This window comes from Theropithecus gelada, chromosome 1 (genome assembly GCF_003255815.1).
Source record: "Theropithecus gelada isolate Dixy chromosome 1, Tgel_1.0, whole genome shotgun sequence".
Taxonomy (NCBI): domain Eukaryota; kingdom Metazoa; phylum Chordata; class Mammalia; order Primates; family Cercopithecidae; genus Theropithecus; species Theropithecus gelada.
The window spans coordinates 1558792-1824633 of NC_037668.1; the positions used below are offsets into that span (position 1 = coordinate 1558792).

General features: G+C 45.4%; 9 protein-coding genes across 27 annotated transcripts in view; 4 read left to right on the forward strand and 5 right to left on the reverse strand.

Annotated features, from left to right (window-relative positions):
• The window catches only part of CELSR2 (cadherin EGF LAG seven-pass G-type receptor 2), a 17884-nt gene extending 13439 nt beyond the window's left edge, over nt 1-4445 (forward strand). The window contains exons 27-34 of the mRNA XM_025389392.1: nt 83-209; nt 297-419; nt 975-1102; nt 1335-1423; nt 1529-1723; nt 1862-2032; nt 2132-2366; nt 2856-4445. Coding sequence (XP_025245177.1) covers nt 83-209; nt 297-419; nt 975-1102; nt 1335-1423; nt 1529-1723; nt 1862-2032; nt 2132-2366; nt 2856-2877 — 1090 coding nt within the window. The 3' untranslated portion in view covers nt 2878-4445. The remainder of the gene's footprint in view (nt 1-82; nt 210-296; nt 420-974; nt 1103-1334; nt 1424-1528; nt 1724-1861; nt 2033-2131; nt 2367-2855) is intronic.
• Nucleotides 4446-8827: 4382 nt separating this feature from the next.
• Nucleotides 8828-12455, reverse strand: PSRC1 (proline and serine rich coiled-coil 1). Of its 3 annotated transcripts, none has more exons than XM_025389396.1 (8): nt 12350-12455; nt 11967-12018; nt 11805-11862; nt 10898-11339; nt 10409-10523; nt 10049-10318; nt 9668-9761; nt 8828-9428 (listed from the first exon to the last, which is right to left on the reverse strand). In XM_025389396.1, the coding sequence occupies exons 2-8, from the start codon at nt 11983-11985 to the stop codon at nt 9425-9427; spliced, it is 1002 nt and encodes a 333-aa protein (XP_025245181.1). In that variant the 5' UTR covers nt 11986-12018; nt 12350-12455; the 3' UTR covers nt 8828-9424. The 3 variants fall into 3 exon arrangements, with proteins under 3 accessions (XP_025245181.1, XP_025245178.1, XP_025245183.1); XM_025389393.1 differs by having other exon boundaries at nt 11967-12023; XM_025389398.1 differs by having other exon boundaries at nt 11967-12023; nt 12314-12432.
• A 9149-nt stretch (nt 12456-21604) lies between these two features.
• Nucleotides 21605-35788, reverse strand: MYBPHL (myosin binding protein H like). Of its 2 annotated transcripts, none has more exons than XM_025353847.1 (9): nt 35594-35788; nt 27093-27181; nt 26414-26540; nt 25966-26105; nt 25699-25858; nt 25135-25271; nt 24033-24219; nt 23121-23164; nt 21605-21825 (listed from the first exon to the last, which is right to left on the reverse strand). In XM_025353847.1, exons 1-8 carry the CDS (start codon nt 35736-35738, stop codon nt 23154-23156), a joined length of 996 nt encoding a protein of 331 aa, XP_025209632.1. In that variant the 5' UTR covers nt 35739-35788; the 3' UTR covers nt 21605-21825; nt 23121-23153. The 2 variants fall into 2 exon arrangements, with proteins under 2 accessions (XP_025209632.1, XP_025209621.1); XM_025353836.1 differs by having other exon boundaries at nt 26345-26540.
• Nucleotides 35789-38561: 2773 nt separating this feature from the next.
• SORT1 (sortilin 1) lies at nt 38562-130129 on the reverse strand. Of its 2 annotated transcripts, none has more exons than XM_025384594.1 (20): nt 129777-130129; nt 101483-101542; nt 99362-99435; nt 85950-86052; nt 84617-84781; nt 80880-80953; nt 77141-77190; nt 76005-76132; nt 71913-72057; nt 70634-70789; nt 66435-66541; nt 57410-57512; nt 56904-57072; nt 54702-54892; nt 52399-52588; nt 46891-47007; nt 45880-45988; nt 43702-43808; nt 43295-43418; nt 38562-43079 (listed from the first exon to the last, which is right to left on the reverse strand). In XM_025384594.1, the coding sequence occupies exons 1-20, from the start codon at nt 130080-130082 to the stop codon at nt 43065-43067; spliced, it is 2493 nt and encodes an 830-aa protein (XP_025240379.1). In that variant the 5' UTR covers nt 130083-130129; the 3' UTR covers nt 38562-43064. The 2 variants fall into 2 exon arrangements, with proteins under 2 accessions (XP_025240379.1, XP_025240374.1); XM_025384589.1 differs by having other exon boundaries at nt 76005-76135; nt 129777-130125.
• Nucleotides 130130-134063: 3934 nt separating this feature from the next.
• PSMA5 (proteasome subunit alpha 5) lies at nt 134064-159728 on the reverse strand. 4 transcript variants are annotated; one of them, XM_025390573.1, is made up of 9 exons: nt 159645-159728; nt 154784-154850; nt 147775-147901; nt 145477-145544; nt 144470-144577; nt 144271-144329; nt 143106-143208; nt 142035-142121; nt 134064-134307 (listed from the first exon to the last, which is right to left on the reverse strand). In XM_025390573.1, exons 3-9 carry the CDS (start codon nt 147821-147823, stop codon nt 134230-134232), a joined length of 552 nt encoding a protein of 183 aa, XP_025246358.1. In that variant the 5' UTR covers nt 147824-147901; nt 154784-154850; nt 159645-159728; the 3' UTR covers nt 134064-134229. The 4 variants fall into 4 exon arrangements, with proteins under 4 accessions (XP_025246358.1, XP_025246366.1, XP_025246350.1 ...); XM_025390581.1 differs by having other exon boundaries at nt 159660-159726; XM_025390565.1 differs by having other exon boundaries at nt 159557-159705.
• Nucleotides 159729-200001: 40273 nt separating this feature from the next.
• Nucleotides 200002-216205, forward strand: SYPL2 (synaptophysin like 2). Of its 2 annotated transcripts, XM_025400819.1 has the most exons (6): nt 200002-200580; nt 200744-200818; nt 209656-209780; nt 210848-211049; nt 211897-212088; nt 213456-216205. In XM_025400819.1, exons 1-6 carry the CDS (start codon nt 200527-200529, stop codon nt 213618-213620), a joined length of 813 nt encoding a protein of 270 aa, XP_025256604.1. In that variant the 5' UTR covers nt 200002-200526; the 3' UTR covers nt 213621-216205. The 2 variants fall into 2 exon arrangements, with proteins under 2 accessions (XP_025256604.1, XP_025256610.1); XM_025400825.1 differs by lacking the exon at nt 211897-212088.
• A 1720-nt stretch (nt 216206-217925) lies between these two features.
• On the forward strand, nt 217926-226803 carry ATXN7L2 (ataxin 7 like 2). 4 transcript variants are annotated; one of them, XM_025399166.1, is made up of 12 exons: nt 217926-218101; nt 219362-219548; nt 220083-220148; nt 220533-220637; nt 221031-221241; nt 221537-221823; nt 222391-222473; nt 222855-223108; nt 223962-224160; nt 224305-224426; nt 224957-225752; nt 226587-226803. In XM_025399166.1, exons 3-12 carry the CDS (start codon nt 220112-220114, stop codon nt 226599-226601), a joined length of 2109 nt encoding a protein of 702 aa, XP_025254951.1. In that variant the 5' UTR covers nt 217926-218101; nt 219362-219548; nt 220083-220111; the 3' UTR covers nt 226602-226803. The 4 variants fall into 4 exon arrangements, with proteins under 4 accessions (XP_025254951.1, XP_025254927.1, XP_025254937.1 ...); XM_025399142.1 differs by lacking the exon at nt 219362-219548 and adding an exon at nt 226063-226140 and having other exon boundaries at nt 217932-218101; XM_025399152.1 differs by lacking the exon at nt 219362-219548 and having other exon boundaries at nt 217932-218101.
• Nucleotides 226804-228067: 1264 nt separating this feature from the next.
• On the forward strand, nt 228068-234417 carry LOC112613982 (cytochrome b561 domain-containing protein 1). Of its 7 annotated transcripts, none has more exons than XM_025370032.1 (4): nt 228111-228313; nt 228546-228649; nt 229144-229181; nt 229674-234417. In XM_025370032.1, exons 1-4 carry the CDS (start codon nt 228166-228168, stop codon nt 229768-229770), a joined length of 387 nt encoding a protein of 128 aa, XP_025225817.1. In that variant the 5' UTR covers nt 228111-228165; the 3' UTR covers nt 229771-234417. The 7 variants fall into 7 exon arrangements, with proteins under 7 accessions (XP_025225798.1, XP_025225788.1, XP_025225771.1 ...); XM_025370022.1 differs by having other exon boundaries at nt 229751-234417; XM_025370013.1 differs by lacking the exon at nt 228546-228649 and having other exon boundaries at nt 228068-228180; nt 229751-234411.
• A 3730-nt stretch (nt 234418-238147) lies between these two features.
• AMIGO1 (adhesion molecule with Ig like domain 1) lies at nt 238148-243746 on the reverse strand. Of its 2 annotated transcripts, none has more exons than XM_025370728.1 (2): nt 243410-243746; nt 238148-242992 (listed from the first exon to the last, which is right to left on the reverse strand). In XM_025370728.1, the coding sequence occupies exon 2, from the start codon at nt 242903-242905 to the stop codon at nt 241424-241426; it is 1482 nt and encodes a 493-aa protein (XP_025226513.1). In that variant the 5' UTR covers nt 242906-242992; nt 243410-243746; the 3' UTR covers nt 238148-241423. The 2 variants fall into 2 exon arrangements, with proteins under 2 accessions (XP_025226513.1, XP_025226520.1); XM_025370735.1 differs by having other exon boundaries at nt 238151-242992; nt 243580-243700.
• Between the last annotated feature and the right edge of the window lie 22096 nt (nt 243747-265842).

Consider the following 265842-nt stretch of genomic DNA (forward strand, 5'->3'; position numbering starts at 1 on the left):
TAGGGTTGGGGTGCCTGGGCCATGGGCAAGCACCAGCATGGGAGGCCTTATGGCCAGACTCATGGCCTGTCCCTATCCTTAGCTCGGGTCTGCAGCCCTCCTTCGCCGTCCTCCTGCTGCTGAGTGCCACATGGCTGCTGGCACTGCTCTCTGTCAACAGCGACACCCTCCTCTTCCACTACCTCTTTGCTGCCTGCAATTGCATCCAGGTAACTGGCCCAGCCTGTGGAGAAGGGAGGTACCTGGGCTGTGGGTACCTGAATATGCACAGACCGTTGCTGCCTCTTGCCTGCCAGGGCCCCTTCATCTTCCTCTCCTATGTGGTGCTTAGCAAGGAGGTCCGGAAAGCACTCAAGCTTGCCTGCAGCCGCAAGCCCAGCCCTGACCCTGCTCTGACCACCAAGTCCACCCTGACCTCGGTGAGGGAGCCAGGGGTCTTAGGCGGGTGGTGAAGGGAGGGAGAGGTAGGAGGCCCAGTGAGCCTGTACTTTTGGCCCACTCCCCTTTCCCTTTTCTCCATCCGTTCCTGGAAGGTGGAAGAGGGGGTGAAATGGTATGTTTGGCCTGGGGAGGAGATGTTGGAAAGGGTGTGTAGGATTTTGACTTGAGGGAGATGGGTCTGAGACAGATAATCAGGTAATAAGTGCCTTGCACCTGAGAATCTCTCATGAATTTTAGTAAATTTTCTGTCTCCCAAGGTGCTCTCAGGAGACAATTTCTGGTCCTATCTTTTACAGAGCCATTATATAGTGAGTCCAGGATCCCTGGGGGCATGCAGGGGTGGCACAGCTGTGGCAGAGCTATGACCACTGCCAGGCCTCAATACGGGGGCAGCAGAGAAGCAGGGCCCCCTCTTTCAGACCTGAGCATGTGGAAGGTGAAACTTAGGGCAAGTTCCCTCCACCCTCCTACTTCCCAGCCTGGGGCCAGCCATCCCACTCCCCTACTTACTGACCTCTCTGTTCCCTACCTAGTCCTACAACTGCCCCAGCCCCTACACAGATGGGCGGCTGTACCAGCCCTACGGAGACTCAGCTGGCTCTCTGCACAGCGCCAGCCGCTCGGGCAAGAGTCAGCCCAGCTACATCCCCTTCTTGCTGAGGTGAATCCTGGAAATGGGAGGGTGGAGGAGGGGAGGAGGGGCCCATGCATGCTGGACCCGGGCCAGCCAGCCGTTGGGAGTTGAGGAGCACACACTGTGGCTGACCTGTGGGCCAGCTTGGATTAGAAGCTGTAAGGGACCCACAGCTGGAACCAGGATCCCAGGGGAGAGGAGAGACGGGGACCCTGGGCAAGGGGCCAGGCTGACCCCCAGCATGGTCTCGTCTTCCTAGGGAGGAGTCCACACTGAACCCTGGCCAAGGGCCCCCTGGCCTGGGGGATCCAGGCAGCCTGTTCCTGGAGGGTCAAGACCAGCAGCATGGTGAGGATGGCAAGACTCCGGCCGCCCAGCGGGGCAGTTGGCTGGCTTTTACTGAAGGTGGGTGGAGGTGGCTGGGCTGGCTGTGATCTCTCCCTGGCCTCCTAGATCCTGACACAGACTCCGACAGTGACCTGTCCTTAGAAGATGACCAGAGTGGCTCCTATGCCTCTACCCACTCATCAGACAGTGAGGAGGAAGAAGAGGAGGAGGAAGAGGAGGCTGCCTTCCCTGGAGAGCAGGGCTGGGATAGCCTGCTGGGGCCTGGAGCCGAGAGACTGCCCCTGCACAGTACTCCCAAGGGTGGGCCGACACCAGGGCTGTAGCCTTTGGGGCCGGTGGGAGGAGAATGGGCCTGGAGTTCTTGGGAAGCAGGACTAGGGTGGTGGCCTCCTGGCTATCTGCCCTCTGTGGGCCTCATCTACTTCCTTTCCCCACCAGATGGGGGCCCAGGGCCTGGGAAGGCCCCCTGGCCAGGAGACTTTGGGACCACAGCAAAGGAGAGTAGTGGCAGTGGGGCCCCTGAGGAGCGGCTGCGGGAGAATGGAGATGCCCTGTCTCGAGAGGGGTCCCTGGGCCCCCTTCCAGGCTCTTCTGCCCAGCCTCACAAAGGTGAGTGGGGCACCCCCAGCTGCCGCGCTCCCCTCGTCAGCAGCCTCACACCTCACATTCTCCTGTGGCTGCACCTCACAGCCCCGCCCCGGCCCGCAGGCATCCTTAAGAAGAAGTGTCTGCCCACCATCAGCGAGAAGAGCAGCCTTCTGCGGCTCCCCCTGGAGCAATGCACTGGGTCTTCCCGGGGCTCCTCTGCCAGTGAGGGCAGCCGGGGCGGCCCCCCTCCCCGCCCACCGCCCCGGCAGAGCCTCCAGGAGCAGCTGAACGGGGTCATGCCCATCGCCATGAGCATCAAGGCAGGCACGGTGGATGAGGACTCATCAGGCTCCGAGTGAGTGTGGCCGGGTGGGCGGGACGGGGTGCAGCCCTGCGGAGGCCCCACCTGGGCCCAGAGCTGCCTCCGGGCCTCCCCAGACGACTCTGGTTGGCTTTAGGAGGACAAATGGGTGAACTGGCCCAGCTCCCTTACTATGCCGTGCCCACAAACCATGGTGTCTTGCGGGGCGGGCCACCCCTCCTGGGCGCTACGCGGTGTAGCCCAGCCTAGGGCAGAGTGCGGGAGGATGGGGAGCTGGGGGTGCTTTCCTGTTTCCTTCGTCTGGTGAAAGCTGTCACTCTCTCCTCTGTTTCAACTAACCCTCTGTCTGCCTTTTCTGCCACTTTCCTTTCCTGCCTCTCCAGATTTCTCTTCTTTAACTTCCTGCATTAACCCTGGGCTGTGGCTCCTACGCCCGAGGCTCCCTTCCCTTCCCCAGCCGCACTCATGCCCTGCTCCTGTCTTGTGCTTTATCCTGCCCCGCTCCCCATCGCCTGCCCGCAGCAGCGACGAAACGTCCATCTGAGGAGCCTGGGCCTTGCCAGGAGGGGTACCCACCCCACCCAAGGCCATCTAGTGCCAACTCCCCCCCCACCATTCCCCTCACTGCACTTTGGACCCCTGGGGCCAACATCTCCAAGACAAAGTTTTTCAGAAAAGAGGAAAAAAAGAATTTAAAAAAGGATCTCCACTCTTCATGACTTCAGGGATTCATTTTTTTTATACGCTGGAAATTGACTCCCCTTTCCCTTCCCAAAGAGGATAGGACCTCCCAGGATGCTTCCCAGCCTCCCCTCAGTTTCCCATCTGCTGTGCCTCTGGGAGGAGAGGGACTCCTGGGGGGCCTGCCCCTCGTTCGCCATCACCAAAAGGAAAGGACAAAGCCACATGCACCCAGGGCGTCACACCCTTCGGGCTGCACCCGGGCAGGCCTCAGAACGGTGAGGGGCCAGGGCAAAGGGTGCGCCTCGCCCTGCCCGCGCTGCCTCTCCCAGGAACTGGAAAAGCCCTGTCTGGCGAGGGGGCAGAAGGACTCAGTGCCCCCGGACCCCCAAATGCTGCATGAACACATTTTCAGGGGAGCCTGTGCCCCCAGGCGGGGGTCGGGCAGCCCCAGCCCCTCTCCTTTTCCTGGACTCTGGCCGTGCACGGCAGCCCAGGTGTTTGCTCAGTTGCTGACCCAAAAGTGCTTCATTTTTCCTGCCCGCCCCGCACCTGGGGCAGGCCAGTCATGTGTTAAGTTGCGCTTCTTTGCTGTGGTGTGGGTGGGGGAGGAAGAGTAAACACAGTGCTGGCTCGGCTGCCCTGAGGGTGCTCAAGCACAGGTTTCAAGTCTGGGTTCTGGTGTCCACTCACCCACCCGCCCCCAAAATCAGACAAATGCTACTTTGTCTAACCTGCTGTGGCCTCTGAGACATGTTCTATTTTTAACCCCTTCTTGGAATTGGCTCTCTTCTTCAAAGGACTAGGTCCTGTTCCTCTTTCTCCCCGACTCCACCCCAACTCCCTGTGAAGAGAGAGTTAATATATTTGTTTTATTTATTTGCTTTTTGTGTTGGGATGGGTTCGTGTCTAGTCCCGGGGGTCTGATATGGCCATCACAGGCTGGGTGTGTTCCCAGCAGCCCTGGCTTGGGGGCTCGGCGCCCTTCCCCCTGGCCCCAGGCCGCCATCTCCCCACTTCTCCTCCCCTCTCCTCAGTTTTGCCGACTGCTTTTCATCTGAGTCACCATTTACTCCAAGCATGTATTCCAGACTTGTCACTGACTTTCCTTCTGGAGCAGGTGGCTAGAAAAAGAGGCTGTGGGCAGGAAAGAAAGGCTCCTGTTTCTCATTTGTGAGGCCGGCCTCTGGCTTTTCTGCCATGGATTCTCCCCCTGTCTTCTCCCCTCAGCAATTCCTGTAAAGGGTTAAAAATTTAACTGGTTTTTACTACTGATGACTTGATTTAAAAAAATACAAAGATGCTGGATGCTAACTTGATACTAACCATCAGATTGTACAGTTTGGTTGTTGCTGTAAATATGGTAGCATTTTGTTGTTGTTGTTTTTTCATGCCCCATACTACTGAATAAACTAGTTCTGTGCGGGTACAGCACTGTCACTGTCTGCTTCTGTGTGGCACCCTGTCCTCCCACAGGGAGGAAGGCCTGGTCTCTGGAAAACAAAAGAGCTGGCAGGGCCCAGAAGTCCCCACTGGGAGGTCAGGAGACTCAGACACCACTGGTTGATAAGCCTGTCCCTCGGTCTATGTCCATGACACTGCTCCCAAGTAGCCGGATCAGCGCAGAGCCCATTTCCTGGCATTTCCAAGGAAGACCTGGCGGGCAGGCAGGAAAGTGTCCTTTTCACCAGGACAGAAAGGACTTCTGTGGTGGGAGAGGCTGCACAGGGCCGGCAGCCTTCTAGCCCAGCCCCTCAGGGCTGATTCCTAGACAGGGCTGAGTTTTCTGGGGCAGCATTCAAGAGGCAGGGAGGGCTGCATTGAGAGGCTGGTGGGAATTGAATGGTGCTCAGTGACTCAGTGCCTCCTAGCTACACTGCTCAGGGTTGTTTTTTGTTTTTTTCCCCATTGGAAAATGAAGCAGCTACTCTACTGAAGCCAAGTGTGTGCTCTGCAACATTACTTCTCGTCCTAAGTTTCATATATATATATATATGAGAGATATATTTAAAAATACATACTTTTTAAATTTAATAGAGACAGGGGTCTCACTGTGTTGATCAGGCTGGTCTCGAATTCCTAGGCTCAAGTGATCCTCCCGCCTTGGCCTCCCAAGGTGCTGGGGTCACAGATGTGAGTTGCCGCATCCGGCCTAGTTCCAGGTTTTGTGTTTGCCAAAGTTCCAGTCAATAAACTAGAAAGACGGCGGGGAGTGGTGGTTTACGCCTGTAATCCCAGCACTATGGGAGGCCGAGGCAGACAGATCACCTGAGAGATCAGGAGTTTGAGACCAGCCTGGCCAACATGGTGAAACTCCGTCTCTACTAAAAATACAAAAGAATTAGCTGGGCGTGGTGGCGGGCGCCTGTAATCCCAGCTACTCCAGAGGCTGAGGCAGGAGAATGGCGTGAACCTGGGAGGCGGAGCTTGCAGTGAGCCGAGATCGCGCCACTGCACTCCAGCCTGGGTAACAGAGCGAGACTCCGTCTAAAAAAAAAAAAAAAAAAAAAAAAAACACAAACCCTAGCTGGGCGCACTGGCTCACGCCTGTAATCCCAATACTTCGGGAGGCCAAGGCAGGGGATCACTTGAGGCCAGGACTTAAGAGACCAGCCTGGCCAACATGGTGAAACCCATATCTACAAAAAATACAAAAAAAGCCAGCTGTGGTGGTGCGTGCCTGTAGTCCCAACTACTAGGGAGGCTGAGGTGGGAGGTGGCTTGAACCCAGGAGGCAGAGGCTGCAGTGAGCCAAGATCGCACCACCGCACTCCAGCCTGGGTAACAGAGCCAGACCTTGTCTCAAAAAAAAAAAAGACACAAACCCTGGAACCAGACTGAGTGACTTAATCTTTCTGAGCCTTAAGTTTCTCTGCCCACAAAATGAGGATGATGATAAAAGCATCCACCTAATTGAGCTTTTGTGAGGATTAAGTGAGTTAACACATGTAGAGTGCTTGGAACAGTTCATAGTACAAAGTAAGAGGCCAGTAAACACTGGCTTTCTGTGTTGTTGCTACTGGGTGCAGTGGAAGAGTGCATAGACAGAAAAAGTCGAAAGCCAGGCCCAAAGGGAAGGAGACAGGCAGGTGGCTGAGCAAGAAGGGCAGCCGTGGCAGGAGGGCCTCCTCCCTGACTGGCACTGCCTACTGAAAGTGCTGCTGAAGCAGGTTTGGAGTGGGAGGAGGTGGGGTGGGGACAAAACTCAAGGCTGACCAAGAGGGCGAACAGGATGTGCCATGCCCTCTCCAGCCGCCAGGTGGCAACAACACATGGGTCTGCAGCTTGTTTTGCCTCTAAAGACCTACCCCGGACATGGCTCACACCCAACCCACACAAACATGTCACCTTCCAGCCTTACCCAGGTGTGTACCTAAGCCTGCTGACCTTCCAGTGCTTCCATTGGCCTGGGAGCCACCAACAGGCCCTGCTCACTAGACACCAGTGCAGGGCGCAGCTGGGAAGCACACTTGAGGTTTCTTGCCTTACACCAAATTTCTCCAGAGCCGAATACTCCGAATACTCCGTGTCTGTCTGCATACCCCTTCCCTCCCACCGATTCCTGGAATCCCAGAGGCTGCAGGAGTTGCTGCAGAGCTCAGGGAAAGGTGCATGTCTAGGCACTGTCACTGAAGTAGGTGAATGTGCCAGGTGAACCTTGGAATCAGCCGCAAAAAGGGGAAAGCAGTGGTGGGCCCCTGGCTCCAGGGACAGGGCAAGGACACTTTGGTGCCTAAGTCAGGCATTTATGGCCAAAGAGGCATCGGTCAGGGCACCAGCTGGCAGTCCCACTTCTCTTGCCCACTTACCACTTCTCAAGTCATGGCCTGGCCTTCAGGGAGGGAAGTTTTCTCAAAACTCAGAAGGAATTGAATTGGTTCTGATTACCAGAGTTAAAGACTGCAAAAAAAAGGGAGGCCTTACACCAAATCTGTTAAATGTGTTTTTGTTATTCCTTCAATGAACACCATCTTGCACCCAAATATCTTCGGAATAAATAAACTAAATGCTGTGCTACACACAGGTCACAACACTAGGGTACTGCAGAGGTTTACCGGATCCTGACGCTCGCCCCCAAGTCTAATGGGAGATGAGGAGAGCACAGACAACCCCAGTGATGTAAGTCGGAGTGTGACTAGGTGTTCCAGCAGCTCTGGCTGAGGTGACTAGGGGAGATGAACACCACCAAAGGGCCTTCACGTCTCACAGGGAGAGCAAACAAGAAGCTGGTGTGTTTCCAGGAGGCTCCATTCTTTTGCCAGTAAAGGACATTCAAGTTTAGGATATAAATAAGAATCTGCCTAGATCCTAGCTTAATAGCCTCACTTACTGTGAATTAAGCTACACTTAACTTTCATCTGGACCTTCCAATGATACATGAGACCTGGGGAAAGGCAGCCTGTCCTTGTTTAATGCCATCAAGGGGAGCAGTCACAGCCTGATGAGCCAGAATCTCAAGGCCCTAGGGCCTATTCAGGCCCCTGCCTAGGAGGCCCATCCTGGCTACCTGCCTGGAATTAGAGATTTACTCCAAATTTGTTAGAAATTGGAGCAGGGCGGCCGGGCGCGGTGGCTCAAGCCTGTAATCCTAGCACTTTGGGAGGCCGAGACGGGTGGATCACGAGGTCAGGAGATCGAGACCATCCTGGTGAACATGGTGAAACCCCGTCTCTACTAAAAAATACAAAAAAAAAACTAGCCGGGCGAGGTGGCAGCGCCTGTAATCCCAGCTACTCCGGAGGCTGAGGCAGGAGAATGGCGTGAACCCGGGAGGCGGAGCTTGCAGTGAGCTGAGGTCCGGCCACTGCAACTCCAGCCTGGGAGACAGAGCAAGACTCCGTCTCAAAAAAAAAAAAAAAAAAAGAAATTGGAGCAGGGGGCCGGGCGTGGTGGCTCACACCTGTAATCCCAGCACTTTGGGAGGCCGAGGCGGGTGGATCACCAGAGGTCAAGAGTTCAAGACCAACCTGACCAACATGGAGAAACCCTATCTCTACTAAAAATACAAAATTAGCCAGACATAGTGGTGCATGCCTGTAATCCCAGCTACTCGGGAGGCTGTGGCAGGAGAATCCCTTGAACCTGGGAGGCGGAGGTTGTGGTGAGCTGAGATTGCACCATTGTGCTCCAGCCTGGTCACCAAGAGCAAAACTCTGTCTCAAAAAAAAAAAAAAAAGAAAAGGTCGGGCGCGGTGGCTCACGCCTATAATCCCAGCACTTTTGGGAGGCCGAGGCGGGCGGATCATGAGGTCAGGAGATTAAGACCATGGTGAAACCCCATCTCTACTAAAAATACAAAAAATTAGACGGGCGTGGTGGCGGGCACCTGTAGTCCCAGCTACTCGGGAGGCTGAGGCAGGAGAATGGCGTGAACCCAGGAGGCGGAGCTTGCAGTGAGCTGAGATCATGCCACTGCACTCCAGCCTGGGTGACACAGCGAGACTCTGTCTCAAAAAACAAAAAAGGGAAAAAGAAATTGGAGCAGGGGCTGGGTGCAGTGGCTCACACCTGTAATCCCGGCACTTTGGGAGGCCGAAGCGGGGGTGGATCACCTGCGGTCAGGAGTTCGAGACCAGCTTGGCCAACATGGTGAAACCCCATCTCTACTAGAAATACAAAAAAATTAGCCGGACGTGGGTGGTGGGCACCTGTAATTTCAGCTACTCGGGAGGCTGAGGCAGGAGAATTGCTTGAATCCAGGAGGTGGAAGTTGCGCTGAGCCCAGATTGTGCCATTAAACTCCAGCCTGGGTGACAGAGTGAGATTCTGTCTAAAAAAAAGGAAGAAACAGGAGCAGGATCCACTTCTAGATATACAGAGAATATAAAAATACGTTCACTTTATTTTAGAAAAATGAAGACTCATAGAGTAAGCTTATCACAAACTGGCCTATTAGGAGTCACAGAATTCACAGGGAACAATTTCTGAAGTCCAGGTGCCTGCTGCCACCTCTCCAAGCAGGCCGGAGTCCACTAGAGAATGCAATTCAGGAAGACGGCTCCTCAGAGGGCAGGGAGGTTAGCGACGGAGGCCACTCATATGGAAATGTCCAGTGAACCAATGCCGGGGAAGAAGATCAAATTCTCTGGGGCTGACCACAACTGTGGGGGTGGATAAAGACAAACCACTGGCCTGTACTTCTCATTTTCTGTTTGTTCATTTCACTGCTGGAAGGTGACCTCTTTTCCCCTAATCTTCTTTCAACCCAGAGAGTTTAAGACTTCTCCAGCTCAATCCTAATCCACCCCATTTCCCATGGTCTCTCCTCCTGGGAGACCAGCCCTGGTGGCATCTCTTCCTCCTGTCCCTGGGCCAGAATCTGCTGGCGTCAGGGTCTGCCGGGTAGAGGCAAGTCCAGGTACTGACTGTAGTGGTTTGCTACTGAAGTCTTGCTTGCTGTCCTGATCTCTTTACCTAAAGAGATAGAATGAATAACTGCTTTAAAATGCCCTTCTTCCTCAAGCCCGTTTGTCACCCAGCAGAGTTCAAGCTCCTCAGGGTGGGAAAAAATGGGATCCCCCTTCCCCTGCCCCAGGCTCCCCTCCTCTCTCCATTTTGCCATATAAAATTCAAGGCTGATGTGCATAAGAGCTTGGAATCCCAGATGATGGCAGGGTAGGGAGACAGGATGGCCAAGGGAGGACCAGACTGACCTGGTAGGTCCTGGGACTGCCACTTTCCTGGGGGGCTGCAGATTGCTGCGAGTGGCACCCGTGACAGGAAGATTTGGTCGCTGGGAAACAGGAACTTCACGGGGTTAACAAAAGAAATGAGTTAGCAGCAAATTTAACTGACCTCGAAAAGAAATACTGGATGAAGGAAGCGAGTGTGGGATTAGTACTCTCCCCCGTGACCATGAGGTATTTGAAAACTAAGACTCAGACTCTGTCCAGCCCCATGTCCTCTCTGTAACTCAGTCTCCCCATCTTCCAATCGAATTGCAATGAGGATGGCAAAAGTGGCCACTGTTGCCAGCTCTGGGAGGGTGAGGACATGCTGGGCAAGGGCAGGAATTCTTCCCCCTGATCTCTTACCCTTGTGTCCACTTTCCCGCACTCTGTGTCCTGCAGCGCTTGGTCTTGGAAGCCCTTTTCGAGTTGACACAGAATCCGGAGGTAGGGCACCTCTGCCAGGTGGCACACTCCGGCTGGTGAGTGGCATTTGGCTGGCAGGCCTGGGGATGGCTGAGGGAATGGGCAGTTGACTGGAAGATTTAGCAGCTGCTCCCTGTGGCCGGGGCAGGCGTTGAGAGTTGCTGGCAGAAGGCTGTGGGGCCAGGACTGATCTGACGGGGGCGGGTGGGCCTGGTGGAGAGGTGTGGAGAAATTTCAGAGTCAGTCCCACCAACTCTCCACTCCCACTCACCCACAACTTGGCTGCTCAGGTGTCCTCACTGGCTGCTGCTCTCCCACTGGGCCCGGCTCTCCCCCGGACTGGGGGAGTCGATCGGGTAAGAGGAGAAGATGCTGGGCTTTTGGATGCAGGGAACAGATTGCAAGTGGGTGACTCCTGAAACACAAAGAGAGAGAGAAAAAAAAGATTAGAGTGGAAAAAATATCTGTTCTGTGGCTTAAGGAATTAAGAAATAGAGGTGGAGAGTTGTCTACATCCCAGTAAGGAAGGGTAGAAGTTAGCTGCTAATATCACCATAACCATCACTATTGCCCATACCATTTATTGAGTTTATTATAGACATTACAGAGCTCATACTCAGACACTGTGGTAAGAGTTTTGGTTCTCTTTTTTCATGGTTCTCATTTAATTCCAACGATTCTAGATGTAGAAATATTATCCCCGTTTTACCAATAAGGAAACCACTCCCTGCCTGCATCATGGCACGCACGAGTCTGGGGCACACCTCCAACTCAACCCTCTCCACTCACCCTCTTCATGTTGGAGGGCCTCTTTCCAGATGTTGTCCGGAGAGCCCTGACTGACCCCTTCCTATCACTGCTCCGGAGTCGAGGCGTCAGGCTGCTTGGGGAGGGGGTACTCCGAGCCAAAGAGTTCACAGTTGGCAGCAGGTCTCTGACAGGACTGTCCTTCAGCACAAAGGTCTCCCGCCGAGGACTGGGCTTCACTCGGCGAGGCCCCAGGCCCTCGCTTGCGCTCTCCCGCTCCTGCAGGGCACACTGCTCCAGCTGGGCGGCCAGCCGGTTGGCCTCATCGAGGATCTCCTCCAGTTTCTCTGGGCTGAGGGGGCCTAGGCTGAGCCTCACACCCTGGGGGGCAGGAGCCACGGCATTTGGGTCACTTCGGTGGGAGAGGCCCCGTCGAAGTGGTTTCTCTGGAGTCACCAACACTGTTATGTCTTCCTCCTCGCGGCTGAGGCAGGAAACAAACCAGGCATCATGCCCGTGCAAAAGAGAACAGGAGATTATGCAAGGGAGACTGCACAAAAGCCCCACAACAGAGCCAGGGACATGACCCTAGGCCCTGATGCCCATGCCGGCTGTGAGCTGTGGCCTCTGGGTGATGAGAAACCAGGTTCTATGGGGCCTAATAGGCCTTTAGCATTTACGGACATCAGAAATGATGCCAGGATGGAGATGCAGCAAATCCACTTACCCTTTTTCTTAACACCCTGAAATCTAACTCCAGCTTCTCCCTTCTCTCCCCACTACCAGTAGTGTCATAGAGGCCCAAGTCAGCCAGCCGCCCAGCAGCCCCAAGTGCGCCAAACCTTGCTAAATTACCAACCCAAGCCCCAGAGGCCAGTAATTCAGCAGTAAGGGGTTAGAGACAAAGAGGTACTGTTAGAGGAAAATAAGTGGGATAAAGAGGTGGTACCTGTCAGATGGTGACAGCCCCCCAAAGTCCAAGGTCTCATCCACAATAAACCTTACATCTGAAGGGGAAAGAAGAATGAAGGCCAGTCATGGGTTCCTGATGCAGCTCTCCATCGCTGGGTCTCACTCCTCCCTCTCATTCTTCCCTCCCTCCTTTCCTTACCTTCCTCCAAATCCTCCATGTCCAGCCAGCAGGAGCGAGAGTCCAGTTAGATCTGAGCTGGAGAGAAACAATACCTTTCCTCAGTATCCTTTCTGCCCAAGTCTCGCAGCTAGATTCAGGGTGCAAGCCAGGGGCGGGGGTCATGCTGGAGGCAAAGCAAGCACCTAGGAGTGGCACCTCCCGCATAACTACTCCTGCTACCTCCAGGAAAGATACGGAGGGCTCCCCCAACTGCCCAGATTGCCCTGGAGCCGCCCCGCATCCTGGCCTCTCCTCACTGGGAGCGGTCTGCACGCCTCATCTTCCTCCCCGCCACTAGCCTCAGGGTTCTGCACTCCCCAAGCCACCTTTCTACTCCCCTGGATATCACACGCAAAGCACACCTTCAGCCCACCCTGTTTCCACTTCCCGCGCCGCCTTATCTTCCACGCAACAGGCTTTCTCCCGCAACCTAGTCCCGGGAATCAGCTCCGAGGGGGCGGGGCTCCTTTCGAATCTCTCAGGCCCCACCCACTCAAGCCATACGCGCACTGTGATTGGTGAATCTTCAGGGGGCGGGGCAGCGGAGCTGCCGGCCGGAAGTCAGTCGATGGGGGCGGTGGGAGAACCGTTCCCAGAAGACTCCGTCCCGGGCGGCCAACGCGGAGCCGAGGGTTGAGGCCACGAGTGCGCGTGCTCGCGTGCCCGGAGATTCTCTTTCCCACAGGCAGATGGGAGCGGAGCGCGGCTGGCCGGGAGGGAAGGAAGGGACACACGAGTATGGAGCTCGCGCCCCACCCCGCTCTCGCTGCTGGGCCGCCGAGCCCCCAGTCTCCAGAACGGTTGTGCTGCCTAACGCGGCCGCTAACCGATGCTCTACGGGAGGAAATTCGTTTTCTTGGGCGCACTCAATATGCAGGCGCCGCTTTGGCCAGGGTTCCTCAGTTGAGGGTTTCTTCCAAGTTAAGGAAGCACCTAAACACTTACATTGTAGTTATATTGAGGTTCTCTAAGAAGTACATCATCCATCGCCTCTTCAAGAACCTGAGACAGCTGAGGTGTAAAGAAAGCAACGGGCTTTTCACCCAGGCAGGCTGGGGTTCAAATTCAACCCAAGTTTGACCTCAAAACCCAAGTTTCGGTTTAGAGGCGGCTGCCTTGAGTATATTTGCCCTCTTTTCACCTCTCTTCGCTGATCTGTGAAAGGAAGATGGTGGTCCTCGCAGTTATGGTGTTAGGAGGATAATTATGAGGGCGTTTTCTACTGTGTGCCCTTAGGGGACTTAGACGGGGTGTTTATAAGTAGCCCTCTCTGAACTAAAAGCAGTATTCGTAAAATGCTTAAGCCAACTTGTTAGGAGTGTTGTCTCTGTTGTTTCTAGATGTTGCCCGGGCCACCAGTGAACTTGTCAGAGGCTTCAGAGAAGAGCGACTCCATCTTGAATAGAGGCTGGGTAAAAGAAGGCTGAGACCTGGGCTGTATTCCTAGGAGGTTAGGCATTCTAAGTCACAGAATGAGATAGGAGGTTGGCACAAGATACAGGTCACAAAGACCCTGATGATAAAACAGCATGTGGTAAAGAAACCAGCCAAAACCTGCTGGAACCAAGATGGCGGTGAAACTGACCTCTGGTGGTTCTCACTGCTCATTATATGCTCATTAGAATGTATTAGCATGCTGAAAGGCGCTTCAGACAGCGCTACCACACTTTACAAAACGCCATGGCCACATCAGGAAATTACCCTATGTAGTCTAAAAAGGGGAGGAATTCTTAGTTCCAGGGAATTGCCTACCCCTTTCCCAGAAAACTCGTGAATAATTCATCCCTTGTTTAGCATATCATCAAGAAATAACCATAAAAATGGCCAACCAGCAGCCCTTGGGGCTGCTTTGCCTCTGGAGTAGACATTCTTTATCCCTTTTCTTTCTTAATAAACTTGCTTTCACTTTATGGACTTGCCCTGAATTGTTTCCTGTGCAAGGGCCAAGAACCCACTCTTGGGGTCTGGATCCGGACCCCTTTCTGGTGACAACAGGAAGAGATAGCAAGTCCGCACAAGATACAGGTCACAAAGATCCCTCTTATAAAACAGGCTGTAGTAAAGAAGCCGGCCAAAATCTGCCAGAAACCAAGATCGTAAAGAAAGTGACCACTGGTATCCTCACTGCTTGTTATATGCTAGTTATAATTCATTAGCATGCTAAAAGACACTCCTGGCAGCGCCATGACAGTTTACAAATGCTATGGCAACATCTATATGGTATAAAAGGAAGAGGAGCCTTCAGTTCAAGGAAATCATGCTCCTTTCGCAGAAAACCTATGAATAATCCACCCCTTGTTTAGCACATAATCAAGAAATAACCATAAAAATAGCCTACCAGCAGCTCTTGGTGCTGCTCTATGGAGTAGCCATTCTTTCATTCCTTTACTTTCTTAATAAATTCACTTTCACTTTACTCTGTGGACCCACCCTGAATTCTTCTTTCCAAAGATCAAAGAATCCTCACTTGGGGTCTGGATGGATCAGGACCCCTTTCCAGCAATAAACTGAGCTCCTACAAATGTTCTGAATATTTAAAGTGAAAAAGCCCTAAGGGAATGGTTGAGAAGCTTTCTGGTAAACAGAACCTGAGCTTTAGTCCCCAGGGTTCATGCCCATTATTTTGGCCATTTATAGGCTTTCTTGTTTACTTCCCAGTTTTTGGCTGTGACATTGAGGTGGTGAGGTCTGCAGGAGTGAGATGTCACTGTAATAAATACCATCAGAGACCAAGGAGCTGGAAACCAAAAATAAAATTCTAGGCCCCCCAACCAACTGAATGGACCCCTTCTCTCCAACAAGGGCATTCCAGATTTAACCTGGAAAACTAGTTCAGGCCATAATGGAAAGTTGGGGGTGGACATGCCTCATTATACTCTCTGCCCTTTGGGATTCAGACACAGCTGACCAACATTAACATTAAAACAGAGATCTTGCTGGGCGTGGTGGCTCACGCCTGTAATCCCAGCACTTTGGGAGGCCGAGGCAGGCAGATCATCTGAGGTTGGGAATTTGAGATCAGCCTGACCAACATGGAGAAACACCATCTCTACTAAAAATCCAAAAAAAAAAATACAAAAAAATTAGCCGGGATCATGCCACTGCAGTCCAGCCTGGGCGTCAGAACAAGACGCTGTCTCAAAAACAAACAAAAAAACAAACAACAACACCACCACCACAAAGATCTTAAGGCTAAGGAAACAGACTTTTTTTTTTTTATACGGAGTCTCACTTTATTGCCCAGGCTGGAGTACAGTGGTGCAATCTCAGCTCATTGCAACCTCTACCTCCTGGGTTCAAGCGATTCTCCTGTCTCAGCCTCCCAAGTAGCTGGAATTACAGGCACCGGCCACCATGCCCAGCTAATTTTTGTATTTTTAGTAGAGACGGGGTTTTGCCATGTTGGCCAGGCTGGTCTTGAAACCTTGACCTCAGGTGATCTGCCCACCTTGGCCTCCCCAAGTGCTAGGATTACAGGGATGAACCACCATGCTTGGCCAGAAACAGACTTTTTGTAGCAATAATATTACTGGAGAAGGGTCCTCATCCAGACCCCAAGTGAGGGTTCTTGGATCTCACACAAGAAAGAATTCAAGGCGAGTTCATAAAGTGAAAGCAAGTGATTAAGAAAGTAAAGGAATAAAGAATGGCTACTCCATAGGCAGAGCAGCCCTGAGGGCTGGCGGTTGCCCATTTTTATGGTTATATCTTGATAATATGCCAAACAAGGGGTAGATTATTCATGCCTCCTTTTTTCAGACCATATAGGGTAACTTCCAGATGTTGCCATGGCATTTGTAAACTGTCATGGCGCTAGTGGGAGTGTAGCAGTGAGGTCACTCTCATCATCGTCTTGGTTTTGGTGGGTTTTAGCCGGCTTCTTTACTGCAACCTGTTTCATCAGCAAGGTCTTTATGACGTGTATCTTGTGCTGACCTCCTTAGGATCTCATCTTGTTACTTAGAATTCCTAACTGTCTGGTAATGCAGCCCAGTAGGTCTCAGCCTTATTTTACCCAGCCCCTATTCAAGATGGAATTGCCCTGGTCCAAACGCCTCTGACAATAAGATGCCAAATTCCAGCCTGATTCTAGTATAGTATCACATGACAGACAGTAGACCCGGAAAGAAATTATTTTACCCCAAAATATATTTTTCTTTTCTTTTTCTTTTTTCTTTTTTTTTAAGAAGCAAATGAAGCACAAAATTTATTGTGTGTTTTTTGTTGTTGTTGTTGTTGTTGAGACGGAGTCTCACTCTGTTGCCCAGGCTGGAGTCCAGTGTTGCAATCTCGGCTCACTGTAAGCTCCATCTCCCAGGTTCACGTCATTCTCCTGCCTCAAGTAGCTGGGACTACAGGTGCCTGCTATCATGCCAGGCTACTTTTTTGTATTTTTAGTGGAGATGGGGTTTCACCGTGTTAGCCAGGATGGTCTTGATCTCCTGACTTTGTGATCTGCCCGCCTCGGCCTCCCAAAGTGCTGGCATTACAGGCGTGAACCACCGCGCCTGGCCCACAAAATTTATTTTAAAAGATGCTGCAAATTCACTCATCTGCTCTAAATAACTCCTGTCCTTTGGGATCCCGTTATAGGCAATGTACACAAGACTTTACCAGTGCAATATATATATTTTCAGTAGCTCTTTGGGAAACAGGTGGTGTTTGGTTACATGAATAAGTTCTTTATGGTGATTTCTGAGATTCTGGTACACCCATCATGCAAGCAGTGTACATTGCACCCAATTTATAGTCTTTTATCCCTCACCCCACCCCACCCTTTCCCCTGAGTCCCCAAAGTCCATTGTATCACTCTTACGCCTTTGTGTCCTCATAACTTAGCTCTCACCAAAATCTATTTCTTTGACATATTTTGAAATGGCCCTGCAGAGCTGTCTCTTGTGGGGAAGATCTACATTCTGTAGAGAATTCCCATTCCTTCCCAGGTCTCTTCCCTGATCCGGGAGAGAACTAGGAGTCCAGTACCTTTTTAGGTCTGATAAGAGCTCTGGGCCGGGCGCGGTGGCTCAAGCCTGTAATCCCAGCACTTTGGGAGGCCGAGGCGGGTGGATCACGAGGTCAGGAGATCGAGACTATCCTGGCTAACATGGTGAAACCCCGTCTCTACTAAAAATACAAAAAACTAGCCGGGCGTGGTGGCGGGTGCCTGTAGTCTCAGCTACTTGGGAGGCTGAGGCGGGAGAATGGCGTGAACCTGGGAGGCGGAGCTTGCAGTGAGCCGAGATCACGCCACTGCACTCCAGCCTGGGAGCACAGCGAGACTCCGTCTCAAAAAAAAAAAAAAAAAAAAAAAGAGCTCTGAAGTCTGCTACCTGGAGGCTTCACCTGCATAATAAAACCTTGATCTCCATAGCTTTTTATCTTAACCCAGATAGATCTTTCAATTGGTTCCAGGTCTTAGATAATAACTCTTTTAACCAATTGCCAATCAGAAAACCTTTGAATCTGCCTATGACCTGGAAGCCCCTCCACCCCCACTTCAAGTTGCCCGGCATTTCAGCTGAACCAATGTTCATCTCACATGTATTGATTGATGTCTGATGTCTCCCTGAAATGATTAAAACCAAGCCATAGCCCAACCACTTTGGGCACATGTTGTCAGGATCTTCTGGGGCTGTGTCAGGGGACCTTGGTCACTCATATTTGGCTCAGAAGAAATCTCTTCAAATATTTTATAGAGTTTAACTCTTTTCATTGACAGACCCTTAGAATTTAGGGTGGGAAGACCCAGAACTTGCAAGTTTATGTGAGGAAGAGCAGAGAGAAGAGGATTGCCTCTTCTGCTAATGAAGATGGAATGCCAGTTGCTTGCAGGATGTAGGGTACATGGAGGGTGGGGAAACCAGAGCCAAGTAGGGCTTCCCTCTCTCCAGGCAAGTAGTAGCAAAGTGGAGATCAGAGGGGAAGAAGGGAAGAAGCTGTTAATGAACTGCGTTTCTTCTTCCCCTTGGAGCAGCCCGAGTAGAGAAACTCTACACTTCATGTATCCTTGGATGAGTAGAGGAGGAAGTTTTAGCAAACTGGAAGTTAATTTCTCCTAAGGAAACTCCACCAATTTATGATTTATTTTTATTATTATTATTATTATTTTTTTTGAGAGACAGAGTTTTGCTCTGTTACCCCAGGCTGGAGTGCAATGGTGCGATCTCATCTCACTGTAACCTCCACCTCCTAGGTTCAAGTGATTCTCCTCCCTCAGCCTCCTGAGTAGCTGGAATTACAGGCATGTGCCACCACACCTGGCTAGTTTTATATTTTTAGAAGAGACACGGTTTCACCATGTTGGTCAGGCTGGTCTTGAACTCCTGACCTCGGATGATCCGCCTGCTTTGGCCTCCCAAAGTGTTAGGATTACAGGTGTGAGCCACTGTGCCCAGCTCACATTATGATTTTGAAAGCTGTTGCAGTACCAGGAAAAAAAAAAACAAGGCAACAGAACTTTCATCTCCATTAGAAAGACAGCAAAACCAGAAAGTATAGCTTTCAGGCACAAAAATTCCTCGCCCAGCCAGTAATCTGGGAAATATTGATATTTGTTTTCCTCACCTCAACCTCAAAATGACATGTAGGAACAGGTGTTTAAGTTTTTAGATAAATAAAGAATTAGTGAAGAAATTCTGGTTGGTCACGGTGGCTCATGCCTATAATTCCAGCACTTTGGGAGGCCGAGGCAGGCGGATCACAAGATCAGGAGATCGAGACCATCCTGGCTAACATGGTGAAACCCGATTTCTATTAAAAATACAAAAAATTAGCCGGGCGCGGTGGTGGGCACCTGTAGTCTCAGCTACTCGGGAGCCTGAGGCAGGAGAATCGCTTGAACCCAGGAGTTTGAGGTTGCAGTGAGCCAAGATCATGCCACTGCACTCCAGCCTGGGTGACAGAGCGAGACTCTGTCTCAAAAAAAAAAAAAAAAAAAAGAGAAGAAAGAAAAAAAGAAAGAAAGAAATTCCACCTCTCCCAGCCACATAGTAGGCCTGAACTCAGAAGTCCTCCTTAAGTGTCAGATGCCTAAATGAGAACAGTAAGGACTCCAGCGTGCTTCTCCTTTGATGCAGAATGTGGCTGGAGGTCTTGGGCAGTGTGATTTTATTTCTTCACCGTGAAGTTTGGGAATATATAATCTTTAAGGGATGACCCTTGAGTAATTCAGGGAACAGCAGAGGCATGGGGCTGTGGGCTGAGGCCAAAGGTCTGACTTATCCTTAGGGCATCGTAGCTGGGGATATTTCACCCCTTCCTGACCTAGGTCCTGCTTCCACTGGAGGGAGGCCTCTTTGCCATTGTGTACATGGCTGGCTGTCACTGGACTCACTCTGGTCCCTCCCCCGACATTCTCAAGCAGGGGTTCCCTACAAATGATTCGCATGACTATTTTCTCAATTTTCAAAGGGATAGTATATAACTAGTAACATTCTAATTGCATAGAAATAAGTTAATTTATGACACAAAGGATACCTTATGGCATGGAGGCTTAATTCTTGTGGAACTTCAGTTGAGGACTGGAATAGATACTTTGCCTCAACTGAAAATAGACCTTTGGTCTGAACAAAAAAGCCCTTCACATTCTGCTCAACCAAATTGCTTCCCCAACCTCCTCAAAACCTTTCCTAATATGTATTGCCTCCTGGAAATATTTTCTTTCTTAAACACATGATTCCAACCTAGACCCTCTGCAGTGGGGATCGCCGGATGAAAGGGATGAGAGAAAACAGGAAAGCCTTGGAGTCAGACAGACCTGGTTCAAATCCTAGCTCTGTCGCTTACCAGCTGCATGACTTGGGACAACTTGTGAACTTCAACTTCCTCATTTGTAAAATGAAGATTAAAAGAGATAAGGCACTGAGTTCAGTGCCTGTTGCATAGAAGGCTGTTTTAGTAATCTATGATTATATAGCAAACCACTTCAAAATTTAGTGGCTTGAAACAACAGCCACTATTTATTTGCTCATGAGTTTACAATGTGGGCAGGGCTCTCCAGGGGTGATTTGTCTCTACAAGGTGCTCGACTGGGGCTCTGGGGTCCAAGGTGGCCACATGTGTCTGGGGCCAGGGTGCTGGCTGTCAGTGGGGATGCTTGGTTGTCCTCCACGTGGCCTCTCATCATTCAGTAATGTAGCCTGAGATCCTTTACATGGGAGCTGACTTCTAAGAGGAAAAGTAGAAACTATGGTACCTCTTAAGGCCCAGGCCTGGACTGGCACCTCTTCACTGCTGCTACATTCTTTCGGTCAAAGCAAGTCACATGATTCAACGGAAGGGGAAACAGACTCCAACTCCTGATGAGAGGAGCAGCATGCTCATACAAAGACAGGAGGAACTGTTATCATCTTCTGTAGATTCTATCACAGAACACCTTCCATATCTTATTTGTCATCAGAATGAAAACAAAGATAATCAAGGGAACCTCACCTTTATTCTTTCCGGGTTTAATGAGACTCTGCTCCAATTTCTTTTTTCTTTTTTTTTTTTTTTGAGGCTGAGTCTCGCTCTGTTGCCCAGGCTGGAGTGCAGTGGCATGATCTCGGCTCACTGCAAGCTCCAGCTCCTGGGTTCAAGCGATTCTCCTCCCTCAGCCTCCTGAGTAGCTAGGATGAGAGGCGCCCACCACCACACCTGTCCAATTTTTTTGTATTTTTAGTAGAGACAGGTTTCCACCGTGTTGGCCAGGCTGGTTTTGAACTCTTAACCTTGAATGATCCGCCTGCCTCGGCCTCACAAAGTAGGATTATGGGCGTGAGCCACAATGCCCAGCCTAATTTTTGTATTTTTGTTTTTTTTTTGTTTTTTTTTTTTTTTGAGACAGAGTCTCGCTCTGTCGCCTAGGCTGGAGTGCAGTGGCGTGATCTCGGCTCACTGCAAGCCCCGCCTCCCGGGTTCACGCCATTCTCCCGGCTCAGCCTCCTGAGTAGCTGGGACTACAGGCACCCGCCACCACACCCGGCTAGTTTTTTTTGTATTTTTAGTAGAGAAGGGGTTTCACCGTGTTAGCCAGGATGGTCTCGATCTCCTGACCTCATGACCCACCCGCCTCGGCCTCCCAAAGTGCTGGGATTACAGGCGTGAGCCACCGCGCCCGGCCTAATTTTTGTATTTTTATAGAGATGGGGTTTCACCATATTGGCCGGGCTGGTCTCGAACTCCTGACCTCAAGTGATCCATCTGCCTCAGCCTCCCACAGTTCTAGGATTACAGGTATGAGCCACAGTGCCCAACCCTCCAATTTCTTGAGTATCATTCCAGCCCTCAGGTCTTGGGGCTCTGTCTATAATTAGCTATGTTCATACTTGTGTTCTGCTGTTTGCCTCTTTTTGGTAGATGTGTGCCCTGTTATCCCAACTTAAATTGGAAAGCCCATAGAGGCAGAGAGCAAGTCACCTTCGGCATCTCTTTCCAGCACTTAGTACTGTAGAGAGTTGAATTCAGTTGTGTCGTAGACGTCTAGGGAAAAGAACAGCGTTAAAAACCTCTGTGGAAGAGAATGTGGATATGGGAAGAGAAAGGGGAGTCTTAAGGCCCTGTGATTCCTTACAGCATGGCTAAAGGATGGCAACTTTCCATATGTTTCATAGAAAGTCTCAAATACAGGAACATTTAGGCACTGGGGAGCCACACATTTATTTAGATGAATCCAAACCAGACATGGTGCCGAAGCTCCTTGACACAATCTCACCACTGGCGGGCTTCCTGGAGGCACTGAAAAGAGATAGCACTTTGTAGCCGTGACAGCAAATGGCCAGAGGACACCAGGCTGCTGAGGGCACCATTCTCACGGACCCTGGCTCCTGTGCCATGAATTCACTTCATTGCCGGGCACTGGCTGTGAGAGAGGGAAAGGGGCAACTAACACGAATGCAAGTATCATTAACACAGAGAGGGAGGGGAGAGAGGGAGAGCTGTCTCTGCAAGCCGACTGTCGGAGAGCGCTTTCCTGAGAAGCCTGTACTTGTAATGCATCCCTTTGGGCTTTCATTTGCTACATACCAGTGAGAGCCTTAAATAAATGTCTTATGGGATCAAATTCATTTCCAATTTCCATCAGCCAGCAGCTACAAGTCAGAGAGGACACTGGGAACTTGTTCTCTTTAGCTCTGTCTCAAGCTTCTTTTTCACCTTATGCATCAATTTGTACACAGCATACCTACTGTGAATGACAGAAAATCTAAAGGAGCTGTCAAGTTCTAAATGATGAGCTGAGTTGCCTTTTGCCAATAATGTGCTGCTTGGGACCACACACCTAAAGGTTAAATTATAATTGACATAAATGAGAAGGAGGATTTTCTTCTCTTGGAAGGGAAGGAATCTATAAGCTTCAAAGTAAAAAAAAAAAACATATTAATCCGTTTTTTACCATGCTTATGATCCTGAAGTGTTTACTCACTCAGCAGGAGCAGCCTCCCCTGTCCTTATGTACCCCACAGGCATAAGGTGCTGTGACTCTTGTGGGTTCCTGCACTCCGAATTGTTCCCTTGACATCTTTTCCTACAATACCTGCCCAGCTCCCTCCCCTAGAACCTCCTTATGATTAGGTGGATGCTGTCACTCTTCCTCAGAGGACCATTAGGTGTAATTTCTACCATCAACTTGAGAAGTTCAGATGGAGAGAGGATATGACAAAAGCAGACTGCATCTAGTATACATTCTCTCCACAGGGATGACAGTATTCGCTTTTAAAAACAGGCCGAGTGAGGTGGCTCATGTCTGTAATCTCAGCACTTTGGGAGGCCAAGGCGGGCGGATCGTGGTCAGGAGATTGAGACCATCCTGGCTAACATGGTGAAATCCCGTCTCTACTAAAAAAAAAAAAAATAGCTGGGTGTGGTGGCAGGCACCTGTAGTCCCAGCTACTCAGGAGACTGAAGCACAAGAATCGTCTGAACCCAAGAGGCAGAGGTTGCAGTGAGCCGAGATGGCCCCACTGCACTCCAGCCTGGGCAACAGAGCAAGACCTCATCTCAAAAAAAAAAAAAAAAAAAAAAAAATGGTTACAACAAAAGTGGTCACTAGTGGATACATGACTGGAAGGCTCAGGAATGCACCTCTGTCCCTGACTCAACAACACTAGCCATAAACAGGAACTAATCCACTGACACATCTTGCCTCTCTTTACTTACCTTTGTCAGAGTACCACGTCTTCTTAGGTGTCCTCAATTAGGAACTGCAATAATTCGGACATTTATCAGTGTTAACATCTCAGAAATCTCTGAGAAACCTTCTTTCAGAGCATTAGCATTAGAAATAGAAATATTCTATTTCAGGTTTTTGGGGAGTCAATGGTGCTAATTAGGTAGTCTATACATAGAGAAGAACAGGACATGTAAGGGCTCATTCATTCTCGATTCATGCAACAAACATTTAGAGTGCCTACTGTGTGTCAGAAATTGGGCTAGACACTGTGGGGACAAACGCAAATAAGACACTGTCCCTGCCCTCAAAATGCTTATAATTTAATAGGAAAACATCTATAAATAGAAAATTATGAAACAGTATGTTAAACACAATGATAGAGATCTGAACAAGGTGACAGGTATAGATAAGTGATTAAATACTTTAAGGAAGTAGAGAGGATATGCAATATTACCTGTAAACAAACAAGAGGGGAAAGTGAAATAAAGCCCGACAAACAGCTGCAGCTTTCCTAGGCTGAGTCAGAAGATTGCACAGCATAAAGAAAAATGAGCTGAGTGAGGACCGGGAGACCTGGGCTCTTTCCACCAGTGCCAGGTGGTCAATTAACTGACACTGGAAATCATGGGCAAACCAGTTCCCCCCCTGTACTTTCGTCTTCTCTTTTGCAAAATGGAAATAACAATTCTTCCTGTATTATTGAATTGCGATGGAGAGAAATGAGATTGTAGATAATTAAAATGTCTCCTCCAAGACATCCTGATGATGACAGTGATGAGAGGGTCCAATCAAGGAGCCCCTTCTCCACCTCGGCTTGAGTCTCTGGCCCCTGACTCTTCCACCGGTGGAGAGAGGAGGTGGCTGGCAACCTAAGGCACTAATTCTCCTCTTGCCCTTACCTTTCACATCCACCCGACAGTCCACAGATGCCTCCCCTAGGGGGTTCACCGCCTTGCAGGTATAGATGCCTCCATCAAAGGGACCAGGCTTGCGGATCTCTAGGGAGCAGATTCCCAGGTGAGTCAGGGCTCTGTACTTAGGGTTGCCTTGGATATCCATCTTGTTCTTCAGCCAGATGATCTTGGGCTGAAAGACAAAGATGAGGGAGGCAGCAAGGAGGGGTGGGGGTAAGAACCAATAGTCTTTCTGTGCTCAGTTTCTGGGACTCTGTCTACATAGAGATAATGGCTTTCTGGAAGGCTCCCTGTTCCTTATGTTGTGGGAAGGGGTTCCCCTTCCAGTACCTTCAGTAGTCGCCCAAGCTCCTTCTCTTGGTTGAAAATAGCACCTGAAACTTCCCTTTCTTCGCCAATATTTCTGACTGGAAGAAAACTGCTAACTTCTGTACCGTGCTCTCAGGATCAGAAGCACTGAGCATCAGGCTCACCTGCTATGACCCATTCGTATTCTGTTCCCACTGCTGACTTGTGAGTTGCCTCTGTTCCCTCTGGTTAGAGAGTAGCTTCTAGAGTGGGCTCTTGATATCCCCCTTCTGAGATGTTATCTCCATGTAGTCTGGCCCAGACTCAAAACCCAAAAGGTTCTTGGTACAGGTTATTAATGGTGTTTTATGCTGTGTGTGGAGCACGATGACTAGATTGTAAATAGAGAGCCTTGTTCAGGATTGTGGCCAAAGGCTGAACTCTAGGCAGCTTGCATGTGCACAGCCCTGATGGGATGAGGTATGGATGGGAAGGAGAAACCACCAGGACTCCGTCACTCCTACCAGAGACACAACTTGAAGCGCATGTCTAATTGCCAGCAGGTCAGTAAGCAGCATTTTCATATATGAGAAACAAACACTTAAAAGGAAATGTCATTCTCATTAGTCTGTCTTAGACTCCAAGCACCCCGACTGTTCCTAAATACCGCGCTGTTGAAGAGGCAAATGGCGGTGATGGTAACAGATGTTATGTTACAATGCTCTGCAACTCAGCTTAGGTTAGAAGAGGCAGGAACAGAAAGCAGCTCAGCACAGCACCCCCAAGAGCCCCCACTCACCCGGGGAGAGGCACGGACACAGCAGAAGAGCTGGGTGTTATAGCCGGTGACTGTAGTGCAGTCGGCCAGAGGCTGGGTAAACTTTGGGGCTTCAGAGAAATCTCGTTGGGCAAACCCCTTGATCTTGTAAACAGTAGCTGAGGGTACCAAGAGGGGCTGGGATATAGCTTCTGAGACCCCAGCCCTCATCGACTCGTTATCCTTAGCCTTTTCTTTCTTTCTTTCTTTCTTTTTTTTTTAGATGGAGTTTCACTCTGTTGCCCAGGCTGGAGTGCAGTGGCTCTATCTCGGCTCACTGCAACCTCCACCTCCCGAATTCAAGCAATTCTCCTGCCTCAGCCTCCTGAGTAGCTGGGATTACAGGAGTGCGCCACCATGCCTTGCTAATTTTTGTATTTTTAGTAGAGACGAGGTTTCACCATGTTGGCCAGGATGGTCTCGAACTCCTGACCTCAAGTGATCTGCCTGCCTTGGCCTCCCAAAGTGCTGGAGTTACAGGCGTGAGCCACCGCACCCAGCCTATCCTTAAGTCTTCCCAGCTCATGGTCCCTGTGCCTCCCTTACCTGCTTTCTGGATGTGGGCGAGGTCCGTGGTGATGGGGGCTGTTTCACTGAGTCCGCATTGGTTTTCAGCAAAGACACGGAAGGCATAGGAGTTGCCGATGATGAGGTCGGAGACGATGCAGCTGGTGCGGTGATAGTGCTCCAGCACTGTGAACCACAGCTGCGGGGCCGAACATGATGCCGGAAATCAGCCACTCCATGTGAAACTACCAGAGGCCTGTCCCAGCATGCCCTCTTCCACCCTCCTTCCTCCCCAGCTGGCCTCACCCCAGATTTTGTGTCAGCCTTCTGCACCGTGTATCCCAGGAGTGCTGTATTCCCCGTATCTTGGGGAGGTGTCCATTCCAGGGTCGCGTTGAAGCCCCAGACGTCCACCAGCTTAATACTCTGAGGAGGGCCTGGCCTCTCTGAAAGGGCAAAGCCATGGCAGTGGGCGCGGCACAGCCCACATGCATTGAAGTCACTTCAGGAGTGCCCCAGCCCCTTTTCCTGCTCAGCTACCCTTCCTGTGCCCACCCTGTGTCCCAGACATGACGTGGGGGCCTTGCCCCAGCTTCCTCAGCTCTCTGAGCTGGCTCCTCTTCAGCCTGGAGAGGGAGTTCCTGAGGAACCCCCATCTCCCACTCCCCGTCCCCCCCCGCCGTACCAATCACCAGGATGTCAATGGTGGCGGTGGCCTCCAGCCCGCCCAGCTGCACACGGAGTTGGTAGCGACCTGAGTCAGCACGTTGGGCTTCTCGGATGAAGAGGATGGAGTCTCGCTCCCCATTCCGCACACTCACACGGCTGGTGTCCAAGGCACAGCCATCGTGTGTCCAGATGGCTTGAGGTTTGGGCTTGCCCTGAGGAATGAGGGTAATGCTTTGAGCAGCCCTGAGAGGCTTCCTGACTCTCCCTGCTGCTGTAGGGGTCCCGTCCACCCCAGGTCCACAGGGAGGCTTGACTTGGAGCTGCACATTCCTTGAGTTAGAAGTTGGTCGACCCTCCCGGGGGCCTCCTCCTTTCAGCAACAACCTAAGGATCTTGGGAAAGGGGGATGGCTTTGAGTCTCCCAACCTCTGAGAGCTTAGGTCATGAACACCCGGGGCAGCTGTGACCCAACTGAATAGCCACTCAAACTGCCAAGAACCCTTCTAACTGCAAGCTCCGCGGCCTCTGCAGACTGAATGGTATGGATTAGCCTCACACCATCTCATGGGTGCACATCCAGTCCTATCCACACCCACCCTCAGGAGTGCAGAGGTCTTTTGGCCTCAGACTTCTGGTGATGTGACCCCTTCTATCCAAGGCCGGGAAGATTGCCCCTCTGCTAGCAGGACTCTTGGCATCTGTTTCCAAATCCGAAGCCTGGGCTGGCCCCAGACATGGACCCAGTATGGTTCTCGCGTGATCACCTGGAATGGGATTAGTAGGTTCACTGTGTCCCCAACCTTCCGGATGTAGGTCTGCCTCAGGGCCCGAGGTAGCCAGATCTTGGGGTGCTCTGAGTGATGGAAAGAGAGAAAATAGGAGATGGATACTCAGAGAAAGTAAATCCTGCCTCCAGCTGCCTGCTGTGGGTGGGTGGCCCAGGAATCAGTCACCAAATTAAGCCTTTCTTAGAGGGAAGGGGAAGAGTGCTCCCGTCATCCTGCTGGGATTTGGGGATGAGGGGTTGGCTTAAGGAACACCCTGGGAATGTTAAAGTCTCAGCAGAAAGAACACTGGAGCGCGAGTCTGACAGTTCTCTTAATTTGTAACTCTCAAATGCTGACTTTCCGTCATCTCGAGGCATTCCGTCCTGATGGAGGCATTTTTATTCTTCTGTTTATGTACAGACCAGCCTAGTCTGTGTGGTTTGTCTTTCCACCCTTTTCTACATTTGTCCTTAATACCATTCCTTTTATCAAGTCCACTTTCCATGTCAACCCTGACCTCCCAGTTAAGTCTGAGTCTGAGGAGAATGCTCTCCATTCTGCAGGCAGAGTCAACACCCTGGCCTCTCCAGCCGCCCACGGAGACAGCACTGATGTCACTGCAGAGGGAGCGCATGTCTGGGTCCCTTCCTCTGCATGGCCACTCTGCTCCTGGGCTTCTTCCAGTTTGCAGAGGATCATTTTGTACAGATTCTGGGACAGATGAGGTCCACCGCTCATTTCCCCTTGATCTCCCCGGCCTGCCCCAGTGAGAAGTGGAGATTAGATGATGTGTTTGAGCTTCCAGGATGAAGACAGGAGAGGCCTGGAAAAGTGCTGAGTGTAGGTTTGGAGAATGACCAGGTGTCATTTCTCTCCTCCTGGGATGCCTCACACTGTCTCGGCTGCCAAAGCACAAATATTCTACCTGGGCTCCCTCGGGGGCCTGGCTGAGACGCACACCATTTTCTGGCCTTTTCCTGGCTGCTGTCTCTTCCTTTCTCAGGCACAGGCGTTCGCCTGGCTGATGTTATCTTCAGTAGAATGTGATAGTGCTTCAGTTCCCAACAACCCAGGATTCCTGCCGCAGTTCATTCTTGGCAGTTGGAAGAACTTCACCCCTGGTACATTCCTGTGGCAAACAGCATGACTGCTTGATAGTGGATTCTAGACTCTTTGCTAACGCACACTTCTGTGAAAATACTTTCCTGAGCATTCACTATGACATATGTCTGTTTACTTATAGATGAACTGTTGAAATATGTACATTACATAACACAAACATGTAAGTGACGCAACTGAAACAGAGCTTCTACTGTGTCCTTCCTCCAGCTCAATCGGCGAGCACTGTCCAGAGAACTTCACTCCCGGAGTCTCCCCATGATAATCTCAAGGTCGCGAGACCTTTGCAAATGAAGATCAATAGCAATGTACAGTGCACACAGTCCGTTTGATTTCTGCAGTTTCCTTTTGTGCTGTGTGGCTTATGTTTTCACCCGGGCTGTGCCTGTCTTAGACTGCACCTCAGGAATACGTGATGAGGGGACTTGATGGGTCTGCGTGCCCGTCCTCCCTGCCCTGCTCAGGGCTTGACGGCCTCAGCACAGATGCAGCAGTCCCAGGTGGCTGAGCGACCCTGCTGTGGCTGCCCTCGGCTGGGCTCTGGTGGCTTGGGAGGGGCGGGGCATGAAGAACAGAAGAAGCATTTGTGTGATGGGCTCCTCTCCTGTGGCCATCTTGGCAAGCAACCAAGGAGTTGAAAACGGGTGGATATGACTTAAGGGTGCTTTGAAAAAGAGGGCTGTACTTGGAAAGGAGGGTCAAAACCTCATCTTGTTGGGCTCGGTTTCCAACTGTTGGGGGAGGAAATAACCCTTCTTACATTTGCTGGAGAGAAGGTGGCTCTGCTGTCCCTGTGCTGCCTCCCTATAGAATGTCGGCGTTGGGAAGGGGCTGTAAGCATCAGAACAAGGAAGCTGGGAGGAGGAGGGCTCCGAGAAAGAAGCCGGTATTCTGGAGACCTCCCGGCTAGCGGTGACGATGTGCCTGGCACCTGAGACTCCTGCCTCCCCATCTAAGATTGTGTGTCTGCAGGACCCATTCTCAGAGCACTAACTGTGTCCTGCCTGCCAGTGTCCACCTGGCACTGAGCACCAGTCAGGGCTCAGAGAGTGGCCTGCCCCTGGAGGGAGGAGGCCCAGAGGGAAAGCAGGGGCTAGACACACCCAAGAACTGCAAAGGGTTGAGGTGGGGAGAGGAACCCAGGTCTTCACGCCTGGCAGAAGTGCCCGCTGTGGCCCGCCCTGCCGAGACCTCAGGTAGGGAATGGGCTGTCATGGGTGGCTGTGAGCTCATGTATGTGTTTCCACCTAGTGTTTCTTAGAAAAACACCTTGGAAAATGTTAGCGTTCTTACATCTGAACCAAAGAGAAAAATGAAAGAAATGGGTTTATGTGGAACATAAGCTAAGGTGGGGGATTTAGGGGAAGAGGAGCAGACTGGCCCTTGAGATCTAGAGAGGGTCCCAGCTGGGCAGAGAGAGCAAGGAAGGAGGCTGCCCGCAAGGACGGTGGTCTCTCCCGTCCTGGACGGCTCCGTTGCCGGTTCTCTGCTTATCAGTGGGTTTCCTGACAATGGACTCTGAGGATGAGCAGGTGAGGCCTCTGCTCACAGCAGGCTCCTGGCTCCCTGTGGGAGGGCAGAGGAGGGGCGTGAGGCTCACACAGCTGACTATGTGCAGAGGTGGCAGGAGACAGTGTGACAGCTTCAGACGCCCGGTCAACAGGTCAGCAGCATGCGCTCCAATCGCCTCCCAACCCAACCCGGGTGCAATCTGACTCTTTGCTAAGAATGTGAATGCCGGGCTCATTTGAGGCATTTCTTTTCACACATCTGCAGTCAAGCGAGGTGTAAATTGTACTGACCTTGGGGAGGCATGGCCTTCCCTGATGCCCAAGGTCTTTCTCCTCCTCAGATGCCAGGAGGGATGTGAACCAAAGCCTAGAGCCTTTAAGAGCCTAGGTTTTCTAAGAGCAGGTCTGTGAGAGTCACAGTTTGGTTTTCTCCCTTCATGGGGTCTTAGAGAAAAGGCATCTTGAAAAGTCCTTTAAGGGCCTTTGGTTCTGAGCTGGGCTGCTCTCAGTCCGACATTTCTCTCAGACAGAATGCTGTCTAATTCTTTCTCAAAGATTCTTAGAGAAGACTACTTTATTCCTGGCACAGTGGCTCACGCCTGTAATCCCAGCACTTTGGGAGGCTGAGGAAGGTGGATCACCTGAGGTCAGAAGTTCAAGACTAGCCTGGTCAACATGGTGAAACCCCGTCTGTACTAAATATACAAAAATTAGCTGGGCATGGTGGCGGGCGCCTGTAATCCCAGCTACTTGGGAGACTGAGGCAGGAGAATCACTTGAACCCGGGAGGCAGAGGTTGCAGTGAGCCGAGGTCACACCATTGCGCTCCAGCCTGGGCTACAAGAGCAAAACTTCATCTCAAAAAGAAAAAAAAAAAGAAAAGAAAAGAGAAAACTACTTCAAGTCCAAAGATCTTGAGTTCTGATTAGAAAATTCCTCCTAATGCCTACCCTACTTTTATCCTGCTAAAGTTTATGCCTGGTTTACTATTCTATAATTGTTCCTATCCTCTCGTAATTCCCTTTTATGGGATCAGTCTTTCTCCAGCGGCTCCCTAGGGGCCGTATAGTTCAGACCAATGTTACTAACTATGACCTGGAGAGACAAGAATCAAGATGGAAGCACTGGAGAAGTGGAGAGGGGGTGTGTGTGTGTGTGTTTGTATGAGGGTGTATGTATGTGTGTGTGAATGTATGTGCATGAATGTGTGTGTTTGTGTACGTGCACGAATGTATGGGTGTGTTTACGTGTGTGTGTGAATGGTGTGTGTGTGTACGTGTGTGTATGAGAGTGTGTGTGTGAGAGAGCCTGCATACACACGTGCCTATGTGGGTGAAGGGTCACCAAAAGAGGGGGAATGCAGGAGGCTAGCTACGGCTTTGAAACTATCCAGAGGTTTCCAGAAATCCAAGAAGTACCAGGATTTCTTAGAGAAACATTACCAGATGCCTAGGATGTGGCCTTGGTCTACTCAGAAACCTGTCTCGAGGAGTGCAATGGGAAAGGAGTGGAGCAAGAGTGTCACTTTCTTGAAGACCATGAAACTAAGGTCAGAAAAAATAAAAGGACATAGGAACAGGCAACACTTCTTTGAGGAAAAGACTCCACCCCACCCCGTCCCTGTGTTACAGTCGTCCCCCTAGTGCTTGATGGTTTTAGCCCTGGCTCACTGTCTCTCCAACACTGCTCCAGGCATAATTCCTGCTGGTCCCAACACCCATGTTTCCAGTCCCTGTAGGGTCTCTCACATCCAGCCCACCACTCCTCCAATAACTTTGTCCTCTCCTAATTCAGCCACTGGTCCCTGTGGCTATTTCTAGACCAACAGCTACAATCCTTCTATGATCAGAATTACAAGCATCCCACTGTCTCATCACCAGAGATGGCTGTCTAACAAAATGTATGTTATCCCTTCTGTAGTGTAGCTATCTCTGAGAAGTGGCTACCTGGCCACCTTTTGCTGGATGGCCATGAGACTAGTTCTTGCCAATGAGACCTAAGTGGCAATGGTGAGAATCACTTCTGGTCCCAGGCTTTGAAGAAGTTAGATTTCTATTTTCTCCTTCTGCTAGCTGTACGCAAATGATCACGGGGCCCTAAGGAATGGCAGAGCCCCAAGATGAAAGAGGCCTGGGTCCCTGAATTACCACATGGAGGAGAACTATCTGCAGAATACAGTTGTTTTCAGTTCTTACGCTAGTGAGAAAGAGATGTCTGTCATTCCTGAGACCAATTTGTTTCATTCACTAGTATATCTAACTAATATAATCTTTATCCCTTTAGCTCACTTCCTCTAATGCTCCAACACCAGCAATTCTTTGGCACCACTGAGATCTGTGATCCATTGTCCTACCACCCTCTCACTACCTAGCACCCCTTTCATGTCAGCACTTTCTTCACTGCCCAACTTAGATTACATGGTCATTATTATACTCTCTCTCTTGCACTCACTCAAATCCCTGAGTCCTCTTTGACTTCATTGCACTCTCCTGGCAATACCTAACCCTGGTTAAATAAACTTCCCACCCACTCAGTGCCTGTATCTGCACAGAGTAACAGGACTAGGGGAAAATACAAAATTATGTGGAGTTTAACTTGAGGGCCATTAATAGTGACCACCACCTCCAAGTGGACCCTGGCAATTCTACTAGACTTCCCAAGTTCCCTCGGTCTCCCATTCTCCTGGATGACTATTGCACACCTTCCCCTTCTAAAATCTCCCTACCTTCTCCCTCATTCTCATTCCTAGTTGTTGATCTTGCTAGTGTCTAAGGCCCACCTACAGTCTATTCTTAACATGGCCAGCTGGAAAAATCCTTAAAATCTACAGTTGGTCCTGTCAGTCCTTACTCCCAGTCCCTGCACTGGCTGTCTCTCTGTCTCGTAGACAAACCAAAGTCTTCACAGCGACCCTGCTACCTCTCAGACTGAAATACTGCCACTGTCTCCCTCTCTGTGCTACAGCCACAATTGCCCCAACCCATAAAGCGCACTCCTGCCTCAGGGCCTTTGCAGTTGTTCTCTCTGCGTGGAAAATATTCCCCCAAATATCTGCATGCATTGCTTTCTCACATCCTTTAAGTTGCTGCTCAAATGTCACCTTATTAGTGAGGCCCTCACTGAATATTCCATTTGAAGCAGGAAGCCTGCATGCTTCCTACCCGCAGCACGTGTTATCCCCGTCCCTGCATTAGTTTTGGCATAGCATTTCTCACCAGCTGACATATTAGATATTTTACTTGTTTATTTATTATCTAGCTCCCTCTGTGAGAATATAACTTCCATAAGGGCAGTTATTTTACCTATTTTGTTCATTTCTGTAATTCTGGCACCTACCCGGCCACCTTTTGCTGGACGGCCATGAGACTAGTTCTTGCCAATGAGACCTAAGTGGCAATGGTGAGAATCACTTCTGGTCCCAGGCTTTGAAGAAGTTAGATTTCTATTTTCTGGCACCTATGATGAGCACCTGGCACATCATAGGCACAACCTAAATATTTGTGGAAGGAAGGAGGAGGAAAGGAATGATGGAAGGAAGGGCGGGAAGAAAGGTCACTCCTAGGCATGAGATTCAGTTTCCCATGTCTGGAAGACACAGAACAGTTCAGACTGAAAGAGCACACACAGTCAGTTGGAGCGATGTTGCTGAAGTCAGCAGATGGGCTCTCCCTCCTCCACCTCAGCGTCTCACCTTCTCTATGGGAGGGATGCAGCTTGTTATCCAGCCTCTCCCTGTTTTGGAAGCTCTCCTCTCGCCCCTGCCAAGCTTTGTCTCCAGGACACAGTGCTCAGTGTAGTGCTGAGGACAGACATAGAACTGTTTACCAATGCCGGCCACCTACTCCTGCTTATTTAGCCACGTAGCAGGCTTGCCAAACTAAAAGCTCATTGTTGGCCATTTGCAGTTGGTTTTGATCTTGCAAATTAATTTCTATTTCTGATGCTTGCTCTAGTTCCCATGTTTTCACATGCTTACTGTGATACTCAGTCCCAGAGCTCTCTGTAAGGAGGAGGAGTTAGGAGGAAGAAAGGCTTTGGAGCTCTCAGGTGGCTTAGGGGTCATCTAGTCCAGGCCCATGGCACCCTGAAGGATCTTTAGTGGGGGTTTGTGTGTTTTTTTGTGTATTTTTCCTGGGGCAAGAGTCCACAGCTGTCATTAGATTTTCCTAGGGGTCCATATCCACCAAAAGGTTAAGACCCTGATTTAGTTCAACTCCTCAATTTACAGATGAGAAAATGGGAGTGGATTGACTTGCCTCGGGCCACAGAAGGGAGCCAAGATTTGAACTCTTGGAACTTCTTTGTTCCAAGTAGTTAACAGATGCACATATATTTTGGAAAGTATTCAAAGGTATTCTTATTGCCAGTGACTTCTAGGGTACCACTGGGTTGAGCCACTGGGTGCTAGTGGCCCTGAGGCCTGCAGTGTACAGAGCTGCCGCACACAAGAGGGTTTGGGCTGCATTTGCGGGCCCGTGACTGGGGGCTGTCAGGAGCTGGCTGCAGCCAGAGGGGAGAAGCATGGGGCAGATGAGCGCCCTCCCTTGGGGTTTTGGGGAGACCAGTAGAGACAGCCAAGTTGTCAGCAGTCTCAGCTCTCATTCTCCTGCTGCCTGTCACTTATTCTCTGGGCCTGTTAAGGGAAGAAACTGGTTTTCTGCCTCAATCACCCCAGCTTAATATATTAACACTAACTTCTGCTCCCATCTTCAATGGGACAAACTTGGCCAGCTCTCTACCCTTGACATTCAAACAGTTTCTGGAAACCTGGCCTCTCCCATGAGGATAAGAAGCAGAGAGTATCTGCTGCACAACCCTATGGAGGCAGAACGCAGCCTTCACCTCTCACTTGGAAATATTTGATCATTTATTTACGTCTAGTTTGACCTCTTCCAAGGCACTCTGGATCATCTCAGCAATCCTTTCAACTACCCTGATAGGTAGATGTTACGAATCACCATTTTACAGAGCGAAAATGGAAACTCAGCAGTTCAGTGACTTGTCCAAGGTCACAGGGCTATTAGAGGCAGCACTAGGAATTGAGCCTACAGCTTTGCCTCCAAGTCTAGTACATCTTTTCCCCTGCCTCTTCCTGCCCTGGGAGTCCACGTGTTTCTTGTTTGTGGTCTTTTCATCCTCTTCACTCAAGAATTCCAGGTGAGCGCCACGAAGTGGTTAGCTCAGTCAGGGCATTCGGGGATGGGTGGCAGGAAGCTGGGGGTTGGAATTCGTGCCAACCACCTCCTCACTTGGGAACGCCTCTTTGCTGAGAGGCGCACAGAGACCATCGTGAAGGGGAAATCGAATGCTTCTCCCAGACGAGCTCCACCTCTGTGGAGCTCAGACTCTGAGGGGTCAGGATCTCCCATGGGAGCATCTGGAGGTTGGAGGAGGTCCTGACCCCGTGGCACTGCCCAGCAGAAGGCCGAGTGTCACTGTGCTGCCCCACTCTTAGCCTCCCCATTGCCATAGTTTTGATTTCCCTGTTCCTTCTGCAGACAGCCACTCTCTCTCACCACTCAGTCCCTTCCTGACTGGCCATTAGTATATCAGGTCCTCCCGTCCTTATGACAATTTTTTAAAAGGTAAAAATATAAACAGATCATTTTTAGTCACTGTAAAGTGCCACCAACATCATCACTGACTTCTCAGCTAAAACACAAAAACTTAGCAGAGACATTTGAGCAGCAAGTCAGACTCCATCAAGGACAGGGGCTGGGAGCTCCCACAAATTATCTCCGGCCTAAGCACCAATCCTATAAAGTCTTTATCTCAGCAAAAAACCTGAGGTGCCGCCAGGAAAGTGGCAATGTCCTCCCCAACTCCCACCACCCGGCCTCGCCCGCCTCCCCACCCGCCATGGGTCACCTTCTATAGGGGGCAGGAGCTGGGGAGTGGGGCTGCCAGCCCCCTGTCCAGGTGAAGCCTGGGGTGGTTCAGCATCCGCTGGGCTGACTTCTTTCACCTTCAGCTTGGATCCTACGGCCACCTCCGGAGCTGTGGCTGCCTCCATGCTGGGCCTTCCCAGAGGCTGAGCTCCAGCTCTAGATTTTCACTGCTGGTGATGAGGGAGGGGCTGAGCACCTGCTCCCAGGCTGGCCTCCCGGGTCCCAGCCACAGGGTTACGTAACTGGGCTGGCCTTCCCCACTCAGCTACGCCCTGCAGAAGGGCTGAAGTAGGGGTTGGGGGAGAGAGGAGGATCAAAGAGCAGCCAAGAATAGCCCCAGGAGGAGGACTGAGGTGGCCCGGTTATCTCGAGAGAGAGATGACACCCCCCACAGCACCGGGGGGGGGGGGAGGGAGAGCTTGAACACAGACCATCCACAAGGGACCTCTGATTTCTGTCGGGAGGGTTGAGTGACATCTCTGCTCCTGACCTCCAGTTCATCCCGCAGGGCATTCAGGTCCCAAAGAAGGGGCCCAGGATCAGCTGACTCACAGCAATACCTGAACTGCTCTTTCTCCCTCTGCTCCCACATTCAATGAGTTGTAAAGTCTTATCAACTCGACCTTTACAGGGCCTGTCCCATCCTCCCCCGCTCCCCAGGGGGCAGCGGGCACAGTGCAGTGGTAGGTGGAGACTGCACTCACACTGGCTGCCCGGGCACCACTTGGGGCTCTGTCACCAACTAGCTGTGTGACTCACAACACATCACAGTCTCTCTTCAGTCTGTTTCCTCATCTGTAAAATGGAGATAATTATAACCGTAGGGTCGTTGTGAGGATTAAAGAGGTAATCTCTGTAAAGTGCTTAGCAGAGTGTACCCGACTAAGTGCTTGATAAATGTAAGCTATTTTTAGGTCAGGCCAGCACTTCCCCCTTTGAGAGCTGTCAATGGCTGCCTTGCCTATGAGATGAAGTACAAATAAAGGGAGAGGCAGCAGTGGTAGAGGGAGGCGAGCTCAGAGGACCTGCGTGTGACTTCTGGCTGTACCACTCACTCACCAGCTGGGACTCTGGGCAAATCACCAACTTGGAGTCTCAGGTCCCAGCCTGTGAAACAAGGGATGATGCCATGATTGTGTTGAGGATAAAATGATACAATCTATAGGAAAGTGGCCAGCTCACAGCAGGTACTAGTCACATTAGTAGGATTTCCAGACTTAGCAAACCATCTTCCTTTTTTTTTTTTTTGAGACGGAGTCTCGCTGTGCTCCCAGGCTGGAGTGCAGTGGCGTGATCTCGGCTCACTGCAAGCTCCGCCTCCCAGGTTCACGCCATTCTCCCGCCTCAGCCTCCCAAGTAGCTGAGACTACAGGCACCCGCCACCACGCCCGGCTAGTTTTTTGTATTTTTAGTAGAGACGGGGTTTCACCATGTTAGCCAGGATAGTCTCGATCTCCTGACCTCGTGATCCACCCGCCTCGGCCTCCCAAAGTGCTGGGATTACAGGCTTGAGCCACCGCGCCCGGCCAGCAAACCATCTTTCTATACGTGTTGTACACGCCATGGCCACTGCTGCTTTCCTGTCATACTCCCACCTTATCTCCAGAAGCCAGCATCCCTCTGCATTTTAAAATGCCTTAATTTTAGAGCAGTTTTAAAGTCACAGCAAAGTTGAGTGGAAAGTACAGGGTTCCCGCAGCCCCTACTCGCCCCTGTTATTTTTTTCATGAAAAAAAAAATGGGTGCAGTTGAATGAATGGACTGACTTCTTACTCATTTTGCCCTCAATTTTGGGGTAAATGGTAAGATCCCAGGAGCCTGTGTTATCTTGGGGTGACAGAAGCTCACCCTCTTTGTAACTGGTATAGGGGCTGAGGTCCAGGACAATCTGTTTATTGGGGCCTTGGATGGCCTATGGGGCTGGTTTGGTTGGCAGAAGACTGGGTTTTTGCCATATCAGAAGAACTATTTTTCTTGCCTGACCCAGCCAAGGCCCCGTTAAGTGTGGACAGTCCCCTAGCCAGGAGACCCCAAATACACCCCCTTTTACGCAACACGTAACCCATCTTTTGGTGAGGAAATTGGCCCAGGCTGAATCTTAGCCCTTTGTTGGAACGAAGGTGTAAATAATCAACTTTAAGATGCAGGTTCCTAAGCTTTGCCCATCAGAAAGTCTAATTCAGTAAGTCTGGGGTGGTATCCAGAAATCTGCACCTAAAAAAACCAACCTAGTGATTCCGGCACAGGAAATCTTAGAATACCATATTAGATAGAATTCCTTCAAATAAAACGACCTTAGATAATGTCCTAGTATAGAAACTCTCCCATCAGATGGTGGCCTCAGAAACAAGGGCTTTGCCCTGTCATCTTCAGACCAAGATGCTGGAGTATTACATGGAATATTGCCCCAGGCTAGCAGGGTAGGATGGCTAATGGTTCCAGACGGGTGGGCAGGAACCTCTCTTAAACGCTTTGCAAGGTCCTTAAATGAAATGGACAAGAAAGGGCCAGTACGAACAGCAAGAGAAATGTAAGAGGGGCAGATGGGAAGTTATAAAGCTGAACTTCTCAGTGCCGCCAGGTGTCAAACCTGCTGAAAATAACACAGAATTCAAGGAGTAATTATCTGTTGCTGTGTCCAGAAGGAAGAGTGTAGCAACTGAAACCTGTGAAGGTATGTGGGGTGGGTGCCTAGACTTTCTAGGCACTGGTCATACACACACCCACAGGAGGAAGATCTGTATGAGCACAAAGAGCAAGAAAATGAGGTAATTTACGGCTCACATTTTGTGAGCCGTTTTCCTCATAGATGACCGAATACATTTCATGCTATAAATGTACAGTCCTGGCTCTTTAACTGGCCTGTTCTCTGATTGCTAGAGTCTGATTCTGAAGCTAGAAAACTGGAAAATGTATCATATTAACAAACTGTAACTTAGTCGTTTCAGTAGGTTAGGTAACAAAGTCCAGTCTGTTTTATTTTTAACCCAAATATTCCAAATATACAGAAAATTACCAGTACAAAGTTAAACACATTCAGATTTATTTACACAATGCTAAAGAAATTTGAGTTTTATTTCCATTTTGTGGAATTTTATTATGGGGCCTGGCTTTAATGTGTAACTGATGTGGGTCACTGAAACTTGATTATCCCACCTCACATGCAATTTTCTGTCCCAAGGGAATAGAAAACTTGGGTTTTTAGGGCACATGCAGTAATGATCTTAATACTGCTTTACACTTTCGTAGGAAGGCAGCTGTCCCACAGCTTGGGGAAGGACCACATGCTCAGAAAGGGAACAAGAGAGAGAGTTGAACAACAGGCACATGGGGACCCTGAGCATTTCTGTGCACGAGGAAAGGGAGAATATAACCAAAACCTCCTCCCTAGAGGTCCAAACACAGGAGGTGGGCCAAATCATCAGGGAACAGTCAGTCACCCAACTTGTGGCTGAGGGCATGCGGAGGATGAGAACTACATTAAGGATCTGGGGCATAGCAATAAATCATTACCATGTACACTATACAGTTTATATATGTATATATGTACACACACATATATATAAAGGTACAGATTAGTTTGTTATTCCTTATAAACAAGTACACTTAAGAATGTACTGGTGTGAAGAAATGCATACTGCAAGTTGTTTCGAATTAATTTTCTGACTCTTGTTATTGTAATGCAATCTAACCAAGAAATTAACATGCTCCTGCTATTTCAATGATGCTTCATGAAGGGGAGGCCTGGGCTCTGCTAGGGCAGGATGGTGCTCCTAGAGCTACCTGAGCTGGACAAACCCGTGGCAGATGGAACAGAAAGTCTGGCACCTGCTGACTCTGGCCCTCCCTGTCACTTCATCACACAGCAAATCTTAAAACTTTGGTTTTTTTCAAAGGACATTTAAGTCCATGTTCATTTTCCTGCTTCAGGGAAGATGGCAGCAAAGTTGAAAGCCGAACCCCTTCCTATTTTAGCAGTTCCAAGTATCCTGGACGAATATAGGGGCGAGGGGCTACACTGACAGTGAGCAGGATGCACTCTAGGTCATTGTGGACAGGCACGGAGCTCTTGAGAGCGCTGCTCAAAGGAAAGGGAATCTCTACCTGGATGGTTGGCCTGGAAACTAAATAATGACTAATGCCAGGCCAGTCCTGTTACCCTAGGGTGGGTGTGGATGGCCCTGGGCTCCTCTCCGTATCCTGGTATCGTGACGAAGGTCATGAGAGAACCAGCTCTGGTTTACAGACTCGAGGCAGGAGCTGGAGGCGGTCAGCACATTACCAGCCTGTCAGGGATGAAAGGCAGCTTGGGCATGGACAGGCCCAGAGGCAAGCCTCAGAGCAAGAGAAAGGAGGTGGGAAGTCCATTCAGAGGCAGACACCGATTCCAAGTTCCAGTTACAGCTGATCTATGGACCCTCCCGAGCCCACCCCCAGAACTGCCGCAACTCTCCAAAGGCTTTTATTCTTTGAAATAGAGTTGCCGTTGAATTAACAGCCTACAGGAGAGACCAGCCTGGGCTGTGGTCTCACTAAAGCCCAATGCCCCCTTAGGCCCAGAGCAGAAAGAAGAGTGAGTTCCCTACCTGGATTTAAGAACTCGGACCACTTTGGACTGGTATGTTCAATCTCTCTTATAATGCTAAATTCCATTGCTGAAGCCTCCAGAAATGATCTCTTCTGCTACATCAAGCCTGGGAGTTTACACAATGATACACTATGTTTTACCTTCAAAGACAATGTTCCTAACATGAGTAGGGCAAATTAGAAATCTGTTTTTTTTTTTTTTTAAAGCTGTAACGGATTTGGGCTGTCTTACTCTCTGGCTGAGGACATACATTTGTGAGTGAGCAGGTTGATAAAGAAAGCTAACTAGCCAATAATGAGAATGAGTCAGGCTGGCTGTCAGTCTTCAAACCAATGGAGCTAGCCAGCCTGGGGTGGAAACCAGGGTGGGGAGGTAGACCCCTCAGTGGAGAGTCCACTTCTGCACTCTTGAGCAGTGACCCTCAGTGAGGGGAAGGGCAGTTTCTGCAAACACATAATTCCCATTACTTTTGTTTTCAGCCATGAAAGACAGGAAAATACAATTTTCTGTTCACCAAGGTGGCAAAAAGGTGCTAAATACTGCTCGGAAACAAATGCCACTGATCCCTGTCATAAAGAACAGCAAGTCATCTACATGAAGGCTGCCCTGCTCAAAGTGGTCAGCACTCAAATGCATAAAGATTTCCAAGAGTCCTGAAGACAGCCAGCCAGCACTGCTTATCACACACACGGGAACCCTGAACAACTGACTCCATCCCAAGAACATTGTGAGGTTCAAATGACATTATGTGAGTGAAGGTGCTCTGAAAATTTGCTAAGTTCCACAGAAATCCCAGATATCATTATAAGCGAAGAGCTTATAATAGCCATTACCAATGGCTAGCTCCACTGGTAATCGTATATGGGTTAGAGAAGAATATTAAGTTTCTTACGTCTTAAAATGAGTAAGAGGATTACCATGTATTGGTGCATCTACCCACAGTGAGTACATGCTGGGAGAAAGGTAAGTGGTGTAAACAGTTCTTTTATGGGCACCAAATCCACTTTGGGCAGGAGGGAGGGTAGGACAGAGGGTGACGCTTTCATTTGTGAGCTGGCGTATCTTTGGAATCATTTTTAATTTTAAAACCATGCAAAATGAATGAGCAAAAAGACCAGTGCACTCCAGCCCTAACCATATTAATTATCTTCGCAACAACTGCCTTAACTTTATTTTCTAACGGAAGTTCCCTGACTCATTTAATTCTACTGCAGTTTCAATGTCTCTGAAAGTCTCCATCCACTCTCTCCCCCACTTTCCACGCAGCTGTTAATCCATTCTGGGGAGGAGAGAACTTAGCCATCTGCTCACATTCTGACGAAAGTTAATTTGGCACTTAAAAAAAAAAAAACAAAAAAACCTGACTTTCTAGCCACAAAATAAACTAGTAGCAAATGGTATCTACCAAAGAATGTCCCAATCATAATCGCTGGGAGAAACTGTGACCCGCACAGTAGCTACAGTAAGACCAAAAACTTTCCATACTATATTCCTATATAGCAAATATTCAAGCTGTATTAAAACGAATTATTGCAGCTTTCCATTACTATATGGGCACCCCAAAATTCACCCAACAACATTCTATAATTTATTTAATTTAGAGAAGTATCAAATGGAAAACTTTTTTCAATTCAAAATAAGAAATTAATGTATCACACAAAGCATCATCTAGACTGGAAGTGTGTTTTCAACTGGTTCCTCCAAAATTTTCGTATCAACAAATTACTTGGTGAGGCCAGAAAAAAGTGGTGAGAAGGAGAGCCTGGTAATGAAATTCTAATTTTTTAAGTCTATACATCTGAAAAAATCTCTAGTCCTGGTTCCATGTACAACAGCAACCTAAGAAGCAGCAGACAGGCAGCCATTGACATGATTCAGCAATGAGCCACATGACAGTTAAAAAGGGAACATGGAAGACTGTGAGGTTCCGTCTTCGGGGGGGCCACACTGTGTACCCGACAATCAACTCTAGGGAAGAGATCATTCAGCCTGGGCAGACTTCCAGCTAAGTCTGTACCCTGTCCTTGAGTAAGTCCACTGGCACACACACAAAGCACAGCTTGAAAGATCTCAGAAGAAGCAAGAGTTTCTCTTTTAATAGGTGCTAAATCTAGTCAATTCTCTGCTGCTCCCTTCTTCCTGCCCCAAGTTAAAAATCTTGCTCTGTAAGTTTTCCTGATTTACTGTGTGGGAAGCACATGTTTAACTTAGTTGTCAAAGGGCAATTAACAAGGGTATTGCCTAATTAAACAGGGGAAAAAAAATCACTGTGGTCTGTGGTCTCTGAAAAACACAAAAAAAGGAAGTGGGATCTGTGTGAGGAGCTGGTGTGCAGTGTTCTTGGAGTAGGACTGTCCCCAGATGGAGAAAAGCCGGCCAGGCTGTGCCAGCCTCTGCAGCCTGTTTTCATCTCTACAGCTGCTTCGTCTCGCCAGCAGAGCCCAGGGATGGTACCAAATACACTGTGAGAGCTGATGCTGGAGTTGGCAGATGCCCTGGGGCAGGCGCCATGCAGAACACACAGAAGTGAGGTTAGTGAAAAGGTCCCTTCGAATTCCATTTCATTTCCCTTAAAAAACAAAAACAAAAGCCCATACTTTGCAAAGAGACAGGACAAGAAATAAGAAGTTAAAGAATTTAAAATGTCCCCCTTCTTCTCAGAGCCAATTGTAAAAAAGTGCTCAGGGTTCCCCACCCCCACCCTGCATTTCTTTAATGTAGGTCCTTTTGGCTTTGATGGAAGCAGCAGAAACAGAGCTGGGTCCCTCGCAATGGGAAATTTATTTCCCGAAGTTGGAGCCACAGGGAGTGTAAGAGGTACTGTGGTTCCACCATTCACGCTGGGTCCAGCTCCTCTGAAGAGCTATTCCAAGAGGTCCTGAAAAAGACATGCACCATATTACCAACAGACCACAACACTCCTATTTCAAAAGCAATCACCTAGTTTTTGGGCTTGCCAAATATTATAGTCATTAAGTTGCCTTGGCCCTGGCATATCTTGATCACGAACAGAAGACAAATTTTTTTTTCTTGTATTTTTTTTTTGCGGGGGGGTGGGGTAGGGTACTACCATTCAAGAAGAAATAGCCTCACCTCATCTGAGTCGTCATGATAACCACTTTTATTAGTGTGGGAGGCTGTGTCCAAAGCATCCACACCATCCATGCCATTGGCCTCTGCATGCTGCTGCAGCACAGAGTATCGATGCACCAGGAACCTGTGAACAGAAACCTCCTTAACACTCGGGTGGCACACAGGGGTGCGTTTCTTACAGGACTGTGGACTTTCTCAGTTTTATACACTCAGGAACACATCAGACACAGAAAACACAGTCCATGGTTGACACAGGAAAAATGTAAGACATGAGAAGATTTGGGCCTGATTTTTCAGGAACAGTACTACAAGTACCTAGTTTTTGCCAAGAGCAGACTCAGCCACATGCCCTAGACTAGCCTTCTGGCTTGAACTCAGTACCTTGGATTGACTTCTGTGTTCCTTACCTTCCCCCACAGACATATTTCTTCACAATGAGCACTCCTGCTATGACTGTGACCAGCATCAATCCCACGATGGCCAGGATAATTGGAACAGAATTTGACTTGGAATTCTTGAGAAATTAAAACACAAACACAAAAGTTTTAGGCACGCATATCCTAGGACTGAGGTCAAAGCAGCCACTCATTCCCCTCATCTCTTTGTGAATGATCTGCAGTCCTGATGTGCTTAAGGATGCTCTTTTCCAGCTCCCCAAGATGAACCATCTCAGTGTTACCAGGAGAATATTATAGCTGGCAGAGGGTCATCTTAGCTCCAACTGCCTTGAACCTTCAAATTCAGTGCCTTAAACGTCAAAGTTACCCTGGAAGCCTTGGCAACTGCCTAGATCAAGTATGACTGCTCCACAGCACCACTGTTCACAAGTCTTGGGGCTTAAGGGTGGAGCAGGAAAGGGAGACTACTATAACAGTGGGCCGAATGCCTAGAGAACAGAGTCATTATCTGGGAAGAAGCTGTGTCAGAAGAACCAGGCAGGCCATTATATGACACTAAGATTTATTTTTTTACTTAATTTTGATATCTTGTTACAAATAAGCCTTATTATATCATTGTTTGCGTGTGACCTACCTGCTTCTGGGTGGGAAATAGGGAGTGTGTGTTTTCAATGTATCCCAGAGGAGGCGGAGCTGGATTCTGGGACAAGCTGTGTCCCTGTGGGCGGGAGTCCTGTGCAATCACACACACGAACACTGAGGAAAGTCACCAGGAGCCCAGGACAAGGGTGCACAGAGGGAGGAACTCGCCCCCTTACCAATACACGCACCCACACACTCCTCTCCCATCATGTCCTTAATCCCACCCCTTGTCAGTCCTTCATCCCTTAGAACAACAGAGAGGAGGAACTGCAGGTGGTCCAGCTTGACCTCCCCTATTACGAATTGGGAAACAGGCCTGCTGTTTAGCATCTGAAGTCATGCTGTTGGTCTAGTGCTTCATTATCAAGAGGTTTCCTCTTTACACATCTCCACTTCTACAGGTAGTTCAGTGCTACAGATTTGGACGCAGCCTCATGACTTTTTTTTTTTTTTTTTTAAATTGAGACAGGATCTCACTCTGTCACCCAGGCTGGAGTGCAGCGGTATAATCACGGCTCACTGAAGCCTTGACCTCCCAGGCTCAGGCGATTCTCTCGCCTCAGCCTCCTGAGTAGCTGGGACTACAGGCATGCACCACCACATCTGGCTAATTTTTGTTTTTTTTTGTTTTTTGTAAAGATGAGAGTTTCTCCATGTTGTCCAGGCTGGTCTCAAACTTCTAGCCTCAACTGATCTGCCCAACTCAGCCTCCCAAAGTGCTGGGACTATACAGCTGTGAGCCACCACGCCCAACAGATAACTTGCTTCTAAATCAAAACCTGCTCATTACCATAGCTCAAATTTTCACTTTGAACATACTTAACATGACTTGGGCAAAGATCCACCCTACCTATTGCCCAGTGCTCTTCTCTTCCACACATGCACAACTCCAGGTCATGGCCCTTCACAGACAACCTTTTCTTTTTTTGTTACAGAGTCTTGCTCTGTTGCCCAGGCTGGAGTGTAGTGGCACGATCTCGGCTCACTGCAACCTCCACCTCCCAGGTTCACACGATTCTCCTGCCTCAGCCTCCGGAGTAACTGGGACTACAGGTGCACACCACCACCCCCAGCTAATTTTTGTAATTTTAATTTTTGTATTTTTAGTAGAGACAGGGTTTCACCATGTTTGACAGGCTGGTCTTGAACTCCTGACTTTAGTGATCCACCTGCCTTGGACTTCCAAAGTGCTAGGATTACAGGTGTGAACCACTGTACCCGGCCCATAGACAACCTTTTTGAATTTTCCTAAATGACTCTCAGCCTCAGAAATTTCCACAACTGTATGATTTTAAGAATTTTACAGCTTTACAGAATATCATCCCCCCATCCTCAATAAAAAAGGAGCTTTCAGTAGGGTGAGCTTATCACTGGGTTACGTGACCCATCCTTCATGCTAACAGCTTCCTGTGCAAAGGGAAGCCTGACAGAAGTAGTTTGACCACTTTGTATCAGTAACAAAACTCTTGATGTTTTAACTTTGATATTTCTTGGCAGAACACAAAATCCCATTTGTACCTGAAAACTAGACCTATTTTAACATACCTGTTTTTCCGGACTCAAAAAGTTGCTTGTGCATTTCTTTTTCAAATCTTTTACTTCTCTAACTGGATTCACCCCACCCTGGCATTTGTCCCCTGGAATTTTCCGGTACCTACCAGGCAGAGAAGATTATTTGGTAACAGAAGATAAGGATGTATTCCTGGGTCCCTGCCTATTTCTTGGAAACAAGATTTGAAAAGCTGCCAAAAAGCTTCCCATCCTTACGTCATCTTTCAGGTCTGGGGGGATGTCCAGAGGGATGTTTTGGGGGTATTTTGTGTAGTTTCAGGCCTCTTAAGCAAACTAAGCATCTCAGTCCCCTGCTGTCAGAAACATGCCTGTTCTTTCTACCTAAGAGACTGTGCCAAAGAAATGTGACCTGGAAAAAGGTCATTAACAAGTGGTCCAAAATGGGAGAGGGGAATTATCAGGGGAGGGAGGTAATGAGGCCCCTCTAGAGCAGCACTGTCCAATATGGTGGCTACTTAAATTAAAATTGATTACAATGAAAATTTCAGTTCCTCCGTTACACTAGTGTCCACAGCTACGTGTGGCTAGTGACTATCATATTGGGCACAGCAAATTACAGAACACTTCCATCACCAAAGAAAGTCCTATCAGACAGAGCTCTGCCTGACCGTGCCTAAACTGTGGCAGGCGAGAGATGGACATTCATGGTGGATGCGACGCTTCTATCGTTCTGCCTGGGGGTCCCTCGCCTCTCCTCCCTTCCTGGGGGCGGTGGGTGGGAGGCAGGGGTGCAGGATCTGGCCGAGCTTGTTCTCCTGCCCTCTGCCTCGTGGTGTTGGTGGGGTTGAGTCCTCTGACACCAAGCACCCATGGCTCACCTCCTGTAGTTGACCCTCGAGGGAGGCCTTCACATCCTGCCCCTCCCCAACCACTCCAAAAATAGTGCTCTAAAGTAGGGCTTGGATCTCAGTGTGGAGAGAAGCAGCTTTCACTCTGAACAAGAACACCTCATCCATCATGACAAGGGAGAAAAGGCCACCTCACCCATTTGTTGTTAGGTGTTCTTCCCTTCCGTACAGACAAAACTCCAGGTCATGGCCCTTCAGTTCTGGCTGCTCCACACACTTGGAGTCATTTTCTGGACGGTAGTAGCCAAAATCACTGCAAGAGTCAGCAAATAAAGTACCTTTCAAAGCAGCTGGAAGACAGTAAGTGACTAGCAATGAAGGGTTATGTGGGGCAGTGGATGGTTAACATTCCAGTCTTGGGTTGTTAGAAAGTAGCTCAGGAAGGCCTGTGACACCTCTGAAGGAGGTCGATTTAGGAAAACAGATATGGAGAAGGCTTTTTTTTTTTTTGAGATGGAGTCTTGCTCTCTTGCCTAGGCTGGAGTGTAGTGGTGTGTTCTTCGCTCACTGCAACCTCTGCCTCTGGGGTTCAAGTGACTCTCCTGCCTCAGCCTTCTGAGTAGCTGGGATTACAGGTGTGTGCCACCATGCCTGGCTAATTTTTTAATTTTTAGTAGAGATAGGGTTTCACCATGTTGGTTAGGCTGGTCTCGAACTCCTGACCTTGTGACACGCCCGCCTTGGCCTCCCAAAGAGCTGGGATTACAGGCCTGAGCCACTGTGCCCGGCCAGAGAGGGCTTTATTGAGGAAAAGCAGCTTATGGGTCAGGCCTGGTGGGGTAGGACTAGCAAGGGCCCCGAGGCTGTGCACTGCAGGCTGCTCAGGCGCAGGGAGGGGACTAATGCAGTCTGCAGAAGGGTGGGACTCACAAAGAAACCTCAGCATCAGCAGCAGCTCTCAACTCAGGGATACTTGGCAATTCTTTTCTTTTCTTCCCCCCCGCTCTTTTTTTTTGAGACATGGTCTTGCTCTGTTACCCAGGTTGGAGTACAGCGGCATGAACACGGTAGCTTCAACCACCTGGGTTCAAGTGATCTTTCCGCTTCAGCCTCCCAAGTAGCTGGAACCACATGCATACACCACCATGCTCATCTAATTTTTTGTGAAGATGAGGTCTTGATGCATTGCTCAGGCTTGTTTTGAACTACGGGGCTCAAGTGATCGGTCCACCTCGGCCTCCCAAAGTGCTGGCATTACAGGTGTGAACCACTGTGCCTGGCTAATTTTTGTATTTTCTGTAGAGTCAGGGTTTTGCCATATTGCCCAGCCTGATCTCAAACTCCTGAGCTCAAGAGATCCACCTGCCTCAGCCTCCCGAAGTATTGCAATTACAGGCATGAGTCACTGTGCCCAGCCAGTAATTCTTTTCTTTACCTCCAAATGTCATTATTATGTTGCCCTTGTGGTACACGGCAAATTTTTCTGTCTTCCCCACTTCTGTTCCTTTAGCTTCTTAGATAGTCTTTGCCTTCCATGTGAACACCTTTTTCTGTCCTCCATTCCACCCTGTCTCTCCAGAGTGCCACCCACTGCTCTCCTTTTCCTGCTTTCCCCAAAGAAACAACGTCTGCTGACAATCTCCAGGGCTGACTCCATGAGCATCCTTGGTTCCCCTCCTCCGACCTGCCCTGGGGCCTTGCTTCCCTGAGTATGAGGAGAACAATCAATCTCTCCCACTCAGCTGGCAGCGTCTCCTTAGCCTGCATGTCTTGACCTTAGAAATTACTTCCTTAACCCACCTCTCCCTTACTACCCACATTTCTTGAAAGAGTATTTCTTTACTTGTCCTATTTTACTCATTTATTTTTTCTTCCATGCATTTTGGCTTCGACCCCTTCTGCAACTTTGAAAATAAGTGTCTGGTCCAGGTATGGTGGCTCATGCCTATAATCCTAGCACTTAGGAGGCCGAGGCAGGCAGATTACCTGAAGTCAGGAGTTCAAGACCAGCCTGGCCAACATGGTGAAACCCCGTCTCTACTAGAAATACAAAAAATTAGCTGGGTGCAGTGGTGTGCGCCTGCAATCTCAGTTACTTGGGAGGCTGAGGCAGGAGAATTGCTTGAACCTGGGAGGAGGAGGTTGCGGTGAGCCGAGAATATGCTACTGCACTCCAGCCTGGGCGACAGCACGAGACTCCATCTCAAAAAAAAAAAAAAAAGAAAAAAAGAAAAAAAAGAAAAAAGAAAGTAAGTGTTTGCAATGTCCCCAAAGCTCAGTAATCATCAAATTCAGTGGAGCCCTCTCTGGTCTCATTCCCCCAGACCACCCATTCTGCAGCATCGAACACACTGTTGTGCCCCTGCCCACCTTGGCACTGGCAAAGCTGCACTCATCTGTTTCTCTGCCCTCTGCTGCCCCTGCCACTGCCTGCTCTTCTTTCTTCCTAACCCATAAATGTAGTCTTCTGCCGGGGGCGGGGGGAGGTATAATGCATTCTCTTACTTTTTCTCTACCTGCTCTCCCTTAGTGATCACAACTATTTTTGGTTGCAACTAAAACTTCCAGGTTTTACCTCTCTTTAGTTCTAATCCTGTATTTCGAATACATGCTGGATATTACCACCTAAATATGCTGACAAAACCTCAAAGAAATAAGACGTTCAAAATACATCATGTTTTCTCCTTTGTGACAGACTCTCCTTATCATTTCCATATTTGTCCATGACATTACCCTCCTCCCCTCAGTAGAAAATTTAGCCTGAGGATCCTCCTTCTGGACCCTACTTACTTCTTTATCATGACTACTATGACTTCCTCAATGGCCTATCTTCCAGAACACCCTTCCTTGATCATGCTGTCGGTGTCTCTGCTTGCAGTAGTCCACTGGCATTGAAGACCTGCTTCTTCCCAGATGCTCATGGACAAATCCTACCGTTTGTCAATGCTCAGCTCTCATACCACCTCCTCAACAAGGCCTTCTTTGACCCACTTCCTTTCAGCTCTACATGAAATATTCTCTTCCTTTTCTAAATCCCCATGGCACTTGCCACCTTCTGTTTTGCAACAAATTTTCCATTATCGCTTTTCATTGCCTGCACACAGCTGGTATTCAATGCGTATTTGGGGAATATATAGATGCTGCTTGTATTTCAAGGTTTTTCTGGTAAGTATTTAGGAGAGAGAGTATGGAGAACAAAATATGCTGAAGATATCACCCTTCAAATAACAGGAGGAAATTCGGGTAAGAGTTTTAGGTATTCAATCAGAAATTTCTGGATTTTTGTGAGTACCCTTCTCACTCATAAAAGACCCACTTCCCAAACATGTGGGCTCTGGAGTTGGGATGCCAGTTTCACATCCCAGCTCTGCCACTTCCCACGGGCATGACAGTCATATCCTCTCTGTTGTGAGGTTAAATGTAAATTGCTTAGGACAGTGCCTAGTATAGAGTTAGTGCTCAATAAATGTTAGCTGCTATCATGATTACTATATTATTATCGAATAGAATATGCTTCCAAGGAATTTGGGGCTTAATGGTGGAAGCAAACCTGTAAATAGTAGTTAAAACACAGTAAGTGCTGTAATAGGGGAACTCTGGGGAAAGCCCATCTAGTGGTGATACCTGAGCTAAGTATGAAAGGCTAAGTGGGAAGTCGCCAGACTTGGGGGTGAAACAGGGACTGTGGAAAGACTTTTCAGGCAGAGGAAGCATCATGTGCAGTGGCATGGAGGTCTGAAGAACCACGGCATTGCTGGAGAAGAGCAGAAGCACAGGTGAAGAGCCTGGCATATGTGGAGTCAAGGATAGGAGAGAACCCTTTAGAGTGTTACAGGTTCATCAATGACCTCCAACCCTACAGGAACACCAAAGGTGATCCTTACGGAAACAGAGAAGGGAGGACCCTTGATCATGCCACACACAGGTGTGAGCCATGCAGGAGGAACCACACTGGGTCAGATCTGCATTTTGGTCAGAACTATATTCTACAGTCACCTGCGATTTGAGAGAACATGACATGCAGGGCCATGGCTGCTATCTGCCTCCCTTCTTTGTGCAAATCCTTTAGGATCTACTTTTATCTTGTGTCAGTATCTTTTACAGGTAACAAGTTTCATAAGATCATCATCTGTGATGTGAAGCAGTTCCTCTTATTTGCCCCAAAATTACCTCATTTAAGCTATCCAGGGACTCATGCCCTTATATAATCAACTAACCCGATGCCAGCCAAGTAACTAATGCTTAAGTCTGGATGGTCCTGAACTCTAGGGAGTCCACTTTGATGGCCTCTAAACCTTAATGGGACCATGACTATACTGACGTCACCTCTAGTCTCAGGACCAACCACCATCTCTCTGCCTTGATTCTTGCAGAGGATCCAAAGCCTAGTGTCCGCCTGCTGAGCTCATGCTGTCAGGGAGTTTTCTTACTCTTTGTTTTCGTTTGAGACGGGGTCTTGTCATATTGCCCAAGCTGGTCTCAAACTCCTGAGTTTAAGCAATCCACCATCCTTGGCCTCCCAAAGTGCTGGGATTACAGGCATGAGCCACCGTGCCGGGCCTCAGGCTATTTTCTAAAGTCCAATTTCCTCTTTGCTCCTCTACCACTTCTTTTGGTGTTTTTGTCTTTATTTCCTACAGATTTTTGTTTTATTCTCTTCTTTTTTTTTGAGACAGAGTCTCACTCTGTCCCCTAGGCTGGAGTGCAGTGGCGTGATCTCGGCTCACTGCAAGCTCTGCCTCCCGGGTTCATGCCATTCTCCTGCCTCAGGCTCCCAAGCAGCTGGGACTACAGGAGCCCCCCACCACGCCCGGCTAGTTTTTTGTATTTTTTAGTAGAGACGGGGTTTCACCATGTTAGCCAGGATGGTCTCGATCTCTTGACCTCATGATCCGCCTGCTGCGGCCTCCCACAGTGCTGGGATTACAAGCGTGAGCCACCGCGCCTGGCTTCTCTTCTTTCTTATATCACTTCTCTCCTTCCCACCACTGTCAACTCAGGATTTCTGGGGTTCGTTGCTGGTTCTGCCCATTAACTGTCTAATATGATTATATTATCTAATTATTAACAATTTTGGTTTCCTTTCTCTGTGCCTCAGTTTCCTTGATAAGAAGCAGCAGTTCTCCACTCTTGGAGAAAAGGGTTTCAATTTTTTTTGGGACAAGAGTCTCGCTCTGTCGCCCCGGCTGGAGTGCAATGGCGCAATCTCGGCTCACTGCAACCTCTGCTTCCCAAGTTCAAGTGATTCTTGTGTCTCAGCCACCTGAGCAGCTGGGATTACAGGCACGTGCCACCACACCCAGCTAATTTTTTTTTTTTTTTTTTTTTTTTGAGACGGAGTCTCGCTGTGTCTCCCAGGCTGGAGTGCGGTGGCGCGATCTCGGCTCACTGCAAGCTCCGCCTCCTGGGTTCACGCCATTCTCCCGCCTCAGCCTCCGAGTAGCTGGGACTACAGGCGCCCGCCACCACGCCCGGCTAATTTTTTGTATTTTTAGTAGAGACGGGGTTTCACCGTGTTAGCCAGGATGGTCTCGAATTCCTGGCCTGAAGTGATCCACCTGCCTCGACCTCCCAAAGTGTTGGGATTACAGGTGTGAGCCATGGTGCCCGGCTGGATTTCAATATTTGTTAGCCTATAAGAAAACTGTCTTTCACCTCCTCCAACAGGGAAGGTGAGATAGAGAAATCTGAGGAATGCCGATACCAGAGAAAGTCCTCCAGGGAACAGAGGCAGATGGAGGGCTGCTTGGTCACAACATAGTCTCGACCATTCTGACACACGGATGACTTGCGTAGCCGCAGAAACTGTTCTTTATAGCCCAAAATGCAGCCATCTTCATAATCTTCAGGGTCTGTGGAGTGTGCCAGCCATATGGTATAGTCCTTCTCTTCACCTAAATGAGAGACAGACTGTTCAGGAAAGTGCACAGCACAGAACCCACCCACGGGAGGCAGCTGCCAGGCTATAGGAAGAACAAGGAGAGGGAAAGTGGGAATGTCTGACTCAACCTATTCCTTCATTTTGGAATTGCAAACAGAAAGCTACACTAGTCTAGAGCCTACTAGCAATTGCATTTCCTCATGCCAAAAGAGTATTCTTTCCATCTCAACATCCATCTGAGGATTAGGAAAAACCCTACTTGTTTTGAAGTGGGAGCTGGATAGAAAATCTCTCAAGTTCCTTCCAAACTAAGAGGCTGCTGTCTGTGTGTCTTGCACACCTACGCCCTCAGTCAAGGAGCTGTCAGAGGTAAGCAACCAGATATTTTCCACTCAGGGCCAGGGAGCTCTTTGTTTAGGACAAGATACTAATTAGCCAAGAGCACAGGTTCAATTTCACCATGTGTTCATTGGCTTAAGGCAGAAGGGAAAACATCCTCTTCCTAGACTTCTAGCTCCAGTTGACCGGCTCTCAAATGCAGATTGCTGATAAACCTAGTTTCTGGCTTAGTATGTCATATCATCTACTGGAAAAATGACTCAAAGGTTGTGACCTAAAGACAGTGGATTAGGTTTTATCCTTTGGGAAATGAAGACCAGCATAGAGCCTGCTAAAGAGCAGGTGCTTAACAAATCTTTTAATGACATTAAACTTTAGGGGTAACTGGAAAACTGCCTGCTGAGGGGAGAACTCCCAAGCCAGCTTCTGTACAGACTACTGAATGGATTTAAATGACAGCGACCCTCAGGCATTAAATCTATTTGAACGTCTTATGGAAAAGTAAGGTCCAAACCAAGGGTCTGCTCCCTCAGGAGTCACTAAATCAACACACTGAGGAAATGAGCTCATGACAGTCTCAAAGAACCAAATTCAACTAAAGTGTCTGGAAACGTTAAGTCTTTTATTGTATCATACTAACACTTAACTACAGGTCATCCTTTTTCCAGTGTTTTCCTTTATCCCCCTTCTTCTTTTTTTTTTTGAGATGGAGTCTTGCTCTTGTCACCCAGGCTGGAGTGCAATGGCACAATCTTGGCTCACTACAACCTCTTCCTCCTGGGTTCAAACGATTCTCCTGCCCCAGCCTCCCGACTAGCTGGGATTACAGGCACCCGCCACCTCACCTGGCTAATTTTTGTATTTTTAGTAGAGACGGGGTTTCGCCCTGTTGGCCAGTCTGGTCTCGAACTCCTGACCTCGTGATCTGCCCATCTTGGCCTCCCAAGGTGCTAGGATTACAGGCATGAGCCACTGCGCCCGGCCATTCCCCTTATTTCTTAGTATAACGCCAGCACCTTTGTTTGGCACTGAGATCAGGGTTTGCTTGTGACACTTCGGGAACACTGTGTAATGAACATTATGAATCTTTTTCTGAAGCTATTTTCTGGGCCTTTAATATTGCTTAATGTTGAAATAATATTTTGGATATATTAAGTTTATTTTATTAATATCACCTTTCTTTTTACTTTTATAATGTAACTGACAGAATAATTTATTTTTTTTTTTTTTTTTTTTTTTTTTTTTTTTTTTTTTTTTTTTTTTTGAGAGGGAGTCTGGCTCTGTCGCCCGGGCTGGAGTGCTGTGGCCGGATCTCAGCTCACTGCAAGCTCCGCCTCCCGGGTTTACGCCATTCTCCTGCCTCAGCCTCCCAAGTAGCTGGGACCACAGGCGCCCGCCACTTCGCCCGGCTAGTTTTTTGTATTTTTTAGTAGAGACGGGGTTTCACCGTGTTAGCGAGGATGGTCTCGATCTCCTGACCTCGTGATCCGCCCGTCTCGGCCTCCCAAAGTGCTGGGATTACAGGCTTGAGCCACCGCGCCCGGCGACAGAATAATTTAAATGACATATGTGGCCCTCATATTTCTCCTGGACAGTGCTAGCACCAAGGAGGAGGCTGTTTTTCTGATGCCATTCCATTACTTAATCACCCGCACAGAACATCTGTCAATCCTCTTTCATGTGCATATGCATCTGCTGATTCCAGCTAACAGAAATCAAACCATATTGATTATTTAGGAAAATGGGCTTACAAGTTGCTGGTAGAAAAGGTCAAAGGAGACACTCACAGTTCCTTTCAAGGATATCTTTAAAATCAATGGTGTAGGAGACCCACTGGCTGGTCAGGAAAGATTCTGTGAAGCCCCAAATGCTGATATTCATGGACCTCGCTCCAGGTTCTGAAGCTAGGCCAGTGAAATAGATGGGGTCCCTGGTGAATGTGTACGTTTGCCAGCACTGACCTTCGTCTGTGGAGAACCTGAAACCACGATTAGAGAAAGATCATGACAGAGGATCCACATATACTGGGAATTCAGAAAACCACTCTGGCTTTTTGACCCCAAACCAGACAAAACCCCTTACACATTTAGGTGATGGCTTATTGGCTGACAACTATTTTAATCTTTTTTTTTTTTTTTTCCTGAGATGGAGTGTCACTCTGTCACCAGGCTGGAGTGCAGTGGCACAATCTCGGCTCACTGCAACCTTTGCCTCGTGGGTTCAAGAGATTCTCATGCCTTAGCCTCCCGAGTAGCTGGGATTACAGGCACGTGCCACCACACCCAGCTAATTTTTGTATTTTTAGTAGAAATGGAGTTTCACATGTTGCGCAGGCTGGTCTCGAACTCTTGACCTCAGGTAATCTTCCCGCCTTGGCCTCCCAAGATCATCGGCGTGAGCCACCGCACCCGGCCAACTATTTTTACTTTTAATGTCTGTGGTTAACAGGATAAGCAAAAGAGATTTGTTCAGAGAGAGGATGAAAGTAAATATCTTTGCAGAAATTATTTCAAAGGAAAGACAGGAGAGTGACCCGGGTAAGAAGTGGCTTTTAAATTAATAAATGTAAGGCTGGCTGTGGTGGTGCACGCCTGTAATCCCAGCATTTTGGGAGGCTGAGGCAGGTGAATCACCTGAGGTCAGGAGTTCAAGAATAGCCTGACCAACATGACAAAACCCCGTCTCTACCAAAAAATAAAAAAAAAAACTCACAAAATTTAGCTGGGTGTGGTGGTGCATGCCTGTAATCTCAGCTGCTCAGGTGACTGAGACACAAGAATCACTTGAACCTGGGCGGCGGGAGGTTGCAGTGAGCCAAGATTGCACCACTGCACTCCAGCTTGGGTGAGAACAGCGAAACTCCATCTCAATGAATAAATAAATAAATAACACTCAAATTATTTTATAAGAACTTATACTTCTTTTTTTCTTTGAGACAGGATCTCACTCTGTCACCCAGGCTGGAGTGCAGTGGTATGATCTCGGCTCACTGTGGCCTCGACCTCCTCAGTTGATCCTCCCACCTCGGCCTCCCAAGTAGCTGGAACCAAAGGCATGCACCACCACGTCCAGCTAATTTTTCTTTTTTTTATGGAGACAGCAGTTTGTCACATTGCCCAGGCTAGTCTTGAACTCCTGGCTCAAGTGATCCACCCACCTTGGCCTCTCAAAGTGCTGGGATTACAGGTGTGTGCCACCATACCCGGCTCAGAACTTATACTTAAGAAGTCATTTTCAATCTAGAGTGCTTGAACACTTCCATAATAATTTTGTAGACAGAAAGAATATATATGTATATATATATTTTTTTTAATTGAAATAATATTAGAGACAGGGTCTCCCTATGTTGCCCAGGCTGGTCTTGAACTCCTGGGCTCAAGTGATCCTCCTGCTTTGGCCTCCCAAAGTGCTGGGATTAAAGGCATGAGCCACTGCGCCCAACCCAGAAAGAATGTTTTTAAGAAGTGACAAATATCGGCCGGGCGCGGTGGCTCAAGCCTGTAATCCCAGCACTTTGGGAGGCCAAGACGGGCAGATCACGAGGTCAGGAGATCGAGACCATCCTGGCTAACACGGTGAAACCCCGTCTCTATTAAGAAATACAAAAAACTAGCCGGGCGAGGTGGCTGGCGCCTATAGTCCCAGCTACTCGGGAGGCTGAGGCCGGAGAATGGTGTGAACCCGGGAGGCGGAGCTTGCAGTGAGCTGAGATCCGGCCACTGCACTCCAGCCCGGGCGACAGAGCGAGACTCCGTCTCAAAAAAAAAAAAAAAAAAAAAAAAAAAAAGAAGTGACAAATATCTTAGCTAGAGGCAGTGAGACGAAAACACAACGCCATTTTAAAAGCAATCCTTTCTAGAATCTTATCTATACTTCTGTCAAATGCAAAAATTTGAATTATAGTCTGTAACATCCCCCTAATAAACTGAAGACCATCCCCCCAGGTGCCCTCTATGCAGACAGTGTGTGTGAGATGAGTTCATGCATACTTAATCACATTGATAGGACGGCTGCTGTGCTCAATGGCCACAATGATGCCTCCAGAATCCAGGATGGTGTAATAGTGGGGTCCTTCCAGCATCTTTGTCCAGGAGTAACCCCCATCATCTGAGATGTACACATCTGGAACCATCACTGAGATGGCGTCCCCCACGCTACCTGCAACATAATTCGCCATCTCATCAGCACAAATAGGCAATGAAACAGAGAGCATTTACTCAAGAGAGAATAATTTTGAATGAATTTATTCTGATTATTTCCCATCAAGTCTCTTTTAGTAGGAAAGAAAACCACCAAAAACTTGGGAGAAGTTGTGTTGCTCTCTCTGATAAAGGTTGATGAAAAACCCAAAGTGTTGTTGTAATGTAAGAAATTCTACCAAAGGAATGTGAAAGTATCCACAGTGTTTTTTCTCAGAGCGTTCAAAGCCTGCGGCTGAGTTTCAGTGTGCTCAGCCACTGTTCCAGTTGGAGGCAGTGAGTGGGAGGTTTCTTACCATGAGCAATGACAATGCCTACGGCATTTGGCTCTGAGAGTGGGGCCATTGGAACATTCAGTTTCTGGGAGATGCTGTAGGAAGCATGAATATGAAGGCTGCACTGTGAAAAGAAACAAAAGCTTAGATTAGAACCAAAGATACAATTTCTTTAATCATTTCACGGAGCCCTTCCAATAAAGCTTTAAGTTAACCCAGACCTAGGTAAATGTACCATCTTAACCTTTTATTTACTATTTAGGTGTATAGTTCAGTAGTGTTAAGTATATTCACACTGTTGTACAATTACATCTCTAAACCTTTTCATCTTATAAAATTCAGTCACCAAATAAGCAACAGTTCCCTACTTTTTCCTCCTCCCAGCTCCCAGAAACTACCATTTTACTTTGTGTTTTCTATGAATTTGGCTACTCTAGGAAGCTCATATAAGTAGAATCATATAATATTTTTCATTTTATGTCTGACTTATTTCACTTGACATAATGTCCTCAAGGCTCATCCATGTTGTATTAATAGCGTATGTCAGAATTTCCTCCCTTTTAAAGGCTAAATATTATTTGTGTGTGTGTGTATGTGTATCCACACACACCCCACACTCTATTTACTCATGTATCTGTCAATAGACACAAGTTGCTTCCACCTTTTGGCTATCATGAATAATGTTGCTATGTACATGGTTGTACAAATATCTTTTTGAGAACCTGCTTTCAATTCTTTTGGATGTATACCCCAGAAGTGGAATTGCTGGATATGATAATCCTATTTTTAAATTTTTTTAGGAACTACTATGCTGTTTTCTGTAGCAGCTGCACCATTTTACATTTTTACCAAAAGTGCACCAGGGCTCCAATTTCTCCATATCCTTGCCAACACTTTTTAAAATAGTACACCCTAATCTGTGTGAGGAGATATCTCATTGGGGTTTTGACTTGCATTTTCCTAATGATTAGTGATGTTGAGCCTCTTTTTATATGCTTGTTAGTCACTTCTATATTGTTTTGGAGAAATGTCTATTTAAGTTCTTTGCCTATTTTTTATTCAAGCTATTTGTTTGTTGTTGAGTTGTAGCTCAGTGGCATACTCTTGATTCTGAAATGTACTACAATATCTGGAAGCAAATATACAATTATTTCCTCATGGGTAACCTGCCTCAGTTTATTTTATTTTTGCATTACATCAAAGCCTCTGACCAATGTTTAAAGGCGGACTCCACACAAATAAACTTGATAAGCACCTGATATACTTCAGACACTGTACAAGATGTGATGGTAGTTGGAAATAAGATCCAGTCTTGTCTTTAAGAAACTGGTGTCTTAGGCTCCACGCCCACTCTCACAGACCCAGCCAAGTGGACCACTGCATCAGGCCAGCCCCTGAAGGCTAAGGGTAGCCTGCACCAGGTAGGCTCCTGCAGATCCACTTACCAGGCTCCAGGTGTTTCACCTGAAGACCCACTTACAAGGTCCATGGATTCCACTGCCAGGCCTGCTGCAGAGGACCCAGCCTCCAAGCTACTCCCAAAGCCCAAGGCACCAGGCCCACCTACCTGCAGAACCTGTCAGTTGCCCTGCAAGAATCTCTGGATGAGCTACCTGGTAAGAGATTCCCCTGCTGAAGCCATCTGTAAAGGACTATGTGTGTAAGGGGACACATAGGCTGAAAGTAGAGATCAAAAAAAGATATTCCACACAAATGGTAGCCAAAAGAGAGCAGGGGCGGCTATATTTATTTATTATTATTTTTTTTGAGACCGAGTCTCACTTTGTTGCCCAGGGTGGAGTACAGTGGCGCGATCTTGGCTCACTGCAAGCTCTGCCTCCTGGGTTCATGTCATTCTCCTGCCTCAGCCTCCCGAGTAGCTGGGACTACAGGTGCCCACCACCAGGCCCGGCTAATTTTTTGTATTTTTAGTAGAGATGGGGTTTCACCATGTTAGCGAGGATGGTATCGATCTCCTGACCTTGTGATCTGCCCACCTTGGTCTCCCAAAGTGCTGGGATTACAGGCGTGAGCCACTGTGCCCAGCCAGGGGTGGCTATATTTATATCAGACAAAATAGACATTAAGTAAAAAACTATCACAAGGGATAAAGAAAGTTACCACACAATGATAAAGGTGTCAATTCATCAAGAGCCTATAACATTGGTAAATATAAATGCACTCAACATTAGAGCACCTAAATGTATAAAGCAAACATTAACAAAACTGAAGGAAGAGGTAGACAACAATACAATAATAGTAAGGGACTTCAATACTGTACTTTCAATGATGGATCATCCAGACAGAAAACCAGTAAGGAAAGAGCAAACTTGAACACCATCATACAAATGGACCTAACAGACATATACAGAACACTTAATCCAACAGCAGCAGAATACACATTCTTTTCAAGTGCACAGAGAATATTCTCCAGGATAGGCCACAAAACAAACCTTAACACATATAAGACTGAAATCACCTCAAGTATCTTTTCTTTTTTTTTTTTTTTGAGACGGTGTCTCACTCTGTCACCCAGGCTGGAGTGCAGTGGTGTGATCTCAGCTCGCTGCAAGCTCTGACTCCTGGGTTCAAGCAATGCTCTGCTTTAGATTCCTGAGTAGCTGGGATTACAGGCACTCACTGCCACGCCTGGCTAATTTTTTTGTATTTTCAGTAGAGACCAAGTTGGTCAGGCTGGTCTTGAACTCCTGACCTTGTGATCCACCCACCTTGGCCTCCCAAAGTGCTGGGATTATAGGCGTGAGCCACCATGCCCGGCCTCAAGTATCTTTTCAACTATGACATAATGAAACTAGAAATCAGTAAAAGGAGGAAAATTGGAAAATTCACATGAATGTGGAAATTGAACAACATATTCTTGAACAACCAACGAGTCAAAGAAAAGGGAAATCAAAAAATATCTTGAGACAAATGAAAAGGGAAACACAACATACCAAAACTTAAGGGATGCAGCAGAAGCAGTTCTAAGAAGAAAGTTTTTGGTGATACATGTCCACATTAAGAAAAAAGAAAAATCTCAAAAATCTTAACTTTATACTTCAAGGAAATAGAAAAAGAACAAACTAAGCCCAAAGTTAGCAGAAGGGAGGAAATAATAACAGAGCAGAAATAAGTGAAATAGAAGTTAGAAAAAAATATGAACGATCAATGAAACTTAGATTTGTCTTTTTTTTTTGACAAGATTAAAAAGTGGCAAACTTTTAATTAGAATAAAAAAAAAAAGAAGACTCAACTAAAATCAGAAATGTAACAGGAGACATTACAACTAATACTACAGAAAAAACAAAGGATCCTAAGAGACTACTATGAACAATTATACTTCAACAAATTGGATAATCTAGAAAAAATGGATGAATTTCTAGACACATACAGCTTACCAAGACTGTATCATGAAGAAGAAATAGAATATCTGAACATACTAATAAGAGTAAGGAGGCTCAATCAGTAATCAAAAACCTCCCAACAAGAAAAGTTTAGGACCTGATGGATTCAATGGTGAATTCTAGCAAACATTCTTCAAAGAAAAATTAAGACTGATCCTTCTCAAACTATTCCAAAAATTGAAGAGAATGGAACACTTCCAAACTCATTTTATAAGGGTGGTATTACCCTGCTACCAAAACCAGACAAGGACGCTAGAAGAAAACAAAATTACAGATCAATATCTCTGATGAACATAGATGCAAAAATCCTCAACAAAATACTAACAAACTGAATTCAACAGCATGTTAAACAGATTATATACCATGATCAAGTAGGATGTATCCGTGGAATGCAAGGATGGTTCAACATATGCAAATCAATAAATGGGGTATGCCACATTAACAGAATGAAGGACAGAAATCATATCATCTTGATAGATCCAGAAAAAGCACTTAACAAATTTCAACACTCTTTCATGATAAAAGCTCTCAATAAATTAGGTATAAAAGGGATATACCGCAACATAATAAAGGCTATATGTGACAAGCCCACAGCTAACATCATACTCAAACATTCAAAAGCTAAACCTTTTCCTCCAAGATCAGGAATAAGACAAAGATGCCCATTCTCACCACTTCTGTTCATTATAGTAATGGAAGTCCTAGCCAGAGTAATTAGGCAAGAAAAAGAAATAAAAATAAAAAGCATCCAAACCAGAAAGAGGTAAAATTGTCTGTCTCCAGGTGACATGAGCTTATATATAAAAATCCTTAATCTTTAAAGACTCTACCAAAAATCTGTTAAAATAAACAAATTCAAAAAAGTTACAGAATATAAAATCAACATATAAAAATACAATATACACTAACAACAAACTATCCAAAAAAGAAATCAAGAAAATTCCATTTATAGTAGCACAAGAAAAAAACTTAAAAAAAAAAAAAAAAAAAGAAACTTAGGGACAAATTTAACCAAGGAGGTGAAAGACTAAAAAACTACAAAACATTGATGAAAGAAATTTGGGCCGGGCGCGGTGGCTCAAGCCTGTAATCCCAGCACTTTGGGAGGCCGAGACGGGAGGATCACGAGATCAGGAGATCAAGACCATCCTGGCTAACACAGTGAAACCCTGTCTCTACTAAAAAATACAAAAAAACTAGCTGGGCGTGGTGGTGGGCGCCTGTAGTCCCAGCTACTCGGGAGGCTGAGGCAGGAGAATGGCGCAAACCCGGGAGGTGGAGCTTGCAGTGAGCTGAGATCCGGCCACTGCACTCCAGCCTGGGCGACAGCGTGAGACTCCCTCTCAAAAAAAAAAAGAAATTTGACCAAAAAAAAAAAAAAAAAAGAAAGGAAAAAAACCCTATGTTCCTGGATTGGAATAATTAATATTGTTAAAATGTCCATACTACCCAAAGTGATCTACAGATTAAACATAATGCCTATTATTTTGACTGTCTTTTTTTACTATTATATGGTTATAAATAACCCTCTTTCTGTGACAACACAGAACAATCCAAATACATATTAATTAATTCATCAGATGTTTACTGAGTACCTGCTACATTTCAGGCACTGTTTTAGGTACTTAAGGTACATCAAGAACAAAACCACCAGTTGTGGTGGCTCACATCTGTAATCCCAGCTGAGAGGCTGAGGTGGTAGGATCACTTGAGGCCAGGAGTTTGAGACTAGCTTGGGCAACATGGTGAAACCCCATCTCTACCAGAAAGTACCAAAGTTAGACAGGTGTGGTGGTACACACCTGTAGTCCTAGCTACTTGGGAGGCGGGAGGATTGTGTGAGCTCAGGAATTTGAGGCTGCAGTGAGCTATGATTATTCCACTGGACCCCAGCCAGGGTGACAGAGTAAGACTCTGCCTCTTAAAAAAAAATTCCAATGGTATTTTTCACAGAAATAGAAAAAATCCTAAAATTTATATGGAACCACAAAAGACCCTGAATAACCAAAGTAATTGCAAGCAAAAAGAACAAAGCTGGGGGTATCATGCTACCTAATTTCAAAATATACTATAGAGCTATAGTAATCAAAACAGCATGGTACTGGCATTAAAAACACATATAGACCAATGGAACAGAATAGAGAGCACAGAAATAAATCTATGCATTTATTGTTGACTTATCTTTGACAAAGGTGTCAAGAACATACAATGTGAAAAAGTCAGCCTCTTAAATAAATGGTGCTGGGAAAACTGAATATCTATATGCAGAAGAAATGTGAAAAAGTCAGTCTCTTAAATAAATGGTGCTGGGAAAACTGAAGAAGAAAAATGCAGAAGAATGACTTTCAACCCTTTTCTTTTTTTTTTTTTTTTGAGATGGAGTCTTGCTCTGTCGCCAGGCTGGAGTGCAGTGGTGCAGTCTCGGCTCACTGCAACCTCCGCCTCCCAGGTTCCAGCAAGTCTCCTGCCTCAGTCTCCCCAGTAGCTGGGGCTACAGGCGCACACCACCACACCCAGCTAATTTTTGTATTTTTAGTAGAAACGGGATTTCACCATGTTGGCCAGGATGGTCTCGATCTCTTGACCTCATGATCCACCTGTCCTGGACTCCCAAAGTGTTGGGATTACAGGCGTGAGCCACCACACCTGGCCTCAATCCTTATTTCATGTCATGTACAAAAATCAACTCAAAATGGATTAGAGACATAAATGTAAGACTTGAAACTGTAAAACTACTAGAAGGATATATAGGGAAAAAAGCTTGACAGTCATCTGGGCAATGGCTTTTTGGATATGACCCTAAAAGCACAGGCAACAAAAAACAAAAACAGACAAATGAGACTGCATCAAACTAAAAAGCTTCTGCAGAGCAAAGGAAACCACCAAAAGACAGAAGAGAGACAATACACGGAATGGAAGAAAATATTTGCAAACCATACATCTTATAAGGGGTTAATATCCAAACAAATCAGTATCAAGAAAACAAATAATCCAACTAAAAAATGGGCAAAGGACCCGTATAGCCATTTATCAAAAGAAGACATTTAAATGGCTAACAGGTATATGAAAAAATGTCCAACATCACTAATGGTAAGGGAAATACAAATAAAAACCACAATGAGATATTATCTCCCCCAAGTTAGAATGGCTATTATCAAAGAGATAAAAGGTAAGTATTGGCAAGGACATGGAAAAAAGGGAACCCTGTACATTGTTGGTGGGAATGTAAACTGGTACAGCCACTATGCAATACAGTAAGAAATTTTCCTAGAAAATGAATAACAGCAGGGCCGGGCATGGTGGTTCAAGCCTGTAATCCCAGTACTTTGGGAGGCGGAGGCAGGTGGATCACGAGGTCAGGAGTTCGAGACCAGCCTGGCCAACATGGTGAAACCCCATCTCTACTAAAGATACAAAAAATTAGCTGGGCATGGTGGCACACGTCTGTAATCTGTCACTCAGGACGCTGAGGTAGGACAATCACCTGAACCCGGGAGGCGGAGGCTGAAGTGAGCCAAGATCATGCCATTGCACTCCAGCCTCAGTGACAGGACAAGACTCTATCTTAAGCAAAAAAAAAAAAAAAAAAAGAAAATGAAGGACAGAATTACCAGCAATCCCATTTCTATTCAAGAGAAACAAAATCAGTATGTCCAAAAGATATCTGTGCTCCCATGTCCACTGCAGTATTATTCACAATAGCCAAGATACAGAATCAACCTAAGTGTCCACTGAATGATAAATGGATAAAGAAAACGGAATATTATTCGGCCTTAAAAAAGAAGGAAATCCTGTCATCTGTTGAAAACATGATGAACCTGGGAGGCATTACGTTAAGTAAAATAAGCCCAGCACAGACAGACAAATACTGCATGATCTCACTTGTAGGTGGAATGTAAAAATGTCAAGCTCACAGAAGCAGGGAGTAGAATGGTGGCTTTCGGGGGCTTGGGGTATGGGGTGATGAAGGCCAAAGGGTACACAGTTTCAGTTATTCAGGATGAATAAGCTTTAGAGGGAAAATATACATGGTGACTATAGTCTAGAATACTGTATCGTTACTTGAAGTTTGCTAAGAGAATAGATCCTAAGTGTTCTCACCACACACACAAAAGATAATTCTGAGGTGATGCATATGTTAGTTAGCATGACCGTGGTAATCATTTCACAATGTATACATATATCAAAACATCACAGTGTACATTGTAAATATATATACAATTTTTATTTGTCAATTATGCCTCCAGAAAGCTGGGGAAAAAAGAAGTGTATTGTCAGAAACTAGTTGAGGTATGCAGCCGAAAGAAAGTTAGTGCTCTAAAAAAGGTTCAAAATGGTTAAAATGATAATAAATATTATATTATGTATATTTTACTATGTTTTAAAAAAGAAGAGGTTCAAGCAAACTATTAATGAAATGAAGAGGAATGATTAGTTCTAACCGGATGGTCACCAAGGGTGGTTAGGATTTCCACTAATCCTAGTCAACTGGGGTTGGGGGAGACAGGCCCAACTTCCCCCAGGAATAGTGTGGGTGTTCAGGGAATGGCAGGGGGTTACAAGGGTGTGTCAGGGATAAGGTGAGCAATGACAATGAAAAGGCGGCAGAGGGCCCACCAGGAGAGAACCTTCACTCACCAGGTCAGGGACAGAGGCCATTCATAGGCCAAGAGAGCCACAATGAGCGCTGGGCAGGCAGAGGCATGGGGAGCCTGCAGGCAGCAAGGCAAACACACAGGCCACTGAACCTGCCCAGGCTTAAGGCGAGGAGGGCAGTGGCTGGGCAGGGCCAAGGCAGACAGATGGGAAACAGGGGTCAGAAGGTCGGGTAGATGCAACAGTGCTTGCGAGTGTAAAGGAGGAGAGTGTGTTGAGGTGGTGTAGGCAGGCACACTTTCTCTCACCATTTAAGGCTCTTAAAACAGAAAACCCCACCTAGAAAAGCAAAGTGTATGTCAGTGATAGGGATACTAAGGAGGGTTTGGGAACTACTGGTACTTGAATTTCTGAAGGAAACTCCAGCTGTCCCCCAAGCTCTCATTCTGTGAGAGTCAGATAAAAACTTATTTTTTTTCCCCTTTTTCCTTGCCTGCCTCTCACTCCTGGCTTTGGATCTCCTGGAGTGACACGTGTGTAGTTCCGGTTCCCAATCTCTCTGCAAGGAGGCCTGCCTTGCGTCCCTATGCACTAAGCAGGTCACCACCCACTGGCCATGGGAGCCTAGGGAGAGGGAAAAGAAGGCCAGATCCTCTTCCTCTTGTTTCCAACGAGCAAGACTGTGCACTGCTTATGAGTGGCGGAGCTGTGGCTTCTTGCAGAATCTCTAAAGTCTCCCAGCTGCCATGTTGAGCCCTAACTAATTACCAGCCCCTCTGGCCGTTGTTTTAATTCAGCAGTTTAGCGAACCACAAATTGTTAGCCCTCAGTTTTGTTCTTTAAAAGACAAATAATCCATAGTATTTTGACCTTTCCTCAGTTCTTACTTCCCAAATTCTAAGTTAATTTCATTACTCTCATCTCAAACTTTCCATCTTATTCTGAGGACCCTAATCAAGTATGAAACTTCATCATCCAAAAGCCTGGCATGGATCAGAGCAAAACGGAAAGGCTGCTGTGCTCTGCACACATTAGAGTAAACAAACCTCATTCTTGTTTTTTGCTGTAGCATCACATTCACTGTTTTCAGGCTTCCTCAGGTGCTTCCACCTTCCTCCTTGGTCAAAAGTGATCATGGTCTGGATAGAATTATCTGAATGGGAAGAGAACGACATTAAGCCTGATACACTGGAAGTACCTAATTAGATTCAGTTTATCATTGCATAACTCTCTCCTGAGACCATATAGCCCCTGGAGTACGACAAGCTTGTAACACCTCACAAAACAGCTCATTGTTGGTGAGTAATGAAGCAGCACTTTAAATATGATATTTGAGGCCAGGTGCAGTGGCTCACACCTGTAATCCCAGCACTTTGGGATCACCTGAGGTCTGGAGTTTGTGATCAGCCTGGCCAACATGGTGAAACCCCGACTCTACCAAAAATACAAAAAGTTAGCCAGGCATGGTGGCGGGGGCCTGTAATCCCACCTACTCGGGAGGCTGGGACAGGAGAATCACTTGAACCTGGGAGGTGGAGGTTGCAGAGAGCCAAAATCACGCCATTGCACTCCAGCCTGAGCAATGAGAGTGAAACTCTGTTTCAAAAAAATAAAAAAAAAAAAACATATTTGAAGAAGGTGTCCCACCTGAACAGGACCCAACTAATTCCACAAATTATCTAGGACTGATATTCTTTGAAAAAGATACCTTTTAACTCCTTACCAACATGAACAGGCTGATGTCCATTCTCCTTCCCTGTTTGCTTGCCTGGGAAGTAAAGTCTACCATAGGAAGGCATCCTAACGTTTATTCAGACAAGGCCATGACACTAGGCTTGTTTCAGGGACTCTTGAGATTCAATAAGTGCGCATAGTTCCAGGTTAATAACTCTGAATTATTGTCTCTCTACTACTCCATATCCTATTTTTCTTATACCTTTCTTTTTTCCCTTGTCTCTTCCCCATTCTTATTTTCAATGATATAAACTGTTGCAGGTTTTAAATTCAGAGATAATATCCTTTGAGTTTTCCTTTATTTTTATTTATTTATTTATTTATTCATTTATATATCTACTTATTTATTGAGACAGAGTTTCGCTCTTGTTGCCCAGGCTGGAGTGCAATGGCGGGATCTCAGCTCATTGCAACCTCCACCTCCTGGGTTCAAGCAATTCTCCTGCTTCAGCCTCTCGAGTAGCTGGGATTACAGGCACCTGCCACCCGGCTAATGTTTGGTATTTTTAGTAGAGACGGGATTTCACCATGTTGGTCAGGCTGGTCTCCAACTTCCGACCTCAGGTGATCCACCCGCCTTGGCCTCCCAAAGTGTTGGGATTACAGGTGTGAGCCACCGCGCCTGGGCTCCTTTGAGTTTTCTAAGAAAAAGCAAATGAGAAAGCAAATGAAGGAGAATTAGTTTATTCAACAAACATTTACTGAGTGCCTACTATGTGAAAATTCTTTTTTTTCTGAGACAGAGTCTTGCTCTATCACTCAGGCTGGAGTGCAGTGGCATCATCTCGGCTCACTGCAACCTCCGCCTCCGGATTCAAGCAATTCTCCTGCCTTAGCCTCCCGATTAGCTGGGACTACAGGTGCGTGCCACCAGGCCCGGCTAATTTGTATTTTTAGTACAGATGGGGTTTCACCATATTGGCCAGGCTGGTCTCAAATTCCTGACCTCAAGTGATCCACTCACTTTGCTCTCCCAAAGTGCTAGGATTACAGGCATGAGCCACTGTGCCCAGTGTGAAAACTTTTGTAAGCCTTTGGGAATATATCAGTGAACAAAATAGACAAAAAAGATATTGTGAAAAATACATTCCAGTAGGGCCAGACAAGCACCAGACATAGTAAATAAGTAAATTATGTAGTATGCTAGAAAATAAGCACTATGGAAAAAACTTGCGCAGCTAAAGGTGGATTGATAGTGTGTGTGTGAGGAGGGGAGGGCAAACTGGAATTTAAAATAGGATAGTCAGGGAAGGTCTCATTCAAAAAGTAATACATGAGTACAGACATATCAGCCTTGCAGGTACCTGGAGAAACAGAGGGAACTGTCTGTGCAAACTCTAATTCGTGCATGTGCATGTGTACCTGGTGTGTTAAGAACTGGCAGGTGGACAGTGTGATGAGGGTAGGGCAGATAGAAAGAGAAGAGCTGGAGGTGAGTCAGGGAGGAAACCAGGAGCCACATCTCCAGGACCTTGTAGGCCACTGCCAGGACTTTACAAAATAAAAACAGCCCCTACCTCCTACTGAAAAATAAATACATAAATAAAATGACACTTTAAGAGTCTTTGTACTTGAGACTAATGTGTTTATTTGTATAACTGGCCTAAGGAAAGGTGAGCTCTGTAGAGCCAATGAGTAGAACACAAGAAGAACCCTGGTTGGCTATCGCTATGCACCCTTAACAAGAGGAAGAGCAGGAAGTGGGTCAAATTCAGGCTTATTCTCGTAGGCCTACATCTCCCAATACAGAAGACTCATTTTATAACCTAAGCAACACAGACTCAAAACATCTTCTTTTCTACTTGCCATTGCTCTTCTCACTCCTAGTTCTATTTACCATAACTTATTTAAAACAGGGAGCCAGAATTTGCATGGGCTTGGTCTGTCCCTGCTAGACTCTCCTCCTGATCCCTCCTCCCCTGGCATCACCCAATGTCTCACCACCACCACCTGGCCAAACCCTCCTGCGACTCTGATACTTTGCATGTGTAGCTCCTTCAGCTGAAAATGCCCTTCCCTCCCCATTCCTGCCTATCATACTTCAGGCTCAGTCTTAAATGTTTTTAAAGTGTGTTCATTGTATGGTTTTGAGTGCAAGGCTGTCCAGTCGTTTATTCATAGGCTCATTCAGCAAGTATTACTGAACATCTACTATGTGCAAAAATTGTCATAAGCACCAGAGGAGCATCAGTGAACACAACTTTAAAAATCACTGCCATTCATAGGACTCAAACAGAAGCTTCTTCAAAGAAGATATTCACACGGCCAACAAGCACATAAAAAGTTGTTCAACATCATCAGTCATTAGAGAAATGCAAAAAGAAACTATAAACGAGATACTACCTCACTCCCATTAGGATTGCTTTTACAAAAATAACAGAATATAATGTTTGCAATGAAGTAGAGAAATTGGAATACTTTTGTATTGCATGTAAAATGGTACAACCACATGGAAAACCCATTGGTATTTCCTCCGAAAGAGAAACATGGAATTATCATGTGATCTTGCTATTTCACTCCTACATATATCCCCAAAGGAATTGAAAGCATTGACTTAAACAGTTACATGTATAACAATGTTCATGGCAGCATTCAGTATTCATAAGAGCTGAAAATGGAAATAGCCTAAGTGTCCATCAATGGAGGAATGAAAAATAGGCTGGGCATAGTGGTTCATGCCTGGAATCCCAGCACTTTGGGAGGCCAAGGCGGGCAGATCACCTGAGGTCAGGAGTTCGAGGCCAGCCTGGCTAACATGGTGAAACCCCATCTCTACTAAAAATACAACAATTAGCTGGGTGTGGTGGCACACACCTGTAATCCCAGCTACTCGGGAGGCTGAGGCATGAGAATTGCTTGAACTTGGGAGACTGAGGTTGCAATGAGCTGAGATCAAGCCACTGCATTCTGGTCTGGGCAATAGAGCAAGACTCCATCTCCAAAACAAAAACAAAAACAAAAACAAAACAAAAGGTGCTATATTCAAACAAAGGAATATATCTATTCTAGCCTTAAAAAGCAATAAGTGAAATTCTAAAACATGCTGCAATATGGCTGAACTTTGACACAATATGCAAAGTGAAAGAAGCCAGACATACAACCAATAGTGTATGATTCTGCTTACATGAGCTACCTAGAATAGGCAAATTCATTGAGACATAAAATAGAATGTTGGTTACCAGAGCTGGACGACTGGGTGGGGACGAGGAATGGTTGTGCACCTGGTGCAATTTCTATTTGGGATGATGAAAAAGCTCTGGAAATAGGGGTGATGGTTGTACAACATTGTGACTATGCTTAATGCTACTGAACTGTACCCTATACAATGTTAAAAACTGCAAATTTTGTTATACATATGTTGCCACAATAAAAAAAAAGGAAACAAAAAAATGTACATGGGTAGGCTTGTTGGCTTGGCAAGCAACACTACTAGAGGACAGGTTCCCCGAAGCCTCAAGTCCTACCACATGCAACTGAAGGCACGGCGCACCACCAGGATGCTGAGACTCACCTTCAGAGAGCACGCTTGTTATGTAGACGCCGCGGAGGGAGGTCACATTGGTAAAGTCTGTCTCTCCGCCTGTGGTAGTGTAGAGATGTCGGTCCAAAGACTTGGAATAGACAATGCCTCGATCATCTGAGGTAAAGATTGTGCCAAACCCAGTGTCTGAAATAGGCAAACAAACAAAAATACTAAGTCTTGGGTGGAACCAAAGAGAAAAACAATAGTCTAACCACACACATGATTGTCTGCCTGACCAAACACAGTAGCCAACTGTGTCTCTTCACAATGAAGACTCAGACCTGAGAATTAATCAAGGTTTGATACTCAAGATTTTTATGCCCATCTTTAATTCTAGTACCCAGCTTAGTGCCTGGAATATGGCAGATGCTAAGTTTGTTGAATAAATTAATCAGATGCTACAGAAAAACTCTTCCCAGATATATTTTGGTGGGAGAGGCCGTGTGTTTAGTTTACACTTTTTAAATCTTTACACTCTAGAACAATGCTTCTCAAACTATCTGTAGTGAAGGATCAATTTGTAAGATTTCCAATATGTCACAAACTGATGCTTTTGTAAAACATAATAAAAACTAATCAGTAGATATAAGCCCCTAATTTTCTTTTTTTGAGACAGAGTCTCACTCTGTTGCCCAGGCTGGAGTGCAGTGGCATGATCTCCGCTCACTGCAACCTCCGCCTCCCGGGTTCACGGCATTCTCCCGCCTTAGCCTCCTGAGTAGCTGGGACTATAGGAGCCCACCACCATTCCCGGTTAATTTCTGGTATTTTTTAAAGTAGAGATGGGGTTTCACCGTGTTAGCCAGAATGGTCTCGATCTCCTGACTCGCAATCTGCATGCCTCAGCCTCCCAAAGTGCTGGGATTGCAGGCGTGAGCCACCACACCCAGCCATAAGCCCCTAATTTTTTATCATTAGATCCAACAGACATAAAATTGCTTTGTCAAAAGGCTAGAAGAGTTTCCAAACTCTTGCTCTCAATTTCTGTACTTACCTGGTAACAGAGAGTTTGTAAATCAGTACCAGTCTGGCTGACCATTCTTTGAGCAGCTCTGCTCTAGAACACCTAAACATACACACAAGCTACCTTAGAGTACGAAAACAAGTGGCATTTTTAACAGGGGCTACAGATTATCTCTAGGACAGAATAATCAGTAAGGCACTAATAAATTTCTAGGGGTAAGAGGAAACTCGACATGTAAAAAGAAAAGCTGCTCAAAGCTTACATCTCTATGCTTTTAAGGGTAAGCCACTAAAAAGGTCTCACCTCCAGGTTCATCTACATGCATGAATACCATGTCATCATTTGCTGCCAGAATAGAATAGAACTGTTCCTGTCCCACAGAGGGGAGCTGGGCCATGCTCCACGTGTCCCCTTGATCTGTTGAAACGTGGATCCTTCTTGTTGTATCCTAGAACAGATGTCAGTATTTATCTTTCTAATTTTCAGCCAAGATGCCATGTGCAGGGACATGAACAAGAATGTTTTAAATAATTACTATTATCCATTTCTCCACTGGGTACAATTGCTATGAATGAAAGGTCACAGTACCAATTACCAAAGCAATTTCTAGCCTCTAGCAAAGTTCTAGGTAAAGGAACAATCCATTCTATTTTAAGTAAGGCTATCTTGGCTTTCTCTTTGAATTCTTCATTCTGATGAGGCCCTGTAAGACAGTATAGTCTTTGTCTCTGATAGTCCATCTCCTTCAGTAGAGCTAAGGATTTGATGGGAACATCTTTAGGTTGGCTTTATAGCCATTTGCATACACTCACTCAGATAATTCATTTTTTTCTTTTTTTTTTTTTTTTTGAGACGGAGTCTCGCTCTATCGCCCAGGCTGGAGTGCAGTGGTGCGATCTTGCCTCACTGCAAGCTCTGCTTCCTGGGTTCATGCCATTCTCCTGCCTCAGCCTCCCGAGTAGCTGGGACTACAGGTGCCTGCCACCACACCCGGCTAATTTTCTGTATTTTTAGTAGAGACTGGGTTTCACCGTGTTAGCCAGGATGGTCTCGATCTCCTGATCTCGTGATCTACCTGCCTCGGCCTTCCAAAGTGTGGGGATTACAGGCGTGAGCCACAGCGCCCAGCCGGATAATTCTTAAAATGATGACTACTGCATAAAAGTTTGGTCCCTTTCATACAGTCCTTGCATAATTCAAAGAATTATATAATTAAGGGTCTAGAAAATAGAGATGAAACCCATATTTGGGAGATCACAAGGGAAGTCAAGATGTAACACGCCTTCTCTCTAAGGAAGTCTCTCAGAATAGCCAGGATGAAGGAACAGGCATGGGCTGGAAAGAGGCCAAGGAGAGTCAAAAATTACTATAAGGAAACTGATCAGGGAGTATTTGGCTGGCAAAAGGAGTCTATTAAGAAAGCAATTAAAACTTAACTCTCTGATAAATAGCTTAAAATCGCTACTAGATACAGTTAGCCTGGACATAAGAATTAATGTCAGTGTTTCCTTAGGTTAAATACTCTGTAAAGTTCAGTGATAAGTACATTTAACTTATTCAACTTATACCAAGATGTCTCATTACGTTGAATCTTATTCTCATTGCTGTAGGTAGAAACCAGAGTTCAAAAGTACATCGCAAAATTTTAATTGTGTAGACAGAATTATACCATATATGCAGTACAGCATAGGAGGCTACCTCTGGAATTTGAGTCTGATTTCCAGCAGGATTCCACTATTGTTGACCCTAGGTAAGTTACTCAATTTCCTCACCTATAAAACTGAGATAATACTATTAGCTCACAGGGTTGTTGGGAGGATATTACAAAATGGCTCGGGAGAGTTATCTGTACTTATTGCCTACTTCTTCATCTCTAGTTCTCACTGAAGTCACTCCAATCAGCCTTTTAAATTCCAATGAAGTGCTTTTGTGAAAGTCACTAACAACCTCCACTTCGCCAACTCCAGTGGATTGTTCTCAGAATGCGCCTAACCCAATGGTCCTGATTTCCCTTTCCCTCCCTTGCTCCTCCCTTTCAGTCTTCTCTGCTGGATTCTTCTCTTTCCAACTTTCTGTTGTGGGTGCTTCAGGGCTTGCTCAGTCCTCTCACCTCTTTGCTACCTACTTACTCCTCCAGAAGATATCATCTAGTCACATGGCTTCAAATATCATAGCAATTAGGGAGATTCATATACCCAGATGTTCACTTGACAGCTGCATTCAGATATCTAATAGGTGTCTCATATGCAGAACTGAATGCTTTTTTTGTTTTTTTGAGCCAGAGTCTCACTCTGTTGCCCAGGCTGGAGTGCAGTGGCATGATCCTGGCTCACTGCAACCTCTGCCTCCAGAGTTCAAGTGATTCTCATGCCTCAGCCTCCCGAGTACGTGGGATTACAGGCACGCGCCACCACACCTGGCTAGTTTTTTGTATTTTTCAGTAGAGACAGGGTTTCACCATGTTGGCCAGGCTGCTCTCAAACTCCTGACTTCAAGTGATCTGCCCGCCTTGGCCTCCTAAAGGGCTGGGATTACAGGCATGAGCCACCGTGCCTGGCCCAAAACTGAATTCTTGATTTTTCTCCCACAACCTACTCCTCCTGCAGTCTTTGCCATCCTAGAAAATGGCACCACCACTCAGGTGCTCAGGATAAAAACTCTTAAAGGTACCCTTAATTTTGCTAATTCTCTCACAACCCACATCAAATCCATCAGCAAGTCCTACTAGCAATATGTTTAAAAATATATCCACAGTCTCACCACCTGCCCTCTCACCCACTGCCAAGAGCCTGGCCAAGCTACCACCTCCCCAGCTTGGACTCCTGAGAGAGCTCCCGGCACTCCTGCTGCTTCCACGCATGCCCCTGTCAGGCTGTTCTGCTCACACCTATTCTTCAAAAGAGAAGACAAATCCCAGTATTCCCCTGCTCACAACCCTCTCATAGTTCCCAACACAGGAAGAGTAAGGCCCACATCCTAATTGTGACCTACGAAGGCTGCATAAGGTCTGGTCAGGCCCCCTCTGGCCCCACTTTGGACTGTTATTCTCTGTGCTTCCTCCATACTGCCCTTCTCCCCTTTGCTTGGATTGACTGGGCATGCTCCAGCCTGAGGGTCTCTGCATTGGCTGTGCCTCATCCTACTCTCCTCCGAGATGGCCACATGGTCATGTCCTTGTTTTACTTAGGTCTCAGAGAGCCCATCCTAAACACCCTGTCTAAAAGAGCACTGACTCTTGATACTTTCTGTTTTCTTACTGTTTTAGATTTCTTCACGGCTTTAATTACCTGATACACACACACACCCACACACACACACAGACTCATACTCATTTATGAGACAGGGTCTTGTACTGTCACCCAGGCTGGAGTGCAGTGGCATGATCACAGCTCACTGCAGCCTCAATCTCCCCAGGCTCAGGCGATCCTCCCGCCTCAGCTTCCCAAGTAGCTGAGACTACAGGCACACGCCACCATTCCCGGCTAATTTTCCTATATTTTGTAGAGACAGGGTTTTGTCATGTTGCCCAGGCTGGTCTTGAACTCCTGGCCTCAAGGGATCCACCTGCCTCAGCCTCCCAAAGTCCTGAGATTACAGGCATGAGCCACCACCCCCAGCCTTCATATTTATTTTTTGAGTATTTATTTTCCCCCTTAAATATAAGTTCTGAGAGCAGGAAATTTATCTGTTTTGTTCACTGCCATATTCCTGGGACTTAGAATAGTACCTAGCATATAGTAGGCACTCAATAAATTAATGTTATCTAATTGTATCTTTATTTTTGGATAATGAGCAAGAGATTGCTTTCTACAGATGTCCATGTCTGAGTAATGCCCAAACCCTGGATCAAAATATCCTGGCCAGGCGCGGTGGCTCACGCCTATAATCCCAGCACTTTGGGAGGCCAAGGCAGGGGGAATCACCTGAGCTCAGGAGTTCAAGACCAGCCTGGCCAACATGGCGAAATCCCATCTCTACTAAAAATACAAAAATTATCCCGGTGTGGTGGCGCACACTTTTAGTCCCGCTTACTTGGGAGGTTGAGGCAAGTGAATTGCTTTAATCTGGGAGGTGGAGGTTGCAGTGAGCCGAGATCGCATCACTGCACTCCAGTCTGGGCAACAGAGCAAGACTCTGCTTCAAGAAGAAAAAAAAAAAAAAAAAAGAAAATTCCCAGAAAAGATACCAGAATTCACGTGGTGACTGAAGGCCAAAGTGCAGAGTAGCCTATCAGATTCAATCAGCCTCTGCAAAAAGAATCACCCCTAACACTTACAGTGGCACTAAATATAGCAAAAAGACAAGAAACTCTGTCAGTGCCAAGTAATAAGGAGAATCTATAGGAGAGATATTTGCAGAAATATCAGACCCCAAAGGGAACAAGGCAATACCTACCTTATCAGCCATCACAGAGGCAAAAAGGAAACGTCCCCCAAGACCAAATGAGTAGATTTTCACGCCAATAGTTTTGAAGCTTTTTCCCAAGTCTAAAGTTCTCCATAATTCCAGAGCCCCGAGGTCAGCTTCTTAAACAAGACAAAATATTAATTAAAATTTCACTTACTGGTGAGCCTAGTTCAAAGCAGTTGTTTTAGAATCAGTCTTAATTTTATAGCTAAAGCATTTTAAATACTATGCATGTTAATCAAGTGACAACATAAAATGTGATACAGCATTAGATTTAGGAAATTCATATTTGTGTTTTATTTTATACATTTCAGATTTTTGCTCGATGGGAAGGTAAGAGATTACTTAATTCCAATACAGTGTTTCATGAAAACATCAAAGCCACAGCATGCTGCTTTACTTTCTTCATGGCACAGTTTAGAATTATCTTATCCCATTTTAAATTGTCTTGAGTTTTCTTTTCTTTTAAGAGCTGGGGGTCTTGCCACATTGCCCAAGCTGTCCTTGAACTTCTGGGCTCAAGCAAGCCTGCTGTCTCAGCCTCCCAAGTAGCTGGGACTACAGGCATGCAACCATCATGCCCAGCTTGAGTTTTGGTTTTCTTGTTTATCATCCAACACCCCTACTTGAATTTACATTCCATGGGGGCAGGCCTTGGGTGTTTTGTTCTCTCCATCCTTAGAATAGTGTTTAGCATATGAGCAGGTGCTCAAATATCTGTTGAAATATGAGTAAATGAAAGATTTTGCTTTCTGTTTTGAAATTGTGTCATCATTTGGGAAGCCAGTTGCTTCTACAAGCAAACACAAACACAACCCATGCTTTCCTGTAGAAATAACTATGCATTTCAATTTGCTGTTGTCTGTAGCATAATATTTGCTTTACATAAATACATGGCTAAGATTAAATATTGCCTCTACGTATAGCCTATATTTTTACTTGATCTGGATAGTGTAGTAATTTGGTTTTATTTTTAAGATTTTAATAATCACTAACAGCTTTCTTTAGCTATTACAATTTCAGGAGAATAGAAGGATCTTTTATGTTTCTACCTTGCACAATCCAGAAAATTCTACCACGAATGGACAACAGGACACTATTTTCTGGGACTAAAATATACTTACTGCAGGAGCCATTTGCATAGGTGGTAAAGAAGATGGTGTTGTCTGATCCCCTACAATGAGGCAAAAACGGGGAAAAGAAATGGTTTAAGACTGCTGAAGGACTGTGTTGACCTTACTCACAAACTTCCTAGCAGGTCTAACAAGCTTCATTCACAGGTACCAACAAGCACCGCTTCTCAGGTGCTGAGCCCTAGTCCTTCACAGCTCTGCCCATCAAGCTCTCCACTGCCCAGCCCACGTGTTCTCTATAGTCTACCACTTCTTTAAGTGAACTCTTTCAGGCAGTCATGCTCGTCTATTCACCCTCTCCACATCTGCCTCTGACATTTTTGATCGTCACAACTGGGCGGTGGGTTGGGGAGTTGTTACTGGCATCTAGCGGGTAGAGGCCAGGGATGCTGTTACATATTTATGATGCACAGGATGGTCCTACATGATAAGGAATTCTTTGATCCAAAATGTCATTAGTGCTGAGGTTGAGAAACTCTGTTTTAGAGCAGCTGGCATGCATTTGCCTACTGTTTCTTATTTTACTTGCATAGTATGTGCCTTACCTTTCCTACTATATAAATTAGCTTCTTCAGGGCAGGTACTATGCTTTGCTGTTTCCCTTCAGAATCAAGTTCAATGCTTTGTATGAGCTAAATAATTTAGTTCTTCCATCTCAAATAGACAACTAGGTCAGTGGTTGAATTATTTAAAATGTAACCTGGAAAGAGAGTTTGCAGGGAACTAGATTCAGACCCTCCCGGCACTTACTGGATTACAACCAAAAAAAGGTGTTGGTTTTGAGAATGTTCTTTCAGAACTTTAGGTTGTAAATTCCTAGAAACTAGAGATCTAAAAAGGTGAGTAAACAGCAGCAGCCTGGTTATTCATATTTAGACACTAAACAAAAAAAAAGTTACAAAAGTAAAAATCTTACATAGGATACAAAACAAAATACTCTTTTAAAATAACTTTTTAGTTTTAAAGATAAGGTTGTGCTTGTTTATTTAAGTGATGGAGTCTTGCTCTGTCACCTAGTTTGGAGTGCAGTGGGGCAATCACAGCTCACTGCAGCCTCAAACTCCTCAGCTCAAGTGATCCTCCCACCTCATTCTTTTGAGTAACGAGAACTACAGGAGTGCACCACCATGCTTGGCTTTTTTTTTTTCTTTTTATTAATTTTTTGCAGAGATGGGGTCTCACTATGTTGCCCAGGCGGGTCTTGAATTCCTGGTCTCAAGCGATCCTTCCATCTCAGCCTCCCAAAGTGCTTGGATTATGGGTATGAGCTACTGCATGTGGCTAAATATGAGTTTTAATGATTAAAATTTAACAAAAATTAGCCAGGTGTATGCCTGTAGTTCCAGCTGCTGGGAAGGCTGAAGTGCGAGGATCACCTGAGCCCAGGAGGCAGAGGCTGCAGGAAGCAGAGATCGTGCCACTACATCCCAGCCTGGGTGACAGAGCAAGGCCTTATCTAAAAAAAAAAAAAAATCACTGAAGTCTTACTTACACATGACCTACATGTTTTAGTTCCATCAGGAGTGAAACAATTTAACTTAGTTATCTTAAAAATTACTTCCGCCTGGTGCAGTGGCTCACGCCCTGTAATCCCAGCACTTTGGGAGGCTGAGGTGAGCAGATCATGAGGTCAGGAGTTTGAGACCAGCTTGGCCAACATGGTGAAACCCCATCTCTACTGCAGGGTGTGGTGGCGCACGCCAGTAATCCCAGCTACTCAGGAGGCTGAGGCAGGAGAATCACTTGAACCTGGGAGGTGGAGACTGCAGTGGGCCGAGACTGCACCACTGCACCCCAACCTGGGCAACAGAGTAAGACACTGTCTCAAAAAAAAAAAAAAAATTACTTCCTTCCTGATAAAACTGTATAAGGTACAAGTACAATTCATTAGAATACATAAAATGAAAGCAAATGTGGCATGTGTACCAGAGTGGTGCTATAAAAACCTCATTAAAAAAACATTTCTGGGCCGGGCGCGGTGGCTCAAGCCTGTAATCCCAGCACTTTGGGAGGCCGAGATGGGCGGATCACGAGGTCAGGAGATCGAGACCATGCTGGCTAACACGGTGAAACCCCGTCTCTACTAAAAAATACAAAAAATTAGCCGGGCGAGGTGGCGGGCGCCTGTGGTCCCAGCTACTCGGGAGGCTGAGGCGGGAGAATGGCGTGAACCCAGGAGGCAGAGCTTGCAGTGAGCTGAGATCCGGCCACTGCACTCCAGCCTGGGCGACAGAGCCAGACTCCGTCTCAAAAAAAAAAAACATTTCTGGGGCTAGGCATGGTGGCCTATAGCTATAATCCCAGTACTCTGGGAGGTTCTGAGGAGGAAGGATTGCTTGAACACAGAAGTTTGAGACCAGCCTGGGCAACACAGTGAGACCCCCCCCACATCTCCACAAAATAAAAATACAAAAATTAGCTAGGCATGGTGGCACATGCCTGTAGTCCCAACTACTTGGGAGCCTGAGGGAGAAGGATCACTTAAGTCCAGGAGGTGAAGGCTGTGGTAAGCCATGACTGTGCCACTGTACTCTAGCCTGGACAGAAGAGCAATACCCTATATCTCAAGAACAAGGAACATTTCTAGAAAAGGCCTACTTTATTTAAGCAATATATTTAATACTTTAATTAATCTTGGTAGACGCATTTCAAATCTGTATTCTACACTTTCCTGCTTCCTCCAGTACAGGAAACTCTTGGTATTGTGGCTCCTGATCATGAACATCAATTGTATCAAACTATAACACAGTGTTCCCATTAGAAGTTACCAACGCAGGTGTACTTTCTTGATCTAGCACTAAAGAATTTCATACTGTTTATTCTCTAAGTTTTTGTCTGTTCTTTTGGAGTAATTCCACCTCCTTCCAGCTCTCAGGCTGTAATTCTAATGCTGTTACGTGCTTATTGCAGCAGTTATATATCCCACCTCTGGAACCAATCTGCTATAAACTGGGATTCACAAATTAGCTGAAATTAGTCAAAGGGAAAGGAGAAAGAGGCTCTAAACAACATTCTGAGCCTAATCAGATTTTGGAGGCATGAAGCCTCTTAATTCAATTCTTGCTTAGCCATCCCCACATTCTCCAAATAAGCCTCCTTTTACAAAAGGAAAAAAACTAAAGCCCAGAAAGGTTGAGCCCCTGACTAGCAGCAGAGTGAGGATAGAACAAAGGTGACGCGACTTCCAAGTTAAGAGCTCCCTCCACTCCATCCTCTTTAAGCAGGCACCCGGAGGGGCAGGGAATCTCTCTGAGAAAAGTGAATGAGTTTTGGTGCGCAATGTGACTTCAGGAGTCTGGAAGCTCTTTCAGCTTTCTTCCTGATTCCTTGCCATGTTCTACATAACTGAAATGGAACTCCAGACAAGAGAGTGTAAATCTGGGCATGGAGAAGTATTTAAATCCCTAAATTAAAGCTATATTTTATTGTATTTTAATTGATGTCACCATTCATAGAGAATAAACCCTGGGCAGGCAGCAGCAACTCAGTCACATGCCTTGTTTTATACTTTATGTTCTAACATTTAAGTGAGACTAAGTCTTCTTTCCCAGCAGAATGAGAAGCTCCTCCAGGTCAAGGCCTGTGTCATAGCCCTCTCTGATATTCCTTATGGTACCCTGAAGAGTACTTGGCACACAGTAAGTGCTCAATATTCATTCATGTGATTTTTGGCAGCACTATCAGGAAAAGGGTTTAGGGCTCTGCACAGATGGAGTCTTCTGTTACTTACCATTTGGCCAAACATACTGCTTTGTGGATTTCTTCCCATTTTCCCCCAAAATTCTTGGAAACCCACAGGCCATTCTGAAAGATTATAAATGACTTATCAAAATTCTAGCTTTATCTTGTGCAGTTGCTTGTATGACCTTTAATATTTCATATCCAATCATTCAGGACAGTAAAAACACACACTGAAGCTCCATCAGAGCTGCCCGAGCTCCACAGACGCACACATGGTCTATCTGGGCCCTTTTGGGGTCTTGAAAGTTCAGAATAACAAATGTGTATGAAGTGCCTACTATGTGCCAGGCACTGTACCAGATGTTGCACTGGGGATACAAAGATGAATAAGACACACTCCCTGCTGAGAGAAGGGGCTCACAGTTTAACAAGGGGCATAGATAAGAGGAAAGTTCAACACTATGCAGAGTTATAAAATATGGTCTAGTATAGAAGTGGGGAGAGGAGGAACATCGCATCAGAGATAGTTTCCTGAAGAAGACAGCTGCACTGAGTTGTTTTTTTTTTTTTTTGAGACGGAGTCTTGCTCTGTCGCCCAGGCTGGAGTGCAGTGGCCGGATCTCAGCTCACTGCAAGCTCCACCTCCTGGGTTTAGGCCATTCTCCTGCCTCAGCCTCCCAAGTAGCTGGGACTACAGGCGCCCACCACCTCGCCCGGCTAGTTTTTTGTATTTTTTAGTAGAGATGGGGTTTCATCGTGTTAGCCAGGATGGTCTCGATCTTCTGACCTCGTGATCCGCCCGTCTCGGCCTCCCAAAGTGCTGGGATTACAGGCTTGAGCCACCGCGCCCGGCCTGCACTGAGTTTTAAATGATGAGCAGTGGGACCAAAAGAAGGCAAACAGGGAGATGAGGTGTTGCTGCACAAAGAGAGACTAGTATTAGCAAAGGCAAGGAGGTCATAAACCCTGCAGCGTGTACAGGGAGCTAAAAGCCATCAGACATTACTGGAGTGCAAATTCCAAGGTAAGCAAATGAGGAACTAACACTAGGCAGAAAGGTGAGGCCAGCTCACAGAGAGCCTTCCTTCTGTGCCATGGTAAGGACTCCAGGGCTTATTGCATATGAGGTGCTCCCAGGAGGAATGTGTGCTAAGCAGGAGGATGACACAGTCCATTTCACTTTTTTAGGTGGAGTACTTGGATGAGAATGGGAAAGACGAATTTCAGAGGGTCCAGACTAGAGGCAGGAAAAGCAGTGAATGACTGCCACATTAGTTCGGTAAGAGCTAATGAGGTCTTGAACACTGGCCATGAGGAACAGGCTCTGCAAGAATTTAGAAGCTAGCATAGTAGAACTGGATGACTTTTCCTCCAGGGCAGGATGAGAGGTAGGGGTATGGGGGATGTGTGTGCGTGTGCGTGCACGTGTAAGTTGGTCACTCTGGTTTTCTGGTTGGGGTATAGGATGCAATGTGATATCATTAACTAGTATAAGGATTAAGGGAAGAAGATCAGGTCTGAGAGAAGAGTAGGGAGGAAGCTCAGTTTTAAATTGATTTAAGGTGCTTGTGGAACATCCAGCTAGAGATATTCAGGGGGCAGCAAGACAGGAATATGATGCATTAGGGGAAAGCCAGGGCTAGAGATAAGTATTTGAAAATCTTATACATTATAGGTGGTGGTAGTTAAATGGTAAGAGTGGAAGAGACTGCTCAGTGAAATGAGGAGTAGGCATTTAAGGGTAGGCTGAAAGGAGGTTAAGGAAGATACTAAGAAGGAACAGCTAGAAAGCTAGAAGAACTAAAAGGAATAATGTCACAGAAGCCAAATAATTAGAGTTCTCAAAAGGAGGAATTGGCCAATAGTTTGAAATGTAGCAGAGACTTAACAAAACCCTGACTGACAACATAACACTGGTAATGTGAGCTTACTGAGCTCGGCCTCAGCGGAGATGGGACAGAGATGTCCTAGTCTAGCTGAAATAAATGTAACTTATTTAGGCAGAATTTATGTTCAGTACTCCTGTACTCTCACCCACCATTCTCCTTTAACTTTTTCTCCCCTGGTAATATATTCACATCCCAGCATTTCTAATTTATCTAATTCTACTTATAAAGACAAGGCAGAATTTGATACCACTTATTTGCACTTTAGTACAAATTGGTCCCTCTTCTCCAGCCCAATTATATGTACTTCAGACTTACCCTTAAATGGAAGACATTTCAGGTACCGAAGCAGATTGTATCTGTCTCTTTCTGAGGATAGTGCTGTTTTAATAACCCTGAGACACTTGGTAAAGGAGATGCGGTAGTCAAAGGGGAGCTCTATGGGCCTGTTCACTCCTAGGGAGGGCTGGTTGCTCCCTTGTAGTGCTTTCAGCTTAAGCTGCTGGAGGCCAATTTCTAGGAATTGTTCTAAGATTTGAAGCTTACTCCCCAGCAAGCTAGTTTCCTTCCCCCAGTCTCCACTGCTAAGCATAACTCTGAGGCCAGACACAGTGGCTCACGCCTGTAATCCCAGCACTTTGGGAGGCCGAGGCAGGCGGATCACCTGAGGTCAGGAGTTCGAGACCAGCCTGGCCAACACGGTGAAACCTTGTCTCTACTAAAAATACAAAAAAATTAGCTGAGTGTGGTGGCACATGCCTGTAATCTCAGCTACTCTGGAGGCTGAGGCAGGAGAATCGCTTGTACCCGGGAGGTGGAGGCTGCAGTGAGACCAGATCGCGCCATTGCACTCCAGCCTGGGCAAGAAGAGCAAAACTGTCTCAAAAAGAAGCATAACTCTGGCCCTCCTGGAACCCCCTAGCCTGCCCTCTGCTCAAAAATCTCCCCACAGAAAGCCCAGAATCCAGATCTCTCTTCTAGTGCCCTTCATCCTCCTATGTCACCCTTTGCTCAGCCTGACTAGTTCACAGTTATCATCTTGTTTCTGACCCCAAAACAGTTAGTACAGCAATGACTCTCAAACTTTGGTGCTCAGGCTTAGCTGGGGAGCCTGTTAAAAATATTGGCCACCCTACAACAGAAGTCATTGACTTATTATCTCTGGGTTTGGGCAAAGGGATGTGCCTCTTGAACTAGTTCCTCAGGTGTTTCTATCTGATGAGAGAAGGCCATAAAAATGTAAAGTATAATTCTGATTATTACAGTCTAGCAACTCAGCCACTTTGGGCCCTTAACCACAGTAAAGGGAGACTGGTCCTCCAGGAAAGGAGAAGCTGAATGTGTTCCTCAGAGAACTTTCAGAAGAGAAGTGGGAGGGTTAGGAAAACACACTGGTTTCTGGAGAAAGTATAGGAATGTGGTAGGGAGCGCAGGGATTTAAGACTTTGGATATTTATACATGAGTGCCAACGACAGAAACCAGTATGTTTTATAAACTGATGACCTAACAAAAAAGAAAAAAAATTAGAAAGATGTTGTCTGATCACAGAAAAGGAACAATGACAACATTAGGAGTTTGACAATTTATGCTTGTCCCTTGTAGCACAAGAATGGTTAAATTAAACTGTTTTCTAGTTCATTACTGCAATACCATACATTTAGTCACTTAAAAAAATTACAATGACAACTAGGCATCATACTTACCTGGAATAGATAGCACATGGAAATTGTGTCCTTTACCAAATAGGAAAAATCGTTAAAAAAAATACAAACTTCATGCCATAAGGAGATTCTAGAAAGAAGTCCAATATTAAAAGCATTTCCTAAAGGATCCTTCTAAGACAGTACATTTGAGACTCTAAAATGCAAAAGACAAACCATGTTCCTCAACTGGACTTACTTCAGTGCTGAGAGCTAAAAGATAGTCAGAATTCTGAGGGCTATACATCATCTGAGTGAGGGGATGAAAAGGGAGATCTGTTTGCACAAAGTTCTTCGCAAAATCTGATGATCTGAAGATTCTTCCTCCACGACTTCCTCCAGACACCTCTGCTGTTAATACCACCTGACAGGAAGAGGAAAGATCTGATTCAGGGTATGATACTATCTATGCAAGCACACGAGTTCGTACACCATTTTCACCAGACATTAGTCAAGAAATCTTAGTTCTAGAAGTAAGAAGAGTTACAAAAACCGATTAGTTGCTCCACTCTACTCCTTGGGTCTTATTCTTATCAAAAAATAACACCCTGAACTGAGCTGGGACATCGTATCTGTGGGTTTAAGCCTTGATTAGGCTGAATAACTGAGATTAGTTTTCCAAAAGACTAAAATGTTGTCATAGGGTATATACATTGGAACGTTAAGCAACTGCTGCGTAATTATTAAGGGCTTTGGTGCACCTTGGGCAGGGAACAAAAAAAAATAAATCTGTGTACTCAGAGTTCCATTCTTTTTTTTTTTTTGAGATGGAGTCTCGCTCTGTCGCCCAGGCTGGAGTGCAGTGGCGCAATCTCCGCTCACTGCAAGCTCCGCTGCCTCCCGGGTTCACGCCATTCTCCTGCCTCAGCTTCCCTAGAAGCTGGGACTACAGGCGCCTGCCACCACGCCCGGCTAATTCTTTTGTATTTTCAGTAGAGACGGGGTTTCACCGTGTTCGCAAGGATGGTCTCGATCTCTTGACCTCGTGATCCGCCCGCCTCGGCCTCCCAAAGTGCTGGGATTACAGGCGTGAGCCACAGCGCCTGGCAAGAGTTCCATTCTTATACGACTGATATTAAATTGTGTTTAAGGCAGGCACAGTGGCTCAAGCCTGTAATCCCAGCACTTCAGGGGGCCGAGGTGGGCGGATCGCTTGAGTCCAGGAGTTCAAGATCAGCCTGGGCAACATAGCAAAACCCTGTCTCTACAAAAAAAAAAAAAAAAAATTACCCGGGAGTGGTGACGAGAGCCTGTAGTCTCAGCTACTCAAGTGACTGAGGTGGGAGGATCCCTTGAGCCTAGAAGGTCAAGACTGCAGTGAGCTGTGATGGTACCACTGCACTCCAGCCTGAGGGACAGAGTGAGACCTTGTCTTAAAAAAAAAAAAAAAGTGTTTAATTTTAAAATACAAATATAGCAATACTAAACTAAAATACATTATTGTGAATCACTGGACCATGCCAATACTAATATCTGACAGCTCTGCATGTGGTATCAAGCACAAGCTTTATGTATACAAGAATGAGTCTCACCTTTCCAGAGTTCTCAGGACCAATAGCCATGCCAAATTCTGTCCGAATAAAGGTGTTATTGATGAGATTTGTAATATCCTTAAAGTTCTTCCCATAATCCTCACTGAGAGGAAGAAAAAAAGGGCAAATTTAGGGTACAGTGGTCATGGATATTACTGAGTTCCTACTCAGCTTTCATTCTCCCTTCCCACCAACCATACTGAGAGACTCGGCTCACCCTCAACAGTCACATTCCTAGCTCCAGAGGTGCCCTGGTGAGGCCAAAGAACATTCCACCCCGCCTCACCAGTGACGGGGGTTCAGGAATTGGGGAGTGACTCAGGATAAGCCAATGGGAGACAAAAGCGGGGGGAAATTTGGGGTCTTCTAGGAAGCACACTGCCTCCCACTTACGACAGCCACCTGATAAAATGGTCTATATTCCTTCAGACTAACAGTTCTCAATCAGGGTGTTTTTGTCCCCCAAGAAACTTTTGGTAATGTCTGCAGACTTTTTTTGTTTCTTTCTTTGAGACAAGATCACACTCTGTTACCCAGGCTGGAGTTCAGTGGTGCAATCTCAGCTCAGTGGCGCAATTCCCAGGCTCAAGCGATTCTCCAGCCTCAGCCTCCCGAGTAGCTGGAATTACAGGTCTGTGTCACCACGCCTGGTTAATTTTTGTATTTTAAGTAGAGACGGGGTTTCACCACATTGCCCAGGCTGGTCTCGAACTCCCGAGCTCAAAGCGATCTGCCCGCCTTGGCCTCCCAAAGTGCTGGGATTATAGACATGAGCCCCCGCACCCGGTCCTGGAGACATTTTTGATTATCACAACGCAGGGCTGAGGCGCTACTGGCATTAAGTGGGTAGTGGCCAGCGATGTTGCCAAACATCCTACAAGGCACAGGACAGTCCCACAATAATAAAGAATTACCTGGCCCCAAAAGTCAAGAGTAGTAAGGTTGAGAAACCCCAATGATGCAGTATACGAACACACAGTAAAAAGACTGCTATGGTTATTCTGTCCCAGTGGGAGCACAGAGAAGGTAATTTCAGAATTCCTGAGAAGTAGAGCCTATGACACTGAATTGACCTGAAGCCTGACATTCCTCTGTACTTAGTTACAGAATAAACTATTCCCTTATTATTCCAGTTAGTTTAAGGTAAGATCTATGCAAAGTACAGCCAAAGGCTTCTAACTAATCTATTAATCCACAGCACTTATGATAAAGCTGTAAGTGAAGCTGTACCAAGTTCTTGAAGTTTTCCCCCCTAGAAGTTACCATCCTTAGGCACAAGTCTCTAAGGCACTCAGTACATGAAATACACCTAGGAAAAACAAACAAACTTAATCTCAACTTTCAGGGTTTCAAAACTTTTTCCAAAAGTTCATTCCAACAATATCTTTTAGAAGTATCTGAATCCGTGTTTAGATTCTGGGAAATAAAAGCAAAAATTCCATAGCTGTCTAACACTGACAGGTTTAATACTATGTATAGCTCTCTTACACAATACACAATGCTAAATCTTAATGTTCATTAAAGTATCCATCAATGAAGACAGCTGTGCACTGCAAATTTTCGCACACAGATAAATGTAATCTGCAGTGGTCTTCAATGATAGAATATAGCTACATGTTGCATGAAGATGCTTTGGTCACCAACGGACTATTTATACGATGGTGAGTCCAGAAGATTATGATACCATATTGTTACCATGCCTTTTCTGTTTAGATATACAAATACTTAGCACTGTGTTATAGCTGCCTACAGTATTCAGTACGGTAACATGCTCTACGGGTTTGTTGCCTAGGAACCACAGGTTATACCACATAGCTGCGGTGTGTAGTAGGCTATACTGTCTAGGTATGAGTAAGTACACTCTGCGATGTTTGCACAATAAAGAAATCACCTAATGATGCACTTCACAGAATGTATCCCCATCAATAAGTGAAGCCTGAATATACATGATGTAAATGATGTTATAGGTTTTGGTAGCGGCCTCAACAAATAAAGAATTGCAAAACCATGAGTGATGTAAGGGGCTGAAGTGAACATCTTGTCCAACTCCCTCATGTCACAGATGAGGAGTTGCAAGGGAAGGCAATTTATCAAAAGTCAACTAGTTAATTAAGGGCAAAATTGAAACTATAGTCCAATTCTCTGAACCTTTAGCCCTAAACTAGAGATAACTTTTAATTATCTGTGAGGATTTTTTCCCTTACAAACTGGGACCTTCCTCTATCTTGCTGGGGGCTTATGACCTGGCAGAAGAGATCAGCTAAGAGAAAGTTGGAGACAGAAGGGAAGTATCCATGTGGGTATGTAGAGGTCCCTGATAATATGCTTAAACAACTATATATGTCTAAGTTGTCTGAATGACTTTATCCTTCCTTAAGTACATACACACACGTAGAAAATTCCTAGATAAATGAAATAGCATTGGGCACCACCCAACAAAGTCCTATATTACCCTTCCTTTGGCTTTGGAGTAGATCAGCTCTTACCTTCCTGACAGCTGGCCAAGAGATGTGCATAAACAATTCCCAGCTCTACAGTGCATATATCATCAACAGCCCTGGAAACCTTCCAAAGGGGTTGAAGCAGCCTGATTAAGACTAGTTTACAAATCGGTCCTCCTTCATGACATCCCCAGAGAATCTCCACAAACCTGTTGGCAAGCCTGCTTGCTTTTTAAGAACTTGGCACAACAAACACATCCCTGCCCTTCAAAAAAAGAAACCAGCATGAGCAAAACAAAAGATCACCTGCTACAGCACTCTAGTACTTTAGTCAGTTAAATAAATGGAGAAAATGAACTAGTATCAACCTGCTAGGACTTAAGTAGAGTACTAGCAAGGCCACTTTGGGCCCAGGGGTATATTTTATTAACACAATACTTTATTTAAATATAGCTTTATTTTCTATTAGCATACGTATCACGAAGATATGTATGGTCTCAAACTCCCGGGCTCAAGCAATCCTCCCACCTCGGCCTCCCAAAGTGCTAAGATTACAGGCTGATCCTAGCACTTTATTTTCTATCAGCATACATCATGAAGAGGAAATCAATGAAGCAACTTTGATAAATAAATCTAATTTTCAAATTCCATATGATAATTAATGCAGTTAGGCACAGCTGTCAAATGATAGGTAAACAATTAAAACCCTGTGAAACCAACTGCTTTAGAAACAAGTCTTTTTGGCTGGGCGCGGTGGCTCACGCCTGTAATCCCAGCACTTTGGGAGGCCGAGGCGGGTGGATCACGAGGTCAGGAGTTCAACACCAGCCTGGCCAAGATGGTGAAACTCCGTCTCTACTAAAAATACAAAAATTAGCCAGGCGTGGTGGCACGTGCCTGTAATCCCTGCTACTCAGGAGGCCGAGGCAGAGAATTGCTTGACTCCGGGAGGCGGAGGTTGCAGTGAGCCGAGATCATGCCATTGCACTCCAGCCTGGGCGACAGAGCGAGACTCCATCTCAAAAAATAAATAAATAAATAAATAAAAAGAAACAAGTCTTTTAAACAACAATTCTATGCATCAACACTAATGTCCACTTTCTTTTTTTTTTTTTTTTTTGAGACGGAGTCTTGCTCTGTGCCCCAGGCTGGAGTGCAGTGGCGCGATCTCGGCTCACTGCAAGCTCCGCACCCCCGGGTTCACGCCATTCTCCTGCCTCAGCCTCCCGAGTAGCTGGGACTACAGGCGCCCACCACCTCGCCCGGCTAATTTTTCTTGTATTTTTAGTAGAGACGGGGTTTCACCGTGTTAGCCAGGATGGTCTCGATCTCCTGACCTCGTGATCCGCCCGTCTCGGCCTCCCAAAGTGCTGGGATTACAGGCTTGAGCCACTGCGCCCGGCCTGTCCACTTTCTGGTTACTAAAAATAAATGATCATGGCCGGGCACGGTGGCTCACGCCTGTAATCCCAGCACTTTGGGAGGCCGAGGCGGGTGGATCACCTGAGGTCAGGAGATCAAGACCATCCTGGCTATACAGGTAAAACCCGGTCTCTACTAAAAATATAAAAATGTAGCCAGGTGCGGTGGCAGGCGCCTGTAGTCCCAGCTACTTGGGAGGCTGAAGCAGGAGAATGGCCTGAACCCGGGAGGCGGAGCTTGCAGTGAGCAGAGACTGCACCACTGCACTCAAGCCTGGGCAACAGAGCGAGACTCCATCTCAAAAAAAAAAAAAATAATAAATGATCATTTTTGCATATATCCATGGTGTAAACACGAACGTTTATAACTCAAGACAATAATGCTAAAATACAAATATAGTTGGAATACAGCTTATTTTAGCTTGGGCTGCTAGCAGAGAATATTATAAACTGGGTGGCTTATAAACAGCAGGAATTCATTTCTCACAGTTTTGGAGGCTAAGAAGTCCAAGATGAAGGTGCCAGCAGATGTGCTGTCTGGTGAGGGTCTGCTTCCTGCTTCACAGATTGCCCTCTTGTCACTGTAACCGTACATGACAGAGAGAACAAGGGAGCTCTCGGGGGTCTCTCTTAAAAGGGGACTAAACCCACTGGTGAAGGTTCTGCCCTTATGACCTAATCACTTACCACAGGTCCCACCTCCTAATACCATCGCACTTGGGGTTAAAATTTCAACATGAGTTCAGAGGGAACACAAACATTCAGTATACAGCATCCTGACACCCCCACCCCGCCCCTCCACTCCATTCCTCCAAACTCATGTCCTTCTCACACGCAAAATACATTCGTTACATCCCAACAACCTCAAAAGTCTTTTTATTTTATTTTATTTTTTTGAGACAGAGTTTCGCTCTTGTTACCTGGGCTGGAGTGCAAAGGCAGGATCTCAGCTCACTGCAACCTCCGCCTCCCAGGTTCAAGCGGTTCTCCTGCCTCAGCCTCCCGAGTAGCTGGGATTAAAGGCATGGGCCACCACACCTAGCTAATTCTTGTATTTTCAGTAGAGACAGGGTTTCTCCATGTTGGCCAGGCTGGTCTCAAACTCCTGACCTCAGATGATCCACCCTCCTCGGCCTCCCAAAGTGCTGGGATTATAGGCGTGAGTTACTGCATCCAGCCTAAAAGTCTTAACTTGTTCCAGCATCAATTCTAAAGTCTAAAATCGAAAGTGTCAGGCCGGGCGCGGTGGCTCAAGCCTGTAATCCCAGCACTTTGGGAGGCCGAGACGGGCGGATCACAAGGTCAGGAGATCGAGACCATCCTGGCTAACACGGCGAAACCCCGTCTCTACTAAAAACACAAAAAATTAGCCGGGCGAGGTGGCGGCGCCTGTAGTCCCAGCTACTCGGGAGGCTGAGGCAGGAGAATGGCGGGAACCCGGGAGGCGGAGCTTGCAGTGAGCTGAGATCCGGCCACTGCACTCCAGCCTGGGCGACAGAGCGAGACTCCGTCTCAAAAAAAATAAAAAAAATAAAATCGAAAGTGTCATCTAAGTATCATCTATATCAGACAAAGGTGAGACTGAAGGTATGATTCATCCTGAAGCAAACTGCCCTTCAGTTGTACAGTTTGTATTTTTGTATATTAGCCTCCCAAAGGCTAATTTTTGTATTTTTAGTAGAGACAGGGTTTCACCATCTTGGCCAGGCTGGTGTTGAACTCCTGACCCGTGAAACTTGTGAAACCAAACAAGTTATGCACTTCCAAAATACAATGGTGGGACGGGCACAGTATAGACATTTCCATTCCAAAAAACAGAAATGGGAAAGATGAAAGGGGATTCCAACAAAGTCTAAAATACAGGCAAACTTCATGATATATATTTATTTAGTTATTTTTAAAGAGTAGGTCTTAAGGCTGGGCATCCTACCACCTCGGCCTCCCAAAGTGCTAAGATCATGCCTGTAATCCTAGCACTTTGGGAGGCTGAGGTGGGAGGACTGCTTGAGGCCAGGAGTTTGAGACCAGCCTGGGCGACATGGTGAAACCCCATCTCTATAAAATACACAAAAATTAGCTGAGCATGGTGATTTCCAGCCTGTAGTCCCAGCCACTCGGGAGGCTGAGGCAGGAGGATCACTTGAGCCCAGGAGGTCGAAGCTACAATGAGCCAAGATCATGCCACTGCACTCCAGCCTGGGCAACAGTGCAAGACCCTGTGTCAAAACTAAGTAAATAGAGGGTCTTGCTCTGCCACCCAGGTTGGGGTGCAATGACGTGATCATAGCTCACTACAGCCTAGAACTCCTGAGCTCAAGCAATTCTTCTGCCTTAGCCTCCCAAGTAGCTAGGACTATAGTCATGTGCCACCGCACCCAAGTTTTTTTTTTTTTTGGCAGAGATGGGTCTCACTATGTTGCCCAGCTGGTCTCAAACTCCTGGCCCCAAGCAATCCTCCCACCTCAGCCTCCCAAAGTGCTGGGATTATAAGCATGAGCCACTTCTCCCGGCCTAGATATTAAAGCTTGAAAACAATTCTCTTTGGCTCTAACCTGGGTCCTACAGGTCCAATGTTGGGGAGGGGGTCCCTCCTCTTCCCAGACATGTTGGGATTGTGGTCTTGCTCTGCAGCCTTGCCAGAAAGTGGGTAGGCCCCCAAGGATCTGGGTGACCTTTCTTCCATGGCTTTGGGTGATGGTCCCTCCTTTTGAAATTGAGGAGGCAGCCTTGGAGATCCCTGAACTGCCTTGTCTTAAAGAAGAGCGCACATACGCAATCGAATAGCTCTGTGGTCCTTAAAATCTGAAAGCCTTTCCTCATTGGGTTCAAACTGGCAGTTTTCCTGTTGGGGTAACTGATTTAAATTCTTAGTTCACACCCATGCCAATCTCTTTATCAAATGGTCACTTGGCCACATCCTAATTATTCTCAGTTTGTGCAATTTAGATAGACTGAGAATTTTCCAAATATTTAAGTACTGCTTTCTTCTTGCTTAATAATTCTGTCCTTGAGTCATTTCTCTGTTCCCACATTTTACTACCAGCAGTCAGGAGGAACCAAGCTGCAACTTCAACATTTTACTTAGATATTGTTTTAGCTAAATACGCAATTTCATTGCTTGCAAGTTGTACTTTCCACAAAACACTAGAACATGAACACAATTTGGCCAAGTTCTCTGCCACTTTATAACAAGCATTGTTTTTTCTCTATTGTCCAATAACATGTTCCTCATTTCTGCCAGAAACCTCATCATAATGGCCTTTGTGGTCCACATTTTAATGAATATTCTACCATGGATTACTTAGGTATTCTCTAAGACGGAAGCTTTCTCTATAGCTCTCCTCTTTTCTTTCTGAGCCTTCACCGGAATCGTCTTTAAGTTTCATTAACAGCTATGTAGGCTTTTTCAAGCATGCACCTCAAAACTCTTTCTGCTTCTACCTATTTTCTTTTGTTCATTTTGCCATGATTAAGCCACCATAAATTATAACATAAAAGTAACAAGGATGATGGCAAACTCTTAAAAATATTATTGTTTTGTAGTTTTTACTAATTGAGAAAGCTTATATAATCTTCATTATGCATGGATTCTATATTTGTAAATTTGTTTACCTTCTTAAATTTATTTGTAACCCCCAAATCAATACTCATGGTGCCTTGCTAGTCATTTACAGACATTTACAGAGCAGCAAAAATGTGAGTCACCCAGTGTACCCATTCCCAGCTGAGATCAAACAAGCTGATTTGTGTTCAGTTCTAACACTATAAACAAGTGTCCTTTTCACGGTCTATTTAGTGCTAGGTTTTTGCATGTTCATGCTTTTTTTGGGGTACTTTTTCTATCTAAATGGCCTCCAAGTGCAGTGTCAACATGCTGTTGAGTGTTCCTAAACGCAAGAAGGCTTTGATGTGCCTCATGGAGGAAATATGAGTATACAAGACAAGCTTTGTTTGGGCAAGAGTTGTAGTGCTATTGGCCATGAATTCAGTGTTAATGAATCAATAATACACATTAAATAAGGTATCTTTAAACAGAAACACACATAAAACAAAGTTATGTATTGATCATTTGATGAAAATGAGTGCTGTGACCTGAAGTTTGCATAAACCTAACCCTATATGTCCCCCTAGGAGCAATGGTTCACTATTAACTAATTCAGTATTCATGACAACTTTACAGAACATAACTATCACTAATAATGACAACCAACTGTACTGAAATTTCCAGGTAAAAGATCAATAGGGAGAATGTAGTTTATTAAAACGTATCAAAAGAATCATGGACCTGAAACTACTGCTGGGTAAAATTGGCAAGATTTGAATTCATAATAAACTTAATTCCCAATATTTCAGTCTCTTTTTTCCCCACTACCTGATATTACCTTGTGTTTTTATTTAAATATTTTGTATTTTATCATTATTGGGAAAGGATACACGTTTTCTGTAGAAATTTTGAAACTACAAGTGGGAAAATAAAGAGAGTAAGATATTGTAAATAAAATCACAGAACTTTTAATCAGAAGGAACATGAATATGTATTTGGGGGTCTTCATCTTACTCTGATTGACAACTTGACGTGTATAAAAGTGAAGTTGTATTAAAGGTAAAATGCCAGCATCACATTTTAGTATACTTTTTCTTTAAAAAAAAAAAAAGCAAGAAAATATATGTTGTAAATGGAATTTATGCCAACCTTGTAACTGAAATATGCAGTCATTGTTAACAATCTACTGCAGCGAAAACTGAACTCAGCATATCATAAAAAAGGTTGTTACACAAGATGCCTTGAAGACGCTGGTTTACTGCACTAGCAGCACTTTGCATTGTATACCTTTAAGTTATCCTTTTTTAAAAATCTCAATCCCAGCACTTTGGGAGGCCGAGGCGGGCGGATCACGAGGTCAGGAGATCAAGACCATCCTGGCTAACACAGTGAAACCCCGTCTCTACTAAAAATAAAAAAAAAAATTAGATGGGCATGGTGGCAGGTGCCTGTAGTCCCAGCTACTTGGGAGGCTGAGGCAGGAGAATGGCATGAACCCGGGAGGTGGAGCTTGCAGTGAGCCAAGATCGCACCACTGCACTCCAGCCTGGGCAACAGAGCGAGACTCCATCTCAACAACAACAACAACAACAAAAACTCAAGTAACATCCTGAAAAACTTACATTGACTATGTAATATATTTTAATGCAAAACCTCTTATAGATTTCCCTATTAATTCCCAAAATTTGAGCAACTCTCAAAGGAAATTAAAACCAGAAATAAAATAGCCCAGCAGTCTTTGTGATATTAATAATTAGGTATACAATATTGGTGTAGAACAATGCCTACATTTGCTTCACTAAGTAAATTATACAATGAAAAGCTGGACTTAAGACATCATAAAACAAAAGATGGAAAATATCTGTTAGTCACCAAAAATCAAATTATCATCCTAATTGTAGCTAGTTTATTTCTTCAACCTCATATGTGCGAGACAAACATACTTTATAATCCATTATACAAACTAATATTCCTTATAAGAAAATCAAAATTAATACTATATAAACATGGTTCCTTTAAATGGAAAATACATATATGTGTGTGTATACGTGTACACACAAACATATGTATACACACACATATATTTGTGTACATATACATATATATAATCTGCCAAATCCTTCAATAGTTCTTTTTCACAGCTTAAAGACAGAAGTATACTCCCTCTAACTCTGCATATCAACAGGGACAACCTCCTTCTATTCTTGTGAGACTTCATGCTGTAATACACAAAGCAGGTGGCATGTGATTTGCTGTTTTTTATTTGAAATCCAAATGAACCTTTAACCATATAAGATTTAGTACGCAAAGACAGTCTAATGAATAATATAATCATCAATGCTGTGAAAAACAGAAAAGTCCTCAGAGTGGGTTCAGTGGGCTTTTAGTGGTAATTGGGCAACTTCAACATACTCAAGACCCATTTTGATCAAACTGCGTCTTTCACTTTCTCATTTCGGAAACAACAGTTGCCTCTTGGTTGGCATGTTCAACATGGTTGACTTGGTTGGCCAGTCACTTTAGGCCAGGCCAGCCCAGTTGGAAATGCAACAAGGCATATTTACAGTTTCTGCCTAAACTCTGGGAGCAGGTACAGAGTCAGCTGCCACTTTGTGGCAAGGAAGAGATAATTAATATTCAAAGTCAATGTGGTTAAAAAAAAGAAACAAAAAACTGCTGGGTAATATGAAAAAAATGTTACCCTGGTAATATTATACTATATCAGAAACAAATAGAATTGCACTCTAGTAAAGTATATGTCAGGAAAGCGGGGTTTTTCACAAGACTAGACAAAAACAGGCTGAAAAAAGGCTGAGTCTGATGGTGGTGGTATTTAAACAGTGACATGGCAGTATCGGTTCTCGTTTTGGTTTCGATTGTCTTAAGTTGTTGAGGCATTAGGTATAGAAAATAATTCAATCTGGAGAAAGAGGCATTTAACAAACAGCCTTTAAAACATGCTGACATCCATCAGAGCGGAGGTTTTCCTTTGCTACTAAAAAGTGAATTGGAAATAAACATCCCCTATCACACAAATGTGTATGATATTTATCACAGTAGCATTAGTTACGTGAAAAAAACAGCTACAAGCTAACTGTCCAATGGAACAATGATAAATTATGTCAATCTAAAAAAATGAGGGGTTACTAGCAGAGTTAAGGTATGTGTACTGACCAATCAGCATGGATGTAGGTCATAATGCCAGGTGTTAGTAACATTTGCATGTTGGCAGGGGCTAGGGGGTGCAGTGTGCATTTGTAGAAGATGTGGAGGCATCTGGGGGCAGGCAATCACTTTTTAGCAACTGGTGTGGAAGGCTTCAAATTCATTTTAACAACTGGTACAGCAATGCCAGTACCTGCTGGCTACATGCCATCCCTGGTCATTGGCATGGCAGCAGCTAACAGCACCCAAGCTATTCCTCCATGCCAGGCACTGCAAAGCATACCTCACAACAGCTCTGAGGTGGGCATTATTACTGTCCTTTTACAGATGATAAAAAAGACTTAGGAGGTTAAATGACTTTCCCAAGTTCATTCTGTTTGCAATGACAGTGCTGTGATTCAATCCTAAGCCTACTTGCCAACAAAGCTTGGCAACATTTTGCTATTCCACGTTGCCTCCCAATACTCTACAACTATATGATACAACATTAAAGGGGAAGGTCAAGATAATAAATGACAAATGAATTAAGATTACACTTGGCTGTATGAACTTTTTTCTTTCCTTTAAAATTTTCAAATGTCCTATAATATGATTATACTGCTTTTATAATGAAACACAGGTTGGTAAGAAAAACTATCATGAGGAGATATTTTATTTTTTTGAGAAAGGGTATCGCTGTCTCACCCAGGCTGGAGTGCAGTGATGTGACCATAGCTACTGCAGCCTCCACCTCCAGGACCCAAGAGATGCTCCTAACTCAGTCTCCCAAGTAGCTGGGACCACAGATGTGCGACACCATGCCCAGCTGGGGAATGGGCAATTGTGAGGAGGGGAATTTATGAGAGCAAACATTCTTAAACACTGGAAAGAGTTACTGAAGCAAAGTTACACATTTTAAAACGCATTTTTCTCTCCCCAAATAGGATGCTTTTCATCTAAAATGGTTCAACTACTGTTCTGATTGAATAAACAAAGTCACCTATTATAGCTCTTTCTAGCACCAAGACTCTAAAATATAGTCGATCCTGTATCAAAAAAAATTTTAATTATCCATCCAAAAAAATTATAAAGAAGCCAAGACATTCATTCATTTATTTGATTATTATTTACTGCCTACCTACTACATGTTAGGCATTTGGCTAGATTCTGGGGAACCCAGTTAGTCAAGAACCTTGCCTTCATGGAATTTGCACTGTAGTTCTAAGATAGCAATTCCTTGTTGGCCTAAAGGTATTTGTTGCCTCTCTGGGACAACATCAATGTACTGAAGGGCAGAGACTTCTGGCTCCATGCCCAGGAGACGTAGTCAAAGTTCATACCTCATGGGGAAGAGAGGTTAGGCTAATCCATTTCAGAGCTTGAACGTGGGTTCACTCCCACTTGGGCCAAGAACAGCAGTCAAATAAAGAACCTTGAGAAAGTACCATGACTCCTGGGAGATACCCTGACCCTAGGGTAGTTTCTATATCATCTGCTGGGAGGTCATTATTTCTTTAGGTCCCTAGGGGAAAATGAGACAGACATAAATGATTGAGAAGACACAATCATTCAGCAATCTCTAGGAATTAGTTGGTCTTGATCTTACTGTTAAGGAACGGAACCTACTTTTTAATCAAGTCATACCTTTGAGAAGACAACTCTAAAACTTCACCAATGTCACAGTATAGGTTGTGGTTCCAGAACACAAGTTACCATCATTATCACCAGTGTGAACACTACAAAGCATTTTGGTAGGTCTGACCTGACAGCCTCCTTCTTACGTAAAAATAATCTGCTTAGGCCTCAAAATGCTGTATAAATAATATTTGCTGGGAAAGTACAATGAAGATTTTTATTTCAGGAATATAAAAAACCATTTTGTGCTCAAACTTAATAGAAAGACTTTTTAAACTCCATACTACCTTCCCACAAATAAATATCCATATAAATGAACACAAACACACAGCACTATAGACTCTTTCTTCATCTTCCTTTATTGTTCTGCCCCTCAGTCAGGTCAAACCAACCTCTTTGGAACCAGGTCCCTTTTCACACTTCTTTCAGTTGCTAATTAGATGTTAAGGCCAGGCACTGTGGCTCACACTTGTAATCCCAGCACTTTGGGAAGCCGAGGTAGGCAGATAGCTTGAGCCCAGGCGCTCAATACCAGCCTGGGCAACATGGTGAAACCCTGTCTATCCAAAATACAAAAATTACCCAGGCATGGAGGTACATGCCTGTAATCCCAGCTACTTGGGAGGCTGAGGTGGGAGAATGGCTTGAACCTGGGAGGGAGAGGTTGCAATGAGCCGTGTTTGCGCCACTGCTCTCCAGCCTGAGTGACAGAGCCACACCCTGTCTCAAAAACAACAACAACAACAAAAAAAGTAGACGTTAAAAAGTGTGCTGGGGGCTGGGCACAGTGGCTCCCGCCTGTAATCCCAACACTTTTGGAGGCTGAGGCAGGCAGATCACTCGAGCCCAGGAGCTCAGTACAAGCCTAGGCAACATGGGGAAACCCCATCTCTACAAAAAATACAAAAAATTAGCCGGGCGTGGTGGCGTGTGCCTGCAGTCCTGGCTACTTGGGAGGCTGAAGTGGGAGGATGGCTTGAGCCTGGGAGGCGGAGGTTACAGTGAGCCAAGATGACGCCACTGCACTCCAGCCTGGGAGACAGAGTGAGACCTTGTCTCAAAACAACAACAACAACATGTGCTAAGTGTGACAGTCTGGTGAAAACTTAAGATGGCTATAAGATCTTTTACATCAACTGTTACACACCCTCATGTCTAGAAAAGGGAGAATCTACATTCTCAGTATGTTACTTAGTCAAATGCTCCAACGCGTGTTATTGATCTCACCTTCGATATAGCTTGGACTGTCCGAAAGTCATAATTACCAGTGGTACATGGAAGGTAGTCAAGACTAGAATGACCTGGAGAGAGAAAAAAGCATTCCATAAATCAAAAAGATACTCCAATCACATGCTGATATGTGTTCAAGATTAAGCCAACACCTAAAAGACTTTTGATATCCCTACTTTGTAGTACTCCCCAAAGTCTAGAAAGATCTAGGTACTAGGGTTGAGAATGATGAGAAAGTCCTCAGCTCATTTTGTTGGGTTGATCCCCACCGCCTCCATTGAAGCAGTGAGGCTGACTACTCAAATACACATTAAAATAAAAGAAGGCTTTAACTATTTTGTATCCATACTATTGTAAGATACTCTCAGGCAAGCACCCTCTCCATTTTCTCCTTATAGAAGCTAGAATAGCGTGGGTGTTCTCCTAGAGGTCACTGTGTCATGTCTGTCTTGTCTTTTTCTTCTCCTTGTTGTTGGTTCTTCATGAAATTCATTTTTTCAGTACTTTATCTACCAAAAACTATGCATGAGGAAATGATTCTGGATGGATTACTACAAGGGTCTAGGGAGTCTCAGAAAGCCATATGAGAAATCTTGAAGATGGCTGGGCATTGTGGCCCATGCCTGTAATCACAGCACTTTGGGAGGCTGAAGTGGGCAGATCACTTAAGGTCAGGAGTTCGAGACCAGCCTGGCTAACATGGTGAAACCCTGTCTCTACTTAAAACACAAAAATTAGCTGGGCATGATGGTACAAGGATGTAGTTCCAGCTTCTTGGGAGGCTGAGGCATGAGAATTGCCTGAACCTGGGAGGCGGACGTTGCTGTGAGCCAAGATTGCACCACTGTACTCCAGCCTGGGTGACACAGCGAGACTCTGTCTCAAAAAAAAAAAAGAAAAAAAGAAATCTTGGAGATACCAACTATCTAAGATAAAAGGGTAAATCATGGAAATTAGGGTACAACTCAAATTCTAGAAAAAACTGAGCTATGCTTAAAGAAATTCTACTAGAAGTTTAAAAATTAATCAAAATAAGAAATTTACAATTTGCTTTTCAGCACCAATATTTTATTTCTTTAGGCTTCTAATATAATTATCATGTGCCTCAATGAAATGACACATGCATTATGGAATACCAGGAGGCAGGAGATGTTGCCTCCGCTCTTGTTCAAGCAGGATATTAAGACAGCCAGGCAACAAGTCCTGATTTAAGACCAGAGGCCAATGTATCCTCAGCATGCCCTCCTAGTGGAAGCCCAGCTGTATATCAGGAGGGATAAGGAGCTGACTGATCCCCCTTCCAGTCCCCCAATCCTGACAGTACCTCCTTTGTGGTAGGGGCAAGGACAAAAGATGAACAACCATGAGCCCATGGGCACCACAGTCCCTCAACACACCTGTGGGAAAGGACACAGGAACAATACAGTTTGGAGGAAAAGTGCCAGGATGTTTTTAATGGACATTTTCTGTTTCTATATAGGGGTTTTCCCAAGTATTGTGAGCTTCCCTTCTCAATACAGAGCACTCTCTTCCCTCTTTCTTCTTGCTCATCTTGATGCTAAGCAGCCACCAAGGACTGAAAAAGTGTCCATCTTCCTACTGTGGAAGAAGGTGATCAGAAGACGTTCCCGGCCAGGCGCAGTGGTTCATACCTGTAATCCCAGCACTTTGGGAGGCTGAGGAGTGTGGATCACCTGATGTCAGGAGTTCGAGACCAGCCTGGCCAACATGGTGAAATCCCATCTCCACTAAAAATACAAAAAATTAGCTGTGCATGGTGGTGGGTGCCTGTAATCCCAGCTCCTTGGGAAGTTGAGGCAGGACAATCGCTTGAACCTGGGAGGCGGAGGTTGCAGTGAGCCGAGATCGCGCCATTGCACTCTAGCCTGGGCAACAAGAGTGAAACTCCGTCCCTACCGCACCCTAAAAAAAGATGTTCCCAGTTCTAAAGCAAAACCAACACAACTACAACTTCCTGAAAGTCTGTCTTGCAAACATTTCCTGTGATTGAGGCTAAAGACAGTTTCAGGAAGAAATGATACTAGGTGCTTAACCGTCCCCCAAATCTGTTGTCATCTTCTTGCTGGGTTGAAATAACAGACTCAAAATATGACTTACCCCAGTGCTATCTCCAACCCAGGACAAGGATACTGAGCCTCTGAGATCATCAAACACATGCTATAAGGGGAAAAAAAATTAATTTAGAAATGACAGCTACTCTCCTTCAATCTTTGGCTTCTTTAAATATCTGAACTTTATTATTGTTCAGAGTAATTAAGTTAATAATTATAAAGGGGATATGGATTCCCAGTACAAAATTTGGGAGAGATGGGATTTAACTACTTAATATGAATCACAAATAACCTGGAAATTTAAATTCTCTTTTACACAAAGTAAGCCAAGCAGATGAGTTTTCTTTACTGCACCAGATGGGGAGATGGGATAATCTAATTGCTTTCTCCAACAGAACTAAATATAAAGGTATAGCAAAGTATTTTTAGGATGCTTTAAAACAAGAGATCATAGCCCACACTGGCAGGCGTAATTGTAACCAAATCAGCATAATTTAAATTTTTCTGGGCATCCTTTACAGTATAGCTGAGAAGTTCATAACTGGATTCCTTTTACTTCTAGGCTAGCTCACTCAAAATGACAAGGGGCAGAAGCAAGAAGCAAATGTCTTTGTTTCACCTTTTTATTTAATAACCATAGTAATAATGATAATAATAAAACAACCTCACTAGAGTTGCAGTGAAAGTAAGGAGGTAAAAAAGGGAAAACTGGTATATTATACTCAAAATATAGTAAGCATGTTAAAATATAGTTATAATCATCATTGTAGGTGGTTTTGGATTTGTTTTTTAAATACTTCCTTTCTCTACTTATACAATAATATATATTCATTAAAAGAGATGTAGACAATTATAACAAGGTATAATAAAAATAAGTCATTCACAATCCTACCACATAGAGATATACTCAAGGTTAATATTATATGTATTAATACAATCTTCTGTTCTCTATCATTTTTGTAACTGATTAAAAAAAAAAAAAAACCAAAGAGGCAATAACTGCACTTGGCAAAAATTTCAAACCATATAGAAATTACATACTATATAGAATCTATATAGCAAAAAGTGAAGATCCTTCTCTTTTCCAGGCCACATGTTCACCACCCAAGCCCCATTTCTTAGACAGTTTAATAGTTCAGTATATATTTCTAATAATTGTTGATGATTATGCTTTTTTCTTAAGACTTATAATCTTACTAAGATTTTAAAATCTTAAACATGCCTTGCCCTCCTATATATGAGAAGCTCCTTAGAAGCCAGGGAATGTAACTTTATATTTCTTGGTACTCCCTGTGCCTACCACAGGAATACTTTGCACACTCAGTAAGCATTTGTTGAAAATGATTACACAACCTTCCCAAACCACAAACTCAACCTCAAAATAGAACATGTCTAAAAATGGTTGGGATGTCAGCTACTCGGTCACTCAAGCCACCAATCCCAACATAGAAATCTAAAGAAACAGAACTCAAAACATGAACTGTTTTGTTTTTCTTGGAATTTTCTCTTGTAGTCTTGAACGGGCTTCTGAATTAATTCACCTATGTGATTTCCCCTCTGGACCATAAGTACCTTTGATGTCAAAAGAATCTCTCACACAATTTCTGTAAGTTAGTACAATCAGTGCCTCACGCAGGTCTTGCTCCGTAAATAATGGTTAACTCTCAAATGCTCGGCAGAGCTTCTCACAGCCTCTGCAGGACAGAAGGGTTATTCAGATATGCAGGCTTGCCAGGCATCTGAGAAAAAGTAGGGCTGCTAGAGCTTCTGAAACCGGAAGCTTAAAAGTGACACAGCAGTGTGTCTTATACGATATTTCACACATAGCAAAACCACACATTCTCTTGAGTGAGCATAATGTCTGAACTGACATCAATGAGGTCCTTCAGGAAAAACAGGAACATCCAGAGCTACCACAAGCACTAGGCAGATCACAAGGGCTAAGATCACAGTCATCTAAACATAGGTTATCTTTCCAAGGAAGGTCCTTGTCATAACTGACTAAGAGAAAAGAAAAAGCCCATCAATTATGGCACTGGAATTAGTGGTTGTCTTCATCAGGCTGTAAGATATCAGTCTTGAGCCAATCAGGACTGCAACTTTTACTTTTCAGGCAATGCTCTACACAGCTGACCCTGTCAATGCAGACTGGCATTACCCACATTTTCCTATTGCTCAACTATAGAACGAGGATTATCACGTGTCACTGGCAACTCTCAGCTTCACTGAAACAACTGAAATGGTAATGGACCTCATTCATCATCCAAAGAGTTCCTTTGGAAATGTAGCAAAACTGTGATTTTTCTACTACCCTTAAGCTTCCTTCCCATCTGCTCCAAATAACCAGTGAAGATTTGCTTTTGAAAATGGGCAAACTCACTGAAAAACTCATCTACCTATAGCAAATGCAACTAATTTTTAAATATTTCAGTCTCTAACATTCTTACACTGGTGAAAGTTCAAAAAGAAAAATGAAATGAGATGTTACAGCAGGCCCAAAGGTTAAGCAGAAAGAAAAGGTCATATGGAAAGGAGATAAATCCAGGAGAACTAGGGACCCAAGAGTACAGATTCAATCCTGGCCTTTCAGTGGGAGAAAAAATATGGATGTCCAGGAAAGGGCGGACAACCTGGTCACGGTTAGGAGACAGAATTCACAAGTCAGCACAAAGCCATCAATCCTAATCCAGAATCATTTCTAATATTTAAGACAACATACATGTCATTCTACACTGCAGTGGCATCTTAGATCTTTCAAAATATGTATTACAGCACTTTTAATTGTAGCCACAAGAACCTTGCCTGTCCTCCCCACTAGACCTGAGGTCCATCTGGTAAAGGAATCAAGCCTATACATTTCAGCAGCTAACACACAGCACAGTGCACAGTGGGCACACACAATAAATATTGAATTCTTGAAGAACTACTTATGAAGTTCTGAAAAAGAGGATGATGAAGTAAAAAGATAAGGCCAGGCCCACTTAACTTCCCCATGACAGACATGGGTATGAAACGTAAAAGTTCATTTCAGAGTGGACTTCTGCTTCTGGTCAAGATAGAGTGACAGGGATCACATTTACCTTTCTACGGGAAATAGCTAATTAAAAAAAAACAAAAACAAAAAAAACCACACACACAGAATAGGCTGGGTGCGGTGGCTGATGCCTGTAATCCCAGCACTTTGGGAGGTTGACAAAGGTGGATCACGAGGTCAAGGGTTCGAGTGAAACCCCGTCTCTACTAAAGATACAAAAAATTAGCCAGGCGCGGCAGCACACCTCTAATCCCAGCCACTTGGGAAGCTGAGGCCGAGAATTGCTTGAACCCAAGAGGCGGAGGCTGCAGTGAGCCAAGATCGCGCCATTGCCCTCCAGTCTGTGTGACAGGGTAAGACTCCATCTCAAACACACACACAGAATATATGAAATAAATGACTGTTTCCAAGATATTGAACACCAGGCACAAAGGACGACGATTCCTGAAAGAAAAGGAACTGAACGAGAGTACCCTACAGCTTACTGGCTTACTGCCTGGAGAGAATTTCAGGCACAGTACAGGGGAGGGGCACCCAGGCAGAGCCCAGAGTTCTCCCTAAACTGAAGAGAGGAAGCTGATAGTCTGGGGAGGCCAAAGAGGTTCACAGGGCAGAAGATTAGAGCAGAAAGACTTACAAAGAAAAAAATTTCTGGAGATCTGAGCAGTGGGCCTCCCCTGCCACCCCACCAAGTCTTCCGCTGAACACCGAACAGCACACGCATGTGAAAAAACTACCTGAGGCCAGGGAAATCATTACCTGAAAGGATGGCAGAGAACAATATTCAGACCTCACACAGGAACAGGAATAATCCTTGCTCCCAGCAACCATAATAGGAAACCTTGTATTTCAAGGAAATTGGGTAGAGTACTCAGAAACATTTACCTCTGTGGTAAGGAAAAATAACCCCAGACTTAACGCTGTGCTGGTCCCGCCTAAAAAAAGCTTAAAAGCAAGACCCAAAAGGATCAAACTGTTTCCAAGTAATCAGTGTTCCAGAACAAAGTTCAAGAATATTTATAAGAATACAAAAATATCTAGCATCCAACAAGCAAAAACTCACAATATCCAACTGAAAAATCATCAGGTGGGTAGGTGCAGTAGTTCATGTCTATAATCCCTGCCCTTTGGGAAGCCGAGGTGGGAGGATCACTTGAGGCCAGGAGTTCGAAGCTAGCTTGGGCAATGTAGCAAGACCCCCATTTCCACAAAAACAATTTTAAAAAAATCAGCTAGGCATGGTTACACATGCTTGTTAGCCCTCGCTACTTGGAAGGCTGAGGCAGAAGGATCTCTTGAGCCCAGGAGTTTGAGGCTACAGTGAGCTATGATTATACCACTGCACTCCAGCCTGAGCAACAGAGCAAGACCCTGTCTCTTAAAATAAATTTTTAAAAATAACGAGGCACCAGGCCCGGTGGCTCACGCCTGTAATCCCAGCACTTTGGGAGGCCAAGACGGGCGGATTACGAGGTCAGGAGATCGAGACCATCCTGGCTAGCACGGTGAAACTCCGTCTCTATTAAAATACAAAAAAAATTAGCCGGGTGTGGTGGCGGGCGCCTGTAGTCCCAGCTACTTGAGAGGCTGAGGCAGGAGAATGGCGTGAACCCGGGAGGCGGAGCTTGCAGTGAGCCGAGATCGCACCACTGCACTCCAGCCTGGGCGACAGAGCGAGACTCCATCTCAAAAAAAAAAAAAAAAAAACATAACCAGGCACGCAAAGAAGAAATCAGGACCCATAATGAAGAGAAAAATCAAACTGACTCAGAAATAACAAAGATAATTAGTAGATAAGGACACTGAAACAGTTATAACTGTACTCCACAAGAAATTAGAGAATGGATTGAGAATGTTAAAGAAAAAAAATTTTTGAAAGACTTAAATCAGGCCAGGCGTGGTGGCTCATGCCTATAATCCCAGCATTTTGGCAGGCCAAAGTGGGCGGATCACTTGAGGTCAGAAGTTCAAGACCAGCCTGGCCAACATGGTGAGATCCCATCTCTACTAAAAATACTAAAATTACTAAAATACTAAAAATTAGCCAGGTGTGGTGGTGGGCACCTGTAATCCCAGCTACTCAGGAGGCTGAGGGAGGAGAATCACTTGAACCCAGAAGGCAGAGGTTGCAGTGAGCAGAGACTGCACCACTGCACTCCAGCTTGGGTAACAAGAGTGAAACACTGTTTCAAAAAAAAAAAGACTTAAATTAGACTTGTAGAAATGAGAATTACAATGTTTGAGATGAAAAGTATACTGGATAGGGCGCTGTGGCTCATACCTGTAATCCCAGCACTTTGGGAGGCTGAGGTGGGCAGATCACCTGAGTTCAGAAGTTCGAGACCAGCCTTGCCAACATAGTGAAAACTTGCCTCTACTAAAAATACAAAAACTAGCCAGGTGTGGTGACATACACCTGTAGTCCCAGCTACTCACAAGGCTGAGGCAGGAGAATTGCTTGAACCTGGGAGGTGGAAGCTGTATTAAGCCGAGATTGCACCACTGAACTCCACCTGAACGACAGAGTGAGACTCCGTCTCAAAAACAAACAAACGAACAAACAAACAAAACAAACACTGGATAGGCTGAACAGGAGATTAGACACTGTAGAAGAGATGAGTGTGAACCTGAAGCCATACCAACAGAAACTATCCAAAGTGAAACACAGAGATAAGAAAAGACAAAAAACGAACAGAGCCATCAATTTAGAAAATGTTCTAGTTTCTACAAATGTTCTTGAAGTTGTTCTATAGCTCAGCGATGGCTCTGTCATTCTTTTTGAAGTAGAACAACTTCAGGCAGCTGATTATATATGCAATCAGGGCATCTAGAGGAGGCTGGGCTGGAGACAGAAAAAAAAGTTAAGATATAATAGCCAAAATTTCCCCAAATGTGATGAAAAGGATAAACCCAGAGATCCAAGAAGCTCAGAAACCCGAAGCTCAAGAAACATGGTGAAAAATACACCAAAGCACATCATATCATAGTCAAATAATCTAAAATCAGCAATAGAGAAAAATCTTAAAAGCATCCACAAAAAAGATGACATTACATACAGAGAAAAAAAGAATGATAGCAGACTTTTCCTACAATACAAGCCAGACAGTGGAGTAACATATTTAAAGTACTGGGTAAAAAACAGTCAAGCTGTAATTCTATAGCAAGTGAAACTATTTTTCAAAAATGCAGGTTTCACAATGAGATACCATCTCATACTAGAAAGATTGACTACTATTATTAAAACATCAAAAAATAAAAAAAAAAAACCCAGATACTGGTGAGGCTGTGGAGAAAAGGGAATGATTATATACTGTTGGAGGGAATGTTCAGCCACTGTGAAAAGCGATTTGGAGATTTCTCAGAGAACTTAAAAGAGAACTATGATCTGACCCAGCAATCCCGTTACTGGGTATATATCCAAAAGAAAACAAATCATTCTACCAAAAAGACACATGCACTATGTTAATTATCGCTCTACTGACAATAGCAAAGACATGGAATCAACCTAGGTGCCCATCAGCAGTGGACTGGATAAAGAAAATATGGTCTATATACACCATGTAATACTATGGAGCCATAAAACGAATGCCTGTCCCTTGCAGCAACATGGATGCAGATGGAGGCCATTACGCTACGCAAATTAACACAGAAACAGAAAACCAAATACCACATGCTCTCACTTCTAATGGGAGGTAAACACTGGGTACTCACGGGCTATAAAGATGGCAACAATAGAAACGGGATTATTAGAGGAGGGACAGAGGTAAGTATTGAAAAACTAACCGTTGGGTGCTATGTTCACTACCTGAGTGATGGAAGCATTTGTATTCCAGCATCACATGATATACCCAGGTAACAAACCTGCACATATACCCCTAAATCTAAAAGCTGAAAAAAAAACGCACGTTTCAAAAAGGAAAAGTTCTGTGTTTCCGCACTTGTCCATCACTCCTCAGCATTCTACGGTGCGTGTTTCTTTTTGACAGCCACCAGGGACGGACTACACCAGTGCAAAAGATCTGAAAGACAGCCAAAGTCCCATTTTTCACTGCAAAACAAACCATTCTGGTTTGTAATTATCACAGCTCAAAGTGATCTCCTCTTCCTAAGTATTACCCTCACAGCATTTACAGACACTCCTTGTACTATAACTATTTATATACATATATATAAATGTAAACTATACGTACACGTAAACTATACATGTAGAACTATTTACATATTTGTCTTCCTCTCAAATTATGCTATAACTTCTTAATGGCAGACACTATAATTTGTTATTACCCATCAGGCCTAGAACAAGGTCTTATACATACTAGATGCTCCACAAACATTTTCATAAAAGTCTATTCACAAACTCCTGCTACTAACGTTCTTTCTTTTTCTTAGTATTTTTTTTTTAAATTCACGATAGCTGTTTGTCCTGAACTAACATTATTGATCTGTGTGTAATCTTCCTTCTAACACGGTTACTGCTGTCTCAGTAAATAATGGCTGAATAGAGTTATTCCTATGCTCTTCCAGCCAGCCAAGACACTGTTATACACTGGCATGTGTTCTTAGCTGTTCACACATGATGGTGACCTTACTCCTCTCCTTCCCATTGTAGTTACCATTAGCTTCATGTAGCTAAACATTGGTAAAGATGCCCTGAACACATCTAAGTGTTTAGAGGCATTGAGCAGGGGTAGTCTATATAGAAGAGAAATTCAAATTTCAAGTGAAAAAATAAAGGTATGAATACTGAGATTTAAGCAGAGTTTACAGAGTTGGGAGGCAGATATAAGCAAGAGCAAGGCAATGAGAGAAGGCAGTGGTGCAGGTAGAACATACAGGAAGATAACATGCAAGTATCTTGAAAATTTTCAAAGAACACAAATAAAATCTATTAATATCACCCTCTAGTAAAATGCTGAGTATACAGTAAATGCTATTAAGACTTGTTAAAATAAAAAAAGAATTTCAGGCTGAGTATGGTGGTTTATGCCTGTAATCCCAGCACACTGAGAGGCTGAGGTGGGAGGGTCACTTGAGTCCACAAGTTCAAGACCAGCCTGGGCAATATAGTGACCCCCATCTCTACAAAAAATTTAAAAATCAGCCAAGCATGGTGGTGCACACCTGTAGTTCTAGCTACTCAGGAGCTGAAGTAGGAGGATCACTTGAGCCCAGGAATTCGAGGTTGCAGTAAGCTATGATCATGCCACTGTACTCTAGTCTGGACAAGAGAGAGAGAACCTGTCTATATTTAAATAATAATAATAATAAGAATCTCAAGGTCAGAATAAAGAAAGTTAAGGTTGAAATAGAAGGAAAATAAAAATGAAGAAAAGGAAATATCTTTAAGAAGACATTTTAGAAATAGTACTCCTGGCTTGAAAGACCAAAGAAAGCTGAGAGAAGCCACTGGATCACTTAGACAAGAATGGTGTCTGACGATATATACAGCTGAAAATAATGAGTCAATAAGTTATGGTTCAATTGCTCTAATCAAGGCAAAGTAAGAAGAATAAAAGAAATATGAACAGAGGATAAAGCTTTGTTGCTAGAAAGAACTGAAAGGCAGAATAATTCCTATAAGAAGGGAAAACCCAAAACCTCTGACACAATATTACCAAAGAATGTTCTATAATATTAAAATAATGAATCATACAAAAACATCTAGTACTATGTTGCAGAGTCCATCCAACAGAAGGTAGAGTGAATATTTTATATATATATAGCACTTTATATATATATAGCATATATATAGCACTTTATATACATATAGCATATATATTAATATTTTGTCATGTTGTTATATTAATATAAATTAATATTTATATATAGCATATAAAGCACTTTATATATATATAAAGATATTATGTGTTAGTTGTATAAATGATTCAAATGGAGAGTGTGGGGAGAGTTGAAGCATGTTTTGTTTCTGGTAAACAACAGCTGTAGGCCAGGCATGATGGCTCACACCTGTAATCTCAGCACCTTGGGAGGACGAGGCGGGTGGATCACCTCAGGTCAGGAGTTCAAGACTAGCCTGACCAATACAGTGAAACTCCATCTCTACCAAAAATACAAAAGTTAGCCGGGCGTGGTGGCACACACCTGTAGGCCCAGCTACTCAGGAGGCTGAGGCAGAAGAATCGCTTGAACTCAGGAGGCAGAGGTTGCAGTGAGCCAAGGTTGCACCACTGCACTCTGGCCTGGGCGACAAAGTGAAATTCCATCTCAAAAAAAAAAAAAAGCTGTGTTGCTTTAATGTAGCATGCCTAAGAGACAGATTATTTAGCACAAGGGTGTCCAATCTTTTGGCTTCCCCGGGCCACACTGGCAGAAGAATCGTCTTGGGCCACACATAAAATACACTAACACTAACAATAGCTAATGAGCTTAAAAAGAAATCATACCAAAAAATCTCATAACGTTTTAAGAAAGTTTATGGATTTGTATTGGGTCGCATTCAAAGCCACCCTGGGCCACATGTGGCCCGCGGGCTGTGAGTTGGACAAGCTTCATTTGGCACAAAGAGAACATGATCTGGTCACTACATATTGCTCAGGAGTCAGCTAAATGTATGATCTAGAAACAGGTCAAAATTAAGGAAAACTATGTAAATATGTTGTTTCTCTGCTCAACAGTCCAAAAGCCAGTACCCTGAGGAGCCCAGAGCAAATACTGTAATTCAGATGACCTAATCCTACCCCAGGAGAGGAAGCACAGAAGCCAAGAAGTTTAAGAGTAGTTGGGTAAAATGTCAGCTTGATTCTACCAGGAGCAGATGAGCATGAAATTATTGCCACTTTTGGAAAAATTTATTAATCCCATGACAGAGTTACTGGCGCAGGAATAGACAAATCAATAGAGCAAAACAGATCCAGGAATGGATGAGGTTTCTTTTAGCACATGATAAAGCTAGCACTTCAAGTTAGTGGTATAAGAACACTGGAAAAACTGGCTATTTGGAAAAATAAAAAATAAAAAGCTGAATTCATAACTCCCTTCTTAAAATGCCTAAATAAATTCCATATAGGGAGAAGATTTAAATGTAAAAAAAGTAAATTATAAAAATACTAGAAATGGCCAGGCACAGTGGCTCACGCCTGTAATCCTAGCACTTTGGGAGGCCAAGGTGGGTGGATTGCTTGAGCCCAGGAGTTTGAGACCAGCTTGGGCAACATAGTGAGACCCTGTCTCTACCAAAAAAGAAAACAAACAAACAAAAAACAATAGCCAGGTGTGGTGGCACAGCATGCGTTTGTGGTCCCAGCTACTCAGAAGGTTGAGGTGGGAGGATTGCTTGAGCCTGGGAGTTCGAGGCTGTAGTGATCTGTGATGGCACCACTGTGCTCCAGCCTGGGTGACAGAGTGAGACTCTGGGTCAAAAAACGATACCAGAAGTATAAGTAATATTTTTATAACCTTGGAATGGGAAGACTTTTACAAAAATGCTACAAAAATCAGAACCAATATTTAAGGATTTACTTTGACTATGTAAAAAGTTTAAATTGCAAAACACCAAAGAGAAAGCTGAAAAAAACTGGGGAAAATTATTTCTAACATGACAAAACATTAATGTAGAAAGGGTTTCAATTAATATAAAAGGGTTTCAATTAATACAAAATTATTTGTAACATGATAAAATATTAATATACAAAGGTTTTCAAATCAATAAGAAACAGGTCAAAACCTCAAACAGGTTTTTGGAAAACAGGCAAAGAACATGAGCACCCAATTCATAGAAGGACAAAGAAATGGCCAATATACATATGAAAAGCTATTTAATCTCTAAAAAACAAAAACAAAAACAAAAACAGGCTGGTGTAGTGCCTCACACCTGTAATCCCAGCGCTTTGGGAAGCTAAGGCGGAAGGATCACTTAAGCCCAGGAATTTGAGACCAGCCTGGGCAACATGGCAAAATCCTGTCTCCACCAAAAATTAAAAAAAAATTAGCCGGGTATGGTGGTGTGCACCTGTAGTCCCAGCTACTCAGGAGGCTGAGATGGGAGGGTGGCTTGAGCCCAGGAGGTAGAGGCTGCAGTGAGCCAAGAAAGAAAACGAAAAATAATATGACATTTTTGCCTTTCAGACTGGCAAAGATTAAAAGACTTGACAAAATGTATCCAGTGACAGCATAGGGACCAGAGTACCTTCTTCTATGGTGGGTGGAAGTACATAAATTGCTGTAATTTTTCCGGAGAGCTATTTGGTTATGCAAATAAAAAATGAAAACATCCATATCACGTGACCGAGCAAATCCTATTCTTAGGAATTTGTCGTAAGGGGATAATCACACATCTTTATAAAAGATGCCATATATTGGGGTGATTCCTGCAGCTAACAACTATTGAACATTCCCCACATGTCATCTTCTGTGTTAGGTATCTTATACACATTATTATTTAATCCACATAACCCCATGAGATATTACTATACCTGTATATTATAAATGAAGAACTGGAGCTTTGTTAAGTAAATTATGTTATACCATATAACAATATATCAGGTGCTATTAAAAATGTTTCAAGAACAAGGAAAAAAAGAAACATTTTTAAAAATTTTAAAAAACAAAAACAAAAATGTTTCAGGTATTTACTGACATTGAAAGATATTCATAGCATATTAGTAAAAAGCAGGCTACAAAACAGCATGTGACATCATATGTGCATATTTATGGTTAAAATGATATCTGGGACCGGGAACAGTGGCTCACACCTATAATCCTAGCACTTTGGGAGGCTGAGGCAGGACAATTGCAATTGCTTAAGCTCAGGAGTTTAAGAACAGCCTGGGCAACATAGTGAGACTTTGCCTCCACAAAACCAACAACAACAATAAAAACTACCCAGGCCTGGTGGCAAGCACCTGTAGTCCCAGATACATTGTTTGAGCCTAGGAGGTCAAGGCTACAGTCAGCCATGATTGTGCCACTGCACTCTACTCTTGATGACAAAGCAACACTGTCTCTAAAAAAAAAAAAAAGATATCTGGAAGGATACCCTTTAAAATATCAATAGCAACCGTCATATTGTAGAATTGACACAGGTGCACTCTTCTTTATAGTTTTTCTAGAGTGCATGAATTACTCTCATTCTACCTCCAATTGGCAGAAATCATTTTTAAAATAAAACTATATAAGTAAGCTATTTTTAGTTTAAAAAAAAAAAGAAAAAGTATAAAGGAAAGGGTGATATAAAAAGTACACATAGACCATGTTAATTAATTAATTTATTTTTTGGGGGCAAAGTCTCACTCTGTTACCCAGGCTGGAGTGCAGTGGTATGATCTCAGCTCACTGCAACCTCCATCTTCCAGGTTCAAGCAAGTCTCATGCCTCAGCCTTCCCAATAGCTAAGATTACAGGTGCATGCCACCAGGCCTGGCTAATGTTTGTATTTTTAGTAGAGACGGGGTTTTACCATGTTGGCCAGGATGGTTTTGAACTCCTGACCTCAAGTGATCCGCCCGCCTCAGCCTCCCAAAGTGCTGGGATTACAGGCGTGAACCACCGCGCCCGGATGCATGTTAGTTTATTCTTATTTATATTACACTAGCTAACAGATATACCAGAAGGTTATAGGATAGGTCAAGAGCCCCTGCTACACTGAGGCACAGGAACATAGGCGGTCCTGATGTAAGGTAGACCTCCTAATATCATTAATCACTGATACACTAAGCTGCCTTTTCAGAGTCACATTCAGAGCCTTTTGTCCATTACCTATTGAATAGTGACTTCTGGTGTCCCAGATGGTACCAACAGCCATCTACTGCCCTTGGTAGGGGAGCTCCGAAGCAGAAGTAACTGGCTGGCATTTATAGCTGCCATCTGACTGTCAAATAGATTTTCAGGAATTCATTATGTTAGAAAGCAGGGGACAGCTTGTACTACCTTCTCTAAAAGGCATCCACCTTGAGAGCTGATGATATAAGACTCATCCAAGCATTTATTGCCTACCATCTTAAAGCAGGAGGCCCCCACACTTCAGAGTTCATGAATTAGCACAATGTCCATTTCTGGGATCATCTGAATACCCCCTAGGTTCTGCTCACAAGATTCTTCATGGAAACAACCATCTTCACATCTAATTAAACTAAAAGCCAAATTAAATTACTGTTACCATAAGCTTGGAAAATTTAAAGTTGGGCCCAAGAGTCACTGTAGCTTGGAAAAAAATCCAGTCATGAGAAACTTCTATCTTTAGTTACACACATGATCAAAAATAAAACACTGAAAAAACTAACACTGGCACTACTGCGTGTAGGTCAGTTTTCCCAAGGCAAGGCCCAGCTTAAAAGCCACTTGCTGACGGCCTGACCGTGTACCCATCAGGAGCAGCCTTTTTGACAAGCAAAGAAGGAGGTGAATTCAATGATGGCATTCTTCACATACATGCCCTCTTTCAACAAATATGTCTGCATGCCTACCATGTGCTGTGATGATACATGCTCTGAGCTACTGAAGATTATGCCCTATCAACAGGCATCTTACGTACAGAAATCTAAAAAGAAAGGCTAAACACACTAGACTTTTAATCTACAGAAGTCAGCCTGTCACACTGAAAATAAAACTACGAAAGAACGTTAAGCCTCGCCCAGTAACTAACTGGTTGGGATGGTAGGCACAAATCATTTTCTCTGTTGGGAATCCATTTCCTCAGGAGTAAAACTGAGGATTACGAAGGCAAGGCATTGGTGATCCCACAAAGACTGGGGATCTAGGATTAGTCTTCCAAAGCCCAGTGAGGCCTAGAACACAACCTGAGTGACGCTTTTGCAGGCAGGAAGAAAATCCTAACAGAATATAGTTCTATTAAATTAGGCACTGCTAGAATCATAAAACATGAGCCAGAAATAAGATCACAAATGTCCCAGTTCTCATGGAGTCTATTCTTGGAAATGAAAAAATTAACTACAAAATAATGTACAAGTTTTCAAATCTATTTAATTATTCAGAGTTTTCTGGGGGAGCATGATACAGAGGAGAGTACCAGGCTAATAATCAGTCAATCCGAATTTTATTTCCAGCTCTGCAAAACGCTGCATGAAACTGGGCAGCACAACCTGACATCATTACCAAAGTGAGGGGGCTAGAATGACAATCTTTCTAGTCTTTCTAAGCTTTAAAATTCTATGACTCATCAACAATTCAGCCACTGAGTTTGCTTTTCAACTGCTATGTATCTGGGATTTTGTTGTTTTGGAGATCAGCTCCCTGCTCCACAATAGGCCAGTGTTCAAAGGAGAGGGGCAACAGCAACCTCCATGATTTAGATGCCTCAGCAACCTGGATACGCACTGAAAAGAAGCAAGGAGACCTCTGATGCCACTATTATGCATTAAAAATCTGTGCATTTGACTTCTAAGAGAAATCTGCAGACCATCACTCTAATTCAATTTACTAAACTGGTTAGAATTGTCTAATGTTAGAAATCTGCTTTCTTAGCATACAGAGGAAGCAAATCAAATTTGAGGGTGATATATGTAGAGACAGACAGGGACAACAGCAAGAGGAAGAGGATATTACAAGAGGAATTACAAAGGGAATATCATTTCTGCAGGAAAAAAGCAAACAGGCAGACAATGGCATTAAGTTTATAATCTAGGACATTTGAAATGGGAGAAGATAGCCCATATATCTCAATAGCCCCTGTGGGTATTAAATATTATACCACATTAAAATACTGTGAGTCATGTCTTAGTCCATTTTCAGTTGCTATAAGAGAATATCCAAGACTGGGCAATTTATAAACAAACGATGTTTATTTAGCTCACAGTTTTGGAGGCTGTGAAGTCCAAAAGCATGGCAAAGGCATCTGTAGAGGATCATCCCATGGCAGAAAGTGGAAGCAAGCACAGGAGACACAGAGAAGAAATAGGAACAGGCCAGGCATGGTGGCTCACGCCTGTAATCGCAGCACTTTGGGAGGCCAAGGCAGGTGGATCACTTGAGGTTAGGAGTTTGAAACCAGCCTGGCCAACATGGTGAAACCCCATCCCTACTAAAAATACAAAAATTAGCCAGGCATGGTGGCACACACCTGTAATTCCAGCTACTTGGGAGGCAGAGGCATGAGAATCCCTTGAACCTGGGAGGTGGAGGTTGCAGTGAGCTGAGATCACAACTCTGCACTCTAGCCTGGACAAAAGAGTGAGACTCTGTCTCAAAAAAAAAAAAAAAAAAAAAGAAAAGAAATAGGACCAAACTCTTCCCCTATTATAATTAACCCACTCCTGGGATAAAGGCCTTAATCCATTCATGAGTTGGTGCCCTCATGATATAATACCTCTTAAAGACCCACCACTTAATACTGTTACATTGACAATTAAGTTCCTAAAACATGAGGGGAGGCACATTCAAACCACAGCAGTCCTGGCACAGCACAATTTATTATCTTCTTAGTGACCTAGACTCATATTGTTGACCAAGAAGCAGAGAAGTATATTAGAAAGATTTCCATTAAAAAAGCAAGCAAACAAAAACCCTTTGGCACTTACAAAAGGGCAGGCTTAGTTTTTGAAAGTCACTTCCATGAAACAATTCATTTCTCAATAAATAGCTACATTTCATAATTTTTTGCATTTAACGGCTATATCTTAGTTCATTTTAAAGAAAAGAAAGTGACAAAGAAATATGCTCCAGTTGCCAGCTGACTGAGCCGAGAGAACCATAAAGGCTGGCTGCTTATCCCTTGGGTGTGGGCGCTAACCCCTTCCCCCATTCCCTCTGCTACAACCACACTGGCCTTCTTCCAGATCCTAGAGTATGCCAAGCTCTTTTAGACCCAGGCCTTATGAACATGTTGTTCTCTCCGCCTGAGATACTCTTCCCGGCAAAATTCTATTCAAGTATCAGTTTAAATAATTTCTCAGTGAATCTTTCCTAATGCCCCAGACTAAAAAAGACCTGTCAATTATTCTCCTGTGGTTACTATTTTTCTTCTTGGTTGTTACCACATTTATAATTATATATCGTTTAGTGCCATTTTCTCTATTGGTCCATAAAGTTCCATCAAGGCAGAGGTCTGGTGTTCTACACCAGTTCCCAGGACCTGATACAGTGCCTCATGTATGTAGGTGCTCGATAAACATTGCTGAATTAAAGAAAAACAATAATATTTAACCTTTACTAAGCACTTATTATATTAGTATTATATATATTAAGGTACTCACTGTTAATTTATAAAGAAAGCAGCAGGCTCAGAGACATTAAGTAATTTGCTCAAAGTCAAAAAGTTGGTAAGTGGCAGAGCAAGGCTTCAATATCATGTCTGTCTGACTCCAGATTACACATTTCATGACTACTCTTTCTTCAGCATTGTGGGAGGCAAAAGTGATGAAGGACTCATAGTACAAGCTGGACCCTACCTTTAAGGAGTTTATCATTGAGGGAACAAAACTTCTATAAATGAAACTGAACTCAAGACAGAAGTGTTGTATTACATGGAATAGTCCAAAATTATAGGGGAGAACAGGAAAAACTAACAAGGGCTAGAAGGGCATTCAGACAGGAACAAAGCCATGAAAACAAATATGAAGAAGCAAAAACCACATGGGGAGCTGGAGGGACTGGTTAGAAGGTCACTTTAACTGGAACAGAGCGTTAACTTAGGCCAGGAAGTGGTGAAATAGTAGGTTAAATAAATATGCACACAGGCCGGGTGTGTTGGCTCACACTTATAATCCTACCACTTTGGAAGGCCCAGGCAGAAGAATCATTTGAGCCCAGCAATTTGAGAACAGCCTAGGCAGCATAGTAAGACCTCATCTCTACTTGTTAATAATTGTTAAAAGTTTAAAAAAGCAATATGCACATAAGAAAAAATAATTCCATCAACATTCTAGTCCGCTATTCTTTCAAGTTCCTGAGAAGTACCTATCACATTCACCAATATTTCTTGAAACCACAGAGGTCAGTCAGTAAAGCACAAAGCTAACAGTAGCTGCTCAGTTAAAAGGGTGAAATATGCAAGGTGCTATTTCAGAGCTATCAACTTAAACCACAGTCATTAACTCTAACAAATTAAAGCTTAATGAAGGGGAAGAAAAACTGTTATTAAATTATAGTCTTTAAAAAATAATTTGGCCAAGTGCAGTCGTTCATACCTGTAATCCCAGCACTTTGGGAGGCTGAGGCAGGCAGATCGCCTGAGGTCAGGAGATCAAGACCAACCTGGCCAACATGGTGAAACCCCATCTCTACTAAAAATACAAAAATTAGCCAGGTGTGGTAGTGCACACCTGTAGTCCCAGCTACTTTGAAGGCTGAGGCAGGAGGATCACTTGAACCCAGGAGGTAGAGGTTGCAGTGAGCTGAGATCATACCACTGTACTCCATCCAGCCAGGGCAACAGTGAGACTCAGTCTCAAAAAATAAATAAATAAAAATAAATAATTTTAAGTTATTTAAACCTATTTACGAGCCAGGCACAGGGATATGTGCCTGTAGTCCTAGCTAATGCAAAGGCTGAGGCAGGAGGATCACTTGAGCCCAGGAATTCAAGGTTATAACAAGCCATGATTACACCCCTGCATTCCAGTCTCGGTGACACAGTAAAGACCATGTCTTTAAAATTTTTAAATTTTGTTTTAAAACAAAACAAAAACTATTTAACCATATATGCTTGAAGCTATTATAACCAGATGACCAGGTATCTGATTACTGTTTTCTGGTTATTAATCTGATTATTTTCTTCTCCATCTCCCATAGCTTCAAGAAAGGCATTTTGGGCTGGGTGCAGTGGGTCACGCCTGTAATCCCAGCACTTTGGGAAGCCGCGGTGGGTGGATCACAAGTTTAAGACCAGCCTGGCCAAGATGGTGAAACCCCTTCTCTACTAAAAATACAAAAATCAGCCAGGCGTGGTGGCAGACACCTGTAATCCCAGTTACTTGGGGGGCTGAGGCAGAGAATTGCTTGAGCCTGGGAGGTGGAGGTTGCAGTGAGCTGAGATCACATCACTGCACTCCAGGCTGGGCAACAGAGCCAGATTCCGAAGATGGAAGGAAGGAAAGGAAGAAAAGGAAGGGCATTTTGAATAGATGATCTCTCCCTAACCCTACCTCCCACTCTCCTCTTTTTTATCCTGAGTCCAGTGATACAAATAGTACTTTTTTTTTTCCTTTTAGATATGGGACCTCACTATGTTGCCCAGGCTTGCGTATAGTGGTTATTCACAGATGCAATCATAGTGCCCTATAGCTTTGAACTCCTGGGCTCAAGCTATCCTCCTGCCTCAGCCTTCCAAATAGCTGGAACTCTAGGTGTGCACTACCACCTACCCCTAATAATTTTTTTTTTTTTTTTTTGGAAGACAGTATCTCATTCTGTTGTCCTGGCTGGAATGCAGTGGTGCAATCATAGCTCACGACAGCCTCAAACTCCTTGGCTCAAGTGATCACCTCACCTCAGACTCCTGTGTGGCTAGGGCTACCGGCATATGTTACCATACCAGGCTAATTAAAAAATTTTTTTAATACAGATGGGGTCTCACTATATTGCCCAGGCTGGTTTCAAACTCATGGGCTCAAGCGATCCTCTCACCTCAGACTCCAAAAATCTTAGAATTATAGGTGTGAGCCACCCTGCTTAGCCAGAGCTAATATATCTTAGTCCAGATGTAGTTCTTGTGAGTACCTATAATTCTCTAGAAATATTAGAGATATGAAAAAAATTAAGCACATGTACAAATATTTAAGCATCTAACTGGTAATGTGTCAGAAGCTTTGTAGAGAAAATCATCACAAGAAATCCTCAACAAAAGAATATACACTAAACCCCATACCATCTCTTAATCTTCACAATGACCCTAAGAAGTAGTATTAGTACTCCCGTCTCATAGATGAAAAATCTAAAGTTCAGAGAGGTTAATTTGTCCATGGTCACCACTGAAGTTTGAATCCAGGTCTAATACCTGAGATCCCGTTCCCCCAAACCACTGCCTCAAACCATCATCAATCATATTAACAAAAGTTTGACATAATCACAAAGGCTTAAAAAAAGAAGAAAACCACTACATACATGTCTTACACTTCTGCCAATCTTGACTCACTTTAATTCTTGCCACCCCCACTCAAGCCTGTCATCCAGCTCTGCCAAGTGATAAACCAAATGCATTTATGCCTCATCCGTCTGCTTTAATATACATGCTCCTCAGGGTTTGACTCGAGGGTTGTATTTATCAGGATCACCTGGCTGACAAGCAGGCCCTGTGGAGGCTGTGACACATCAACAGGTTTATTAAGGAATTATACTAATCATACTCATACGGTACTTCAAGGTTTCACAATATTTTAACATATATTTTCTCTTCAAAACTTCATGATAATCCTCCATTTTATGTGATGGGACACGGAGGCTTAGAAAGGCTAGTTCAGCTCTGCTGAGGGTACTATGACCTTGAGGAGAAGAGTAGAATTCACAACTATATTACTTATAACTGGGATCTCATAACTTTGCCTTATCCCTGAAGCAAATGCATTGATTTCAACACTCCTATGAAACACTTCCAAATGCAGCACCATGTTGGGACATCTATGTTTCACTCCCAGCTCTTGGCCCATAAGCAAGTCAGCCAGCCACATCAGCAAAAGGGCTCTGACCAGCTAATCAGCCCAATGATCCATGATTCAAACCGTTAAGCACATTATCAGCAAGAGTTCAATCTTATCCTTGTTCACAAATGTTGAGAAAAATCTGTTCATAGGCATCACCGACTTACAGCTCTTGGCTTCCTCATGCCTTGGCTCACATTCTTCAACCAGGTCCAGAAGTTTAGGAGTGTTTTTTGGAAACATTTAGCACTTCAAGTATAAAGGACGTTCTGCCCCGCCCTCTGTTCTGCTTTCCTCTGGAACCTTCGCATCCAAGACCAAAGCAATGGCCGGCCTCTGAAAGGGGAACTCTTCTTGGCTCCCCATTTCTACCTGTGGTTCCTCCAGCTCTAGCCTCATGTCTAGCACTATCTGTAAAAACTCTTTCATAAGTAAGTCCTTTTTGCCAAACTCCCTACCCACACCCCTCGTCTTTCCAACCACCACAAAAGAGCTATTTTTTTTTTAACTTCCCTATATGTTTTCCTGGAAACCTTAGTGATACTTCCCATCAACTACTTCACCCTAAAATAAAGTTTCTATCGACCATCCCTTGAACATATCTTGGATTTTCCTACTTCCTTGGTGTCTTTACAGATCTCCCTAAAAATCGCCTCCACTTTGATTCTCTCTTCAGCCAGAGGGCTTTCCCAACACACTGCACTGCAGTGGTCAAGCCTTCTTCCAAACTCCCCCTGAGACATCTCTGAACACCTAAATCCTTAAGATAGCCCCAGTGCTTTGCTTTGTTTATGCACAGGTCTGGACTCCACTCAGTACATGGCAGGCTGCTCAGTAAGTGTCTAAATGAATGACATCTATATAGTAGTACTCTACCTTTAACTAAACACGTCGGTAAAACTTCTCATTTGACCCTCCAAACAATCCAAAGAGCTGCTGCTCTAGTTTAAAAAACAACTGTAAAGATCACAGAAGTTAAGTGATTTTCCATAATCACACAGCTATGAAGCAGCAGAGCCAGGACCCAAATCTGGGTATTGAGACATCTCTTTGAAATTTTGTATACAACATGTTTATGTTCTGAATCCTTTGTGATAAATAGCAAATACCAGATAAACATGATTTGAACTAACCTGTCTGGGAATTTTTGAAGTTAATACAAATTTTCCTTCCCAGTTCAATTTCTCCTGGTCCTTCAGAGCAATTGTACTGTGGAACGAGACTTGCAAACTGGCTTAAGTACAATATTAGAAAGTGTGTGTGTGTGTGTGTGTGTGTGTGTGTTTTAGGATATATAGGAAGAACAAAACTGTTATCAAAAGCAAACATAAAACGGATAGTATTCATAAGCCAGAGAGGGAACATACATACGTTTTCTTCTGATGAAAATAAATCAAGCCAATTAATCACATGTGAGTTTCTACAAGTGAATATATTTATGGTAAGCTGACCATCTATTTTCAAACACACAGGCAGCCAGGATGAAGAAAAAAGCCCAGTTTTGGCAGAGTACTATAGGGAAGAGAAAAAGAAAAATGAATTTACTGCTATCTATTGGGTTTGCTTTTGGACTATTCAAGCTAGTAGCTTTTATTAGCATTAGATTTTTCAGCCAACAAGGAACAAACGATAAAATATTACCCCCAAAATAAAAGAGACAAATGTCTTTCATAACTATATGAAAAAAAGTACTCCTGCTATCTTTAAAAACACTCATATTTCACTGAAGCAAGTCCTGAAGGTGGTAGTAAACACCCCTAAATGTGAAATCCATGCTATGTTCAAGTTTGACTGGGAAGTCAAACAGCCACAGTTTGCTTCTAAATTTGGAATCAGCCAGTAAACATTTGTGATCACAACCTCTGGCCTCTCTTCTTCCATATGAATCATAGAATTTTTAAAAGAAATTTTAAGGCTAGTCCAAAACTTCTCGTGTTGTAGATGAGGAATGGAGGGCCAGAGACTAAAACGCAAAACAGAAAATAAATTACATTCACAGAAAACTTCCTCAGCAGAACATGACAGGTTCTGAATGGAAGGATTTTGTTTTTACTGTGGTTTCCTGAGACTGAGATTGGGGATAGAGAAGGAAAAATAGCCTCCATCTTTCACCTAACAATTTTCATAGGTATGAGGAATCTGTCATGAACATTCATTCAACCAAACTCAAAGTTTGGTTCATTCAACTCAAATCTCAAAGCCACATATTACTAATCCAACTTCGACTATAGTCACCACTGAAACAACAACCAAAAAACTGTCTAGAACTGACTGAAATTGATCAGCTTGTTCTTCAAGCCCCATTAATCCTCAGATTCACCTGCATACAAATCACTGAGACCACAGAGTGGGAAGAACAAGTTTTCACCAAGTTTCTAAAAACAGAAGTAAAAGATGCAATAAAAACACTGATTACAAAAGGAGAGAAGGAACTGAAACTTGTAGAAATTTACAAATGCAGTATCTAGTTCATAATATTATCAGAGTCATTGCCACAGTTTTGATTTTTCTAGAAAGCTGTATTTTTAATTACATGTCAAATGTGATGGGTTTGTCTGCCTTAATGTTAGCCCCTAATTACGTAAAACACCTGAGCCTCATTTCTGCAGCCTCAAAACACAGTTCACTTTCTGTTAAAAAAAAAAAGAAAAAATGGAGGGGTAGGATTAGGTAGGAAGGAGGGAGAAAAACAAACATTACTCCCCCGTTCTGACCACGACAACTTGGTGCTAAGCACTGCCCAGCATGTGATGGTCACACAAGGGTAACAGGCCAACTGGGACAAAGTTGGGGAGCGCAGACTCTGCAGTCACCCACTGAGAACCCAATGTCTGTTGACAAGAGTTGATAGGAAACTGGCAGAGTGCAGAAGAAACTGTTAATAGTACCTGTGACCCTGACATGAAAGATCTGATCAAAACAGCAGGATAGAAAGCCTATTATTGTTGTTAATATCACAAAAAGAAAATAGTCATTAGAAATTGAAGAGAACATAAGCCTTCTTGCAATTATTTCCACAAGCAGACATGAGACTCAGATTTCTAATTAAAAATCACTGTGCACAGAGCCAAATATTTGAGTCAGCAGAGAACTTACCTAATTGTTAACACTGCATTCCCTTGGAGCCATCTGTCATACCTGGCTAGCTTTCTACTCTCATCCCAACCAAACTTCAGATGAAGACTAACCTTTCCCCAGATAAATTACATTTCATCAAATCTGCTGATACTTCTTACTGAAATATCCAATGCATAAGTGATTTTAACATCCCTCTAGGGGCTAAAGGTCTAACTATACATTGCATGAGAGAGGGCTCTTCGTGAGGGTTTTGCTCACTCTGCTCAACCAGGACCAAGAAGGAGACCCTACAGAGTTCCTACTCCTTGATCCAAAACTGAATGGAAGAAACAGGACTGAAGAGAATATTAAATAAGCTAGACAGCTGGGGGTGCTAGGGAAGGTAGTATGAAGAGAGGCCAAGTATCGGAATAAATGAGGCAGTTAGGAAGTTCCGGGGCATTAAAGGACTGATCTTCAGACTTCCGGGTGTTACAAAGGTCTGGTGATCCACAACAACAGGCCAAGGGCTTCAGAGGCAGCTCCCTGAAGCCTCTGACAGGCACACTCAGTCCTGTGAGCTTGGATTCAACCCTGCCAGCGCCAGCAAACAAACACACGCATTCTTCCCAGAGCTGACACCCCATACAACACGGCCTCTCTACAGGGCCTGTTTATTTAAGAAACCAGATGCTTTGATGTTGGAGTAGAAGTTGGGAAGTTATGTTTAAAGAAGTGGTTAGTGACAGGAGCAGAGGGAGGACAGAAAATAAGCAACAGTTCCTGGCTTTATTCATCATAAGTTTTAAAAGTTTTAAGGAAATTGTCAAATGGTCTGTACACAGGAATGAGAAGTAAGGAAATTACATCAGCCACCACCACAACTCTGGCCAAGGCATTTCATCTGTTCCTTTAAGACAGTTTCATGCCTACCCTCAAAGGGGTGCTTACAGCAGAAATGTTTTGAAGCAACCCAACGTAGCAACCAACATTAATAAAGTCTTCTAGGCCTGCTCAATTTCACGCATGTACAAAGGTTATACATGTCATGGATACTCCAAGTAGTTGAAGGAAAGAATCAGTTAAAAATGTGGCATGAAAACAGTTTTGAGTTCCAGGCAAAAGGAAGATTATTGAGACTAAGAAAAGAGCATTTATAAATGATAGCTAATTGCTGAGTGCTAATTATGTGCCAGACATTGTTCTAATGAGTTATTACATATGTATAGATTATACAACACAATGTGATATGTTGTAATACATACTATAACTCATTACAACGTAATACAATATTACATACTTATATATTATGTAATACAAATATATATTACACAATACAATAATATACATATACGTATATATTATGTTTATATAATTTAACACACACTCATTTAATTCTCACAACCATCCTACAAATTAAGTGCTCTTATCTTCACTTTACAGATTAGGAGCTGAGACACAGAAAACTTAAGTAACTTACCCAAGATCACACAGTGACATGGCCAGGGTTCAAATGCAGACAGTCCAGACAAGGCAGTGCTATACTGCCTTACCATGGTATGTCAAACCCTTAGAACAAAATTAGGGAGCATAATTTTTGGAATGGTATAACTATTTATCTTTCTCCTTTGCTTTCTTGTCATCCCTTTTGTTTGTTTTTTTAGTAACAGCCAATATTTTTTATTCCACTTTCCCATGAGTCTATCATAGCTAACTTGTATTATTATAACTAGAAAGGAAAATGTTTTCTCCTGCCTCAACTCCTAAAATAGAGCACTTAATCATTAGAACTTCTATGTGAAAAAATATATACTGTGTGTAATAAACCCAATACACTTTAAATATATTTTAAATTAATAGACTGAAATGATATGAGAAAAAAATCTTAGAGAGAAAAAGGGAGGCTTGGGCAAAGAGAAAAACCTGTTGGATTTCACGTACAAAGAAGCCTGAGTGGTCATCAGGACGCCGGTCTCCTAAAAACGTAATGTAAACGCACTACCGTGCTTTAGCTTTACCGTGCTTTCTTGAGAAGACAGGTTAAATGCTAATATATTCTCATAAGCCACAGAAACAGGTCTAGTAGTTTGCTATAACTTTCTGAGGCTTTTCATTCTCCAGTCTGAACAATCTTTTCTTTGTATCTCGGCATCCCCAGCACCTAGCACAGATCTAGGCATTTGGAGGGCATTCACATACACTGATGATATGAATTACTGTGGCTTCAAACAAAACAGGACCAAGTTAAAAGAAATAAGAGAACCATGAACTTTTGCCTTTTCTTGGGACTCAAATCCTGTCATATTATGTAGGAAAAATGATTCTACATGTACTTTCCTTCCCCAGTTGTACAAAGTTTACAACATCTCTGATAAAAAGTTGTTCTGTCATGCTGATGCTTTTATTTCACATTGTTTTATAAAGGGTCCAAAAATGCTAGATCTCTTCAATACAGTTCAGGATTTTTTATGACTTCTAAAAGCAAATAAATAAATAGAAGAACAGGCTACTATGTAACAATTCTTGGTTAAGGAAGTGCTACTTAACCATTTTTAAGGTAAAGGATATTAAACAAAGGCTCCACTTTTTTTTTTTTTTTTTTAACCAGATACAAAAAGGATGAGATCTCTGAAGAAAAGACCACGGATGATTAACAAATGCAAAACCTTTTTTGTTTGTTTGTTTGAGACAGAGTCTCACTCTGTCACCCAGGCTGGAGTGCAATGGTGCGATCTCGGCTCACTGAAACCTCTGCCTCCTAGGTTCAAGTGATCCTCATGCCTCAGCCTCCAGAGTAGCTGGAATTATAGGCGCATGCCACTGCATCTGGCTAACTTTTGTATTTTTAGTAGAGACCGGGTTTCACCATGCTGGCCAGGCTAGTCTTGAACTCCTGACCTCAAGTGATCCACCTGCCTTGGCCTCCCACAATGATGGGATTACAGGTGTGAGCCACCATGCCTAGCCAAAATAGCTATTTTAAATAAGGTCACTGAAAAAAAGACTGGGAGAGAAAAACTAAATAAATAAATAAATAAATAAATAATTGCAAACAGCCAAATGAGAGAAATAGAAGGAAATTCCTTTTTTGTTTTTTGAGACAGAGTCTTGCTCTATTGCCCAGGCTGGAGTGCAGTGCTGCGATCTCGGCTCACTGAAAGCTCTGCCTCCTGGGTTCACGCCATTCTCCTGCCTCAGTCTCCCGAGCAGCTGGCACTACAGGCGCCCGCCACCACACCCGTCTAATGTTTTGTATTTTTAGTAGAGATGGGGTTTCACCGTGTTAGCCAGGATGGTCTCGATCTCCTGACCTCGTGATCCGCCCACCTTGGCCTCCCAAAGTGCTGGGATTACAGGCGTGAGCCACCGCGCCCGGCTAAAAGGAATTTTCTTTTTTTTCTTTTGAGACGGAGTCTCGCTTTGTCACCCAGGCTACAGTGCAGTGGCCAGATCTCAGCTCACTGCAAGCTCCACCTCCCAGGTTCACGCCATTCTCCTGCCTCAGCCTCCCACTTAGCTGGGACTACAGGCGCCCGCCACCTCGCCCGGCTAGTTTTTTGTATTTTTAGTAGAGACGGCGTTTTACCATGTTAGCCAGGATGGTCTCGATCTCCTGACCTCGTGATCCGCCCGCCTCGGCCTCCCAAAGTGCTGGGATTACAGGCGTGAGCCACCGCGCCCGGCTAAAAGGAATTTTCTTTACATATGGACTTCAAAGAATGAGTGGTTTTAGGTCTACTCTTCCATAGATTTGACCTTAGAACCCCTCAGCCAGTTTTCTCAACCTCTTGCTTTGGAATCAATATATTACAAATGGCATATCAATTCAAACTAACCAGTAAGACTCTGACTCAAGGAATAAATCCAGGCAGGGCATAGTGGCTCACGCCTCTAATCCCAGCACTGTGGCAGCCTAAGGTGGGCAGAGCACTTGAGCCCAGGAGTTCAAGACCAGCCTGGGGAACATGGCAAAGCCCTGTTTCAAAAAAAAAAAAAAAAAAAGGAAAGGAAAGAAAAGGACAATTAGCTGGGTGCATGCACCTGTAGTCCCGACTACATGGGAGGCCAAGGTGAGAGGATCACTTGAGCCCAAGAGGTCAGGGCTGCAGTGAGCTGTGATCGCACCACTGCATTCCAGCCTGGGCAACAGAGTGAGACCCTATCTCAAAAAAAAAAAAAAAGGAATTATACAAAAATTAGCTAGGCATAGTGGTGCACACCTGTAGTCCCAGCTACTCAGGAGGCTGAGGTAAGACCCTGTCTCCAAAAAAAAAAAAAAAAAAAAAAAAAAAAGAAAGAAAAGAAAAAGAGGAGTAAATCTAAATCCAGGAGCAGCAGCAGACCTAAAAGTTAGGCCAACCAGCGAGAGAAGAATTTGAAATATGGAGTAAGAATGCTGTGTCCAGCTAGTGGTCCAGTATAAATTAAGCATCACTGTTGTAAAGGCTTTCTCAATCCCCCACTGTGAGAAGGAAGTCTATTTGATTTTTTTTTTTTTTTTTTCTCATCAAGTAGGAAGACTTCCTAGATCTCATTCTACCCAACCTGTCCCACCCTCCAGCACTAGCTTGGCTACCTTTACACAGCTGCTGCTCGGGCTACGCAAAGCACAGTTATTCTTGAATACTTGTGTCTTGTGTCCCCAGATCAGAGAATTCTATCACAGGTGACAAGTATGGTCCAGATAATCGGGCAGTCCAAAGGGAGACTGAGGCTTGGCTGACGCTGAAATACGGTTACAAAAGGACAAGGGCAGGCACAGAACCTTGGCCATCCATCTCTGCCCCCAAGTGCAATTCATTTTCTTTGAAAGAGGAAAACAGGCAAGGGAGAAAATACATAGAATTGAAAATACATTATGCAAATGTGGCTAGCAAGGATTAAATTGTTAATTTTAGAGAAACAAGAGAAAGATGCCCAAGTTGTGCTGAAGCAAGGAACCAGGACTTTTTAAATAATTGGTTTTGTCAGTCCTGTAGTGTGCGAAGGTTGAGCTGCTTGTCCCCACGGACAGAAATCCCATAATTCTGAAAGTCTTTTGACCAAGAGCTGGCTCAAAGCAGAATGTGTGCAATGCGTTTCTTAACTATTGAAAATGTCACCGCGGGATATAGACATGCTAGTCAGAGTTCCATACCATGACAGAAGATCAAATCTGAAGCAGTCAGAAAGATCACATAAATACTGCCATCTCATTTCCAATCTAGTCTCCTTAACTATTAAAACACGGTGACCAGACCGCTGCTTCGGGCCTCCTAAACTCCCGCCTCTCCCACCCGGAAAGTGCTGACCCACGGAGGACACACCTTTGCTTCTGAGCAGCCCAACTTCTGCAAGCGCACAAGAGTTAATTACTCCTTCACCCTCCTGGGGCCTAACAGTGTTACTGGGTCCTGATTATTTATACAGACGAAAAACGACGTTCAAAAGATTCTGACAACTTTAAAAAAAAAAAAAAAAAAGAAAAAAAAAAGAATGCGGTGGAAGTCTAAGATTGCCTCCCCTGTGACGAAACACAGCCCCGCCGGCCGCTCCGGCCCGACTCCGCCCGCCCGCCCGCCGCAGTTTCGGGGCTGCGGCCCGGGGGGCGCGGGCGCGGCGGGGCCGGGGTCTCCTCCGGGAGTCGCGGGGAGCACGGGCCGGGAGGGGCACGCGGGCGGCACCTCGCAGCCGAGCGGCTCCCGGGCCCGGCGCCCGCTCACCTGGTGCGTGTTGTTGGCCAGCTTGGCGACGAAGTCCCGGACCCGGCCGCACTCCTCGTCCTCGCCTGGCGCGCTGCGACGCCAACGGCCGCCGCGGGGAAACGCGCCCCCGGCCGCGGCCGCCCGCAGCCCCCAGCTCACCCCGATGGGGCCAGACCAGCGCAGGAGCGGGGCAGCGGGCGGCGGCGGCGCGTCCAGCCGGTCCTGGCCAAGGGTCACCGGCGGCAGCAACTGCAGGAGGAGGAGGAGGCCGAGACCGTGGGGCCAGCGCAAGAGGCCGTCCGCAGCTCCCCGGGGCCGCTCCATCGCCGCCGAATGCCGCCGACGCCGACACCTGCCGCCCGGCGCGCCCGCCCACCCCCGTCGGCGCGCGCCACACCCCCGAGCCGAGCGCGGCGCTCCTTGGATACGCGCGGCCGGGCCTCTCCGCCCCATAGGCTGGCCGCCTGTCCCTCTTCCCCGGTCCACTCCTCATTGGCTCGCGTCGCCTCCGGCTTCGGGGGTCCTGGATTCGGATGCCAAGATGCGGGACTGATTGGCTGGAACGTGGCAGAGACTGCTGAGGTCAACCCCGCCTCGCCCGGCGTCTCCCGGGCCCGGCTTGTGGAGTTCACGTAGGAGCTTCTCCCACCTTCCGGCCGAGCCCCGGGCTCCTGGCGCCGCGACCCCTTGCCGCACCTCTAGCGCCCTCAAGTTGGGGCTGGATTACGTCCCTCCTGTTCCCCAGAGACACTCCTAAAATTCCTTCAGCGAGGCAGCGCCTGGAAAACCTACCCAGGAAATCTCTGAGCTCGCTCAGCTGGAAAAGGGGGCTCCATCATGAACAGGGGCTTCAGGTTTTTATAAACCCCGCTCACTGGAGCGCCCATTGTCTGCTAAGCAGCTGCCTTGCTGCCAAGAAGGTGAATGCGAACTGGTGTGGGCCACATCCTACGGAGACAGACATCAGGACATCCGTGACTCGGGCAAGCCTGAATAGTCTTTCCATACGTTTGGCCTCTCTCGCCTTCCTCTTCTGCGGGGAGGTAGGCCAAAGGCGGAATTACTTACAGGTTTTCCAGGACTTCGAATGTAGCTTAGGCATTAGGGGCACGTAAAAGGGGGCAAGAGAATGACCCAATGCCTACTGTTCACATGACCATTTCCTAGATGCACATTTATTTTATCAAAGTGCCTTAACTCTGCAGTGAGAGCTTCGGACAAGTTTGGTTCCAGTATGTGATGTCCTCTAAATTAGCACCCCGATCCACCTCTAATGAATAAAATAAAACCCCTACGCTGTTCCCTTTACCGCAGAAGCTGCACATACAACTTCTACAACACGTAGCACAGGTAAAACCAGTTCTGAATCCTTAAACTTACTGACTCCATCCCTTTAGAAAGCTAGAAATTGTTCAGTAGAAAAGGTAGCAAATAGATACAAAATATGCAAATCGTTACAAAGCAAGTAAAGATTACTTTTAACTATAAACTAGCCATAAACTCAAATGAGGGTATAGTCATTGTAGAGCAAAATGATACAATGCACCCAACCCGATATTTACATTAAAATACTTCCAGTCACATTAACTTTCAAACAAAAAGACTTACGAATTTACAAATTTTCCCAAAACAACCATACTAAGACGTGAGAAGAAAAATGTTTTTGAATGCCATCTGAGCAGGATAGTAAAATCATTAGAATAGTCTTTTAAGTTCTCAGTTACTGGACTGACAAGATAAAGCTGATGAGAACTGGTGAACAATTTGTTCCTTTCCATAACTACTATCAGATTAATTTTCAAAATAGATTATTTTAAAATCTATGCCAACTATGGGAGTAGATCACAAGACAAGTCAGTTCCAGTAGCATGTGATTAGGTGGGGGGAGGAAACGGGGTTATAAAGGAATATTTCTTTGTTTGGGTGACAAAGATGAATGGTCTATTGTCTTACTGTCTGAAAAGAAAAACAACTCAATAGTGCCACCTCCTGGAGAAATTGCCAAATACACTTTTAAACGCTATTAAAGTTGTTGGCAATTATCTGTACCTTCACTTTATAATATGTTGCTTTTAGTTATCACAGGCTTACAGTAGTTATATATTTCCTTCCTCAAACTGTATCAGCTTCCAGGACATGGTAACTTGCATATGGCACTGAGAAAATGTTTGAGTGAATACATTTACTATTTCACTTTTTAAAATTGGAAACCCTAGGAACTATATTTCATTTTTGTCTAATGAGATTTACATTAAATATAAAAGTCACACTGTCAGTTCTCCTTTGTGAAATACTGGACATAAGATTTCACCTTATTTGCAGGACTAAAATAAGTAAATGTATCTTATTACTAAAAACCATACCTTTCTCCAGGAAACATTCTATAGCAGAAAGATAACATAAAGCAATTACACATCATGAAACCATTGCTGTTCCTAAGAAAGCTTGTTTTAATATTCTACAAAAAAATCAAAGTTCTACCTCTCTGAAGAATGCCAATTATAGAAGGTATGAAATTTATTGTTTTACCAGGTAAAATACAAATACACTGCCCAGCCAGTGGGAGGGAAAACAATTTAAGCTGAGGCCAATGGAGATAGGCTGAGCTATTCCTTAGTATTTGGGCATTTTTCCCCCTATGAAATGCATGTGATTCAGAGACACGACTCACCTCTCCCAAAAGCAACATTGGCTTTATCCATTTCTGCATTAACCTAGAGTTAAAGGGGAATATTGTTTATTGTTTGGCTCTCCCCACTACAAGTTTCACAGGAGCACAGATCATATCTACCATTTGAACAGCACTCTCTGCCTGATGGCTAATGCATTTCTTGGCATATAGTAGGTAGGTGCTCAATATATTTGTTACAGGAATAAATGAGATAGGATTTTCAATGGTATTTTCTATTAGGATTTAATAAAACAAAGTGATCTTTAGAGAAACAAATCTCCCAATCAACATGCTATACTTAATAACAGTGTTAAAATCACCAGAAGTCTCTGGAACATTGAGTAACGATATACTAGTTCTCTACTTTCCTTATGTGTTATTCTAGGGCAAAATCCCTTTCTTCCAAATGTTTCCTGTCGTTGCAGTTTCCAAATGTATATAAACACATTGTTGTTTTTTGCTGACAGTGTGGATTTAGTATGAATTCAGCCTACCCAAACAGTCATAATTTATTAACATCATACAGTACAACTTCCTACACATTAATATACCCAGAGCCCAGCAAATAATTATGGGGTCCCTGTTAGTGAATTAAATCAATTCTGCATCATCCATATATGGATTAGCCATGTTGTGGACAGTGCAAGCACTTTTCAAATCTCCAGATTTCCCTATTACAAGAGCTGGTGATCTGAAACAAGATCTGAGCTGTTCCAAGTCCCAACAGCTTAATTCTGTGTGTCCATGGGCACACAGCATTAAGATTCTTCATCTGTTAAATAGTGATACAAATAGTGATACTGATACCATCTTCCCATGGTAATTTTTGAGGCTGAGATACAATGATTCTTCAAACAGTCTCCACCAGTCATATGATGGCAGCTCTAATGGGGAGAGTTCGTCATTCATTCCAAAGTCTAATGTAAACTGCTTCTGAATTTTATAATTCTCTTCCTGATATGGCTGAGATTTGTAATTGATTGCCAGTAAGGCCAAGGTCATTAATTTAATTCTTAGTCCTTCACTTTGTAAACAAGGAAATCTCTTTCCAAATTGTCTATCAAGACCCAAGAACTGGTACAACACTGTTGATGGCTTATTCCAACCCATCAGTGTTTTGAGGAGGACCTCAAAACATGTTCTTCTGATAGTCAATTAGTAGCATCTCCTTATAAGAAAAGCAGCAAAAATACATGTTTGCTCAAGAAATTACAGGGCCAAAAATGGATTTACAGTGCTGTTAACATCTATTAACCACTGGGAAGAGCTGGACTAACATCTATTAACCACTGGGAAGAGTTCATTTATCAACACCAAGGGATTAATGGATATAGTTGATTCTGTTATAGAGCATCACTAAAACAGTTTTAGAACAGACATCTTCATAGAATAGGGATATTAATAATGCTATCCTTTTGGCCCACTAACATAGGCATTTCAAACAAAGACTGTATTACAATGGCTGGGTGCAGTGGCTCTCCCCTATAATCCCAGCACTTCAGGAGGCAGAGGCGGGAAGATCACTTGAACCCAGGAGTTCGAAACCAGCCTGGGCAATATAGTGAGACCTCATCTCTTTAAAAAAGAAAAAAGAAAAGAAAAAAAGACTATTAGAAGAGAAGAGTCTATTAACAAATATTTTAAAATCTTCTTTATTTCAGAACTGCCTTTATGTACAGACATCATTAAAAAAATGCACATACAATGGAGATTTTCCAAGGATCAGGAGTTGGAAATAAAATTTACGGACATTATTAAGAACTGAAATTGTCCCAGAGAAGTTCTGAGAATCAGGCTTCCTTAAATGTCCTTGATAACCTCTTCAAGTTCTTCCTTTGTGAACATGTGGAAATTCTGGCCAGGCTGCACTGTGGCTAGCTGGAAAGAAAACAGAAGGGTTAATAAGCTGGGCTCAGTTACCCTGCAGATGGCCCTACCATGGTCAGGAGAAGCTGTGTTGGTGATGCAGCTATTCATTAGGAACTAAGGGATCTGTTGTCCCAAGGCCTTCCCAGGCAGCAGGTCCCTAAAATAGCTCCCTGGCTCCAAAATAAAAATGCTTATTGACCAAATTTTCTATTTTAAGGTTAACTCACCACATCATACTTAACCAAATGCCTGGCATCACTGTCACTTCTTGAAGTCACTTCAACAGGGATCACAAAAGCAGCAGCAAAGTACATGGAGTCAGTACTTTTTTCTGTTAAAGACTCCTTTAGAATTATATTTGAAGTATATTTAAATACTTAAAAGTTGAGCTTGTGTGTTTGACTTCAGGTTACTTGGCCACTCTGTGCCTCTATTTCTTCATCTGTACAATGAGGACAATAAGAATAGCTAATTCACAGAGTAGTTGTGAGGATTAAATGTTAATATATGTAACGTGCTTAGACCATTGCCTACAACAAATAATCATTAACTACTGTCAGGTGTTTTCCCTAAAATTGTTTATGTGGCAAAACTTATCAAAAAAGTTTGTTGTTGTTGTTTTTTGAGACAGAGTTTCACTCTTGTTGTCCAGGCTGGAGTGCAATGGCATGATCTAGGCTCACCGCAACCTCCACCTCCCAGGTTCAAGCAATTTTCCTGCCTCAGCCTCCCTGTAGCTGAGATTACAGACATGCACCACCACGCCTGGCTAATTTTGTATTTTTAGTAGAGACAGTGTTTCTCCATGTTGATCAGGCTGGTCTCGAACCAACCTCAGGTGATCCACCCACCTTGGCCTCCCAAAGTGCTAGGATTACAGGCGTGAGCTACTACACCTGGCCTGTTATGTTTTTTAAAAGGACTGGCCAAGAAAATATTTCATTAACACTGGCATAGGAAATCAGTTGTGACTGCTGAAGATATCAGTAATAACTGGAAGTCCAGATGGTTAATTTCAAATTTAACTAACATGGCCAGGTTTTCCATTCTCTCTGCTGATCGTGTCCCACAGTTTTAGGCAATACTGAGCAACAGGTGCCACATTTGCCTCAAAAGATGTGTGTTTTACATGTCATTTCCTCATAGTGTCTTTTTTTTTTTTTTCAGTTTTTAAAATTAAACACATGGCTGGAAACAGTAGCTCATGCTTGTAACCCCAGCACTTTGGGAGACTGAGGCGGGAGGTACACTTGAGTCCGAGAGTCAAAAACCAGTCTGGACAACACAGGGAGACCCCGTGTCTACCAAAAAAAACCCCCCAAAACTAGCAGGGGGTGTAGCAAATGCCTGTGTCCCACATACTCAGGAGGCTGAGGTGGGAGAATTGCTTGACCCTGGGAGATTAGGGCTGCAGTGGGTTGTGATCATCCCACTGCACTCCAGCCTGGGTGACAGAAAGAGGCCCTGTCTAAAACAATAAATTAATTAATAACAATTTTTTAAAAAATTATAAAGATAGTAGGGCATTTTAAAGTAATTTTCAGTCCTGATATTTAATATAACTTGAAAGTTGCGAGACAGAATTAGCATAATCCAGTTATATGATGTTTAGTATCCTCTAACTCATCTATAAGTAAAATTCAGAAAGACTGCTGCACATTTTAAGACACCCGATACCTGGGAACAGACTTAAAAAAAAAAAATGTTCTCCTCTCAAAGCTTGTAGTCTCCTCTAGATTCTCCTAAAAGATATATCTCCAATTACGTGAAATGTCAGAAAAGTCCCAAATATATTTGCAAAATATAGGTAAACAATTAGTTTACCATATAGACCATGAGTTCCATTCCAAGGATATGTAAACATACAAATATTACTGCTTCTTTTGGCCAGATGTCGTAGCCTGTAATTCCTTTAATTCTGGCACTTTGTGAGGCTGGGGCAGGTGGATCACCTGAGGTCAGGAGTTTGATACCAGCCTGGCAAACATGGCAAAACCCCATCTCTACTAAAAATACAAAAATTAGTTAGGCACAGTGGCATGTGCCTGTAGTCCCAGCTGAGGCACAAGAATTGCTTGAACCTGGGATGTGGAGGTTGCAGTGAGCTGAGATCGCACCACTGCACTTTAGCCCAGGCAACAAAGTGAGATCCTATCTCAAATAAATAAATAAATAAAAATGTTACTACTGCTTCTGTTAAGGTATATCTTTACTTGATGATCAATGACGTGAGGACACAGAAATACAAGGGCAATAATCTAAAGAGTTAGGGCCTAAAGAATTTCACTCATGACTCAGGCTAGCCTTCTCAAAACATTACAGGGGCTAAAAAGCAGAAACTGGGAAAACTCTTGAGTAGAACAGTCCTACAGAAGAACTGGAACGCAAATCATACCATTAATAATAGAGTTTGAGCCAAGGACTGCTTTCAGGAAGTTGCTCATCACTAGATAAGTAAAAATAATCCCTTATATTTGCATAATAATAAATTTATTTGCATAATATGAAAGAAAATTTTCTATTTATTATCTCACTTTCAAAAAACACTTCTATGAGGCAGGTAGAACAGATATTGTCTTTCACTCTATTTCACCAATAATTAATTAATAAGCACCTGTGTATTAGTTACATGTACTTGTGACTAAGGATCCAAAGAAAGAAAGTCCATCTTATTTACTAAGTGCTAGATGCCAAATGTGTTCAATGTCAGGTAAGTGTTATAATAAAGCTAAGCATATGATAAGAGTGATCTGGGGGAGCCCAGGAAGGCTTCAGGGAGAAGCAACTTTTGAGTTATGTATTAAAGCATGGCAAGAATGGGTCAGACAATCAAACACAGGAAGGGAAACAATGTGCAAATGCGCAGAACCACAAAAGAACATGATGTATTTGCAAAATTGAAAGTAATTCTGTATGGCTAGAGTGGAGGTTGCACATGGAATATGAAGTGAAAAGAAGAGGGAACAGGGGGGTCAGAGCCCATGGGAGACAGTACATTAAAGCGGTTAAAAGTATAAGACCTAAGACCAGACCTGGATTCAAATCCTGACTCTACCATTTACCTGTTGGCCCTACCCTCTCAAAGTCAGTTTCCTCTTCCGTAAAATAAGATTTTCGGAATAGGAATATCTATCTCATAGAAGTGTTGTGAAGATTAAGAGGAGTAATTGCATGTAAAATGCTTAGCAAAGTCTCTAATAGATTAAACAAATGACTTAAGTAGTAGTGAATTATGCCATGAAAAGAATTTTGGAATTTATCTCACAGACAACAGAAGTCAGAAAAGTTTTGTTTGTTTGTTTGTTTGTTTTTGACACAGAGTCTTGCTCTGGAGTGTAGTGGCATGATCCCAGCTCACTGCAACCTCCGCCTCCTGGGTTCAAGCAATTCTCATGCCTCAGCCTCCTCAGTACCTGGGATTATAGGCGCATGTCACCATGCCTAGCTAATTTCTTGTATTTTTATTAGAGACAGGGCTTTCACCATGCTAGTCTGGCTGGTCTTGAACTCCTGGCCTCAAGTGATCCACCAATCTTGCCTTACCAAAGTGGTGGGATTACAGGCGTGAGCCACCATATCCGGCCAGAAAATATTTTTTAAGCGGAGAACAATTAAGATTAGATGTAGCTTAGAAAATCCACTGTAGTAGCACAATGAGGAAAAAATGGACTGAAATGGAGGAGGGCAAGATTAATTAGGAGGCCTCTGAAAATATACAAGGTAGGGGAAAAATGGGGACCTGAACAAAAGAAGGCACTGGAAGTAGGGATGCAGAAGGGACATTGACTTGGGAGTTATTTGTAAGGGAGCAAAGAAATGATTTGAGTAAAAGGGAAGGAAAATCAAAGTCTTCCAGGTTTCTCATGTGCATAACAAGTGCACTGGGGGTGTCATCAGCCAAAATTAGAAATATGGGAAGATGAAATGGTTTTTAAGAAAGATAATGATTTCAATTTTAGAACCGTCAAATTCTAGGTGAATGCTTCAAAAAGGTCAAATGATAGTTCCAAAGAGTGACCATGAAATCTGACAAATAAGAGTTATCTTACCAAGGAGCAGTCTCATGGAAATAATAAAAGCTGAAACAAATAGTAATGATTGAGGAGTAAATGAGAGGTGAAGCAGTGGAGATAAGACAGGTTCTATTTGGAGGAGACCTGGCAATAAAGGTGAAAAAATAGGATGGATGAAATAGCACTCAGCAATAAAATGTAACAGAATTGATGCAACATGGGTGAATCTCAAAATTGTGCCAAGTGAAAGAAGTATAGTCCCTATAGTCACCTACAGTCCCAGCTACTCAGGAGGCTGAGGCAGGAGAACTGCCTGAGGCCTGGAGTTTAAGACCAGTCTGGGCAACACAGCAAGACCCCATCTCTAAAAAAATTAAAAAACATTAGCCAGGCCTGGTGTGTGCACTTGTAGTCCCAGCCACTAGAGAGGCTGGGGTGGGAGGACTACTTGAGCTCATGAGTTCAAGACCAGTCTAGGCAATATAGCCAGACCTCATCTCTTAAAAAAAACCAACGAAAACATTTATATGAAATTCTAGAACACAAAACAAATCTATAGTGACAAAAAGTAGATCAATATGGGGGAAGAGACTACAAAGTGACATGAGGGAACTTTTTGGGAGGATCGATATAATGACTGGGGTGACAGATATGGGGTAGTACATTTGTCAACATCTGCTGAATTGTAAACTTAAAATTGGTACATTTTACTGTATGTAAATTATATCTCAAAAGAGTTCATTAAAAGTAAGGACACTAGACAGAAGGAGGTATATATAAAGATTTTCTTTAAAAGAAAGATGTAAGATGTAACTTGGATTTTTTTTTTTTTTTTTTTTGAGACAGAGTCTCGCTCTGTCGCCCAGGCTGGAGTGCAGTGACACGATCTCGGCTCACTGCAAGCTCCGCCTCCCGGGTTCACTCTATTCTCCTGCCTCAGCCTCCGGAGTAGCTGGAACTAGAGGCACCCGCCACCATGCCCAGCTAATTTTTCTGTATTTTTAGTAGAGATGGGGTTTCACCATGTTGGCCAGGATGGTCTCAATCTCCTGACCTCGTGATCCGCCTGCCTCGGCCTCCCAAAGTGCTGGGATTACAGGCGTGAGCCACCGTGCCTGGCCGGATATTTTCCTTTTCTTAGGGGAAAAGGAGGGAGGCTGGAGCTCCAAGGAACAACTAATGGACTAAGAACTTACAGCAGATGGGTTCTAGAGCAGTGGCTCCCAAATGTTAGTCCTCCTTAGACTGACCTTTCACAGCAGCCTATGAAAGCTGGTTCTATGGGTGAGACATTCACCAACAATACCCTCCAGTATTCTCTAATCTTCTGTCCTTAACTAGTCAATCCCCTACTACGGATTAATCCAACCATCCATTTTCTCATGAGTGTAGTCAACAAATATCCTGGTAAGTACTAATTGGTTTAATTACTGATTTATAATTATAGCCTTGGTTGGCCTTTACATTTTATTTATTTATTTTCTGAGACAAAGTTTCGTGCTGTTGCCCAGGGTGGAGTGCAATCTTAGCTCACTGCAACCTATACCTCCCAGGTTCAAGCAATTCTCATACCTCGGCCTCCCGAATAGCTCACCACACCCAGCTAATTTTTTGTATTTTTTTAGTAAAGCCGGGGTTTCACTATGTTGGCCAGGCTGCTCTTGAACTTCTGGCCTCACGTGATCTGCCTGCCTTGGCTTCCCAAAGTGCTGGGATTACTGGCCTCAGCTAGTAATATTTTAATATGGCCTAGCAATCCTTTTACTCTTCCCTGTCTTCTCTTTTCCCTATCCATAATGACTTTTCCAAATATTTCCCATTCTCAATTTTACTGTTGCATTCACCCACCCTCAGCAGACAACCTTACAATCACTAGGAAAATTCCGGGAAATGTGGGACATCTCTCCAGTTTACCGCCAAGCCCACCTATCTTTACTCGTCACTACTTCCTTTTCTCCTGTCTACTCTTAGCATACTAAAAAAGGACATTCCCAAGCTGGTCCATACCTCTCCAGTCTCATCCCTTACCATCCCCCACCATCTTATACACATCCCACACCCAACAGTCAGACAAAACTTCAAAGTTTCCTTTACCCACAATGTTATTTTTACATCTTGAACCCTTTGCACATGTTGTCCCCTCTTCCTGGAATACCTTTCTGCTCCCTTTTCCAGACATCTCCTCTTCCAAGAAGCTTCCCTAATGCTTTAGTCTAAGTTACACATACGGGAATCTGTTCTTACTGACATTATAGAAGTATCACCCCAGGTTGGTTCTTATTATCTATATGTTCCCTGCACTACACAGTATACTACTTGAATAGGAATTGGATTTTCTGTGTCTGTATCCCTGGGCATCCAGCATAATACCTGCTATATAATGGGTACTCAGTATGATGCTGAATGAATTTTACTTTTCAAAACCAACTTTTTCATGTGTACCACCCCTTACCTCTTCTATAACTTTTCCATCACTATCCTAACCTCTCCTTTTATTTCTTTCAGGTTTTTTTTTTTTTTTTTTTTTTGAGAGAGTCTCGTTCTGTCACCCAGGCTGGAGTGCAGTGGTAAAATCTCGGCTCACTGCAACCTCCACATCCTGAGTTCAAGCGATTCTCATACCTCAGCTTCCCAAGTAGCTGGGATTACAGGCATCCACCACCACGCCTGGCTAATTTTTGTATTTTTAGTAGAGATGAGGTTTCACCATATTGGGCAGGCTGGTCTTGAACTCCTGCCCTCAAGCGATCCACCTGTCTCAGCCTCCCAAAGTGCTGGGATTACAGACAACTGCGCCCGGCTCTTTCAACATTTTTCTATAAGCTAGTTTCATCTCTGTTTATATTTTCAAGACTTCCCTATCCTTAAAACAACATAATCCTTTTATTGAATGCTACCTTCTGCCAACACAAATCAAACTTCTTAAGAAAGCAGCATACTCTTGTTTTCTCCACTCATCACCTCCCTTTCATTCTGTTTATTTTATTTTTGAGACAGAGTCTCCCTCTATCGCCCAGGTTGGAGTGCAGTAGCTCACTGCAACTTCCGAATCCTGGGTTCAAGCAATTCTCATGCCTCAGCCTCCCTAGTAGCTGGGACTACAGGTGTGTGCCACCACACCTGGCTAGTTTTTGTATTTTTGGTAGAGATGGGGTTTTGCCATGCTGGCCAGGCTGGTCTCAAGTGATCTGCCTGCCTTGGCCTTCCAAAGTGCTGGGATTACAGGCGTGAGCCACCTCGCCAGGCCTCATTCTTTAACTCACTGAATTCTGGCTTTTGCCAGCACCACTTTACTAAAGCTGTTTATTATTCAAAGGCTGTTAATAATTTCTTAGGAACTAAATATACAAAAATGTGATTTCTATGATCTATGTAGTCTTCAGCAATGCCAGCTATAATATCTGAATAAAAAACAATAAAACAGCCAGGTGCAGTGGCTCTCACCTATAGTTCCAGCTACTTAGGAGGCTAAGGCAGGAGAACTGCCTGAGGCCAGGAGTTTAAGACCAATCTGGGCAACATAGCAAGACCCCATCTCTAAAAAAATTAAAAAACATTAGCCAGGCCTGGTGTGTGCACCTATAGTCCCAGCTACTCAAGAGGCTGGGGTGGGAGGACTACTTGAGCCCATGAGTTCAAGACCAGTCTAGTCTAGGCAACATAGCCAGACCTCATCTCTTAAAAAAACAAACAAAAAAAATTCAACAATAAAACAGAAAGTACCTCAATGTTTGTTGCATTCAGCTTCTCCTCCATTACTTGTTTGAGGATGATCAGTGAAGACTTGATGGCTTCTTTCAAAGTCATAGACTTGAAACAAAGAAGGCAAGAAGATGCCTATTAATTATACGCAATCCCTCCTTCCTTCAAAGATTTTCCCTTTATCTCACTGAAAAAAGTATGTAGCAAGTATGTCAAACATCTTACTTACTATGGTGCATTACAAGTATCTCCAGAACTCAAGTAAATGGCAAATAAGTAGAATACACTTTTTCAGGAAAAAAACCCCAAAACCTTATTGTGAGCCACAATAAAGCCACCAACCAAAGTAATCTTTGAAGAAGGGGAAAGGGATAGACTTATCTTGTGTACATTTGAATTCCTCTTTTAATTTACAAGATAATATTATTGGCAATATCCTATGAACAATGCCCAAATGATCTAAGAGGTAGCCTAATGATTTAGAAAATTCATATTTACCCTGTTTTGTACCTAATTTCCTCCACATGTAAAATCAATATTATTAGGAGCTAATGTAAGCAGGCTTCTCCGTATGAACCACCTGAATAAGTACAGCAGCCTTCAATCACACCAATGAGTTACCCAAAACCAAATCTTCCCATCTCACAAAGAAAATACCAAATGCCCACTTGCTTCAAGAACCAATTGTAAAACGCTAAGTAAAGCTGTGGAGATAGAGGATAAATATATTGTGGTATACCCATACCACGGTATATTACTCAGCCATCAAATGGAAATACTGGTACAACATGAATGGATCTCAAAATCGGTGTTAAACAAAACAGATACAAACTGACTAATTGTTTAATTCCATTTATAACAAAGCATAAGAACAGACAAAACTAATAGACAGTGGTAAACATGGTTGTAAAGGAGGGAAAGAGATTGACTGGAATGTGGATGAGCATTTTTTTGGCGGTGATGAAAGTGTTACCTTGTTTTGCAATTGTCAAAACTCATAGAACTGAACTCTTAAGGTTTGCACATTTTATTATATGTCATTTATACCATGAATTAAAAAAAATAGTAAGAGTTGTGAGAATACTTAATTACCTTGTGGTAAACTTCTTGCAAGGAGCTTTGGGCACCCTCTGAAGCAGAGCCAATTGCACGAGCATCACACTGTACAAAGGTCCCAGATGGATCCATATGAAACCTGCAAAACCCCCAAAATGAGGACTAAAATGCTCAGGAGTGGTGGCACTTTATGTAACAAACGTCTCACTAAAACAAAGCACAAATGCTTGGCCCTGGAGCCAGGAGACACCACTGAAATATTGAGGCGGCCGGGCGCAGTGGCTCAAGCCTGTAATCCCAGTACTTTGGGAGGCCGAGACGGGCGGATCACGAGGTCAGGAGATCAAGACCATCCTGGCTAACACGGTGAAACCCTGTCTCCACTAAAAAATACAAAAAACTAGCCAGGCGAGGTGGCGGGCACCTGTAGTCCCAGCTACTCAGGAGGCTGAGGCAGGAGAATGGCATAAACCCAGGAGGCGGAGCTTGCAGTGAGCTGAGATCCGGCGATTGCACCCCAGCCTGGGTGACACAGCGAGACTATGTCTCAAAAAAATATATATATATATTGAAGCACAGATCTAAAAGATGTTCTATGTCTGGAGAAACCAGACATTTTATAAAGTGTTTAAGAAAATTAGCAGCTTCCTTAGGGATTCAGAAGTATAGTATGTATAAATATGGTACTTGTTTATGCCTATCTTAGAAATATCTGAGGATGAGGATCAGATCAACATTCCAGAGCAAAGCTCTAAAACATACCCTGACTATAGTAACAAGTTACTTCTAATTCCTTCCAGAATTAGCACTGGTTCCAATAGAGGAATTCTTCATGGAATCCCCAAATTTGGGCAAACGGCATAGAATCACTAAACTTTAGTATTAGAAGCCATATATATATATACACACACACTTAACAATAGCCCTTTTTACAATAATCTATTTTAAATACATTTTTTAAAGAGATGGGGTCTGACTCTGTTATCCAGGCTGGAGTGCAGTGACATAATCATAAGCTCACTACAGCCTGGATAACAACTCCCGGGCTCAAGAGATCCTCCTGCCTCAGCCTTCAAGTAGCTGGGACTACAGGTGTGTGCTAATATCTGGCTAATAGTCTACAATAATCTTCTCAGTCCCCACCCCAAATTAAAATAACTCCCCACAAAAGCATGGGGGAAAATTACAAAATGGTACTTACAGCTGAGGTCCTTTCTCATCAACTCCTCCAAATAACAATGCTACTCCAAAGGGACGAGACTAGAACCAAAAGGTAAGAGATAGTAAGATAAATGGCTATGAAGTAAGGAGTGAGAGGGGCTGGGAATGTTATGTTTACAGGACAAATGTCCTAAGTCCCACAGAACAATAAAAAAACTCGACACAAGTATCACACTCACCATGGCACCTGGATCTGCATCTTCTTCTCCAAACTGGAGAGCCAGATTGGACACAGCTTGGGTCACACTCTCCACTGTCATTGTCTCATTGTAGGTGAACCAGTGGTTCTAGAAGAAGAGCAAACCATGGTACACCCTTCTAATAAGGACACTGAGGCAGCCCACCATCTCACTACGCACATTCCTTTAAACTGGGATTGGAAACTGAAGGCTCAAATGTGGTTTTCTTAATTAACATTAACCCTGAGTACTTGGGAGTACATGAGAGGAAGAGAAATAGCTCTGGAAATAAACATTATCACAAGGACTCTAAGCAACGACGGACAAGAGAATTATTGCCTTGAAAAAGAGGAATATGCCCTGAAAGCACCAAGTTTACTCTTGTCAAAAACTAAAAGTGCCTCTTTCCCTCAAAGACTCAAGCTTATTCTGTTGATGTTTAAGTTAAATGACTTATTCTTACATAAGTACAGACAGCAAACTTGCAAGTAAGTGCAAAAAATTTTACCGTGAGATACATTTTTCTTACTAGCCTATCTCCAAGCAGCAGCTACAAAGTTTAAAAAAAACAGTATCCCTGACCAGTATTTGTCAGCTGGTACAAGTTATTACTCACCAGAGGAGGGCTGTTATTTGCAAGCCTGGCAACAAAAGCAGTTGAGGTGAGAATATCCTTTAACTATGTCCACCTCCTGCCATGATGCTCCCACAGAAAGTCAATTAGGAAACAATGCATTACAATGCATGCTTTATATAAGGCAAAGCCAAAAAAAAAAAAAAAGGAAGACACTGTCAGCACTACTGACCAGAGCCTCTTTAAAACTGCAATGATCGGACAGCTAAACTCCAAGCCCCAGAAAGTTCTAACTGGGAATTCTACCCAAAATTACTCCCAAGAGCCACATCTAATATTGACACAGACACCTGCAGTATAGCCCAGGCAGCTACATAATCACTAAACAAGCAACTCAAGTATCCTGGTAAAAGGGAGATAATGCCAATTTTACCTGTGTCTCCACTCTGGCTTTATCAATTAAAGTCTTAGCATCAGCAATTAGCCCACTCATGGCACAACCTGCAATGTAAAAGCGACAGTGACCCAGTGGCCAAATCCTTGTAGAACTCTTTCATCCACTCAGGAAATCCTGAAATTCTGGAGTGGAACCATGGCAGCCATTCAGCTATCCCATGGCATTTTATACCCGAAAGTTTAGATAGGAAATGATCTGCCCTGAACCCAAGTATTAACGATGTTAGAAACAAAAAACCATCCACAATGACACACAAGTCCAGATGATAAAAATAAGTCCAGAGAAAAGCAGCTAAACAAACATGAATTTCCACATATTACATCCCTAAACATCCCTTTAGCACTCTTTGTAGATGATGATACATTTTCAAACTAAGCAAACACGAATGTCCCAACCTGGGAGACAGAAAAAAGAAAATCACCTCACTATGGACTACAGTGGAGGACTCTCGAATAAATCAAAAGCCTTTTGCCTCTCTGTCCCAAACACAAAACAACTAGTTATATCAGAGAGTTTGCCTGATGGCCCAAGCCACCACAATTATGGCTATACTGTAATTTTACGCACCATGACTCAAATCTAAATCTCCAGTCTAAGTTTCTCTCCCAAGTTTCAGACATATAAAGCCAAATAACTTCCTTAATATATCTACTTGGACATATCACACACTCATTTCCCTTCTAGACCCCGTCTTCTTCCTTGGCCCTCACAACCAATCAGATCACAAGTTCTGTCAATTTCTATCTTCCTCTCCATTCTCTGGCTACTGTGTTAGTTAAAACCTCCACCATCTCTTTGTTTGGACTATTACAAGTTTTTAACTGGCCTCCCTGCCTCTAGTCTCAGCCCTCTTTAGTCTACCTTTAATATCATTATCAGAATGGCCTTTCTAAAATTGTAATGGGATCCTATTACCTCATTGCTTAAAACCTTTCCCATCCTTGCAAAAGGATTACATTGAAGCCTTTGGTGTGGTAAAAAAGGAATTCCGCTCTCTGACCAACTCATCTGTTGCTGCAGTTCGTGTCCCAGTCCCACAAAACTGCTTGTGCTATGGTATTTTATATTTTACACCACGACGGCTTCAGTCATTTCTATTCCCTCTGACTAGAATGCTCTCCCTTGCTATACCCAGACACTTGTTTGCCTTGTGTACACTTCCTTATCTTTCAGAATTAAACTCAGCTAAAAATCACTTTCATGGAATCCTTTTCTGAAAGCCCCACTACCACTGACTCCAGGCAAAACTAATTATTTCTTCCTTTGTACTCCTACTGAGAACACACTAGAGTCTTTCTTAATACTTTTGTCACTTAATTGCATTGACTTACTTACATGTCCACCACCACAATTAGACTGTATGCTCCTGGAAAACAAGGACTATGTCTTATTCCTTTCTATTCCCTGGTATCTAGCATAATGTCTGGCACATTGTAGGCTCTCAATTTGTTGAATGTAGTGACACTGAGCTACCTTCAAAAGACAAGTGACTCCAGTTAAAGAAGACACAATGTTCCAATCTTAAAAGATAAAATCTCAGTTTCTATATCTATGAAAGAGATAGTATCAAGCTTCCAGAGTCACCATGCATTTGGTTCTGATGCCTTCAAGCAATTAATTATTTTGCCAATGATTCATTAATTAGATGACTAGACAGGTTAAGAAAATTTAGATAGCCAAATAAAATGGCATTCTATAAATAACTAGAACTACTCACCCTGTAATACTATTATACAATGATGTCAGAAGTCAAGGCAGGGGAATTAAAGACCAAAAAAGTGGGTAGAGGGAACAAGGAATACAAAGCTAATCTGAAAACAAAGGAGGAAGACTGATCTAGTCAAGTCTATATTATTCTTATAACTTGTAGTCACTCCAAAGATCTTTGAGAATTCCTCTTTTCTCAGTGGACACTCCAGCTTCCCATACATAATCCTGTGCTCTGGTGGCCTTCTACTAGAGCAAATATTATGCATCAGTAAAGACCCAACCATCGTAAGGAGCTGGCCTATGATTCAACCTTTGCATATTTCAACAACCATCACATTTACCAAGTCTAAATTTGAGGGGAAAGGTACTTCTGGGAGTAGGTTAAACATAAATGAGCCCTGCAACAGCCTCCTACTCCTACATTTACACATTCTGGCCTACTGCCTGGAAAATAATAGCGAACAAGGGGATAACGTGTTCATTTCATAAACCTTCCTTGGAACATCACAGAGGACTAATTAACCCAGACCAGGTCCTACAGAACAGCTTTCCTCCACTCCTTACCTATGTGAGCATCAATCTCTACAATTTTCTCAATGCTGCTGGGCTCCATCAGTGGGGAAGTAATTCTCTTCTCCACAGCTAGGCACACACCCTCTGATGTCTGGATCCCAATGGCTGTAGAACCAAGCTAAAGAGAAACATCTTATGATTACCATATACAGGTCAAATAACTGTCTCACATACTCACCAGATAGCTCTCTGTAAATCTTCACATGATAGAAACTTCAATTGGCCACATCTTATAGGCAGAGAGAAGGAGCACCCTAATATACTCTAAGTAATTAATATGCTATTCCTGTCAATAGCAAGAATATTGATTTACAGAAAAAAGTTCTTTTTTTCTCCCTTAAATTTTTTTTAAGTTTTTAATGTTTTCTTTATAATTTACCTAGGTAATTTCTAGAACCCCAAAAGAGTAAGTTCAACAAAGTCTTTCAAACATTGGAAAAATCCATTCTCTAATGCCAATATTTGGAGGAGGGAGGATTCAAAAGTTCTAAACATAGTGGGCAAGAAAGTAATAAAACTCTTAATGTCTTTTCTGGACCCGGTCTCTTTTCACCTCTTACATCTGTCTTGGTCTGTCCCAAGAGGTGATATTCCCCAACCTACCTGACCTCCAAAAAAGTAATAAAGGAAGGTAGGGAGGGACAAAAAGAACCACCACCATCATCACCACCAACAGTGTAAAACTATTAATTATTTAAGGTCGCTAGAAGTCCACAATATACCTGGAATTCATCTCGTTATCTCTATGTAACACCCAGCCATCTGCTACTCCTCTATGCCCATTTCGTGCAAAATGAGGATGACAATAATAACAAGAAGGGTAAACATATTATGTATTACAAAATGCTTAAAATGGTGCCTGCCAAAGATGAACAAATGTTATTCATATTCCATGCCTAGATTACTTCAATAACCTCTCTCATCTTTAATCTCTCTCTCAATGTATCTCTCATGTTATAGCCTGACTGATCTAATAAAATGCTATTATCATTATATTTCTTCTCTCAAGAATTAACATCACCCTCAACTGCCTATAATATAATATCCAAATAAACTTCCAGAGCCTTCATATCCTGATGCCACTTTTCCCTTCCAACTTCATTACTCGTTATTCTCCAACAAAATCCCTCAGGTATAGGCCAACCCACTTGCTCAAGCCACATTATCTCCTACCCTTGCACCCCTCTGCTCATGCTGTCTCCCCTGGAATACATTCTTCCTTTCCTCTATCCAAATTTCACTCACAAAGCCTTCCATGACTATGTTTTGTGCTTTGAATTCCCATTATATTCAGTTATTTCTACAAAGTAATCACTGCCAAGTGTGAGCATTGCAAAGGGTTCCAAAGAATCCCATGAATCTTTATGTATAACTTGCTTAACATGTCTGCAGACTGAATGATCATTTCACACACATATATATTATTTTTCAAATGTGTTAAGTTGTGACTTTATTTAGAAGTGTTATTAAATGTACACCAGCTTTTTAGCATGTATTTTCTTAATCAGTGGATACCTGCATAACTACAGGAGATGAACTGTCAAAAAATTTTATGTAAAAAAATGAGTACTCAGGTTGGGCACAGTGGCTCATGCCTGTAATCCCAGTACTTTGGGAGGCTGAGGTGGGCAGATTGCATGAGTCCAGGAGTTTGAGACCAGTCTGGGCAACATGGTGAAACTCTGTTTCTATAAAAAATACAGTAATTAGCCAGGCTTGGTGGCATATGCCTATACTCCCAGCTACGCAGGAGGCTGAAACGGTAGGACTGCTTGAGCCCAGGAGGCAGAGGTTGTAGTGAGCCAAGATCATGCCACTGTACTCCAGCCTGGGCAACAGAGTGAGACCCCATCTCAAAAAATAAATAAAAAAAAATGAAGGCTCACATTTCTAGTTAAAGGTGTAGACTAATGACATACATCTGTTCCACGCCTTCCTTAGGTCTGTTAATGTAAGATTAAAGGACTTTTAAAAAGGCATAAATCCACTATAACAGAGAGTGGGACAAGACACAGCAACAAAACTTTGAAGCTGAAAAGAAGATAGGTTAGTGATACCCGAGTAATCCAAATCCTAAACCAGCAGTAAAGAAAGTAAAGAAACAACTTGATTTTTATCACAGGACCTCACAAAAGGAAATGGTGGCAACAAGGACTTCTGGAAATGGAAATGAACAAGCAGCTAAAAACTGTAAGATGGTTCAGTGTTTAAGAAACAGATTCCCAGATGCCCTCCCCTATGCTGTAAAGCTAGATGACTGCACCTCCCCCACTCCTGCAGAAGACTCCAGGCTTATTCTCTGGAGACCGTAAAACAGAGGGTCTTTGGATTGGGGACACCAAGCACAGTCTAAGGCAGGAATCATGTACTGAAAACAGGGTAAATATGTAAAAATTTACAAACTGAGTGTTAAGAACCTCAGCCTTCTTTCCCTACTCAGCTCTCAGAAGCCAGCAGCCAGAAATACCCTCCCGGAATGAAATGAGAAGAGGCAGTTTTCTTCTCAGCAATGTTTTTCAAACTTTTTGACCAAAAGCCACAGTAAGGAATACATTTGCTTTCATAACTAAAACCCACAAATAAATACAAATACATAACAGAAACAAAATTTCATGAAAAAAACCACTCACCACTACTATGGGCAAGGCATTTTGATATCTACTGCTCTGTTTCACTTAAAAAAGAAATCTGGGCCAGGAGTGGTGGCTCATGCCTATAATCCTAACACTTTGGGAGGCTGAGGCAGGAAGATCACTTGAGCCCAGGAGTTTGAGACCAGCCTGGGCAACATGGCAAAACTTTACCTCCATGAAAAATTTTAAAAAATTACCTGGGTGTAGTGGCACGTACCTGTAGCTGGGGGCTGAGGTGGCATGGTCACTTGAGCCTGGGAGGTTGAGGCTGCAGTGAGCTGTGATCATACCACTGCACTCCAGTCTAGGTGACAGAGTGACACTCTGTCTCAAAAGCAATGCTCCTCATGACCACTAAATTTATTTTAGTATCTCCTAATAAGCCTAGACCTACAGTTTGAAAAACATAGCTCTAAAGAATCTGATCAGTTCAAAAGGAAAAAAAATATTTTAGACAGGGTCTCACTCTGTTGCCCAGGATGGAGTGCAGTGGCACAATCACGTCTCATGGAGTACCAACCTCCCAGGCTTACGAGATACTCCCACCTAAGCCTCCAAAATAGCTAAGACTACAGATGTACACTACCACACTCAGCTAATTTTTAAAATTTTTTGTGAAGACAAGGTCTCACTATGTTGCTCATGCTGGTCTTGAACTCCTAGACTCAAGCAATCCTCCTGCCTCAGCCTCCCAAAGTGCTAGGATTACAGGTGTGAGCCTTGCCCAGCCTAATTTTTAAAATTTTTTCTAGACACGGGCTATGTTGCCCAGGCTAGTCTTGAACTCCTAGGCTCAAGTGGTCCTCCTGCCTCAGTCTCCCAAAGTGCTGGGATTATAGGGATGAGCAACAATGTCCCACAGGGAAAAAAATTTTCAAGAAAAATTAGAAAATGGTTGAAGAAAAATAAGACATTTCATCCATAAAACAAGAACAGGATGCTAAGAAGACGAAAAGAAACAAAAGAAGTTGGAAATTTAAAATTATTTCTGGGCCGGGCGCGGTGGCTCAAGCCTGTAATCCCAGCACTTTGGGAGGCCGAGGCGGGTGGATCACGAGGTCAGGAGATCAAGACTATCCTGGCTAACATGGTGAAACCCCGTCTCTACTAAAAATACAAAAAACTAGCCGGGCGTGGTGGCGGGCGCCTGTAGTCTCAGCTACTTGGGAGGCTGAGGCGGGAGAATGGCGTGAACCCGGGAGGCGGAGCTTGCAGTGAGCCGAGATCACGCCACTGCACTCCAGCCTGGGAGACACAGCGAGACTCCGTCTCAAAAAAAAAAAAAAAAAAAAAAAAAAAATTATTTCTGGCCAGGCGCGGTGGCTCATGCCTATAATCCCAGCACTTTGGGAGGCTGAGGCGGGCAGATCACCTGAGGTCAGGAGCTCGAGACCAGCCTGACCAACATGGAGAAACCTCAACTCTACTAAAAATGCAAAATTAGCTGAGCGTGGTGGCGCATGCCTGTAATCCCAGCTACTCAGGAGGCTAAGGCAGGAGAATCTCTTGAACACGGCAGGCGGAGGTTGCAGTGAGCCAAGATCGCGCCATTGCACTCCAGCCTGGGCAACAAGAGTGAAACTCCAACTCTAAATAAATAAATAAATAAATAGTTTCTACAATACTATTGGAAAATGGGTTCTACCAAATTGAGCAAATAAATAAAAAAAGATTACATGGGGCCTAACACAAGAGGGAGTTAAAGGGAACGCCTAGAACGATCTCACAGAAAATGAAGTCCACAGCTATGCAGGAGGCCCAGAGAATGACCAGTCCAGACTGGAGCAGGTTAGAAGGCTCCAAGATTTCATTAAGAATCCTTAATAGGGCACTCTGGCTCATATCCATAATCCCAGCACTTTGGGAGGCTAAAGTGGGCGGATCACTTGAGCTCAGGAGCTCAAGACCAGCCTGTGCAACACAGCGAAACACCGTTTCTACAAAAAATACAAAAATTTAGGCCGGGCGCGGTGGCCCACATCTGCAATCCCGGCACTCTGGGAGGCCGAGGCAGGTGGATCACAAGGTCAGGAGTTCGAGACCAGCCTGACTAATATGGTGAAACACCATCTCTACTAAAAATACAAAAATTAGCCAGGTGTGGTGGCACATGCCTGTAATCCTAGCTACTCAGGAGACTGAGGCAGGAGAATTGCTTGAACCTGGGAGGCAGAGGTTGCAGTGGGCTGAGATAGCACCACTGCACTCCAGCCTGGGTGACAGAGTGAGACTCCGTCTCAAAAAAATAAAAAAATAAGCCAGGCATGGTTGTGCATACCTGTAGTCCCAGCTACTTTGGGGGCTGAGGCGGGAGGATCACTTGAGCCTGGGAGATTGAGGCTGCAGTGACCTGAGATGCACCACTGCATTCTAGCCTGGCTGACAGAGCAAGACCCTGTCTCAAAAAAAAAAAAAAAAAAGGGAATCCTTAATAGGACACTTAATTTGCCTGAATGTTTTGAGAGGATACATGTAACCTAGAGAGACTTTGGGATGCATTATTGATCATCCTAAATTAAGCAAATATTTTTAAAAAAGAGAATTATTAACTCCAAGAAAAACAATGTTGTGCAGAAACAGAAAAACAATTATAAAACACAAAATGGCTCAGCTGTGAAAAGCATTTACAGTCATACTAATGTAACTAGTGACTAATGATCTAACAAAATTATGATATTCATGACATATATGGAGAGGGTCACCCTATCCCCACCTCAGAAGACAATTGTGCGTGGTGGGGACTAGGGGTGTGGGGTTGGGGCAGAAATCTTCATCCTTCATAATGAAAAGTCCATGGATAATGCCTAACAAAAAAACCATAAACCTCTGTTGTAGTGATACGGAGGTACATGCCTAGAACATTACCAGCTGAAACAATTTGAAGTGTTGCCTCTGAAAAGCTGAACATAGAGGATGCAGGCCTCAAGAATTGCTATTTTTGTTACAAGGTTCATAGAACTACTTTGCCTTTTGACTCTGAAACTACACGCATGTATACCTTAAAAATCAAACAAATATATAATCAGCAACCATTGCCAGAAAACTTAATTTAGCACTTAATTGTTCTCTAATTGTTTCATTTATAGTATACTGATCTTGAATTCCCAACTGAACAGAGTAGGATAGAATTCATATATACTTTTAATCTAGAAGAGTGATTCTCAACTGGGGGCCCTTTTGTCCCCACCAGACATTTGGCAAAGTCTGGAGACATTTTTGGTTGTCACAACTGAAAGAGTGCTACCGGCATCTAATGGGTAGTATCCAGGAATTGATAAACATCCTAAAATGCACAAGATGGCCCTCTACAACAAAGAATTATCCAGTTCAGGCCAGGTGTGGTGGCTCACACCTGTAAATCCCAACACTTTGAGAGGCTGAGGCAGGAGGATTGCCTGGGCCCAGGAGTTTGAGACCAACTTGGGCAACATAGCAAGACCACATCTCCAAACACACACACACACACACACACACACACACACACACACAAAAGCCAGGCATGGTGCATACGTCTGTATCCTAGCTGCTAGGGAGGTTAAGGTGGGAGGAAAACTTGAGCCCAGGAGTTAGAAGCTGCAGTGAGCTAAGACGGTGTCACTGTACTCCAGCATGGGTGACAGAGTAAGACCCTGTTTCTAAAAGAAACTAAAACAAATCTCTTTAGTCCCTAAGGTGTCTTTACCAACAAGAATACAAAGGTGGGCCGGACGTGGTGGCTCACGCCTGTAATCCCAACACTTTGGGAGGCTGAGACGGGTGAATCATTTGAGGTCAAGGGTTCGAGACCAGCCTGGTAGTAAAACCCCATCTCTACTAAAAATTTAAAAAAGTTAGCCGGGCGCAGTGGCACATGCCTGTAATCCCAGCTATTGGGAGGCTGAGGCAGGAGAATCACTTGAACCCAAGATGCGGAGGTTGCAGTCAGCTGAGATCACGCCACTGAACTCCAGCCTGGGCGACTGAGAGAGACTCCATCTCAAAAAAGAAAAGAAAAGAAAAGAATACAAAGGTAGTCAGATACATGATTTGCTAAAGAAAACAAAACAGAAAAAGTAATACAAGTGCTAATTCTGGACTTCTGTATCCCTCTTTATAGCTAAGAGGATCAAAAGCACAAATACGTCCCTCCACCCCCACTGAGAAAAAGCTATTAAGATAATTATGAAGCAGTTAACTGCTCAAAAAGTTTTAAAATACATATTAGGAATAGGATTGAAACTGTTATAAAAATGGTTAACAGTGGTTGCCTACAGGGATGTAAGAACATTTTTTAAAGGAATGGTTAGACCACATTTACTCCAAGTGTTCTGCCAGCAAAATGTTAGGTAGCCATGAAATTTCAGGAACTATGCTACTTGCTACTATACCTTGATAGCCTCAATGGCATACTCCACTTGAAATAATCTTCCTTCGGGAGAAAAAGTATTCACGCCCCTATAATTTAAAAAAAGTTATTAATTATACTCATAAAAACTAGTCATGTAGACACTGAATTCAAGTTCCTTGACAACTAGCTCAGATAGCTACAGAATATGCATGCTGTCATTATTCTCTACTTCGCCCACAACAATCTGTAGCATTTTTTGTACATTAACAGTTTCTCAAGGGAATGGAACCTATATATAGAATGCTTCTGCCCCACTCCCAGAAAGTCTTCCCAAACTGGTGAAATGAGAGCAAGTGACTTTTCTGCCTCAATCCTGAATCAACCTGGGTCCATTCTGAATAGACTTGCCAGTTCCTTTGGTAAGTTCATGCCCCAAAACTATCAGCCAATTTCCAAGAAAATGTGCATTTTTCCTTATCCTCTTCCCATAACATGCATATGATGTTAATATCTGGGGTTAACACTCTTCTTTCCATTCTCAATGCCCTCATTACTGTTCACCTAACTTTTGTAATAGTCTCCTAACAGGTATTGACTCGTGGAGCAAGTCCGAAGTGTTTTTCCCCTAATTCAGACAATCTCTATAAAACACAGTTATTACTTTTTTGTTTTTTTATTTGAGACAGAGTCTCGCTCTGTTGCCCAGGCTGGAGTGCAATGGCACGATCTCGGCTCACTGTAACCTCTGCCTCCCGGGTTCAAACAATTCTGCCTCAGCCTTCCCAGCAGCTAGGACTACAGGTGCATGCCACCACGCCCAGCTAATTTTTGTATTTTTAGTAGAGATGAGGTTTCACCATATTGGCCAGGCTGGTCTCGAACTCCTGACCTCGTGATCCACCCACCTCAGCCTCCCAAAGTGCTGGGATTACAGGTGTGAGCCACCGTGCGTGTCCCAATTTCTTTCTTTTTTTTTAGACTGAGTGTGCTCTGTCACCCAAGCTGGAGTGCGGTGGTGCGATTCCGGTTCCCTGCAACCTCCATCTCCTGGGTTCAAGCGATTCTCCTGCCTCAGCCTCCCAAATAGCTGGGATTACAGATGCCCGCCACCATGCCCAGCTGATTTTTGTATTTTTAGTAGAGATGGGGTTTCACCACGTTGGCCAGGCTGGTCTCAAACTCCTGACCTCAAGTGATCCGCCCACCTCAGCCTCCCAAAGTGCTGGGATTATAGGCGTGAGCCACTGCGCCCAGCCCTAATTATTACTTTTTAGTAAAAGTTAGTCACAGGTACATTTCTCTACTTACTTATATGAATTACTATTGTTATCTTAACAGACTGAGATCCATGTAGTTCCTAATTCTAACCTAGTGAATTCACTCAACATTTATATAAATTATATGTCAGACTGCTTTTCTCTCTAAAACACTTCCCCTTAACACTTAACACTTTCCACCTTTCCTTGCTCAAGTGTGCTGGAAATCCCTACGGAGAAGAGGCACCAAACATGGTCTCAGCTATAAAAGCTTTGAGCACACAATGGACACAAAAAATATGTGAACAAATGAATGAGATGGTTGCAATCCGTGGTTTATGGAGTCTGGACTTCACAACAGGTAACATGTCATATAGCAGTGCTTTTGGCCTGGCGTGGTGGCTCATGCCTGTAATCCCAGCATGTTGGGAGGTTGAGGCGGGCAGATCAGCTGAGGTCAGGAGTTCGAGACCAGGCTGGCCAACGTGGTGAAACCCCGCCTCCACTAAAAAAACAAAAATTAGCTGGGCGTGGTGGCAGGCGCCTGTAATCCCAGCTACTTGGAAGACTGAGGCACGGGAATCACTTGAACCCAGGAGGCGGACATTGCAGTGAGCCAAGATGGCACCACTGCACTCTAGCCTGGGTGACAGAGTGCTAAGCACCAGTTACTTCCAAATCTCTATTACCAGTTTTACCTCTTTCCTAACTAATTTAAATGTTTGCCAAACATTTCCACTTGCATATCCCATTAGCACTTAACACTTAACGCTTTTCAGTTTGAAATATTATCTCTTTAAATCCAGTCACCTTGCAAAATTGACTTCATCTCCTGCCATTCCTATTTCAGTTTTATTTTAAAACACCTCCGATCTTCCAGTGTTCCCAAGATAGGAAGTTCTGAATGATCTGACTCATTCCTCCTCATCTTTTCCCATATCCAACTATGTGGTAAGTCATACCAATTCATATCAATTCCTCCTCCACAGTAACACATCACTCTTCCTTCTCAATGCCCTCATTACCTTTCACCTAACTATTGTAATAGCCTAACAGGTATTGACTCACTTTTCCCTAATTCAGACAATTAATCTCTGTAAAACACAATTATTATTTAACAGCACACAGTTGCCTACAGAACTAGGACCCAAACTCCTTAGCCTCGTATTAAAAACCATTCAATATCTAGCAGCATCCTGTTTTTCCCATTATCTCCTGCTGTTCCCATACATGTATCATATGTGCTAGTCAGACTGGACTTTTCCCAAAATGCTTTGTGCTTTTCCATTGCTCCTCCTTCATTTATCCCATATTCTCCAACTCAAAACTAGTGATCTCACTGTCTTTATTAAATTCCTACTCTTTCAAGAGACCTAGTTTAAATGTCAGCTCCTTTGTGAAGTTTTCCAAGATCCTCTCATATTGCATGCAATCCCTCATCAAAAACTCAATGGTATTGATTTGAGTTTCTCTAATGGCATTAATATATTTCTGACTCACACTATAGTTACTTCTATAAACAATTTTTTTTTTTTTTTTTTGGAGACAAGATCAGCACCACCACACCTGGCTGATTTGTTTTTAATGTTTAGTAGAAACGAGGTCTCACTATGTTGCCCAGGCTGGTCTCCAGCTCCTGAGCTCAGGCAATCCTGCCTCGGCCTTCCAAAGTGCTGGAATTACAGGCATGAGACACTGTGCCTGTAAACAATTCTTTAAGAGTCTGAGGCTGGGCGAGGTGGCTTTCACCTGTAATCCTAGCACTTTGGGAGGCCAAGACAGGTGGATCACGAGGTCAGGAGTTCAAGACTACCCTGGCCAAGATGAGGAAACCCAGTCTCAACTAAAAATACAAAAATTAGCCGGGCATGGCGGCACGGACTGTAATCCCAGCTACTCAGGACGCTGAAGCAGAGAATTGCTTAAACCTAGGAGGCTGGCCAGGCGCGGTGGCTCATGCCTGTAATCCCAGCACTTTGGGAGGCCAAGGCGGGTGGATCACGAGGTCAAGAGATCGAGACCATCCTGGCCAACATGGTGAAACCCCGTCTCTACTAAAAATACAAAAATTAGCTGGGCGTGGTGGCGCGTGTCTGTAGTCCCAGCTACTCGGGAGACTGAGGCATGAGAATGACTTGAACCCGGGAGGTGGAGGTTGCAGTGAGCCAAGATCATGCCACTGCACTGCAGCCTGGCGCCAGAGCAAGACTCCCTCTCGTCTCAAGAACAAACAAACAAACAAAACCTGGGAGGCGGAGGTTGCAGTGAGCCAAGATCACATCACTGCACTCCAGCCTGGGCGACAGAGCGACTCTGTCTCAAAAGAGTCTCCTATATGAGAGCAAGGAGCTTGATTTTGTCCATTGCTGTAGCACCAGCACCTAGAACAGTGCCTTGTTCACAGCAAGCACTCAAGCACATTAACTAAGAGAATAAAAAGGGATGTATTTTAGGCCGTCTTGGGAAGACAGAAAAATAAGTAACAAAGCAGTCAATACATATGTTAAGTAAATTGCCACAAAATTTAATAAATGATTTCTGATAAGGATAACAATTTCTATCATACACACCCTAACTCAAAATTATATGTCACCCGAGGATGATTCTCTTCAATGTTCTGGAAGTTAAATATCGACCAACAAAGTCACTTTGTAGGACAGTGGGGAAATATGTCAAAACTTCACACACATCTTCTATGAGTCAGTAAAAAAAGATGAAAAAGTGGTAACTGCAAGTGGTCAGCACATACTTGACAGGATCAGCATATACTTGACAGGATATGCAGCTTCTGACACCACTCAGTACAAAGAAAATGTCTGCCTTCCCTGACTTTAAAAAAAAAACTTAGTAGCTATGTAAAAACTTAACTCATGAAAATAGAAACTGAAAGTAAAAATGTCTACAGCATAAATATGTACAACTTAATATTGTGCACATTTTCACACCACAAGTTTTTTAAAATTTGCTTTAAACTTTTAAAAAGTCAGAAAAATTTTGGTCAGTTGGAATCAGCATGATGAGAAATCTCTTGAAAACCACTCTAAATTCCAGTTCCTATAAAATCAGACTCCAGACAATATATCCAGCCAAAGCTACGACTGCGTTCGCGCTTCTGCAGAAACTATATACCGCAGCATGCCCTACTACAAACCAGTTGCTTTTTCTGCCAGGAGGCACGTTTAACTTTTTGTTTGTTTGTTTAAGGCAGTCATACTAGGCACGAAAAGATGAACGGGGCAAGGGGTGACCCTTGGCCCTCTCCGGGTTCAAGTTAGGAGTACCGGCTCCTCACGCCTTCTTTACCAAGCACAAGTCGGAGCTTCTCGCTTCCGCACTGAGTTAGGACCCAGGGGGTGACTCAGCGGTAGGACAAGTGCCGCCGATGTGGTCTAGCTTGGGGAACCACGGCGGGCGCCTAAGGAGGGCAAGAGATCCCCAGGTCCGGCCAATCTCGGGTTCCTGGGGAGCCCCATGACACGGCAGAACCCAGGCCGCGCGGCCAGGTCCCGGGCCTGCCCACCCGTAATTCCCACCCGACGTCCCCCAGCCGCACGGACCTGTCGTACTCAGACCGGGTGAGAAACATGGCGAGGGCAGCAGGAGGCAGCGGCTACGCGGGGATTCTGAGGACCAACAGCACTCCACCGGCACCCAACTCACCCACACCGCCACAGTACCAAAGACCAACTGCGCGTGCGACCGCGACCTCTTTAGCCCGCCCTCCTGTGCCTGCTTCCTATTGGCTAATAGTAGTTCCCGCTGAGGTGATTGGGCCAACGCGCTTCCTCGCCAGGGCATGGTTGGTCCGGAGGAGGAGGACCAGTGAGGTACTTCCGCCTTAAATCTCGGGTGGTTGCTAGGGACGATTGGAACCCAAGGCGTGTAGTGAGTTCGCCTTTTAGGGAAGGTGTGAGCCCGCCCCAAGACTGGCAATTGAAAGGGCTTGCACGCAGAGCTGGGCTGTCTGAACCCTGACTTAATAGGTCCCTCGCCGGCTCCCGTAATCCCAGCTAGAGTACTTTGGCCTGGTTTCCTGCAAGGCCCCCACCTTCTTTCTCTTCGCAAGGTTCCCTCTTTTAGGGTTCCCTCTCTTAGGGTTCCTCCGCGGTGTTCTCCTTGCCTGGTCGAAGGCTCCAGGACTTTGGGCGGCAACGGGTCCGCTACAGTGGGTCTGAGCCGGCGCCGCGGACTAGTCGCTTAGCTTCAGCCAGTTTGGCTCGTTTATTGAGAAAAGCAGGGGGCGAGGGGTTAGTATGTAAGAAAGTCTTCGAGTTTCCATATGGTTAAGGTAACTTTATCAACTCTTTCTTGCACCCCTCCACCTAGTACAGGTTTCAGACCTAAATAACCTAGAGTTCAGGATCCGACTTCAAAATATTCACTGCTTTTTCTGTTATTTGTTAAAAAAATAAGTGTTTTCTGTGAGCCCACATCGTGCCATTGCACTGCAACCTGGGCAACAGCCAAACCCTATCCGAAAAAAAAAAAAAAGCGCTTTCTTTATCGACGCTTCTTGCTTCCCTTCAATAAGTTGCTTAAGGAGCAACTTTACAGCTTCGAAATAACACTGTAATTGAAGTATTTGTTCAAGAAAGGCAAGTACGAACTCTTGGCACGGGGGTGAGGAATAGAGGGAAATATTGGTCAAATGATACAAAGTTTCAGTCAGACAAGGTGGATGAGTTCTATAGTTAATAATCATGTATTGTGTACTTGAAATTGTGAAGAGGGTACACCTTAAATGTTCTCACCACAGGAAAGTATGTGAGGTGATGGATTATGTTGATTAGCTTCATTATTCGCAGTGTGTGTGTGTGTATGTATATATGTATATCAAAACGTCACGTTGTATACCATAAACATGAACAATTTCTATTTGTCTCTTACACCTTAATAAAGCTGGAGTCGGGGGAAAGAAGTCATTTATGCTAGAAAGGGAAATGGCAGCATCTCATTTCCAGTTATTAATGTGATACCACTAGTCGAGTCCTTAACCTCTGAAGGCCTGTATCTCTCCAGTAAAGTTCATTCTTGGTCCTAGATTAGGTTTGTAAGTCACCAAGGCATTTCAAAGGTCTAGGAAATGTAAAAATATGCCTTTTGAGTATTAGCCAACATCTGTTTTCCCCACCCGTTATTTTCTGACTTCCTTCATGGATTCAGTAGGAATTTAGTTTGGTCATCCCTGGCCAATCAGATGTTTAGCACTAATAAAACTGAGGAAAAACTCCAAGTAGCAATCCTCAGGGATCTGTTAGATTTCTGAGAAAAGAATGGTAATTTTTAGCTTTCTTGTCAGTTTTCTGACAAGCTTTTTTTTGTTTTGTTTTCGCCTTATCAGTTATGTTCTATGGAAAAGTCTTGGTTGTAAATTGACTACAGCTGCTCTTTAGAAGTTCTTTTATGGTCAGGTGCGGGGTCTCACGCCCGTAATCCCAGCACTTTGGGAGGCCGAGGCGGGTGGATCATGAGGTCAGGAGTTCAAGACCAGCCTGGCCAAGATGGTGAAACCCTGTCTCTACTAAAAATACAAAAATTAGCCGGGCATGGTGGTGGGTGCCTGTGATCCCAGCTACTCGGGAGGCTGAGGCAGAAAGTTGCTTGAACCTGGGAGGCAGAGGTTGCGGTGAGCCAAGATCTCACCACTGCATTCCAGCCTGAGCGACAGACGGAGTGAGACTCCATCTCAAAAAAAAAAAAAAAAAAAAAAAAAAAAGGAGTTCTTTCACTACATAGGTACTTAAGTATAATATTTCCTGAGCACCCAGGGTTGCATGGTGCTCTGCAGCCCCTACCAATGTCAGAGACAGTAGTGAATGACTTACGAAATGTTCTTGAATGTAGAATCTCCTCTGGGTAAATGTGTTTGTGCTGTATATAACGTAAATGAATGGGAGCCGCAGGTAATTGTGGATAGGAAGGAAAATCTTTTCTCCCAAGAGAGTGCATTGTAAAAATCTAACAGCTAACATAATGTCTCTTTGAAAGAAAGAAAATGAGAAATTAGCTGTTGAAAAGTAATTGAAGTTAAAATGTGTATATGCACAAAGGAATATTGTTCACTCTTGTTTTTTTTGTTTTTTTTTTTGTTGTTGTTGTTGTTTTTTTTTTGAGACGGAGTCTCGCTCTGTCGCCCAGGCTGGAGTGCAGTGGCCAGATCTCAGCTCACTGCAAGCTCCGCCTCCCGGGTTCACGCCATTCTCCTGCCTCAGCCTCCCGAGTAGCTGGGACTACAGGCGCCCGCCACCTCGCCCGGCTAGTTTTTTGTACTTTTTAGTAGAGACGGGGTTTCACCATATTAACCAGGATGGTCTCGATCTCCTGACCTCGTGATCCGCCCGTCTCGGCCTCCCAAAGTGCTGGGATTACAGGCTTGAGCCACCGCGCCCGGCCTGTTCACTCTTTAAAAAGGAATGAAATTCTGATACATGCTCCAACTTGGATTAGACTTGAAGACCTTATGCTAAGCGAAATCGCAGACACAAAAAGACAAATATTATATGATTCTACTTATGTTAGGTACCTATAATTGTCAAATTCATACAGACAGAAAGTAGAATAGTGGTTATCTAGGGCTGGAGGAAGAGGGGAATGAGGAGTTCATGGGTTTAATGGATACAGCATTTCAGTTTGGGATGATGATGAAGTTCTGGAGATGGATTGTGGTGATGGTTACACTACAATGTGAACGTACTTAATGTCACTGAATTGTATACTTAAAAGTGGTTAAAATGGTAAGTTTTATGTTATGATATTTTACCACAACAGAAATAATTTTTTAAGTTAAAGGGAGGAAGAAGGAAGATAATGAAAATGTGATTCATTTGAGGGTCAGTATTCTGTCTTGTTCAGCCTAGCACCTGGCATATGCTCTAGATACATTTGTTTGGTAAATAAGTATTTATTTTTTTAACTTTTATTTTGAGTCCAGGGTGTATGTGCAGGATGTGCAGGTTTGTTACATAGGTAAACATGTGCCACGGGGATCTGCTGTACACACCATTTCGTCACCCAGGTATCAAGCCTAGTATCCACCAGTCATTTCTCCTGATCCCCTCCCTCCTGCCACCTTCTGCCCTCCAGTAGGCCCAAGTATGCGTTGTTTCCCTCCGTGTGTCCATGTGTTCTCATCATTCAGCTCCCACTTGTAAGTGAGAACATGTGGTATTTGGTTTCTGTTCCTACATTAGTTTGCTGAGGATAATGACCTCCAGATAAGGATGGGTTGATTGACTGATTGCTATAAGCATACTAGTTCCATAGACATTGATATATGTGTGACTTGGAGAAGTAGAGTAAGTAGAAAATTCAGAATTTCAAATAGCCACTTTAAAATGTTTTTAAGTACTGTAGTTTTTTATTTCTTAAATAAAATAGACAAAAGTGTGTTGGCTACACCTTTTTAGGTGAAATATTAATACTGAGAGATGAGAAGGACTGTTCCTCATTGGAGAAATGTAAGTTATTTAGACATTAATAAAAGTTCTGCGTTCACCCATAGAGTGAGAGTTCTCAGATATTTTGGTACTATTTTGCACATTTTTGCAAAGAAAGAAAAATCATCCCTAATTGAAAGCTGCCATGATTATTTTACAGATGAAATAAACTGTATTGCAGTAAAGATACTTTTCAATTGTAGATTAGAAGCTTTGTCATTCCACTGAAAGTAAGTGTAGTAGTTTGGTAAAGTTAATAGCCTGATAAATGTTGAAAATACTCACATTTGTTAGCAAACATCATATATGTAGCAAACATCATATCGTGTCAGACATTCCTGGGTGAGGCAGAAAATATGTGGAGAATTTAAAAAGTAATTCCAAATAAATTTAGGTCCCTTTTCTCTTTCTAAATATTACATTCCCCAAATCCATTTATCCACATTTATCTCTAGTAACTACAATTTGTTTACATAAAAAGACATTTTAGATTTGGCTGCTTCCCTGTGTATCATTTTTTACTTCAATCATTTTGTAGAGTATTTTTAAATAACAAAGGTTTTTAACTCAAGGATATAGAAAGCTTTTGCTAGCTTTGATTCTTGCAAACCCCTGAAGAAACAGAAATTGAACAGTTCAGGCCAATGACTTAGCATGGCAAGAATACTAATGCAGGCCCATTGCTGCATAATTTGGTACTCCTCTAATGGGAAACTTTGGCTTATAGACCCGCCCATCAGCCTAGCTGAAACTTTCTTAGAACTGAGCTGCAGCTTGAGACCCTGCCTGTGCAATCCTTTTTATTCTGTCTCCTTCATAGGTGCCAGACTTATAGCACAGTCTGTAGCATCTCCCACCTTCTCCTGCTCTCATCCCTTTTATCCTTATAGATGTTTCTGCCAATTAATCTCTTACATGTTTTTATGGGCTGAATTGTGTCTTCCCCCAAATTCAGATGTTAAAGCCTTAACCCCCAGTATCTCAGAATGTGACTGAGCTAGGACCTTTAAGGAAGTGCTCAAGTTCAGTGAGGCTGTTAGGGTGGGCCCTAATCCAGTCCTGACTGGTGGCTTTATAAGAAGAGGAAATTTGGATCCACAGACACCAGGGGCAGGTGCACACAAGAGAAATGGCCACGTGAAGACACAACGAGAAGGTGGCCATCTGCAAACCAAGGAGAGAGGTTCAGAAGAAGCCAGACCTGCTGACACGTTGATCTTGGACTACTAGCCTCCAGAACTGTGAGGAAATACATTTCTGTCAAGTCACTCAGTCTGTGGTAGTTTGTTATGGCAACCCTCGGAAACTAATACACATGTCAAATCTCACTTTGGCTTTTGCTTCTCAGAGGACACAAACTAACACAGATGGCGCTAAGGGTGATCCTGGAAGACATAAGATGGGGTTTCAGAACTGACTCACTCACTAGTTGGGCAAAGAGGATGCCATCCTGCACAGCATAGGAGCTTGAGTAGTTCCTAGCACAAGGTGGTGACCCAGTTGCTAAAGATTTTCATCAATGGTGACCTGGGAAAATATCCCAGTGAAGTTAAAGACCTTTCAGATACAATTTCAGGCATTTGAACTATATGGGGGAACAAGGCCTACAAGGACAGTGGAGATGTCTGGATACTGCTAAGTTATAGCGATACTCTGAAGAGGGATGAGAAAACAAAGCTTCCACTTGGTTAATGGCCAAATGTGAAAGACAGAGGGTCTCTTTAGTAGCCTACAAAGAGTCATTTATTTTTTGCAATGAAAAAGCTAACATGGATGAGTGACAGACTTCAGACATGATAGGGTCACATATTCCAGACACATTTAAATGTGCAGCCAAAGAGGTCAGGGTCCTTAATGGGAAAGGCAGAGACTGAAACAAAGGATGGGACATCTGGGTGGACATCCATATGGATGTTTGCTCTGCAGACCTCTGTATACTTTCAAAACTTGCAGAAGTGGTCTGCCCCTCTATATTAAGAGTTACTTCTTCCTCCAAACTGAAAGATAACTGCAGAGCTACTCTCCCACAAAGAAACACAGGAGTTGCCCCAACTTCCTCTCCTAGCCTCTCCAGGCCAAGAGCTAGAGGTGAATACTAGCATATCCCAGCTAGGAACATGCTGGGCCTGACAAAGGAGGAAAGACAATAAGAATTAATTAGCATATGCAGACAAGCCAGGGGAGTACTCAGGGATTGGATTTTGAGGTTGCTTGATCAAGGGTACTAAAATATAAAACAATAATCAAGATTCATTGACTTGGGGGCACTTCTTGAGACACAGAATTTAACACCCTAGCAAAGACTCAGAGATAAAACAAAGTCGCTTTTGGGGAATTCTTAGAAATCTGGAACAAGTGATGGCCAATGCTGAGCAAAGTAAAAATGAGTTACCCTGGCATATGGTAGAAGAATGAATTTAAAAATAATTTAAAAATTCATTCTTCTACCATATGGGGGAAGTGAGTGTTTTCAATTGATGTATCATGTGAGAACAGAAGACCCTTTAGAGGATTATGGTCCACAGAAGGGTTGAGAAGATGCACCGTTCACCAAGGCCATCAGAAGTGCTCTGTTACGAGGAACAGCAGCATCACCAAAGAGTTTTCTATAGTCCCGGACTGACAATTGGAGAAGCAGTCACTGAGTTGGGCTTATTAATAACTGAGAATTATATCACCGCAACTCCCAAGTAATAGAGGCCAGATGGTAGTGCTTAGTCATCAGAATCCAGAAGGTCCAATTACCAGTAAAAGCAGCAAGATCTGGGAAGAGTAGCAAAGTAGAAATGTCTACATTTTTCTGATGTATGGTAGGGGCCATTCCCTACTTGAGTCATATATTTCTGTAGACTCTGTTATATTGTAGCTATCAGACATGGAAAGATGCAATTTGGAGTTTGTGATGATTAATTTTTTATCAGCTTCACTATAGGGTACCCAGATATTTGATCAAATATTCTAGGCTTGTCTGTGAGGGTGTTTCTGGATAAGGTTAACATTTGAATTGGTAGACTGAGCGAAACAGATTGCCCTCCCAAATGTGAGTGAGCCTCATCTAATCAATTGAAAACCCGAATAGAATAAAAAAGCAAAGAGGGAACTCTCCTACCTGACTACTTGAGCTGGGACATTGGTCTTTTCTGGCCTTTGGACTGGGACTGGAACATCAGCTCTTCTTGGGTCTCAAGCCTACCAACTTTCAGACTTTAATTGGGCAGAAGCCAATGGTCTGGCCCTTTTCACAGGGGGTCTGGAAGGCAAAGGACTGAAAAATCAAAGACAAGGAGGTCTGAGATAGAGTCATGTGTCTGGGATAGAGTCATGTGAATGAGAATCCAGAAGCACTCATGAGGTATGAAGTTTTTATATCATGTATCTACAAAAGAAGAGGCATTAAACAATCAAGTGGGCAAAATGAGTCAGTTGACATTACTAGACTCAATCATTGGCCACCTTGGAACTAGTATCATGGACACTGTTATGGGCTAAATTGCTGTATTTGTTCACATGCTGCTTATTAGACATACCTGAGACTGGGTAATTTATAAAGGAAAGGTTTAATGGACTCACAGTTCCACAAGGCTGGGGAGGCCTCACAACCATGGTGGAAGTCAAAGGAGAAGCAAAAGCACATCTTACATGGCGGCAGGCAAGAGTGTGTGTGCAGGGAAACTCCCCTTTATAAAACCAGACCTTTTTAAAACCAGTGAGAGTTATTCACTATCACAAGACTTACTATCATGGGAAAGACCCACCCCCATGAGTCAGTTATCTCCCACCGGGTCCCTCCTGTGATAATTCCCATAATGGGAATTATGGGAGCAAAATTCAAGATGAGATTTGGGTGGGTTCAGAGCCAAAGCATATCATTCTGCCCCAGCCCCTCCCAAATTTTATGTCCTCACATTTCAAAACCAGTCATGCCTTCCCAGCAGTTCCCCAAAGTCTTAACTCATTTCAGCATTCACTCAGAAGTCCACAGTCCAAAGTCTCATCGGAGACAAGGCAAGTCCCTTCCCACTATAAGCCTGTAAAATCAAAAGCAAGTTAGTTACTTCCTAGATACAATAGGAGTACAGGCATTGGGTAAATACACCAATTCCAAATGGGAGAAATTGGCCAAAACAAAGGAGCTACAGACCCCAAGCAAGTCAAAAATCCAGCAGGGCAGCCACATGTTAAAGCTCCAAAATGATCTCCTTTGACTCCTTGTCTCACATCCAGGTTATAGTGATGCAAGAGGTAGGCTCCCACAGCCTTGGGCAGCTCTGCCCCTATGGCTTTGCAGGGTACAGCCCCGCTCCTGGCTGCTTTCATGGACTGGCGTTGAGTGTCTGCGACTTTCCTGGGCACACAGTGCAAGCTGTCAGCGGACCTACCATTCTGGGGTCTGGAGGATGGTGGTCTTCTCACAGCTCCAACAGGCAGTGTCCCACTGGGGACTCTGTGTGGGGGCTTTGACCTCACAATTCCCTTGTGCACTGCTCTAGCAGAGTTTTCCATGAGGGCCCTGCTCCTGCAGCAAACTTGTGCCTGAGTATCCAGGTATTTCCATACATACTCTGAAATCTAGGGAGAGGTTCCCAAACCACAATTCTTCTGTGCACCTGCAGGCTCAACACTACGTGGAAGCTGCCAAGGCTTGGGGCTTGCACCCTCTGAAGCAATGGCCTGAGCTCTGTTTTGGCCCCTTTTATCCCCAGATAGGACACAGGGTACCAAGTCCCGAGACTGCACAAAGCAGCAAGGCCCTGGACCCAGCCCTTGAAACCACTTTTCCCTCCTAGGCCTCCAGGCCTGTGATAAGAGGGGCTGAGGTGAAGACCTCTGACATTCCCTGGAGACATTTTCCCCATTGTCTTGGTGATTAACATTTGGCCCCTCATTACTTTTGCAAATTTCTGCAGCTGGATTGGATTTCTCCTTAGAAAATGCGTTTTTCTTTTCTGTTGCATCATCGGGCTGTACATTTTCTGAACTTTCATGCCCTGTTTCCTCTTGAAGGCTTTTCTACTTAGTAATTTCTTCTGGCAGATACCTAAATCATTTCTCTCAAGTTCAAAGTTCTGCAGATCTCTAGGGCAGGGGTGAAATACCACCAGTCTCTTTGTATAGCAAGAGTGACCTTTACTTCAGTTCCCAACAAGTTTCCCATCTCCACCTGAGACCATCTCAGCCTGGACTTTGTTGTCCATATCATTATCAACATTTTGGTCAAAGCCATTCTACAAGTCTCTAGAAAGTGCCAAACTTTCCCACATTTTCCTGTCTTCTTCTGAGCCCTCCAAACCATTCCACCCTCTGCCTGTTTCCCAGTTCCAAAGTTGCTTCCACATTTTTGGGTATGTTTACAGCAACACCCCACTCTACCAGTACCAATTTACTGTATTAGTCTGTTCTCACGCTGCTAATAAAGACATACCCGAGGCTGGGCACAGTGGCTCACACCTGTAATCCCAGCACTTTGGGAGGCTGAGGTGGGTGGGTCATGAGGTCAGGAGTTCGAGATCAGCCTGGCCAACATGGTGAAACCCCATCTCTACTAAAACTACAAAAATTAGCTGGATGTGGTGGCAGGCACTTGTAATCCCAGCTACTTGGGAGGCTGAGGCAGAGAATTGCTTGAACCCAGGAGGCAGAGGTTGCAGTGAGCAACATACCACTGCACTCCAGCCTTGGTGACAGAGCAAGATTCTGTCTCAAAAAAAAAAAAAAAAAAAAGACATACCCAAGACTGGGTAATTTATAAAGGAAAGAGGTTTAATGGATTCTTCCCTCCACACACGGGAATTATGGGAGCTACAATTCAAGATGAGATTTGGGTGGGGACACAACCAAATCATATCAGTTGCCCCCTACTCAATTCATACATTGAAGACCTAACCTCCAGTAGCTCAGATTGACCTTATTTGGAAACAGGATTGTTGCACATGTAATTAGTAAAGATGAGTTTATACTGGAGTAGGGTAGAGCCCTAATTCACTCTGACTAGTGTTGTTATAAGCAGATGGCCATGTGAAGACATACACAGCATGAACACTATGTGAAAATGAGGCAGAGATCAGGGTAACACAACAGAAGCTAAGAGAGAGGCATGGAGCAGATTCTCCTTCATAGCTCTCAGTGGGAACCAACATTGCTGACACCGTGATCTCAGACATCTAGCCTCAGAACTATGAGACAATACATTTCTGTTGTTTAAGCCACCACGTTTGTGGTACTTTGTTATGGCAGCGCTAGGAAACTAATACCATCACATAAACGGAGTGGCCACAGTGGCAGGGATAGGGGCTATGTATGGGCTTCAACTTTCCAAGGCTGATTTAGCTACTGATGATCTTTACTGTCAGCATCAAAGACTAATGCAGAGTCCCCAATATGGCACTATTGAGGAGACCAACTGGCTGCTTGGTGACAAGTTGACAGCACTAGGTCTCTTCTACTTCTGAGGGGTTCAGTAGTTCATTCTCACAGTGATGGATGTCTAATCTGGGTGTGGGTTTTCTTTTCCTGCCCACAGGTCCTCAGTCAGGGTTTAAAATATGGAGTTTAAAATATGGGTTTAAAGTACGGGGGTTTACAGAATGAATGCCTGATCCACAAGCATAAAAATCTTATGTAACATAGCATCCAACCAGGGACTTGCTTCATGGTAAAAGAGGAGTGGGAGTGGGTCTGTGACCATGACATCCATTGATCATACCATCATACCATACCATCCAGAAAAATCTGGCATTTTAAAGGGCTGGAATTACTTCCCCCCCCCCACCCCCCCGAGACAGCTCACTTTGTCACCCAGGCTGGAGTGCAGTGGTGCAATCTCAGCTCACTGCAGCCTTGATCTCTCGGGCTTAAGCCATCTTCCCACTTCAGCCTCATGTGTAGCTGGGACTATGGGTATGTGCCACCACACCCAGCTAATTTTTTTAAAATTTTGTAGAGAGAAGGCTGGGCGCGGTGGCTCAAGCCTATAATCCCAGCACTTTGGAAGGCTGAGGCGGGCAGATCATGAGGTCAGGAGATCAAGACCATCCTGGCTAACACGGTGAAACCCTGTCTCTACTAAAAATACAAAAAATTAGCCTGGTGTGGTGGCGGGCGCCTGTAAGTCCCAGCTACTCAGAAGGCTGAGGCAGGAGAATGACGTGAACCCGGGAGGCGGAGCTTGCAGTGAGCCGAGGTGGCGCCACTGCACTCCAGCCTGGGCGACAGAGCGAGAGCTCATCTCAAAAAAAATAATTGTAGAGACAAGCCCTCACCATGTTGGGCAGGCTGGTCTTTAACTCCTTGGCTCAAGTGATCCTCCCGTCTCAGCCTCCCAAAATGCTGAGATTACAGGCATGAGCCTTCACAACCAGCCTGGAGTGACTTTCTAAAGGCACGGGTGATGTTCCACTCAGAGGCAACACTCTGAAAGAATTGGATGCTATCATTCTGGATTTGTTATACACATTAAATCAGGGGCCTTTGTAATTCTGTCATAGTTTGTTTTCCATTGCTGTAACAGAAAACCACAGACTAGGTAGTTTACGAAGAAAAGAAATTTATTTCTTACAGTTCTAGAGGCCAGGAGGTCAAAGAATATGGTGCTGTCATCTGGCAAGGTCCTTCTTATTGTTTCATAACATGACAGCATCGCATGGCAAGAGGGCAGGAGCATGTGTGTCAGCTCAGTTTTTTCTACGTCTTCTTTTAAAGCTACAAGCCCCATTATGGGGGTCCCACCCTGATAACTTTATCTAATTCTAATTACCTCCCAAAAGCCTCACCTCCAGATGCCATCAACATATGAATTTGGAAATTAATTTTTTTTTTTTTTTTTGAGACAGAGTCTTGCTCTGTTGCCCAGGCTGGAGTGTGGTGGCACGATGTCTGCTCACTGCAAGCTCCTCCTCCCAGAGTCACACTATTCTCCTGCCTCAGCCTCCCAAGTGGGTAGGATTACAGGCACCTGCCACCACGCCCCTCTAATTTTTTGTATTTTTAGTAGAGACTGGGTTTCATTGTGTTAGCCAGGGTGGTCTCGATCTCCTGACCTTGTGATCCACCCGCTTCAGCCTCCCAAAGTGCTGGGATTACAGGTGTGAGCCGCTGTGCCTGGCTGAAATTAAGTTTTTAATACATGAAATTTGGAGAACACATTCAAACCACAGCAGGCCCTAATAGGAAAAATACTTGGGTCCACTAACCAAGGAGTAGATGTAGGAATAGCCCCACTTCTCTTCACTATCAATAACCCAGTAGAAGATTTTGTGCTTCCCATACTCACAAATGTGGAATCTGTAGGGCTGGAGGTCCTAGTCCCCAAAGAGGTTACACTCCTGTTAGAGATCACAGCAAGGGTCCCATTGAACTACAAGCTGTGGCTGCTGCTGGGCATTTTGGACTCCTTATTCCAGAGATCAGGAGGCAAAAAGAGGAGTCACCATCATGACAGGAGTAATTGACCCTGATCAGTAAGAGGAGGTAATGCTGCTTTTTACAGAGCCAATGTGATCCCACTTGGGCATCTCCTGATACCTCCTTGCCCCATGTAGCTGAATGAACACATGCAGCAAATCTGGCCTGAGGAGCCCAGACCACCACATAAGCCACCAAGACCTGCTAAGGTGATAACGAATGGTGAGGGGAATTTGGAGTAGATAATGGAGGAGAGAGAGGATCAGTATCAATTGTGGCCCCCAGACAAGTTGCTGTAGTTTGTCACACTAACCTTCCTCTTCAAGTTTTCCTTTAGCAAGAAAGGCCCATGGGAACCATAGAAAAATTTCTTCCCAAACCTGTGTGAAAAAGTGGATCTCTAGGGCTCGAAGAGTGGGCTGTGGTGGTTATGAAAGTGGGCCTTTCAGATTTTCTGCTATGGGAGAATAGTTGATAATCCCAACTGCTGACTTTCTGGATCAACCAATGTGTTTGCTGCTGAGGCTATGCTTCTTAGGAACTATTTTTAGCCAGTGACTAAGCATGGTGGGGTACTAACACAGGCTCAATGGGACTTCTCTAATGAGTCACTTTGGTTCAAAGCTCAGAGGGAAATTTAGAGACAGAAGCAGCAAATTTAATTCAAAGAAAACAAAGGAAAGAAAATAAAGATGGCATCAGAAATCAATGAAATAGAATGCAGGCATCCAAGAGGGAAAATGAACAAAGCCAAAACTTAATAATCTTCTAAAAGAGAAATGAAAATTCATCAACTCCTACCAAGGGTAATCAAGAAAATGTGAAAGAAAACACATTACCAATATCAGCAATTAAAAAGGGGGACATCACTATAGGTCCTATAGACATTAAGAAATATGGGAGGATGCTACAAACAACTTTATACCATTAGAGTTGACAATTAAGATGAAATGGAAAATCTTAGTGAAAAACAAAATTTACCACGACCAAAACCAGAATAAATAGAAAATTTTATATTTTAGAAGAATTGAATTCATAATTCAAATCTTCCTACAAAGAAAACTCCAGATGGCTTCACTGGTGAATTCTTTCCAAGATATATACTGCTTTTAGAAAGGCATAAAAGACATATTCATACTTTCTAATGCTTGTATATTACATACTCTATTTGTGGCTTCACTTTCCCCTGCTTCGATGCATCATTCATTGAACACCTACTATGTTTCAGGGCATGATGCTAGCTGTTATAAATACAAAGATGAATAAAGGGGTTTTTTGGTGGGGGAGGGACTTTCAGATTGATGGAAGAAGTAGATATATATATAATGTAAATGCAGCAAATTCTGTACTAATGATGATATGTATAAAGTAATATGAGAGATGGTGATGAATCCAGGGAAGGGAAGGCTTCCCAGGCATGGGGGTGAGACAACGTGGCATGTGCTATAGGCATAAAAATGACTAGAAAATAAAAGACATCCCTTCTCAGTCTTCCTTACTGAATCCTCTCCTCATATTCCCTTAATTTTTTTGATTCCTCAAGTCCTGTGCTTGGTTTCTGTTTTTCACTCTCCCCAAGCAGTTTTATCAACTCTCACATTTGCCCCTTTCACATACAAGTTAATCATTCCAAAATCTATGTCTCCAGACTCCACCTCTCTATTGAGCTCCAGGCCCAATGTCCAAATATCTACAGAAGTCACCTATGCAAGAATTTTGCCCTCACACTATGCCATCTCCTGCATCACCAACTTCCCTCCCTTAAAAAAAATCCTTCCCTTGATTGCATGTGTCTCTCCAGCTACTACACCATTTCTCTCCTCCTCTTTGTGTAATGAAACTTCTCACTTTCTTTGTTTATTAGTTAAAAGTGAGGTTTTTATCCCCATTACTTTTTTTGAGACTGTGCTTATCAAGGTCACCAATAACCATCCTGTTGCCTAATTCAGTCCTTAACCTACTTGACTAAATGGCAGCATTTGACTAGTTGATCATTTTCTCTTTCTTGAAGGACTGTCTTTCCCTGGCCTTCACCCTATACTGATTTTCTTCTCACTTCAGTAACTCCTCAGTCTCTTCATTGGATCCTCTTTCTTTTCTCAACCTTTAATTATTGGGGATTCTAGTGTTCCATCCCCAGACTTTGATGACTTTTTTTCTTATACTCATTTCTTAGAAAATCTTAACCAACTCTGTCATTTTAAATATCATCTATATGTTAGTGATTCCAAAAAATGTATATCTGCAGCCTCTCCCCTGAACTCCAGACTCATATCTCCACTGGCTAATCCACTTGGATGTCTAATAGTATTCCAAACTAAATGTGTCCAAACCAAGCCTTTGATTCCTTGCTGCTCAAACCTTCAGCCTTCTCTATATCAGTAAATAGTTCTACCATTCACCCTGTTGCTCAGGCCAGAAATGTTGGGGTCATCATTAACTTCTCTGCTTCTATTACCCTCATTTGATCCACCAGCACATCCATCATCCTACCTCGAAAATATATTTCAAATCTGATTGACTAGTTCTTACCACCTTGATCACTGTTACTCTCATCCAAACTACTATTATCTCTTACCTAGATCCCTTCCTCCTAACTGGCTATCCTACTTCCACTTTCCCCCAACTATATTCTTTTTTTTCTTTTTTTTTTTTTTTTTGAGACGGAGTCTCGCGCTGTGTCACCCAGGCTGGAGTGCAGTGGTGCGATCTCGGCTCACTGCAAGCTCCGCCTCCCAGGTTCACGCCATTCTCCCGCCTCAGCCTCCGAGTAGCTGGGACTACAGGCGCCCGCCACCACGCCCGGCTAGTTTTTTTGTATTTTTAGTAGAGACGGGGTTTCACCATGTTAGCCAGGATGGTCTCGATCTCCTGACCTCGTGATCCACCCGCCTCGGCCTCCCAAAGTGCTGGGATTACAGGCTTGAGCCACCGCGCCCGGCCTCCCCCAACTATATTCTGAATGATCCTTTTACAGTGTAAGTTAGGATATGCCACTCCCCTGTTTGGAACTCTCCAGTGATTCATGTCACACTTCAAATAAAATCTAAAATTCTTTCCACAGTCTGCAAGGCCCTAATGATCTGGCCTCTTGCTGCATTCTGACCTTATGTCCTTCTACTCTCCCCTTCTTTTTTTGTACTTCAGCCATACTAGCTTCACTATTGTTTCTCCAACATATGACAAGCACATTGCTGTCTCTGGACCTTTATACTTGTTTACTTTAGAAATACTCATTCCACAGATATTCTTATGGCCCATTTCCTCACACCATTCAGGTCTCAGTTCAAATGTTACCTCCTCAGGGGAACCACCCTATCTAAAATAACTCTTTGATTTGCTGTGCTTTTACTCTATTTTTTCCCTAGCTTATAACCCTACAGGAGTTATATAACATACACATCTGTTTATTGAATATTATCTGCCTCCCACGTTAGAATATAATTTCCATAAAGACAAGGAATTTATCCATTTTGCTCAGTCACCAAGTCCTATATATTCTACCTCTTTAAAATATCTTCAAGCTGACCCAACACTTTGGGAGGCTGAGGTGGAGGATCACTTGAACCCAGGAGTTTGAGACCAGCCTGGGAGACATAGACCCTGTCTCTACAAAAAAATAAAATAAAATTTAAAAAAATCTTCAGTTAATCTTCTTTCCATTCCTACTACCTCTGCCTTAATTCAGTTGCCATCTTCACTTGCTTGGACTATTAAAGTATTCTTCTACTTGATTTTGTACCTTTGTTCTCTCCTATCCAGGCCATTCTCCCACACTACTACAAATTTGATAGCCCTATAGTTGGTATCTGTTCATGCCTCTCCCTTACATAAAACCCTTTGTAAGGGATACCCTCTTTGCATATTGGATAAAGTCAGTCCCTTAACACAGCATCCAAGGCAATTTCTAGCCACTTATTCTGCCCCCTCCTTGCCTTTCATCTCAAGCAGTCCAAAATGCTTATATCTCATGTGTTTCTTGCCTCTGTCCTTGGAACATGCTGGTTCTTTTCTCTTAAATGCCCTTTCCTGACTCTCACAAAGATAAATATTACCTCTGGCCATGCTTCTATTGCATTTATTATACTGTGCTTGATTTTTAAAAAATACTTATATGAATGTCCCATTCATGTGACACTGTGAGCTTCTTAAAGGGAGAGAATTGTGTCTTATTTAGGGCACAGCTCCTGACACACAGTCAGGGACAGATGGAGATGGGAGTAAGGCACAGGAAGTGTTCAAAGTAGAAGGAACTTTATGTATGAACACTCTGAAGCATGAAGGAACTTGCTTCATCTTTAGGAAAGAGAGGAGGCGAGTATAACTGGAGACCAGTGAATGAGGGGCAGAGTAACAGGAGAGCAAACTAGAAAGACTATGGGAACTAGATCATGCAAGGCCTTCTTGGTCATGCTAAGGATCTTGAACATTATCCCAAGAGAAATGGGAACCCTCTGAAAGGTTTTAAGCAGAAGAATGACAAAATAAGATTTGCATTAAAAAATCAGGATGGCTGCTATGTAAATAATGGATTGAAAGGATACAAGAATGAATACAGAGATGAGATAGACACTATTGCAATAGTCCAGGCAAAAGGTGATGGTGGGTTGAACTAGAGTGGTAGCATTGGGGATGGTGAGAAGTAAATAGATTCAAAATATATCTTGGAGGTAGAATGAATAGGGCTTACTGACAAAGTGAGGGGGTGAAGGAGATAGATTTGCACAACAGAAAGGCTGGTGGAATCATTTACTGAAATGCAGATTTGTCAGATTACTCTTGCCCTTACCGGCCAAAAGAGAAACAGTTAAGTTTTGAGAGGTTAAGTTTGAGACGCCTGGGTGTGAGGCATGTAGAGGAATAACACAGTTGAATATAGGGGTGAAGATTTCAGAAGAGAGGTCTGGACTGGAAAATAATTGGGAGTCATGAGCATACAGGTTTTATGTAAAACCGTAAGAATCAATGAGAGAACCTAGAGAGATTGTAGCATGAAGAGAAGAGGGCATGGCTTATGTGGAATTGAATATAAATTCACTGGATTAGAGGTAATGAGAATATGAAACTCAGAGGGCACAGGGACCTTGAAGTTGCCCAGGAAAATGGTAGAAGTTGAGGGTACAGGAAGGCTGTGAGTGAGGTGCTTGCAGGTCTTAAAGAGAATGAGGGAAAATGACCAACAATTTGGAAGATAATTGCATTGAGAAGGGAGAAAAGATGAATAGATAGGTGACACAAACCTCTAAAAGACAGAAAGATTTTCCAAGAGGTAGAAGTAGCAATGGGGACAGACAACCTAAATTTCCCCCTTAAGTATATTTGTATATTTTCTGTTTCAGATAATGAGGATCTTCAAGAGTATCTTTGGATGTTGCAGGTTAAATAGATTCAAAGAAATTCTATCTCTGCTGTTCCAGACCAAGCCAGTCTCCTGGGTCTTTTTCAAGGCAGGAAATCTGGTGGAGTTAGGCCAAAGCAGCGGGAACCTGGCACAGATAAGAGTGAGAAATAGCAGGCTATACTGCGTTCAAGTGAGAGGTGGTAAGGGATTGAACCAATGCAGGAGCAGAGGGGATAAACAAGGAGAGCTTCAGGAAATACCTCTGATGTGTCTGGAAACTGAGTTCAATTACATGGCTACTGATTCAATCATTCATTCCTACATAAGGAAATCCCTGCAGAACTCTGAATACCAAGGCTCAGAGGAGCTTCCTGGTAGGTGAACACATCAGGGTACTGGGAAAGTGATGCATCCTGTCACTGTAGGAGAGTGGGGAAGGATAATCTGAACTCAGAAACTTCCCAGATTTTGCTTTATGTCTCCTCATTTGACTGGCTCTGTTTTGTATACTTCATAATAAAACTATAATCACAAGTATAGCACTTTCCTCAGTTCTGTGAATCATTTTTGGGAATTATTGAACCTGAGGGCATTGTGGGAACCTCTGAAATTTTAGTCAGTTGGTCAGAAGTTTGGGATCCCTGAACTGTGGCTGGCATCTGAAATAAGGCCAGACTTTCTGGGGACTGTGACCTTAAACCTGTGGAGTCTGACACTAACTCCAGGTGGTTAGGATCAGAATTGTATTGCACTTGGAATTGGTTCTGAATAAAAGGTAACAGAAAAATCCTATTCAAACTGACTTTAAAAACTAAATGGAATTTATTGGTGCATGTTACTGAAAAATCCAAAGTATAAGACTTCAGGGCATACATAGCTTGATCTAGCACTCAAATAGCATTACCAGGACCTGGTTTTTTTGTATCAGGTTTTCTGTTCTGCTTCCTTGAGAATGGCTTCATTCTCAGCAAACTCTCTCCAGTGCAGGATGGCTGCCAGTAGTTTCTGAAGCTGTGTGCTTGTGGATCTACATCAAATTGAGAAGAAAGGGAGAGACAGAGAGAGGATCTTGATGACTCAAATAGGTGTCCAATAATTGAGTATGATTGGCCTAAACTGGGTCGTGTGACCATCCTTCAACAAACTACCTTGCCTAGGAGTATTGCCATAAGCCATCTAGAGCCTATCCCTAAAACCAGAAGTAGGGTAAGTCTTTCCCAAATCATTTTGCTAAAAATGGCTTGCCTTAAGCAAAATCTGGGTACTGTTGTTAGGAAAATGGGGAAATGAACATTGGGGATACAATGAGTTACGTCCACTACAGTGTTAAATTTATATTTATTTAATTGACTTTTCATTTAAAATATTAACTACATTTTTCTGCACTTAAAGAGTTTTATATCTGAACTCTAGTTGGTTTAAGTATTCTGTGAGATTCTCTTTGCAACCTAGGAATTTGTTAGTGCAGTTCAGTAAAAGAGAAATGCTGCTTGCCATATTATGGTAAAAACTCATCTCTAGATGTAATTTATGTCCAGTTTAATTATTCAGAGAATAGACCCTAAGAAATAGTTGGGTTGACAGAGTAAAATGATTCTGGTAAAAAAAAAAAAGTTGACAGAGTAAGATGATTCTGCAAAAGAACATTTCTGTGCCCTCAGCTCTGCAAGACCACTTGGAACTACCAAAATAGATATCACAAAGCTTATACACCAAAGCTCCTGGACTTTATTAATGGGAAACATTCTCAGATCTTCATTTAGAGCCAATTTGCTATGATTCTAGATATAGTTCTGACAGATTAAGTTATCTGGTGTAGTGAACCTATGTTGTTCACAATTCTCTTTTTTGGGTAATAGTATTTTGATTTTCCTCTGGGTAAACTAGCTCTCTCACTTTCGGTTTTGTGGATTTTGTAGGGCTGATACCACCTATAAGGTTGAGGAATTGTACATGACCAAGATCCTGTCAGTCCCTTGTCCACAGTAATTGATGCTGAAATGGGCAAGTGTCCCAATCTGGGCTATTGCAAGCCCTACCCAGAACTTTGCCTGCAACTCTGGTGGGGTTGCTAGATTGTTAAGATGTAAGCCCAGATCCATATGGGATACCCTGAGGGAAGATCCTGCTGGAAAATTATGCCAATGTAGAGGAAAGAAAAGCAGAAAGATAGAGATAGAAATAGAGATTCAGCTGGGCGAGGTGGCTCATGCCTATAATCCCAGCACTTTGAGAGGCCAAGGCAGGCAGACTGCTTGAGCCCAGGAGTTCGAGACTAGCCTGGGCAACGTGGAAAAACCCTGTCTCTACACAAACATTACAAAAATTATTCGGGTGTGGTGGCTCATACCTATGGTCCCAGCTACTCCGGAGGCTGAGGTGGGAGGATCACCTGAGCCCAGGAGGTTGATGCTGCAGTGAGCCATAATTGCCTGTCACTTCACTCCAGACTGGGCGACCAGAGTGAGACTGTTTAAAAAGAAAAAAAAATAGGCCTGGCACAGTGGCTTACATCTGTAATCCAGCACTTTGGGAAGCCGAGGCAGGTGGATCATGAGGTCAGGAGTTCGAGACCAGCCTGGCCAAGATGGTGAAACCCCGTCTCTACTAAAAATACAAAAATTAGCCAGGCACGTTGGTGCATGCCTGTAATCTTAGCTACTCAGGAGGCTGGGGCACCCTAATCGCTTGAATCCGGGAGGCGAAGGTTGCAGTGAGTCGAAATTGCACCACTGCACTCTAGCCTGGGCGACAGAGCAAGCCTCTGTCTAAAAGAAAAAGAAAGAGAGAGAGAGAAACAGAGACAACTGAGCAAGGAGAGAGCAAGAAAGAGAGAACTCAATTCTGATGTTATACTTCGAGCCCTTGGAACCAGCCATGACTAAAAAATTATTGGACTTTTCAGTTACACAGGCAATAAATAACGTTTATAGCTTAAACATTTTTTAGTTAGGTGTATGTACTGAAAGAATTTTAATGAATTCATCTGGTTTTCTGGCTCAAGCAAATTTGATTAGAAGTAACAACAAGAAGGGTTTTGCTTGAAGGCATGTAAATAAGCAGCAATTTCACTTTTTTTTTTTTTTTTTTTTTTTTTTTTTTTTGAGCCAGTCTCTGTCTGTCGCCCAGGTTGTAATGCAGTGGCTTGATCACAGCTCACAGCAGACTTGACCTCCTGGGCTTAAGCAATTCTCCTATCTCAGCCTCCTGAGCAGTGACTTTTTAAGTGTTATAAATCCTGAACACCAAATGGAATAAAATACAGTATTTTGGTATCTGGTGCTGACACCAAAAGAAGGCAAAATAAAACTATAAAATCTCTCTTTCTTTCTATTTCATTAAACAGTTTGGGACCCTAATTATTATATCATATCTTATAGTTCAATATCTTACAGTACAGGAAAATGTTTGATGATCCTAATGACATTCTCTATTTTTATAACTGCCTTCAATGTTCTTTCACACATAAAACCCTTTTCTTTTTTTTTTTTTTTTGAGATGGACTCTCACTCTGTCACCCAGGCTGGAATGCAGTGGCATGATCTCGGCTCACTGCAACCTGTGCCTCGTGGGTTCAAGCAATTCTCCTGCTTCAGACTCCCAAGTAGCTGGGACTACAGGCATGTGCCACCACGCCCGGCTAATTTTTGTATTTTTAGTAGAGACGGTGTTTCATCATGTTAGCCAGGCTGGTCTCGAACCCCTGATCTCAGGGAATCCATCCACCTCGGCCTCCCAAAGAGCTAGGATTACAGGCATGAACCACCGCACCTGGCCCATAAAACCATTTTTGATTTCTCCTTCAGTGAGTAGTTACTATACTAAAGCAAAATTATATTATTAACGTTTCTGTCTTAATTTTTTTCAATTTTTTTGTTTGTTTTGGTTTTTTGTTTGTTTTTGGGACTGTCACCTAGGCTGGAGTGCAGTGGTGCAATTTCGGCTCACTGCAACCTCCAGCTTCTGGGTTCAAGTGATTCTCCTGCCTTAGCCTCCTGAATAGCTGGGACTACAAGTGCACACCACCACACTGGATAATTTTTATATTTTTAGTAGAGGTGTGGTTTTCACCGTGTTGGCCAGGCTGATCTTGAACTCCTGGCCTGAAGCAATTCACCTCGGCCTTCCAAATTACTGGGATTTCAGGCATGAGCCACCTTGCCTGATGCAGCCTTTTTCCTAAGAAAGAAAGAAAAAATAAGTGTAGCAGAGGATAGAAGAGGTACGGAGTTACTGAGACTGGGTGGTAAAAAGGGAGTGGGAGGGCTTGTGGTGAGGGTGTCAGTGATCGGGGGAGGGTTTGGGCGGAAAGAAGGAGGGTTTGAAGAGAGAATGAAGAAGAGTAAATAAATTTGCTGACCAGTGTGTAAAATAATGGTATAACATCAACAAAAATACCTGAATTTCAGTGCTTAAAAATAGCACAGTATACTGGAACATCATAATACAGAAAACAATAATGCAATGAGGACTTCCTCTTCCTTCACCTTCAGTCAGAGTAGCCTCTAAATCTTATTAATCCAATTTTAGAGACATATCATCCCACCTAGAGATTCTGCTTTCTGAAATATTCTTGGTGCCGACCTTGGAAGGCTCTGGTTCTGTTTTAAGAAGGAAAGCCATTTGCTTGTATCACCTTACATACTGCTGTCAGATTAATATTTCTGAAGCACAGCTCTAATCAGGTAGTCACTAATATTTATTGAATGTCTGCTATGTTTCAGGCACCAGGCTCTACATACATTATCATATTTAACCTTCACAACAGCCATTTTTAAGTAGATACTGTCATTAGCTCCATTCTCTAGATTAGCAAAAAAAAACTTTAGAGAAATCAAATCTCTTGAAAAGGAAACACGGCTTCTAAGTGGCAGAACCAGGTTAGGAATCCAGGTCTGTTTGGCTCTGGAGCTTGGATTCCTCACTACTATTCTATTTTATCTCTTCTGCTCAAAACCTAAAAGTAAATAAAGTCCAGGGGCTTATCATTCAAGGCCGTTACCCCCAACTGCTATTCCAATTTTATTTTCTTTTTTTCGTTTTTTTTTGTTTGTTTGTTTAGTTTTGTTGTTGTTGTTTTGAGAAGGAATCTCACTCTGTCACCCCGGCTGGAGTGCAGTGGCGCGATCTCAGCTCACCAATGCAACCTCCACTTCCTGGGTTCAAGCACTTCTCCTGCCTCAGCCTCCTGAGTAGCTGGGATTACAGATATGCACCACCACGCCCGGCTAATTTTTTTGTATTTTTAGTAGAGACGGGGTTTCACCATGTTGGTCAGACTGGTCTTGAACTCCTGACCTCGTGATTCGCCTGCCTCAGCCTCCCAAAGTGCTGGGATTACAGGCGTGAGCCACTGTGGCTGGCCCAATTTTATTTTCTACTGCTACACCTTCATACATCTGATTTTCAGAGCAAATGGAAGTATTTGCTGATCATCAATATACTGCAGTATTTCATACTACCATACTTTTGTTTACAAAAGAATGCTTTCTCTGTCTCACTGGTTCTAAAAAATAATAGAAATATTTAAATCCTTGTTTCGTACAATAGTCGTGATTTTCATTATAATAAGAGCCATTGGATTTTACTGTGATGCAGCTATTTTTTCTTCTTCTGAAGCATGTATGAAGATTAAGTGGTTTTTGAAATCTGTTAGGCCTTTACAAATCATTTGTAAGTCCAAATCCTAGAGAATTAGGATTCTAGATAACAGAAGTCATTTTCAAAAGTCCAAGAACTCTTTAGTGTCTCCCAAGATTATCTAATAAACAAAAACAACAAAACCAATAGGACATAAATTTGGAAAATGGTAAATCTCATTTTGTAGTTGGAAGTGCCTATACTCCTAACAGGCAGAATATTCAATAATTAAAATATCTGCTATGGAATAATTTTGTAGATTAAAAAAGGCACGAGTGATGTTACCTTGAGTATACACTTAGTTTGGCTACAGTATGGTTTGAGCTTTTCAAAAAGCAGTGGCTCTTCAGAAAGTACAAAAGAAGAGAATATTTTCTAACTCATTTTAGGGGGCTATCATTACCTTGATAACAAAACCAAACCAAGATAGTTTAAAGAAAGAAAACTATAGATCAATAACCCTCATGGACATAGATGTAAAAATCCTCAACAGATATTGGAAAGTCCAATTCAGCAATATATAATATATAACAAATATATAAATACATATATATAACATATATATGTGTGTGTGTCTCTCTATGTGTATATATATGCAAACATATATAAAGAATAACACACCATGACAAAAATGCAAGGCTGGCTCACTATTCAAAAATCAGCCGGGCATGGTGGTAGCGCACGTTTGTAGTCTCAGCTACTCAGGAGGTTGAAGCTGGAGGATCAAATCCAGCCTGGGCAATGTAGTGAGACCTCCATCTCTACAAAAAAAAAATCAATAGACTCACAAAAATATAATCAGAAATATAATCTTTGACAAAGGAGCAAGGGCAATTCGATGGAGAAAGAATGGGCTTTTCAACAAATAGTGTTGGAACAACTGGACATCCACATGCAAAAAAATGATTCTAGCCCACAAGCTTTACATCCTTCACAAAAATTAACTCAAAATGGATTACAGACATAAATGTAAAATGCAAAACTATAAAACTCCTAGTAGATAACATAGGAGAAAATTTAAATAGCCTTCGGTTTGCTGATTACTTTTAAATTTTTCATTTATTGTATTTACTTTTATTTGTTAGAGATACATTCCTCACTGTGTTACCCAGGCTGGAGTCCAGTTCAAGCTCACTGCAGCCTCAAACTCCTGGGCTCAAGTGATCCTCCCACCTCAGCCTCCCAAGTGGGTGGGACTACAGGCATGCCACCACCCTCAGCTAATTTTTTTATCTTTTGTAGAAACGGGAATATCACTATGGTGTCCAGGTTGGTCTTGAACTCCTGGCCTCAAGTGATCCTCCTGCCTTAGCCTCCCAAAGCACTAGGATTACAGGGATGAGCCATTGTGCCTGGCCTGATGATGACTTTTTAGATACAATACCAAAGGCATAACCAGTAAAAGAAAAAATGATGTTGGATTTTATTAAAATTTAAAAACTTCTCTTATGCAAAAGATGCTGCCAAGAGAATGAGAAGACAAGCCACAGACTGGGAGAAAATATGTGCAAAAGACTGATCTGATAAAGGAGTGTTATTCAAATATAGGAGGAACTCTTAAAATGAAACAATAAGAAAATGAACAAACTGATTAAAAAATGGGAAAATGATCCAAACAGACATTTGACCAAAGAAGATGGCAAATAGTATATGAAAAAATACTCAACATATGTCATCAGAGAATTGCAAATTTAAACAGTGTGATACCAATACATACTATTAGAATGGCAAAAACCCAAAATATTGACAACATTTAATCCTGGTGGGGATGTGGAGCAATGGGAACTCTCATTCATTGTTAGTGGGGAAAAAAGAAATGGTACAGCCACTTTGGAAAATAGTTTGATGATTTCTTACAAAACTAAACATACTCTTACCATACTATCCAGCAATGTCACCCCTTGGTATTTACCCAAATATGCTGAAAGCTTATGTCCACACAAAACTGGCAAATGGATATTTATAGCAGCTTTATTCATAATTGCCAAAACTTAGAAGCAACCAAGATGTCCTACAATAGATGAATGGACAAATTGTGGTACATCCAGATGATGGGATATTATTCAGCACCCAAAATAAATGAACTACCAAGCTATGAAAAGACAGAGCAACATTAAAGGTATATTATTAAGTGAAAGAAGCAAATCTGAAAGGCTGCATACCGTATGATTCTCACTTTATGGCATTCTGAATAAAGCAAAACTATGGAGGCAGTAAAAAGATTATGAGTTGCCAGGGAGTTGGGGAAGGGAGGGATGAATAGATAGAACACAGAAGATCTTTAGGGCAGTGAAACTCTTCTGTGTGATACTATAAGGGCAGACACATATCATTTATTATGCATTTGTCAAAACACACAGAATATACAACACAAAGAGTAAACTCTGGCTGGGCACAGTGGCTCATGCCTGTAATTCACCAGTACTTTGGGGGACTGAGGCAGGAGGATTGTTTGAGCCCATGAGTACAAAACCAGACTGCGCAGTATAGTGAGACCTTGTCTCTCCAAAAAATTAAAATATTAGCCAAGTGTGATGGTGCTCAGTCCCAGCTACTCAGGAGGCTGAGGTGGGAGGGTCACTTTAGCCCAGGAGGTCAAGGCTGTAGTGAGCTGAGATTGTGCCACTGTACTCCAGCCTGGGTGACAAAGCAAGACCCTGTCTAAAAAAAAAAAAAAAAAAAAAAAAAAAAAAAAAAAAAGACTGTAAACACTATGAACTTTGGTTGATAATGATGTGTCACTGTTGGTTCACTGATTGTAACAAATATATTACATTGGTGTGGGACATTGATATGGGAGAGACTGGGCAGGGGAGGAGGAGGTGTACTCTGTACTTTCTACCCAATTTTGCTGTGAACTTAACACTGCTCTCAAAATAAAATATATTAATTTAATTATACATGTAATTTTTTTTCTTTTAAAAAATCAATTTAGGCTGGGCGTGGTGGCTCATGCCTGTAATCCCAGCACTTTGGGAGGCTGAGGTGGTTGGATCACCTGAGATCAGGAGTTCAAGATCAGTCTGACTAACATGGTGAAGCCCTGTCTCTACTAAATACAAAATAATTAACTGGGTGTGATGGCACATGCTTGTAATCCCAGCTACTCGGGAGTCTGAGGCAGGAGAATAACCTGAACCAGGAGGCAGAGGTTGCAGAGAGCTGAGATTGTGCCATTGCACTGCAGCCTGGGTAACGTGAGTGAAATGTCATCTCAAAAAAAAAAAATCCATTTAATTTGCCATACTAAAAGTCTAAATAAGAAAGTGTAGTGGTCTTCCTGCTCCTTAGCTCAGCTAAGTCCAAGTTCTTGCCTCACAACCAGGAAGAATTAGGCATGTGGACACCAGAGAGTGAGTGGAGTAGAATTTATTAAGCAAGAACTCTCAGTGGAGAGGGAACACAGTGGGATGGTTCCCCTACCTGAAGGTGGGAAAGTCCCCTGTGTAGCTGGGTCTGGGGCCTTTTATGAACTTAGAATGGGGAGTGCATGCTGATTGGTTTGTGAGTATGCAAAAAAGGTTAAAGTGAAGACACCACTCAAAGGTAGGTATAACAATGTAAAAAACCAATTAGGAAAGGGTAGGTATATGTAAAATAGGTGAAGAGTGGGGACCAATCAGAGGAAAGCACACCAAATGGGAAGACAAGTTCTCAATCCGGTCAGAGGATTTAACTTGTAGCCTGGCTTCCAGGCTTTAAACTGTCTTTGGCTTAGAGGTGGGGTTGTACCAGGGACCTGCTCCTAATCTGTTTAGGCATTTGGCTGCCTCCTGTCACTATCATTTCCCCCTTCTAAAGAAGTACATCTAACTGCCATTAGTTTGAGGATGAAGTCCAATCTTAACTGCTTCCTGCTAACAGGGAGTGCTGTTTTGGGAAAACGGCAGTCAGATCTCCCTCAGAGGTCTAAGGGTCCCCAGTAAAAGGGAGCAATTGTCTAAGGCTCCGGTTACATGATCATTTGGAGTCTGATGGCCTCTAGGCAAGAATAAACAATTTGGTTTATTAGAAGACATGTATCAAAATGAAACAAGGGGGTAAAGACAGCTCAAAAATCCCAAGGCTGCCAATACACTTAGATAACTGGTGGCTATAGTTATGCCTGCTAAGATTTGGGTGCACGTTGGCTTTGGTTAACTCCCTTGTTCTGATTTTCCCAAACAAAGAAACCTCCAGGTTATGAGCACCCTGTTTACTCCTATCACCTGGCAGGATTTGCAGGAGAATTGCCCAGAATTAGAATATTGATCTGGATTTTTACATTATCCATCCCTTCTGTTTCTTTCTGAGCTGCAGTGGGAGATCACTGGTTGGTTCACAGGAAAACACAGGATTAGTCTAAAACGTAGGCAAAAGCTTAAAAAGAACTAATGAGATTAGAATTTAATGAAAGTGTATGATAAGTTTGAAACATAATTTTTCTTTCTCCAGTCCTTATTTTTGTTAAAGATAAATCATGATAGGACTGAGTTGTTTGCAAAATAAACTTTAGTCTTATAGTTGTCTCTTATACTGATTATTATCTATACTTATACTGATTATTTGCATAAAGTGTAGCAAGAATAATTATTTTTCACATAGGCTTTTAAACTTGGCTTTGATGGAACTCTGTTCCACAAGGAAGCTCAGATAAGACCTTTTAAAGCCAAGCCCAGCCATGGGTTTATAACCTCAATCCGGTCGGAGGATTTAACCCAAGGTTTACCAACCTATGAGTTGGGTAAATTCCTCTCTTCTTGAGATCCCAAGATAACATGGGGCTCCTGTGCCTGTTAGAAAGTGACCTTCTTTACTCAACACAGGTTAGGAACCCTGTACAGGGACAGTGTAGACAAGGTATGTGACCAGTTTTCCCAGGGGGTTTTTATTGGCTCTGTAAGTCAGGCTTGATTCCCTAAAGGAAAGTGCATCATTCCAGTCAAAGCCTTGGTAAAATAACCAGTTTCTCCAATTGTGTCCTGTTGAAAAAAAAAAAAAAATTCTTATTGCACTGATGCAAATTCATTACTACATTGCTATAAGTTAAGAATACTCACAAATAGTTTCAAAATTCTAGAGAAACCTGGCAGGGAGAAACAAGTATACTTTAAATTTTGTTCGCAGGAGTATAGTTTACTCAATTATTAAAGGCTGTAAATGACTCAAAAGTTTCCTTGATTCTGAAAAACAAAACAAAGATCAGCAATATCTTAAGCAAAAAGTTTTAAAAAAGATTACTTCAGTTTTCTGTTAGTTCAGTCAATTCAGTGAACTCTTATTCTGCTTGATATTCATGAACATTTTGGCTCTTGATGAGTCCTGTACGTTTTCCTCTATTTCAATGTCACAATCTCCAAAGTGATCAGAAACCTGTATTTCAGAGCACCTGTCAAAGTCCTATAGCTGATTATAAACCATGTTTTGAAAAGAATCAAAGCAAGACAACAATTGTCTGTGAATGACAAAATGTCCTCAGGATAGTTAGGGTCAAATACAAAATTGACAAAGAAATTGGGTTATTTCTGTGGTTGACAATAACTTAACATAGTAACCTTAATTATGATTGCTAGCATATACTCAGACATTAGAATTTTAGAAATCCCATGCAATTTTGGAACATATGTTAACATTATTCACTAAAATATAACCTGAAGAGAATTAAACATTATTTTAGCAATCCTACATAAGTAAACATGTCAAACAACCCTGTTTACCTAACTCTTTTGGATGCCCCACGGGACCCCTGTAGCACCCAAAAGTTAGGGGTTGGAAAAGACAACCTTGAAACTGAAGTTTGATTTGGGGAAGGCTGTCAAATATGTTAAAGGTTTAAAAACATTTGATATTATGAAATAGAATTCCAGATTACCATAAGTCATTTATTTAGCCAAAATGATGACTCAAAAAGTTTAAGCAAGGCAAGAACCTTTACTCATTAAGAGGGAAGCCTTAGTTTTCCAATCTGTCCTTAATATTACATAAAAATCCCGTTCAAAGGAGAGAAAGCCAAATTTCACCTTTGCATTAGTCTATTATTAATGTCAACCCCAATTTTTTAATGAAACCTTATAGATAATTCTATCCAATCTTAACCAGTTTGACCATGAGGTGAGATTCTTATAAACCCTTTATAACTCTTTATAAATTTTTGTTAAAGAGAAGATCAGTGGCTTAAGAAAACCTTGTGCTTTTATTCCAATGTTCAATTTGTGGAAAAACCCTATAATACCATTTTGAAGTTAGTCAATATGTTCACACACAGGATTTCTTTTGAAAGATTAATTTTTACAAACTTTCCACCACTTGTTTAAGCCTTTAGCTTTATCTTATCTAGTTTTATTAAATCTTATCTAATTTAAAACAATCCTTTAACCCTCTAAACTAGGCAAAAATTTACATTCCCATGCCTTCTTATAATCTTTTACCAAAAACACATTCCTTACACACCTTCCATGTAAATCTATTTTTAGTAGCCTCAATTACATGTTGTAATGGCAACTCTTAGCAATTGATATAGAAGAAGCATTTGACAAAATTCAACATCCATCCATGGATTAAAAAAAAAAACTCTCAGCAAACAAGTAACACAGAGAAACTTCTCCAACCTGATAAAGGACTTCTACAGAAAATCTAGAGCTAACATTGTACTAAATGGTGGAAGGCTGAATACCTTTCCCCTCAGATGAGAAACAAGGCAAGTATGCCAACTTTCACCACTCCTATTCAACATTGTACTGGAAAGTTCTAGCCAATGCAATAAGGCAAGGAAAATAAATAAAAGGCATACAGTTTGTAAAGAAAGAAATAAAACTGTTTCTATTTGCAGATGACATAGTTATGTACATAGAAAATCCCAAGGAATCACATACACACAAAATACGTCGTAGAACTAAAATAGGAAAGTATAAAGGTCACCAGATAAAAGGATTTTTTTTTTTTTTTTGAGAGAGTTTCGCTCTTGTTACCCAGGCTGGAGTGCAATGGTGCAATCTCAGCTCACTGCAACCTATGCCTCCTGGGTTCAAGTGATTCTCCTGTCTCAGCGTCCTGAATAGCTGGGATTACAGATGCCTGCCATTATACCTGGCTAATTTTTGGTATTTTTAGTAGAGACATTGTTTCACCATATTGGCCAGGCTGGTCTCGAACTCCTGATCTCAGGTGACCCACCCGCCTTGGCCTCCCAAAGTGCTGGGATTACAGGCGTAAGCCATCATGCCTGGCCTAGGATAAATGATTAAAATAAAAAAGTTATTTTTCTATATACTAGAAATTGTCAATTGAAAACTTCAATTTAAAACAATATCATGGCTGGGCATGGTGACCCATGCCTGTTATCCAGGACTTTGGGAGGCCAAAGTGGGTGGATCACTTGAGGTCAGGAGTTCAAGACCAGCCTGGCCAACATGGTGAAAGCCCGCCTCTACTAAAAATATAAAAATTAGCTGAGCATGATGGTGGGCACCTGTAATCCCAGCTACTTGGGAGGCTGAGGCAGGAGAATCGCATGAATCCAGGAAGTGAAGGTTGCAGTGAGCCAAGATCACACCCCTGCACTCCAGCCTGGGCAATAGAGCGAGACTCCATTTCAAACAAACAAACAAACAAAAAGTCATTTATAGTGGCTCCCCCAAAATTAAATGTGAGGGCACTTGAAAAAGTGAAATTGAAAGATAAAAATAAAAAATATAAATTTTATTTATCAACACAAACTCCATCACCTTCAAGATAACTTTTGTAAATGATAATATCAGTCACTAAGTACATTCCTAAAGAACTGAGGGTCCTGGGAACTTAACCATGTCAATGTAATATTTTTTTTACAGCATTAACTGAAGAAAAATAGGTGTCCTTTAAATATTTTTTAAGATTGGGAAACAAAAAAGAAGTCAGAAGGAGCCAAATCAGGACTGGAAGGTAGATGCTTACTGATTTCCCATGGAAACTCTTGCAACATTGCCTTTGTTTGATTAGAGGAATGAGCAGGAGCATTGTTGTGGCAGAGAAGAACTCTCTGTTGAAGCTTTCCTGGGCATTTTTCTGCTAAAGCTTTGACTTTCTCAAAGCACTCTCATAATAAGCAGATGTTATCAAGGCAGGAGGATCGCTTGAGCCCAGGAGTTCAAGACCAGCCTGGGCAACATGGCAAGACTCCGTCTCTACAAAAAAATTTTTTTAAAAATTAGTTGGCTGTGATGGTGCACACCTGTGGTCCCAGCTACTTGGGGACTGAGATGGGAGGATTGCTTGAGCCTGGGAGGCAGAGGTTGCAGTGAGCTGAGATTGTGCCACTGCACTTCAGCCTGGATGACAAAATGAGACCCTGTCTCAAAAAAGAAAAAAAAAAAAAAACAGATGTTAAAGAAGAAAAAAAAAAAGCAGATGTTATCATTCTTTGGCCCTTCAGAAAGTCAACAAGCAAAATGTCCTGTCCATCCCAAAAAACTGTTGCCACGACCTTTGCTCTTGACCAGTTTACTTTGCTTTGATTGAACTCCTTCCACCTCTTGGTGGCCATCGCTTTGATTGTGCTTTGTCTTCAGGATCATAGTGGTAAAACCATGTTTCATCCTCTGTTACAATTTGTTGAAAAAACGCTTCAAGATCTTGATTCTACTTTTTAAAAATTTCCATTACAAGCTCTGCTCTTATCTGCAGATAACAACAGTTTTGGCACCCATTGACTGGAATGTTTGCTTGACTTTAATTTTTCAGTCAGAATTGTCTAAACTGAACCAGTTAAGACATTTATCGTGTTGGCTATTGCTTGTGCTCTTAGTCATTGGTCCTCTTCAATTAGGGCACAAATGAGATTTATTTTTTCCTTGCAACCTGATGTGGATGGCCTGCTGCTGTGGGCTTCATCTTCAACATCCTCTCATTCATTTTTAAAACAAGTTATCCATTTGTAAACTACTGATTTTTTTAGGGCATTGTTCCCATAGGCTTTTCACAAAGCATCCATGATTTTACCATTCTCTCACCCCAGCTTCACCATTAATTTTTATTCTTGCTTCAATTTTAGCAGAATTCATGTTGCCTTGATAGGGACTCTTTTCAAACTGATGTCTTATCATTCTTAGTGTCTCAAAGTAGCTCCTGTTAAGATAGGTTATAAAAAGTTAGTATGAGTTTATTTTGGTGCAAAAAAGTTTTGAGGCCAGGTGCGTTGGCTTACACCTGTAATCCCAACACTTTGTGAAGCTGAGGCAGGAGGATCGCTTGAACCCAGAAGGTCCAGGCTGCAGTTAGCTGTGATTGCGCCATTGCACTCCAGCCTGGGTGACAGAGTGAGACTCTCTCTCGTAAGTAATAATAATAATAATAATAATAATAATAATAAATTTAAAAATGTTTGAAATCCATGCACAGTATTTTCATAATGCACATTGTCAGTGAACTTTTTTAAGACTTACGTATAAATTTATCAAAACATGTATATGATCAATATGCTTCAAACAGAAAAATACTGATGAAAGAAATTAAAGACCTAAATAAATGGAGAGGTATATTGTGTTCATGCTTTGGAAGGCTAAACGTAGTAATGATGTCAATTTTGCCTAAATTGATCGATAGATTTAATGCAACTCCAACAAAATCCCAGCAGAAGTTTTAAATTTTTAAAGTTGATACATAATAGATGTTCATATTTTCAGGGTACATGTGATACTTTGATACAGTCATATAATGTGTAATGATCAAATCAGGATAATTGAGATATCCATCGCCTTAAACATTTATCTTTTCTTCATGCTGGGAACATTAAAATTATTCTCTAGATATTTTGAAATATGTAACAGATTATTGTTTATAAAGTCACCTTACTGCTTTATAGAACACTAGGTATTATTTCTTCTACCTAACTGTATTTTTTGCATCTATTACTCCACCTCTCTTCATCCCTTCTTGCCTTTCTGCTTCCTGGCCTCTGGTAACTACCAGTCTACTCTCTCTCTCTCTCTCTCTGACATGGAGTCTTGTGTCGTCCAGGCTGAGTCTACTCTCTCTCTCTCTCTCTCTGACATGGAGTCTTGTGTCGTCCAGGCTGGAAGGGGTGGCGTGATCTCAGCTCACTGCAACTTCTGCCTTCTGGGTTCAAGCAATTCTTGTGCCTCAGCCTCCCGAGTAGCTGGGATTACATGCATGTACCAACATGCCCGGCTAGTTTTTGTATTTTTAGCAGAGACAGGGTTTCACCATGTTACCTAAGCTGTCTCGAACTCCTAGCTTCAAGTGATCTGCCTGCCTTGGCCTCCCAAAGTGCTGGGACTACAGGCATGAGTCACTGCCTGGCCTAGCAGACTACTCTTTATCTTCATGAGATCCATGAAGGTACTCCGAAAACTGGTAGTTTTTTGGTTTTTTTTTTTCTTTTTTTAGCTCCCATATATGAGTGAGAACAGCCAGCAAAATTTTTCATGTAGACAAGCTGATCCTAAAATTTATTTTGAAAGGCAAAGGAACTAGAATAGCTGAAACAATTTTGAAGAACAAAATGGAGAAGTCTTATTATTCTATTTTAACATTAATGATAAAATTACAGTATTCAATACAGTGTGGTATTGGCAAAGGTACAAACAGCTAGGTTAACGGAAAAGAACAGAGTCCAGAATTAGATTTACGCTAATATGGTCAGTTGATTTTTTTTTTCCCCCACAAAAGTGCAAAAGCAATTCAATGGCAAGAGAACAGTCTTCAAAAAATGGTGGGGGACAATTGGACATTCATATCTAAAATAGTTTTTATTTGTTATTATTTTTTGGAGACAGAATCTCTCTCCGTCACCCAGGCTGGAGTGCATTGGTGCAATCTTGGCTTACTGCAACCTCCGCTCCCCAGGTTCAAGTGATTCTCCTGCCTCAGTCTCCCGAGTAGCTGGGACTACAAGCATGTGCCACCACGCCCGGCTAATTTTTGTATTTTTAGTAGAGAGGGTTCACCATGCTGGCCAGGCTGGTTTCGAACTCCTGACCTCAAGTGATCTGCCCACCTTGGCCTTGCAAAGTGCTGGGATTATAGGCATGAGCCACCAATCCTGGTCATAAAACCTTTTTTTAAAAACCCCGACCTAGGCCGGGTGCCGTGGCTAACGCCTGTAGTCCCAACACTTTGGGAGGCCAAGGCGGTCAGATTACCTAAAACCAGGAGTTCCAGACCAGACTGGCTAACATGGTGAAACCCGTCTCTACTAAAAATACAAAAGTTAGCTGGGTGTGGTGGCGGGCACCTGTAATCCCAGCTACTCAGGGAGGCTGAGACAGAAGAATCGCCTGAGCCCGGGAAACAGAGTTTGCAATGAGTCAAAATTGCACCACTGCATTCTAGCCTGGGCGACAGAGCAAGACTCTGTCAAAAACAAAAACAAAACAACACCCTGACGTAGTCCCAGCTACTCAGGAAGCTGAGGCAAAAGCAGCAATTGAGTCCAGGAGTTAAAAGTCCATTGAGTCCAGGAGTTCAAGTCCAGCCTGGGTAACACAGAGAGACCTCCCATCTCTTAAAAAACAAAAATTGAGAAAAACTTTGACCTAAATCTCATACCTTATACAAAAAAACCCCAAAAAACAAAAAATTCATCTAAATACAAAACATAAAATTATAAACATATAAACATTTAGGAATCACTTTTTTGTTGTTGTTGTTGTTGATACGGAGCCTCACTCTGTCACCAGGCTGGAGTGTAGTGGTGCTGTGTCCGAAATGTATTCCTTCCGGTGAGTTCTTGGTCTCCCTGACTTCAAGAATGAAGACCCTCCCGGTGAGTGTTTACAGTTCTTGAAGATGGTATGTCCTGAGTCTGTTCCTTCTGATGTTCAGATGTGCCTTTAGTTTCTTCCTTCTGGTGGGTTCCTGGTCTCCCTGACTTCAGGAGTGAAGTTGCAGACCTTCGCAGTGAGGGTCACAATTCTTAAAGGTGGCGCATCCGGAGTTGTTTGCTCCTCCCCGTGGGTTCGAGGTCTCACTGACTTCACAGTCCCTGGCGGTGAGTGTTATACCTCATAAGGTAGTGTGAACTCAAACACCCAGCAGCAGCAAGATTTACCGTGAATACAAAAGAACAAAGCCTCCACAGCGTGGAAGCCTACTCCATCAGGTTACCACTGCTGGCTGTGGTGGGGGGGAGGGGGGAACAGCTTTTATTCCCTTATTTGGCCCTGCCCACATCTTGCTGATTGGTTCATTTTACAGAGCGCTGATTGGTCCATTTTACTGAGTGCTGATTGGTGTGTTTTTACAGAGTGCTGATTGGTGCATTTACAATCCTTTAGCTAGACACAGAGTGCTGATTGGTGCATTTACAATCCTTTAGCTGGACACAAAAGTTCTCCAAGTCCCCAACTGACCCAGAAGCCCAGCTGGCTTCACCTCTCAGTGTGATCAGGGCTCACTGCAACCTCCACCTCCCAGGTTCAAGTGATTCTCCTGCCTCAGCCTCCTGAGTAGCTGGGACTACAGGTGCTCACTACCTTGCCCAACTAATTTTTTTTTTTTTTTTTTTTTGAGACGGAGTCTTGCTCTGCCGCCCAGGCTGGAGTACAGTGGCCGGATCTCAGCTCACTGCAAGCTCCGCCTCCCGGGTTCACGCCATTCTCCTGCCTCAGCCTCCCGAGTAGCTGGGACTACAGGCGCCTGCCACCTCGCCCGGCTAGTTTTTTGTATTTTTAGTAGAGACGGGGTTTCACCGTGTTAGCCAGGATGGTCTCGATCTCCTGACCTCGTGATCCGCCCATCTCGGCCTCCCAAAGTGCTGGGATTACAGGCTTGAGCCACCGCGCCCAGCCCTAATTTTTGTACTTTTAGTAGAGATGGGGTTTCATCATGTTGGCCAGGATGGTCTTGATCTCTTGACCTTGTGATCCACCTGCCTCGGCCTCCCAAGGGTAAAGAGTTTTTTAGACAGGATGCCAAAAGCATGATCTGTCAACATAAAAATTGGTAAATTAGAATTCACCAAATGACAGTGTTAGGAGAATTAATAGACACTATAGACTGGGAGGAAATATTTGCAAATCACATATCCAACAAAGGACTCGCATCCAGAATATAAAAAGAATTCTCAAAATTCAATAGTAAGAAACAACTCACATTAAAAATAGGCTAAAGATTTGAACAGACACTTCACCAAAGAAAATGAGTGAGAATTAGCTAGGTGTGGTGGCACATGCATGTAATCCCAGCTACTCAGGTGTCTGAGGCACGAGAATCACTAGAATCTGTGAGGTGGAGGTTGCCGTGAGCCGAGATTGCAGTACTGCACTCCAGCCTGGGCGACAGGGCGAGACTCTGTCTCCAAAAAATAACGTAAAATAAAATAAACTCTGTGTGTGTGTGTGTGTGTGTGTGACAAATAAGCACAGTAAAGATGTTTAACATTATCAGTCACTGGGGAAATGCATATTAAAACCACAATGAGGTATCATGACATACCTTTTAGCATGGCCAAAAACAAAGTAAAACTAAACTGATAATACCAAGTTATGGAGAAGATGCAAAACAATGGAGTACATTGTTGGTGAAAAACAATGCAATGCAAAATGCTATAGCCACTCTGGAAAAAAGTTTGGTAGTTTCATATAAAGGTAAACATACATTTACACATAACCTAGAAATTCCATTTCTGGATGTTTACCCTAGAAATAAAAAACACATCCACACAAAAACCTATATAAGAATGTTTATAGCAGTTCTACTCATTACAGCCAAAAAAAGAAAAAAAAAAAAAAAAAAGGAAACAACCTAAATGTACTTCTGCAGGTGAATGGATAAGCAAACTGTGATGGATCATATTTCCTGTGAGGGAGTACTACTCAGCAACAAAAAGGAGCAAACCACAAGCAACAGTACGGATGAATCTCAGAAACGTTATGCTGAGTAAGAGAAGCCAGACACAAACGACTACATACTGTAAATTCTATTTATCTGAAATTCTAGAAAAAACAACTGATTTATAATGACTGAAAGCAGATCAAGTGGTTGCCTACAGATTGATTGCAAAAGGGCAGGAAGGGGCTCTTGTGAATGGTTGAAATGTTCTATATCTTGGTTGTGGTGGTGATTATATGGGTGTATACATTTGTCAAAGCTCAAAGTTGAAAATGTACACATCTTATGACTGAGGTGGCTCACTTTTAGGTATAGAGCAATGTTTATCAAGCTGCTGGTAGAGTCCTGCTATTAGTGAATCATCAAGTTAATTCCAGTGTGCCTACCTAGAGAGGTATTTATCCTGGAACTAATGAAGCTAAAGCTTCAGCCTCCCACCCTTACAAAACATTTTCCAAGCCCTGGTTACTAATTTTGTATTCAAAATTGTGTGTTTTTTCTTTTTCTTTTCTTTTTCTTTTCTTCTTTTTTTTTTTTTTTTTTAGACAGAGTCTCCCTCTGTCTCACAGGCTGGAGTGCAGTGCACTGTCTTGGCTCACTGCAACCTCTGCCTCCTGGGTTCAAGCAATTCTCCTGCCTTCAGAGTAGCTGGGATTACAGGTGTTCACCACCATGACCGACTGATTTTTTAGACGGGGTTGCACGACGTTGGCCAGCCTGGTCTTGAACTCCTGGCCTCAAGCAATCCACCTGTCTCAGCCTCCCAAAGTGCTGGGATTACAGGCATGAGACACTGTGCCTGGGCAAAATTTTGTACTCTTTCTCAAGGGGGCCCTCAAATCATATTAACTTTAGGCTCCACAAAACCTGGATCTGCCTCCGGGTAACCAGAATTTTTTTTAATGAAGTGGAATAGAAAATATGAGGATGTTTTGCAAAACTTTATTCCAGTTTATATAATGGGTCAGGTTGTAAAATTTTATTTCTTACCAGGGTTTGTGGTTTAGTGCATTTGCGTGCACACACACGCACACACACACAAAGTTGGAAATTCAGTGCTATGTAGAAATCTATGTACATGTGCACAAGGAGGTCTGTACAAATTTAGTGCAGCGCTGTTTGTAAGAGAAATCTTTGGAAACAACCTAAATGCCCATCAATATGAGAATAAATAGACTGCAGTATGCCTATGTATGTAGTAGAATTCTATATAGTTAAAAGGAATGAACTAAAGCTACATGCATCACGCTAGATGACTCTCATAAACACAATATTAAGTAAAAAAGTGAGTTGAAGAAGGTTACCTAAAGCATGATACCATTTAGATAAAGTTTAAAGCAATTTGAAAAACAATACTATGTCTGATGAGTTTCTAGGTATTGCTCCTAGATATAGTTATATACATAGAAAAAGTAGTAAATCATGCATGAGACTGAGAAAAAAAACAAATTCAGGATTGGATAATGAATATTTCTGGGGAGGAAGGAGGGAGGGAATGACATGAGGTGATACACAGGGCTTCAATTTTATGCATTTTTTTTCTTTTTCAAAGAATAGGTTTAAGGATAATAATGGATTTGAGGCAAAAAAAGAGTTAAAGATTAACAAGGCTGGTTGATGCGCAAGTGGATTTTTGTTGTGTTATTCTGATTCTTTTCTGATTGTGTTGTATTCTGTATGCATATTGTTGAAGACATTGGTAATATGTATGTTTTTGTGTTTGTGTAGTGTGGCATTCACACACATCACACTATTTAATTTTTATGACGGCCTCGTGAAGTGAGTGGAACATAAATTATTATCCCTATTCCATAGAACAGGAACCCAAGATGGCAGAACAATTTAAAAGGTGGAGGGACCGGGCTAAGCTGTTCCTTGCTTAGTCTAGATTTGCATGGAAATCCACTGGAGAAGTTTCCCTCAAGTCCATGTGGCCTGATCCAGCCCGAGCTGACTTCCTCATCTCTTCTCTCTCTAAATCCCAAGGCTTTGGGAAGGCACTTACTCAACGGGGAAACAACTTGTATGCATAACAGCCAAATATTTGTTCAAAAAGCATTCATTCTGACATGCGGGGTGGAGCAGTGGGGGGGACCCGCAAGAATGACTTGGATGAGATGGATACGTATTTACAAGCCAATGCAGAGGAATTTGTCCTTGGACAAATCACTTAACCTTTTACTACTTATATTTATGCTCTAGTAAACCGAGTGTAGAATATTCTCGACTGCTCACCCCTGATGAATGCTTTTCGAAAGTTAGAGACCGAGTTACAGTCATCAAAATGCAACAACGTCAGCCCCTCCTCTCCCCTTCCCTTCCCTTCCCTTCCCGTTCTTTTTCTTTCTTGCTCTTTCTTTCTTCTGTCTCTCTCTCCTTCTGTCTGTCTTTTCTCATTTTTCTTTTTTTCTTTTGTTTTTTGACACAGTTTTGCTCTGTTGCCCAGGCTGGAGTGCAATGGCGCAATCTCGGCTCACTGCAACCTCCGCCTCCCGGGTTCAAGTAATTCTCATGCCTCACCCTCCCAAATAGCTACAAGTACAGGCGCGTGCCACCACGGCCCCGGCTAATTTTTGTATTTTTAGTAGAGACAGGGTTTGACCATGTTGGCCAGGTTGGTCTCGAACTCCTGGCTTCTTTTGATCCACTCGCCTCCGCCTCCCAAAGTGCTGGGATTACAGGCTTGAGCCACCGCGCCCGACCAGACGTCAACTTTTCAGTACCTTTCAATATGTTCTTTGCACCCCATTCCTCAAAGGCCTTTTATCACTCTCATTTAAATGGTAATGACCATTTTAAAGGAGATTAAGTTTATACTTGATAAGATTAATAACTTTTTTTTTTTTTTTTTTTTTTGAGACAGAGTCTCAGACTGTTGCCAGGTCTGGAATGTAGTGGCGCGATCTCAGCTCACTGCAACCTCCACCTCCCGGATTCAAGCTATTTTCCTGCCTCAGCCTCCTGAGTAGCTGGGATCACAGGCGCACACCACCACACCCGGCTAATTTTTTGTATTTTTAGTAGAGACGAGGTTTCACTATGTTGGCCAGACTGGTCTGGAACTCCTGACCTCGTGATCTTCCGGCCTCGGCCTCCCAAAGGGCTGGGATTACAGGCATGAGCCACCGCGCCCGGCCAATAATTTTTAAATCGCTAACATACAAATGTCTTTTGTTGATTAAAAAAAAAAAAATCAAAACGATACCTAGCTGGACAGGATTAAAAATCAGCAGCTTACATTCTATCGCCCTTTTGTCGGTACTGAAGGTATGTTAACCGTGAGACTTAGAACCTTGTTTCACAGCCCTGATCGTGCCTCATGAGAGTCTTTTACATTCTGGGTATTCTGGTATGGAAGAGGAGAAAATCCGGCGCAATCCAGGAAAATAGGGAAGGATAAACCTGGAGCCCGTGCGTTCAGGCGCGCCCGGCTAGGTTTTCCGACGGCCGCGGTGTCTCGGTGGGGACCGGTCCCGGAGGCTTCGGCAAGGACCCGGAGCCCCCCCGCCGCAGAACTAACCACGGAAGCCGCAGGTCCCTTTAAGGTGCCCGGCAAGCGGAGAAAGGGAGCAGAGGGGGCGGGAGGAGGGTTCGGGAGCGCACGCCACGTGACTCGGCGGCCAAGTTCGCTGCGAGTTTGACAGAAGTTTGAATCGGACTCGGGGGCTTTCTGCTGCCGGCAGGGCACCGCGGCGGCCACAGCCTCGGAGAACACGAACAGCAGCGCCCCTGCGACCCAGCCAGCCAGTCAGCCTGGACTCCGGCCCACCGACGGCCGCTCGCGCTCCGGCCCCGCTCGCCTGCTCTGCCCCCGACCCGCAGCTCCCCGCTCCCCCGCAGTGTCCACCACCTCCCGGCCAGGGAGCCAAGCCCCCACGCCGCGCCCTGCGCCCGCCGCGCCAGCATGTCCTCGACCGAGAGCGCCGGCCGCACGGCTGACAAGTCGCCGCGCCAGCAGGTAGTCCCTGCGCGCCTCGGACTCTCTCACCCGCCCCTCTCCACCTAGATGTCGGGCTGGACCCTTATCCCACCCCTGGACCGCGTGTGAGTGGGGCAAGGGGACCAGCGCCTTCCCAGGGCTCCCCACCGCCCTGATCCCCCGGCCGGCTGTGTCTCCGCAGGTGGACCGCCTGCTCGTGGGGCTGCGCTGGCGGCGGCTGGAGGAGCCGCTGGGCTTCATCAAAGTTCTCCAGTGGGTGAGTCGCTGCCCCGGCCCCGGGCTATTTCGGGAGCCTGGGCTGTGACGCTGACCCGAAGCAATGGAGCCAGGGTGGGGGCTGGGGAGGTGCTGCGGCCCTGCCACGGCGGAAGGGTGGGGGGCGGCGACAGGTGGGCGGGGGAGGGGCGGGCTGGGGCTGCTTCTCCGGACTTGGTGGCAGGAGGGTGAAGAGCGAGGCATGCGGAGTCCCGGATTCGGTCCTTCTATGTGCAAGGAGCCTTTGCCCAGGGCGCTCACATTTCACCCGGGCGAGAGGACCCGGGTGTAACCTTTCCAGAACTCTGATCCTGCACATACCACTCCTTGGTGACGGGAGGAGGGAGAAGGACGAGGGGGACGAGGTCCGCTCTTCACCAAGAGGGAAGCCATGGAGGGCAAAGGAGGGAAGGAAGCAGGCGATGGAAACCATCCTGCCCCCAAAACCACCAGGGACTGGGTGATCCTGCAGGTACTGGGCTCAAGGGACAGGCTCTCGGCTGGCCGTTCCCTGTTGAATTCGCTGGAGTAATCTGAGTTCCTGTAAATAAGTGAGGGAGTGGATGAATGAATGAACGGAGCTTATGGCTCTATGATTAAACAAAAGAAAAAAATAAGACAGAATTAAAAATCACAGCATGGCTAAAATGTGGCATGTAGAATAAGATGGAACACTGATCTGAGAAGCTGGGGCCCTGGGATCCAGACCTAGACCGGCCTTTTCCAGCTATGTCACCTTGGGCAATTCATTTCTCTGGACTTCAATTTCCAACACTAGTCAGATGTTGATCAGAACCTTCCTAGGGTCTCCTTATGCTCTAAATAGGTTGGTGTGCTAGAATATGGCTCTATGTTAGACTTACTCTGTGACCTTGAAAAAGTCACTTGCTCAGGTCCTCAGTTTCCCCTGTTATAGTCTAGTGGAAATACTATCTTGCTTCACTAGGCCAGTGCCCAAGGCCTCCTGGGTATAGATTAGGAATGTGGACAGGTGCAGTCACTTTCTCAAATCATAAAGACTTGTAGGGGGCATTTAGTGCACTATTGCAGAAGAGATTTTAAGTTAGACAATCCACATACCAAATGGTGTGTGAATAACTTAATTAATGTGCTCTCAGTACAGAATTCAGCTAGGGAATAAGTTACCATTAATACTGAGGAGGATTGAGTTCTACAGGGCTTTGGAGACAAGAATTAGCACTGTGATACCAATTCTTAAATCATGGTTTGCATGAGAATAATCAAATCTGGAACCCAGGGGCAAGAGTGCACTTGGGATTATCGGGCCAGCCTGGGAGCCCCCAAGTGCAAACTCTGGGACCTGGTGGGGACTTTCCACCTTTCTTACTGCCGCAAGAGTGGTTGGACCAATTGCTGATTGAGCTCTTTTGCCTTTGGCCCCTTCCCTGTTCTGATCCACCACTCAAGTGCCAGAGGGAGCCATTTAAGAATGGTATTAAGGTGCTGAGAGACTGGCATCCAGAACTGGAAGAACCATTATAAGCAATCCAGAGGAGTGGAACCTGAAATGTTAGAGAACAATTTTACCATTCAATTAGGCAAATGGATCCAACAGAATTTGAGACAGACTGTCAAAGGATAAGGGAGACAATGAGGGAGACCATGGACTCCTTTCCCTTGGAGGGATTCTAAAAAGTTTCCTTCTTCAATCCTGCCATCCTTCCCTTCACCTAGCACCCCAAATACCCACAACATTTCTGTAAAGGCTGTACAAAGCAAAGCCTAGGGAAACGATCCAGTCTTGAGGTCAGCATTAACGCCCTAGGAATTGAGATCTGATAGACTTTTATGATCTTCAAGTACTTAGAAAGGGAGTTGTGCAAAACAGAGACCCTTTTCTCTCAGAATGCTAAAGCCTGGGCCCTGAGCTAGACTCTGAATTCCGACTTCATTCACAGGGTAGCATCACAAAGAAACGTGCTTTGCTTTTATTGCCATCCCAGGTAGCCTGAATTCAGGGCGCCAGTTTCACTTGCTTTGAAGCTCTGCAGATGAGGTAACATAAAAAGTACACAGGCACCAGCACCAGAAATGACAGTGGAAATGTTATTTGAGTTTTTCACTTATTTCCTGTTTGGAGGGATCAAATGCTCCTGAGTGGAGAAGGAAAAAAGAAAACACAAAGCTTGCAGTTATTGTAATGGTAATTGAGAATTTTGGTGTCATTATTACCAAAAAACAGATTTTACTGGAATCTTTGTGAAAAGAAAGTAATGTTATTCTTTTATTTGTTAGGAGCTTATCTTAGAGTGTTTTTTTTCAATTGAGAAATCGATTAATCTCACCTCAATTCCAATTCTGGAGTCTCACTAAGTCTATACTAAGCTAGCAAAAATAACCTGGACATAGACCAATTATTGGAGAACTCATTTTTTTAAAAAAAGAAAAGGACATCAAATCATGGGAGTTCAAGATAAAAAAGAAAAGGAAATAAGTATCTTTTTTTTTTTTTTCTTTTAAAGAAAAAGACATACTTAGGGAGGTTGAGGTGGGACGATTGCTTGACCCCAGGAGTTTGACACAAGCCTGGGCAATAAGGGGAGATCTCATTTCTACAAAAAAATAAAATCAGCTGGGTGTGATGACACATGTTTGTGGTCCCAGCTCCTTGGGAGGCTGAGGCTGGAGGATCATTGAGCCCAGGAGGTAGAGGCTGCAGTGAGCTGTGCACTCCAGCCTGGATGACAGAACTAGACCTTGTCTCAAAAAAAAAAAAGAAAGAAAGGAAAGAAAGAAAAAGAAAGAAAGAGAGAAAAGGAAAGAAAGAAAAAGAAAAGAAAAGAAAGAGAATGAGACAGATTTTTGAGGTCAGATAGGCTTTGGTTTAAATTGAGTCTCCTCTGCTTTCTTGTTTTCTAGCTCTGGAACCTGGAGTAAGTAAATACCAAATCTTTTTTTTTTTTTTTTTTTTTTTTTTAGACAGGCTCTAAGATAGAGACTAAGATAGAGACTGGCTCTGTCACCGAGGCTGGAGTGCAGTGGTAAGAACACATCTCACTGCAGTCTCAACTTTCCAAGCTCAGGCAATCCTCCCACCTTAGCCTCTCAAGTATCTGGGACCAAAGGCACATGCCACCATGCCCAGCTAAGTTGTAAAACATTTTTGTAAAAATCGGGTCTCACTATGCTGCTCCACCTGGCTTTGAGTTCCTGGGCTCAGGCGATATTCCCACCTCGGCCTCCAAAAGTGCTGAGATTACAGACATGAGCCACCTCACCTAAACAAAACAAAACAAAAAACAATGAGATAAGTGTGGGAGTAGGACCTGAGGAGAGAATTTGTCTTCCCTGTGCTGTGAGCTAACTGGTGATGTTAGTGTCCTCAGGACTGTCACAGGATTATCACCAGTGAGCATGTCAGTACCAAAGGGGAGCCTCATCCTTAAACTGGAAAGGTTATTCTGACATCGTGGCAAAAGAGATGCAGAAGGAGGAGGCGGAGGGCAGAAAATGACCAGCGCTGTCCCAGCAATGGAGGTACAAGAGGAGAAAGGCTGGTTGGCACCAGAATGCTAGGATTCCCCCTTGTCTCAGGGCCTCTACTTCTCCTTGGCTGCTCTTTATAACCAGTTTGCTCATCTCAGGGCCTTGTGCTTGGTGACAGGGGTGGTTTCAGTTCTTTCCCTCTCTTCTCTGTGTCTCAGTCACTTGGCACAGTTAGGGAAGAAAGCAAACCTGAAGTGGAAAGATGGAGGATTAGGAGACATGGAGGGGGTTGGGAGAAGGTGTCTTTCTGAGCTTCTGCACCCCAAGGCACAGAGCTACTCTTTCCCTCCTTGTAATCCTCAACACACATGGTAGAGATCTCTTCTTTAGCCTTAACAACTCTGGGATGCAGTGTTTGTTTTTATTATTTTTGTTTGTTTGTTTTAATATGACACTCCTTTCTTGATGTGAATTCTCAAGAGCAGGATCTAGGTCTTATTCGTCTTCTCATCTTCAGCACCTGGCACAAGGTAGATGCTCAATCAGTGTTGAGTTAATGAGCAAATGAAATGGAAAGAGCACTGGGCAGGGAATCAGGAGATGTGAATTCTAAGCCTGGCTTTCACATCAACTAAATGTGACTTTGGGAAAGTGACTTAATCTTTTGGGGCTTCACCTCTGTGAAATAAGATGATTGGGCATGAGCATCTTTGAGGTCCCTTTTGTTCTGCTGCTCTGTGAACCTGTGATTCCCCTCAGATGTTCTCATTTCGCTCTGGTACCATCCGACTATACAGTGTTCAGATTTAAACATATATTTTGGTAAATAAAAAATTATCATGTAAGATCCCTGACTTGAAAAGAATCAGAATACAATAAATACTGAAGTTATTGTGGGTGTATTTTGCCCTCTGAAGAATCTGAAAGCAGGATTCAGGATTGTCAGAACCTCGGGACCGTCATTTAGACATAGCAGAACTTTTGGTAATAATGGAAAACTTTTAGAATCTGTGCTCTCTGAGACAGTACCTGCTAGCCACATGAGGCTATTAGCACTTGAAATGTGCCTAGTGTGACTGAACTGAATGTTTTATTTTTTTTTGGTATTTTAGTAGAGACGGCATTTTGCCATGTTGGCCAGGCTGGTCTCGAACTCCTGACCTCAAGTGATTCACCTGCCTTGGCCTCCTAAAGTGCTGAGATTACAGGCATGAGCCCCCACACCTGGCCTGAATTTTTTTGTTGTTGTTGGATCCAGTCTCACTCTGTCACCCAGGCTGTAGTGCAGTGGCATGATCATAGCTCATTGCAGCCTTGAACCCCTGGGCTCAAATGATCCACACACTTCAGCAGCTGGGACCACAGGCATGTACCACCATGCCCAACTTTTTTTTTTTTTTTGGTAGAGATGGGGTCTTGCTATGATACCCAGGCTGGTCTTGAACTCCTGGCCTCAAGTGATCCTCCCACCTTGCTTCCCAAAGTGTTGGGATTACAGGTATGAGACACTGCACCTGGCTTGAATTTTTAATTTAATTTAATTTTGATTAACTTAAATAATCAAGCTTGGCTAGTGGCTACTGTTCTGGATAGTGCAGCTCTAGAGTGTGAGTCCATGAGGGCAGAGATTTTGATTTTCTTTTTCATTTTTTGAGATAGGGTCTCGCTCTGTCACACAGTCTGGTGTCCAGTGGTGCGATCATGTAGCTTTGACCTCCTGGGCTCAAGAGATCTTCCCACATCAGCCTCCAGAGTAGCTGGGACCACAGATGTGCACCACCACACCTGGCTAATTTTTTTTGGCTAAATAAAAAGTTGGTTAATCTCAAACTCCTGGGCTCAAGTGATCCTCCCACCTCAGCCTCCGAGAGTGCTGGGATTACAGGCATGAACCACCATGCTTGGCCTTTTTTCTTTTTTGTTCACTACTAGATAATAATGCCTAGAACTGTGCATAGTAGACACTGTACATGCTAGGCATAGTACATGCTCTTAAATTTTATCTTTCTGTGGATGCTCAGGAGTGCCTTTCAGGAGAGTGCTGGTGAAGAGAAGTCTCCATAACTGACCATTCACTGCCCCCAAGTTTTGAGTACCTACTTTCTCTTTACGATTTTTTTTTTTTTTTGAAATGGGATCTTGTTCTGTTGCCCAGCCTGGAGTGCAGTGGCATGATCATAGCTCACTGCAGCCTTGAACTCTTGGGCTCAAGTGATTCCTCCACATCAGTCTCCTGAGTAGCTGGGACTATTAGCAGGCACCACCATGCCTGGCTAATTTTTTGTTTGTAGTTTCTGTAGGCCAGGGTCTTGCTATGTTGCCTATACGTTGCTGGTCTCAAATTCCTGGGCTCAAGCCATTCTCCTGCTTGGCCTCCCAAACTGCTGGGACTACAGCTGTGAGCCACCAGGCCCGGCCCCTGCTTTCTTAAGGAACTTATAAGGAGCCATTCACTGACTAACTGCCAATAGGTAAAAATATTTCCAACTGTGCTGCCCTTCCTAGAATGTGACACCCTAATCATGTCCAGTACTGGGCACCAGAAGCTAAGAGGTATAAAGAAACTTCTAAGAGGAATCAGATGCCCACAGAACTGACAAAAGGTTAGATAATTCCTACGAGGAAGAGCTAGAGAAGTTCCACTATTACAATGGTGAGGCCACTTTGAGTAAGTAAAGGGTAATGATGCAGAGGCTTTGAGCGACTCTTCTCTACCTCTGTGAAGAAGGTGGGCAGACAGGGCCCTACTGCAGTCTCCATCATTTAATTCAGGAGAGGTTATTTAGGCATTGGAGGGAGGTTTTACTGTCTTCTTTCCCAGATATCTTTAACATGGAGACAATTCTCATTTGTCTGGAATAAACTTCCTGGAAACAGAGAGGTGCCCATTATGACCTTTGGAGAGAGGTCAGTGGCTCCAGCATGGAGATCTGCAAGGCCAGGCACTGCAAGCCGGGGGCAGTGGTACTGGACACCTCCCAGGGGCAGAGCACAGCTGTTGGCAAGCCCAGCCAAGAGTATACTGACAACGTTACTCTCAGAGAGAGAGAGTTCTGGGACTGGAAAGGGCCTCTAGATTATCTACTCCAAACCCCTCCATTTAAGATGAGGAAACAGGTCGGGCACAATGGCTCACGCCTGTAATCACAGCACTTTGGGAAGCCGAGGCAGGTGGATCATGAGGTCAGGAGATCGAGACCATCCTGGCTAACATAGTGAAACTCCATCCCTACTAAAAAAATACAAAAAATTAGCTGGGCGTGGTGGCAGGCGCCTGTAGTCCCAGCTACTTGGGAGGCTGAGGCAGGAGAATGGCGTGAACCCAGGAGGTAGAGCTTGCAGTGAGCCGAGATCGCGCCACTGCACTCCAGCCTGGGCAATGGAGCAAGACTGTCTAAAAAAAAAAAAAAAAAAAAAAGATGAGGAAACAGACTTAGAGAGCAGAGTGACTTATCAGAGCTCACCTGGCTAATTAGTGACAGGACCAGGTCTGGAACCTAGGTTTCCATACTCCTAGTTCAGTTCTTCTTTCACTCCATAATGCTAACAAGCATTAGCAAAATAAAATGCATATAGCTTCTATTCTAGACTCTGGATGCTGGGCTGACATATCGATCAGCTGTCTTCCAAGTGTTTAATGTCCAAGACACTGAGTCTCAAAGAAACATATAGAAAGTGAACAATTAAGAGAATAAGCTCATTGCTTAACAAGAACGTGATATTGGGTACAAGTCAAAGGTAAGTGCACAGGAAACCTAGTCTGAGCAGATGATGTGGAGGACAAGACATTTCAATTTCTTGCCTTCTTTTCTTTTCTTTTCTTTTTTTTGGAGTGGGGGGCAGGGGGAAGAAGGTCTCACTCAGTCGCCCAGGCTGGAGTGCAGTGGCACAATCTCGGCTTGCCCCGATCTCCACCTCCCGGGTTCAAGTGATTCTCCTGCCTCAGCCGCCCAAGTAGCTGCGATTACAGGCATGCGACACTCTACCGCCAGGCTGATTTTTGTATTTATAGTAGATACGAGGTTTCACCATGCTGGCCAGGCTGGTCTCAAACTCCTGACCTCAAATGATTCACCCGCCTCAGCCTCCCATAGTGCTGGGATTACAGGTGTAAGCCACCGCACCTGGCTTCTCACCTCCTTTTCTAACCAAAGTGTGTTTCCCAGAAAGAAATTGGAAAATTGGCCGGGCGCGGTGGCTCAAGCCTGTAATCCCAGCACTTTGGGAGGCCGAGACGGGCGGATCACGAGGTCAGGAGATCGAGACCATCCTGGCTAACAGGGTGAAACCCCGTCTCTACTAAAAAAATACAAAAAACTAGCCGGGCGCGGTGGCGGGCGCCTGTAGTCCCAACTACTCGGGAGGCTGAGGCAGGAGAATGGTGTGAACCCGGGAGGCGGAGCTTGCAGTGAGCTGAGATCCGGCCACTGCACTCCAGCCTGGGCGGCAGAGCGAGACTCCGTCTCAAAAAAAAAAAAAAAAAAAAAAAAGAAATTGGAAAATCATAGGACGAGGAAATTTTATTTCCCTCGAGAGAGAAGGTGTAGTAAAATGTGAGGAAAGGTAGAGAAGAAAACCATTCGAGTGACCTGAGGCACCTCTGGATCTTAACACTGAGAAATAGCAGCATCAACAGATGACAAAGGGAAACACCAGTGGGGAAACGGTGGAGACTGATAAGGCAAGTGGAGGGTACTTTTCTCTGGGCTTGAGCCAAGATTGTCACATTGGCCCAGCCAGCGCTATTGCTAGAAGGCCATGTGCCTTTTGGGGAAGAGGAATTAGGCTGTCAGTACTATGGGACAGCAGTATGGCCCATCTGGGGTGGCTTGGTAGAAGCCGGCCCCTCCAGCTATACCTCCACCAAGGCAGGAAGCCACTGGAAGTTAGCAACTAGGAAACAAGATTAGATGACTAGTTCAAAGGAGAAATGAAAAGCATTCTAGGCATGTCTGATCTAGGTTGATGCAGGGGAGTCTTTCTGAGTGTGTCTCTCCCTTGGGAAGGAAATTCAAGTCTATCTGTAAGCTAGAAGTTTCCTAAAGCCTGAATTGCAGAAGTTTTGTGTTAGTCATCTTAAGGAGGCTACCTATGGTCCCCAAGTCATGCCCAATGGAGAGATCTGGCAACTGTCCATTTCCTGCCTCTTCATCTCCCTCGCAGACACCATTCAGTCAACATTATTCATTTGGCTATTTGGTCCAGCAGCCTGAGGCTGGAAGACAAATGGAAGCCATGGGTTTCTGCCTAGGCAGTACTTGATTAAAGGGTATCCTCACTGTCCCCCACTCCCGCACTTAATGTCGGCATCTGTGGGGAGTCGCGGTTAGTTGTTGACTTTGGCCAGTTGAGGCCTTCTGACTCTCAAAGAGGTTTCACTCTCTCTCTCAGCTCTTTGCTATTTTTGCCTTCGGGTCCTGTGGCTCCTACAGTGGGGAGACAGGAGCAATGGTTCGCTGCAACAACGAAGCCAAGGACGTGAGCTCCATCATCGTTGCATTCGGCTATCCCTTCAGGTGAGCAAGAATTGGTTCTAACCCAGCACATTGTCTCTCACTTGATTGGCAGGACCTGCTTGGTCTCTTCCTCCTCCAGAAACCTAAAAACCATTCGTTGTGTGCCACTCCAGATTCAAATAGAATGATAAGACTTAGATCCCTTCTGCTCTTTAGCAATTTCAGACACACTGACCAGAGCAAAACGTAAGGGAAACACAGATTGATCACTGTTATAATAATGTTCCAGTCCATGGACAACCCATGGCAGGTCACACCAGCTCATACAGAAAGAGCCACTGCAGTTTGGGATGGAGGCTTACAGGAACCTTGTCAAGGTGGACAGGTCTCTCTGACCCTCAGCAGCCTCCTCTCTGCCTTGAAAGTAGGGAAGCTTATTAGTACTTACATCCTAAAGAGTTGATGTGGGATCCTCAGCCAGTACCACCAGGATACAAGTGGGCACACCTTGACAGGGAGGTAGAAGTGAACTCTTCTCTGGGTATTTGGGAGCTAAGGAAGTAGGGGGAGCTCAAATGTCCAGAGGAGAATGGGAATGGGGCTCACCTTTTCAGAAATTTCTAGTATCAGCACCCAAGTTATATTAACTGTCTCATATATAATTGGCTGTGTTTTTCTCTTTAATTTGTCCACTGCCTCATTGGAAAGCCCAATAAAGCCCGAAAATGGGTGATTCCAATCTTATCTTGGCCACTCTGGGCCTGCACTTTCCAGAGGCAGAGTGAAGCTGATCTGCCTAGTGGTTTGGCTACCAGAAATAGAAGAACTACATACATTGCAGTTGTGACCTAAAGGGCCCTGGAGACACTTGGGAATACATGGTCACCATGTCTGGGCAGGGTAGATGAGTGGGATGGGGGGCAGCTGAGAGGAAGGTAGAGTTTTACTGGAAATTTTGGGGAAGTTCTCATTTTGACTGCAAGGTTCCTTCCAGAAACTTTCCTCCCTACATGACCCCTTTGTTGGCTCTGTAAGAGTTCCCTGCTGAGAACTAGCACAGGACTACTTCTGGGCCAGGGAGAGAGAGGATTGCTTGAGCTCAGGATGGCCTCCCCTGCCACCTGCAGGTTGCACCGGATCCAATACGAGATGCCCCTCTGTGATGAAGAGTCCAGCTCCAAGACCATGCACCTCATGGGGGACTTCTCTGCACCCGCAGAGTTCTTCGTGACCCTTGGCATCTTTTCCTTCTTCTATACTATGGCTGCCCTAGTTATCTACCTGCGCTTCCACAACCTCTACACAGAGAACAAACGATTCCCGCTGGTGGTGAGTCAGCACAGGCCAGAAGGAATGGGGTGGAGAAACTGAGATGTTTGTGAGGGGGCTGAGGTCAGAACTGGAGCAGAGGACAAACATAGCGGCTTCCACCCCCATGGTGGAACCTCTGCCTCCATCAACCTCCCGTTGTTTGCTCCTGTTCACAGGAGGCACAATAGCACCATACACAAGCAGGCTCTGGAGTTAAGACTGCCTGGGTTCAGATCCCAGCATGGTCCCTTACTTGCTGTGTGATCTTGGACAAGTTAAATAACCTCTCTAAATTACAGTTTCCTTAACTATAAAATGGGGATAAAATAATAACTGCCTCATAGTTTTGTGTGTGTGTATGTGAAAAAATGAGAATGTATGTATTTAGTACATAGTTAGTCTCAATAAGCATTAGTGATTATTAATATTATTCCTCTTTACTCTCTTCCTATCCCAGGGCATGCAAGGTGGAAGGGGTGCCTTAAGGGACCCCATTTGCCTCCTGCGGTCTACCACTTGTAGCTGAGCAATGGTGATCAAAGGAAAAGCTGGGAGGGAAGAGTGGGGAGTTTAGGCTCCACTTGGGATGAGTGGGTTTTGAGGTGAGGCTGACCAACAGATGCCTTGGTACATTGTAGCCAGATCTTAGATGTGAGGGCATTAGCAGGGGCAGCCTGAGTGGCAGGACTCCTTTGGGGGCAGTGAACAGATACCTCAGGACCACCTGGGTTCTAGGTGTTGGGTAGGATGGGAAGAGGCAGCTGTCCTGGTACCCGGGGATTGCCAGCATCATGGCAAGAGGAAAAGAAGCAAGGGAATAATGAGGGCTTTCTGAGTGTATTTCCTATCCCTCTGCTCCTCCCAGGACTTCTGTGTGACTGTCTCCTTCACCTTCTTCTGGCTGGTAGCTGCAGCTGCCTGGGGCAAGGGCCTGACTGATGTCAAGGGGGCCACACGACCATCCAGCCTGACAGCAGCCATGTCCGTGTGCCATGGAGAGGAAGCAGTGTGCAGTGCCGGGGCCACGCCCTCCATGGGCCTGGCCAACATCTCCGTGGTGAGACCTGTGGCCACTGCGGGAAGCAGCACCAGCCCTGCTGCCCAGGCCTGTCCCAGCTAGCAGGTCCTGAAAGGAAAGAGAGGGTGTCCAAGAGCTGGTGTCCCCTGCATCTGGAGCTGGTGCCCTCACTGTGCTTCATGCTGGCTGCTCGCTCCTGGCTGACCCTGAGAGGACATTTTGGGATGAGGGGAACCCGAGAGCCACTTAGCCTTCTGTTCTTTCCTCCTTCCGCACTCTGCCTCCATCCAATTCCCTTCTCGTGTCCCCACCTCTAGGCATACTCTCTGTGATGTCTCCCCTCCTCCTGCCTGTTCTACACAATGTGTGTGAGCACATAAAGGGGAGCCTGGGGCTGTGGCTGAGCTTGAAGCTGGGAGGAGACCCAGCATGAGTGGGAAGGGGCTTACTGTCACTCAGCCCTCAGCCTGGAAAGGGGCTTTGGAGCAGTGGTGGATCAGCTGGATGCATATAGATTTGGCCATCCCAGTTGTTAGAATGTTGAAATATGTCCATATCCATTGGTAAAGAGCTGAGGTCTTGAGCTTCTCAAATGCTGCCCGTCATCCCAGCCACCTCAGCCTTGCTCTGAAAATGACTTGTTCCCACAGCTGAAATGTTTAATGGCTGGCAGACCAGGAACACACTTCTGGAACTTGCTGGAACCCTGCTGAAGGTTCCCCCCACCCAAATTTTGTTGTAAAAATGTTCACAGATACAACAAATTTGAAAAAATTTTACAGTGAACACCCACACACTCACCACCTAGACTGTGCCATTAACTTTTTACTAGACTTGCTTTATCACATATTTATTCACTTCTTCATCCATCAATCCATCTTGTTTTTAGTGCATTTCAAAGATTTAAGACATCAGGACACTTCCCTCTAAGTGCTTCCTGCTGTGAGGTTTTAAAAATATTTTGAATAACTATTTGAATATAGCCCTGGCTGGGTGCCTGATCATAGGGAAGGAGCACCTTGGACAGCTCCTGCCACACCTACCTGGCAGAAGGTGCTCCAAACAGGGCCTCACGTGTGCTGCGGGAGGCACCACAGGGCTGACTCTTGGCTCCTTGCTACGCTTTGCACAATGCTCCTCTAAAGGGCCAGATTCTGCTAGTGACCAAGCTACATCTTGGGTGCATGCTGAGGACAGAATTAGACACTTTCACCTGGGATTCCCTAAATAGGTGATGGGCCTGAGCCCTGCCTCTATACCAAGCTCTCTGTCTTAATTTAGTCTTTTTGGCCCTCTGTGCTTCTTCCCTGCACAACCCCCCACCCCCACTGCAATAGGAACTCCCCCTCCCTGTTCCCACAATGACCCCCTGACTATTCTCACAAATTCCCTTGATGTCTTTGCAGCTCTTCGGCTTTATCAACTTCTTCCTGTGGGCCGGGAACTGTTGGTTTGTGTTCAAGGAGACCCCGTGGCATGGACAGGGCCAGGGCCAGGGCCAGGACCAGGACCAGGGCCAGGGTCCCAGCCAGGAGAGCGCAGCTGAGCAGGGAGCAGTGGAGAAACAGTAAGCAGCCCCCGACCTGGCTACTCCCGAACTGGACAGCACCTCTTCAACCACCTCCGGCTTCCAGGACCTTTCTCTTCCTCCTCCTCCAATTCCCCTCCCCCATCATTCTGGTCTTTGAGCTTTGAGACGATCGGCAGGCATCAGCTGTTGGAAACCTGGGCAGCCCTCCCAGTGGCTTCCTATCCTCCTCCTTGCTGGAGCCATGAATGGCAGGAGCTCAGTGCTTCTTGTCCAGTGCCTGGACCCAGGCATCTTACTTCGGGTGTTACTTGTACCCTTACAGTCTCTGAGAACCAGCTTCTGCTGCAGGTGAGGGTTGGGGGCAGGAAACCAGTGCCCTGAGACTGGTTCCTAGCAGCCACCTTTCTGTCAACCTGTCCAGCTTCAACAATGTTAAGGGGAAGGGAAATCAGCTAGTAGCCTTCCCTTCTGGTCCCTTGTGTGGAAGCCCCAACAGTGGTTTGATGACCCCTCCTCAGTGGCTGCCATCTAGTCCCTGTGTCTGATGTCCAGTCAGTCCACAACTCAGTGTGCCTTCCACTGTCTTCTCTGGCCTCTGCCTGCCCACAGAGTCCACCACGTGTGAACCAGAGAGGTCCACCAGCCTAGAAAACAGCCCTTCAGAGGGTCCTGATGAGGCCTGGACTCAGCTGGGAGCAGGATAAATTTCAACTGAGTTGCAGATTCAAGAAAGTAAAGCCAGTAAACTTGCCGGCAGAATCAACTTCTATCCCCTCAATCCTCCCACCCACCAGGCTGGGGCACTTTCCACCAACACTCTAAACTCTGCTTTAGAAATGCCCTGTCTTCTTCCCTGTCCACCTTCTTGGTCTCACACTTGGGACTCAAAAATGTGGAGTCTAGGACCTGCCCCCTAATCCCCTTACTTCGCTGTCCATCTCCCTTCCCCAGCCTTGTGCATCTGAGGCATTTGAGATCCTTTTTGAAGTCTGTCCAGCCCTTCCTTTTATTCCTGTGGGGCCAGATAAGGGCTTAGGAAGGGCCAAAGGACCATCATGAGGCTAAGTTGCCCCAGAGCCCCAGGATGGATGGGCCCATTTTTTCCTTATTCCCTGCTCAGTTTTCCCCCTGCTCCTTCTCTAGTCCTTCTTTCATATTTCTCCTTCTCATCTTGAAAACAGGATGTTCCCACTCCCCTTGCCCTCCCATTTCTCCCCTGTGTCCTTATTTCTCCGTCTCTATCCCCTCCCAAGTCCAGGGCAGGCCAATGCTATTGGTGCTTCTTCACTTTGGGACCCAGTTCCATATTTGTCTTTAGTGTATATCCTCTTCATGATACCTCCTTCAGTCCCTCTCTGGGCCCCAAGGCTGAGAATCAGTGCTAACTGGGTAAGGATCACTTGCTTTCCACCCAGCTCAATCTGCCCTGGCCATAGGGCTTCCCAGGGAAGGAAGAAGAGGGAAGAACCCAACCACTTTCCAGTCCAGTGCCAATTGGCCCACCAAGCATCCCAAAGGTGACTGTGCCCTGTGCCAATCTCTCCTCAGGACTGAGTCAACCCCCTTCAACCTCCTCCCTCTCTAAACACCATCCATAGTAACATGTGCATTACGGGGGTACCTAGGAGTCAGGACTTTTGACTTCAGGCCAGTCATTTTCTCCTGATGGGGAAAAGGTAAGATTTACATCCCCAAAGGCTCGAGTCCCTCAGTGAAAGAATTAGTTTTTGTTTGTTTGTTTAAGATTTTGGGGAAGAGATCTGAGGAGGAAAGAAAGGAGATGGGGTGAGAGGGTTTCTAAGTCGGAAACTCTCTCCGTCATGAGCTGTCCCCAGGTTACTCAAGGACAAGGGGGGACAGTTTTGCCTACAGCTCCAGAGACACCGAGAACAAAGGGGCGACCTTCATTTTTCTCCAAGCTGGCCTCTGTGGGGGTCTGTGAGCAGCTTCTACTGGATCTTTGTTTGGATTCTGTGTCTGTATTTATAATTTATTTGAAATGTGCTGGGTAGTATTCTCATTTGGGGGCTGAAGTTAGCAACTGGGCCTTCAGCTAGGGAAAGCAGTTGCGGGCGGGGGGTAGGGGGAGATTATATTCACTCCTGCCAAGGACTCCCAGCCCAGAACTCTCTTTAGAGCAAGGAAGGCTCGTTCTCTTTCTTCTCAGGGGGCTCTCTTGTTCTCTGTCAGGAGAGCCTTGATTTAGGCTATGGCCTCACTCTCCATGGCCACCCTAAGAGGAAAGGCTACTTCACCTCATTACCTCCGGAGGGCTGGGCGGGGCCAAGTGCCTCATCGGACTCATGTTCTCTCCAACCAGAGCTGGCATCGCTGCTTTGCAAAGTGGGGCCTGAGGTAGAAGAAGGTGTCTGGTTTCTCCAGCTGCTGTAGGAGGCTAATGGGCAGGGCACTTGCCCTTTGTCCCACTAGATTCTAACCCAGCGCCAGGGTGCCCACCTAGGACCTTTCCTGGACATGAGTTTCCATCACTCTCACGGCCATCAGTCTCCTACTTCTGGGATTGCAGATCAGGGGTGGGGGGAGAATGTTGCATGTTGTTTTCCGGTGCTTGTTATTATACATTTGAATAAACAGTGCTGCAAGTACTTGCCATGAAGGATCTGAGACTGGAGTCCTTCTGGGGATTTATTTTTTCTTCCTCTCCCTTGCTTCAAGTTCTTGGTCAAATATCAGGACTTTCACCAAGGTGCTTTCCACTCTGTACCCCAAGCAACAAAGTCATACTCTGTTGCTTGGGGTGCAGAGAGGAGAGCAGTTATTTCTAGCAGGCTCTCTCTAGTGACATCTCCTCTTTTGGTGGCACCCAATTAGACCAAAGTAACTGGGACTCATTAGCAATTCTGGAGCAAACTCAAAAGGTGAGAGATAGTGGCTTCCACAAAGCTGTTTCCATTTGCTCTCCTACCATCTGTGACCCAAACACGCTTCCTGTCAGGAGTTAAGGGCCATATGCTTCGCTTTCTTAACTATCAGCTTCTTGTTGAACAAACTTGTACCTCTATCCCCCTTCAGAGAGTCACACACTACATTTACATCCCCTAGAAAAATACACTTGGGTACAACTGAACATTTAATTTTTAGCAGATTCCTGGATGCCCTAGGGATCATCTGTGGGTCTCAGGTTGAGATTCCCTGCCCTCAGAGATTATTCTTGAAGTTCTTATACCTTCCCTGGATGAAAAGAAGAAAATCTAAGGTCTTGCTCCCAAACTTGTTTTTCCCTTAGCCAAAGGGTCAAGAGTAGGGGGTGAGGTGTGAGACGTTGAGGAGGAAAAAGGATTAGTATTTCTTTTTTAATGTGATGGGGGGTTGGGAGGCAGACTTTTGTCTCTTGATTGTGTGAGGGTGGGAAGAAATGTTATCAGCTGAGAAGATGAAATAAATGGATGATTAAGGTACTTTCCAGACCTTAGCAAGGAAGATGACAGCTCTGATGAGAAATCTCCCTATGCCGAGGCTTCAGAAGCAGCCCTTCCAGCAGAGAAAGTATTCATTAGAAAAAGAAGGCAAAGTGATGGATGGAGTCAGGGTCCAGCCAGGGTTTGGGAAGAGGCGGTACAGGGTATCGATCGCAGTTCTCAGGAGAAGAGAGACGGATCAGCAGAGATGCTGCAAACACCAGCCGCCTCGGGGCCACCCCAGTTCCAGGGCTGGCTCTGGCTCGGAGACAGCCTTCTGTCATCGTGACAGGTGATTTTGGTCAGCTTGGCCAGGTCCTCTCAAATCCAGACAACGCCACTCCAACCCTCTGCTCTGTATCAGGGCAGTGTGGGTTTCCCACAGAGGAGGCACGACACGGGAGCCGAGGCCCTCCCCCACACCACCCCGGTGTCCTTCAGCACATCCTACAGACTCCCTCCCCTTGCCCTTCTGATTCACAGCGCCCACCTCCCTGCACCTACCCTATTCGATCTACAGGGGAGCGGAGTCGCTTCGTGGCCGCCAGCCCGAGAAGGGGCGCCAGCCAGCTGGCGGACGCACGGCTTAGAGTGGTGTCTGGGCTAAGAGAGGTTTGGGGCTGGGGAGAGGTGCAGTGAGCTTGGGAGAGTGGACTGGTAGCACAAATAATGTGTGCATAAGGATTAGAAGAGGAGATCCTGGAGCTTTGGTCTTCTTTTTTCCCCCTGTAATTGTGCATTTCGGAGGGACTCTTGCTGCAAGCTCGGTAGGCAATAGCATCCGCTCCAAGACTACACTTCCCAGAAAGCTGTGCGGGAGGGAGAGGGGCCGGGAACAGGCAACCTGTGCTGCGCTTGCGCAAAGACTGAGCTGGAAGGCAGGTGGGGGGGAGAGGGGAGGCGTGCCCGCGACGGGGCGAGGGGGAGGGGGCCGCGCGGCGGCGGCGCCAGGGCGGGCGCGCGTCCGCGGCGGTGATGGCGGTGCGTGAACGCGCGGCGGCAGCAATGGCCGCTCTGGAGCGGCGGGTGCCGAGTCTCGATGACTTCGCGGGACAGAGCTGGAGCTCGTGGGTGGAGCGGGCCGACCTGCCCGCGACTGACGGTGAGTGAAGCCATCCTAAAGTCCGGGGACCCCATCACTATCTCCCCTCCCCCCTTCCGGGCCCCCGCCAGCTGAGGGGAGCCGCCGACTGGAGCCGCCGTCCGGCTCCCCGGCCCCCCAAACAAAGGACCCGCCGGGTCCTAGTGCCCGCCCGCTCCGTCACCTTCGCGCCTCCGGGTCCTAGCGCCGGCTTACAGCTTACAGCCCACCCTGCCCCTCTCTGCCTCTGCCAGTCCCCAATACCTGCCCCCCACATAGGCTTGCCTTTATCTTTCTCCTTGCCTGCTGCCTCCCAGCTCGCGCCCCTCCTGCACCTGCCTCCGGCTTTCCCTGTCCGCAACAGTCTTCTCCACGTGTTTCCCACGCACCCCACTTCTGTGCCCCCTTCCTCACCCTCCTTGTTCCTTCGCCTTTTGCCCCACACCTCCTGCTCCTTTTCGGCATTTGCCTGCAGCTGCAGTGCTTTTAGACCCCCGCCCCCTCCGCGTTAGTTCGTCCGTCCATCTATCTATCCTCCCTCCCTCCCTCCATCCTTCGGTCCATCCATCCATGCCTCTAACCCACTGTCCTTTCCCAGGCCTCTTGCCCTGCCTCTTGGCTCTCTCCTCTGACTCTCACCTTCTCTAGGCCCCTGAGTGTCTTAGTGAGCGGGCCTACAGCCCCTTCTTCTGATCTTTGTCTTCTGGGCCCCAGGGAGCACCTGGCCTCGTGGCCTTTCGGGGTGACAGCAGGCATCACGCCCCTGAAGAAGTTTGCAAGTGAGAAGAGGTGGAGGAGGAGACTGCATGGAGGGGTCTCTAATGACACTTGTTCTCCTCTGAGACATCCGACTCCCAGTTTCGTTCTGTCCATCATTCCCCGCACTTGCATTTCACGGACTTAAGAGTGGGAGCTGCCCCTTGTCTCTTGCGTGCCTAACCCACCACCCCTCATAATCTGGATATTATATAAGATTGTCAACAATCTTCTCATCCTAGAAAGGAGCATATCTGTTAATGGGCATCAGAGATCAGACCTAAGCGGGAGCCCAGGCCACCCTGGGACTGCCCCATGCTGGGTGGGCAAGGATGGGGCCATTGTCAGGGTCTGGGTGCATTGAGAACCGGAAATGGAGTCAGACGGGTTTGGTGACTCAGAATTGATTTTTTTTTTTTCCAAGGGACAGGGAGGGGGCGTAGAGGAGGGAGGGGGGAGGAGAGAGGTAGGGGGATGGGGAAAAAGCTGCTTTGCACAGCTAAGATGTTTTTGTCATTAACCCAGAAACTGAGGTACAAGGGCAACCCCTGCCCAAAGCCCCTCTAAGAAGGGGAGGGACTTGCATAGCTGACCAAGGAGACTTTGAAGATGCTCAAGGACCAAAGACAGCAGTTTTTCTGCTCTGTGACCATCCTATCAGTGCAGGACCTGAGAAGCTGGGTGTAACTTTGACAATGCTATGGTAACCCAGGTGGAGCAAAATTGAATTCATGGGGGTGGGGACCTGGGAGAGTATCTATTTGGGATGCCATATAGTAGCAGAAAGGACCCATCTGAGAAATCTCAAGAAGACACTCAGGGATAGAAAACTTCGTTAAGGACTGTTTCCCCTTTAAATGGGGAAGCAGGCCCAGAAAAGAGATGATATTTACCCACAGTCACCCAACTAGTTAGCAGTGGAGCCCTGAACTGCACCTTGAGGTGAAGGGTCCTATAAGAAAGGCGGATGGATTCTTCTTAGTGGGACCGTCTTAGTCCAGATGCAGCAGGTGAAGGAAGATGGACATCTGAGAATGACCCACTGAAAGGTTCCCCAAGTGGTCCTCACACCAGGAGCTTGTCATGGAGTGTGGGGTTCATACTGTTGAGCTGCAGGCCCTGCTTGGGGCTTCTGGAAAGGGGACAACCTCTGGGTTGTCTTCTGGGAAGAACAGTCTCTGGTAAGGGGAGGCTGGAGACTCCCTAAAACTGGCCCTGAACCTTCTGAGCTGTGTTTCTCCTCTAGGGGCTGAGCTGGAGGAGAGTAGCAAAAACATGAAGAAGTTGGATGCCATGACCCTCATTAAAGAAGGTGGGAGTCGACACACATTAGGGCTGGGACCCAGGGCAGACAGGACCACGCTCCACTTTTCCACCACACTACAGAAGGAGGTGGCTGCTTGAAGCAGCTGTCTGGGGACCCTCATTTTGATAGGTCTGAGTCGGCCGGTTGCTCTGGCTCCTGTGACCTGCTGTTGGAGATCGTAATCATAGGTGATTGCCCACTCACCTGAAAGCGCATACCCTTTGGGACTGCTTAGATTGAACTCTAGAAGCTGGGAGCATTCAGCATGGAGCTTGTTATGTCAGCGGGGAGGTGAAGTGCCCTCTGAGTGGTGGGATGGGAGTGTTCTCCGATCTTCCAGGGAAACCCTGGGATCCTCAGCCCCAGTGACATGGGCTTCTGTCATTGCAGACATGTCCATCTTCGGGCACTGCCCTGCCCATGATGACTTCTATTTGGTTGTGTGTAACCACTGCAGCCAAGTGGTGAAGCCTCAAGCTTTCCAGAAGCACTGCGGTGAGGGGAGCCCTAGGGAGGAGATAAAGGGACAGGGGAAGGTGGAGCATGGAACTCTGAGGACGGGGTCAGTCAGGAGGTCTCGTGGGGTAATGGAGGGTGGTGTTGAGGATAGGAAGGTCCTGGGGGTGGCTTCAGAGCATTGTGGGGAGTCGGATTATTGTTTGAACAAAATTCTAGCATCCAGTGGAGTTAAGGGAGGAGTTAAGGAGTTCAGGAAGCTAGGTCTTGAATTTTGAGTCTTAAAGGCTCAGATTCAAATCGGAAGGAGGCATGTTTACAATCTAATTTATGGAAACTCAGATTCTCTCATGTGAGTCTATGGACAGGGTTAGGTTGGGGAATCGAGTGATACCACTCACCTCGATTATTCTTTCCACCTCCTGGTGACAGAAAGAAGACACGGGCCCCTCAGCAAGCTTTATGCCCGGGCCCCACCCCCACCTCCAGCCCCTGCCAGCTCTCAGAAATGCCATGTAGTGAATGGGCAGGGCCCAGCTTGTAGGGCACCAGGTTCCACGAAAACCTCCTCCAGGGAGAAGGGCCAGGGGTCCCGGAGCCGTGGCCACCAGCCTCCTGAGAAGACCCAGAAGGACAACCTCTGGTAAGGAGAGGCTGGAGACTTTCTAAGACTGGCCCTGACCCTGACCCATGGATGGGTTGACATCAATACAGGCAGCCCTGGGTCGAGGCGTACTCCTCACAGCAGGAGGCAGCCACCCTGTCTGCGGCTTCCTTCCATATATTCCAGGGAAGATGGGGTCTCCTCTTCCCGTGTTTCACACCCCTGCTGGAGCCCACCCAAATTCCAAGGCTGGGAACGAGATGGCTCTGGGCTAGAGTCCAGGCCCCAGGCCTCCCCTCCCCTCCCCCAGCCAACCCCCTCTCTCTATATGTAGCCTTTTCGTGCCTGTGGTGAATCTGGAGAAGATGTCCAGTCTCCCGAAGCCCGATGGACATGGAATCAGGGTGGCCCCACCCTCTGCTTTTCTCAGCCAGCCAGGGGGTCTCACCAAGGACTCCCCTGGAAAACCTCCCATGGCTCCGCCTTCTAAAGAACCTCCTGGCAGAGAGAACATGGAGATCATCCCCAGTGAGGGGTCCAGTCACTGGGCTGAAGGCACCCCTCCTGAAAAGGAGCCCAGTGGGACCAGGCTGCCCCCTAAAACCCACCGGAAGATGGCTCGTGAGTAGTCGTGGTCTTGGGGGTCCGGAATGTAGAGTGGGGACTCCTTTGGGCTGCTTTGTCCTTGGGCCAGATGAGGAGGAGGTCAGGTTTATGGGCCTGGCCATCACAGGCTGTAGGGTACAGGAGCCCTGTCACCTCTTGACCTGCTTGCTTCCCGGGAAGCTTCTCTCCATCCTGTGTCTCCTGATCAGGGCTGAGGGAGCCCATGCCCAGGAGGTGAAGTTCTTTCTCTCTTGTCTCACCTAGATCCAGGGCACATCTCACAGCTGGCTTCTCTGGCATCCCAGATGCCCATGGCTGCTTTTGTTTCTTGATATATGTTGCCCTGCTTTGGGCCTGAAGTCCCAAAAGATGCATCTGAGATTGGGATAGGGATGGTTCTCACACCCAGCAAAGAGATGTCGATGCCCAGAGTTTCTCTGGAAGGTAGAGCCCCAGGCTGAGGGCTATAGGCTCTTCTGCCTTAGTACCAGTTCTTCTCAGGCCCTTGACAGGAAGCAGCGAGATCCTCCTGTGAACTCCTGGAAATGGTCTTGAGGTTCATTGGAACTGCTTTCCCCACAGGGAAGGAGTGCGACCTCAACAGGCAGTGTGGAGTAATAAATCCAGAGACCAAAAAGATCTGTACCCGCCTGCTGACCTGCAAGGTAACCCCCTTCCCACTGCACAGTGAGGGAGGACAGCACAGGGCTTGCCCACTCCTTCCCTGGGCGAGGAGAGGAATGTCGATGTTACTGAAGATTCAGCTTAAGGGAAGGCGGTTAGGCCCACCCAAGGGAAGGGGAGATGGGGATGCCCCTCCTGGGCAGAAGGTGGGAACAGTGGGAAGGAGGGAGTTTCCAGATTCCTCCATCCCAAAGGAGGGTTTTGGCCTCATGGGGGAGTGAAACAAAGACACATGAACACAGCCGCAAATATGCCCACATCTCTCCCCACCCCCAAGCTTGCCCAGGCCAAAGCACCCTGCCGTCCCTCACCCCTGCTCAGTTCATACCTACTCCCCAGCTCTCCACCCTGCTGTATTCCAGATCCACTCAGTACACCAGCGCCGGGAAGTCCAGGGCCGGGCCAAGGACTTTGACGTGCTGGTGGCAGAGCTGAAGGCCAGCTCCCGCAAAGGAGAGTCTCCCAAGGAGAAGAGCCCAGGGCGCAAGGAGCAAGTTCTCGAGCGCCCCTCCCAGGAGCTCCCCTCTTCAGTCCAGGTTGTGGCAGCGGTGGCTGCTCCCAGCAGCACCTTCTCTGTTCGTGCCAAGCAGACTTACCCATACTGTGCACTGCCCAGGTACGTCTAGAATCCAACCCCTACCTCACCTGGGGGTATTTGGCCCCTAAACCATCAGGGGCCCCTGGAAATAGGCTCAGGGAGTGTACTGGAAGGTGCACTCACTCAGCCCTGAGTGTGGGGGGATTCCTGGGGCTCCTGACAGTGGTGTGGAAGCAGGAGACTCCCCTGTTCCCAACCAAGCATACCACAGCACCCCAGCCCCTCGGCAGCGTGCCAGATCCAACACTTGGGATATGAACATTTTCCGAGCTGCCTCCAACAGGCCGAAACTTGTCACTGGGGAGCTGAAAGGCCGAAAGGGTCACAGTCCCGGGCAAGGCAGCCCTGTGTGTATTCACTCACTTGCCCCTTCGTGTGCAGAGGCTACGCCGGACCCCAGGGAGAGCCTGACTTGCTGAAGGACACATACATGCATCTCTGCCCGTCACACAAGGGGCAGACACGAAACACAGGCTCAGCTCACAGACAGGCTCAGCTCACAGACAGGCTCACAGGAATATGTAATGCAAGAAGGGGGTTGAGCGAGTTGACTGGGCTGACCAGAGCTGGGTACGGTTTAATTGCGAAGATTTTCTGGAGGAGGTGGATCTACAGCAGATTATCCCCTGAGGAGGAAGGGCCTGGGAGGTGAAGGGGCTGAGGAGAGAATCCCTTGGGAGCGGTCTCTCTGTCTTTTACTCTGTGAGCTCTGTTGTTCCCTCCTGTCTTTCCCTTCCTTCTGTCCTCTTTTGATTGCCCTGCAGGGTGTCTGCACCAGTGCCCTGCTCTTTGAGCTTGGTGGGTTCAAGGACGCCCCTACTCTGACCCCACAATAGTCACATTCCCCTCACATCTCTTTTGGCCCTTACAGGTCCCGGGCCTCCTCCGAGAGTGAATTGGATGATGAAGGCCCCTGTGGTGGTGATGGGGACCCAGGCCTGTTCCCCTTCCCCATGCCCCGGGGTGGGGCCCAGGCATCCAGCGAGGAGAGTGAGGAGGAGGGGACATCTGACGACCTCCACCTACCCCCTGACTGCCATTATGCAACCCGGCCCCCACGGCCACAAGCGGTAAGGACCTGGGACAGGGTCCTAGGGAGGGGGTGGCCCAGCACTCCTGGCCCACAATACGGGGAAAAGAGGTCAGATCCTGTGTGCAGATGCCCTCCGTGCACCCCAGACCCTGCCAACTATGCACCGTCCTTCTGCCTTTAGTTCTGCACCTTTGGGAGCCGGCTGGTGAGCCCAGGATGCTATGTGTTTAGCCGCCGGCTGGACCGGTTCTGCTCAGCACTCAGCTCCATGCTGGAACGGCACCTCAGCTCACACATGTGGAAGTAAGTCTCTTGGGCCCAGAATGGAAGTTCTAGAATGGAAATTCCCAGGCTCCAGACATACCTGGACTTCAGAAGCCCTGATCTTTCCTGTATACCCATAGGTGTGCCTTGGCTGTTTGCCAGCAGAATCCTAGATAGGGAGTGGCATGAAAAGGAGGTGGGAAAACTTGGCAGCCTAGAGCTTGGCTAAGGCAGGGCATGGAATGGTGGTCTGGTGTTGAATCTAGACTCTCATCCATCACTTCCAGTACCTTTTGGGTAACTAGGGATAGGGGATGCCCAAACCAAGATTTAAAATGAAGTTCCTAGTGGGCTACCTCCTAGTTCGTATGTACTAGTTAATTCCTCTCCACAGGCACACCCGTGTCTTCTTCCTAACCCTCAGTTCCAGCATCTTCCAGCAGATGGCAGCAACTCTGGGGCTCTGCTGGCCATTTCTAGGTGGGGCAGAGAGACTGGAGTGTGTCTTGTGTTGGGAGAAGCTCTCTTGTTTGCTTGGCAGTCACAGTGGGGCCTTCTTTTTGCTGCAGGAAGATCCCACCAGCAGCTGAACCTCCAGCTCACCTTGTCAACTCCCCGTTATCTGCTCCCCTGAGCCCATCCTCTACAGGCACCTGCCCCCGCCTTCCAGGTCCACCCCCGAGACCTGCCTGCCCAGCCTCCACGCCCCCCACCAAGGACAGCCTTGTCCCCAGCTACCCTGCAGGCTCCCCCAGTGTGGCAGCTGCCTGTAGCCAGGCAGAGTGCATGGGCGGGAGCCAGGCTATCACCTCACCACTGCCTGCCAACACGCCATCCCCGTCCTTCAGCAAGCTGCCGCCTTCCAAGGCCAGCAAGTCATCCAAAGGCAAGGATGGGGTGGAGGTGGAGGCCCCTTCTCGAAAGCGGAAGTTATCCCCTGGCCCCACCACTCTCAAACGGACCTGCATCCTGGAGCCCACTGGAAAAGGCAAACCCTCTGGCTGTCGGGGCCTCTCGGCCAAAACTAAAACAACCCTGAGCATGGGGCTTAACGGGACAATGGGGCCAAGAGTGAAGCGGGCAGGGCCCCTGGACTGTCGTGGTTCCCCTCATCAGCTCCCTACACCAGTCAAGGCTTCTCAGCTGGAGAACCGGGGAGCAGCTGGACACCCAGCCAAGGCCCTGCCAACCAACTGCCTCTCTGAGGAGGAGGTGGCCAAGAAGCGGAAAAACCTGGCCACTTACTGCCGGCCAGTGAAGGCCAAGCACTGTCAGGCTGGTGCCCCTGCTGATGTGGCCTGCTCTGTGCGCCGCAAGAAGCCAGGCCCGGCCCTGGCCTTTGAGGAGAAGTGCTCTACACTGAAGGTACCAGCCAGGCTCCCTGAAGATTGATGAGGGTGGGGCACACGGCGGGTACCTGATACAGAGAAGATGCTACATTGGTGTTTGTGCAGGGAAAGGGAGGAAGGGGAAGTTGAGAGAGAGTTCCTGGACTGTTTTCTTTAGGAAGAGGTAGGTCAGTTCTTAGCAAAGTGACTCCAGCTTTTGCCTGGTGAACCTTCCCCTATCCCTAACCTTTTCCCTTGGGCTGAGGAGATGCGGCACCCCTCCACCCCTGCTTTTGCTGTAATCGAAGGGCTACTTCTTTCTGAATTGGCTGTGACCCTCATTCCAGGTACTGGAGCTACCTCTGTTCCCTGAAGGAAAGGGAGTTTGAGTCCCTGGGTCACAGCCTAACATGCCGAGCAGCAAGGTGGGTGGGCTGGCCTCACTGGATTTTCCTCTGGGCATCAGGGCCTCAGAGGGCAGGCACACAACCCCATGTCCACTTATGCACATGTGCCCACCTCCAGGTGTGCAGGTGACAGGCAAGTTCTCCAGGGTTTCCAGTAAAGCCTGCAGCCAGTTTTATTTGCCTCTTCTGGTGGGAGCCCTGGCGTAGTGTGCCATGTGCTCTCCATATGATCTCTGCCAGGAGGTGGGACGGGGGTGCTCTCCTGGGTTAGATGTGGGCCTAATCATAAACCCTGTGTATTCTCCAGCTTCACTACCCAGGCTGCCCACTACTTGCTCAGTTTTACTCACCGGGCCAGCAGAAGGAAACCAAGCTTTAGCCCTTGTAGTCCACACAGTTCACTGGGTAGGACAGCTGGTAGGCTCCCACCCTGACCCTTTCTCTCGCCTCTTGTCTTCCTGCAGTCAAAAACCCATTAACGAGAAAGTGCCTGCCCACTGCAACGGAGCCGCCAGCACCTCCTCCCCTCCAGATCCGGGCCCCAGGCTGCTGCCGCTTTTTATAACTTTATATTATTTTTTTTAAGAAAAAAAGCTCTTTAAAATACCTCAAGACTGTCTCCCTGTTCTGTTGCTGCTATGAAAATATAAAAACAGAAACATAGAAAAGGAAGGAAAAAAATAACAAAATGAGTGTCCTTACTGTCCCCAGCCCTACCCTGGGAGGCTGAGATGATAGGCAGCAAGACTCCAGCTCCCATAGCTTGCCTGCAAAAGTCTCTTATGCTCATTATTATTATTACTGTCATCTTCTCACTTTCAATAGTGTGAAAAATGTGTGGAGTTTGTGTCACTGGGGGAGTCTCTCCAGACAGGATGATGAGGCGTGTGGCTCTGAATGAGCAAGGCTTCCTGAGTCTTGACCCCAGAGATGACTATGGTCCCATTGGGAAGAAAAACTTGAGAGGGGAAGCTGCACTTCTGGGTCTTCTCTAGGATCCTTGCCCTGAGGATCTGGGAATTGGCTTGTGACCCTTTTCTGGTCCTTCACCAACCCTAGGCGTCCATCCCTCCCTGAATTATTGCCTGTTTTTCTTCAGCTGTTCCTGCTTTTCCCACCTCTTACCAGCAGCCTCATTTTCTCAGCCACTTAGGGAGCTTGAGCTGGGTTGGTCATTGCTGTTGGGATGTTCCTGTTTTCTATTGGACAGCCTTCCTTCCCGGTCTGTGGGTTTGCCTTTAAGGAAGGGGTAGAACCTTTCCCAGGGAGGCCTCCTTGGGTTGAACCACACCTTTTTTGGAGGCAGGAAGGGAAAAGGCATCATCACTTGCAGAACTGGTGGTGTGGGAGGCCACCGGAGTGTGGGAGGCCTTGGTCCTTCAGGATCACCTGGCTCCTCAGGGCTGAGCAGCTTGTGAGGAGGCGGCAGGGCTGGGAGTGCCCTAGTTATTCCATTTATCTCGCTGGGAACCACTCCCGTGCAGATGCGAGATGAGACTTGCATCTCTCTCCTTTGGTCCACCAGGTTCAAGGCACTATATTTTGGCCATGTCCTTTCCTAGTCTCCTTGCCTTTAGGCAGGGAGGAAGCTTGTTCCCTGAACAACACAGAAGGAGGTGACAGGAGACAGTGCACAGCCAGGGAAATCCAGTACTACTAGAAATCGGCTCCAAACGCTGGTTTCACGCTCTTGGTTCAGCGTACCAAGTGTGTGATTTGGGGTTTCACTGAAATCGTTTGCCACAAATGTATTTCCACAGGCTGCTTGGGATTTAGGCCCTTGTAGACAGACACACAGAAACAAATGAAGGTGGGCCGGGAACTGTTCAGTCCCCTTCTGCCTCCGGGCTCCCACGGGAGCGGGCCTCTCCGGGGCACTCGCGCTTCCCCCCCAGCCCCCAGAGGGCGCTGTGGGCCACTCCGTCGCACTGCCGGCGGCGTCCCGGGGGAGGAGCCTCTCCTGCAGCCGCCGCCGCCTCCGCGATCGCAAACCCGGAAGACGTGTTCGGGCAGCTGGAGTGTGCGAGCCCGCCGGCCACGGCCATGCAGCCCTTGGAGGTAGGTCTGGTTCCCGCTTCAGCTGGGGAGCCGAGACTGACCCGCTGGCTGCGGAGAGGCAGTGGGATCTTGGCGCACCTGGTAGCTTTGGGCTTCACCATCTTTCTGACAGCGCTGTCCCGTCCAGGAACCAGTGAGTGTGCGGGGCGGGGCTGCGGAAGGGGGCGGAGCGGAGATGCTGGAGGGGCAGCGCTTGGGAACGCCGGGAGACTTGGAGGAGGGACCCCAGCTGTAAAGGGGAGACAGAAACAGTGGAGGGATTTTGAGGGCCTGGTGGGGCGAGGTCCCAGGGATCCTGGAAGAATGGGGTTTGGGGTGCTGAGGGGGAAGGGCAGACGATTGAACAGACCGAACTACTTCCTCAGAAACAGGTCCCCTGATGGAGAATAGAAGTGAAGGAGGCCGGGCGCAGTGGGTCACGCCTGAAATCCCAGCACTTTGGGAGGCCGACGCGGGTGGATCACTTGAGGTCAGGAGTTCGAGACCAGCCTGGCCAACATGGTGAAACCCCGTCTCTACTAAGAACACAAAAATTAGCCAGGCATGATGGCGCGCGCCTGTAGTTCCAGCTACTTGGGAGGCTGAGGGAGGAGAATCGCTTGAACCCGAGAAGTGGAGGCTGCAGTGAGCCGAGATTGCGCCACTGCACTCCAGCCTGTGCGACAGAGCGAGACTCCGTCTCAAAAAAACAAAAAACAAACAAACAAAAAAGGCAGAGGACTGGGCTGCCAGCTAAGAGGTGCTGAACGGGGAACCCAGGCCAAACTGTTGTGTGTGGATAGGGAGGCCCTCTTGGTTGCTCACTCTGGGCCCCTTGGCTGCTCCACTTTGTCCTTAGTTCCTGTTCCCGATTAGGATTGGGGATGGTACTTTTCTCATGTGGCTAGATTCTTTGGGTTCCACCTAGCTACAGGGGCAGGAACAATGGTACCAAGCCCTCAGCCTGTTCTCTTTGATTCTTAGGTCTTTTCTCCTGGCACCCTGTATTCATGTCCTTGGCGGTGAGTTTGGGCTTCTATCTGATTTGTTTGGGTATGCCTCACCTCATTCTGAAAGCACCCAGCTTTCAGAAGGCTCAGCCTTTCTAAGGTTAAGGCAGGTGGAGGAAACATCTAGGGTTCATTTTTCCCTGCAGCCTATGGGATTGGGAAACCTGGAGGGCTGGGCCATAGGCAGATGTCAGGTGGTTGAAAAGGGTGGGAGGGCATGGAAGATCTTTCTTTCTCCACTGGGGCCTGAAAGGAGAAGCGGGGAGAGGTGTTACCCAGTCATTTCCCGACTTGTCCCCAAAGTTCAGGGAGAAGTTTAACATTTGCTGTTCCACTGGTCAAGAAATGGGAGTCATTGTAGAGGTTGGGATGGGGAGGTGTCAACCTGAACGAGGAGATGTGCACTCGAGTGCTGATTCCCAGTTGTTCCCAGAAATGTTGAGCTGTGAGACTGGTGGTCCTGGTGGAACTTATTTAACCCTTACCCTTTGTCCTCTTTGTTAGGATGTATGAGAGCACCTCCTTTTTCTCAGGCCTCCAAGCCAGACATGAGGCTTACTGGCTTTCTCCTATGTTCACAGTTCTGCCTCTGCATGGCTGAAGCCATCCTACTCTTCTCACCTGAACACTCCCCGTTCTTCTTCTGCTCCCGAAAAGCACGGATCCGGCTCCACTGGGCAGGGCAGACCCTAGCCATCCTCTGTGCAGCTCTGGGCCTGGGCTTCATCATCTCCAGCAGGACCCGCAGTGAGCTGCCTCATCTGGTGTCCTGGCACAGCTGGGTGGGAGCCCTGACACTGCTGGCCACTGGTGTCCAGGCACTGTGTGGGCTCTGCCTCCTTTGTCCCCGGGCAGCCAGGGTCTCGAGGGTGGCTCGCCTCAAGCTCTACCATCTGACGTGTGGACTGGTGGTCTACCTGATGGCTACAGTGACGGTGCTTCTGGGCATGTACTCAGTATGGTTCCAGGCCCAGATCAAAGGTGCAGCCTGGTACCTGTGCCTGGCACTGCCCGTCTATCCAGCCCTGGTGATCATGCACCAGATCTCCAGATCTTACTTGCCGAGGAAGAAAATGGAAATGTGAGTTCCTGCGAACTCTTAATCTGGGTGGGACACTTGCCTTGAACATCATGGTTCATTCGGTGATCTATAAGGGATCTATTTCAGAAGTGATCAGGTTTTTGCACTTCTTGGCTGGTTCAGGGACTGCAGAAACCAAAGCTGCTGTTGTTGAGGAATAATTCAGTGGGTCAGAATGGGAAAATGTACAGGGTATGACTGGAAGGTGATGGAGAGCCTGATCCTGAAGCCTCTACTTGATGAGAGACAGAGTTTTGGGTGGTGATAGTGATGTCCTGGTGGTCATTTCTTGCTTGTGTGCCTGATGAAAAATTGGGTTCCCGTAAGTAATGAATGGCATCCATGGATATTTGGGTTACTTTTAAGAAAGCAGTGTGATGTAGTGGAGAGAGCCCATGGGTCTTATTTATGGGATATGGTCCTGTTAGGCTCTGTTGTACAACCTTAGGTATGTTCCATATCTAAGGACCTCCGTTTCTTCATCTGTGAAATGTTTCTAAACAGTCTCTTAAGTTCCTTCCTTCTCTAATACTCAGCATCTGTCAGGTCGATGTCTCAGAACACCCTCCCAGCTGTGGACCATGTGGACCACTTAGCAGACTCGGGGTAGTTCTTTACTCTCTCTTTACTCCCCTGGAGGGACAGCTCTGCCCTTGAGGCCCTTCAGAAATTTGTGCTGATTTGGTCCCTGTGCCAGGGCACAGGGGGTCAGGCGCTGTGGAGAGAAGGGACTCAGGTGAGAGTCTTCTGGACTCTAAGACAGTAAATGCACTAAAGTCACTTTAAAGCTTTTGGAGAAGCAGGAGGGCATTGACTTAGCCAAGCTGAAGGCTCCTGGCTGGGCTGCCTAGCGCAGCTGAGATCTCCCTTCAGCCCACCTCAGGATCTGGGCTTGAGGGCTGCAGGGCCTGCGTGTGCTCCCTCCCTGAAATCACTTCTTAGAGCAAAGGAGCCCTGGGCATCTCATGCTTTGCCCTTCTTAGGGCTCAGGTTCTTGCCTTAGCACATAGCTTCTGGGCACTTTTTGAAGCTTTTCATAAGGGCCAAGGAAGTGGGGCAGGGCTTTTCTGATCCAAAGAAAACAAAGTTTCTCTGGTTCCCCCTCTTCCCTTGTTATCTAAGCTTTCCTCACTTGTCATCTCTTGCCAGCTCTTAGGTCCAAGAGGGGGCTGAGTTTGGTGCCAGCTGGCAAATGAGGGCTGGGCTCTCTTCCCTACAGAGACCACCACCCTCCTTGCTGCAGCTGAAAGTAGTTCCCCAGACTGCCCTTGGTGGTGAGGACTGGATGCTAGACTGCTTAGTTGTGGTCTGGCTCAGTTGAGAAGATGGGACCTTCCTAGATCATGGCAAGGCCTGACAACAGCTGAGCCAGGAAAGTGCTGCTGAGGCAGGTAGACATAGCTCACAGGGAACTCTGGGAAGCCTGGGGTGTAGGCGCTGGAGCTCCAGTTCCCGGGAGCAGGGGCAGGTGTTCCTAGATGTTAGTGTTGTGGATGTCCTGGGTCTTTTGAAGATTCAGGTCCTCCTCTCCGGGTAGCTCAGAAGTAAGGAGGTTGGTTTGATTCAATAGTACAAGAATGGGGACAGCAAGGGCAGAAGTGTCCTCTCCATGTACCTCATGATGCCCCTACTGGGGGAGATTGCCTCTCCCAGGACAAGCATCTAAAGGAGGCCCCTGCTGTGCAGAAGGGTATTGTCCCTGTCTCTTTCATTGTCCTCCCTCCTCTCAAACTCTCAGTGTGGTGTGAACTCGGCAGAAACGGTTACTGGGGCTGCATGGAGAATCTCACCTGCGTTGATTTTGATCCAGGGACTGCATCTCCTCTTTCCTCATCACAGCCAGCGCTGAGGGGCTCACTCTACCTGCCGCAGGGTAGGAGGGCCAGGCAAAGTTCACCAGCTTGCTCTGAGAGCAAGCAGGCAGTGCCGTAAAGCCTGAGCCTGCCTGAGGTGCTGCCTCCTCCCAGGTGGTGCGGGGGTTGGTGGGCGGGCGGGCAGGCGTGCTGACAGCCGGCAGTTTGCGTGGGCTGTGCCATCTGATGTCTATTCCCAGCCCTGGGAGGAAGGGGGAGTCATTTATATTCTGCAGGAGGAAGGGGCCCCAGCTGTCGCCTTTCTGACCAGCAGGCCTGTAGGGCAGGGGCACAGAGCAGAGAGGAGGGCACAGGTGGTCTCCTGCTTAGCCTGGTCTGACTGCAGTGTAGGGAATAGGTCACCAGGAGGAGCCCTTATCCTGGCAGGCCGGATTGCGGAGGGACTTCCCTCCCCCTTCTTTCCATTTCTCCCTCCATCACCACCTGCCCTCACATCCTGGGGCAGCAGCTGGACAGCCATTAGACCTCAGTGCCAGGGCACTCTTCCTCCAGCTGGGATCTCAGTGGCTCCCAGCTGCATGGCCTCCTGCTTGTGTGTTCCCTCCTCCACCATCCTCTGTTCCCCGCACCTCCCTTATTCTCATGTCTGGGGTATTCACTTGGCTCCTCAGCAAGGAAGCAAACGCCTTGGAGGAGAAGCACATGGTTGCCCTTTTGTCCTTGCTCCCTGGCTAAGGAAAGCTGCTAGTGGTCAGCCTGTTTTGCCTTTTTTTTTTAAAAAAAAAAAAAAAGCCAGGGCAGCGTGCTTAGATTTAAAACATTTGAATGTCATTTGCACACATTTTCATATCAAGCTAAGTCCTGATTCCAAATTTGATTATATTCCAAATTTGATTATATTCCAAGTGTGATTATATTCAGATTCAACCTTGAGGACATTAGAAATATAGATGGCTTCTGTATCCAAATCTGAATGGAAATGAGATTACCCTTCTGGGTTCAGATACCCCTCCCAAGCCTGCGTCTTTCCTGTAACCACCCCTCCTCTGAGCCCCATCATGGCTGGGGTTGGTGTGGAATGGGAGGAGCTCTGTGTCTGGGGAAGTCCTCCAGCCTCACCTTCTTGGCTCTTAAGTGGTAGGCTGTTACCACTTGCCATTCTGGGCCTCCTCTCTCCCCACCCTTTCACAAGGCAGGCTGCCCTTCGCACTCACTGGCCCATCCCTTCTTTCTCATCGTCCCACCCTTCCACCCCCGTGCATGGCTGCTGTAGGTCTGGTTTTTTTTTTTTTTAAGACGGAGTCACACTCTGCCGCCAGGCTGGAGTGCAATGGCACGATCTTGGCTCACTGCAACCTCTGCCTCCCAGGTTCAAGCGATTCTCCTGCCTCAGTGTCCCGAGTAGCTGGGACTACAAGTGCGCACCACCACAACCAGCTACTTTTTGTATTTTTAGTAGAGATGGGATTTCACTATGTTGGCCAGGATGGTCTTGATCTCTTGACCTCATGATCTGCCCACATCAGGCTTCCAAACTGCTGAGATTACAGGCGTGAGCCACTGTGCCTAGCCAGGTCTTGTTTTTGAAACCTCACTGTGGGAGATTTAGGCATCCTCCCTGAGCCAGCTGGCTGCTGTGCCAAAGCGTGTTCAGAGTTAATAATAATCATTAGCTGAATGGTGCTGGGGCCTTTCAGCTTCAGATCTCTAAGCACTTGCAGGCTGAGTCAGTCAGCCCTCACCTTCCCCCTCTTCCTGGGCTGCAGAGTGTAACAGAATGGGGAGGCACTGTGGAAGGATGTCAGGAATCTTGCTGCTAGCCACGCCTTGCACTGTCGTCTGGGAGTGGGCACTGTGTCCTCTCAGTGAACTAATAAGACTTGCACCTGACAAAGGTCAAGATATGTAGGGAACACAGTATATGCTAGGCTGAGACCTATGGTGGTGGCAGGGATGGCTGCTGAGCCTAACTTCTAGTACTCCTGGCCTTCCTTCTGTTTACCTGTCTTGGCCTCCAGGGGGCACCCCTGGTCTTGATGCCTCAAACCCAGCATTTCTGGGTCCCCTCTGCAAGCTTAGAGAGCAGGGAGGCTTCTGGTAGTGCTCCTGATGCTCCTGTGTCTGGTTGGCACAAAGACCCTGTGTAACATGAAATGAAAGGTGCATCGGCTTGGGGGCTGGGAAACCTGCAGTATGGGTTTACTCCGTCCCTATCACTAATGTGGCTGTGGGCAAACCACTTATTGCCTGACCTACCTCACAGGGATGTTGTGAGGATTTGATGAGACAATGAATGTTAATGGGAATTGGAAAATTCAAAGCATTAAACACATGTAAACAGGTGGTATTATTATGTTCTTGTCCTTCTCTTTCACTGAGCCAGGCTTTGGGCTTTATGCTTCTTAGGCAATAAACAGTTACGGATAATGACAGTTAGGGGATCTAAGTCTCAGAGACTTGTTCTGGCAATCATAAGAAAACATGGACACATTTCTTCCTTCCAGATGCAAGGTCAGCTCTTACCAACTCCTGCCAGAAATGCCACCAAGGCCATGACTAGTGAAGTTTGCCGTAAGTGCTGCCTACCTGGTGTTCTCAAATCACAGGGCAGACTGCAGATCTCGGAGTCAATATAGTTGCTCCCTAGGTCCAGCCTGAAGTTCCTGGAGCTGGTCTTCATCGGGAGCTGTAGGTCCCAAGTCTATCTAAATCTCTCCTAATTCTGACCTTCTGAGGGAAAAGTGGGGTGGACAAGCTAGGAAGGGAGGAGCAACTGGAACAAACAGCATCACCACAGACCCTGTTTCCCGAAGCCACAGAATGAGCAACACTTGCCTCAGGCATTGGAGATGCAGAGCAGGGACCCTTGGCTTCTGGGGGTCCACAGCCTGGTTTCCCTTTTCCCCCATTTCAGGCTCTTGGAGTAGGATCAGTCCCCTCCACCTCCAAGTGCTTTATTGGCATTCACACACCCGCACACACACACACTGAAAGCAGCTCTGTTTAAATTTTAAATTGGGGAAGGATACTTTCCATTCCATTTGTCTGAGAGCAGCCAGCAGTCTGCCTGGAGTGGATGCAAAGAAGCAGGAACAACAGCAGTGCAGAGGCTTGAATATTCGTTTTTTATCTTAATTGTTTTTTCTGTCCTGGGATCCAGGAATGAAACACTAGCCAGGCATTGTGTGCAGAGCCTCAGCAGTTCTCACCAGCACTGCACAGAGAAGACAAGCTGAAAAGAACTGCCCTGGAGGGTGGTTTGAAGTAGCCCATCTCCAGCATGGTGCTGGGCTTAACCCCTTCATATAGGCAGAAATTACCTCCAGTGAGGGGACCTTCCCCCTACCCACCCTCTCAGGAGACTTGACTAGTCACCAGATGCATCACAGAATAACAATCTCAGTTTATAATCCACCTGCTATTGTTAGGATTTCCCAGACGAGTTTTTGACCTCTGTTGGAAGCAGATTAAGGAATGACTTCAGGCTATTCAATGGTATCTGAGGAGTCAACTCTGTCTCACTGAATATACATGAGTGGACCCCTAGCATCCCTATCTTTAAAGCAGATACCCAGTTATCTCATGGTGCTTTCTAAGGATGCTCAGTTCTGCTCAGGCCCCACAAAAGCAAACTACGACCAAGTGAGGGAGCAGTGGGAGGTGAGGGAAATGCAGCACAAAGTACAATCCAACTGCAGTACTCGCCAACCTGTATTTGTGTACACATGGACACACACACTGGCCTTGGCGTCAGTGACTCCTGCCTAATGTATGCCAGTCTCACCTAATGTATGCCAGTGCCGAAGGGCATCCAGAAGTCCCACCGCAGGGCTCCACATCCTGGCTCACTGCAGGTTGGTTCTCTCAGGCCATAGTTCCAACCAGGGAGAGTAAACAAGCTGACTAGATTGGAGGCCTCAGGGCAGGTCTAGGTGTCTTCACTATTTTGCATTTTCCACCTGAGAGTGTAGAAGCCTGATGAAGGGGTTTGACTGGCAGCTGCTTTAGCCTTCCTCTCTCAAGCCCCAGGAGAGGAAGCATCCAGCACAGGCTTACTGTGGCTAGACCAGAAAAGCCAACCATCCCACTGCAGGGGCCTGAGCCTTTTCTGCTATGTGGGTGGGGAAAGTGAAGCTTCCCCACTGGTTTCCTGGGAGACACAAGATAAGTGGTGCAAGAAGTGCAAGTGCAGAAAGGGAAGGAGTTGAGAGATTGTGGGAAAGAGAGGCCAGGCTAACCAACGCACTGAACTCGTATCTATTCTCAAAGAAAACTGTCATATTAGCCTCCTCCCTCCCCGCAAGTGCTACCTAAGAGTAGCCAGGGTAAGTGCTGCAAGGCATGGCAGACAAAATTGCATATCTTGGCCAGAATCTAAGGAACTTCTTGTGGCTTGGGGGAGGTGATGGGGAGGTGGTGAGGATGTGGGTGGTGGGTGGGTGGGGGGTGTTGAAGAGATGCAGCCATGGACTTCCTCGGGCTTGGCACAGGCCAAAACAGAAGAGAGAACTCCAAGTAGTTCTCATCAGACTTGCTCTCCTTATCGGCTTCATTCTGTTGGCCAGACTGTCAGCCACAGAAAAACTGCTTTGCAGATGAAAAACTACATAAATGCAGAGTATGGGAGTGCTCTGACATCAACAGCTGTCATTTCACTGACTGCCAAAGTTGACTTGTCTGATGTGGCTGGTTGTGCAGTAGCTCCACCCCTCATCACCTTGATTGTTCCTCCTGAAGTGAAAAACAGAGGAGAGCTGCCCTTCGGTCAAGACTTTAGGTAAGTATTCAAATTCGGATTCTTTCCATTTTTTTCCTTGTATCATTTCCTCTCCCCCCCTTGGAATCTGCCATGACAACCCTCTTCTAGAATCACCAAGAGAGTAGCCAAAGAATCAGCATGGTTAAGAGTTGAGAATCCAGTCCAACTTCTGGTAGGCTGAATCTGCACCAAAACGTAGGGACTGCATTTTTCTGTTCCATGCAATGCCTAGGACACACTAAACCTGTCAAGGAAGATTAACCTGCCCATTAGGTGAATATACTTTTAGCCTAAGATGGCTACCATTTACAACATGAAAATACTGATAATAAAAAATTCTGTGAAAGTGAGCTGCTCCCCACCATTTTAAAAAACCCAATCCAAGCATTTTTTCCATGGTACGGTCAGTAGGCTTGATCCAGACTTTTAAGAGAACTCTGCAAGGGTGGCAACCCTCTGCCCTAGGGATCCAGGAAAGCTTCATTACCTACAAGCCTCAGCGAGCATCAAGTCATGGGATTTCTAAACTCTAAAGCTTCAGTGACATTTGAGAATCTTGGCCGGGCGCGGTGGCTCAAGCCTATAATCCCAGCACTTTGGGAGGCCGAGACGGGCGGATCACGAGGTCAGGAGTTCGAGACCATCCTGGCTAACACGGTGAAACCCCGTCTCTACTAAAAAATACAAAAAACTAGCCGGGCGAGGTGGTGGGCGCCTGTAGTCCCAGCTACTCGGGAGGCTGTGGCAGGAGAATGGCGTAAAAACCCGGGAGGCGGAGCTTGCAGTGAGCTGAGATCCGGCCACTGCACTCCAGCCTGGGCGACACAGCGAGACTCCGTCTCAAAAAAAAAAAAAAAAAGAGAATCTTATCTTAGGGGTCAGCAAACTATGGTCTGTTGGTCAAACCAGCCCATTGCCTGGTTTTATGTGGCCTGTGAGCTAATAATAGTTTATATATTTTTTAATGGTTGGAAAAACTCAAAAGGCATGTTAAAATTATATGAAATTCAAGTTTCAATGTCCATAAGTCAAATCTTTTTTGGACCAGAGCCACAGTCATTCATTTTTGTCCTGTCTGTGACTACACTCAGGCTATAGCACATAGTTGAGTTGTAACAGAGACTGTGGTCTGCAGAGCCTCAAGTATTTACTATCTGGCTCGTTAGAGAAAATGTTTGCTGACCCCTGGTCCATCTTAATGCCTAGATGTGTATTTCACCCATGTCCGTACAATAGCACTTAAAAGATTTTCTTCCTAGATAGACCACACCCTTCTGAGGTACAGTGAACCCCACCCACAGGCTGAAAAAATAAACCAGTCAGATTGTGCCAGAACAGAGACTCAAGCCAGGTTTAATGATCATTGTCTAGTTTTCAGAGCCCAGAGGCTCCAAGATTTGCCAGCCTAGGTGTACACAAGTGGGAGGAATGGGGTCTTGGACACGGGAGGCCTGCTTGCTTTGTCAGCAGAGCTACGAGGAAGTACAGAGGTAAGAACACACAGAAAACTGGATCCATCTGCTTTGCTCTCCCCAGCTAGGGTGTACCTTCTCCTGGCCCCTTCCTTGGGCCCCATAAATACAAAAAAAAAAAAAACCACAAATAATTACACAGACAGATTGTAGAGCCCTGTCATACTCTGTCTCCAGGGACACCTGCTTCCTGGGAGACATGTCTGGTTTATGGGTGCGGGGTAGGGTGAGAGGAGGTGATCTCTTGGCCTTTTCTTATACCCACACCTGGCAGTTTTCAACACAGGGTTCTAGTGAGCTTACATATGGTGATTACTCAATTCTCCAATTAAAAAGCTACCTTTGGGTTCTATCACCTGAAACCACGGGAAGAAGCTAATCAAATCTCTTGGTAGGGCAGCCAGGTACATCTACCAGGTGTCTCAAACTCAAGGCCCAACTAGTGAATATAGTCAGGAGACAAGAGCCACAGGGCCTTTTCTCATTTCCTAAACTGGGTAGGAATTATGAAGAAAACGGCCCTCCTAGTCCTCAGGAGCTCCATCACGATGCCCCAGAAGGCCTGCTTCATTTAACGCTCACTTTAAAGATCTTCAGAGCCCTAGATGGTGCCAAGTGGGGAGACTGCAGCATGGAGATGAGATTTTCACAGATTTCCTGATGAGTCTGAGGAGGGAGTCCTGGTTCCTATAGCTCCAGTAACAAAATTCTCAGGAGTCTCTGGAATAAATCAAGACAACTTTTCTCTCCTGAGGACAGTTAACAGGAAGAGCAGCTCACAGCTGCTTAGCCCCTTGCCAGTTTCCTTCTGAGTCCTTCAATGACCTAGTTCTATCTTAATTGCTCATATATTGCTCATATATATAGTCTTTAAGGGAGGTTTCTGAGGAGTCTCCTGAGACTCAGGAGTTCTTCCTGAGAAGAACCAGGTAGCTCCTCACCACCTCTTCTTCCAAGGTCTTCAACCCATGGTTCTTCTAACTCCAGCCTGGGCAGAAAAGTGATTCAGTGCCATGGAAATGTGGGTGAAGCTTCAGGGAGTTCAGAAATTAAAATACAGGAGTGTGTATTTGAAGAGCCTGGCATGGTCACTGTCTCTTCTAAAGGGGAATACAATTGTGTGCATGAAGTTGTGCACATTGGTGGAGACCATTCTAAGAGTGGCGTTAATGGGGACTACAGATTCACTGTCCTGGTGGAAGTCAAGGTGCTGGTGTGCATGCATACCTATAAGCATGCATACCTATGAGCATGCAGGTACTTGAGGGAAATGCTGCACCTCTCTCTCAGCAAAACTAGGTTACTAATAAAGGATGGACAGCAGTCTTGAGTTCCCAGGACCCAGACAAGGGGAAGATGTTGAGTCCCCTTCCCCAATCTTAATGGGAAGCTTAATAGGCCCTCCAAGCCCCTTACCCACAGGTAAATGACACCTCTTAGAACGTAAAAAGAGGTCAGAAATCTAGAGGATCTGGAGAACTTCCAATGGACCGGAAACGTGGGAGAGAAGAGACACTAAGAAAAACCAACATCAGAGAACATTTTCACCTTTGCCCTGCTCATCCCCCGCCAAAGCTCAGAGCAGCCACTCCCAGGGTATGCAGTATAGTCAAAGGGAAAAGTTAAAGGGATCAGTCATCTCCATACTCAAAGTATTCTGCAACCTTGGATGGAATGGAATGTTGAGCTCATTCTTCTTAAGTTCCTCTGGCCTGACAACCACAACTGCAAAGACCTCTCGATGGAGGAATGGGGTGGCAGAACTCCCCTTCTGAAAGTTTAGTACTCCTGATTATCTCTGCTTCAGGATTGCCTGGAATCTGTGGAGAGGGCAGAACTCTAAGCTGCACTCCAAATTGCCATTCTGGGGTAGAGACTACCCAATTCCAGCCCTTCCGATGTCAAAACCCCATACTTTGACTTTGCAGCAGAGGTGATATCTCTGAGAGGAGCAAGACAACCTTGTCCACATAGAGGAGATATATACTGGATTTTCTCTATCGCCAAGCCTACTCTTAGCCAGCTGGGGCCAGGCTTTCCTGGACTCCTCCCCTTACAGAGCAGCATATTAGGGAAAATTCAGAATCCCACCTGAGCTTGATAAGGAGACTGGATGAAGAGATGGTATACATTGAGAATCAGGTCCAGCTGGATGCTACATAATAGAGGCTGATTTACCTTCATCCTTCTAGCGTGAAGTGGGCCCATGTACCATGTCTGTGGCAGGCATCCATAAAAGCTCTACCTTCAGCAGCCCCCACTCTGGCCTGACACACAGATGCTGGGAATCAAATACTAACCAAGGGTTTCACCAACCAGGGAATTAGCCTATCTGGAGTTCACCCCCCATCTACAAGTTTCGTGCCGGCACCGATGCTGTGACATGGACCCTTCAGTTCATGCTGTACCCCTCTGTGCTACTGGTCCCAGGACGAGGCACAGATAGCACATCCCACACTGCTGTCATAACTAACAGGCAGCAGGCCAGGCTCCTGCGAAGATCCATCCACCCAGGGCTCATCAGGAAAGAGGAAGGCTTTAATGGAAAGTCTTACAACAGCTTTGGGGAAGTGTTACCGATTGAGGTCTCAGCCTTTTCCTGACTCGTTTTCCAAAGGTTTTCAATTTCCCCAGCTGTGAAGTTTGACTTCCTAAACAAAGAAGATACTACAGCTTTTCCCCAGTGTGGCTCCTGTGGAAGCTCCCCCAACACACACAACATCACAGGTGTGGGTGGGCAGAGATAGAAAAAAATTTTTTTTTCTGAATGTTTTTCTCTTAAGGAGCTAGGGATGACCTCATGAAAGTTTAGGGAATCTGCTCTTCCCCTCACTCCTTCCTCAATCCCATCCAACTCAGACATGTTTCTCTTCCTCTACCACACTGAGAATTGGCAGGGCTTTGGGTACGGGTGTAGCATTTGCCTGAGGATTAATATACCCCCATTTGAAAATCGTGGCAGCCACACCCTGTTTGGGGTCTTGCTCTCTGTTGTACCTGGGACCAATTCCCTTGAGGTCAGGAGGAACCCATTCCCTTGGGCAGCCAGCCCTCTCTTCCATCCCCTCATATCCTTCAGGGGTGCATTACCTCTCCTGGGGCAGAATCTCCCCACCAACCCATCCTGCTCACACCACAATGGGCGTATCAGAGAAGACCGAGCTGACTGATTCCGGATCCGACATCCTCCGTTGGCCCTTGCCTGTGGCCTCAGGCACTGGCAGCGTGTTGCCTGGCTTGAGCTTGCCGTTTTGACCCTGCCCAGGTCCAGCAGGTTCCAGGAAAGCCACCCGCCGGTCAAAACCATCATCTTTGTCCCCACCAGCCATAGGATCATGGTTGGGTGTGGTACTAAGCATGGAAGAGCTGAGGCTGTCTCCTTGATGGCTGGAAGGCTTCTCTACACCCCGGCACCAGCAGCGGCAAGGGGTGAGGTATAGGTATATGAGGACCAGGACCACACTAAGGATACAGCCCACTAGGGTGGTATAGGCTGTGTTGAGGGTGTCATGGTGTCCGTGCAAGGTGAAATTGTGCACTTTCAATTCCACAGACAGTGTCTCATTGAAAGTCTCTCCCATGGCATAGCAGGTATACACACCACCGTCCTCGACCTGCACCTGCTGGAAAAGAAGACTGCCATCCTTAGACACACTCACCGTGCCATTGGTCACCTCATCTAGCACCCGTTCATTACTTGGTGTCACCCACACCTTGGTCATCCCTTGCTGCTTGGTGTCACACTTGATGATCAAGGTGTCACCCAGGTGGGCCTCCCAGGCACGCTCCTTGTACTCGCCACAGTTGAGGAAACTCAGGTTGAAGACATTGTGCAGCTTCTTGGAGTTCATGCAGTACAGATCCTCTTGAAAGTCCATCACGGAGCTCAGCTGCCGATACTGCCAGTGTGAAAAAAGCTGGTAGAGCTCACAGTCGCAGTTCAGGGGGTTGTTATGTAGGTACAGCCCATTCTTGATCCAGGCCGGCAGCTTCTGCAGGTCAGGCAGTGGCAAGTTCTTCAGCTTGTTAGAAGAGAGATCCAGGAGCGTCAGTTTGGGTAGCTTGGCTCCTTCCTTGACCAGTTCCAGAGGGAAGCGAGAGATCTGGTTCTGGCTCAAGTAGAGTTTCTGCAGCTGGGCCATGTCGTCGAAGGCGCACCGGTCCACCGCCATGATGTGGTTATTGTAGAGCAGCAGCACCTCCAGCACTTGCAGGTCACTGAACAGGAACTCATCCAGTGTACGCAGCTGGTTGGAGGAGAGGTCCAGGTAGCGCAGGTTGGGTACGGGGGAAAAGGCCTCAGAGGAGATGAAGTTCAGGTGGTTGTGGCTCAGCAGCAGGGAGTGCAGTTGAGTCAGGCGCGTGGGGGTCCACTCGGCCCGCAGGCGGCTCAGGTTGTTGTGGCTGAGGTCCAGTAGTGCTGTGTAACTGGGCAAGGAATGGGGCACATTGGGCAGCTGCTGCTTGGAGCAGCTGAGGATGTTGCTGGCGCACAAGCAGGCGGCAGGACAGCTAACCACGGCTCGGCCAGCTCTGGCCACCTCAAAAAGCAGCAGGGACAAGGATGGCAGCAGGAGCCAGAGGCCTCTCGGGTCACGGTGCGGGTGCATAGTGTCACTGGAGTGGACGAGGAAGGCCACAAGGAAGATCTGGGAGGAGGTCACCCGGGCATGTTCTGGTGGGGTACAGAAGGGTCACTTGAGAGAAAGAGGATGGGTTTGTGGTCACCAAGGACTCCAGAGGAAAGGACACCCTCTCCCACTTCCCCTCCCACCCTTACCTCCACCCCCTTTGGGCTAGGAAAGAGATGCTGGGTAGTTTCCAGGCACTGTGCAGGCAGTGGGATGTAAATATCGGCCAAAGAGGAGGTGGCCCGAGGGCCTACTGGGCTAGGGTGACAGGGGTGCAGGCTGCAGGTATGTACAGGATGGAAGGGACTGCTGGGAGTCACAGGGATGGCACGGGCAGGGTTTGGAGGTGGGGTCGGCGTGCCTTTTGGGAGGAGCTGAGGGAAGGTCAACAGGGCACCGGGCTGGGTAGGACGCGTCCGGTCGGGGTTGAGGGTCCCCGGGCCTGTAGGGGCGGGCTCCCCCCGGGATCACCGGTCACTGCACCTGCTCGGCGAGGACGTGTCTCAGCCCATGGCCGGTCCGGGAGCTCCGTCGCGGCCTCCCCCGGCGGCGCCTCACCGGCCGGCCTGTCACTGCGCCCGCCTTACGCAGGGGCCCGCGCCCGGCACCGTCGCCTCCCGGGGACTTGCGGGGCCCCGCTCCGCTCCGCTCACCCCGCCACCGCCTCGTCCACTGAGCCCGCCGGAGCCCACTGACCGCGGCCGCTGTCTCCAAGTCCGCAGGCCTAGCGCGGATCGGTGCGGGGAGCTGGAGGCGCAGCGATCCGAGCGGAGGGAGCGGCGTGGGGGCAGCGAGCACCGCGCGCGCGCCCGTCGCCGCCGCCAGAGCCTCGGGGCGCGTGCGCGCGGCGGGGGCGGGGCGCACGTGCGTGTGTTTGTGTCGGAGCCGGCCGGGCGGACGCGCGCGGGGTCCTTCCCTCAAAAAGAGAGCTCGGGACGCTGAACTAAAGACGAAAATTGGCAGGAAGTGCGGCAGTGGCCCCTGAGGATCAGCTATAACTTCCTCCATCCCCATTCTCCCATCCCCCATTCCCCAGCACCCTTCTCGCTACACAGACCCGCTCTCAGGAAAAGTCTGAAATGAATCGCTGCACCTACTCGGGCAAGAGGCGTCACATGTCTTTTAATTTCGCAAATTAAAGAAATCTGGCTCAGCTCCCGCCTGCCAATGTTGGCGGGAAATTCATTAGTCACATTCTGAGGTTCCCCCCTTCTCTCCGTAGTGGTGGGGTCTCAAAAATTGGGGGAAGTGTTCCCCCCTACCCACCCCGTCTTGATGCTGCTAGTTCATGACCCTTGAGGAACCACTGAAGGGCACAGCTCCTTAGCCTGCAAGCAAGCTGCGCAGGAGTGGGGGGAAAGGGGATGTTTGGTGGGCCCAGGCCCCAGAACACCCCTTTATAGACACCTCATGCACGTCTCACCACTCCACCTGCTACACACACACACACACACACACAGACTGCATACAAGCCAGGGACAATTTCCATTCCTGGAAACTCCAAAACCCTTCGCAGCCTGGAGGAAGTCATTCAGCCCTTAGGTCTGGCCACTTGCCTTCTTTCTAAGCCAGTGCCAGCTCCCCACTCCCCTTATGGAGCAATTCCAACATAGTTTCTCTGTTACCTAATGCTCAAGATGAAGGCCAGTGGTAGAGGTGGAGGGGTGTCTTCTTTAGGGTGGCCCCTGAAACAACAAGAAGCTGTTACTAGTGTATGTTGTTTGGGTTTGGGGGTGAGGAAAGAGAGATGCAGGAAGAGCCTAGACCTTATCATTCAAGATGTTTGCTGTTCTTGAGATGGTGGACCGTAAGCGGGAAATTACCTTTTTATTCTTTCCAGTCTCTTACAACAGCAAGATCAAGACTGAAATTAATGTCTCAATAGATTAGCTTGCTAAGAGTTTTAAAAAGAAAGAATTTATATCTGTCACATGTTTTACCATGAATTTTAGTGAATATATTATCTCTTCAAGGAGTATTAGCATGTTAACCTTTCGCATAGTGTGAAAAAGTCTTTCTGCCAGGTGCAGTGGCTCACACCTGTAATCCCAGCACTTTGGGAGGCTGAGGCAGGAGGACTGCTTGAGCCCAGGAGTTGAGAGCAGCCTGGGCAATATGGTGAGGCTCTGTCTCTTAAAAAAATAATAATAATAAGGCATGGTGGCACACACCTGTGGTGCCCACTACTTGAGAGGCTGAGGCAGGAAGATCACTTGAGCCCTGGAGGTCAAGGCTGCAGTAAGCCATGTTTGTGTCACTGCATTCCAGCCTGGGTGACAGAGCAAGACCCTGTCTCAAAAAAAAAAAAGAAAGAAAAGAGAAAGGTCTTTCTGTTCCTGTTCATTTCAGGTATCATTGAAAAGATGAGGAGGGTAATCTTTCTGGAGGACAAGGAGTGAAGAATCTTGAAATCACGTTGCATCAGTTATCTATTGCTGTACAATCACATTACCCCAAAACTTAGTGACTTCCTACAACAATATACATTTATTGCCTTTCACAGTGTCTGTTGGTCAGAGATTCAAGAGCAGTTTGGTGGACAGTTCTGGCTTGGCAGTTTCTCATGCAGTTGTACGTTAGATGGAGCTACTATCATTAGAAGGCTTCACTGGGGCCATAGAGGCTCACTTAATTTCGTGTGGCTGGCTGTTGGCAGGAAACCTCTATTCCTCTCCATAAAGGTCTTTCCACAAGATGACTTGAGTATCCTCACAACACAGTAGATGACTTACCTCAGAGCAAGAGATCCAAGGGATAGCAAGACAGACATCACAGTGATCTGGCTCTTTGAAGTGATGGGTATCACCTCCACTTTGGTCATATATGCAACCCCTGATTCAATATGGAAGAACTACACAAGGACACAAATACCAAGAAGAGAGGATCATTGGGACCATCTTGGAGGCTGGCTATCACACACATCATCTCTGAAGTTACATCTGTTTTTTAATTTTGAAAATTTTCAAACATACACAAAAGTAGAGAAAATAGTACAATGAACTCCGATATACCCATCACCCATTTCAATAATCATTAAAGAAATGTCATCATTTTGTTTTGTACAAATATTCCTGAGAAACACATGCTCCTCCCACCCCACCCCTCATCTCCATATTGCATACTTTTCACCCCAGTGTTGTTCCAGGCTCTCTCCTCTCCCTTTCCTCTTTTTTTTTTTTTGACAGAGTTTCTCTGTTGTCACCCAGGCTGGAGTTCCGTGGCGCAATCTTGGCTCACTGCAACCTCCATCTCCTGGGTTCAAGCAATTCTCCTGCCTCAGCCTCCCAAGTAGCTGGGATTACACGTGCCCGCTACCATGCCTAGCTAATTTTTATATTTTTAGTAGAGACGGGGTTTCACCATGTTGGCCAGGTTGGTCTGGAACTCCTGACCTCAGGTGATCTGCCCTCCTTGGCCTCCCAAAGTGCTGGAATTACATGTGTAAGCCATCATCCCCAGCCTCCCTTTCCTCTTTCTGCTATGTTCAAGGTATGGGAGAGAGACAGATACAAAAAAAGAAGCAGGCCCCTTATGATGGATACCAGTTTCAAGAGTGGGTGTCTGCAATTTGGAAGGGTCACTACAGATCTGTTGCTCATCACTTTTTTAAGCTAATCCATATCCTTTTAAAAGTAATCATTTTGGCCGGGTGCGGTGGCTCACCCCTGTAATCCCAGCACTTTGGGAGGCTGAGGCAGGCAGATCACATGAAGCAGGAGTTCAAGACCATCCTGGCCAACATGGCAAAACTCCATCTCTACTAAAAATACAAAAATTAGTCCGGCGTGGTGGTACACGCCTGTAGTCCCGGCTACTCGGGTAGCTGCAGCATGAGAATCACTTGAACCTGGGAGGTGGAGGTTGCAGTGGGCCAAGATCATGCCACTGTACTCCAGCCTGGGCGACAGAGTGAGACTCTGTCAGAAAATAAATAAATAAATAAATAACCATATCTTTTAAAAATGTTAATGTGCAGACAAATCAGCAGAGTATCTTATAATCATGGAGATTCTAAATCACCAGGACTGGGGTGTGACCTGAGATTCTGCTTTTCCAACAAGCTAACAAGATGATGCCAATGCTTCTTTGAGACCACACTTTAAGTAGCAGGAATCTAGAGTTGTGCTGCCTAATTGGTAGCCAGCAGCCATTTGTGGCTACTTAAATTAATTAAAATTAACTATAAATCACTTCTTCAGTTTCCCTAGCCACATTTCAAATGCTTATGGCCATATGTGGCCAGGTACCCTGTTGAACAACGTATTGTCACAGGAAGTTTCATGATGGCACTGGTTTAGATAATTGACTCATAATAACTTTCCCACAGCTGCTTTTTAGACCAGAACAACTATTAATTCACAACAAAAGAAGACCTGGGCAAGATAAATAGCAACAGGTTATTTAGTGAGTATGTATTTCCACTTGCTGAAATGGACCAACTCAGTATTCCTAAATACAATTTGAGAGGTTGTTTGGTTAGCTTAGCACTTGAGCAAAAGCAAATGGATATGTGTCCCAGTTTATGAGACTGGATGAATTCCTTTTCTCCACACTACAAAAATTTTTTTGCTTTCTTAATAGCTAATACTGGCCATTAGAATCAGAGTGGAGAAGGCTGGTAGCGGTGGCTTATGCCTGTGATCCCAGCATTTTAGGAGGCCAAGGCAGGTGGATCACTCAAGCTCAGGAGTTCAAGACCAGCCTGGGCAACATGGAGAAACCCATCTCTACTTAAAATACAAAAATTAGCCAGGCATCGTGGCATGCTTCTGTAGTCCCAGCTACTTGGGAGTCTGAGGTGGGAAGATGGCTTGAGCCCAGGAGGCAGAGGTTGCAGCAAGCCAAGATCGCACCACTGCACTCCAGCCTGGGCAACAAAGCCAGATGCTGTATCCAAAAAAAAAAAAAAAAAAAAAGAAAGAAAGGAAGAACAAAGAATTAGAACGGACAACGCCGAGGGAAGACACCCTATTAAGAAACTATCTTTTTGCTGGGTGCAGTGGCTCACACCTGTAATCCCAGCACTTTGGGAGGCCAAGGAGGACGGATCGCTTGAGGCCAGGAGTTTGAGACCAGCCTGGCCAACATGACGAAACCCTGTCTCTACTAAAAATACAAAAATTAGCCTGGTGTGGTGGCACACCTGTAATCCCAGCTACTCGGGAGGCTGAGGCATGAGAATTGCTTGAACCTGGGAGGAAGAGGTTTCAGTGAGCCAAAATCATGCCACTGCACTCCAGCCTGGGCAACAGAGCAAGACTCTGACTCCAAAAAAATTTAAAAATTTAAATATTTTAAGTATTCTTGTATTTTGTGGAGATCTCAGTAGTTCTACTCATATCAGCAACTTTGTATTTTTTTGGATGTCTCCAAGAAGAGGGGGGCCTCTAAAAATTAGGCTATTTTGGGGGTGGGTAGCAATAAAGATGAGTCTTCTGTTATGAATTGCTTAAATGGCTAACATTTTAGCCCTCACCACTGGGTTGAGGCCCCCCGGCTTTTGTTTTTTTTTTTTTTTTGAGACAAAGTCTTGCTCTGTCTCCAGGCTGGAGTGCAGTGGTGCGATCTTGGCTCATTGCAACCTCCGCCTCCTGGGTTCAAGCAATTCTCCTGCCTCAGCCTCCCAAGTAGCTGGGACTACAGGCGCATGCCACCATGCCCAGCCAATTTTTTGTATTTTTAGTACAGACGGGGTTTCACCATGTTGGCCAGTGTTGTGTTGATCTCCTGACCTTGTGGGCCTCCCAAAGTGCTGGGATTATAGGCGTGAGCCAGCAGGCCTGGCCAGGTTGAGCCCTTTCTATATCTAGCAGTTCACTCATGGTTCCATGTTCGGTTTGTTCCTGAAAGTGCTCACTCTTGAGGATTCCTTTTGCCATCCTCCTGCCCCCACCTCCATAAACCATCAATCATTTCACTGACCTTTTAACCTTTTAGAATGCTCACACATTGATTTACTCAATGTCCAGCAGAAACCACAAGAATATGCATACCAACTAGGGGCAGCTGAGGGCTCACTGATGTAGGTGGAGGCATGCCATGGACACCTATCCATGTCCTGGGCTCTTCAGGTTTGTCAAACAAATCTGAAGGCATCTGCTTAATCTATAGCTTGTGCACTACAGTCAGGACTATCCTGCCACCAAAGTGGTGATCACTCTAGATGACTAAGTCATGAACATTCTCTTGACTTTTAACATGTATGGACATCTCAGAATAACTCTGCACTGAGTCATCAGATAGATGTGTCTTTGAAGTATGGCTGAACAATAAATTCATGGTTCAAAATGTTATTTTAGCCCTTAGGGATGGAATTCACCACCACAGTCCACCTACAGCTGACCTGATATCCCAAAGATGGAAGACTATGGTTCCAAGGCCTTGCTACAAGTAAGACTACCTTGGACCTACTGCCATGGGGGCCTGGATAACCAGGAAGTCCTCCAAAAGGAATCTTATATTTTTTTCATTAAGAAGTTTTGTCATAAGTCTGAAAATATTTTCTTTTCCTGTACATGCAACCCTCTCTTTTGATTTCTAAAGGCTTTATATCTAAAATTAAATCCTAGTTTAATGTTGAAACTTCTAAACTAATTTTCATATATGAATTTTTTTTTTTTTTTTTTGAGGCAAAGTCTCACTCTGTCACGTTGGAGTACAGTGTTGTGATCACAGTTCACTGCAGGCTTGACCTCCTGGGCTCAGGTGATCTTCCCACCCCTACCTCCCAAAGAATTGGGACTACAGGCATGTGTCACTACACCTGGCTAATTTTTAATCTTTTTGTAGAGACAAGGTTTCACCATATTGGCCAGGCTGGTCTCAAACTCCTGGGCTCAAGTGATCCGCCCGCCTCAGCCTCCCAAAGTGCTGAAATTACAGGTGTGAGCCACTGTGCCTGGCCCATATATAAATTTTGGACTAGTTTGTCTTATATTTGGAAAGTTAATATTCCAGTTTAGGAAGTTAGCACTTTTATGATTTGGGAAAGGATTATAGTTAAATTCAATGTTTAGCTTATAGTTAAAAGTTTCTTTCCATGATCTGCAGCCATTTGATTACTATTTGAGTTTATAGATCTGTCTCCTCTAATCATGCTTTCTGAGCCCATACCTACTCATTTGTCTTTGAAGTTTCTACTCTTCAACCACTTATAGCATTCTTAGCAAAGTCTCAGAGTAATCGCAGTACTAGCTCATCTAGCTCTTACCTATAATGAGAGAACTTTAGATTACCTGCCTGTGCTGGAAGAGGCCATAGCAGTCAAGTTCACAGGCTGATTCATGGCAGAACTGAGTTAGAAGCCTAGAGAAAGAGTGTAGCTTTGTGGTTAAGGGAGTAGTCTCTAGAGCTAGACTCCTTGGGATCCTATCTTGGCTCTGCCACTCACTGTGTGACTTGAGCTAGTTACTTAACCTATAAAATGGGGATAATAAGAATACTTGCCTAATGGGATTGTTGTGAGGACTTACTGAGTTCAGGCATCTAGGAGAAACTCGAACACCAAGCAGGCTCCCTATAAATATGAAGGGGTAGGAGTGGGCTGTCTCCTGCATCCTTGGTCAAAGTTCTTTTCAATGCATCATAACATTTTCAGGGACAGTGCAAGGCAGATAGAACTGAGGAAAAGTTCTATCTGTAGTCTGTGCTCTCCAGAGCCTGCCTTCTAGGGCTCCAGGCCAAGGTGATAGGCAGAGCTAAGTACTCAGCGTTGATGAATGGGGGGCTAGGATTAGGAAGTCATTAGGAAGCCATGGTAGGGGCTGAAGGAGTGAGGAGGACTCAGGATCAGTAACGGAGCAGTCAGTTCCTGTGAGGGCACACACCAGACCAGCAGGAAGGGCAAGGTCTCACTCCCCAGAGCAGGCAGCAGTTCCTTTAAAATCACAGGCAAAGGTGCTCCGGCTGTACTTAGTTTGGGTCAGACCATAGCTGGAGTCTCAAGTTCAGCTCTGGGCAGCTCATTTACAGTCTGGAGCACAGCCAGAGGTAGTTGATGGAGTGGTACACAGTCTAGTAATCATTCATATGCATTCACTCACACACATCTGTTGAGCCCCTAGGGCAGAGCACTGTATTATATGCCTGTGGTGAGGCTGGGTGAAGCAGGATGCAAATATGCTTTAGAAATAATTTCTTCCCTCCAGGACTTAGAAGGTAAGATATGTGGATTCTACACAGTTTAGCAAATATCTGTCAATTGCTCATTATGTTAAGGACTCTATGTAGGGTATATACTTTGTGGCCAATAGAAAGAGAATTGGACTGAGTGTCAAGAAAGCTGGATTCCAGTCTTACCCCTTGTATTAGGACATTCTTCCCTTGCTATAAAGAAATACCTGAGACTGGATAATTTGTAAATAAAATGTTCAATTGGCTCACTGTTGCGCAGGCTGTACAGGAAGCACAGCAGCATCTGCTTCCCGGGAGGCCTCAGGGAGCGTTTACTCATGGAGCAGGCACTTCCCATGGTGAAAGCAGGGGCAAGGGTTGGGGAAGTGCCCCACACTTTTAAATGACCAGATCTCATGAGAAGTCATTATCACAAAGATAGCACCAAGCCATGCGGGATCTGTCCCGATGATCCAACTTCTAGCATTGAGGATGACAATTCAACATGAGATTTGGGTGGGGACAGATATCCGAACTGTATGACCCCTGTCGTCATCTGGCTGTGTGACTGTGGACAAGTTACAGTGGGGCTCAGTTTTCTCACATATAAAATGGAAGTTATAATACCTGCCCTATTAAAAGTACAAATTCTAAAGCTCCTGACCAACTGAATTGGAATCTTCATGGGAGGAGCCTAGGAAGCGTTTTGAGCATCAGGGCACTTGGGAAACACCACCCTCAGGGCCATGTTCTCCATATTTAGGCCTCAAACTGTCTACATCAGAATCTCCAAGGAACTTAAAAAGAGGATTCCAAGGCCCACCCCAGACTTTCCTAGAACTCTGGAGATGGTGGCCTGAGAATCTGTATTTAAGGTGATTTTTTTTTTTTTTGAGACGGAGTCTCCCTCTGTCGCTCAGGCTGGAGTGCAGTGGCGTGGCCCGATCTCGGCTCACTGCAAGCTCCGCCTCCCGGGTTCATGCTGTTCTCCTGCCTCAGCCTCCGGAGCTGGGACCACAGGCGCCCACCACCACGCCTGGTTAATTTTTTGTATTTTTAGTAGAGACAGGGTTTCACCATGTTAGCCAGGATAGTCTCGATCTCCTGACCTCGTGATCCGCCCGTCTCGGCCTCCCAAAGTGCTGGGATTACAGGCGTGAGCCACCGCGCCCAGCCTAAAGTGACTCTTTATACCTCCAACTTTAAGCACCACTATTATAGAATTTTGGTGAGGATTAAATGAGAACAGATGTGAACACTTTGATAGCTCATATATGAGAGATGACCAAGCAATGGGAGATTTTTACTTTGTGAGGAAGCCATCATATCCATTTCTGAAAGTTGAAGCATTGTGCATTAGTCGGAATCTTTGGAACTGCAAAGAAGAATGATACCTAACAGGCTTTAGGAAGAAAGGTTTACTGCAGGACCCCACAGGGTAGCTGGTGAGGTGCCTTATTAGCTGTAGTCACTGTGGTCCCAGTGCTTCCAAGACTTGGAGAACTGAACTCGTGTTTTGAAATGGCAGAAGGAGGCCCATAACCAAAAGTCATCCACCTTCTTTCATTTCCATCAGGGTGTTTACTTACTCAAAAAAGAGGCTTTGAATGAGTCAAATTGCCACCATCTAATATTGAGCACTCTTTTAGGGCAGAATTCTTATCAAACCCTTTCCTTTGGCCTCCTGTGTCCCCCACCCATACAAGGTTAATTTCAGTAGGTGGACTAATCCCCATTCCATCATCTGTGGTAAGAGTAGCAGTTAGTTTTGCTCAGCGCCTTGGGGATATGCTTTCTTCAGAAAAGTAAGCAGGGAATATATTAAAAAGAAAGCATTTTGAGGCCTGTTTATCTAGTATAGATTTTCATGGAAAGAGGGAATAAATGAACTATAATTCTAAAATTTGGTAATACACATCTCTTTGTGAAACCCATGGATTTCCTCCTGGAAGCACGTAGGCAAGGCACACCCAGTTTTTTGCACATTTCTTGGGGGCATGGACTTTTTATAAAGCCCATCCATGGACACCTAGGTTGAGAATCTGTGCTCTCCTGGGCCTTTAAAGGGCAGAACTATACTACTGGGTGGAAGTGCCAGAGACTCAGATTTCCTTCGCATGTACAGAAACATCTTCTGACATTTCAATTGTCCAATAACGAATCTTTTCAATCTTGAGGTAGTGAACTCCCATTACAGGAAGCACTCAAGTAGGAGCTGGATGACGACTTTGCACAGATGTCCATTCATTTACTTATTATTACTATTTTTATTTTTGAGACAGAGTATCACTCTATCGCCCAGTCTGGAGTGCAGTTTCCTATGTGTCTATCTTTGGGGTTTTGTTTGTTTATTTGTTTGTTTGAGACAGTCTTGCTCTGTTGCCGAGGTTGGAGTGCAGTAGCACAATCTCAGCTCACTACAAACTCCACCTCCTGGGTTCAGGCGATTCTCAGGCCTCAGCCTCCTGAGTAGCTGGGATTACAGGCATATGCCACCATGCCCAGCTAATTTGTGTATTTTTAGTAGAGACAGGGTTTCCCCATGTTGGCCAGGCTGGTCTTGAACTCCTGGCCTCAGGTAATCCACCTGCCTCAGTTTCCCAAAATGTTGGGATTACAGGCATGAGCCACTGCGCCCAGCCTATGTGTCTATCTTTGTATTCCACTTTTCTATTATACACGCATAGGAGTTATTGCTATATGTGAATGGGGGTGTGTGATAGAATGAATGAACAAATAGGCTGGGTGTGGTGGCTCACACCTGTAATCGCAGCACTTTGGGAGGCAATGCAGGTGGATCACTTGAGTCCAGGAGTTGGAGACCAGCCTGGCCAACATGGCGAAACCCTGTATCTACTAAAAATACAAAAAAAAAAAAAAAAAAAATTAGCCAGGCGTGGTGGCCCACACCTGTAGTACCAGCTACCTGGGAGACTGAGGTACAAGAATCACTTGAATCCAGGAGGTGGAGGTTGCAGTGAGCTGAGGTTGCACCACTGCACTCCAGCCTGGGCAACAAAGCAAGAGTCTGTTTCAAACAAACAAACAAAACCTCCAAAGATGGACACATAGGAAACTGTTTCTGTCCTCAAGTGCCGTGGTGTAGTGAAGGAAACCAAGATGGCCACAATGCATGGTGACAGGTAATATAAGAGCCCATGTGTAAAGAGCTTAGGAAGACAGAGAAGAGAAGGGAGCAAGCTTGTGGAGGAGTCCTGCATAGGGCCAGAGGTTGACCAGATGACCACTTCCAACTCTAGTACCCCATGCAGCAGTGGGGCCAAGGGGTAGCTGGGGGCACGAGGTGGACTTTAGCCATGCCACTCCAAACAGATGCATGACCTATGTTTTTTTAAAAAATGTACTTGATACACAAATACAGCTTCAGGAGGAGTCTTCCAGCTCCCCACACCTCCTCCTGCCTTCTGCCTTTCAACCACATGGCAGCTTCTTAGACTGTCCTATATGGGCCTTCTAGACTGCTACTGATCTTTTTGTTTGGTTTGGTTTTTAGAGACACAGTCTCACCATGTTGTCCAGACCAGACTCGAACTCCTAGGCTCGAGTGATCCTCCCGCTTCAACCTCCTGAGTCTGGGGCTATATAGGCATGTTCTACTATGCCAGGTCTATATTTCATGAAGTTATCAAATAATGGCCCGAGGCCTTCCTAGACATTGTTATTTGAATGGAGCACCATCAGTCTACTGTTTGGGCTGGAAAACCAGGGACTGCTGGTGAGAATGTGCTGGTGAAGATTAGGAAGGGGGCAGGTAGGAGTGCGTTTGAGCATGGAGTGGCTGTCTCAAACCTGGAGTCATCTCCCCATGATTGTTCTAACAACTTTGAGGGTTGAAAGCATTTCCTTCCCTGCAGGTTTTCCTCGTTTTCTTTGCCTGCTTCCACAGACAGTACACCCGCCCTTTCTCCCTCCCACCAAGGTCACCACTCAGCAGGCTTTGATCAATGTCGTCTTTTTTTGAAAGTCGCCTTGGAAAAAGGCAATTTGACTGCAGTGAGGCAGAACAGGGAGCTGAACACCAGCCGCCCTTTATTGACCACAGCCCAACCCCAAGAACAAAATGAAGAGGAGTGCCGTGCTGCCCTGGGCCCCTGGTGATCACAGGACCGTCTCTCCCAAGGGCTCTGGGCATGGTAGAGAAGCCTACAGCACTGGGTCTTGGGGTCTAGGTCTCCTCCTCCCTTTCTGTCCCTCTTCCCAGCCCTTTGTCTTCTGCTACTTGTTTCCTGGCGGGTAACTAAAGGTCCCTGAGAACCCCCATGGCTCTGGGGGCAGGAGCCCTCTCCACTGTGCAAGCAGTGGGCTGCTGATTAGCGCAGGGAATAAATAACAGCAAGCTAATTATCTCCCTGATTGCGGCTTGCCTCACTAACACGGCTGGGCTGGAGTGGAGATGAGGCAGTTGAAACTATTCCAAGCATGCTTCTGGGTTCAGGGAAATTTCCATACGTTTCCAGCCTGGAGACACTTTCCCTTCCCAGATGCTCTGGAGTTCTAACTGGAGATGTTCCCACTCCTGCTTCACCTAGGAATTGAGAGACTCACCCCAGACAGACTGTTTGTGTCTGTCCCTAGTGGGTGATGGAAGCTGGCTTCTCAGAGAAGCAGGGAAAGGCTTTCAGGGAGGACGGGGATGGCCAAGGGCATGGAGAGATGAATCCTCAGGGACCACATACTCCAGCACTTAGCTTCCTAATTACATCTGCTACTCCAACTCCTTGAACTGAGTGCTTCCTATCAGGCCTGCAAGCAAGAGTAGAAAGTACAAAGAGCACTGGAGAGCACTGGTCCGGGACTCTAGTCCTACGGTGACTGCCTCTGTGACTTTGGACACAGTCCTTAATCACTCAGGTCCTCCATTCCCTCTTTATGAAACGAGAGAGTTAGGCATCATGACCTTGGAGCTTTGCCCAGCTCTAGAAACAGCTCTAGAGTCAGCTTTGTGACTCTAGCTCTGAAACTGGACTGTACTGTTCTCTTGGAGTCCCAGGCTTGGAAAGCGTCTGACACTTCTTGTGGCCACGTCTTCAGGTTTTCCTTTCCCCCATATTATTGCATTGTTTCCCATCTTCCCTCGTACTTTACCTGACTTCTCTACTCTCTTGGTCTTGAAAACGTGTCTTGCCTGGAGGGAGAAGTGTGAAGGACATCCTCTTCAGGAAGATGTTAGTTTCCAGCAGCCTGGGCCGTGCTAAATTGCTGAACAAGTAATTATTAGCCTGTGAAAAGACAAGATGTGGAGGTGTCTTTTCCCGGGAGTGGTAACTATTGCTGGTCTACTGAGTATAGAGGAAGAAATCTACTTGCCTCCTAGGCATTTTGGCCCATCCTGACTATGAGCCTTGCCCCTACCTGCACGTCAGTTGCAGAGTTCACTTGCAGGAAATTGAAGGGCTGTCTCCATTTGCTGGTGAGACTCATCTCTACAGGGTGGGTAAGCCGTCTTCTGCTGGAGGTCAGATGTTAGACAAACCAGATATTTTCATCTGATAAAGATGAATCTATGAAAAAGAAAAGATAGGGCTAAGAGTATACTTGGGCTAAAGAGGAAAATACTGCATGTGGAAAGATAGGGTAACAACCTCCCAAAGTACTAAGTTCATGCTACCTGGTCTGATCTGATGGGAAGAGATCTCATGTAAGAATCAGAAGGTCACATTCAACATCATGCTTTGTAACTTCTAAAGGGTAAACTTGGACAACTCATTTACTTTTTGCATTGGTTAGGGTGAGCTGGCTGATGTGATGAATAACCCCCAAGTCTCTGACTTACCTCAATGGAAATTAACGTCTCCCTGGAATAACAGTTTAATGAAGATTTTCACTTGATGGCTTCCCATTGGATGAGACTCAGAACGATCCGCCTTGTGGCTCTGGTCACTGTTACAGGTTTTGGAATCCTCTGCTGGAGGATTCTGTATTCCCTGTTTCCAGTCAGAAGATGGGGTAGAGACAGGAAGCATGCAGGATTGTGTGGAAGGTTTTATGGACCAGCTCTTGAAGTGGCATTCATCATTTCTGCCATATTCCACTGGCCAGAACTGTGTCATATGACCACACCTGGCTACACGGGAGGCTAGGAAATGTAGTCAGACCATGCACCCAGGACGTAAAATGAAATGGTTTCATAAAAACTAATCAATCTGTGACACATATTATTTGCAGTTTTTGTTCCCAAACTTATCCATAGGGCAAAGGGCCTCTACTTCATCATCTAAGTTAGCATGAATATAAGTTAGGAAAACAGATTTTGAGAGAGCTTAAAAAATTATAATGTGTGTGTGTATATATATACATATACATATATGCACACATATATATATATGCATACACATACACATAATGTGTTCCTCAGATTAATCTAGAATTAACTTCATAAATACTGGCTCTCTTACTCTATTAGAAACACTAAACGCTCTATTATTGAAACAAACATATTTGGGTTATATGACAAGTGTCTCTAAATGACAGTTGGAGTTCAGTTCAGTGTGTGAATAAATACTCTGCAATAAATTAAATCCTTAAAAAATTATATAATGTGTCCTTTCTCTCCCCTTCCCTTTGATCTGGATTAAAGAATCAGCCAGCACAGATGGCGTGGTCAGTGTGGCTGGGGCCAAGATTTGGCTGGTTCAACCAGCATGTGTGGTGAGTTTGAGGCAGAGAGGGTGGCCTGTGTGGTTAGGAGATTGATTACAAACAGAGGAACTGAGCACACACGTAGTAGGTTAAGGATGATGGGACCTATATATCTCATGGTTAGTGACAGGAGTTACATATGTGGAAAGAGAATAAACCCTGCAGTATTCAATCAGAATTGGGGTAATTAATTTGAACTCCTGATTTTAATACATGTAAATGATGTAAATGTGTGTGTGTGTACATATCTATTTCTAGTCCCATGTATACAAATGAGGGGACTTATTTATGTGTCCTTTGAACGATACTAGAAGCAATGATGCCCCAACGGCAGCGAGCACACCAAGCACCCAGATTTTGGCTTCTAAAGGTATTTTCTACTTAAAACAAAAACAAAAACAACTCCACTAGGACTGATTAGCCTAGAAATTATTAGATGAGCCCCAAATATCTTGTGCTAGAAAGTAAGGAAGTGCTCAAATAATGACGGAAACACATGAAAAGAATGGGGAATCCAACTTGAAGGGGCATGCACAGGCCAAATCTGGGACAATTTAGGCATCAAAATAAATAATTTTGGTATTAGGTTACAACTAAAATACGGTAAAACAGGAATGACGGAATAAACAAATAAATAAATAAATGGAGAGACAGAGCAGGCTTTATCTTATGTTAGAATGCCAATTGATGTGTATATATATATAAAAGCTGCATTTAGAAAATTGCCATTTGGTAACCATCACAGTAATAAACAATCTAGGGGAGGCCTGGTGCGGTGGCTCACGCCTGTAATCCCAGCACTTTGGGAGGCTGATGTGGGCAGATCACGAGGTCAGGAGTTTGAGACCAGCCTGGCCAACATGGTGAAACCCCCTCTCTACTAAAAATACAAAAATTAGCTGGGTGTTGTGGCAGGCACCAGTAATCCCAGCTACTCGGGAGGCAGAGTTTGCAGTGAGCTGAGATCGTGCCATTGCACTCCAGCCTGGGCAACAAGAGTGAAACTCTGTCTCAAAAAAATAAAAAATAAAAAATGAAAAATGATGTAGGCACAAGTCATCAGTGGATGTTATAACTAGTGGGTGAAAGTCTGATGAGCAATATGATTTTTACACAATTTTAGTGTCTCCCCACAAATACTTGATTGATGAGTATGCAATACTATCAGTTGACTTTACAGTGGAAAAACTTAGCTGACGTTATCTTAGCCAAGTGATAAAAGTTAACATCTCCAGGCCAGGTGCGGTGGCTCACGTCTGTAATCCCAGCACTTTTGGAGGCTGGGCGGGCAGATCACCTGAGGTCAGGAGTTCAAGACTAGCCTGGCCAACATAGCGAAACCCTGTCTCTGCTAAAAATACAAAAATTAGCTGAGCATGGTGGTACATGCCTGTAGTCCTAGCTACTTGGGAGGCTGAGGCAGGAAAATTGCTTGAACCCAGGAGGTGGAGATTGCAGTGAGTCAAGATCATGCCACTGTACTCCAGCCTGACCAACAGACTGAGACTCCATCCCTGCCACCCCCCCAAAAAAAAGATAACATCCCACTAACAGAATATGGCCTCACTTCTGCAGTATTCCTGACAAAACGCATAACCAGAAACTACTCATAAGGGAACATCAGCCAAACCCCAATTGAGGGACATTCTACAAAGTTTCCAGGCTGGATTCTTCAAAAATATTAAGTTCAAGACAAGGAAAGATAGGAAATGTTCCAGACTGAAGAAGACTAAAAAGACATGACAACTAAATAGAACACATGATCCTGGATTAATGCTTAGATCTATAAACAATGTTACTAGAATAATCAGTGAGGCCAGCGCGGTGGCTCACACCTGTAATCTCAGTACTTTGGGAGGCCAAGGTGGGTGGATCACTTGAGGCTGGGAGTTTGAGACTAGCCTGCGTAACAGCGAGACTTCATCTCTACAAAAAGTATGAAGAAACTATCCAGGCATGGGTGTTCACCTGTAGTGACAGCTACTCACAAGGTTCAGGTGGGAGGATTGTTTGAGCCTGGGAGGTCAAGACTGTAGTGAGCCGTGATCATGTCACTGCACTCCAGCATGGGCAACAGAGTAAGATCCTGTCTCCAAAAAAAAAAAAAAAAAAAAAAGGATTAGTGAAATTTGAATGGGGTCTCTTATTAGCCAGCCGTTCTGTATCAGTGTTACTTTTCTGATTGGGATGTTGTTGTACTTTGCTTATGTAGGAGAATGTCCTTGTTTTTGGTGAATACACACTGAAGTGTTAAGGGGTAATAGGGCATCATGTCATCATGTCTGTAATATACTCTCCAATGGATCAGAAATTACGTATATATGATGTATATATATAAGAGAAAGACAGAGAGAGAACACATATAAAACAAATTGAGGACCGGGCACTGTGGCTCACGCCTGTAATCCCAGCACTTTGGGAGGCTGAGGTGGGTGGATCACTTGAGTCCAGGAGTTTGAGGCCAGGTTGGGCAACATGGCGAAACCCCATCTCTGTAAAAAAAAATACAGAAATTAGCTGGGTGTGGTGGTGCATGTCTGTAGTCCCAGCTACTTGGGAGGCTGAGGTGGGAGGATTGCTTGATCCTGGGAGGTGGAGGTTGTAGTGAACCCAGATCACACCACTGTACTCCAACCTGGGTGATAGAGTGAGACCCCATCTCAAAAAACAAAAACAAAATTTAAAAAAACAAGTTGAGGAACTGGGTGGAAGGGATGCAGGAACAGTGGTTCTTTGTACCTTTCTTGCAACATTTCTGTCGATTTGAAATAATTTCAAAATAACAAATGAAGGAAACATCCACAGTATCAGAACACCTGTGCCTTTGGACTCCTGCAGGAGAGACACTTGAGAAGAGTTGAAAGTTAACAAGAGGTCAGAAGCAGCAAAGCATCACAGAAGGTGAACAGGATTTGGAATAAATGACATGGATTCGGTCCCAATTTTGTTACCTATTAGCTGCATGATCTGCAAGAAGGTGTTTCACCTTTCTGAGCCTGATGATAGTAATAATCTCACAGGAGTGCTGTGTGGCTTAAATTATTAAATAAGGTATGTGACAGTGCTTTGTAAAAACACTATTGCAAATATAAATCTTTAGTAGTATCTTCCTTCTCCCAGAAAACTACAACTAATGAATGTAAAACTGTCCCTTCAGTCCACACATCTCTTTCAGTTCTTCATTCAGCTGCCATCTCAGAGAGATGTAAGAACGTGCTTACAGACTGAGAATGGAAGAGGCCGGCACCTAGGAGGAGGCACAGTTGACGGCAAAGCCACCAGGAATGGCAACAGTGCATGCATCTGTGTCCATGTGTGCTCCTGTTGTGTGCACACACACCTCCTGGAAGCCTTGGTTTCAGGCGCCTTCTCTGTGAGCAGAGACCCTGTGGGGATGGATGCATGCTATTATAGATTCATAAACATCTGCTCGTGTGGCCTGGGCAGTCCCTTCTAGAAGGAAAGCCCCTTTGCTTCTGTCACTCCTGACAAAAATACTTGTGCACACAGCATTATGATACATACCATTCTCTAGTAACTTAGGAATCAGGGTCCTAACGCCACACACTGCAGATGAGCTGACAGCCAGCAGTGTGGGGTGATGAGAATCAGACCTGCTTGTGCACTTTCCAAAGCCTTTCATTCACATTCCCTCACGCGAGCCTTAGAGCGACAGCAGCCTGTGAGGCAAACATTGCTCTCTGCATTGCTCACGGATCAGGACTTGCCCATCCTCAGAGCTAATAAATGGTACCCACGGGACACAAAGTCAGGACTTTCACGATGCCCCTCCATCCCGTGGACATTTTGACTGACAATATGGTTTGTCACAGCACCTCCCTCACCTCCCTTTCCAGGGCCCTTTTCCTCTGCCTCTGGGTTCTGTTTCCCATGTCCTTGGCTCCTCAGAGCTCTCCTCTCCTATGTCAGCCACACTGATCTCCACCCCCAGATTTCTGGCCCATGAAGCACCCTATGCTAGGTTGCCTCTCCAGACTGTCCAACAACTCCTTCCCCACTGCCCCCACATTCTCGCTGGAGCCACAAGGGTTCAGCATCTTAGCCCCTGTTCTGGAGTCAAGAGAGAAGAAAACAAGGAAGAGGCTACCCAGCCCATGGCTTCAGGAAGCTGGCCCCGGGAACTCACTTGAGTGCCCTCTCTATTCCCAGTCCGGTTGCCATGTCATCTTCTAGCCCAGGCGCACGTGCCCTTTCCTCACAATGCCCCTGCAAGAGCAGTACTTGGTTCCTTCTAACTCACTCTACCCCTGTGAATCAGGCTGAGGAAGTTCCAGCAATGCCAAGTCACCATTAGGCTCCTTCTGCTCTAAGCACCTCTTGGATCCAGACAGACAGATGGATCAACATCAGGCATAGCAGAGCCCAGGGGTCTCTGCTCCATCCTTTGGGTGCAGCTGCCCCTAAACTGACAGGCTCACCCGAGAGGAGCCTACTTCTGGTGACAGTGGTGTGACCAATGCACATTCTGATGGCCCCAGCTGCCTTCACTGTTCTGAGAGTCCTGAGGAAGAGAATGCACCCTGGGCTTGTAAGGAGTGTTTGTTGGGCTTGCTGAGCATGTTAAATGGGTCAAGGGTGATCCACTAGACCTTAATCAGTGGTTTTCAGAACGTGGAGCCGCAGCCCTATGGTGGAATGGAACCAACACTGACTATCTGGGCTATGGGAAAGCTCATCTGAAACCCGCCTCTAACAGCTGGATGTCCCTGAGCAAATCCTTCTCCTCCCTAGGACACAGCTTCCTCATCTGTAACATGAGGAATATGCTGTACCGCTGTAAGGGCCCTTCTGCCCTTTGTACACCTCTGGTTGTATGATTCTACCAGCTCTTCAGGGCTGGACCTGGGCCTGGGCCTAGAAAGAACTCACATCTGGAATTCAGGCCTTCTGACCTCTGTGTTTTCTATTCACCAATGATTCTGGAAATGGAGGTCATGGGGGGAAGTCTGGGGAGCGGCAGGCGCTATGCATAGCCTGGCCTCTGTCCGGTGGGTAGGAAACTGCCCAGTAACCCAGCAGCTGGACCCAACAGGACTTCCAGTGATTGGTGCTGTTCCCATGGTGGTGCTGGAAGGTGAGGGTGCAGGGCTGGAGAGTGGAGGTAGGATGCAAGGGAGCCTGGCAAGCCCCACACCTCTCCTGGAGAGTGAAGCCTCCACCAGTGGCCTGAGGACATGTGCCCAGGACACCTTGGAGCTACATTAGAACTCAATTTGGGAGGCCAAGGCAGGCGGATCCCTTGAGGTCAGGAGTTCGAGACCAGCCTGGTCAACATGGCAAAACCCTATCTCTACTAAAAATATAAAAATTAGCCAGGCTTGGTGCCAGCTACTTGGGAGGCTGAAGCATGAGAATCACTTAAATCTGGGAGGTGGAGCTTGCAGTGAGCCATGATTGTGCCACTGCACTCCAGCCTGGGCAACAGAACGAGACCCTGTCTCAAAAAAAAAAAAAAAAACCCACAACCCACCCCCCAAAAAAAAAAAACCCTCAATGTGGAATAAATGGGAGAAACACAGAACTAAAATGAAGTTTTCGGTAGCAGAATCAGCCAGGCATAGCAGAGCTTAAGGCTTATTAGAGCTTGCTTTCTCCCTCTGTAAAATGAGGAGTGTGGCTCAAGATATTTTGGAGGTCTTTTCTAGCCTTCACACTTTATAACCCTGTAAGTAAGAATCCAGCTCATTAGGTCCTACTGAACTCCCCTCTGACACCTGGCCTCTCCGCTGTTGTCCTCCCTCCACATGGCAGGTCAGGCGGTGTGGAGAGCCTTGCCCCTGCCTCGGGTGCTGCCCAGCTAAGCTTCTGCTTGCCCAGGCCCGGGACAGGGAGTGGGAGAAAAAGAGAACTATTGTCTCTTCCCTCCCTCCTTCCAGTATCCCCCACTCCCCAAGGGCCAGAGGATCCCCTGCCATCTCTCCACCCCACAGGAAACCAAACCCAGCAGAGCCCAGGGGCACAGAGAGGTGGGCCCAGGGCCAACAGAAACAGCTGCCTTAGGTGTCATCTTGCCATGGGGGTGGAGAGGAGCTGCACTTTTGAGGTCCCCCCGAGACCAGCTGGTAATCTGAGCCTCTTTCTTGCCCTTCTTAATTCTCTGAGAGAAGGCTCCGAGGGTCTCTTGCAGCCAGGTCAGGGCCAGCCCAGAAGCCACGAATCCATCTCTCTGGGCTCCAGGATTGAAGGAGTGGAGCTTTTGTGTGTGAACTCCAAGGAGCTCAGCTAGTGTAGCAGCGCTGGAGAGAAGCACAGCCAGAGTGCCAGAGCAGGCAGTCACTGGGCTGCTTTCCCCCAGACAGACGGGGTATTGATCCTGCTTGCACGCCACCCCCCTCTCCCCAACACTCTCCACTTCATGGCGCAGCTAATGGCCTGGAAAAAACTGGCCAGCTGTTCCCCAGCTGTGACATAATGAGCTCAGGGACGATCAATGCCGTTCCGGTCTCTAATTAGGCCAGGGAGCTGGCTGGAGCGAGAGTGCGGCCTGTTTCTTGAGGGCACCACTTCTACTCCAGTCCCCAGCTGCTGTCTGTTGGCAGCCACCTGGGCCCAGGCATCTACACCCCAGAGGAGCAGGCAGGGCCCTCCAGCAGCCCTTGGGAGGGTCTTTTGACCCAGAGCTCCTTTTCCAGCAGCAGCAGAAGCAGCGACTTCATACCCACATTAGGTGGGGACCCTGGCCTGCACGTGAAGCGCAGGACTCCCTCCAGCTGCGGTAGCACCCCTCTCTCTGCCTGGGTCTGTCACTCATCCAGTGGCCTTCAACTGCAACCCTCCAACTCCCTACCCTTGAGGCCCTGCCCAGGACCCTTCCCACTACTCGTCCTGAATGCTAAGCTCGGGACTGCAAGGAAGAGGCTGGTAGCACAATTGGTTTCTAGCCCAGCCTCCCTCTGCTATTTATACTCTCAGTCCAGGGAGAGATGGATCTGATACTCAGTGTATGCACTGCAGAGGAGGAAGTGAAGATGGAGAGAGAGATGGAAAGGGAATGGGGAAAGGTGTATATTGAGGCAAAGAAGCAGAGAGGTCAAGGAGCAGAGGCCCATGGCCAAGAGGCTCCAGGACTCGGAGAGTTCTGAGAACAGGATTCAGACAGCAGAGGACAGATCAAAGAAGAGAAACCAAATAAGGGAGCCAGGAAAAGTGAGAAAATGGGGTCATCAAGGAAGAAAGAAGACGAGATAGAAGAACCAGGACACACCCTGTGCTTGTGGGGGTCAGGCCCCTGGTGCTGGATCAGATGTCTGATCAGGGAAGCGGAGGTGATGGACACACACCGTCCGGGGGCCTGGTGTGAAATTACAGGAGCCAGGAGAAAGTGCCTCAGAGGCACAGGAGCAAGGCCATGTGGGTGTGACCAGAGGCTAGTCTGGAGGGACAGGGCTGGGCAGGATAGGCTAGGGATAGGAAGACCAGGCAGGGATCCCCTCCTAGAACTGTGGCTGTGGGCTCTGCTCTCTGTGGGTGGAGGTTCAGGTTCAGGCAGGCAGCTACGAGCAGGTGGCAGCAATGTGGGGAGGAGAGAAGGGGACTGTTGTGGAGATTTGGAAGTAAGGAGGACCAGAAGGGAGGGATGTCTAGGCTTTCTGCAGCCTCCACTTCAAGGAAGCTCAACATAGCTCCATGGCCTGGGACAGGGCATTCTTCAGCCAGCCTCCAGCCATCCTGCCATTCACACAGTCACACAAATCAATCAGATGGAGCCCCTGAGAGGGGTCTTCCTGGGATCCAGCTGACCCTGGTCATCCCTTTCTCAGTCTTTTCCCAGTCCTAGGACTACACCTCTTCATGACTGTGGTTTCCAGAAGAATGGCCTGGTTTGTAGAGATCTGAAATGCCCACTGCTGTTTCCTGCGTCCCTCCACCCACCCAGGCTGAGCCTCTGAAGCTGTCAGGGGCCTAGAGAGAGAAGCCACTCAAGGACAGCAGCTGCTGACTCAGACGCTCAAATTCTAGGGTGGAAAAGGACCTTAGAGAAGGCCTAAAACTGTGGCCCAATCCCTCATTGGAAGCTGGGGCTCTAAGAAGCCCGAGCTCCGAAAAGCCGGGAGAGCAGCCCAAAGCATACTGCCCACTTAAGGCGGATGCACGCTGGACTGCTGGTTCAGGCCTCCTTCTGG

Excerpts from the sequence above, each read along its gene's own strand:
- ATXN7L2 (XM_025399142.1), top strand. The coding sequence starts at position 217,975 with ATGGCGGTGCGTGAACGCGCGGCGGCAGCAATGGCCGCTCTGGAGCGG. Across the intron at positions 220,149-220,532 it reads CATGACCCTCATTAAAGAAG|ACATGTCCATCTTCGGGCAC; the intron begins GTGGGAGTCGAC and ends CTGTCATTGCAG. Across the intron at positions 221,824-222,390 it reads AACCCACCGGAAGATGGCTC|GGAAGGAGTGCGACCTCAAC; the intron begins GTGAGTAGTCGT and ends CTTTCCCCACAG.
- SYPL2 (XM_025400819.1), top strand. The coding sequence starts at position 200,527 with ATGTCCTCGACCGAGAGCGCCGGCCGCACGGCTGACAAGTCGCCGCGC. Across the intron at positions 200,581-200,743 it reads ACAAGTCGCCGCGCCAGCAG|GTGGACCGCCTGCTCGTGGG; the intron begins GTAGTCCCTGCG and ends GTGTCTCCGCAG. Across the intron at positions 211,050-211,896 it reads ACAAACGATTCCCGCTGGTG|GACTTCTGTGTGACTGTCTC; the intron begins GTGAGTCAGCAC and ends TGCTCCTCCCAG.
- LOC112613982 (XM_025369976.1), top strand. The coding sequence starts at position 228,166 with ATGCAGCCCTTGGAGGTAGGTCTGGTTCCCGCTTCAGCTGGGGAGCCG. Across the intron at positions 228,314-228,545 it reads GCTGTCCCGTCCAGGAACCA|AAACAGGTCCCCTGATGGAG; the intron begins GTGAGTGTGCGG and ends CTACTTCCTCAG. Across the intron at positions 228,650-229,750 it reads ACGCGGGTGGATCACTTGAG|TTCTGCCTCTGCATGGCTGA; the intron begins GTCAGGAGTTCG and ends CTATGTTCACAG.
- PSMA5 (XM_025390565.1), bottom strand. The coding sequence starts at position 159,585 with ATGTTTCTCACCCGGTCTGAGTACGACAG. Across the intron at positions 143,209-144,270 it reads GATGAGAAAGGACCTCAGCT|GTTTCATATGGATCCATCTG; the intron begins GTAAGTACCATT and ends GGGGTTTTGCAG. Across the intron at positions 134,308-142,034 it reads TGAATGCAACAAACATTGAG|CTAGCCACAGTGCAGCCTGG; the intron begins GTACTTTCTGTT and ends TTTTCTTTCCAG.
- PSRC1 (XM_025389396.1), bottom strand. Across the intron at positions 11,340-11,804 it reads GGGCTGTCACCATCTGACAG|CCGCGAGGAGGAAGACATAA; the intron begins GTACCACCTCTT and ends TTCCTGCCTCAG. Across the intron at positions 10,524-10,897 it reads GGCCCTCCAACATGAAGAGG|GAGTCACCCACTTGCAATCT; the intron begins GTGAGTGGAGAG and ends TTTGTGTTTCAG.
- MYBPHL (XM_025353836.1), bottom strand. The coding sequence starts at position 35,738 with ATGGAGGCAGCCACAGCTCCGGAGGTGGCCGTAGGATCCAAGCTGAAG. Across the intron at positions 27,182-35,593 it reads GCTCCTGCCCCCTATAGAAG|AGCACCCCAAGATCTGGCTA; the intron begins GTGACCCATGGC and ends TCCATCACTCAG. Across the intron at positions 26,541-27,092 it reads ACCTACTAATCCCATTCCAG|GGCAAGCCCAAACCTCAAGC; the intron begins GTGATCACGCGA and ends CTCATTCCTCAG.
- SORT1 (XM_025384589.1), bottom strand. The coding sequence starts at position 130,082 with ATGGAGCGGCCCCGGGGAGCTGCGGACGGCCTCTTGCGCTGGCCCCAC. Across the intron at positions 57,513-66,434 it reads CAGCAAAAAACAAGAATGAG|TGCAGCCTTCATATTCATGC; the intron begins GTTTGTTTACTC and ends TTCTTTTCACAG. Across the intron at positions 45,989-46,890 it reads GAACACCTAACAACAAATGG|GTACCGGAAAATTCCAGGGG; the intron begins GTGAGGTGGCCT and ends TCTGCCTGGTAG.
- AMIGO1 (XM_025370728.1), bottom strand. The coding sequence starts at position 242,905 with ATGCACCCGCACCGTGACCCGAGAGGCCTCTGGCTCCTGCTGCCATCC.